Here is a 288358-nt window from a genome sequence, read left to right as displayed (position 1 = left end):
TGATAAATTACATATATACCCCAAATTACTAAAATATTGACATTCTAACATGAAAATGTAGAACATAAAACATAAATCGGTAGTATCGGAGTTTTCGTATTGATCTATATGTCACTAGGAGAAATACTCCGGCTGCTCCTAACTGGAGCAAGTGTTTCCATCTTCACCTCCCTGGGAGAATTTTAAAAACTCATATTTTTGCCTGATTTTCAACTGGTTGACATGTTTTTAGATGCGCTTTCTCTACCCGCTGATAGCAGTAGAATCACCTGTGTGTGCGTGCACGAGTCTGTGTGTGTGTGGCATCAGGGTGGATCTCTGCTGTGGACACAGAGAGCAGTGATGGCATGCCATCATCTGAATCAGATAAATATAAAAAAAAAAGTGTAACCCTGCTCAAGACGAATATGAGACATTAAATTACTTCTGATGTGACTTGGCGCTGTAATGTAAACAAGATCAAAATAAATTAACTTGACCCTGTTCTGGGGGCAGTGGGTCTCATTACAATGGTTGGGGAAACACTGCAGATTTCAGACTCTGTACATGCTTGGTGACATCACTTCTTGTCGTTTTCAAAACATTCTGTTTTGTTTGTTGAACATGGCATAGCCCACAGTCTTAGCATTAGCTAAATAGTTATTAGATGAATGTAATCAAATGATAAATTTAAAAAAAAAAAAGAGAGAAGCTGATTTTGGACAGAAGCACCCAGGAAATCTTTCCATTGTGTGTATATGCAAAGATCTCCTGGCACATTGTTAAGTCATGCAAGAGTAGGGTCACTGTTGTCACCAGAAAAAAAAAAAAAAAAGAACTCAATCTCCAAGTTTTATGAATTAATATTGGATTAATTAAATTGGAATAAATTGAAATCAATTAAGTCTTTCGTTTAACCCAACCCTAGAACCCTCTATGCAAGGTGAACAGCTTTGCTTTTAATGTCTGTAGTCTGAATCTCCTCGTTTGGCAAGCTTATTATTCCAGCAGGGTATCTGATCATTGCCAAGGCATAGCTGTTAATTCCCCAGATGTTGTTCTTGCCAATGAGCTGACTTCTCAGGACTTGTCTTACTCATTGAAGTTTTTGACTGTTGCTGCTTTCCTCGTGGCCTCTTCATGGTTGCCATTTGCCTGTGGTATTCCAAGGTACTCTCTGCCTACTATCCCATATCATGAGTGCTATCGAACAGAGAGACATACCAGCTCAGACGTCACATGGTCAAACGAGCTCTGCGTCAGGTGCGGAGGAACCAGGCCACTATGGCGAGAATGGGCTACTGGTACACAAAACAGGTGGCAATGGACACAGGATTTGAACAAGGTTACTACTCTAGTAACCCTAGCGAGTGGAGTGCCATAAAGAGTATTTGGGACATTTGGATGTTTTGATACCTATTTTCTACCCTAACACAAAAACAGTTAGGGTGTGTTCACATTGTTACTGTTTGGTTCAGTTTAAACGGAGCTTGTTTTGCTTCCACAGATATTACAATTCATTTGATGCAGTGTGAAAATCAATCGTATTCTTATGTGGACCAAAGAAGCGGATTTTGGATCCCTAGACAGTTGAGGTTCTTGATTCACTAGCAAACGAACCATCCAGTGGACCAAAAAGAACATGACATATGCTATTTGCGATAAAGCATCAAGAAGAAGAAGGAAGTGATGTATTGTTTGGATAGGTAGGAGAAAAAGCAAAGCCCACAGCAACACAGTAAATATAATTAAAAGTTTATCTCCCTGTAGTCGCTGGTGTTTTGCCACTCAGAGGCTCTATTCATTTGATTGGGAGATCACTGCATAAACAATAAATCATCCACCATCCCTGGTTTCAGCTGTGTTCTGTGTTTCTGAATCAAATCTCTAACTGGTTGCACTGGACACCGAGATGGGGAGAACATTTCTCGCAATACATACAAAGTTTGGAAATACCCATGCAAGGCTTCGGAGTAAAGGTGTCTAATAATAAAACACTTGTCATGTCCACAGAAATAACCCACCACTAAATAAATATCCACCTGTACCTGTGTAATTTTATCTATGTAATTTTTACCTGCAAAACAGCATTTCTGTAGGTTACCCATCGATACCAGACCAATTACAGAACTCTGCCCAAGACTGCGTTGTCTGGCTCCACTGTTAACTGTTTACTTGCAGTGAGGAGCCAGTGGAAGCAGAAAGAGTTCCTTTTTCAGTCCTGGCCAATCAAGGAACCCGGTTTTCTTTCTTGTTCATTATTTATCAGTGGTTGTTTAGGGGTGTGTCACCCTTGGCAAACAGTTGTTTTTACCATGTGATGTTGTCCAGGTGGTTTGGTCTGCTTCAGTTAAGTGCAGTTTAAAAGCAAACCAAAGAAAATTTTTTAGAAATCCCCATCCAATTGAGCTGAGTACCCCGGACTATCCTGTTGTGAATGCCCCCTCAGTAGCTCGGTGTTTCAACATACACAAACGGCAAATGCTATCACAGCTAGAGATCGAGGACGTGTGGCCTGTTAATGCTACAGCAGGGTCAAGCCAGGAAGACAGGTCAGAAGAATAGAGAATAGAGAAGGCCCTGGCCCAAAGCAGCAAAATTCATGGAACACGTTGAGGTCACCAACACGGTGGATAAGTCTGAAATCTAATTTAGATCTGAACTGAAGTCTGAGCATTTTTGCATATTTGTGCTCAGTCCAATCAACTCTATGCTTGGAATTCACCTGTATTCATGCTTACATTTGTTGATATAGTTTTTATGGTGAATGCATCAAAACAAGCAGGGATTATTTCATCAGCCCAGAAAGGCATTAAATAATTACTACTTACATTTAGAAAGATTTGTTTATTTACAAGATAAACTGTAATAGGTTTTAACTATGGAAATTAGAATTCATACCTTCTGTGGAAATTATCCATTTAATCTTTTTTCAGTATAATCTAATGAGATTAAGTGGATTATCTCAGTGGAGGGCATTTCTTACAGTACATGTACTGTAAATATTTTTTTTCTAAATTCTAGTTTTTTTGGAAACTCGACTTAGTTATTTGTGTGTATTAACATTAACTTTAAATTCAGTTAAAATATGTTGGTATCCCATTGGTTCAGTCAAGTCTTTCTCATCCAGAGGGTTTATTATCTCAGCATGTTGCTGACTAGTTGAAGCAGTAGTTGTTCCAGTGGTTTGCTAATGACAATGATCATCCAACACATGTTAACAACGGGCAGAGCATGTGGCAGACACAGTCTTTTTCATTTGTTATCACTGGCCCATTAGTTATCATTGCAAGTCCACCACTGGCAAGAGTGGTAGCTGGCTTTTACAAGGATATAGATATCCCTGGTATATCAGTTTTGCTTCCACAGACATGCATGTTCATATTTGAGTCAAATAAACTTTTTTTTTTAAAATGTTGTGAACATTGATGAACACATCAGTGGCAATCAGATTATTTTGCCAAAGGATCAAACATCCAACCTCTCAATTATTCTTCCTCCTGAACCATCCCTAAAAGTTTTTAGGAATCCCCCCTACTGCAGATTGTTATGTAAGAGTGTGTGAAACCCCTTCTGTTTAATTTAGTCTCAAGTTAATTTAAAAATTCACTTAAAAAAGATTTTATAGGGAATTTCAAAGAGACTACACTGTATTCCAGGAAGTTGGATAAACAAAGTCATTGTGTGTAATCCATAAAGACGGACAGGAGAACTACCACAATAAAGCTTTCTAATTACTACACTGAAATCGGAAAAGATATTTATTTATGCAAGTTGAACACTAGTGTGCAGAGTCTATTTATCAGATTTAAAAACTTTACATGGAAATGCCCCTTTAACTATGCCATATAGGCATATTAAGTAAAATGTCCTTTGGGTCACTACGGGTTTGTAAAGAACTCTAGTTCAGGGGTTCCAAACCTGGAGTCGAGAACCCCCCCAAGAAGGTCCCCCAAAGAGCACAGGGGGTCCCTAAAGCTTTGAACATTGGAGCCATTGTGATTAATGTCCACAAATTGTCACTATTTTAAAGAAAAAAATTAAGGCTTTATGTTGTTCATTTAACTTTGGCTTTATCAAAGGACAGGGCTCAACCAGAATACATTACGGTATATATGGCGAGAATCTCACCTTTGAAAGCCTAAAACCAGCATGGTTCCAGTACAGGGTGGAGCAGGGGGTCCATGGCATTTTAATATATGCAAGAAGGGGGTCCCCGAGAAAAAAAAGGTTGGGAACCACTGCTCTAGGAAACTAATCTCTAACAGTCAATTTTCACTGTCATGTACACGCCTGTTTTAGTAGCTTTTAGTGCCAATAGATTGAAGAACTGTTGGTTATTTCTAAATACAAACAAACGGACGTGCAGTCCATAAAGGTAACAATGCATCCCATGAAGCTGTCACTATGGGTTGATCGAATGCTGATTGATGGAAAGTTATCAAGAACTGAGAAGACTTTTTTAAAAGCACACATGACGCTGTCTTGCCGAATTTCATACTTTTAAAGACTTGATTTTAAAATGTGTACTTTCTCCACAAAACTAATGAACTCTTGCCTGTGTCAGAACAGAATCCAACAACTGAAATAACAAAACTGATAGGCTTTTTCAGTTCAACCTTTCAAAATTTTGAGCTAAATTGGGTTGTCAAGCATTTGTGGGAGGTACTGAGTAGACATGCACAAAGATTTGTTCCAGCTCTAATCAGACTGAGCCATTGCTTACCACAAGATTCAATTGTATAAAAAAAACACTTGGGATAAAAAAAGTAGTTGCTTAACATTTGGAAATTGTCCATTTTGTTCGGCTATGTCTGTTTATAACCCTTAACGTTCACTTTTATAAGTTTGTGCATATCAAATGAAAGAAAAGCGTCAAGTAAGCATTTTAAAACATGAAAGAATTTTTCAATGGAAAAATTCTAAATACAACATTTTTTTTACAGACTTAAATCATGCCAGGAAAAGAATCCCTATTCAAGTTGCTGTTAGTTGACTTCTGAGTTTGTCACACTAATGGCACAAAAACCATCTTCACTTTCCAACTAGAACATTTGGTGACTGTTTAGATAAACAGAGCCTGCTGTCTTCTCATTTCAAAAACAAGAGTCTAGATAATCTCTTTGTGTTTTCATGGTTCAAATAGACAGTTGGAAAGAATACATTTTCTGGTAAATTTTCATACTAAAATAATGTCTAAGAAATATTTTTTTCTACATTAAAAGTGCACTCAACAAATACAAAGAATTCCAATGAAATGAAAGCAATAAGCACATTTCGATTCATACAGGCAAGCCTTGTACAAACACTTGGTGTGGACAGAAAATTGGATCATTAGATCACTGCCTCTGAATCATTTCACAGTCAGCCAAAGCAAAGCAGGTGTTGAATAACAGTCCTTTGTATAAACTTTATTAATAACAGAGCCCAAAGGTACATGCTATAAAATTGATTTAAGTAGGCAACAAGATCAAAAGATAGTTTAGAAGCAGTTCTTGATACTACTATTCTACTTTAAGCACTGTCACTTAAAGACATGTTATATGCTGTTTACCGACACACAGGGAAGATTTAAGACTGGTTACATTTTTTGTTGAATTGATATGTCGTAATTTGCAGCAAGAAAATGTATAAACGAGGCCCAAGGACCTCACTGAAACTGTAAGACTAGAACATTATTTAGGGATTAAAATAGTATAGTTCACTTGTGAGTTTGTGGTTCAGACAACATTTTGACAACGTGTAAGATCACAGCACTACAATTACTTGTTGCTAAAAAAACACTTTCCCCTTCTAGCACCATGGAATATCTGCTGCTTTATCACTGGGAACCCACATGGTGGTAATCACTAATGCTCACAATGGAGATTTTAGACAGGAATACGCACTCTCTTTATGTTTCTCCATGTTTTCCCACTGTTGTTGAATGTTTGAAAATATGGCTATCCTGGTGCTGAGGCCCACAGATAATCTCTGTCTTTCATCCAATGATACACTGAGCCATATTCTACAGAATGTGTGGCATATAATGACAGCTTCATTTAACAGCAACTATCACCCATAAATGGACAAATGGAGATTCGCAGCATTTTGATAACTGTGGCAGAACTAGCGCATCGTTCACATCAAGTGCTATAATTTCCCCACCGGTATTCTCCCTGTCATTATAGAGCCCCACTCGACTGTCGTGATGTATTTCTGCAGTGAGAGTCAGTTCCTCTGTGAGCTCAGATCTGTATTTCTAACAGGTCTTTTCACTTTAATATTCACCAAACATTTTGAATATACCATGAGACTTGTGCTGCAGCTTGACTGCTCTAATTGCAGAGATATAATGTTCCTCATAAGATTTATGAGCTATTAATCTGTTCATGCGGAATGATTCATGAGTCTCAGAGTTGGGAGACATATGATTAAAGTTAATCATTTGTCATGGCTGCCGGAGACATAGGGCTTTAAGCTACAGATATTTTATCCCGACTGCACCGATGGTGGATCCCATCCTCAACATTTTCCTTCTTTTTTACTTCTTAGCATGGCAAGTCAAGACAACCTGACATTATGTAAAATATGTCTCAGTCACTGTTTAATACATGCTATGTTGCGCTTATAATAATAATATATATAAGAATAAAAAACCTTTAGTAGTCCCTCAGTGGGGAAATTGCTTTGTTGCAACAGTACAGGTGCAGTAAGCAGAACACGCAGGTCATGTAGAAGAGAACACACACACAAACAAAAGGTAATACTATGTACAGTATATGGTCTGACAGGATAAGTATGTACAGTATTTAAATATGTATAAACATGTATAAAAAGACAGTTTGCATGTGTTTATCGTAAAGTCTGACAGCAGCAGGGAGGAAAGACCTGCAGTATCTCTCCTTCGTACAGCGAGGATGGATCAGTCTGTCACTGATGCTACTCTCCAGGGCAGACAGGGCATCCCGCAGGGGGTGTGACTCATGGTCCAGCATGGATGTCAGTTTTTGCCAGGACCCTTTTGTCACCTACCTCCTGCACTTATTACATGTAATGAAGCTCTTATAGTTTTTTCCAAATAGGGGAAATTAGGACACTTAATACTCTCACACATAACCACTGCAATTATATTTAATTATACACTGGTGAATGGCAGGAAATTTCAGGGAGTGTATAAAGGAATATATGCAAGTTACCTCAGGTAAGCTCATGAAAAAGAAGTGAAGCTTGTGAGGTAGTTTAGACATGTAACTTGGGTCGAGTCACATGATTAGGCACAGCTATTCAACTGCTCAATAAAGCTAAATGTGTTATACACAAAGTCAAACTTTCCAAGACAAGCATCAGAATGTAGAAGCCAAGATGATTTTATTTTATTTATTTATTTTTATTTTGCCAATCTCCCTAACAAACTGCTGATCTCATATTATTTTTACTCAGTCATCTCTGGGGTCTACATGGTTCGAAAACAAAATGTTCTATTAGCAGCCATTCCCTGTAGATGGAAGAGTCAGAGAGAAATAAAAGTAATTACTGATGATTATACAACACATAGGAAAGCTTCTTTAGATGATGAAGAAGAAGAAGAAGGAAGTGCAAAATTTCTGTCCTTTCAAATCAAGATGTAGCCTGCAGACTCATTCATGCCAGCACTGGATGATGGAATATTAGAAAATGAATGGATTTGACAGCTTCAGCTGCTTTCAGATGTTCATATCAGAATCTGGTAAAAATGAATGGAAGCACAGATCAATTCTGCCAAAAATAAACTATTCAGACCACTAACAGTTTAAAGGTATGCAGGTATTTTCTTGGCTAAATACTTTTACAAGCCACTGTAAATGCTAAACCTGTGCATTGATGTTCATAATATGCAGGATTACACAACATGTCACAAAGCTCATCATTTCAGACTGGTTTTCTCAAACATGACAGTGAGACCTTTGAGTATCACTGCACTCAATAGTCACTAGCTCTTAATCCAACAGAGCGCCTTTGGGATGTGATGCAACTTAAGAGTTGAATCTAAAGGTGCAGCCCATAAATCTGTGGCAACTGCATGATCCTTTGATGTCAATGTAGAGCAAAAGCTCTGAGGAATGTTTCCACCTTGTTCTATCTATGCCACCAAGATCAAGGCAGCTTTGAAAGCAAAGGTGAGCCCAACTCCAAGCTAGCAGGTAGCAACTTATACATCAGAATCACTTTCTTGTCATTGTACAAGTACAACTACATTGTGGCCAAGAGCATTAATGCATCCTTCACACTTACCATATTCTGCTCATTTTATTTACTTGAATTAACAAACAAAATTCAGATTTTGCTTTTGCTTGACAGAACAACACGAGTAATAAATTTCTGATCTACTATTAATCACTTCTAAAATGGTTGTGTGTCATAGTTGAGAAAACAAAACCAGCATTGAAAAACAAACTATATTGTTGATGTTTGAGGAAACTTGTTAAAAGGAAATAATTAGTGGCAGGTTGTTATTGTAGCCATGGTGAAAAATAAAAAAGAAAAAGAGAAACAGAACTAGGAAAAGGAACCTCAAATGGTTTTGTTTGTTTGTTTGTTTGTTTCCGACATTTTGTTTGTCCACTTCTTCCCTTAAATAACTGTGTGGTTCTGTATCAACACCACACATCCTCCCTGGCTCCCACTGGGCAAATGTCATAATTCCTACTGCCTAGGCTGGAGGAATTTGTCACTGGAAGTTATGCATATGGAGAATGTTTGCTAAAAGAAAGAAAAAAAGAAAAAAAAGCTGGACGATGCTGTTTATCTTGGGATGACAGGCTCCTTTTGCAAAAGGCCTGCTGCTACACCACTTACTATGCTGTCACATTCTCTTGGTGTTGGTTCATATTGCATTTTAAAAATCCACCACAGCATCCATCTTTAAACTGATTCTTTGCAAGATAGAGAAAGTTTGCAGCTGATCCCCACTCTCTTCTACAAACCCCATTTAGCGTTAATGTTTAGGGGATATGTTTTACAGTCAAATAATCTAACCTTAACAATATACTTAACTAATTTCGATTATGTATTTCACCTGACAATGATTGTCCACTTCTGCTGTAATGCTGACATTCATTGACACAATGAATGCTGGCCTGTATACACTTTCATTAATCCCCACTGAGACCACATAGACCACCTGCAGGTTACCTGTAGACCCTGGTTTCCTGGGGCACTTTAATTATCCTCACTCACCATTTTTGATGTTCCTTGCACAAAGTGACTTATTTATTTCCAACATAAACCCTAATGATTTCAAATTTGCAGGATCAGAAGACATGTCTTTCAGATTTACAAATGGGTTACCATCCCAATATTAATTTCAAATCTCTAATCTAAGAGAATCTAAGAAAAAACCAAAACCTGAAAACATTTAATGCACATGGTGTGTATTAATATTTTTGATTTACTCTATGTCTATTAAGTCTTTGGGGGACAGATAGAGAAAACTAAGACAAACATTTTAAAGGTAATAAGTCACATGACTGAGCAGGTCCATTCTGAGTGGATGAGAACAGTAACATGAAAAATAAAGTATACCCTTATTCACTTTTTAGGTTTTATATACTTAGACATATCTGAGTAATTGTCAGGTCTTAATTAGGTTAATTAAATTGTTAATTAAAGCCATAAATGAACAGTGCGTGACATACCAAATGATCATTTATGCAACAAAAACCAAACCAAAATCAAAAAGCAGTGTGTGAAACAATGGCAACACTGGCAGAATCACCTTTAGCTGCAATAACTTTGAAGTACTTCCTTTCTTTTAACAGTCTCTTACATCACTATGAAAGAAATTTGGCCAGTTTTAACAGCTTCTCTACTACGTTTTAAGGTTTGCAGACTCTCCTCTATGAACAGCAGCTCTTGTAAAGTCCCACCACACCATCACGATCATGTTGAAACCCAGACTTTGGCTGAAGCATTGTTTCATTGAAGTGATGTATTGCACACAAGCTTTAGCTTTTGGAGACATAGCCTTGGATTTTACTCTAGTATAATTTGATAGAGGAGTTTCTGTTTGAGTCAACGACTGCAAAGTCCCCAAGTCCTGAGTCAGCAAAACCAGCCCAAATTATCACTCCTCCATCACCGTGCTTGAAAGTTGACAGTTGGTAAACATTAACAGTGCTTAGATTTCTCCAGATATGGTGCTGTGCATTATATTTCCACTTTGTGTTAAAACACCTTAATGTTCCAGACAAGCAAACTAAGCATCTGCTCTTAAAGAGGTTCCCACTCTAGCTGATTATTCGATCAAGTGCATTTGATTTGCAGCATTTTGCTGCCACTTCATTGTAATGGTGTGAATATAAAGCAAACGTTTTGATTTTCTGTACACCCTGCATCAAACATGACAGGAGAAGAAGTAGGAAAGTACAGTGAGACTAGTCTCCGTCTCCGATTGTAAAAGGGATTTCAGTTTCACTGTTGCTTTAGTTTACAGTGAACAGTGTAGTTCTTCATATATCACCGTCTTACCAAATACATTATAGGAGCAAAGTGTCACTGGTATTATGTGGTGAAATGTGCAGTTTACATTCTACGTTCACTTCTTTGATATGATTAAGTCAAAGAACAAATGCTTTCATCATCATTAATCATCTTTTAGTTTAATAATTTAATATGGTCAAATTAGAATGTATGTATCGGCTGTGAATTAAACATGAGCTGTAATTTGAACAGGAAATGGAACCTGATTTGCCAAGGTATGTGGTGACATCCAAATGTACGACTAAATGACTCACCAAAGCAGGTTTGAGAAATAGCTGTAAAAACACATTAAATATGCATAGTCGAGGGGATATTATTAGATCGCAGATGTTCTATTCGGTCTACACAAAGGTAACCTGCTGTAACCACCAGAGAAGCAACACTCATACCAACCCTGCACAGTCACAGTTGGTTTGCAAACTGCCTGAAGAAAAGCTGTAGAAATATGTGCACTGATGGGATGCAAAGGTGTCTTTCTGAAAATTATTTATGGTTCCTTCAGCTTTAGTATGTTTGATCCAACAATTCCCTGATAGATTTATTCAGTTTTAGAGGCTCTTATGTGTGTGTGCTGGGGAGCGAAGACAGACTACTGAAAGTCTGTACCATTTCAGGACCGATGAGAGAAGCAAGCTTTAAAAAGAAGTTTTGAAACATGAGGCTACTTGTAACAAAATTACTAATGATAATAATTTAATCATGTTAGGGTTATATTATCCAAACTATAGACTGCAATAATCCTGACTGTATTAAAGGTGTGAATGCCTCTCCTTTCCTCACAGCAGATGTTGCACTTTCTTTTCATGCAATCTAAAACTGGATGGAACGGAGAGGTAAAAGAAATAAATCAAAAACTTGAGCATTACTCAGATTATGTGAAAAAAGCAGTTTATACTCAGCAAGTAGGATTAAGCTCTGGCATTGAAATTTATATCTCATTCCCTTCATTTTAAGAGCAGCAGAGATTAAAGGTTTGCAAGTAATTATCCTTCTTTATTTTTGCCCTCTAATGATTTCTGGCTTAGCAATACATATGAATGACATTTCAAATTTCAATGAAAAGGATCCACTCCAAATGTGTTATATTATGTGTGAATTAATTAGTAAATGGCTGGTAATACATAAAATAATAATAATTTAAAAAAAAGGCTAGTAATAATTATAATCAAATACAGTCTCTCAAAAGTTTATAAAAAATTATCTAATGAATCCGTAACTTGGGAAATGACTGTTTATGTGTAAGTGGACATGGAAATAGGGTCATATAGGAAAAACACTCATTGCGTTAGTGAAACTGTCAGAAGAGTTGTTATTATCAGTAAAACAGGCAAAATCATTGACATGCAAAGGCTGGAGGGATGTCATAGAGCAATACAGAAACATGAGTACTCTCAGATTAGTATTTGCCATGCTTGCTTCTTTTAAACATTACTTTTACTTTTGTTTTCACTGTCCCATTTTTTTTTTTTTTTTTTTTGCAGTTAAATGAAAGCACCTAAAGCACAAGGTCAGGTTTAGATACTAAACCTACTAGTTTAGGATAATGAGAAGTTTCATGGTTTACTATAAAACAAATCTTCTTAAAACAGTCTCCTCGTGATAAAAATCTTTTTTTTTTTTCTAGCTTAGGTAAGGTGCAAGAATGCCATCATTCTATATGTGGCAGGTGTTTCCATAAAACTCAAAATGGTCTTCTCTAAGCTCTACGTCTGTTGACATCCATGAGTACATTTAAAACTACACAACACCTTCAGAAAGAAGCTGGTTCACCCAAAAGACAAAAAACTCTTAACACACGGAGAGTGGCACCGTGGATGCAGTGCAGTATAGGAGTTATAGGAGAGATGATAAAATCACTTCATAAATGCATGGCACAATAGAGGTGATCCATCTGCATCTTAAAGAATTAAAACACTCTTTTAAAGACTATTTGCAGCCTTGACTCTCCTACCCAAGAGGTTTTACAACAACTCACATGCTGGACCAAAACGGTTTTGATCACGAGGGTAAACAATGCTCAGGTGGCAATGGCTTAAATGACCAACAGATCAGTGACACTATGTGACCCTGATGACTCTTGACATGTTAATATTCCTTTAATGCTTAAAAGCAAAAATTACCCACCAACTGGTTAGAACTGAGAAAGTCTTTCAGATAAGAGGTGAAAAGTCTTCAGCAACCAAGAAATAGAAGTCCAGTCGCCTTTACTCAAGATAATGTGTTTTTTTCTGTCTTAGAGGTGGTGAGTCTCCATATGCAAAAAAAAAAACAAAAAAAAAACAGATTTCATACAGGGACAAAAAAAGTCTCCAAATGAAACATATAACATTTACTGAGTATCATCGACAAAAGAACATGAAGCTAACTCAAAAAAAAAAAAAAAAAAAAAAAAAAACTATGATGGTGAAAAAGAGTATAAAGAATAGTCTGTGTGCGTTTTACCAGAGGATTATACTGTAATATAAAGGGGATAAGATGAGTTTGGCTAAATGGAGAGAACCTTGTGAGGGCTGACAGAGAAGGGAGAAAGAACAGCTTGTTTCAGCCTTATTCTGCTCAGGTAAAAGAAAATGAAGTTTCTTCATCTTATGTCACCCCTTGAAGAATATCTCAACTCAGCTAGAGGATCTGCTCTCTATTATGTAGGGGATTCAATGGAATGAGACTTCCTTCCTGAATTTATTTCATGGGATATGAAGGGCAGCAACACACAAGCCAGCAATTTTAGTCTAAAATATTCAACCTAATTTCCCTCTCAACTGAACACTGTCATCAGCCTGGTTTAAAGCAGCTTTTAAAAAGAACTTTCTATCCAATTAGAACAACCAACTTCAGTTATAAGTTATAATTTATTCCTACCAGTGACTCAGGTTGTTTTTTTGGGTTTTTTTTGCAATTAAAGAGCAGTGACAATCTTCTGCAATAAGATCACGCTGACAGCTTGCCACACAAGCATCTGATTATCAGCTACTGCGCAAACAAATAAGTTAGGCAACATCACTGCCTTCATAATCTCATAAATAGCTGTTAGAGAGCTAAACTTATGTTAGCCCAGTACTTCGCACCCAGATTCACAAGCATGACTAATGTGAATATTCTCAACCACAACGGGTCCACTGTTCAAACACACTGACCGCAGAAGTGTTAACCATCTACATCACAGCTGCTGAAGCCCTGATAAACCTATCAGATCAGGTAACTCTGCACCTGCAACAGAACCACGGCCTTAAAGCCTTAAATAAATACCTTTTTTATGTGTTGACCCTTCCCTTCAATGGAGGACAACAGAAAGGTGTTACAGATGTAGTTACAGGTGGTGACACAACTGTTGAATGTCAGTGGAGGTTGATCATATCATCAAGGAAGATCAGTAGTTCTTTTCAGCATATAGAACATTTGAAGCCCATGACACAGGCTGCACTGATGCCAAAAGCCATCATGAGTTAAACTGAAATGAAAAATAGGGGTTGTCTGATTAAATAAAGGTTTTGCCTCACAAGCAAGGGCAGAAACAAGCCAAATGGCTTGAGGTTGTTACCTTTGTTAACTGCGATGGCAGGTGGTTTGGGTCTCCTACTCCCTGACCAATGAGCCGGGCCAAGGAAAATGAAAAGCTAACAGCAGTGGAGGGGTGTTCATGAAAAAGAAATTGTTTCTCTTGATACATATTCCATCAATAGTGTTAGTTATTAGAGCCCCAATATAAAAAATGTCAGCCAGACTCCAGTCTCGCACTTTTGTCACTGACACCTAGGCCCACTCTTCATATCTGAGTCGCTGAACATGTGTAAGAACAGGCAACAGTTTCAATAAGACACTCTTCAGTTCAGCTCATTTTGAAAAGTTGAGAGGAATCACAGCTTTGGAGAAGAGTTTGAATGTTTTCAGTGGAGATGGAACCTCAAAGCAAAAGGAGTTCAGCAAGCTGTGCATTTCCAACACACTGCCCTTCAGAATTCAGCACGAAGATGTTCAAAGCATCACAGGAATTGACAACAGTGATAAGACCATTTGACATAAAAGGAGCACCCTTGGATACATTCTACACAGTGAAGTATGATGCATGGAAATAAAGTGAGAAGTACCTGCAAGAAGTAATTAAATGTAATTAAAGCAGTCACATGCTGACATACTTAAACACTGGCTGGCCTCAGCCAAAGAGTGCTTGATTATCTTTGCGTGTATTTGAGCATACAATACAAACACTCATGGCATGATCAGATGTTAGACATCATCAGTGTAATCAGAGGAATCATGCACAATAATGTATCTTGTTTAATGAGAATGGATTAAAGATGCAAGTACAAATTTAATCAAATTGGAAAAGCCTAATGTTGGAAAATGTGAACGTTTTTATCTCCAGATCAAGTTGATTGCATTGTAATTAACAGACTATGTTGGAAAGAGCATTTTATTGAACTATGTAGATGATGCTGGTTCAGTGAAGAATTATCCTTCTCTTTGTTATTCCTTGAAGGCACAGCATCTCCAAAGCTGCATTTCTTTAAAGTTTTGTGATGAACTCATTAGCATTCAGTGTTTACCTCCCACATTATTTCATCACTTATGGTGAAGCAATAAGGCTGCAGCTCCTGCGGTAGAAGCAGTAGTAGGTCATTATCCTACCCTTTGCTTGCTGAATGCTTTTTTTTATTTTTATTGACATGCATTTCTTTTTTTGTATTTGAACAGTCACTGATGTATTATTACATTCTGACTGCAATCCTCAGCTTTTATCTGTAAACAACAGTGGCTATGCTGTAGCACAGACACAAGCCATCTGTTATTCTGTTGCTAAATGGAAGTTAATGAACAGTTGCTGCAGACTGGAAGTGAGCCCATTCGTTAATGTGGGCTCATACAGTGAACATGTGGAAAGTCAGTGTAACATGTACTGCAGTAGATCTCTGCGTAATGGAGTCATGATCATTGCTATTCTTCTAATAAATCTTAATCAGGGGACTCAGACGCAATTATCCACTCCAACTAGTACAGTATGTATAAAGGTGCATGTATAATGGAATAATGATTCATGGAAAAGTGTTAATGGTAATGGGATGACAGTTGAGACAGTGATGATTATGACTATAGCACATGTTCAGCGTATGAATCAAACACTAGCAACTGAAGTAAGTTGTTACATATTTGCACTATGTTAAGTTTGACTTGTTTTTGAAAGAGAAATCAATCAGTAATGGTGACTGGGAAGACATTTTGATTTTCTTTTCCACTTAAGGTACATGTCTCATTACTCATCCCTGATGGTGGTGTTCTGCTTGCTGTTACTGAATATACAATCAGGACTGAGACTAAATAAAGACTAAATACACTGGTCCTTGTAATCTTGCTAGATTCTGCTTATATTCTATCCCTAGAGGTGGGAATAATAAGTTATTACTCTTTAAAATAAATATATCATATATTAGTATAGTTTGATACTTTTATTGACACAGAACAAAACAATACCCTCCATGCATTCACATCATCTCACTGCTGGAAGGTAGCTGTATAGAAGGTATCCAGTCCTAAACTGTCCCTGCTCATGTCTAAAGCCTGGTACACACATAACGATTTTCTGGGCTGTTTTTGTCCCGATTTTGCCTCTTCTCGACCTCAGATGGCAAACGGCTGATCATTGTGAGATTTCCCTGTCCAATTATCATTTGGTCTGTTGGGTGTTACAAGCCGATTTGTCCCGATAATCCGCTCCGAAACGGGTTGTAGCCGACAATCGGGAATATTGAACATGTTCAATATTTCAGAGCCGATTTCTGAGGAACGCTGACGACTTGTGCATTCTGACTGCGTGGATGGTGACATGGAACGGAATGTAGCCAATCAGAGAGCGAGCTGGCTGGGGAACAAAGAAGTAAAAGAAGTAAATAAAGTCTGTGTTCACGCTGTCTCCAGTCTGTTATCTTTTTCATTTCTGTATTTGTCTGTTAACAATAGTTCCAGGGTAACCATCATTCCCACGTTATATATATCACCTTCCATGCTGTCTGTTGTGTTTTCCGATTGTTACAGTGTTTCTTCTTCTTCTTCGTTTTTTGCCGGTTGTTGCTATGGTTCTTCTTCTACGTTTCGACATTTGTCCGGCTTGGAGGACTAGATTGTATATGAGTTGCGGGACAGCATCATTATGTGTGTGTTGTTCTGTAATTAGATTATCAGCACACACCAAACACATTATCATCAAAACTGTTTAATGCCTGATTTTTTATCTTCACGTGTGAGGTCTCGAACCGATAACAAACTGATAAAAAATCTCATAAGATTAAAAAAATGGTTATGTGTGTACCAGGCTTAAAGATGGCTAAAAGCAAAATCTCACATCATAGAAGTAACTGCTTCTTTGCGATCTGTGAGTGAACAGGAGAAGAACTAAATGACTGTTAAAATGTTGATTGTGTGCAGATAAAAAAGAGAAACCAAAGATCTTTGCTGTTCTTTGTTGAAGAAGCACCTGGAAGCTTAGCACAGCTCCACCACACTGGAGGAGGCAACTCACGCAGGTGCCAAAGCTCCCAAATCACATACCCTTAGTTTAGTTTAACCTCCAACTCTATCTGTACAGTTTGCCATCCTTGCAGCCTTCATCTGTTTCATCATTCAACGTGCAGCTGGGAAGCCTGTTAGACTTGTCTCCAGCTTTTCCCAACCATTATCTTTGGGAACTTTTAGAACTAGTTAAATTCTTATTTATGAACATCTGATCTGTTGTCATAAACTTAATATCAATGTGATATAAGTACAGGATAAGTTTCCCTGAACCTAATAAAAATCTGAATGGCAGACATATTATTTTGTTGTGGACTTTACATCCATGCACTGAGCACTTCCTTTACATCTCTCTGCTCCTCATCTTCCACAGATTGGCATCATTAACGTATTTCTCCTCTCTCAGCAGGTCTGGCTAAAAGTCGCAGTGTCTGTTGGTCTTTACTGTCCTCTCCACTGCAACCGGTGGCAGCAGAAGGCTGCCCTCCCTGAGTTGAGTTCTGCCAGAGGATTTTCTTTCTTTCTACTGTTTTTCCTTCCATGCTGAGGATGGGGGATTGGATTGAAGCCAAGATTCGATACAATCTCTTGGTTTTCCTTAACTGGGCTCTTATTTGTTATAAATTGGCTGGACTTGATCGCAGTCTGTAAGGTGTCCAGAGATGACATTGTTGTGAAGTGACGCTATACAAATAAAGCTGAATTGCATTGAGCTGAATCATGACAGAAACTGTTTTAGCACATCACAGTTTAAGCCTATAAAGTCAAATCCAAATAGATTGTATATTGTATAATAGCTCCAGATTTAAATCAGATGTTAAACTTGATATTTATTTCATCAGACTTGTCAAAAAACTAAAAACAACTCTTGATCAATAAAATAAAAAAAGAATCAGACACAGGAAACACTAAAATGTTTAGCGGTTGAAATACTAACTCACATTTGACAAAAATGCTTCAAAAATAATTTGATTTTGAAAGTGTACAGTTTCTAAGAACTTACAGTTTAGTGTGAAAGGAAGTCATGGTTCAAAACAGTGTTAAACATGCTCACAAATAATCAGAAATGTAACACTATTATTTAGGTTTATTTTATTATTATTTATTAAGTTAGTTTTGCTACAGATTTTTGTGTGTTGGAGTGGAATGAAGGGAAGCGATGAATGAGTGTTTTAGCAGAGGCAAGGTAAGATAAATGAAACAGTAAAAGAAAAGTTAGCCCCAAACCAAGTTCAATAACTCAGCTATGTTTGCTTCTCAGTTTGGATTTATGTTATGTGTGCAGACTGTCACCCAGCAGGCTTTGGAGAAAGACAATATTCTCACAAAACAAGCATCAAGTGAGACAAAAAAAATGAGTGGCCACAGGACACACATCTGGTTGATCCTTTAGGGCTGAGACTTCCATTTGAAGGTGCTTTACTGCAAAAATTGTGTTCCTACCACTATCTAAAATCTACACAATTAAACAAATTTTCACAAAAACAGATCTTTAAAAAAATTGTACATTATGATCATTTCATAAGAAATAGAAAATACAAAGCAAACACAGTGCAGGCAGTTTAAATGAAATAGACACAGAAAGGAAATTCAATTTCAAACCATCACCTCAGTCTTCTAAAAGATCTTTGTCAATAAAATAAACCATTTCAGCTCATCAGCTTTGATTATACTGACCCTTTTATCCCAACAAAAATGACTCTTAGTGCTGCTGACCCTCAAAGGCAAAGTGCCTCCTACAAGGTGAAAAACAGCTGGCCTCCCACATACATTTGAGCAAAAAAAAATTCCCAAATGTGTGTGGAAACAGTGATATGCAGCAGAACTGGCTCTGTTCTGTTGATTATGCTTGGTTGCTTAGTATTCATTAGTACTTCTCTACAATATTTTTGACCTGCTGTAACATCAGGGTTTGAGTGAACAAGCACGGCCTCTGAACTTTCAGGTACTTCACTGTAACTTCAATTTCAATTGCTATGCTGCTACTATGATATGCTGTACATGCTGAAGTTAGGACTCGGGGGATGTGAGTAGGCCACTGAAGTTATATAAATATCTTTACAAGGCACCCACTGTTTGTTTTTGTATGTATGAGAGAAAGACACAAATTTTAGACACAAATGTATTCTTTAGTACCCTCTCAGAACATTGTGCTTTATACTTATTGGTTCATTCCAGTATTACAAATTTGGCATATTTCCCATAAACATGGCTCCATTAGCCATGCTAACTAAGCACATCAATCACAGAGATTCAGGAAAATCTGAAAAACAATATAATAAATCACGGTAAGCAGCATGATTCTGCTAGACTCTCTATCCAACTAATGGATTTTTGGTGGATTATCCTTTTGTGCATTTAGCTTTTCAATTCTACAGAAACTCTTTCTATAAAAGCATAGGGAATTCCAGTGGTGCTGGCAGGTATGGATGTGCCTTTGTAATCTCCCCAGGGTGCACTGCAGCAACTTATGTGTTTCACACCCCACAAGCATAAAGTGATTTGCCTCATCTCATCATTCTGTCCTTGGCAGCAATAATAAGCTGGCTAAATTTTTTTCAGGAGACCATGGACAAGAGCTAGTTATTATTCCAGTGCTGTCGAGTGAAACAAAACCGTGCTCTTTACAATGGCTGTGTTTGCATGTACAGCACCATCTAGCTCATGCTTAAAAAGATCATATTCAGATTCTGGTTTTACATAAGTTGCATAAATAATATTCAATTCATTCAACCTGTTTCCATGTTCCAAGAGAAGTGAATCACGCCCATAATACCACCCTCCATGGCACTTCAACATTTGCACCCACTCAAAGCCTTTATTATATCAATAACCTTCAAAACACAGAGCACCATTCAGCTTTCTCCTTCATCCTAAAAGTGTCATCTTTTCAACCACAGTGATCCTGATCTTTACCTATTCTGCGGCTGGAGCTGGTGTAGCCTGATCTTATAACAGAAAGAAGCAATCTGATCTATGAAAAGGAGTCCAAAATAAGCAACTGGTTTCTCAAAGAAAAAGAATTGCCCAAAGTCGACTCAAACCAAACTATTTGGTTTACCTTGGGCATTAATACCAAAAGTGGTTGGGTTAGGCATTAAAATTCACTCGGTTCGGTATGTATGAAAAATATGGTTAAGGTTAGAAAACATCATTACTGTTTCAATTAAAACTGACCTTGTATGCTAAACACATAACACTTGATGTACACACACAAACCACATCTCCCATTCAAATCCATTATACCGAAAGTTGTGCTGAATGGCATGAAAATTTTATTGAAATAGACACAATTACATAGTTTTTCTTCTATGTGAGAATGTCATTATTTTCAGTGAGACCAAGCTGTTATTTCTCATCTCATTCATGGTCACATCATATAACAGACTTGTTAGTGGTTCCCAAACTTTTTGAGCCACAACCCCTCAAGATAACTTGCATTTCACAGATTATTCTCTTTGCATTATTGCATTAATTTTGACGATTCTAAAAAAAAAAAAAAAAAAAAAAAAATCCCAAATTTATTTGATAAATGAAGTCATTATTTTATTTATTTATTTATTTATTTATTTACAATGATTTGGCAGACCCCTGAAATAGTCTTGGGACTCCCGTGGGGTTTAGGACCACTTATTTTGCAAAAGGCTGTGCTAAAGCATGCGCCAATATGGCTTAGAATGGTAGGGATTTAATGTCCTTTAATGTTCTTATTTTGAACACTTGTATCATTTTTAGAATATCAAGCTTATTTCTCACCAGTGAGTTGTGATTGAATCTGCTCTCTAACACCATTCTCTTGTTCACTCACGACATGGCTTTCTTGTGATTACAAACTATTGCATTATTGAATGTCTTCCAGTTCTTTATCCCCTTATTTTCATCACTCGCTGTAATGCAGGCTTTTCATTCTGACAGCTGTGTACATGTTTGCCCCCCCCTGACGTGGTTGAACAACATCTCACATGAATTGGTTCTTTTCTGGCATAGTCAGGCCCGTAGGCTGAACTGAGTTTCATTCTTGTAAGACTTTTGTTTGCTCTTTCAGTGCCTTTCATTGCAGCTCTCTTCCTTCAAGGAGGAGGAAGGAAAAAAAAAAGAAAAACAATCATAGACCATTTTCTCCATGCTATTTTCCCATTCTCAGACCTCCTCCCCTCAGTCATTCTTTTTGGGTCAATTCTTTTCTCATGGTTGACAGTACTGGGCCACATGAGTGTTGTGAAACCTGAAACAGGCTGCATCATGACAGATAGGACTCCCACTTCCGTAATATCCAACCGCAGGCAACACCAGCTCTGTCTGTACTTAATGGAAAACCTGTGTTTTGTTGGAAAACTGACCATCATGGTCCGGAAAAAACAATGAATGCTCCTCACTACACTCTGCAATCACATGCGCATGACATGGTTTAGAAGCAGGCTGCCCTTTGGCAATGGGCACTGACTCACTGACTGACTCCTGATGTCTGCATCAAAGTAAAAGATATTAAACTTAAAACTGGTTGCTGTCTTTGGAATAGCAATTCCACACAAGCTGCAGTGCCTACAGTTAAAGTTGCACCACACACTGAATAAATTATGTACAACAGATTGTCCAATTTTCTAAGAATTGTCAGTCAGAGACTGTCTGACATGAAGAATTTTGGGATGCCCTGAAGACCTTATTGGTCTGTTAATACAAGGTAATTATTATAAGCTAATTTGATATGTGCTTAAGTTGCAGGATATTTACTTGATGACTCTTTTCATTCAGCTACATAATTGAAATGATCACATTTTTGTTTCAAGCGGGTCCCAATATAAGTGTTGCTCTCAAAGATTTTCATGAGGTGCATCCCAAGAGCATGACTCAAGAGCTCTCGATCAAAGCTGCACAGACCCACCCACACATTCACATTAGACTTTCAGAATTCCTTTTTTTAAACTGAAGAATCGTATAGAGCACACACCACACACAGACTACATTAGAGGGTCCTGCTAAGGAATAAAATATCCACTCTTCAAAAGGAATCAGGTATTATGATCCCTGCTGAACTACTCTGCAGTTGATACTTGTGTCTTGATTCGCACATGTGATTCTCAGCATAGATGATTATTCATTAATTATGATTTTCTGTAATAACGTTCTCTTAATTAAGACTATGAATTTATTTTGTTTGGCTTTTTTATGTTGTTTTCTTTTCTGGCTTCATTTCTCCTGAACTATTGGTAAAAACTTTGTCCATTGCGATCAGCTATGAAGATGAGCCTGTCATCTTTATGTTGCAGAAAATGATCTGTGTTTTCCAGCTGCAGACCACAGCTGAAAGTCTCAGAGGACCATCATCTATGCTTTAAACTGTGCATGCTGATTGGAGCTTTGGGGATTTCTAACTGAGGACTATTTTTAGTCCTTTCCTCCATATGCCACAGTCACAGGCGGATCTAGACTTTTATACATGGGGTTGCCAGAGGGTGGGCCACATCTGACCACAATGACTTGTGTGGCTAGCTCTATGTGGGAAGCTGTCTAGCGGTTGACACTGGGGCTGGGGTCTGTCATGGCCTGATCTGTGTCCATCTTTACAAACAAGTCAGAAATATCTCCCTTTCTCTTTATTTTTATATATTCCAATACAAAATAATACTGGTTGCAGGCTGTTTCTCCACATTTTCACGCAGAAGCTTCCTTTAAAATAAAGAAGCAGCTTTGCAGGCCTCTTTAAATTAAACTGGATCATGTAGCTCTAGCTTAGTCAGTGCTAACTAATTTGGATAATGAGGTACTCTGAGCATTCTTTAGCTAATTTTTAGCTCCGATGTGAAACTCTTGATTAATTGAGTTGATGTTTAGTCCTTTAATACATTCACTAAAAATTAAATATGACTTGGTTTCCTCATATTATCTTAAAACTAACCTAGTACTACCATAAAACCAAAGTAGCACTGCTACGTAGCTTCAGGCTAACATTAGATTAATAGCCTTACATAACATTAGTAGTTGTACTTGCACAGGGAAAATATCTCTTCTAGAAATGTGAAACCAAATGTCAATATTTTTAAAGGGTGAATAATTAGGAGACGCCTTTCAAATTTACTTCAAACTGGTGGAATGACCCTGGTGACCCTTTCCTCCTCCTCCAGAGACATGTCAATCACCTGATGTAGCACCTTGGGCGTCCAATCAGATTTCCTCTAGCTCTGCCCTTGGCCACCATAATGTGGCATTATAGAAGCAGACTTCTAATGTTAGTGTTGTTGATTTGTGGATGTTTCTAGAAACATGACCACAGTCAATGATGAACTATGTAAACAGTCTTGACTGGAATGGTACAGAGTGTGTGGAGTATGAATTTTTAACCTCCACATAGTGAGCAATACCCGAGTTAGTATAGTTTTAAAATCTGGTGCTGAATATTAAGGCAAAGTTCTGAACTTCATTTAATGGTTTAGTCATAAAACTGGCAGCACACCTATTAATAACATCCCCATCCTCTTACAGAGATCTGCTTCAACAATTCTTTTTATTACCAATAATGAAACTCGAGATTTCTAAAAAGAAAGAGCAATGTCAAAAGGCTTTGATCACAGCTAAGTTAATGTAAGACATTAAAAATAAGTTCATTGAATCAAATGTTTGAATATTTGTAATAATTGCTGCTGTTTCTGTGTCATCAACTCAAACTCAGCTTTGTATGTTTACGATCAACTTTAAGTGTTAGGGAGTTTTTAAAGGGGGTTAAAGTGTTCAAAATAACTTTGGTTTCAAGTCTGGTAACAGTGTTGAGTGATGAGTCACATGTTGTTACTATCTCTTTAGAAGCCTCATGCTCATCTATTACAGTGTTTATTTCTAAAATTTTAAAAGCTAGCTCATGATTAGGGAGTTTAAATGTCAGCTGTCTGACTGGCATAAATACATGAAGTCTTTTCTGAGAAATGTGTCTGATTTAATTTTCATCTGTTCCGCATTATAAGTGCAAATAATCAGTTTAGATTGAGACTGCCAAGGATAATCAACTCATGATGAATCAATGAAGGAAGTCACCCAATTTCCAACAGCTATTCATTGACAGAAGTATACATAAATTACTGTTAATGAGATATAATGTGACAAATCAACATGTTAGGAGATTAAATGGAAATATTCAAGAAGTCAGCTCTGTTTCAACAGCAGCTTTCAAATACAAAGTTGGATATTTTTTAACAGCAACTGGTTACTAAGCACATAACATTTTACCATTATAGCCTCCATCAATGTTAAAGCTGAGCTCAACTTCAAAGCTGTTTTGCTCTGGCTTGTCACTCTAATTGCCATTTTATCTAAATGGATCTCTTGACAGACTTGGAAAATGTCAGTTACCCCCCACAATTAATTAGTTTTAACAAGAATACTAAGGGGAATTTAGTTTAATTAACTTAGTCAATTTATTCAGCTGTTCAGTTAATTTATTTTTGACATATCTACATTATTTAGTTGATGTTGTTTGTTTACTATATGTTAACTCATTATTTGTTTATTGTTGTCAGTTTGAAGCTGACATTTGGTCTTTCTGCTTTAAATTCCTATGGATTATCCAATGATTATATGCAAAGACCACACACAACACCGTTAATGTATAATTACACAGTACAGTTATAATCATCAGCTTATTTGTGGAGTGCTTGAGTTTAGCAGATAAGTGACTGGCCATAATCCTGTTAAATCTGAGATGGTTTCTGAATATCTTGTCTAATATTATGCAGTAGAGTGGGGCTTTGCACTGAAATAAATTTTAGCCTTAAAACTTATCAACACCATGGAACTGTTTATCCCTGTTGTGTATGGTTTCATCCCTGTAATGTTTGGTTCCCTGTTCTTTGGGAAATAAACCCTCTACCCTGCACCAATTCTGCCTCCTGCCTGAACTATCTGGATTTGGGTCCTCACCTCCACCGATTATAATTATTATGATATCTTTACAAAACAGAATAGGGTGTGCTTGTTATATGTAAACACGTGTTTCATTCTTTGTATATGTCAGTTTAAATGTTAAAAAAATATATTCTAGTTAAAAAACAAAAATGAAGATTTTATATAGATTAGCTGTGTATGTTCCACATTGAATGCATGTGCATATAAATGCACATGTAACATGGCCCTAGGTGTTTGGTCTACAGAGGTGTCACTTTGATGAGTTTGCTCCAGATGTCCTTCTGTAGGCCATGATGTACTATGTGTGTGTTTGGTGTGTGTTCTCTCTTGAGGGTGTCACAGTGGGGACACTAGCAGGGCAGAGGTCCGTGGTGTGATGAGTATGACGTAAGCGCACCATGCTTTCAGACACCTAAAGCAATGCACTGTATTCTAAAAGGTCATATGTGTGCATGTGTGTGTGTGTGTGTGTTTCCTCAAAGGTCTTGCTTCCTTTTTGGAAATATTGACTTATTTACGGTCATAAGATGCATATTGTAAGTTGTAAAAACAATCAACAGAGACACATTACAGAGAGAGACATAATACACCCCTTGGCAATATTGTAATATATATAATTTTATATAATATTTACAGTTATGAAAGTACTATAGTACAAAATGCTTCAGTACTTGTATTACCAATAACACCATATTATGTAGTGCATTGAACTAAATATTGCTTTACTATTTTTAAGTTTTCTTTAACGTATACCATAACAGTACATGAAACAAATTTTTTAAACACACCTCAGATCCATTATTGTTTCTATCCATGTTCTTCACTGTTAACTTACATAATCATGGTACAGTATATTTATAATGTTTTTATGTTAACTACAATTGTATGCCTTCCACAGCCAATGTAACTTGGTGTCTCTGCCATCACATGACATGGCAGGACTCACTGCAGAGTTAAACAGACTCTTCCCCTCGTGATATCTGAGCTAAAATAAAAATAATAACTAAGAGAGCGACAGAGAGAGAGAGAGAGAAGTACATTTTCCTGAAGGAACTGATGATAAGTCTGTCAGATGAAAGCAGATGTTTTAGTCATGTCATGAATTACAGTTTAAAAACAGTTTGCAGTGCTTCTTTCAGCCTTACATTCCTTTACTTTATTCTGATGTAAAACACCATGTACATGTGAGCTCCCAGTTCATAGTTAGACACCAGCAGCACTCTCAGGGTGAGGCCATATACTTAGAAAAAAATGACATGCATATTTGCTATCAGACAAAAAGCTGATGTCAGGTGACATAACCCTTAAAGGCCTATCTTAACTTTAGAATTAGTTATTTTAACTGTGGATGTTGGCAGAGGCATTTGAGGATTAAAGTGCAATCCCATCACCAGGCACCACCAAACATCTATTGACTCCCATTCAAATTACATTCAATTCTGTCATGAAATACTGAGTCATTAAGTTTTCCACAAGTCATTATTCAATTCAATTCAAACTTTATTTGTATAGCCCTTTTCATACATTGTCATGCAATACAAAGTGCTTTACAGTGTAAAAACATATATTAAAAATCTAAGAGTAGAATAATGCAAATGCTATCTACTTTACATTTGAAATCACACACATTCACACACACACACACACACACACCCAAGCGCGCAACACACAGCACAAACAGATGATGCCACTCTTCTTTTCATAGAATTAAAAGTATTCCTTCTAGTTCCTGTCTCTTTAACTGAAACGGTTTAAGAACAAAGTTTGAGAGAGAGATCTAAAAGACAAGATAAAAGACGATTGGCTTGACACCACTGTGAGGAAGCAGTACCTTGGGGACCCATCCACACCATGAGCGCCCCGCCAGCAACCACAGAGGCCATCGCCACAGGAGCCACCAAGATCGGGTCAGGCGAGGGCCCCCACCACAGCCACAGGACTGCAATGCAGGGCCCGTCAGCCATCCCGTCCAGGTCGACCCCCGCAACGACAACCCTGCAGGCCGGAGAGACAGCCCACGATGTGGAGGATCCCCATGAGGGAACACCGGAGCTAGAGGATAAAAGATAAAAAAGATAAAAGCTGAAAATAAAACACAGTATAAGATACTTAAAAGAGCATAAATAAATCAACGTAATAAGAACAATAAAAGAAAATTAATATATATTAAAAAGTCAATTTAAGACCAAGATACAAATGAGTGATAAAAATAAACAAAATAGATAAATAAATTAATTAAAATAACTGAATAAATAAACTAATCATATTGTTAGTCAAATAACTAAATGATTAAGAAGTTCAATTAAAAGCTAAGCTAAAAAGATGTGTCTTGAGCCTCTTTTTAAAAGCATCTACAGTCTCTGCAGACCCGAGGCCCCCTGGCAGGCCGTTCTACAGGCGAGGGCCACAATATTGGAACGTGGCCTCGCCATGTGTTTTGGTCCTCGCCTTAGGAATGACCAAAAGGCCTGTACCAGAGGACCTCAGGGTCCGCGAGGGTTTGTAGTCTAAAAGCAGGTCAGATAAATAAGAAGGCCCAAGACCATTAAGACATTTATAAACAAGTAAAAGAACCTTAAAATCAATCCTGAAATGCACGGGGAGCCAATGCAGCGATTTTAAAACTGGTGTAATGTGTTCCCACATTATTAGCTAGATTAACTCCTCCTGATGAGAGTTCTGATGGTCCCCCTGGGATTTCACTTATCTGGTACATATTTGTCCTCAAAGATGAATAATTTTTGTGTAATCATATTTCAAGGAACCCTCTAAATTTGGTTACTTCTGTCTCCAATGACTCAAAGGAATTAAAATGGCAGTTCATAAGCCAATAGTTGACATTATTGTGTCTAATAATGTATTTAGAGTCTAATTTTAAACCTATTGGCATTTATAGTGTGCATCACACCTCCATATGTCTCCATACAACAGAAATTTCAAATTCTTTATGTTGCAAGACATCAAACATGATCCTTCTGATGCGTGTAGAACAGCATCAGCAAAACTGAAAGTTTTATGTAAGTAGAAAAACTGACACACACACACAAAATCATGATTCTAATTTTTTTTCTAAAAGTCTTCTTTGAGTTTTTATTAAGTTGCATCTTTTTGCACCAATACAGAGACTGAGATTTTGATGAGAAGTTTTTTTTTTCTTTTTAAAGTTGATAACAGCAATGGTTGTCACTGCCAGTGTGATAAAAGACCTGTATCACACCACCAGTTCAACAAGCAAGAAAACTAGTTTTAAAAAATCTATTTTTAATTAAGCCATGGCCAGTTGTTTTTTTTTTTTTTTTTTATTGCTTGATTTTTTTTTTTTTTTGTTTGTTTGTTTTGTTTGTTGTATTTTATTTATTTTTTTTATATATATATAAAATTGCAACTGTTTTGACTGGCAGATATGAATGGTCATGTATTATCAGCGGCACTTTGGTGTAACACCACAGTTCCAGTGTTGTGTGAAAGGCAACACAGCATGTCTATCTTGGATCTCTATCATTGTCAAGTGTAAGTCTGAATGATTAATGCAATGTGTGAATAAATGAACGCTGTCAGTTAGACAGACTGATAAAATCATTAATAATTTATATTAATTCCTATCACAGACATGAAAAGAGTTTTATTGTTTGTACCGGCACAGCTTTGAAAATGTAGCTAATGTTGCTAATGTCCAGCTCTATAAGCATTTTGAAAAATTTATGTGAAGTTTTCTTTTCTTTGCCTGTGTGAGACAATTGTATATTTATTTATTTATTTATTTATTTATTTATTTATTTATTTTTGTTATTGAAACCAGACCTTTCATTCAAGCTCATCTCCTGTGTGAGCTTCCTCTTTCATCTACTGTCACTCCTTATCATGTTACCGTGCCCTTGTGTGACTCGGGCATCTACGTGCTTTATACCATGACAATCCTCTCAGTCAGAGAGACGACAGGGCCAAACAATCTGGATAAGTTTCACCTGCGGAGGTGGGCAAGAGCAGAATTAGTTAAGTCCGGCCTTCAAACCCTGGTATGGAAATTAACAAATATATTTTAATTTTTACGTCTACACCAAATGAAATACTGTTCTAAACCTTAAATAAAATGAACTTCATTTAAATGGACAGACTTATGGGAAACATTGAACTTTTAGGCCCTTAATCTTTTCTAAATCCAGTTCATACAACAGTGTACACAGTTTGCTGTGCTTAACCTGTAATAATACAGGGCTTTGACTTTAAATGCCCTGTGATTAAAAAGCTGTGATTAGTTTACTCTACTTTGGACCTTCAGACAAAACTTTACTACAGTTAAAATTGTGACTAGGAGCTCCATCCTGCCAGGTAAGGCTCTTGGCCAGACAAGGATGATGCTGCTGTCTCAGGGGAGACCACAGACAATATGAGATCTCAGACAGTGAGCTGTATATAGCTGAAACCAAGAGGGGGGGGGGGGGACTATGGAAATGAGGAGATCTCCTGGGAAGAATGCAGTATCTAGATGATGAACCACTTTAGTCTATGGGCCACTAAAACTGACACCAAGGCATGAGGTGTGCTCAGGTGTCTCACATGTCTTTTCCACACATTTTATTTACAGCACACATGCACACATATTTTGACATTTATTTAAAGGAACCAGAGGGTAAATTACAGGAATTTTAAAGTGTCCAAGTTTGTTGACTAAAGGCTTCCTTTTATTTAAATGTAAGTAAATTTGCTGTATGGGTAAAATCAAGACTCAATGGAATTTGTGCTCTGTATAAGCCTTCATTTGTGGAGTTCTTGATAATCTATAAACAAACAAAGAAAGTAGGAGAGACCCCTGCTTACCGTTGTCTTTTATCAGCATTTCTTTAAATGTCTTTATTTGTAATAATTTAGGAATAGAAGATATTAATTTCTGCAGCAATAGGAGTGTGTCCACTGTTGTCCTGAACACTGTTTTCTGCTGCTGCAGTGTGTGGTTGCTACCATCTAGTTGTCCTCTTTTTCTTTCACCACCTGCCAACAGTAGCATGTAGACCAGGACCATAGGCAGGCAAGTTCACATGCCCTGTGAATCCATACTCTAAAACCTAGCCCAGAATAAGGTCTAGCAAATAACCCATTACCTGCTGGGAGGGATATTTCCTTAATGCATTCCTTTAAATACTGCCTAATGGTGCCTTCACCCATATGCAAGTCATCCACGCCATGGACTGATGCACCCCCAAAACCTCACAAAGATTAGCTATTTAGTACCCATCACCCTGGATCACCTTTCTTGTATTTGCATATATAAACCAGACTTACCTGCACATATTTCACCATAAATCACGTGTCCATTGTCTTTATAATATCTAAGATGAGGTCATGTGGTGTTTCTGTTTCATACAGTATCACATCCAACAGTTGTTTCTGGTCTTCACATCCTGAGATTTCCACATACTCCAACAAAATCTTTTCAGAAATCTTATGCTCTGTATAGTTTGTATTCTTTGACAGTATTGTGTAAGATAGTTCTTTAACACATATTATGTTGGTATAATTCCTGGCAGCAGCACCAATCTAAATCTTTGATATTTTCTTTATCAATGAGTGTTTACTTGATATGAACAGAACATTGCCATGGAACACCAAAGGAATTTCTGTGATATGCCATGAATATTTCATTTTGGTTAGCCATTTAGATTGAATATCTAATTAAATCTCTGTGTCATTGGGGAATATAAACAATGATTCTGCAATTAATTTGATACTTAAAGGCAATGAGATGATAAGCTAGAAGCAAACCCACAGAAACAGCTTGTGATCAACACTCACTTTTAATATTTACTTTGGGAGTCTAGAGAAGAGCGTATGTTTGAAAGATAAAAAGCACAGCCACAGTAGATGCCTTCATAAAACACTTATGAGACAGCAAACATGAATAAAACATGCAGGAATGATCCACGGGTCAAGCAACTAGTAAATGTGGGCGTAGCTGTGTGTCATAAGATGTAAATATTGTTAAGCCTGAGACGTTCTGCAGCTTCTTTCAGAGTGGTTGAGATACTTGAGCTGTTGGTAGAAAAATAAAATCTCCATGAGAGAAATACTGCACATTTATTCTCTGCATTATGCATCCTTTCAACTTTTACTATGGCAGGCCTTAAATGATTTGGTCTGCTTGTCATATAAAGAAGACATAGGGCAGGGGTGCCCAGACTCGGTCCTCGAGGGCCGCTGTCCTGCAGATTTTCCAATGTTTCCTGATTCAACACACCTGACTCAAATGAAATAGATCCAACAGCTTATTAAGTTTTGCACAATGACTCTTCAATTTGAGTCAGGTGGTTTTGGAGCAGGGACACATCAAAAACCTGCAGGATTGTGGCTCTTGAGGACTGGAGCTGGCCACCCCTGACATAGGGCCTTAAAGAGAGACAAAGATAGACACATAAGAAAACGAGGATGTCCCTAATTAATTTAATTGTGTAAAAACTTTTAGTGTGAAATAAGAGGGCAGGCCAAGCGCGACTTTCTTTAGCTTAGATATCTGCTCTTTTATGGAAATGAGCATCTTTCTCTTGGGATATAAATTTAAGTTTCCTTCAATTTGTTTTGAACATTTACATGAGGTCTTTATCGAAGAAATAAATAAAATGAATGTTTCATTGGTTTGTTTAAACTCCAAGGGCTATGTGTTTGACTATGTCCCAGCTAGTGTGGGTTTAGAAACACTGAGGATTTCACATGTTACAGTTAATCAACATAGGTGATAAGTCATGGGTGCATTTTTCTTTTGTAAAGATGTTTAGAAAAAGGCTGATCAGTTGACAAAACACATTCAAAATATATTCAAAGCAAAATTTTATCTCAGAATAGTTGGAGATGTTTGTTAAAGCAACAATACATAAGTCTCTGACCTTAAAACTGTGCTTCAGATGTATTTTGATGGCCCACTGGCATTCATTATACAAATTCCTGGAATTGTCATTGCCCTGTAGTTTTCTGAGGCAGAGAAACCCCAGTTCACAACTTTTTTCCCAGCCTGGGGCATCAGGTGACACCGTTGTTTTGCTTTACAGCAACGTGTGTCAAGCCAACAACTGTATATCAATGCTGGCTGACCATGGCTGACCATGGCTGACTCAGCAAAGAAACACAAGAGGACATTATTGAAAGCAAGGACAAGGAAGAGAGAAAGTAAAAGGGTAAAGCCTGGTACACACATAACGATTTTTTTAATCTTATGAGATTTTTTATTGGTTCGAGACCTCTCACGTGATGATAAAAATCAGGCATTAAACAGTTTTGATCACAATGTGTGTGGTGTGCGCTGATAATCTAATCACAGAACAACACACGCATAACGATGCTCTCCCGCAACTCTTCTACAATCTAGTCCTCCAAGCCAGCAAGTCGAAATGTAGAAGAAGAACCATAGCAACAACCGGCAAAAAACGAAGAAGAAACATAGTAACTATTGAAAAACACAACACACAGCATGGAAGAGGATATATAGCACGAGGGAATGATGGTGGTCTTGGGACTATTGTTAACAGAAAAAGCTAGAACTGAAAAAAATAACAGACTGGAAACGGCGTGAACACAGGCCATGTCCGAATGTCCACCCTACTCCCTAACCCCTCGTTCACTTCATAGGGCTGCACTACATAGCACACTACATAGTGCACTCATTCTCTTGGCGATTCGAACATGAAGCTGCCTATTTTTTCCTCGCCGCAAACCACGTGACTACCGCCATCACCAGGGCAACCACAACCCGCGTCAAGATGTCATTACAAATCCAATCCAAAGTTGTGTGTAAATATTTTTAGTTTTATTCCTTATGTTGTATTTTATTCTTTGTTTGTATGGTTATAGGTAATTTTGCGCAGCTCAATTTTTTTGCCTCCTTGTGCCATCTTGAGCACAAGTCTAGTGACCATTGATGCTCACTACTTTTCAAGATGCATTGTGGGAAATTTTGAGTGCCCTACTTTTTTCTCTCTGGACATTCGGACAGTCCAACAAAATGGCGTGACCCCTGCATAGGGCACAATGTAGGGAGTAGGGTGCACATTCGGACACAGCCACAGACATTATTTCCTTCTTTCTTCCCCATCCAGCTCGCTCTCTGATTGGCTACATTCTGTGCCGCATCACCATCCATGCAATCAGAATGCACGAGTTGTCAGCGTTCCTGAGAAATCGGCTCTGAGATATTGAACTTGTTCAATATCCCTGATTGTCGGCTACGGCCCGTTTCAGAGCAGATTATCAGGACAAATCAGCTCATAACTGTAACAGTAAAACACCACAGATCACATTATAATTGCACAGGGAAATCTCACAATGATCAGCTGTTTGCTGTCCAAGGTCGGGAAGAGGCAAAATCGGGAGAAAAAAATCATTATGTGTGTACCAGGCTTAAGAGTCAACATGGGAATGGTTTTTACTGACTGGAGAGCGCTCAGACAAAAGACATGATGCAAGACAGATGCCAAACTAGCCATTGTTAGGAGGAGTTGAAATGTGAAAATTGACCTAATTTTAGCTGTGCCTTTGAATGTTCATATTCATTTAACTCAGACTTGCACTGAGATAAAACATCATCTTCTGACCTTTTGAGCTAACCAATAAACTTTTACAGATGTATTTGCCACAGGTTTATATTTAAAGGGCAAATGGTAGACGCTACTGTAAGAGTAGTTGAGGCTTTAAGCTAAATGATTTGCTCATATTTGTTTCTGTATCCAGTTGTTGTTTTTTTTTCTACTTCTTCTTCTTTTTTTTTTTTTTACAATTTCCTTGATGGGCCAGTCTTGCAAGAAAATATATAATATTTATGTTTGCAAACATCAGAAAAACCAGTCTGTCTCAAGGTTGTTGAGTTCTGTGAGATGGTTTCCACATGAGATCATAGTAGCAGTGATCCATAAATAACAACAGGTGTAAGGCTTAACCATGGGCATATTTTAAAATTGGGCACAAAATGTGAAGAAGTGGTTCAGTCTGAAGTTTTCTAAGCTATAAAAACTATATAAAGTTAGTTTTATTCAGAACAGCAACTTAGTGCAGTCTCTCTGCTGGCCAGTGTGCTCCTGTAATAAGTATAGAACTACCTTTAGATGAGGGAGATGAAGATGGTACATTGGTATTGTTACCACTGCAAATGAGTCTCTAATTACCTCCAACAAGGAAGGGTTGTTTTCAGTGTCTGTCTCTTTAGAGCCACCAACATTCCCATACCCCCTAGAACCGGCATAGTGGGTCATTTTGACACCCTGCCAGCACAGTATTAAAAAAAAAGTAGCTTTTTAGGGCAATTTTTTTTACCTTACTGTTTTTTTTATCATTTAGAAGTAGACACAACTACAGTAAACAAATAATTGATTAGCATGTGGGATTACTTCAGGCTTGTATTTCAAAGAGAAAATGTCAAATACTACAACATTCAGAGATCAGCTAACACAACATAATTAAATAATTTTTTTTATCTTTTTATATTTTTAGCAATTATTTGAGGGGGTTAAAAAAAACATATCAAGCTAAAGTAATGACCCAGAAGGTTCAAAATATAAAGGGTACTGAGCCTTTTGGTTTTTCTCAGTAACCCTGTGGCTTGGCGGATGTCTGCTCTCTCTGAGTGCTTCTAGTTAGACACTCATTTCTAATGTCATTTACTATCTGAGCATTGGTTTTCTTCCTACTACCCTACTTTATACAGATCAATATCATCTTTCACCTTACAGTTAAAAAGTTCTTAATAAGTCTGAGGAAATTTCTAATGCACTGATTTTGTCTCCTGCTGGGATATACTGTGTGAGTTACATCCTTATCGTTGCCAATATCCTGCACCATTTATGAGCAGTATGTTAAGAATGGGAGGTGGAAATACGAAAAAAAAAAAAAAAAAAAAAAAAGAATAAATAAGATTTTCATCCTGGAAACCCTAAATTCAAATTTGTTGTAGCGAGAACACTGTTCTTTTAGGTCATAAGAGAGAAAATTACACTATGAACCAAAGAATCCACATTAATGAGGAACAATGTACAAGACTTGATCGGGGTGTCGATACAGCTGACTGTTATGCTTGCAGCTTGAACTTTGGCTCATTTATTTATTAGCTGGCAAGAGTGTTGCCACCTGACCACCACCTCTGTGTTCCAGGATCCCCGAAGCACTGACAGATATCAAAAACATCAATAAGAAAACTAGGCAGTACAATGTCATGTAGTCTTTATTCGTTCATCCAAAGGAGGCAAATGTAAAACATCACAGACAAAAAAAAACAAAAAACAAGAAAAATAAAACTTGATAAACCAAATACACCAAACGGCTATCATCAGAAGCAAAAGCTTACATAATTCTTATCCCTTTTAACAACAGAAGATGAACACTTAAAGCAAAATTTAATTTTGATAAATACTTTACAAGTAAAATAAGTAAACAACTGACCTCTCGAGGTGTCTCAAGTATCAGTGTGAAACAAAAATGTTGTTAGTATTATTAGGGCTGTCAAGTAACTAAAATTTTTTGTCAGATTAATCACAGCTTACAAAATAATTAATCATGATTAATCACCATTCGCAACTGCCTGAAAGCTGCTCGTTCTTAGTGTATTGTAGAAACAGAAATAGCAAACCAATGCTCACTTGTGTTTCTTCTCTTTTTTTACATTAGATGATCACTTTAGTTGTAATAATCAGCTCATTATTACATAAAATCAAGGCCTTAAAAATATGTCTCATTTGTGCCAACCTTTTCCTGGTCATTGCCCCTGTCTGGCCCCCATCTAAACTTTTCTAGACCCGCCCCTGCATATCTGAAGTATAAATCCTTTCTTCCACATGTCAACTACTTTATTAGAAAGGAGAGCTCCTCTGATTTATATTTCAGAACCTGTTAATAATTTCTCTCTTCTCATTAATGGCCCCTAAATGATCAGACCTGTCTCTCCAACATCTGCACAGCACCAATGGCTTAGTGAAGATATCTCCTTCTTTCTGTGACAGTGACATGGATCTGATTGTCATGAAACTGATGAATGTTGGTTACTTTAGCTGGCACATCCAATAGTAAATATGTGTTTTGGATAAATATGTGCAAGTGTAAATTGCGAACCACTAGTTTCCTCTTTCTCAGCTAAACAATAAACAAACGCAACAAGAGAGACGGTACTAATGACAGAAAAACCGATCAGCTGATTACCGACTGTCGTCATGATTCACAGAGAGCAGAGTGCAGATGATCAGAGCATTGATGTTTGTGCAAACTAAGTGAAAAGTAAATTTTTTTTAAATGCAGGTAAAGTGCAGGTGTTGAACCCTCTCACCAGTAGAGTGTGGCTGTTAGAGATTCCTTATCTAACACGGGTGCCCTCAAATTCATGCATAGAGCCAGCCAACTCACCATTTTCCATATTGCCTATATGCACCTCTGTCACTAATAATGGATGCTGCGCATGCATTAAATGCATTAGAAATTTTAAGGCAATATTCACATAAATTAGTTACCACTGCTCCACCCCTACCTTCACAGTCCCCCTCTCTAGAGATGTGACGTTCATGAACGAATCGATTCTTTTGAACGACTCTTTAAAATGAACGATTCACAGCTGTGAGCCGTTCATTTGTGAGCCATTCTTTTTATATACAAATTTCTGACACTGCCTTCATCAAATCAAATCAAATCAAACTTTATTTATAAAGTGCTTTTCATGCCATCAGCAACACAAAGGTCTTTACATGATTAAAAACATAAGAATAAAAACACTCAATGAAATCTTTCACACAGTCACACGCACACACGTATACACACACACGCCAAGCCCAACCCCCCCCCACCCCCCCACCCCTTCCAGCTAAAAATAACTGAATGAATAAATAAATGAATAAATAAGTAAATAAGAAGTAGCTTGAGTAAAATTAAAATAAAATAAATAATATTTGTGACATCATAGAAGTCTGATGCCCAACACGCTTCATGTGAAGCATCTATGGGCAGAGAGTATTGTTTGGAAACAAATACTGTGAGTTCTGTCCAAAACATTTACTAGGATTTGCACAGACTGCTCAGGTTTATCTTTTTTTTTATCTACATTTTTCCTATAATTATTTAATCTTGTATAGTAGATTTTATAAAGGTGCATATTTTGATTGTTTGTCATTCTTATATATTGTGAAATTTTGTAAGATATTGTGAGAACGAGCCAGTCTTTTGAATGGCTCTTTGAAAGGAACGGCTCCTCAAGATCTGGCTCCCTTCAAAGAGCCATAAATCCAATCTCTACCCCTCTCAGCTCGACCTCTTTGTCCATTTTTGGATGTTCCGAGACTAACGACACTTGTGACGCTACCAAGATGATGACAGTGGGAACGCCCAACAAGCTTCACTTTTGCTCTTCAAAAACCTACGGGTGACGTCATGGAGGATCCATACAGTCTATGGGTCTGAGGCTCTGTTGTCTTCAAGTTGGTACACACGTCATTAACCCCTTAAAAATCCACAAATATGAAATATTACCAAATTTTAATGTCACCATTCAACAAGCATGCCTTTATTGTACTTGGTTTTGTAACGTAAAAGTTTTTCTTTTTTAATCTTTTTATGACAATTCAAGTATTGTGGTTACAAGAAACATGTTGTGTCATTTTTTTAAACAATGTTTATTCATTTTTTATGGACTGTCCCTTGTAGGGGACATCGGGTCTTGCTTAATACACATTGTAATGGTGCAATTATAATAGTGAATTCATTTTTGTATGGATTTCTTTTTTAAAAATACTTTCATTTAATGACCATTTAACAAGATTAGGACAGTAAATGAAGAAATTACAATGAATTCTCTGGTTCAGGGTACCAGGGACATTTCTGTCTGAACTTTACAACTGTAATTTGGCAAACTCATATGTTTTTCTAACAATCATTTTAGTTTGACCTCTTCTTTGTTTTTGTGCCTTGGTGTCATCTGATATCGACTTGCACAGTGGAGGGATTTTATTCTTCATAACGGTCCCTGTTTCCATTTTTACACACTATAATACTAATGAACTTCCCAACCCTAGCTTACACATTGTTGCTGATCATAACATACAATTGTTATTATTCCCTTTATCATGGCTCAAAATCAGGTTAGGGGTCAGAGTCGTCCTTCGACTGTTGACCTTCCCCCTCTATCATCACTTCATCTAGCTTATCTTCAGCTCTAGGTCTGAATCTCCCTTCACAATTCTTTGTAAAATCCTCTCCACCTCACTTAGCCCTCTGCTCCCTGATGTAACAGAAATAGTTAGCAAGTCCTGATGTCCACCACAAAGAACATCACATAAAAGTTGTGTTTTTAAAGGATTAAAATTGCTGTGTCTTTTAAAAAATCTTAGTAATTTGAAGTAAAGATTTTCATACTAAATAAAAAAACTTGATTTTTATTAACAGAAAGAAGATATCTGTCAAAAATTGTTGACTTATCTCTCTGGTTGTTGTAAAACATGAAAATTGAAATTCCCTCCATTTTGAAAAGACAGTGCATGTGCTGTGTTGGTCACACCCCCACAACAGGGGCATCAGAAGAGAGTTCAGGATGTCTTCTTAAAGGAAAAGTAGCAATCACATACATACTATAAATAATGCTTGACTTAGAGTTCTGAGACTCATGTCCTGCACAGAGGACAAAAATGGAGGGTATTTTGAGTGCTATCTTTGTATGGGTTTGTAGGGATCTGTGCAACTGTGAGTAACTAAGTTCAGAGACAGTCTGCTAGTGAATTCATGACACCACTGGAAAGGCTTTGTAAACGACCTACATGTGATTATAATACACTAAATCCAGAGAGAGCTGCATTAATTATGAAGCAGGTTGTGTGTAAAGTCAAACACTGATACATTAGCAAGAACTCTGTTGGCACATGGAGCAGACTTCTTTGTTATCTTTTACACATTTTCTTCTCTTGGTTGCAAGCTTTATATTACATTTATTGAACCACCTGGGAATAGGAGTAAATTGTCTCTGAAAGTGGCCACTTGCAAGATTTCCAATGAATTGTTCTATTTTCAGCAAAGACTAAATATAAAAGACACACACCCCCCAGGTTAGAAGAGTAAATCCAAAGTGGAAGTGTCTTAAATTTGCAATCTTTGCAGCAGACAGCAGAAAGTGATTCTTTTGTGTGGAAAACAATACAGCACCTTGTTAGTTTAGTAAAATATTTTACCGTCATGAGTAAATGTGAATACATGGATAAGTTTTGGTATGGAATGAAACAACAAACCAGTAGGGGATATTGCAGTGGCTATATCCATACTTTACATATAAAGATTTTCAGCTGAACCACTGACATCCACCCCCCACTCTGCTGGGATTATTCCCTGCTCCTGCACTGAAAGTGCTGAATGTTTACTAAGATCATTGTGTAATTTGCCCGTGAATAGTGCTGGAAAGAAAGGCTGCATTTGTGACAGGAGCAGACAGGGTAATGATGGTTCAGCTTTCTCCAATGTACAAAAAATAAGAAAAACTGCAACACAGCTGATGATTGCTTCATAGTTCCTAACAATCCCTCAGCTAGAGAAGGATTTTCACAACTTAAAAGTCGACACATAAATATAAAATTCAAAACAGACTATAAGTGTATGTGGATTTTGCTTCTGCAACTGTAAAGCATCCTAATGTCTTTATGTCTGTGCATAAAGACATTAGGATGCCTTCTCTCCTCATGGTTGCATTGTGAGAGCACTCAGTAAAAGATAGATGAATCACAAATGAGACATTCATTAGAAATTTCCCTTTACGACAACAGTCCATCATGAAGATAGGAGGGAATATATCACTAATTTATAATAAGCACTGTTGGGAATATAAATATATGGGGATAAATTTATTGAAAATAGCTCACTAATGGAGTGAGGTCCTGTGGAGCAGGAAGGGTAAAAGTGATAAGCTGCTTTGAGAAGGAAGAATTTGAGGAAAAATTGCAGCAAATAAAAAAAAATTAAGTTGTTAACTTTGAAAACAGGGAGTCATGAGAGTGTTGGGTCTTCAGAATTACAGGAACTGGTATGACTAGTGTCAATGCAGCCCATGAATAAGAAATTAGGCCCAAACATCCAGTGGGTAGCTGACTGCTACCCCACAGAGCAGCCCAGGTCTGAGCCCAAGGGAAGGTTGTCTCATTCATCATTAACTGCAGCTTAAGGTGAATGAAGACACAGACACGAGAGAGATGAAGGGATGGGAAGACGATGTGGGACGGGAAAGGTGACAGATGAAAGCAGCACTGGAGGAAGATTACTGAGGGGTTTTGAAAGAAGATCAAGCTGAGAGAACATGATGATGAGAAGGATAAAGAAAAAAATCAGGGCGTGTGAGAAAGCCTAAAAGGAAATCATGAATTAAACCAGGAAAAAAAATGGGAAGGTGGTGGGTGATGGAGAGAATATCAAACATATTCATGCACACACAATTGCATATACAGTAACGTAATATTAGATTTTGAAAATGATAAGGATGATGATGATATGTTTTGCTCTACTGATTGCAAGTTCTGTGTGATTAAAAATTTAAACCCCTTCATGAATAGGTCAGTGTTAATAGTAGTAATAATAATTCCATATCAGCAGGAGCAGCAAAGAGGTCACATTTATTAGCTGATGAAACACTTGTGGTAAAGCAGTAAAACCTCATTAGGCCATTTTTAGTCTAGCAAAACAATATTTCAATGTTACATAAAGCACAATGCTGTTATTTAAACCAAAAATGGGCCATCAGGACACCTACAGATCTTTAGTATTTGTACTGTAATGAAGGAGTTGCAGAGGCAAATGCTAATGTACCTGATAATGTGGATCTTTGCACTTCTCTGTAACGTTAATATGTATTATTCAACAAGCAGCGAAAGTCAAAGTTTGGTTAAAAAATTAATAGTTTGTGTTTCACAGCTCGTGTAAATTTGGCATTTTACATTTAATTTAAACAAAGACATGTTTTACCTTAATGTTTGTTCATTTTCATATTAATGACTGAGAGGTTATTAACCTCTAGTATGTTTATTCTGCACTGATTGCGCAGATTAATTGACATAATTAGATAAGTGCATGATGTAAACATGCCAGATTTTAACAAGAATGCTCATTTCCATCTGTAGTCCAAGGCAGATAAAAATAAATTTACAAAAAGTCATAAGACTTTATAAGGACTAAAAACAAACAATGGCTTAAACACAAACATGCAACAGTATACACACAGAGAAACAAAACAATTAAGAAAAAAAATTAAAAGTGATCACAGAGCGGATGTTCCTTCAACCATTTCTCACACTTATCTTCTTTGTTTCTCAGCTAAATGCTCCAGTGGCATCAAACACGACCAACTTTCTTTTCTCTTCTTGTTTCCTTCTGTTTACTAACACAGCTTCAGGCAAGAAAACTGGTTAGTTTAAAGCCCCCAAGCCTCTTGGTTATATGTAGGAATGTAGGATGTGTATGATTATACCAAATATATTTTTTTAATTTAGAAAACTGCCAATATTACTCCCAGTGAGCTGTCAGCAGTCACCAGCTGTGGACTAACATATTTTGTCAGTCGGGGTTCAGCTGTAATTTGTGTTGCTCGTGGACTTCCTTTTCATCTTGTTATGTCTCTTTCCACGTCTTTCTCTCATTCCTTCTCTGTCTCCCTCTCTGTTATAATGCATAAGCTGACTAAATCGACAATCTGCGGCAGCTGCAGTGAAATAAGCCTCAGAGTAAATGGTGTATTCTGTTTAAATGGGCTGCCTGTTATTGATTTCCACTGAAATGTGAATTCAAAGCATATACTGTATAAACCGTATGCTTTTAGAGAGCCTAATTAATTCCCCTTTCCCCTGATCCCATTTTGATAAGTGTCCCATAATGCAGTGCTGTTTTGGCACATAACTTCTGGCACTCTCTCTGTAGGTTTCCATGTGTATCTGCAGGAGCTGTACTAATGCCAAATGCAAAGATGCAAAATGGCTTGTGAAAAATGTCAATTATGTACAACAGTTATGTCAGATAATGTGCTACGAGATAGCCACACACGTCTTTATGCAAGTTTACAAACTATCTATTAACTTCTATTTATTATCTATTTTTAAAAAACCTGCCCCTCTGTGTGTTTGTGCCTGAGCAAAAGAACTCTAATACTTTTTAAGGGTGTCTTGTCTTTGTTGTTAAAGAGGTGGCGATTGCATGCACCCGGGTTGAAAACAAATCAACTGATTATTAATCAGTGTAGAATGCTTTAATGATTTAGACAGAGATGTTAATCACTAATCATGTACTCCTCTCTAACTTTGATTTTTCCTTCTTTTTCTTTTCTTTTTTTACTACATTGGGAGCACTGTGAAAAGCAGCCGGGTTAAAGAGAAACAGATGAACACTAGATCAAATATTTATCTCTCTCCTAGACCTGTCTAGACTTGTGAAGGGAGAGGTTTATTTTTTTTCTTCTTCTTCTTCTTTCTTTTTTTGCTTGTTTTTGTTTTTTTTTTTTTCTTAGATATTAAAGTGGATCAGGTGCATTTTGTAATTATTGTGTGACAGGGCGATAATACATGAACAAACTCATACAGACACATGCAAAAAAAGATACAGGCATCAAACAGACACAAGGACCATCATGTACACACACACACACACACACACACACACACACACACACACACACACACACACACACACAATTTAGCAGGTCAAGACACAGCTGTTTTATGGTGTGTAGCCAATTTTAGTTTTTAAAATACTTATACTACAAATAGATCAGTATTCAGTGTCAGAGGTTCTGAAGATTTCTGAATAAAATGCTCTAACTTTCAAAGAAAGAGCCCAAAACTCATCACAATTCAGAGTGCATGTCATAGACGTCATCAGCTTCCCTCCCAGTAACGAGCATCGAAGGCGATCTGACACATCTTAATCATTGGCATAATGAATAGAGGATAGGATCAGCCTTGGTATGACAGTGGTGATCAAAAACTAAATATTGCACCTTCTCATTAGGCTCTGCCTGGTTTGCTGAAGAGAAGACATCTTTCTGTAGTGTTTGATGAAGACTGACCATCATTCACATTTTCTTCCCATAAACAACTTCCATAAAGAACGGTTTTATCTGACTTTTGTGGAGAAACAAAAAAGAGAAACACAACAATAAATGTGGATGTTAACTGAGAAAAATCTTTTAAAAACAAACATCTTTTATCATTTCAAACTGAGCAATGTTTTTGCTGATATGTCAGGAGTTTGGACGTGTAAGACCAAGTAAATAAAGATTTGAGGGTTATTTTTTTTTCCTGCAACATATGAGCACTGCTGCTGTATTTTTAAAGCAAAGTTTCCCCTGGTAGAAGACTTCTAGTTGAGAGTATCTATAGTCTCTAGTGGAGTCTTTTGTGTCCCTCCATCACAAAGTTAATGTAGGAAAGAACTGAATCAGCAAACAGTATAAATTCAAGGATGCTTGGTTGCAATGTTGTATAGTTTTTGAGGCCTGTCTGATTTATGGTAATGAGGCTTCAGAAGAGCCTCCTCAGAGCAACACTTCTCTCTCTTTTCAGGTTTTGGACAAGAAATGCATTTTCAGCAAAAAACAATGACAGCCCGGCAAACCAAACCATATGCCACAAAGTAAATGAGATTACATCTCAGTATAAATGGATTCATCTGCTTTGAATACAATCCAACTCCCCTCACCCTGGGACTTTCAATTACCAAATTACTGGGGAGGCAGTGCCATTGAAGTGAAGCTCTTTAAAAACTCTGACTCGCATGTTGCCTTTTCATGTTCTATATCGGTTCTCTTTTTAGCAGACGTGGTGCTTAAAATAAAGAAATAGATCAGCTGGCTACAAGCTGAATGTCTTTATGATAAAGACTAGTTATGTTTCCATTCATGAAGGACCACAGCTTTAATAATAATTACACTGTTTAAATTGAATCTTAATAACTAGATATAAAGTTTTGAAATAAGCAATAGATCTAATCAGTTGTAGAACAGATGTTAGTTGAGACTTCCACTCAATCAGAAATATAATAAAACTACTGAATTACTGCTGACTGCTCACATGCTTGTAAATAATAAAAATGGTTGTTTTGCGTGTCTAAATTAACAGTTACCTCAGATATCGTTAATGTCATGTGAAATTATGAAAGCTTTTACTTTTTCAATATATAAAAACGGTTATGCTGTGCCTATTTCCCGCCTGTCAGCTCAATTGTATTTTTACAAACATTTTGGCTTTGATCCACTTTATTGGTCTGACTCAAATTGATGGGCATCTTAAGGTAAAATTTTTCCTTAGTGTTTGACTGTGAGCAAGTCCTTGAGAGAGCTGAAGCTGGAGTCAAGCTGCATAAAGAAAACAAAGATAAGGGGAAAAGATTGCTGGGTCAATGAATGGAAAAATGGCACATTAAAATGGTTTCAGGATAACAATAAGAAAAGAGAAAAAAAAGCCAGTGAAGAGGAGGATGAGAAGCAGAAGAAGGCAAATAAATGTGAAAAGAGGAAAAGAAAAGTTAAAGGATACTTACTTTTTTTTTTAAGAGAGCTGTTAAACCCTGCCCATGAATATAGCTTTTTAATGTGACTCAGAATGGACTGCAAATTTACTTTATTTTGGCAAAGGTTAAAAAAAATAATACAAAATATCAACATTGTGATTTGTATCAATCACATTTGTTCTTCATTATCAACAACAACGTCTTATTTTTACATCACGAATCATGTTTATGTTCTTTGTTCCTGGAGTTAAATTCGACATATCAGGCTGCCTTTCTGTCTATTGATTGGCAATCACCTATAACAGAGATTTATTTATTCGTTCACATGGTGCAGCTTTATTGCATATAATGAAAATAAGCCCAATGAGAGTAGGAAGTTTGAGCTCTTTTACCAGCAGGGCCAGAGGTAGTTTACTCTGTTCTCTTAATTAGACACTTCCAAATCCCCAACTCTCCTGTCGGCTAAGCTTGACACAGCATCCTATGATTGCTAACATGCACAGATGTGATAAAGTATATTTGCTGTAGGATAAGGGGATTAGGATGCACTCCATGCACACATCCAAACCTGAGGGATGTACAGTGGTAAGGGCAGGAAATATTTATGTGCATGAGGACCGAAGATAAGGAGTTGAACATAGAACGTTAAGTAATTCAGCATCAATAGGATATTGAACCAGATGTCTCTAATGAGATTGGGGAAACACTCCTATCGCTTTGGACACAGACTATTAGCAGAAACTAATTTAAAACAGATAGTTGACATTCTCGAATGTCCTTCACGCCCTTGAATGATGGCTTTAATCTCTGATTAATCACAGTTTAAATTCTGACAGTTTAAAATAGTTAAACCCTGTAATTTATGGTCACTGTAACTTCCTGCAAGTGGAGCAATGTATGCCTTTTCAAAAAGCTAGTCCATATTTCAGCAGAAAGAAACGTCATATTAAAACCAAGTCAGTATTCCTTTTCCCTCAGGTTTGAGAGACAGCTACAAATAGACCCAATCCCCACTGAACCACAGTGACCTAGACACACCTGAGACAGCCCTCAACCAATCAGCGGGCAGAATACATGTCACACATGGCTGTAGATGGCAAGACAAGGAAAAAATAGGTCACACTCTATCTGTATATCTATCTATCTATCTATCTATCTATCTATCTATCTATCTATCTATCTATCTATCTATAGGAGCAATGTTTACAGAGATACAGAGGGTATGCTAGAATTTTACTGATGGATTTCGACATTGACAGTGTCCTCTCCATTTTACTCAAAAGCCTAATACTGAAATAGAAAATTTCTCTCCAGCCAGTATTCCCACTTGAATCCCCCATATTGACTATAATGTATTCATTAGTCCACAGATCATTCGTGGCAGGTTTATGTTCCGCCATATTAACTATGTAAAGAAAATAATAAGCAATGCATATGCAGAGAGAGAGAAGCAATCCCAATGTGTTGCAAATCAAATAAAACAATTCTGCAAATAAAAACTTGCATACTTCATTTATGTACACTGTATGCACATATTCACATATATATGCATGTATAGAAGCCTAACACATGTAAACGCAATTTATTTATGTCCACATCACATATAATAATCCTATGTTTCACACATAGTAAACAGATGTCTGTTTTTTTTCTTTTTGGCATGTGTTGCCTTGGTTACTCTATAAGCACTGGCCTATTCCCCATTTCCTGGCCCTAAAAGTGACAGTGTGAACAGTGCCAAGCTTCTCACCAGTCATCACCTCAGACCATTACTCTGTCTGCTACCCGTAACAGCCCTTAGTATGTCTCCTCTACTACAAAAGGACAGCCAGCTCTCCCTGAGTTACAGCGGATTTTGTCAAAGTCACTCCCTGCATTACCAAGCCTGGTGAGTAGCTATAACCTCAGTGACAGGTAACTGTCTCACATCAGAGGGACTTTCTTTTTTTAATCTTTTTGTGTGTGTGTGTGTGTGTGTGTGTGTGTGTGAGTGTGTGTGTGTGTGTGGGTAGGTGGGTGTGGATGTGTGTATGTGTGTGTGTGAGAGAGAGAGAGAGAGAGAGAGAGAGAGGCAAGGGATGACTGTGTCTGTTTTTATTCCAATGGACCATCTTTAAAGTGTGACTGAGGTTGTGTCGACAGCACTATTTTTGTCGCTTTCTTTTCTTGTTGCATCTTACAGGCCCTTTTGCTCCGTGCCTAGAGGACTGCAGATTGAAGTGAAGACGTCTATAAATAACATAGATGAAAAGTGGGAGGAAGAGGCATGATAACATCTGTTGACCCTCAGATCTTAGCAGTGGCATGAAATGTACAATAAAAGTGAAGCACTAACAATGAAAATATGTAGAAATACAAGTAAACTTCCCTTGTGTTGATTTGAAGCTATAGGACACTGGTTGCTCAGACTGTAACTTATCAGCTACAATACTGAGCTTTAGGCTTATAAAACACTGATGTTAGTGATTAGATAAATAATCAGCCTAAAGATTCATTTAAACTTTAGCACTATATACCTGTATAACCTGCCACCTGCCCTGGAGAAACAGGATACCTGTTACAAACCTTACTGGTGAGCAGCAAGAAAACCAAAACCAGTGGCTAAAAAAAGAACCACCTTTCATATCAGAACGGAGAGACATAGTTACGGCAATCTACATAATGGAAAAATGACCTTCTCTTTAAAATGTGCTTACCAGAAGAGTGAAAAATTATTATTGTTGTTATTTTCCCTGTTTTCCCCATTTCCGCTTTTGTATATGTAACCCACCTGAGAAATGGGTTAAATAAGGGATTATATAAATGTCTGTGTATTTCTTTTTGTTTTATGACTATATGTATTGTGGTTTTATTTTTAAAAACCGGAACTTTATTTGTGTCAAACCGGAAGTAGTGCACTAAAATAACTTCATTAGCTTAACCTCAGAAAGATACGAGCTAAAAAAAAAAAAGAAAAAAAAGATTTAAGTTAAGTGAGATGTGTAAAAGCAGTACAGCGGCTATTTATTTTACTTTGTTAATTGAAACTCTGTTTTATTGTCCATTTAAGTTTAAAATCCTATGTTAAAAGGGGTTTAAAACAAAAGAGAATACTACACATGGAAGGTACCAATTACCTTAAAAGGTAATTTGTTCTTATAAATAAGTGAATTCCTTGGTAAAATATAATTTCATTTTACTGAAGTTACAATTGGTTAAAATGGTATATTTTGACACCAGGAGGTTTTGTTGTGAAGATAACTATGGTCAGGGTGCGAACCACAGGGGAGCTGGGGAAGCTATAGCTCCCCTTAATGAAACATGAGCTCCCCTAGAAACAGGATTTATGAAATGTTGGGGGAGCTATATAATACTGACAATAAAATGTATGCTGATTGCTCACAAATTCACTGTAGCCTAAAGTATGACTATGGATGCTATAATTATTGTGACCACTGAAGCGTGGCGGCGCTCCAAGTTAAACTTCCTGTAGATCTACGTTAAATACAAAATAAAAGAAGTAAATGCGTAAAAGGTAAGGTAAGACCTGCTTTAACTATTTACAATATGGGAAACTATCATTGCTCATTATATTGTGTATGGCAAGCATCTCTGTGTACGTGTGTGATATGTGGGGAATATTAACTATGTAAGTTGATCTTCTCAAAAAGAGTGTTAAAAATTTTTTTGCAAGGGACATTTGCACCTGTTATTTATTATTGTTGCATAAGAGTTGTTAACCATTATGTATTGGTACCCTTATGTTCTGTGGGGCAAGCTGTAATATCAGCTGGCATCATGTTCTTACTTGCCGAAAAAAGATAGGAAATGCACAAAAGCGGCTCCCCCTAAGCCCACGGTATGGTTCGCACTCTGACTATGGTGGCCTATCTGTAAACAATAGTATGTTATTTTCCATACTGAAAGAATAGATTTAATGTTGTACAACACTTTGGATTAATCTAATTAGATAATTTTGCATTGGAACCTGGATCATGAACCTGTTTTGTAAATGCAGGTCGGGTCTTCTTCATTTGCCTACTTGTTCGTATGGACTTTGCATTCAATGAGCTTGACCGGAAATCCAATTGATGGCGAGCCTCTCAGTTGAACTTTGAGTTCCATCACACCATCCAGCCAACCTGAATGGTAGGATTTTATCAGTCACACTGATCGACACCGAGATCCAACATCAGGTATTTTCCCTGACTTGACTATTCCCTGACTATTGACTTGAACTTTGATTGGATCCACATTGAACGCTCTTTGGATTGAACATCCTGGAAGGACAATTTTTTTCTTTCTTTATTTTAAATTAAGGGGCCCATATGTAAATTATTGCGCACTGTTTGGAATAATTTGTCAAAACTAAAAAGTTACAACTGTTAATTATACCTGTCTGTACTGGTTATTGCTTCACCTCTTTGCTCCTACGAACCTAGGTAGCGACGTGTACATAACCAGAAATTGGTTACATATATCTTAAAATGGATTGAGTAAATCAGAAACAATAGAAACAAAATTAACAAGCCCTGGTCTGAAAAATCTGTACGATGAAGGATCTCAATGATGGCTGATGAACACTGGCACAGTCATGAAGGACTCAAAGACATGGATATGGCCACTATTTATGTAACCTATGATGGATTTGATTTTATTTTGCTACAGAGCACTATATGTGGAATCTGAATGTTAAGCTTCTTACCTGACCAACAATGACTCTGTTATCTTGTCTTATTATGTTTTTTCTGTGATGTTGATTTACAAAAAATAATAAAAAAAAGAAACAGGTATGATATGATATGACACAATTTCATTTTAATAAAAAATATGTACCTATGAGTTAAAATACAAAAAAAAACCAATCACAGCTATAGTTTTTCTTAAATTATTAGTATCCTCCCTCATAAGTTTCTGTTTTGCATTTTGCCAGTAGAATGTGAGTTTTATTCTCCTTTGGTTGATGACTTTGTATAAAAGGCTAGGAGGCAACAACTGTCCTGATTAGTGCTGTGCACCCTTATTAACCTTCAGTGATTACTTCTCATCATCACCATTATACCGTGAAGTTCCAAGGACTTAAGTAATCATCCAAGAAGATTCCCAACTCCTAATACAATAGAACAATAAGACCCTTAAGAGGTGATTGGTTTAACTTCACAAAGAAGTGAGCTGCTATTTCTTGATGCACAAGATTTAATATCTGAACTAGCAAAAGACAATCAAAAGCTTGTGTCTTGCTTTACTTTCCCTGTTTGAACGATTTATTTAGTTGAATATCTGCACTGTGAGTTATGTGATGCTTAACTGTGTGTCTTACATAAATATAAGCAATTTTACTGGAATGCCAACTGAGGACTCCTAATTAATCTCACTTAGAAGCTTTAGAGATGAGTCACAAAGACTGAGGAAGGAGACAAACGGAGAAAAATAAATCTGTTTTCACTATCATCCCACTTGAGATTTGTGCCACAGAAAGAAATTCTGTGTTTTTGCATGCCTGAATGCATGTGTGGAAGTTGTTATTGTCAATCAAAGTTGATAATAAATATAGTTTAGAAGGAAGGGTGATATTAAACATTATAAGAACAAAAACATTTATTTAGACCATATCTTTTATATATACCAACTATTGTCGACGCTTTGCTTGGTGAAAAATACTGAATAAATCTAAATTGACAAATCTGTACAGCACACTGTTTGAGGGCCTGTGATATCAAATGTTAGCTAAAGATTAGCTAGTATCATTTTAGTTGAGGTTACAAAGATCTCTTCTTTTTAGAGGTACATAATAATGAACTTTTGCGCTAGAGAAACGTTAGGTTTTTTTGTGATATTTATCATTTAGTGTCACCTCAAAGTTTTTTTTAAATACAGACAATAATTCAAACTACTGGGCCAATATGGCCATCTGTTGAAGCCATTGGTGACATGGCAGAGGTAGTCGGCATTTCATTAGCTTACTTGTTGCTACATTTCAGTTTATTGACATGGGAAGTGAGTTAAAGATCCCAATATAATGTAAAAATCTGCTGAGAAACAGTGGGTTATGGTATTCAGTCACAGATACCATGCATATAGACTGATGCCAGAAAAATCCTCCTTTGTATTTCATTTCTGACCTTGTCATGAAACCTGCCATGTGGATGTGTATGTTTTTATGTTGCAGTGAAAACTACTTTAACTGCATGCCCCCTATGGCTCCTTCTGACTGTGACTTATTAACAGAAAACTGAGCCTGTTTAATGAGCAGGAAAAGTGGTGCTGGGTTACAGCATCCAGTCAGTGCTCAGAGTGTGATTCTTTCTGGAAGTTGTGATCCTGAACAAAACCAGCTCTCATAATACAGACAACATTCACTTCTTGAAACACAGAGGAGACGTGCATCCTCACTGAGTTCCTGCAGTGGAACAAATATGTCACTCCTTTACATTTTGATTGAACATTATCTCTTGTTATGTTGCACAGATTTTGTTTGTCATTTTGTTATTAAAGCTTTTAAAACATATGACAGACTTTTAGATAAGAGCCTTGTGCATCCTCTTGGACTTAAAAAGATCTTGTTCAGCAAGTATGTGACATGCACTCTAGAAGTGTGCAGGTAAGTTTAAAGCAGCATCAATGAGAACAGGCTTTACTTCAAGGGAATGCAAATGCAGGTTGTTCCATCTATTTACAGTGTTTCTCAATTGTTTACACATGTTTTCTGAAAACATGCATATTACTCATATTCTTAAAACTCTGCACACAAATCAAAGAACACACACACAATGGACATAAACGGTATTTTGTTTTCAAATGACACACAAATCTCCATATAAAAAGACCAGTTAAACACTGATGGAAAACACTATGATGAATGGAAAACACTTCTTCTCCATTCATCATAATGACTTAGGCCTTTTTTTTCTTCAGTGTTACAGACAGTACATACATAAGTGTATTATTTTAGATATACTTATATATATTTTAGAATACTATGTTTATACTCCGTACACATAAGTACAAGGTAACAAATATATTTTATTTTTTACCACAAATCTACCTACACAGTGTGCATCCCAACCAACACAAAGGTGCACATTTACTGTATACAGTTACAGGAAAACAAAAAAAAAACATGCTCTCGTCGCTTTTGTTTCGTTCTCGCCACAGCAGCTCATCCATATAACAAGCACTGTTTTCCCTGGCCAAGCAATGGGGGAAATATTGCCTAGCATGCAAAATCCAGCCATGAAAAGCATCACCTGCTATATCTTCACATGCGTCTTCCACAGCTTGGAGAAAGGGTATATGCATTTGTGGATTTGGTCATACAATTTCAATCTCCTGGCAGAAAAAAATCCTGAAGGAAGATAACTGACTTAAAAACAACTGAGAAACATGGGCAGTGAAGGGAATATCAGGAACATGAGAAATTGAAGAAATATCAAGGACTCAAGGAAGAAATAGAGAAAGCTTGGAAGGTGAAGGCAACAGTATAACCAGTGGTCATTGGCCACAGCTAAGATACTGCGTAGGACCCTCAAGCTCCCAGGACTCTGGGAGAGGACCCAAGCTTGAGATGAACAGCCACCCAGACCCAGCCTACCTAGGGAAGATGGAGGTTGGGTGAGGGAAGAGTTTTATATGTATATATGTGTGTGTGTGTGTGTGTGTGTGTGTGTGTGTGTGTGTGTGTGTGTGTGTGTGTGTGTGTGTGTGTGTGTGTGCCTATGAACATAGGATTGTACTGGATCAGTGTGTGCAGGTTATACTTACCTGTACATACTATGTCAGATCTTTGACTCTTGCAGAGTTGCACTCAAAAACTTGTTTCGTGCTCAGTCTGTTGTGTTGGAGGACATCATTACTAGTTGAAGAGACACTATTAGCATTGACACCGTCTTCAATTTCTCTCAGCTGGATTTCATAGAGTTATTTGGCATCATTTTGAACAACCATTTCAACATTGAGTGGTTTATGTTGGGAGAAAAGCACAGTCCTTCACCTTACAGAGTAATTGGACAAACAGCGTTGCAATGATTATTACAGTTCTTATAATATGTACTCTCCGAATGTCCTCATGATGCTGGCCACAAAGAATCTGTTCAGACTGATTGGATATTGGACTCTCTGTCCTGCTTCCCTAATTCCATCTGAATTTCATCAGTCAGTATTGTTCTAGGTCTTTCTCTTCCTCTGCCTCTTCCTTGTCCTCTTCCTGCTGGTCCACTACCTTTCACACAAATGCTCCCTTCTTTATCTTTCTATATGTTTCTGTAGATTGTAGATGATGAACAGTCATTCTGATCACATATTCAGAAACGTCTGTGTTCAGTTTTGAGTTGTTGTGTTTAGAAGATGACAGCTGGGTTGGAGTTGTGTTCACATTTTGCTACCAGTGTTTACAGTTTTGCAACACAAGTGCATCACGGTGGGAAAAGTGTTTACTGACTCACAATGTGTTTATGGTTTTGCAAAAAAGAGCTGATGAGTTTTGCAAATTGTGTCAAAGTGCCTGAACAGTGTTTAAGGTTTGGCCAGAAGAAGAGGGTTTGATTCGAAAACTGCATTAAGGCCAGTTTGAGAAATTGTTTTTTAGAGAATGGGGTTTAGTCTTTTAGCAAATGAAAAAACTGTAATAATGAGTTGAAAAGTTCTTAACCCAGTTTTAGTAGTTTCTGCAATCTCCTTAGAAGTTTTCTCTGCTTGATGCATGCCAATGATTTGACCCAGCTTAAACAAACTAACATCTTTTCTACAGTGGCAGGATGTGACTTGCCACATGGTTGTTTAAGAAATAAAAATAGCATAAGCTGGGGTTAAATAACTTGCCAGCTGAAAGATAATCACCCATGTAATTATACAATTGGTAGCTCATACCTATTTGCTAAATCGGGTGGTGACCTCATCAAATTATCATTGCATTGCATGTAATACTCTGTGTAAAACTATAAAGTGAGTAATAGATGCTGTATCATCTATGGCCTATGAATTTAAAGGCAAATAATTATCATTAAATAGTACTATCATTTTTGGCACAAATAAAATGTTTGAATATAATGTTGATAAGTTTATTCATTACTTTAGATTCTTGAATAGAGATTATTCTTATTTTTACTATAAGTTATGATATATATATCTATATATATATAGATATATATATATAGATATAGATATACACACATATATACACATTAAAAAGCTTCGTTTTTTTCATTAAAATGAATTTTGATTCATTTGAGAAACTGAATTAATTTATGTGAAATTACCTGTACAGCTGTGTCAATCAAATCCACAGCTGTCATCATTTTCTTTCTGGAACCAGATTAGTCATTTCAAATTTAAAAGCATGATACATATATATATATATATATATATATATATATATATATATATATATATACATATATATATATATATATATATATATATATATATATATATATATATATATATATATATATATATATCTACAGGGCTCTTAAAGTTATTTATTTCTCTAAAAATAATATAAAAAAAACTGGAAACTACATGTAAGGCATAGCTGAAGTTCTTCAGATACTATATACAGACATGGACAAAATTGTTGGTACCGTTCGGTTAATGGAAGAAAAACTCACAATGGTCCCAGAAATAACTTGAATCTGACAAAAGTAATAATAAATAAAAAATTCTATGTAATTTAACCAGTGAAAGTCAGACATTGCTTTTCAGCTATGCTTCAACAGAATTATTTAAAAAAATAAACTCATGAAACAGGCCTGGACAAAAATGATGGTACCCTTAACTTAATATTTTGTTGCACAACCTTTTGAGGCAATCACTGCAATCAAACGATTCCTGTAACTGTCAATGAGACTTCTGCATCTCTCAGCAGGTATTTTGGCCGACTCCTCATAAGCAAACTGCTCCAGTTGTCTCGGGCTTAAAGGGTGCCTTTTCCAGAAGGCATGTTCAGCTCCTTCCATAAAATGCCCAATATGATTTAGGTCAGGGCTCATAGAAGGTCACTTTAGAATAGTCCAGTGTTTTCCACTGTGCCCTTCTTGGGTGTTTTTAGCTGTGTTTTGGGTCATTGTCCTGCTGCAAGACCCATGACCTGCGACTTAGACCAAGCTTTCTGACACTGGCCAGCACATTTCTCTCTAGAATCCTTTGATAGTCTTGAGATTTAATTGTACCATGCACAGATTCAAGACACCCTGTGCCAGATGCAGCAAAGCAGCTCCAGAACATAACAGAGCCTCCTCTGTGTTTCACAGTAGGGACAGTGTTCTTTTCTTGATATGTTTAATTTTTCCATCTGTAAACATAGAGCTGATGTGCCTCAACAAAAAGTTCCATTTTTGTCTCATCTGTCCATAGGTCATTCTCCCAGAAGCTTTGTGGCTTGTTAACATGTAATTTAGCTTTTTTATGATTGTTTTCAATTGTGTCCTCCTTGGTCGTCTCCCATTAAATCCACTTTGGCTCAAACAACGGCAGATGGTGCGATCTGACACTGATGTTCCTTGAGCTTGAAGTTCACCTTTAATCTCTTTAGAAGTTTTTCCGGGCTCTTTTGTTACCATTCATATTATCCGTCTCTTTGATTTGTCATCGATTTTCCTCCTGCGGCCATGTCCAGGGAGGTTGGCTACAGTCCCGTGGATCTTACATTTCTAAAAAATATGTGCAACTGTAGTCACAGGAACATCAAGCTGCTTGGAGATGATCTTATAGCCTTTACCTTTGAGATGCTTGTCTATAATTTTCTTTCTAATCTCCTGAGACAACTCTTTCCTTTGCTTCCTCTGGTCCATGTTGAGTGTGGTACACACCATGTCACCAAACAGCACAGTGACTACCTGTAGCCCTATATATAGACCCACTGACTGATTACAAGATTGTAGACACCTGTGATGCTAATTAGTGGACACACCTTTGGTCACATTATTTTCAGTCTTTTCTAGGGGTACCGTAATTTTTGTCGAGGCCTGTTTCATGAGTTTATTTTTTTAAATAATTCTGTTGAAGCATGGTTGAAAAGCAATGTCTGACTTTCACTGGTTAAATTTCATAACATTTTTATTTATCATTACTTTTGTCAGATCCAAGTTATTTCTGTGACCATTGTGAGTTATTCTTCCATTAACCGAAGGGAACCAACAATTTTGTCCAGATCTGTATAAAAAGGTAAAGGTTTGCTGTGAATATATAGCTGTCTGTGATGAAAAAACACAAATGACCTCACCCTTTCAAAATATTACATAAAAAAAACATTACTCTGAGTCATACACATGGTATAGTAGGTGTGTGTTGCTGGTACATTCTCTCTGAAAGCAAATATTTAGGACAGCAACAACCTCTTCACACGTCTGATTCCTCAGCCCTGAGGAACAAAGTGATGGAAGTGAAAATTGGGAGTAGAGCCATGGGTGTATTTCAGGGCTTTCCTCCAAGCATGCACTACGAAGACTGAAAATGATCCTCAAGCCTATTTGCTCAATACACACGGTTCTTATATAATGCACATTTGAGCCAAGTGAAATTAACTCACTACTGTAGCATTCTGTAGAGACAATTTGTTTTCACTCAAGCTCCTTCTCGTCTCCAACTTAGAGTCACCTTGACTGAACCTCCACTTTTTTACCACTTTACTGCTACTTTTCTGTATTAACCATGGTGATATCGAGTCAAATTAAAGCTGGTTGAGGTAAGGAGCCTGTTTAGGGAACAATGTTCTCCCTGTCTCAGTTCAAGCATCAAAAGTGTGACATTTATAGGGTTAGAATGGGTGCAGAATCTGCTGTCGTAGTGTCTGAAAAGGAGCCAAGAGCACATCTATAACCTCCCCTGTTACCCCCATCTGCCTTACCAAACAGTAGAGAGCGGGCCTGACAAGTCAGTGTTTGACACATCAAAGATAAACTCCCCCACACTCAGTGAATACATACCCTAAGGAAGATTTCAGTTACCTAATGGGGATTAGGCAAACTAAGAGGGCAGGTTGTAGAGAATTTATGAATAATTGAACTCAAGGAAGACAGCAAACAAACAAATGCTCAACAAGGGAAATGTCAAAACAAAAACCTCTGAGTTACTCATGAAGAAAATGCATACTTGGAAAATAGGAGTTATGCATATAAATACACAGTTTGTTTTACTGAATACTCTCTGAATGTGCTTGACAGTGAGTGTGTGCGCATATGGCTGCCTTGAGATGGCCATCAGCATTTAAGAGTCAGTAAAGGTATAAAGGTAACATGAGTGAACGCCATAGGGGAGGGAGATTAACTGTCACCTTTACCTCAGCTTCTAGCAGTAAACTCGCTCATTAGATTCAGAACTGTTTACTCTTTGAGGTTAACGTACTGATCCACACAAACAGTATAAGTATGAGAAAAGTATTATCTGCTTTGCTGTCTGCTACATTCCAAAACAGTCTAACTGCGGTTCATGAAACTGTCATTTTTAATACATGTAATTTGTTTTAACTTTCTGCATTTTTTTTTTCATCATGAGGACACATAAAAGACTCTTATTGGTATACAGTCTCACAGTATTAGCTTAAGCCAGTGTTCCTTAATCCAGGGCCTCAGGACTCACTGCCCTGCATGTTTTAGATGTGTTTACTCCAATACACCTGTGGGCGCCGTATTTGCAAGCCAAATCTAGCAGCAAGTGTTAACACAAGACTATGTTAACACTGCAGGTTACATTCATGATTCATCCAATTAATGTAGGTAATAGGTTAAAAAGGAAAAGGCATAAACTGTCTGTAGTTATATGTAGTAACCGTCTTAACAACGCAAGATATATTTTACTGTTATTGTTAGAAGCTCAGTTGCAATGCAGCTTCCTACCCATTTGTGGCGGCAGTGGGTCAATTAGTTGTTTAACAAACTCCAATAAGTAGAAGAAGACTTAGCTAGACTTAGCTATATATATATATATATATATATATATATACACAGGTGAAACAAAAAAAATGAATATTGCACAAGACTTAATTTATTTCAGCAATTCAGCTTAAAAGGGGAAACTAATATATTAAATAGACTCATTATATGCAAAGTGAGATATTTCATTTTGATGATTGTGGCTTACAGCTTATGAAAACCCAAACATCACAATCTCAGAAATTTGGAATATCACATGAAATCAACAATAAAAGGGTTTTGAATACATATATGTATATATATCAAATTATCTTATACAACTTGTTAGAAACCTTCCTTGTCTTGCTTATCTTAATAAATAAATTTGTAATTCATGGATTTGGGTTTACGGTCCCAAATGACATCAGACCCCAGTAGAAGTGATATCTGGAGAGATTGAAGGCCCTATTTAAGACCACTGTGATAGTGCTAGTAATTATGCTATCATTCAGTTATTACAGTGGGGACAACCAGAATCTTATTCATTCATTTTACTCCATTTATTCAAATAGTCATAATTGTCTTCCAATGTATGCACTTGTCTATAAAGCAAATATGACAATTTACGAGACATGGGTCACGTGTTGACATGAGGACATGTGACATGCAGTTTAGTTTGCTTGCATAGAGTGCAACGTTTGACCAACTCTAAGTGGACCAAATGTAGTCAAACATGGGCCTTGGTTTAGACATTGGTGCAGACTTTCAGCTGTTAATCCCCTGATAATGTGATGTCTCTCCCTGTAATAATTTTCTTTTGTTGTAATCAGCTGCCAACTTTACAAAACTGTTACACAAACATGATTCTCAACATTGTGCTGTTCAAACAAATAGCTTGTTTGTTTCTTTTGGCTCCAAATGACAGCAAGGATTTTGAATTTAATGTCACAATATCTACAGACAATTACTGAGAGCAGCTGACCATGAAATACAACCCACCTTGTTATTCAGTGACATTTAAGTTATTGGAATCTCTTAAAGACTCGTGGTTTGAGAAAGGCCAGTCACTGTGTGTTATTTGTGTGGACATATTTTTCACAAGGTGAGGCCATTTTGGCCATTTTGTATTTTACCAAGGGGCCAGTTTACGGTCAGGGACTTGATTGAGTCAAAAGGAAGAAAAAAAAAAAGATGCCTCTAAGGATAGCTATACAAGGGCAAAGAAGCATAAACAAGTGTGTCAGAGTTTGTGTGGGTGAATGAATGTGTGTAGCTGTACGTCTAAATAATAATGACTTGCAATATGTCATTTTCAAACAAGGGTCTATAAAACCTCACAGGGTGACTTTATGGTGGGTAATATAGCTTGTGTAGAAGTATTAATTTTTCACACTGTGTATGTATTTCCATGACTAAAATGAGATAACTGGATGTGTTGAAGTCTGCCTCTGAGCTGCGACCCTATTGATATTCCACTGGATTATGTATCAGAGGGATAGGATCCCTGTTGACTCAATTAGGACTGCATATTGCTCTGCAAAGCATTGACTAATGCGGGGACACAGACATTTACTCTGTCTGGGTTTGAATATAAATTAGCATATACGCATATAAATTATTCTCCATCCATTTACTGCATGAGTTTTAGCACTAAAGGCTATGCTACAAACTTCAGTGATTAACACACTGCAGTAAATGACTGAAAAAGTTTAAGTAGATCAGCTTCCATACATTACACAGAGTAATGATAACCGTAGCTTAAAAAAGTTTTTGTGTATCACTTAGTGGAATTATATAGACTGTGCATGAAGCTACAGTGTTTTTAGGAGTAAAGGGTTAAGGTAAAGTATAGGGTGGCAAAGCAGAAGCTTTTTCAGCCTCTCCTCATCACAGCTCATAAAGTTTCGGCACCTAATCGTTTGCATGGCAGAGAAATGATTTCTCTGAGAGCTTTTCAGCTGTAGCTCCTCTTTTTGTTTTTACTTTCATGAGTAAAGTTACATGTAGAGATGACTACCAGATTCTGTAGACACACAGGCCCTCTGAAAAGAATTCCTACAGAAACTCTAAAGTGCTGAAATACACTGCAGTTCAACAGGCTGATGAAATACAGCTTAACAGTAAAATGGCATAAAAATTCCAGCTTTTGTAGCTTTCTTAATGGTTGCATAAATACTGTCACTTTATTTATATGTCAGCGCTGTACAGTGCAGTAGTTCTATAAAACATGAAATATTACAGTAAATGTCTGTAGTCCAGTGGGTCTCTATGGTAGAAATTGAATCTGGGAAATCACAGCCAAATATCCTCAGTGTAATCAAGTTAGAAATGAAGGTACCATAACTTTCTAAACATCACTTTTAAACATATAATAACCACAAGAGCAAACAATGAAACCAATTCATGTGAAAGACTTTACATGATGCACCCATAACTTAGCTTCACATATATTAAGTTCTTAAAAAAGTATTAGTTTAATGTTCAGTTGCAAAAACTGGAGGACATTTAAAGGCATGTCCTTCAGATTGTTGAGATGGACAGCAGAATATGAAGAGGAAAGCAAGGAGACAAACATGCAATAAATGGCTATGGGTCAGAGTCAAACCTTGGACAGCTGCAGTAAAAACACATGAGCTTAGGAACTTCCCCATCTGTCCTCATTTGGTTAGATGAGTTTGGGTAGGTTTGTATATATCTGTAATTAATAAGGGCAAACAACCACAAACCCCAGGCTGACCTGTAATGCCTGCTTGGGAACTTTACAGAGTAACCCTGTTTTGGTCAACCTATATGCTCAGGTTGCATGGACAGATGAATGACAAAGTAGTGAGAAAATACTGAGTAATTTCATAATCCAAACTATTGTATTGATTTTCTAGTTATAGCATCAACATGAGTGTGTTAATTCTAATAGCTTGTACTCCTGGACACACTATTTAATCTAATGCTTAGATATCAATGATCACAATTTTACTTACCTAAACTCTGGAATAATAATTTTATAGAGGAAAAATATCAGATTAATAACCTCAACCTTTATTTAGACCTCATCCTCTGGTACAAACTAGTTTCAAGTCTGAAAACTACAGTTGCTTATTGGGAAGATTTAACAATAATATAGAAAAACAAACAAATTAATGATATGGGAATGGAGATGTAAACAATTTGTATCGACATGTGCACTGTTTGAATTCCCTTTTCATCTGCTCTGTCAAAGGATGCAGCAGGGGGGTTCATTAAGATAGCTTTTTACACTAATATCACAATTTCCATGCAAAATTGAAGCACATGAAAGCATACTGACAGAATCATTGTATTATTATCAGAGGATGAGTTTGCTCACTTCCACATTAAGAGCAGAGGAAATCAGCACAGATCTGCACAAGGGGGTGCATATAAGATAAGCAGCTATAGGCAGCCAGATGACATATAACATCGTGACAACATGTCTAATTAGATGAGAGTAGTATAACTTGACTATAGTTGATAACATCTGTAAAATAAGACAAAAACTTTCATGGGCATCTCAGTGGCTAAGATAACGTTTATGTAATTCTATTTGGCCAATTAGAAATATGAACTATATTCCAAAGTAAATGCATTGCTCTTTGATTGCCATGTTTATTGACCCTGATTTCATTAAAACTTTTATTAACTATTTCTGTAATTGTTTTGCAATTTAAACCCTTTAGAACGGTCTTAAATTCTACGTGACATAGACTGAACTAGATGTTGAAAACATTAGGTTACTATTGTGAATGGTCACACCAGAGGGCACTTCCCATAGTAAGAAACTGAGCAAAATTTGACAAAGAGCATTAGATTGTGGTCCATAATGGCATCACATAGTTGCTGCAGACTGTCAGCTGCACATCCATGATGTGAATCTTCCTTTCCACCACACTTCAAAAATGCTCTATTGGTTTGAGATCAAGTGAATGTGAAGGCCATTAGAGTACAGAGAACTCCATGTCATGTTCAAGAAACCAGTTTGAGATGATTTGAGTTTCATTGCATGCAGGGTGCATTATCCTGCTAGTTGTAGCCATCAGAGGATGGGTTCACTGTGGTCATACAGGATAGACATGATCAGCAGCAACACTCAGCTAGGCTGTTTGGTACTAAGGAGCCCAAATGCCTACATGCATTAAATTGCTGTCATGTGATTAACTGATTAGCTATTTGTGTTAACAAACAAGCTAAAAAAAACAATTGCACATGTGTAGGCTACTTAACAAAGTGACCAGTGAGTGTAATATTTTTCTTTCTCTGTAATATTTAAAGTAATTTGATTACTAGATAATTTTTCATTTTAACTTAGCAACTATTTTTGTGGAGAAATATCAAATAAATTTACAGTCATCCATATCTGCTGCTGACTAGATCCACACCAGTTACCAGTAGTTAATCTTATCATAATGTTATTATTATTTATATATTTTCGATGCGTTTTCGTTGCCCCCAAGTGGACAAAATCCGTTACATTTACTAGAATCTTAAAAAGACAAAGGTTCCCATGCTATTTTGTTTCCTCCCATTTTGATTTTCGGGGGCCCGTGAATTCTTAGTTGTGTCCCTGTTGCAGAGGATTATGTGAATAACTCGAATGACCGTGTTTGATTTTGACATGATAAATAATTTAAGCATGTCGTGCAGTTGAACAGCTTGTTGGTGAAAAGGAACAAAAGCCGATTGCTTTACTCCGTTTTTCTGCGCATTACTCTAAGTCTTTATCCAGGTTCCTATAACTGCAGTTTGGTTAACAATCCACCCTCACGCAGAGAGAGAGGAAGAGAGAGAGGGAGGAAGAGAGGAAGAGAGAGAGCGCTCCTCCTCCTCCTCCGTCTCTTCTCACCACTCATCCCGAAAAGCGAAGGTAAAACGGTCCTCACAGCGGAGTCCTCTCGTCATTTCTCCCTTCATATAATGGAAACTGAATTTAAACAGCTGTGGTGTGTCGGTCACCGGTACTTTTCCTCTTTCCCCTCAGCTTTGTTTAATGTCTTTCTTTCCTTTGCTAAATAACTACTTTCCTGGTATTTCTTTCCTTAGACAGTTTTTTTTTTTTTAGAAATAAAAACCAAACCGTCGACTTGAAACTAAACTGCGCTGGAAGACGGTCGTGTCTCTTTGGATGGAGAATTTTGGATCGGTGAGTTCAAATCTTATTGACTGATTTGCTTAATTAAAAGCTCCAAACAGAAGCTGCTCTTAACGTGCATCGTGTCGGTTTAGCTTATTGCGCGTACAGGTTTAGCAGCCAGTTCATCAGAATATTTTACTTGATCTAAGTCTCAGGGTCATATAGTTTCATCCAGTTGTGTATTTATTGCTAGTATGTATTAGCTATTTCCTTCAAGATTCAGCACAGATGCACTTGTTTCTGTTTTTTATTTATTTATTTATTTATTTTTGTCTAGACTGGAACTCAACAGGTTTAATCTCTTGTAGCTATACCTCTGTAGAAGAACCCCCCCAAGGAAGGCAAAGTTTTAAAGCAAGATAAAACAAATAATATAAGCTGTTTGTCCTTCTTTTAGTTCAGTTTTTAATCTGTAAGATGCAGTGAACTGTGCTGGCTGTTTCTTTACTGGAACTCCATGAGAACTGAAGTGAGGACTTTAACCTTGAAGCTATTTTAAGGGAGACTATGCTATGATGCTTACTTTATTTTTTATACAGATGTGTTTTTCTTTCTTTCTTTTTTTCCCCCCTAAAATAGATTGCCCTTTTTTAGAATGAGTTTTAAGGTTAATTTTGTCATTGTTGCATTTGTTCCCCCATCCCACTCCCTCACTTTTAGTAAGCTTATGTATTTAATTCTTGTCATTAACACTGTCTTTTTGTTCTGCCTTTTCATCAACAGATCTCCCCCTCCTCCCCTGTTATAAGTGAAACACCATCTCCCTTCTTCCTGTCCTTGCAAACTCCCTCCCTCTCTTCCCTTCAGATGGTGAATGAGCTAAAGTCAAGCTGGTTGTGAAGGTGCTGGACTTATTCTCCCCAACGCCCCAAGCCGGACACAGCATGGCGGCGGGAGTAGCAGCATGGCTTCCCTTTGCCAGGGCAGCGGCCATCGGCTGGATGCCTGTGGCCAATTTGCCAATGCCAGTAGCACCCACTGAAAAAAACAAGAGACAGGATGAGCTCATTATTCTTAATGTCAGTGGACGGCGCTTCCAGACCTGGCGGAACACACTAGATCGCTATCCAGACACGCTGCTCGGTAGCTCGGAAAAGGAGTTCTTCTACAATGAGGAGACCAAAGAGTACTTCTTTGACCGGGATCCTGATGTGTTCCGTAGTGTCCTCAACTTCTACCGCACAGGCAAGCTCCACTATCCACGCTATGAGTGCATCTCCTCTTATGACGAGGAGCTGTCTTTTTTTGGCATTGTTCCAGAAATCATTGGAGACTGCTGCTATGAAGAGTACAAGGACCGGAAGAGGGAGAATGCAGAGCGTCTGATGGATGACCAGGAGGACAACAAAGATGCTAAGCTGCCCAATATGACTTTCAGGGAGACAATGTGGCGGGCTTTTGAAAACCCTCACACTTCCACCATGGCCCTGGTCTTCTACTATGTCACTGGCTTCTTCATTGCTGTCTCTGTCATCACCAATGTGGTAGAGACGGTTCCCTGCGGCTCAGCGCCCAACCAGAAGGAAGTGCCATGTGGTGAACGCTACACTGTGGCCTTTTTCTGCATGGACACAGCCTGCGTTATGATCTTCACCGTGGAGTACCTGATGCGCTTGTTTGCCGCACCGAACCGCTATCGCTTCATGAGATCTGTCATGAGCATCATCGATGTAGTTGCCATCTTACCCTACTACATTGGACTGGTGATGACTGACAACGAGGATGTGAGCGGCGCGTTTGTGACACTCCGTGTTTTCCGGGTGTTCCGTATCTTTAAGTTCTCCCGTCACTCGCAGGGCCTGCGCATCCTGGGCTACACCCTGAAGAGCTGTGCCTCGGAACTGGGCTTCCTGCTCTTCTCCCTCACAATGGCCATAATTATCTTTGCTACCGTCATGTTCTACGCAGAGAAGGGTTCAAGCTCCAGCAAATTCACCAGCATCCCAGCCTCCTTCTGGTACACCATCGTTACTATGACAACGCTCGGGTAAGAGCAGAGCAGACACATCTTTTATCTGGTTGTGACTTGCTCTGCGTGAGTGTGTGAGTGAGTGTGTGTGTGTGTGTGTTTATAGAAATGCAGGCCTGTGTACGAGTGTATGATTCTGGGAATGTGTGCTTATTTATTGTATGAGGAAATGTTTGATTATAATTTAAATTCAAAAGTGTGACTTTGTGAGTGAAAACGTTGCAGCAGCCTCTGAACTCAGGTCCAACTTCTTCTAAATATCCTTTACAAACTTTACACTTCATAAGTAACTACATAGAAAGAGCACCTTTAAGCTCTCTGTGCTTACTGTGTTTTTTCTGCCTGCATTCCTTTGGGAAGAGCAGCCATTAAGATGCTCTTTCAGTAATGACTCTGCCACTGCTCACCCATCATGTATCACTGATAAGAGGTACACCGAGAAATGTAGAGAAAAATGGAAAGTTGAAGGCATCTTAGTGAAGCAAAACATTAGAGGAGAAATAGAGAAACAGATCATAGCATTGCATCCCTCTTCAACTTGCCCTGTGGTTAGCAGCAACTTTCAGAATGAACTGAAACAGTATTCTGCATGCAGAGAGCACTGCTCCTACTCAACTCACTCACAAAGGGTGAGTTAAGTGGAGTTTTGCAGCCCTTGAAGTACGTTGAGGTACAAAGGCTGTGATGATCATTAAAATGATGCCCATTTTTATAGGCAAATAACTGATTCAATTATTTGCATTTTAGATCAAAGAGAGAGATGATTATTGTTATTAATATGCAATTTTTAAAAGTAAACATATTTCCATGACTCACTCAAATGGCTAATTAACCTGTAGCCCTGGGCTGTTTTTATTGTATCCTGTTTCAAATTGAATTGGCTTTGATTGGATTTTACAAGGTGAACATTTGGAGCATTTTGAGGCATTAATTTGTTTTGTCTGCCACCCTATCTTTCTTCATTTTTATGTCATTGTGTGTTTTTATGATAGCGAGGGGAGACCACACATGCTACATTAATTTTAGCATACACACACGCACTCACAAACACAGTTATATGTTGTGGCACTATTAGGGCTAGTGGTAATATGTTTTGTGACTGTCCTCTGTTGTGTGTTTGTGTGAGTCAGACTGGGAAGCTGATGAATTGCAGCATCCTGCTAAATGTCAGAGTCATTGAGGCCATAAACGGCTCTGAGCTCATTGCAGTGACACACTTGGCACTCTGTCATCCTGCCCTGCCATTCACAACCTGCCCAGAAGATCTGGTATTGTGTAGATATTTCACTGGATCAGCTGTGTAGTATATGGAGATACAAGTAGCCACTCAACTGTGGACTTTTCTCCTCTGTTGGTTGTTTATTCGATGGGCCTGCAGCATTTATTTGTCTTCACATTCCTCGCCCATAGTCTGACATAGAACCTGTCTCATCCCACTTGCAATGCTAAAACTGTGTCCTGTTGCTTATAGAGAAAGATCAGAATTTGTGTGTGTATGTGTGTGTGTTAAGAAAAGGGTAGTTGTTGAGCTTGGCCTCATCAATAAAGCAGAGGCCAGAAGAGGGTGTCAGAGTGACTAATGATGTGGCCCACTGTATCTGCTGACTAATGTAAACCTTCCTGACATTCTGGTCTCCGCTCACAGTTTGTGTCATAAACAGACATATAGAAACATACACATACATTTCTCTTCATGCATTCAAACATGTATAAACCCACAAAGACAAATATCAGTGTACATTTTCTCAGCATGCGTGTCTTGTGACACTGTTGCCAGTTTTACCTGCATATCGAGTGTGATTTCATATTCGGAAATATTGTCTTTGTGTAAAGTTTTGCCATTCTCCTCCTGATTCTGAAATGTGTGAAAAAGCATCTCAACTGTCTTCTGTGTAGCAATTTATACTCATCTAACTAAATAAGATGAAAGCCAGTTCCCAGTGACAATGTTTTCCTTGAGTTTCTCCTGTCTAGATGCCTCAGAGCTTATATTTGTGCTGCTGCGTGTCTTCGCCTTTGTTCTTTTCATGGAGACATTCATATCGTCGACACTCCCACATTTAAATTACTGCTAACTTCTGAGTTTTAGCATTCATATTTGTGCTACACTCTAAAAAATGGCTTTGTTGGTGTTTTAGTTGTATTGTGCTTACATTAGTGCAATCACACACACCACTCTGCGCACCACCGCAGTCTTGCCTGCTTTGACTTTGTGAGTGTTTTGTTTATCTAAAAGTAATCTACCCTCAGTCATGCAGGATCCATAATCCCACTTGCACAACGAGCAATGAAGGTGAATAGCATTTTGAAGTGCAGGGCTTCTTTCTTTTCCTGGAAATGGAAGCTTCTTTAATGACAACTGTGTGTCAGAAGAGAAAGAAATTGAGTATGACAAAATCAGGAAAGGGGTAAAGAAGTAAAAATTGAGTCATTTTTATCCAAACCCGTCTTCAGCCAGACAGGTTACAGGAAATACAGTTTGATTGGAATCAGCCAACTGAATAAAAAGGAAGCAAGTCTTGGGTTTTTAAAACCAGAAACTGAAAGGCTTTCCTATTCATCATGACCATTGGACAAAAAGGATGTTTAACTACCCAAGTGAGTTAGTAAACCACCAAATACCATCTACAGAGCACTCATTTGATAGCAAGGCTAAAAATCTTTGGTTAAATCCTGCAAATATGGCTGGAAAGCACACAGGGCAAGGTTTTAGATAAATCAGAGACAATTAAACAACAGGACCTGTGAGGGATTTTCTTCTCTAGGTTGTTGAACAAATTAATCCTGACCTTGATGAGTGATATCTTTTAGCAATTTCAGTACTTAGTTGAACTGTCTTTGGAAACTGAAGGAGGGATAAAGAATTTTTAAGTGAGTTATTCAAGAGAAATGGAGCAACTGATCAACCTCATCCATTTTATCTTCAAGATTCACATATATTTATAATATGTACAAAGTAAAGAACAAAGCTAATTATTGTGTATAATAGGACAAATATATTTTATAAATTATGTAATGATGTAACAATCTGTCTTTGTGCTTTAGTGAAACTCGTCGTTAAAATGTCAATAAAGTGGTCATTAAATGCAATATGTTGATTTACTAATGAAGAACAAATAAAGAAATACATTTTTTCTAAGAATATTCAGTGGTAATATACTATGGTTACTGTAGATAATATTTTTTTCCAGTCTTTCAGGGAATTACAGTTATTTGAATTCACTGTATATGGAATTACCTATTGTGTTTTTTTCCCCCAAAGTTACATCATACTCATTAAAATGCTAATTCAGTACATGAGACTGAAATACTCTCCCAGTACCCATATCTTATCTAACTTTTTCTCTGGCTGCACCACTTGTGAAACTAATTTTCTCCCCATAGAAAATAGAACGTGCATTATCTGTTTAATAGACGGAAACTCACTGCTGTCTCTCTTAGTCTCTTAAACTGTGCTCACTTCATAAAAATTTTCACTCCTTTTGAATTAGCATTTCATGCAATTAAGGAGGACATTCAAAAATCCTCCGTAAAGATGCCCACTGGTGTTTTGAATCTCTGGATCTCTTCTGGAGCCTCCCACCCACCAATCTCTGCAGTTTTGGACCATTATTAGCTAAACAAGTGGAAATGTTTGAGTTTTACATTGTTAATTTACTCTAATGTTCATTTCAGTCAGGTTCTGTGCTTTTCTTATAGTCAAGGAATCAAAAAAGAAAAAAAACTGTTTCCTGGATGCCACATGTTGTGTAATCTTGTCAAAGGAGCATTAGATTACATTATTGACAAGGATCCTTTAATGTTTACTGTTTTCTTGCTGGGGGAGACTTGTTGGGACTGCTCCATCATGTTTTCCTAATGTAAGGATGAACTCTGCTGGCTTAAGAAATTTCTGAAATTTCCCAGTGAATAGAACAAACTTTGCTACTTAGAAGTGGTATACAGAAGAAGTACCGTATTTTCCGGACTACAAGTCACTCTGGAGTGTAAGTCACATCAGTTATAAAATGCATCATGAAGAGGAAAAAAAAACCAACAACAAAACATATATGAGTCGTACTGCACTGTAAGTTGCATTTATTTAAAAATTTATTTCACAAAAAAAAAAAAAAAAAAAAAGAAATTCATTTCACAAAATACATCAAAATACCAAAAAGAAGTTTAATCTGGAAAGGCAAGTTATTCAACTACACAATAGCGCACGGAACAACAGGCTGAATGTGTGTCCAGTATGCTAACGTAACAGCAGGGTTTCATCCAGGTCTTTTTTTTTTTAACTGTGAGGGAGAACTAGTGTCCTTATTACATTTAATAAACAGCTGATTGAGGTGCTGAGAAAATACGGAAATGTATACATCATGAAATAATCGGGTCAATTGTTTACTGCACATAAAGACAGAGACACGTTTTAGGCTGCATATTTTATTAGCTGCAGTTTGTAATCTGCAGAACAGGATTTTTTTCAAGTTGTCTTGAAGTTAATGTTTTAGTTTTGTTTGTTTTTCAGTGGTACAGTACAATTTTCAGTTATATCATATATATATATATATATATATATATATATATATATATATATACATATCATGCTTTTAAATTTGAGATGACTAATCTGGTTCCAGAAAGAAAATGATGACAGCTGTGGATATGATTGACACAGCTGTACAGGTAATTCCACATAAATTAATTCAGTTTCTCAAATGAATCAAAATTCATTTTAATGAAAAAACGAAGCTTTTTTAATGTGTCCTCGGCATAACTAATGATGTGTGTTTGACTGAATGAATGTCATCGCTACATTGTCATTTTTATGCTAGGGAGCTCTGCTCTGCTTTTATTCCAAAAGTTGTAATACTGGGTATCTCCATATTGGTGGGCAGTTAATTTGACCATGAACGTTTGACAGCTGACTTGATGAAAGTCTGTTCACTATAAGAAGCAGAGAGGACCAAAGTGTGACACAGGCATTAGAAGAGAGAATGAAGATAAGTGATGTATTCTGTATTTTACCTATTAAGGGTACATTGGTTATACTATATGTAAATTATTCCAATATGATGTTCTTTTTGTCCTTGTGCTGCAGAAGAATTGTGCCCTGACTGAATGTGCATTTAAAAGGTTTTTGTTCGGTTAAATGTAGAAAAAAAGCCTAAGCATTTGTGTAATTTGCAGTTTTCGACGCCAAGCTAGTTTGTATTTTTGAGAACATTATTTACATGTAAATGTTACAGAAGTTCTAATATGTGTTTGCTTTCTAGTAATTACAGCAACAGCTTGATAAAGTGAACAGTCTGTAAATTTTTGTGGAAAAAAGAAACGCTGCACTTGCTGTTGTGTTCTTTCTTATAGCAAAACGTGTCACCTGTTTTCTGTGTGGTCTTTGTGGACTCATTAGGCTGTGCTAATTGATGAACTCTAGATAAGAGCTGGAGTCTTTGGTTATGTTGCAGTCATTAGCATAGCTGTGCCTGAGTGTGATTTAATACGCTTATCAGAAACCTTTTTGATCACTGTGCCTTGAGGATCAATGCTCTGCTGTCTGTCTCCATGACAACCACACACCTCTCTCAAACACATTATTGTTGGCCATGGTGCAAAGGTTCAATGTGCAGTGTATGTGTGCCTGCTTTTGTGCCAGTGAATATAGGTGTGTATCCTTGTTTGCTTGTTTAAACCATATATACTTATTTCTCAAGTCTTTGCTTCAGAATGTATTGAGCATTTATTTTAGTGCCAACAGCTTATGCAAAACAATGATCAATGCAAACAAGTGAGTATTGATCTGGGCAGCAGAGACGAATGTGACAGCCGTTGTAAGAGCTACTAATTAGGATGTCTGTTGAGATTATGACTGAATGTGATGTCACTGACCTGTTATCTTAGATTTCAGAAGGCAGTTATCTCTTCACAACCTTTTCTTTTTAAGGTCAAGAATAGTGGTGAGTTGATCTACCCTCAAAGACTTATTTGGAGATCATTAGTACAAAGCATGCATACACCAGGGCTCGAAATGTGAATGATTTATGCCTCTATGTCCTTGCTTCTTCCAAAAAATATGTAAAATAAGCAAGATGTGAGCATTCAGCTTTTTTGTTTTCTACATTCTACATACAGAAATATAGTTGAAAGCAAAAGCAGTCCTCTTTATATGTTTTGCTAAAGCACTGCAGTTTATACGCTGATCCTAATCAACCCCACCCCCTTAATATGTTTAATTCCTTCATTTTGAGACTAATTTAAGAATAATACTGTATAATAATTCATTAAAAAGGAAAGAGTGATCATCATGGGTTTTCAAGTGATTTATTCATGAAAATTATGTTTGGAGATATTCCAAGCAGCATTTGCATTTATAGTGTTTGACAGACATCTTACAGGCATCGGTTTTAGTTTTAATAGTTTGTTTAACACTGATTTAGATTTCAATGCAGCCAGCATCATTTCAGCAGCAAAAACAAACGTTTGCATAATTAGTAAAACTGAATAATAACAAGGTCATTTCTATTAGAAAACAATTTATACCAGGGATTAATGTGCAGCCACTGAAATTGTAGATCATGTGAATAAAAAAAAATAAAAAAAAAAGTGAGCATAACACCACCTGTTGTTGCTCAGTTTCTTCAGCCAGCAACCAAAATATGTTTTTTATAACAGTACGACACATTATTGATTAGCTGATGTATATTATTTATTCTTTAAATAAATATAATAGTTAAATAATTTTCTTTTTGGCATGGTCCATAGGTTTTGCAATGCTTTTTTTCGTCCCCCTAAAGCAAGCAGTTTCTGCCCTTATGGTAGAATAAGCATTAGGCAGTAAAACCAGCCCGGTTGGTAAACTTTAGATAATGGAAAGGCTTTATAGCTTAATTTGATACATCAGGTCTTGAATTACAGTTCAATTACTTCTCTTCACCTATACTATTAAAAGTAGATGGAACCCTATGTTGCAACACAACATGAATACATTTTCATAATAACTGTGGGCCTAAAATTTCCATGTTTTTCCTTATTTCTAAAGGGGAGGGGGGGGCATTTGTACTTTATCTTGGGCCACCCTAGTTGACTTTAAAGTGAACACTGTCAGTGCATTAAAAAGCTCTAGTTGTATATACACTTATCTCTGGCCTGAAGATGGTTTCTATGGCAACAATGACCACCGTTTGATCTCGCTCATATTGCAATAAATCCTTATCTGGGAGATGCACATGCACTTATACTCACACACATACGTGTACAACATGTATCAGAAAAATTTATATCAACTTGGACTCCTCCAGCTGTTATTCTCCCTCAGTTTGCCTATTTTCAGCTCTTCTTTTGTTGTGCTACTCAACATAAGAAGACATACAGTATGCTTCATGTTACACCTTCTAATTCAGTCTTCTTACACCTTTTCCACTAAAATATGATTTAATTTTTACCTCAAGGCAATAACACATTTGAAGTGCACGACAATCCAAGGTGCTTTACATAAAACATTAAAAGCATTACAGCGGGGTGCAGAAAGCATTAAACAGTACATTAAAAACCAACTTTAAACAGAAATAAAAGGAATTAAAAAAGTAAAAATAGATAAAATGCAAGAAATAAAGGTTCCAGTCTGAGGGATTAACAGTTGTTCTGATAAAAGGTGTCAAATAGAAGTTTTTAACCCTGATTTAAAACTGCTACAAGTTTCAACAGACCTGCAGTTTTCTGGGAGTTTGTTCCATATGTGAGGAGCATAAAAGCTGAACGCTGCCTCCCCAAGTTTAGTTCTGACACTAGGAACAGAAAGTAGACCTGACCCTGATGACCTGAGGGATCTGGTTGGTTCATAACGAACCAGAAGATTCTGAATGTATTTTTGCCCTAAACCATTCAGTGTAAACTAAACTAAACCTCACTCACCTTAAGTCTTCCTATTTATTCTCATGGCCTTCCTCCTCCTTTTTATTTTTCTTCAAACAGATGTGTATCCTGAGGCTATATGCACGTGATTATGCATACTCCTGTAATGTCATAATGTTTGCAAAGACATATGTTTGGTATATTCTATTTTGCAAGTCAGTGCATTTAACTACAATATTTGATTCCTCCCATATTTAGTTTTATACCCATTGCTGCTGAGTAGTGACAATATTGGGCTTATTATGAGGCCAAGGGAAAAAAAAATCAAAAGTAATTTTCCAGGTCTATGGTTTCTAAGCACACAGCATTAACTCAGTATTTTCATGTTTCTGCTCATGCAAGTGAAAAAAAAAATATCTGAGTGCTGTAATTACTAAAAGGGATGCTGGGTCTACTGTGATGCACCAGTGCATATGGGGGGGATATTGTATATCTTAATTGTGTGTGGGGTCTTTTCAAGCTCTCTATAAAGTCCAATGACATTGGTGCAGTGAATATGTGGTGAAAAGAAATGTCAGTTGCTTGCATGTAACCTACAAACAGCAGTAAGAACAGGAATAAATGGACCCTGCTAAGTTAAATGTAGCATTCATATCTCAAAAATAACTGATAAGACAGTGTGAATGGATAGCATTTATGGGTTATTTTCCACTGGGTGCTCAAGAAAGCAAGTTCCTTCAGTGTGACAGAACAACATTTAACAACAGTTTAAAATGGCTTAAATGAGTAAAATACAGATGGAAACCACACATTTTATCAGTTTCTTTTTATTATTAAATTGGTATATAATAAAAATCCTATGGCAAATGGCCTGTCAATGACCGTCCTTTATCAAGTGTCATCAACCACTAAATATTACAACTCACCCATTTACACTTTATTCTATACATACAGTGTTTTTTCTGTCACACATTCTATAGACTGAAGGAGCAGATCCAGAAACCTTTGAGTCAGTGGAAGGTCCATCCCACCTCAGGATGCCCAAGCTGCTCAGATTTTTTAATTATTAAGGGTTTTAATATTCCCAGGAATGCCCATGATATAGCCTCCTCTGATACCAGCTATAGTAAAATTTAAAACTGGTTGTTTTGGCATACTGTATGACAACTGATAACATAATAGAAATCCTACAGAGCACTTTTAAATTTGGCATCTTGGGGAGTGTCCTCTTGTCTTACCAAAGTTTAGGGTTAGGTACCAAGACTCAGTGCTTACTTAGCACAAGTTTCTAAACAATATGTCTAAACCAGATTGATTGGAAACACATATTTCAGTGCCACCTTAGTGAGGCGTTCATTTTAAGTTTTACCTTCTGGTGCCCCAAATGGGATGTTACAGAAAAAAGAAGTTTCTCAGTATTTTTCTCTACTTTTAAACACCACAGTTGCATCAACAACCTGCAGGCAAGTAGTCCTTAACTGCTAGCTATCTAAATCACAGTTAAATGCCATTCTCTTAAAGGCGTGCCTGCATTTATCGAGAATAGATTTTGATATCTTAATATGGTCTCTAACAGCTGTTTGAATGTGGAAACTGATTAAGATGGCAGCCTTTTCTCAGATTAGTAATGTAGCATTGATTGCAAACCATAATTTCTGCACTTTCATCCCTCATTTATATCATCTGAGAAGGTCATCTTTTTTGCAGAACATGCAGTTTGTCACAGATATGGCAAAGGTGCCATATTTTGCCTGGAAAAAGAAACAAGCAATATTTCTTCCAAAAAAAATGCTTAAGATATGCATGAAGCGGAAGGGAATATTAAATTTGCTGATGTCTTGTCATGGAAGAAAAATATATTAAAAAATGACAGATTACCTGGCACAAGATCACAGTATGTAGATTATTATTTTCATTTATCTGTAGACCACAAAGGTGCCAAATGTCTGACTGTCATGTCAAACCTATTGTCATTGCCAAGGCTGGCCATATATGGCTGCATACTGTGTATGGTAAAAACATGACTGCTTTTGAGTTTCAGCAGCTTACAGAGATGCTGTGCTCGCAGGATTCTTTGCCTTATACATGATTACACCAGTAATAAAAACCTGGTCCATTGTGTTACAGTAGTTGAAAACTGATTTAAAAACCACAATGATAAGTCAGTAGATAGTAAAACTCTATGTGAATAAATTAGAATTGAGTCAACATGTCAAAAAAAGCAATGTAGCAGTTTGTTTGATATCTCTGCATATTCGTGTTAAAGATCACATAAGCCAATACCCTAACCAAGAGTACATTCAAATAAATGAAATTATTACTTTTAGCTCTGCTAGATCCTCGTTCCGTCGTTGGCTTATATTTCACCCTCTTCCCATGCAGAGATCTGGATGGTTGCCCACTTTTTGAAAAGCAACATTGAGTGCCAAGCCTTTCAAGCTTTTGAGAAATGCATTTACCTGGCCACCTGTCAACCAAGCACGGAGGGATTGTTGGAGGACTTGGGCCAATGTGACTGTGAAGGGTAATTCATTGGGATGGTCTTTCAGTGAGGTTGTTTAAACATGTCCATTGTTTTCCACACCTTATCATCACCGACGTGCCTGGGATGCAAATGCTGCCCTGTCACGGGACATTGTGTCCCAGCTAACTTAATCTTGACTAACTGGACAAAAGTGATTGGAGTGGTCCTCAAGGTGTGGAAGCAAGAAGACTGAACGTGAGACATGAACATTTCATTATAGAAACTGTCTCCTTCCCACCCTGTCTCTCTTTTACCGTCTGTCACAGCTGATTGCCTCCAGCCATGGTCCTTCCAAGCCTACCACACTTGTGCAGCAGTCCAATTCAATTACCAGCAGGATCTCAGTAAGGGGCCTCAAAATGAGTTGGTGATTATCAGTTTCCAGGGTGTGTAGCAGTATCCTGAACAGCTGATGGCTGCTGCCCACACAAGCTCTGAAAAGGCTTCTAATCTTTTCCTGCAAAATTCAGACCGCTGTTTGTGATGAAGATGGGCTTAATGTCACTTTTTAAGTAAACTGGTGATATGATGGTCAGGGCTTTTGTTCAGACCTAAATAACTCCTGGATGGATTAAAATTAATTGTATGTGGTCCTGAGAAGATAAATTGCAATCACTTTCATTTTGATTTGATGATGGACATGATGAACATTTGATATTTGGTTTATGAATAAGGTGCGATTATAAATACAAATAAATTTACACTTGTTATGCTTAGTTTGTATTTTTATTTTTCAGTTGATAATAGAAAATAATGGGTCTTAAAGTGCATGAACCTGCTAAATGGATTAAGATGTCAAACTTCAACTCATGCCTTAATGAAGGCTGATCTAAAAGAACAGTAACCCCGTCTCTCTATCAATCGTTGTTGTCATTTAATTGGAGTAGCCCTTGATTTAGCTGGCAGTGAGCAAACACCCAAATGTAAACAATTTTGGATTAGACAGTATTGTGTCTACTGGGCAGACATGCTCATTACTGTCTGGATAATGGGGGCTGAAGGGAATGTGAGGGATATTTCTCCAAATATGTTGGCCAAGTTTTAGAAATAAATGTTATCTAATTTCCCTGCAGAGAATGTGAGAGTCTCAGTCATTTTCCTAGATTTACAGCCAGTCTTTTAAACAGGTAGACATCATCGTCCCATTTTTATGTGCTTTTAGTCTCTCTTGTGCTGACTTACACACATTTGTTCTCACTCACGCGTCCTCTGTCTTGCTGTGTTTGTGTCTTTCTGAGCATAGCGTAATTCATAAACTACTTTGTGCCGATTATCCAGGGTGACAAAAAGCAATTGTTCTGCTACACTAAATCTGTGGGGATTAATGCTTGTCTCTGGAGCTCTTCCCTCTGCTTTAGCATTTATGTGGCTATGTGTGCGAGGGCTGTCCTCTCCACCCAGTCAGACTTCACAGAGGATGATCCTGTTGGATTTAATGTCATGACATTTGATTTGAGGCAGTTTATAAAAATGAGGAAATAAATAAGCAAACGCCTCAGTTAATGTTTGAAAATAGTGTTTGACCCCTCTAGTCTGTGCTGTCATTCTTATGTCAGTGTATAAAAACAAGATATGTCCTTCAAAAACTAGTTTCTTGTTTTTTATCCAGATGTCTGTGGGGTATTACCCATGCTGAGGGATTAATCCAGCTATGTGCCGTCTGACAGCACCAAGCATTGGGAAGAGTACAAAAGTCAAGTCATGGACTAAAACCATTAATAGATTTCAGTAAGCCTTTTCCCTTGAAAGGTTGACTGGTGGTTATATTAATTCAATTTCTAAACCCTTCTTCTGAGTAACCCATCATTTACCTCTATTCTCACTGAAGAGGCCATGGTCCACTGCTGTTCAGTAAGTAACTATCCGCAAAGGCTTCATTTCACACGAGGCAATCTGTATTGTGCTTCAGTCTTGTTAGCAATGACTTAACACTGCATTAATAACCTGTTTAAACCTGAGAGCTAGAAGGTCCATCCAGTTTTCAGCTGATTTGATAAACAGTTTCAGAAAAGAATCCCAAGTTTACTTTGAGCAACATATTCTGCTGAATACACAATACTGAAACAACTTAAACTCTTAAGGAAAGATGGCCTGTAACTTTACTATTGAATTCAAAAATAATACATTTTAAACATCTCCACAAGGGAGAATTGGACATGAGCAGAATGAACCAATCGATTTTTCCCTGCAGTGGCTTGGTTGATAGGACATAATTTCAACATCCAGTGACAGTGTGCAATAGACTAGGTTGACTCTAGAAATAGGATATTGTTATAAGCCCATGTGATTGTAAGCAAAGGGATCACAACTTTCAGAATCCGCTCCAGAGTACTTTGAAGGATACATATTTGTTAATGGCTACATGATGTAATGGCATGAACTAAATCTACTTGTCTCATTGATAATCTAATCTGCAATCTGCAAAAGTGTCTCAAACTCGAAGCCTCTCCAGAATTTCTTTTCTTTTCAATTCCTGGTGGCTTTTTAAAAGCAAAGTTTTTGTTCATATTTACAAAGGACAAGAAATCAGATTTTATTGCAAGCTCCATTTAAGTTTATCTTGTTTTTCCCATTCAGCTCTTACACATTTTTCTTTTATAGAAATTTTTCTCTCACCCCACTGCTCTCTCTCTTCCTCAGTCTTTCATATTTCATTTTCCCTCCACCAACAAAGTAATGTAGAAGTTATGAAAACAAATGTGAAAAAGTCTTAAGACTTCAGCTTGTTATTGTGCAATGCAGTGCCCTACAGTCTATGAAAAGCTTTCATATACTCTGCTCTCATATTTTTTTTCTCCCTCCCCCTCTTTTCAACTCCTGCACAGTGACTTTGAACCTGCTTTGCTGCAGTGCCCAGGCATCTACTCATACCAGTCTATATTACAATTAATTTATAGGTGTTAGGGCTCTATGCTTAGTCGCCTCGGGCATGTGCAGGCACACAGTGGGGGAATCTCATCTCCCCAGCATGTTAGTGAGGTGAGACAAAATTATCTGCTGTTCATTATTAATATTACAAAAGCAAAGAAGGCAGTGGAGAGGGATGGAATAGAAGGATAAATAAAACCTAATGGTCGGATCTGTGCCTCAATAAAAAGATACCTAACACAGAAATACCGAGAAACAACCTAATCTTATTTCTCAGAGGGTTGTCACTTAATAAAAAGTACTCTTTGTAATGAGTGAAAAACCCAGTAATGCAGCCTTATTTTAGTAAGGCTAATATAGAAATTTCCCTCTTAGATTAAGAGAATTACTGCTAATTATATAGTGAGGAAAGGAGATAGCCATGTATCATTAACACTGCCACAACAGATTTATCATTCTGTGGGTCACAGCAGGACAGATTTCATATATAATACTGTGTAGTTTGTCAAGAAAACTGTATTCAATGTCTGAGGGTTTAACTGTTGTTACTGCTGCTACTAAATGTTAATATACAGCAGACCCAAATAATGTGTGAATGAAAGGCAGGTTAACGTATCACCCTGAGTTTTAAGTGATTCTTTGACCTGAAAAGACTTACTAGGCTTTGTAATCCAGAGCTCCCTTATGCTGAGGTAAACAACAATTTTTTTCTTACTAAAAACTTTAACTAATAGGCAAACTGTCATTGTTAGCTAATTATTCACTCATGAACTCTGACATGAGCACGCTCTCAGTCATTAACCGATAAAAAAAAAAAAAGTTGACTTTATACATTTTTTCCCAATGTGCTAAATTTTGTAGCCAAGAAAGTTTCACTTTAAACACTTCAAATGTAAACAGACATGTGCCAACAGGGCTGCATAAACGTTGATCTCCCAGTTTCATTATTTTGCTTGTTTATTTTTCTAATTTAAATCTTGTCTTTATTCTGGCATTTAAACAACAGGGATTTGAAACATTGAAGCTGCTGAAAGAATTATTGCCTTTGACTTTTACTGTTTGGTGCGTTTGAGGTAATAAATGGCTGGTGTAAGTATAATATCATTGGACTGATTTTACTATTCGTTTGTTCGTTCGTGGGACCACCCTGAGTTATTAAGAGATTCTTTTTTACATGCTTAATAAATTGGTGTGAATGTCAAGCCAGAAGAATTGTTGTAGAGGTTAGGCTTTACATTCTCTTTGACGCTTTCATTTGACTTATCGATAATTACTCAGGCTGCTCCCCGGCTTGAGTAATTAACTGACCCCCTCCCCCCCCTCCATCTCATTTGTACGATGTCCTAAAGAAAGCAGCTCATGCTAACCAGGGGCATTATTCTTAATAGTTCAGTTATGACATAATAACATAATAAACCAGTTTTACATCAGGAAAAGATAATGCTGTATAGATCAAGCCAAAAAGAGGACTTTCCCCTTGATACAAAAGAGAATATGACATTTATAAAAAATAACTCCCATTGGATTAATATTAGAAAATAGAAAATAAAATTAGGTGTTCATATTTGCTGATATTTTTTACACACTGATACAGTAACTTCATGAAGACAATTTCATCAGAGTAGCCAGGCAGGGTAACATATGTACATATATATATATATATATATATATATATATAGAGAGAGAGAGAGAGAGAGAGAGAGATAGGATTCTGAGTCTTTATTTTGTGATTTGGTGTGTAAACTTAACAGTGCAAGATGTACACAGAAAGAGTAAAATACATTTTACTTTCCAGTATCTGCATGAAAAAAAGGAAAAAAAATACACACCTGTGTCCATTTGCTGCATGACGTAAAACAATATTTCATATTTCATTGCCCCTTTATTTACAGTTTACCCACACTTTGTCAAGTGAGTTGTTTACACAACTAAAACACTACAGCTGTCATGGGGGATTTATCTGTACAATACAGAGAGTACCTTATCAGTGTTGCATTGTGGTGATAGCCAGCCTAATGAGCGAATATAGATCGGGCTTGGATGATGGATGTCTTGGTCAGGTGCTATGGAGTGTAATGAATGATTCTGGAACAGGTGGGCCAGGTTGGTAGCAGGTGGCTGGAAGAGAAGCAACATCTTTTTAATGGTTCCCCATAACTATTCACACTGTGACCAGACAGCTCTGGACACACTCCCCACAGAGTTTCCATGAGCTCCACTCATGAGCTCCACTAGATTCATGCAAACTATGATGAATATCATATTATCACTAAACCAAACACTCAAACTTTCCAGGCTAAAGAACAACCTGGGGTTTAAATAACAGACAGAAAAGAGACACTGCTGGAGTATTATGGTTGGACTTTGAATCACAACTGTCATGCCTCAACTGTTTTGACTTTCACAGCTTTTACTGTTTTACATGATTTGTAATCAGTAGCGGACTTATTAGTAGTATAATTACCTTTTTTTAAAAATTGTTTAAGAACATTTTGCTCCCCAGATAAGGTTAGAGAGGTTAGTTATTTGACTTTTGGATCAAGAGAAAGAGGGTTGTTCTAAGCAAACAGACAAAAGATGGTCTGCAAGTACACTGAAGTTTTAAGGAGGAAAGTGCAGCGATAGAACGGTATATCTCTGTGTGCTTTTCCTTTCCCCGTAGAGCGACTGTTAGTCGTAAACCTGGCCTATGATCCTGTCTCCAGCAGTGAGGTCACTGATGTGTGTTCTTTACAGAAGGCAAACTGGGAAATGGTAACAGATTTGAGCCAAACCCCATGGACAAGAAAAATGATGCCAAAAAACCTGGCCAAATATTTTTTAGAAAATCACAGATGGCTGATATTGAGTGTTCACTGTTCCAAGTATGTGTACTGCATGTGTGTTTTTTTTGTGTGTGTATATGTGTCTTTGTCTGTGTTTGCCTGTACTCTATAAGGAGATTGACGTGTGTACATATGAATGCAAAAAAGTGAGAAAAAGCAGATTCAGAGTGGCTAAACCTCTTCTGTAGACCTTTAAAAAGTGCATGTTTTTTCACTGTGGTAGGAAACACAAATTTTATCAGCTCCAGACAGTGTGCTGTCTGACCAACTAATTAAGCTGTTTGTATATAATCACAGGCTGTGTCATAGTTTGTGTTTGTCCTAACAGGTAACTATCTTGTGTTACAAAAGAGCTTCTTTTTATGTAGCCATAGCCGGCATCGTGTACAGCAACATCTGTGCAGCATATGAACTGGAGAAACACCTCCTAAGGTGGTGGAGAATGAGAGGGCTAAGATCCTGTGGGATTTCCAGATGCAGACCGATAAAAATGGTGGAGGCCAACCAACCAAACATTGCGATCATGAATAAGTAGCAAGGAAAAGCCGCTAATGACAATATCAGGAAAAAGGAACACGAGAAACTGGAGATATACCAAGAACTCAAGAAAGAGCTGGAGTAAGTCTGGAAAGTGAAGGCAACAGTAGTACCTGTGGTCATTGGAGAACTGGGGGCCGTGTCCCCCATGCTGGAGAAGTACAGACACCTGGAGAAATATCAGACATCTCCATCCAGAATAGCGCAGTCCTAGGAACAGCTACGATACTGTGCAGGACCCTCGAGCTTCCTTATATATATATTAGTAGCTGTTTTTACCCTCTTAATCTTGATGGTCTTGTTAGGGTGTTAAAAATTAAAAGATAAAAAGAAAAGATTAAGAAAATAACAGAACCTCAATAAATGATACTGAACTTTGTAAGTCTACCAAACCCCAACAAGACCTAAAAGTGAGGATGTAGTCAAAAGAGATCGAGGTCAATATGCAAATTAAGACCACAATGTTTAACCACAGCGTTGCTATGGCAACATTTCTCTGCTTGTCAGAAAATGTAGCCATTAGAGCCAACATAAGGTCAAGATTCCACTACTCTGGTTCATGACCAGAAACTCCACATGTAAAGCTAATGACATCCACAGCAGCTCCAGGGAAAATATTCATGTTTACTAATCTGGTGCATAAAGCAGAGCATGTGGTATGCCTGCTAATAATGAGCAGGCTAGCATTGTTAGTGTCTGAGTGTTAGCATTTCAGTCAGACTGCAGCCGTGTCTTGAGGATAATCTGACAGAGCTGTTAGCTCGGCTGTCGACTGTTGATGATGCGTTGAACGTTATGGTTGCAATACTACAATAGCTGCAATACAGACTGACATAACACTCTTCTGTGAATAATTCAATCCCCCACCAGTCCTGTTTTTCCATGACCCCTATCAGAGGGTGATTCAGAAAGACAAAGACATTAGCAGACAAGAACTGGTCTCCACTGGAGACAGATGCAATTACAATGAGACCAAAGTTTGAGAACGTTGCAATTCATCAGGCCATTTATGAAGGATCATCAGATAAATGCTTTAGTGAGTGGAGGCCAGTCACAGCACTGGGTGACTGATATGATAGCCATATAATTCAATAAGTGGCTTTGGCCCCTGCACTACAGCCTTACAAACAAAGATGTATCAAAGAGCAGAAAGCCACTGAATTGTAAATGGTCTATAGTAGAGCTGACTTTCTTTGCACCATCACCCATATTAGAGTCCCGCCTGTACATTTATTTAATATGTTTAGTAATGTAATTGGGAAATTATCAGGATTTATTACTGTTTGTGTATGTTCTGGATGTTTTGATATTGGTCAACAATTCAGATTTTTTGATTGATGTCACCTAATCTATCTGCGGTTAGTGTGTATGTGGGTGTGTGTGTGTGTGTGTGTGTGTGTGTGTGTGTGTGTGTGTGTGTGTGTGTGTGTGTGTGTGTGTGTGTGCTTTTGTGTCTTTTCTTCCAAAGCCCAATCATTTTGGGATTAACAAGTGAGTCAATTGCTGTATGGATATAATCCTGATTTGATTTCATCATGATATGTTTTTTTCCCTTTCTATCTGCACTCAATTCCATTTCAGTACATTCAATTTACTTGGATTTCTGGAAGCTTTGAGCACCTTTGCCTCCTGGCAAGGAGAGAAAAATTGGGGGCAACGGTTATCACTCATCTGAAAAATGTGCTAGATGTGTTATATTAGTTATGGTGGTTTTATCTACACAGAAAGGCAATTTAATGATACCACGCTAAGTTAGAATTTCATGGTTTAAGTTCAAAAGGGAAAGTATACAAAATCTGTGTGTCATAGTCTGCCAAAGTCACTGTTATTCACTGGTTTGAACACCTATTGGCATATATCACACATGCAGGCTAAAAATAGAAACAATCCACACTCCCATCATCAACTCTTCTTTCTCCTCTACCTCCCCTCCCTTCTTTTATCTTCTCAACACGTCCCTCTCCGTCTGTCCCCTGCTCACACCCTTTACATTCATGCAGCTCACACACCACAGCGAAAAATATATACTCGATGTATATGCTAATGCATACAGTTTCCCGTAGTTGAAAAACACAAATTTGAAGCGTGAGTACTTATTTTAGGGGTCATATTTTTAAACATGTCATCTGTTGCTCTGCTGTTTGTTTCCATGGTAACCATGCGCTGTAAATGAAAATAGTGTGTTGAGCACATAATTGCAATACATGCACATGTACAGAGATGCAGCAAGAGATTCCCACTAAGAGGATCAGTGATGGTGTAAGATCACTGTCCTCCATTTTCATAGTATCCTAATTTCAAATTTGCTTCATAAGTGTCTCCATCTGTTTCCTCATCACAGTCTTTCGCTCTTCGCTCATTCTCTCTGTAATCACAGCTGCATGTGTTGAACTACAAAGGTGACCGCATACGAAAGTGTTTTAAGTGTATATCCATGTCTTTATTCCCCTCTTTCTTTTCACTGCAGGAGCAATGAGAAGTCAATCAAACTATTTCTCATTCTGTACAGCACATGTGGTTAATCCACAGTGACTCACTCTGTGTGCGCCTGTTTCCATCAGACACCTGTTGTGATTCTAATTGTATGGTGTGACTGTTTATTACAATCAGATTGTCATCTACATGGCTGAAACACAGGCAGGGACCAGCTGTTATCCTGAATAACTCTTGGTCATGTCTGTCTGCCAGCTTAGGGTTTGTGTATGTGTGCAACAAATTTGACATTTGCTCCTCAGCCCATTAGGTCTGGGCCTTCGATTCGGTTTCTTAATATCTTTCTCCTGCACCTCCTCCTGTCTCTTTCTTTATAAAGGAAAATATCTGCATGCTTATGTGTGTGATTGTCTCCCTGCTGACCATTTCCCTCTAAGGGTCTCCTTGGATGAAACATTCACACATCCGTTATCAGCTTCCTATTTCTACAAAAATCAATAATCCCTCCTATGCAGTTTTCAAGGAAAGGAAAGAAAAGAAGCTAAGAGAAGAAGAAAACAGTGGCCTTAGAGATTTTCTAAATTATTATTTAATTGGTAACGGTAAAGCTGAAACTAGTAAAGTCAACGTAGAGCAAGGTAAAAAAACCAACGTTTACCAGGCAGCTGGGCTGCCAGTCACAGTAACTACAAGTCACATGATACTAATGATAAATGTTAAAATGTAGCAGAACAGTCACAAGTAGGGAAGAGCCTCAAAGTTCGCTAACAGACTTAACTGTGGCAGCCATTGACAAATTCTATCTAAAGTTTTACTTTAGCCACTGTGAACTACTTCAGATTCAGATTCAGAACACTTTATTTATCCCCAGGGGCCCATTCAATTTGCAGACTTGAGTCGCACCAAAGGACAGGACATTACCCACACATTCCACGTTACACACAGATCAGTCAGTGTTCAGGATAGAACATCAACAACTAAAGATCCAGCCATAAAGTACAGCAGTTTCACCATCAGTTATAAAGTGCAACAGTAGAAATAAATAGATAAAATAGATTAAAAAATCTAAATACGACAACTGTAACACCTCACGTCAAGTACTGTCACTAGCATTTAAAAGCCTAATGGCAAGAGGAATAAAAGAATTGCCGTATCTATTTGTTTTACTTCTGGTAGCAAGATAGCGCCTCCCAGAGGGCATCAAGGCAGCTTCTTTTTTTAAGGACGTGATCTGAGTGACCAGTAATGTGCTTTGCTTTTTGGAGCACCTGCATGCTATACAGAGAGTACTAAACATAAAACCCTCCTTATTTGCGTAGCTGTAAAAAGCATGCACAGGAAATATGCACAGGATGTTGACAGAAGCAGTAAAAAGCATGGAGATCAAAATTCACAAAGAGCTAATGACAGCATAACACACACTTATCTATCACTGCACGTCTCTGATTCTGACTGTACCGGAACCATCTGTTATTCATTAGCTCAAGGAACAGAGAAAAGCACATGATGAGTGCACTGTTGGTGAGAAAAGGGAAAAGGGTTTGGGGTGGCAGCTGGTGTAGCGACGGTCAGTCGTTGACGAACCATGGTCGATCATTGACGAACAGCGGCTGATCGTTGATGGTGGCAGTCGATCATTGACGGCCAATTCAGATGTCTGCCATCTAGTGGTGGTTTAAACTCTCCTCCTGGACACATGGCCTGGTGCTTGTTGCAATTTTGCAACTTAAGGGTTATTAAAGGGTTATCAGTTACACTAACATGATTATAAACATGAAGTGAATCGAGACTTTTTATCCTAATTTTAGCTGACACTGTCTTTAAAGCGGCCAGTGTGGCATCCGTCTTGCTTCGCATGTCTTCTCTGAACTCTCACCAGCCAGTAAAAGCCAGTCTGATATTGGCTCTTGTCACATCTCTTGCCCTGTCCTTTTCTCTTTTTCTTTTCCATGCTTCCTCCAATAATGTCTCATTTATTGTAGCGCGTCCAAAATGTCCAGTGTGGGACACTGTACAACAGAGGCCACTAATAAGCAGACTGGATCTGGACCCAGAACCTGTCCTACATGGACATAAAATCTGACGGGTGCTTTAATTTTAACTGGTGCAACTTTTGTAGTCTTCATAGTAGTGGTCAGGAAACATGCAGACCAATTGCATGTGAGTGAAGCCATTCCACATGACACATTCAGCCAATGAAGTCTGTGAGGCTCCTGGCAGTAAACTTTGCAGCATTACAGACCAGCGTATAAGAGGTAGGTAACAATACGATAGAAGGAGAAAGACTAGCGCCTACCTCGCCTAGTTCCGTGTATTTCAAAAGTAGCCTAATCATGAAGAGGTCATGGCGAAGAGTGGCGTGGGACCACTTTGATTTTTTTTTAAAAATTACTCAGTTCACAGCCAACACTGCAAAACTGTTTATAAGTACAACTCGTCCACAATGACAGTGATGTACCACTTGAACAGCGCACATCCAAACCCTGTTAGCGGTGGCACATCCTGCTCTCGGGCTCAACCTAGCATCAACTCCTGTTGATGGTACCTGTGTATCACGGCGACATCAATCCTATCAGAGTGGGTGTTTTTGCCTCCTGGACAAACCGAGAGCATGTTAACATGCTCATCTTTCGCAACAAAAATCAGCGGACTAGTGCTGTAGTTGCATGTACGTTACATAATTTTTTAAATGAAACTTTGTTAATGAGCCTAATCATTAGGTATGCTGATCTCTCGCTCACTGTCTTTCTCAACTCTGTGCTTTTTTTTATACAGTTCTGTGTTACATTTGGCAAAACCTGTCAGACCTAACTATTATATTTTTGGTTAAGTTATTGTTTAGCATGATCGTTTTTTATATTATTATTATTATTATTATTATTATGGAGAAAAAAAGAGGGTCACTTGTGTTCATGAGCACCGGCTGCTAGCTTTCAGCTCTACTGTTTAATAGTGCATATTTTCAAGTATAACCATTGAATGAATCCCATTTAACTGCCATAAGGGTTGCCCATCCCTACAGCAAACATCAGGTAAATAAAATACAGCTTGGGTTGTATACTGCAAAGAAGTTTTAAAAACAGACACACTGACAAAGGGAGTTTTCTTCTCAAGCCCTTAAAATCAACTTAAACTCCCCCAGAGAGATCAGTTTTGTCCTTTTCAAATCAGTTTGTAAGTTATTCCAAGTGGAAGGAGCAGCATATTTAAAAGCTTTTTTATCCATGTTCTGCTCTCACTCTAGGGACCACCATCTGTAGAACAGAATGAGAGCAAAGGCCATATTGAGTCTGGTTTCTAGACATGTAGGTAGAGAGAGATAAATTAACTAGGCCAAGAATAGTTTTATATGTAAAAATCAGCCAATGTGAAAGCCTGTGTACGTAGAAGGACGGCCATTTAGCAGTAGCATATAAAGAGCAGTGATATGTGTGATGTGTATAATGTACAGTACTCAATGTGCCATCAAAACAAGTCAGAAGCAGGATCGTATGTAACATTGCTTTAAACAACTACTAAAATTACAAATCATGACTGTTTTACGGTTTTATCAGTACTGATTGTACTTATTACCAAGACTTATTAAATAATAATTTGCTCTGTAACTAAAAACATAATATAAACTATGTAAAAAGAAAAAAGCAGTTTTGAAATATTATAAGACTGAAGGGCCTTTTTTCTGATTTTTTTTTTTTTTTTATTATTGTTAGATTAAGAAAAAGAATAGTAGCCTACATATATAGTATATAAACAGTACTATATACAATCCTGTTTATGTACTTAAAGGTCCCATATTATGCAAAATTCACTTTTTAATGGTTTTGGAACAGTCATACTGGTCCCCCCGCATGTGTAGGAGACCCGTAAGTGTGAAACTCTTTCAGGCGCTCTCTCTCCCCCCTGCTCCACCTCTAGGGAAGTAAGCGCTGAAATGAGCTTGTTTGAAAGCGTGTACGTTATGACGTCATAAGGGACAATAACCACTCCCCACAGAGCGATGGACCCGTCTACCGGCTCTCAAAGCCCGCCCTCTAAAAATCACCTAGCGCCCAGTGTTTTTCCCTCTTCGGCAACCCTCGTTAGCGGACATGGCTAAGCGACAGAAGCACTGTTCTGTTTGTGGCTGCATAAATGAACACGAAAACGTTTTTTTACTTCCACCCACTGAACCCACGAGGACTGAGTGGATTAATTTTATTTTTGGAGGAAATGTACCCGGAAAACTTCCAAAGGTTTTGCATGTCTGTGGCCAGCATTTCAAAGAGGACTGTTTCCACAACATGGGGGCATGGAAAGCAGGCTTCGCCAACCGTTTGAAGCTGAAGCCAGGTTCAATACCAACTGTCCGTGACACAGCTGGAGAGGTAAGAGCTGGCAGTTATTTTATCGTTTCGGCCTTATTAGTCTGATAGCTTGAAAATATATTAACCTGTCAATCACCTCATGACGGGCGATGCGATGGGCGGAGCCAACAGCTGAGCTGCTCCACCAGGGTTCCGCCCACCATAAACGGCACATTTCTGAAGCTGCTAAAAAGAGGGAGGTGAAGAGAAGCCGCTGCACTCAAACTGAGGGTCGATTTGTCCATACCATGGCGGAAATATTTCATTTAGATATTAATGAATGGTCTCAGATTGGGAATAAAGTGTATAATATGGGACCTTTAAAGATTAATTTGTATAACTTCAGACATTCTGCTGGTGTTAACTGAAAGTTAAACTGTTCTCAGTCTTTTCTTCACTGACTGCGTTGACTGTGTTGCTCACTGTACTTTGATCTTCACCTGTTCATATACAGAGACACCACCATTTGAGCTGCCACTACTAGTTAAAAGCTGTGCTTGTCATCTCCTGCTGTAGCTTCTGGCAGTATTGTGGAAGAATACATATGTGCAGGGTGTAGCTGTGGTGTAATTGCAAGGCCAATCAGAACAAGGATTAGTGTAAAGTGCAACAATGCATGACATTATTTATGGTCGCTTTATTGGCATTTATTAGTAGCTGGCTACAGCTCTGCAAGATGGAAGGGCTAAAAATCGCTCTGAGTAAAGTCTGTGGCAGCTCTGTGACATTTTGTTGTTTATCTGTTTTGACAGTGAATAATGATTTGGTCCTCAGTGGTGGAATTCTGATATCTGCTGTTAAAGCTGTAGCAGGTAATGGCCTTTCACCGCCTGAAGGATTAAGGTACTTACTAATCTGGAACCAGTACTAGTTTATCACTGGTTTCTAATACCTATCTCTTGACTGTCTTAACTCTTCACTGGTAAGAAAGTTGTATTTTTCATTGACACATTTAGTGAGAATGTTTATCAAGACATGGTAATGTCAAGGTAAATGTATTGTTTAACTTCTCTATTGATCCTCCATACCTTTGAGTTGTCATTAATTTCTATCATGTTTAGTATCTCCTGTATCGGCCTAGAGATAAACAAATTAGTCAACATGTTTCCTTTTTTAGTGGCTATTATATTAAACCCTGCTTGAAAGATGAAAACAGTACAGCTATCAATATTTATGTTTAGATTTAGCGTAAATATTGTCCAGTAAATATAAATCTGATTCATTGAGTGAAACCAGCCTTTTTTATTGCTTTCCATTAAAAAAAAAACAGTTTTATGTTTTTGTGTGCATTATTGTCTGTGTGGGTGCAATGCACACTGGTTTTGTTTCTATTAAAACAACTCCCTAACATAACAGGACTAATGTATTTCACAACAACAATATTGAGGAAGACAGGGTGCCAAAGACGAGTGGAATATACAGTGTGAACATTAACTTCTCAATGTGTAAGCTAAGACTGATTACTACTAATATTTATAAATTGTTCAGTGGATTTTGTAAGTTAAAGCAACACTGATACCCTGCGTAAAGTAATTTACCTTAAATTTTGATGGAGAGAAAAGTCATTTAAAATTAAAAGAATACTTTTCTATGTGTGTTTTGTGTGTTGCTCCACGGTCAGGGATGACAATTTTGACATGAAATTGCTAATACAAAAAAAATGAGGATTTTTTTTTTTTTTTTTTTTTTTTTTTTTTTTTTTTTTATTAAAAAAAATGAGGATTAATGAAAAGTCCATCATGAATAATGCCTGCCCAGTTCTGCTACCAGCTCTGATGTGACCACATTGCATGCGTTGTGAAGGATGCATTAGTGTATAGGGCCTTCGTCCCTATCTCTTCCTTTATTTTCATTTTACTCTTACATCTTCTCCTCAGTAACCCGTGCTCTTTCAATCCTTTTCTGCTGGTTCATTCATGCTGGTTTCACAACACATTGAGACCAGTTCAACCTATGCTCCTCCTCTCCTTTTTATGCTCCCCCCACATGCACACACACACACACACACACCTCATTTTTCTCCCATACTGCCATCACTCCTCTTTTTCAAAGGGCACCTGTGTTATTTACCAAAATGAGATGGGGTTGAAGGCCTCTTTGTCTGGAAAACGGTGTAAGAATCGGCAAGGAGGAGAAAGATGAAGGGTCAGACAGGATTAGACAAGGCTGTATAATGACCTAGAGACAGACTGTGTAATCTGTCTGTCTGTCTCTTACCTCTACTGGTCCTCCTGGTACCTGGGTCACATGAACAGCGCTTGATTGGTGCAAGGTTGTCAAGGCACAGTCATTTTGGAGGACCGGCATTGGCAGAGTGGTGGCTGAAAGCATCCTGCTGACAGAACCTACCAGATTGATGAGCGCTGACTTTCACCTTGTTGACTCCTTTCTATGAGCCCTTGTCCTGATGAAGCAATGGGAGGTGGAAGCAGCTATTTTTAGTATACAGTGTTGAAAATATACAGTAAAAGAGTAAAGACTGCAGAATGGAAAAGATAAAAGATAAAAAAAACAACACTCCAGTCCACTGAAATATTTTTAGATTCACTGTATTATAAATTATACTTGCCTACATACATTAAAGAAACCAAAATTTTTGTTGCTGCTAAACAAACTGTGTTAGAGGTCCAGAACAAGCATGTGCTTTTGACTCATAAGTTGGATTACTCATAAGCTCCAGTGCTACTTGTTACTCATAAGTAGCAGACTGCTATATATATATTTAATTTTAGAGTATTGTAGCTTTGTATCACTCTTTTTCCTCTCTTGACTTCATGATTCTTGGACAAAAAAGATGCCGAGTATCGTAGGTGGGAGAATTGTGTAAGTGAGGAGGCGCAGAGAGAGATGATAGGTCAAGTAGCCCTGATTATGTAAAAAGAGTCAGAGAGGGTTGGAAGCACATGCTTCTGTATCTCCTCTAAGTATTCAAAGGCATATTTTCTTTTCAAATATCCTCAAACTCTACACATGACTATACATGCGTTTTTTGTGCCTGTACATGTTGCATCATTTAGTTTCTTTTTTTAGATGAGTTCATGTGAATAAGATGAGCTGTCTAAGCCCTGAGGTGGAAGCAATGCTGAACATCAGCCCTGACAGCAGTTCACCCCCCAGGGACCATAAGTTGGACATACACAGAAGATGTCAGACACATACGGACATTTTTTTCTTTTCCTTTTTTCTTTTTTACATCTGTCATTGAGATTTTTAGCTTAAGTTCACACGTTTCTCATTTATTTCCAACAGTTTTTAATAGCCTGCAAAGTAGGACTTATTTAATTTCAGGGCTTTGGTACACACACACACACACACACACAAACTATATTCTACACTATATACTGTCTACATATCATTAATATTTTAATATAGCATTTTAAATCAGCAGTCTCAGGCCATGTAACTGACTGTATCTATAAAAATCACCACTACCAAGGCTTGTACTTTTATTTCAGGAAGACCTAGTCTTTGTTCTCATAATACTATTTTGCTTTTGTTGGTTTTGTTTTTTTTCTTTGTCTTCATATAATGTTTCTATATCTAAGTTGTGAAGTCGGCAGTTTGTTTATAACTCCATGATGAGAATGAAGCAGCGCAGGGAAGATATACTGTGTAAGTCAACTCAGACTACAGTGAATACTGTGAGTATGTTGTTGTATATCGTACTTGTTATTTCGTACAAAAGAAAAATCTGCCAAAACTTTCATTAAACTTCATTACTAACCCTAAATCATGTTTTGTTGGCCTAAATACAGTTAATAGTTATATAGTATTTAATAAAAAGATGTTGATTAGAGAAAATAACTTGAAATCATTCAAACTAAAACATTCTTTTCCATATGCGTTTGTCTTACAATCTCAACATTTTTAAATTTGGGGGTTGTCGTGTAAGTATGCAAGTAAAGATAAGTACATATGTAACTGCCATTTCTCTTAACTGTTTCCACATCTGTGTAATCATCATTCCCCTGTGGCGTTGTTCCCTGCTGAGAGCACAGATAAGGAATGTGAAGGAAATTAAAATTACCCTCTATAAAATCTGCTGTTTTATTTTCCTCCTACATTAGTGAACACAAGACCTCTAGTCTGAGAGAAGATGTAGCCCAAATGGCCAAAGCTGAATTCATATTCACCATATGGTTTCTTTTATATGAATTTCTGTTGCATATTTACAAAATCTTTTCTCTTGCTTTTTTTTTTTTTTTTTTTTTTTTGTTTTACATTGCTTGCGCATATGTGGGTGTGAGTCTTAGTCAGACCATCGCTGGGAAGTCGGTGGTGTTTTTATGTGTATCTTATGAAAGGGGGGGGTATGGAAGAGTAGATGCTGCCTGTTTACATTCCTGCTTCATCGCCTTTTTCTTGATTTTGGTCCTGTGCTTAAAAGAGTGCTCCAGCAGAGCAAACTGGAGGAATAAGTCCATTTGATTTTTTAAAGAAAACCAATGGAGAAGCACCAAAAAACAAAAGATGAAGTAGCATGGGGAGAAAACAAGGATACGTTCACTTGATTGATCGACCAGTGAAGAGGAATGTTGATGGATAACTATTTGATCGATGTGTGAGTTGTCCAGTCTGCTTCAAAATGATAAGTCAAATGGACAAATAGAGGACGACAGTTAAAGGTGCAGGAATGCCATGAAAGAAGGGATGAACTATGATTTCCCCTGAGGAAGGAGCTGGATGGGTGAAGAAGAGATTATGGATGAAGCAGACAGTAAAGGGAAAATGAAAAGATTTAATTAAATGTTTTGTGGTTGAAAATGTTTTAGATGGTTACCCAAGGGGTATAGTGTGTTGCTTTGAGTATTCAGTGGCAGTTTTTTAACAAGGTATTCACCCTCACTGTCAAATCCTCACCTTGACAATCATTTTTTCAATCTTCAAAGTGTCATTGGATGCTGAAAAATAGACAGCAGCATTTGTCAGAGCCCAAACTTACGGTGCGGCCTCGTTCCACCACTGCAGGCCTCGATTGTGGAACAGCCTGCCAGAGAACCTCAGGGCTGCAGAGACTGTTGCTGTTTTTTAAAAACAGGCTCAAAACTTTCTTTTTAGTTTAGCTTGTAGCTGAATTTTATTTGATTTGGTTTAGCTTGTTACTTATTTAATCATATATTTTTCTATATTTTTTAAATACCACCTATTTATGTGGCTCTCCATTTTATTGGTTTGTTTTACTCAAGTACAGTTTTTATTAACGCCTTTGTTTTATTTTATTTTGACTTCATTTTATCATTTTCCTGAAGTCCTGTATTTGTATTTTTTGTTTATTTTTGTCGCTCTTATAAGTTCTTATTGTTCATAAGTTTAATTAATCTTGTCTTTCCTTTTTAACTCCAGTGTTTTCCTCCTGGGCATCCTCCACACCGGTAGCTCTGCCTGCACTGTCTGCGGGGTTGTTGCCATGGTGACTGCCCTTGTCTGGGTGGTTGGGGGTCCTTTACTGCAGCCCTGTGGCTGTGGTGTAGACCCGGTCTGCCCTGACCTGGGTGGTTCCTGTGGTGGCACTCTTTGTGTTCATGGGTGGGCTGGCTTCCGGTGTGAATGGATCCCTAAGATATTGTTTCTTCACAGCAGCATCAAGCCAGATGTTTTCATTTTATTGATATTTTTATACTTACATTCAATTAAGAGACAGAAACTAGGGATGAGAGTTCGTGTTTGTACAGAATGGGCTTTGGGCGGGTGGGGGGAGTGTACATGTGCTTTGTTTGTATGTGTGAGTGCCCGATTGTGTGTGAAAGAGACTACTATGAGGTGTGTTTTAACTTTCTGGTATATACTCTGGTGTGTGAAGATTTAAAATTTTGTTTTTAATGTGCATAATTTGTTTTTATTATGTAAAGACACTTGGTGTTTCTTTGTGCATGAAAAGCGCTCCATAAATAACATTTAATTTGATTCTTAAATTTAGCAATTGGAGAAATGCACCAGTTTGGTTTTCTAGCTGGTCAGCAGCACTGAGATATGTAGGCAGTTACAGCCAGGAGACAGGTAGCTTAGCATATTGCAAAGTTTGTTAATTCACTATTTTATATTCTGTCTTAATTGAAAGCCAAACATTGTGACTTCCAGGCTGCCTGGCCATCTTTATGCCATCCTGGGATAACCATCTTCTGCCCAAACTTCATATTTCTTTTAGAAGGAAAATAAAAATTGAACTAATAGTCTGTTCTCAGCAGTAAAAAAAACAAAAAGCTTATATAACTGTTTATATATATTGATCTCCTTGGCAGCAGCTGGAAAAGTCTCTGGCCCTGCATTGGACTGTGTCTAGCCAATGGATAGATGAATGCACCTCCATAGTGCTTTAACATTCACTCTTCATCTGTTTGTCTCTTAACTCACCATATTACAGACTGATAAATGACATGCCTCAATTTGAGAATATAGCAGCAGGGGAATGTAATGATTGACCTAAGTTAGCCCGGGAGCACACGTTAGGGGTCTGAGCAATGTTCTAGCAACAGTGTAATGGCTTTATTCATCTGCTAGCACCCATTAGCGAACCACAAATTTCTTTGAATTATCCACTGCAAGTCACCTGATCAGCCTTCCATCAACGAGTCTCATAACAGATTTTTTTAAGAAACCATGTAAGCTATATTTATAATTTATAATTCTTAGATTTGTATGAAGGTTGGCACATTTACAGCTCTGTATTTCTTGCAGGAAGCATCATAAAAATGACTCAGTTTATTTTATTAACTAGTGACATGGTTATGATTTTATTTTATTGAAGCTCCTAATTGTTTATTCCCGTAAAATTTTATATAGTGGTTTAGTCCAACTTAAGCTAAATATAGAGTAACAAACTAGATAGAATTGGTTACTGAAAGTTCAGGAAAGAAAGCAGGTGTAGACTTTGAGAGAGAAGTGTAAGAAGGGAGGGAGGAACAAGTGTTTTTGATAGGTTTTGAGTCAAGCTTTCCATTGTCTTCCCTGTGGAAAACAGTGAGGAGGTGTCCAAGGCTGCTTGATCTTAGATTAGATGCCTGCGCTCTCACACTGGGTATCCTGGCATAGCACAGCACTCCACACATGCTTACAAACCACACATACATTTTGTTCACGCACACTGCTTCTTTTCACGAAAACATGCCTGAAATATGAACATGCTGTTGCTAAAGAAAAATCTTTAATCATCTATTGGCACATTTTTTTCAGTTCTTTGGAACAATTACAGTGTGGAGGGGTTTAAAAGTTTCATTACTTCAGAAGCTTTTTTAATTGTCTGCATTGTAAGAATCTTTCCACAAGCTTGGTTTTAATTCCAACTGTAAATGTGTACAGCAAAGTTTTTTTTTTCCATGCGTGTTATGCTTAATTTTTTATTTACTTGTTGGCATATTAAAGTTGTTTAGCAGGTTCAGTGACATTTTCAGTATTAACTGTCTATTCAGTTATCGGTATGGTTCTGGCAAGCATTGCAGAGGCAGATGGATAGCAGACCTGATATTGTCCTGGGAGGCCTGAACCACTGACTTTTAGCAGTGGGGTTCATGAGAGGGGAGGATTGGATCACCCCGGGAGAGAGTCAGAGAAAAACAGGAAAGACTAGCGTCATGCTAAGACAAATAATGAACCACATCGTGGTGCCTGTCTTTGAGGTCATAGGGTGCAAGTGTAGTAAAAAACGATGAGGAGTTGGGAGAATACAGAGAAGACTCAAATAGGAGGTTAGACAGGAGTGATGAAAAATAAATGAAAGATGGTTTTCGGCATTTGTTATCAATATGGTTGACAGGGTGAAAAAGAGTGGCCTCCATAGTGTTCATATGCACAAATACCTGCCACAATTCTAGTTTATCCAGCTTGACATGCTATGATGTTATTTATAATCTATATGTTTGTGTCACTTTGTGGGTGTGTCCGTTTGTTTTTAAGCTTTGACGTTGGTGCAAACAACCCAAATCAGCTTAAAAATCTATTTTGCAACCGTTTTGCATCACCAGCCCCAGTTTTATTTGGCTAATCTAAGAGTGTATTCTGTACAATATAACAGTTTCCAATAAATAAATCTTTCTTGGATACTATTGTGAGAAACTTGCGGAGTCTGAATGAGCAAAATGAATATGCAAAGAACAAGGGAAAAACAGAGATTTTGGTTTGATCATTTAAATATACAACACAAAGCTCTGCATGATTGTAAAGTGGTATTAATGCCATCCCAAGGAAAAAACACTATAATGGTATATTAGACTATTGAATTAAGACAGGATTGACACAAGGATGTATGAGAGTCATAATGAGTTGCCTCTTCTCAGAAGAGTGGTTGTACCACTTCTGAGTTTATATTAAAAATTTCAGCGCAAAGAATCATTTTCTGTTTTGTTTTTTTTTGTTTTCAGCTGCTCTCAGCTGTGGAAGAACCCATTTTGATTAAACTTTCCCAAATATATCAATTTAGGTACTTTTTTGTTGTTTAAGTGTTCTTTCAGACACAACATGTTGCAGGAAAAGAAATATCATACTGTTATTGCACCCATTAGCATGTGAGCCTAGTGTAGTCTGGCTGTCTGTCTGCTTGTGAGAAAAATATCGGAAACAAAGACTTTGACTCACCAATGTTTAGAGATCTCACTCTTCAGGATGCTTCAACACCATTCTTCCTTACATTTCAAAAGGCTTTGTATAAAAGTTATCTTGACATCAGGTTGGTTACCTGCTGTCTCCTGTTTACTTATTTACAGCCTAAGTCAGAGATGAAAGCTTAGGTGTGGTAATACCTTTTATTTAAATCACAATGCTTTTTAAAGTTCATGTTCACTTATATTTCTGTTAAGTGAACCTGATCTCTGTCTAATGGAAATATGAAACTTCCCAAGACAGCCACAAAAGATGAAAAGGGAGAGAGAAGGGAAGAGCATGAGGAAGGGAGGGAGAGGGGAGTCACAGACTAATGTTGGGCCCAGTGATGTGGGGTAATCTGTCAATGCTAACAGATTGTGTGATAGGGTAAATAGGGCTTGTTGTGGTGGCTGGCTGGTTGTCTGCATCGTTCTTTTCCTCTTTGCTCTCTTTATTCATGACCTGTAGAATAATGAATATGATGAATTATCCAGAATCTGTTGCCCATGGTTGTGGTTTGCAGCGGAGCAGCTGGACACGGTCATCTTTATCACTAGCTTTCTCTTGCACGCGCCAAAATGCTCACACACACCCACACACATAAACCTGACAAATTAACCCCGTAGCCAGAGGGCTCTCAGAGAATACTTCTGACACATTTGGGATTTTTCTCTTTTTCATTTGTCCTGTTGGTATTCAGGGCTTTTGGGTATGCATGTTTGTGTGTGTCTGTGCCTGTTTATATGTCTGCACATGGACCATTTTTACTCCTTTAATGGCCTTCTACTTTTTAAATTCAGACCAGAAAACCCTCTACCTCCTCTCTGTTTCATCAGTTTGATAGGTTGTGTTTAAAGTGGAACATGAATTAATTTTAAGCTTGTTTATATGGGTACAGGGTAATAAGGGAGTGTTTCATTTTGAACAGAATACTTTCCATTTGAAACAGGATGTCATATTTAGGGTTCCAAGCTCTTTTGTATTGCAGTCATTTGTTTCTGGGCATTGTGTCACCAAGAATGTCTCATCCTTTCTTTCATTATGTTATTCACAAAGTGTTTCACTCCTGTAGACAGAAATCATTTTTTTTCTCTAAGAGACAGAAACACTGGTATGCGGGGGAAAGCACTTTGGTTGCATATCCAGTGATAATGCTTGAATTAGTTTTTTTATAACTCAAAGTTTGGTGAATGAGACACATTAAGTGTCCTTGAAATGCGTGTTTTCATAGACTCATATTTTAAAATGCAGTAGGTGTTTTGTGGAAATAAATTCCTTACATTTTGTCTGTCAATGTCAATAACTTTTGTGCATTAAAAATTTCAAAAGATAATTTTCTAGCATTCAATGCTTTACACATGCTTCCTCTAACTTTTTCATAAGTCATTGTTTGGATTAAAGTAGAAGCATCCAGGGAGACTTTAGCAGATGGATGATTTCCCCAAGTTGGAATTTTTGCTGAGGGGCTCACAAAGCAACCAGGGGACCACATAAGACAAGGCATTATAGGATGTCTAATTTTAGTTTTGACTTGATATTTAGCAGCACACCTCAGCAACCCTCTTCCTCTGCATCTAGAGGTGTCAATACATGATATGATAGAAAAACCTAAATTAAAAACAAAGTTGTAACATCTTTTTTTTTAATTGATTGATTGATTGATGTGCTTTATTTTGAGCAGACAAAATGTCTACTATTAGAATAGATGCATATATTTTTAGAAAAAAAAGAAGAAAATTAAATAAATAATACACATCCAAATATATCAAAGAAATTAAATTTAAGAAAATTTGTTTTTACAGATTTCAACGTTGAAAAGGAGCAGGATGAAGTAACCACTTATATATTCCTGCCACCCTTACTAATCACAGTATACTCTATTTAGACACTGTGTCAAATCACATTAGTCTTCAAGAAATCAAAATAAGTACCAGAAAAGTCCTTCCACAGAGAGACATTGCACACTCTTTTGCACATCTACCACCCTACCTATACCTGTACATACTAACATTACCTCCTACTCCTTTATACTATATATTCTACATATATACACCCACATATACATATCTGTACACAGACATACGTATACACACAGGCATAGCCATATACACATATATACGTATACATACATACTGAATTTTATATTTTATATATAGCTGAATTTTCATATGTTCACTTTCTTCATACTTTTTAAAAACCATTTCGTTAAATTTTTTCCTAAAATGTAAGATGTTTAAAGATTGCTTGAGTTTTTCCTGATGTTTATTCCACAATATTACACACAAGCTTTTCATAGTTGTTCTCACTTATAAAATCCTCAAATTCAAATTTCGCCCCAAATTATATCCTCCATCTCAATTAAAAACATCTTTTGTACGTGGTCTGTTAGTAACTTGTGAATTACTTATTAACTCTGTTACTATTTGTAACTCCACCTAATCATAGAACTCAAGATTTCTTAATTTCAAGAAAAGTATGTTCTCAATATCCGATCTTACCAACAATTCTTATTGCTTATTTTTAATTGTATCAAAGACATTTTGTAAGTCTTTCCCCATATTTCCACACAATAATTCAGATATGGAAAGATCAATGAACAGTAAAGAAGATTAAGGGATTTTTCATTTTTATTCCAAAACATGCTTTGATTTGCCCACTACACTTTACACGTGTCACATGAAGATGTCTTAGCAAAAGATACTTATGAACTCAGTTTCTCCTGAGCAAAATAAATCCATCCCATTCCATTAAAAAAATAATCAGTGATTTGAAAGAGTCTATATTACGCAAAGCCACAATCTTGTCCTAATCCTAAACAAGTAGTTTTTCCTAAACATAACTAAATTGGTTTGATGTCTAAACCAACTACTTTTGTTGCCTACACCTTACCAAAAGGTGAATAGAAAAAAATGTTAAAGGACAAAATGGTAAAGTACGTCATCACACAATCCAGCTGAAAACATAATTAATTTGGACAAAATTTAGTCAATTCATATTGTAACAAAGTGGCTGTTTGCTGTTAGATAAGCTTGCTATTTGCTACTATAAGCAGACACAAACCCTCGTAGATGATCACCTCCCCCATAACACCTTTTTAAAAATTATTTTGCTAAACATATTTGTTGTTTTTCATTTCATGTATCTCATTAAGCTTTTTTTCTGTTATAATTCTGCAGTCTAAATTAAATGATTCACTTTTTAGAAATGACTTTCAGGTCAAACTACAAAATCATAATTGTAAATAATAAAAGCGTCTCCTGTTTAGTTTGGTTTTAATACACATGCATGGACGTTGATAAATGACTCTGGGGGAGTATCAGTTTGTTGAAGTATTTTTGTTGAATGCATTTATTTTCCGTCTCTGAGCAGATTGCCTTTTTAATTGTGATTCAGCTGAAATCACGATTCAGCACTTTCAACCAGGGAACAACCAGCCGCTGTGGAAGTGTGTCATGCGGGGAGAGTGTTGCGAGAATCAGGAATAGGCATCTCCCGTCATCCCGGGGCAATTTATCACTCTGTCTCCTCGTCTAATGTGAACATAGTTAAACAGGAGGACTAGATGGTGGCTGCATTTTTAATATCTGAGTCGATCAATAAAAAAGGCTGCTTCACTTAATAGCTTTGGCCCAGGGGGCTGTTTGGCCCTGTTTAGGTTACTTTCCGCTTTCTTGTGTAAACATAAATTAGCTGTAATTGAACAAACAATCGCATTTGCACGGCTGAACGCGTGCCGCCAAGTACTGTACACCAGCCAGCCCTGACTTAGAGATCAACACACTTTTTTTTGTCTTGTTACTACCAATCTCACTGTCACTTTCTGTCTCGCTGTCATCATTTCAAACCTCTGCCATACTTTTCTGCATCTCTCTTTCATTAGAATTAATTAGGTATTCTAGTTAATTACCTGCTTGCTTTAGCATAATGGCTTTACCCACATACAGTTGTTTAATAGAAACAGAGACAGTCATTAACCTCCAGTGTCTTCATTTCATTCACTCCATCTCTCTAACTAATTCTCGATGTTACATGTACCCACCTTTACTATTTTGTTTCTGTGTACTCCTGTGTCAGCTTTTTTATTTATTTTTTAAGCATTTTATATTTGCTTTGCTTTGATATTTACATTTTTAGTCATTTTAACCAAATTCTGCAGCCTTGATTGATTAAATTGACTGAATCCCTCCGTGCTCCAATCAAACCATCGGGCCAAGTTTAATTGTCATTGTCTTAGAATTAATCATTGTCCTCCTGCTGTGTGTTGATGACTCCTAGTTATCGTGCGTGTCGGTTCTTGTCTGCCTGCATCTCACTGTATTTGTCTCTCTTAAGTGCCCACTGTTGTCAGTATAACGCAGGGTCGGCAGTACCCAGGTGTGTATGTGTAATTATCAGTGCAGAGAGCTTGTCTCCATTCATTTTTAATGAGCAATGAGGCTGTGTTGCCTCCATTAATAGAGAATTAGACCGTCCATCAGCCACCACGGTACATAAAAGACCTGCTCTCTGCATTTGGAGTGTAGACCGTGCTTCGAGAGGTGGTTAATGATGTGGCATGGCTCCTTTTTTGTGCTGACAGTTACTCAGAGAGCTGGAGATGAACAGAAAGAAGTAAGAAAGGAAGAGGGGAAGGACTTGAAAGATGGGTGGGAGGGACAGCACAAGGGAGCCCTTCAGCACTCACAACACTGTCAGTGTGAGGCAATGAGGCTTAACTACAAGTGCTGTGGTTTCAGTGGGATGCATTAGCATGAGACTGCAGCGTAGAACTTGATAGTGTCACAGTAATACATCTGTGGATGCATCTGTGTGTATGTGTACTAAAGAAAAATATTGGATATCATTATAATTGATTAGGCTATTTTTCATTTCATTGAGATATATTTTTTTGTGTTTTTTCTGATCAACTTCATTTTATTTGATGATAAACATGTATTTTAGTATGTCAGGCCTCAAACACATTGCTAAAGAGGTTGGGAGAGTGAAACTTGCCTTCACACACCATTTGTGCGTGATACCAAGCAATGAAGCATTTCATGTTTTATTTTGGCCCTTTTATCCTGCAAACAAGCCTTAATGTGTGCAACAACATTAGATTTTCATTTGAACTTTTTTCCATTTCAAAATTTTCCAACAGTCCCCTCTTAGAGACAGTCCTGGTTAGTATCTCTGCCTTCTTCATCCAAGTCTACAAGTCTGTGTAATGTGTGCAAAATCTGGTTTTGCACAGCCTTGCTAAAAAATGCATGAGCATTCCTGGAAAAGATGTTGTCTTGAAGGCAGCATATGTTGCTCTAAAATCTCAATGAACTTTTACCCATTAATGCTGCCATCAAAAAAGAATAAAGGAGGTTTGCTAGAGGCACTTATACAATCCTAAACCATAATCGAGCCTGACTTCTGGATAACTTAACAGTCTAAATGGTCCTTTTCATCTTTGTTATGGAGAACACGGTGTCCATTTCTCCCCAAAAATTGAGCTAGAATGCTGATTCTTTTGGCTATAATACATGTTTCTACTGTGTGATAGCCCAATTCAGAATCGTTTCAGCCAAGAGAACACTACCTCTAAACAAATTCAACACATGACACTATTCCTTTCACAGTAAAGTTCTAAGAGGTTTTTGTAAACATAACTTTGTATTGCAGTGTTTCACAAATTTCTCATAGGAAATTCTTGTCCACGTGGCTTTACCAGCTATTGATGACTAACAGTTTTAATGCAAGGCCACTGCCACAATCTCCTCTCCTCCTTCCTCTCTTTTTTTTCCCTGAAACCTGACATGAATGTCGGTGATCAGCTGATCAGCTTTTCTGCCCCAGCATTGTCTCTCTTCTCTCCCCTAAACCCTTGGAATGTGGTGAAGAGAAATTATGAACAGGATCTGAAATACAAGTCAGAGCAGGACCCTCCTCTAACCAGGTGGTTGACAGGTAATAGAAAGGATTTGCATGCAGGGGCGGGTCTAGAAAGTTTTGATGAGGGTGTCCGGCAGGGGCACTGACCAGGGAAAGGGGGGTACAAATAAGAACCAAATAAAACCAACTATTCTTATTGCATCTTTTTATTTTTAAAATAAAAAAATGCTGATTATTACAACTTAAGGGGTCATCAGATGTTGAATTTGTAAAAACAAACAGCTGATGATATTTTTCTGTGTTGCTGTAGAACAACATGCAGCTGTGCCTTCCAGGCTTCATTCATCTGAAGTTTACCTAAAGTGACAGTTCGTTTAAACGTAACAATTGTAAGCAAAGGTTAGGCCTTTTCGTTTGAAATGATCAGAACTGAGATAATGCCAAATTCTGATTTGTAAATGGCATGAGTATTAACTTTGTCGTTTGTGTTAATGTGTTAAAAAAAAAATTCAATGTGTTAATTCTACAGATTAATCTCTTTGTATTAACACATTGTTTTTGACAACCCTAGTATTTTTACATATTAGTATTTGGTTCTGTAGTATTGAAACACTTTCATCAATACCAGATATGAGTAGACGCACATAGCATCCAACCGATGCCCAGTACTGGTATCGGTGCGTCCCTATTTGTTAAAAACCTGAAAAATTAGGGCTGTCAAAATTAACATGTTAATACAAAAAGATTTATTTGTGGAATCAGCATTTTTTTTTTCTGTTTGATGCAACAGAAACAACAAAATTATTACTCATACCTTATCAAGAATCCAAATTTAGCATTATCTCCACAAAATAAGTGGATTTTACCGGAAACTGCTTTTTTTTTTTCTTCTTTCTTTTTCTGATCAACATTTCCTTCAGATATCAGCAAGACCAGGGAAGACCTGCCAGTACAGCCAAAGTGTGGTTTAGAAGTTCACAACTGACTTAAATACTAACAATAACTGGCCTGCATATGAATAAGCAGACATTTTAGCCCTCCTAAAACAAAAGACACGGATGATGCACTATTTGGACACAGGAACTGGAAGAAGGTTACTTCTAGTTTTTCCATCCGTGCCATATCCAGAGGCACAAACATGCCATGACTGCATGTAGAGATCCATCAAAGAGTTGTAGCTAGTAATGCAACATTGTTTATATTGTTTTTGTTTAAAAAAATGTGTTTAGTTGTCTTATCATTTATCTGAAGTTGAGGCAAGATTCAGAGACAAACAGACTCATATTGTTACTGGGATGGATAAGTGAGAGATTCTAATATTTTTTGTCAAATAGTTGTATTTTGAAAATATTACTGTAATTCAATTACAATCATACAGTGCATTTTGACATACTTGAAGGCTGTTTTGTTGTGTTATTTGGCCTCTACAACAAAGCAGCTGGTGAAATATATATATTAAATGAAAAGACATAATGCCTAGAATTATCAGTGACCATATTGATATTTGGCTGCAGTCCTAAACATCACTACAACAAAAATTTATATCAGTGAAGAGATAAATGCCCATTGCTCATCTACAATGCTCATTTCTGTGGTGTGTGCTGGCCAGCAAACTGTACCTTGTCTGATCTTCTCCCGTATCTGAGAATTTTCAGCAAGGAAGCAATTTATCACTGTGATATTGAATTGTGTCCCTTCTTTGGGTCAGTAATGAAATGAAAAATGAATAGTTTATCTGCTAAGCTCCTGCAAGAGACAGTGTTAATGCAACTTGTAAACCACTGCACACATGCATTCACATATGTGTATACACACAGCTTGTTTCCTCATAGATTGAAACAACCCCTGCGGTGTGAACATCATGCATTTATAAGAAAATGGGAAACTAAAGCAACCACAATTAGGGAGTCTTCTGTCTTTGTGACAATTCAACCTGTATTAACCCAACCACTGGGAGTTGTCCATCATCAGTAATGTCAATAAGATGAGGCTGAGACCAGATCTTCAACAGGTTTTGATCCCTATGTTGCTACAGTTTGTGATGGGTAGTGAGAACACGGTGAACCCTCACCTCAATTTCCAGGGAAATGACAATGACGAAGATTGTATACACTAGCAGGGTGGACAAAACCCGTGTAACACTTTGGTAATCGAATTTAGTCACCACAACAGCAGGTGGTGTACAGGCTGCCCCTGTTGCTGGTTATGTGATGTATTGTACATCGCTCTTCCTGTCACAGAAAGAATCAGGATTTATAACGAGTCTGTTGCAAGGCACTGACTTGTACATGGAATGCATTGACCATGTTGTCTATGAAAAAGCAAAGACAGATGTGGCTATTTGTCCACCTGTGCTTTTTGACCTAAGTTGTTGTTGGGTGCCCCATCATCTCTTAGCTCGTGTCTGGTGTGCTTCATCCAGATTTTCACCTGTGTCACTGCATTTCCCATAGCCTTCAAAGAGAGCCTTGTGTGCTGCATTGACCTCTATAATGTATGTTGATGTGCAGGCAGGGAAGATTTTATTCTACCAAAAATCACCCGGTATGTCATTGTATTATATTATATTAAATATCACTGGTTTGGTTTGATTTATGAGATAAACTGGTCTCTTGAAAATATATTTATGTTAACAATCTGTGGTTATAAAGTGTGAGATGGCCATGCATTCCTAGCCTGTTGTTTTGTTTATGGTAGCATCCACATGGCTTGATGGGAACTGCAACCTATGAATAGTTAAATATGATGCCCATGACCATCTATATTCCTTTTAAGGCCAATCAGGTAGTTTGTAACATCTGAAGCTGAGCAAGAATATTGATTCTAACTCTAACCATGTATATTTAACTCATTATAATTCCCCAGTATGTGAACCTGCAGATCAATGTCTTTGTCCCCCTCCTTTTTCCTAACAAGCATTGTTGGCCATACCAGCAATGTTGAATATGTAACATGTCACATCAAGAGGCATCATATGTTGGCATTGTGCCTTTATGAAGTAAGATGTAGCATGTCGAATGTCTCTTCATGTAGCAAAAAGTCTGTTTGTATGAAAATGTGTATGAAAAATGTAGTCATTGTACAATTTTTGAAACTTTGCTATAAAACTACAATATTTTGTGCTGTGGACTAAGGCATCGGGTTGAATTGCTTGAGTGCAAGTTCCCTCAAGAACATTTTAGTAGTGCAGCAGCTGTTGTCTGTCTTGCACTTTTGGCCTTGTAGGCCGAACATACAGTGGTGCAATCTTTTATCAAACTTGTTGAAATTGAGTTTAAAGTGTTTTTTTTTCCTTTTTTCCTTCTACTGTATGAAAACACTCCAGCCCTTGATTTCATACCACACTGTGATTTTTATGTGCTGCTACACCTGCTCATATGAAAGTCTAGAATGTGTCTGTGTATTTTTGTTTGTGTGGGAATTCAGAAATCCTTTGTGCCACTCCAACACTGCCGCATAAGTCTCTGTGGATTCACTATTCCTGCACTATTTGCGTACAGTCTAATCACAGGCAGCTGAGACCACTGAGAACAGCCACAACATGTTGACGCACTAAGATCAGATAATACAACCAAAGACCTACACTTACATAGACCTTACATAATACGTTGTCTTTTTATGGACTGTAAGAGATTTCTGCCTCACAATTGATTCAGTTGGGAGCAGAGAAGCTTATGTTTTAGGCCTCATTTCTAAAATTTAAACTGAATCTACTTTCTAAAAACAAGGTTAAGGAATTTAAGCTAGCACAGACTATTGTCCTGGTGTACGTTTTGCCTTCCCAGCTGCTTTTGAAAGAGGATTTGGAGCTTAAATAAACCCAAATAATCCCAAAATGTATTTTTAAGGCACATTTTTCTGTCAGTGAGGTCTTTTTACCCTGTTCATTGCATGGTATGTCATAAACGAGTGATGCACCCTTATATCTTTAGACTGTCACACAGACCTAGCACACTCTCTGAGGTGGCAGACAGACAGATCAATAACTGCTCTTAAAATAGTTATATACAGGAACAAATCATGAGCAGAAATGTCTCATAGCAGCTTCAGTGCAAACTGAATCTACACCATTCAACCTGAGTTCTAATGTGCATGACATTATGCTTCAGGGCATGAATACATTAATGCTTTGTGAAGCTGATGTGGGTTTTTAAACTCTGTGGGAGAATATCAGATCAGGACATTGTTGAATTTTTTAATGTATTTTAAATGTAGTAGCAAGAACTGTTTTTCCACATGTAACAGCTAGTGCTCTCATTTGCAGCTGTTTCACTGTCTTGGTAAATTTACTGCATTACGTTGCCCCTAGAAAGTCTCTTAACGTGTGTTTGTGTGTGACCTCCATGCTCCATTGACTCAGAGTCCAGTCTTTCTGAGTGCCTACATTAATGGGCACAGAGCACAATCAGGTCTGGCAAACAAGTGCCAGTAACTAAAGCACAACAGAATTGCTTCTTAGAGAGGGTTTGCTATATTGTGGTCTGTCTTGAATAAATTTAGATTTTGAAAGATTCAGAGAGAGAGGAAATGATTGTAAAAGCAGTTATGTATGGCTAACTGCATAAGGAATTTTAGTTATATAATCAGATGTACCAACAGGTATGTAAAACATTTGTTGTACTGTAGAATACACAAAATACTCTATTTAAGAAGATTGCATGATCAGCAAATTAACTGCTGAAAAGTGAGGGTATCAGGATTGGGTATAAAAGGAGCATCTGACAAAGGTTTAGGCTTCCTGAGCAATGATATGGAGTGGTTCACCACTTCAGTAGAGAATCATCAAACAATTTAGACAAATATTTCACAATGCACAATATTTAATTATGTGCATAATGTAAAAGATTCAGGAACTCTGGGAATATCCCACAGTCTGCAATGGCTTTCAGAAATTTAACCTTAAACTGTATTACACAAGGAGGAAGTCAAACAAAGTATTAACTCTGCTCAGAAAAACAACAGAGTTCTGTGCATATCCCGTGGTCAGATGATTATTTTTCAGCTGCTTTAGGGGGGAAAAGTGGTGTCTGATTCTGTGTCAAAACATGAGAAAGATAATCACGGCTGTTGTGTGTAAAGGGTGAAATATTTGTGATGGAAAGGGTTTGCATCACATCTCATATTATTGATGACTTATGTGTGAAAGTACTAATGTATTCAGATCATGGTGACTTAACTGATGACTTAACGCCATGGTGACGACATAGCATTGACATAGCATTACTAATCGGAAGGGTGTGGTGTGGGGTGGAGGCCTGGAATGATTTTTATTCGTGGACATTAAGCCTTTGTTTGCTTAACTGCCTTTCCTGTAATTCAAGGCAAATTTATACTAGCGTGGCATCTGCGTGCAGTTGGTTACGGCGTAGCTGACGCTGGTGAATGTGCTCTCGCACTCGATCGTAGGGGTATGCGTCGTTTTGGTGTTGTGTTGCAGTTTCACCGCCTAATCTGAAGGTGGCAGCAGTGGTGGTATCGGCCGGTAAACTCACCAGGTTGGAGTTCTTTTGATGGTTCACTTCAGTTCTGGTATGTATTTTCTGTTTTAAAACAACAATGGCGTCCAGTATGGTTTAGTGTCTTCATTAGCTTGTGGAAGAAAACAAAGAAATAATTTGATCTGCCTCTCATCAACTTGATCCATTGATTATGGTTTTTAAAAATGGTGGTTACCACAAAAATTTAGCGAGAAGATCCAGATATCCGGCAACACGTGATCCCAAACTGACCAATCACAAGGGAGTACCTTTGCTTAACCGTCTGCATAGCAGGGATGCACGTCAAGTCTGGAAGAGGTGCACGTCGAGCCTCTGTGGACCTACACAGCACCTATGGCGGTGTGCAGGCAAGTATAAATCCACCTTCAGTATCCTCTTGAATATGTATGGTCCATCATGGAGAATCCAACAATCACACACTGTTGCCTCTTGCAGCGTCCAGCTTTTATGCTCCTCACATGTGGAACAAATTCCCAGAAAACTACAGGTCTGCTGGAACTTTGAGCAGTTTTAAATCAAGGTTAAAAAACTTTTGAATCAAACATCTGTTAATTCCTCACACTGGAACTTTAATTTTCTGCATTTTATCTATTTTATTTGAGCTTTTTCTGTTTTTATTTCATTCCTTTTATGTTTAAAGTTGGTTTAAAGTTAAAATACTTTTTAATGCTTCCTGCACCCCACTGTAATGCCTTTTTGTATTGTACATGAAATGTGCTATACAAATAAACTTGCCTTGCAATTTTTACAACAAAAATTTGGAAAGGCCTGTGAGCTTCTATCAAAGCCCATGTGAAAAAAGCATATCTGGTTAAGAGGTTTGTAGGTTACAGAAAGAATGAAAACAAAATTCTTTGCCAGCAAAAAATTAACTTACCTCTCTACTTACCTTAACTCACTATAATTATAGTTTAAAAATGCACTGATGTCAGACAGGAGTGCAGAACTTTGAACAATTGAATACAAAAAAGGGACATATACATGTACACTGGCTGAATTGTGGAAAAGTCAAGCAAATTTATTTACTTTAATCCATTTGATTAAAATGCACACATCGGGGATTTCACACTGACACACACTAGTAAATGTGAGCACAATAGGGCTTCTCGTAAGTCCGTAAGCAGTGGACGTGCATCTGCAAAAAACAAAGAAATTTTCCAGTCATTCAGTAAAGCTATTTTTATTTGTCCAATGTGATTACAAATCTTGTTTTTCAAATGGTCCAATAAGTGTGTATACACTTAAAACTGGCAAAATACGCACACTAACAAAGACATGCACAAATTCTCTCTTTCAGCTGAGCCCGTTCTGAAACCTGGACTAATATTTGTATGGATTATTGGCCTTGGTGCTTATCGGCTGCACCATATTGCCAGACTAAAACCTTATTACCAGCCTACTGAATAGGAAAAAAAGGTTTTCTTGAAGCACACATACTCACAGACTCACAAGACGGTTTTACTAAGACACACAAGCATTTGTTCAGTATATAACAAAGGACAAACATTTTTAAGCTAAAATGTGCCACAGCATGGTAGCTAAAAGCAGAGTCTTACAAAGCTCGCCAAAAGTTTGAAGGGGTTTGCATCATTTTCTCTGAGAGCTACTGTAATAATTAATTTTAATTATATTTTTTCCTTGTGGGGAAAATAAGTAAACCTGTGGAAAGTGTCCCTTATTATGGGTGGAGGTAATATTAATTCTTGTACAATTTGGATGTGTAAGAACATTTTGTGAAATATATTTAAAGCAGCCCCATAAAGACTCATTTTGGCTGAGAAGACTCCATCTTTGCTCCATCTTACTGTGATCTCATCTGGTCTCAGCTGCTCCTCCCCTATTGATCAACTGTCCTCTACTCTGTTGTATATCTGTTTGTGTGTCTAGGGCCAACTTCAGTCCTTGACCTCTGTGAGTTTTTGGCACTCTGTACACACATACAAGGTAAATGGTTGACTGTAAGTATAGGGAGAGGGTGGAGGGAGATGGTGTCTTGTTACCACTGGGCTTCAGTGAGTAATGACTGGCCTTATCCCTGGCAAATCTGGTAGGCTCTGCTGTGACAGAGATGAACAAGCTCTGTGTCCACTCTTTAACTTCAACACCATTCTCCTGTCTGTTCTTTCCCCACCCCTCCTCTTCCCTCCTCTTTGTTTTTGACACAGAAATTGAGAACACTTACTCCGCTCCCTTTATTGCTCTTCCTTCTTTAGAGGTGTGCTTCAAAGCTTTCCAGTTTAGATTTCTGCCCATCCCTTGTGTTGCAGCACTAAGCGTTCCCATAGCAACTTTCCCAGAGACAGAGGACAGCTTTTAAAGGAGAAAGACATGCAAAATTAGATATATATAAAAAAAAGAAAACAAAATTGTATCAATAAATGCTAAACATTGAAAACTTTGAATTATAAACATTTTTTTTTCTGCTTGCTCAAATGAACTCAAAATACTCAACTATAAAAATATGAAATAGACCTGTTGCCAAGTTTTTAACAGAATTTGTGTTTCAGAGATTGTTACCAGATGTCAAGTTGAGGTATAAGTGGGTGGGTATTGTTATACTGGGTGTAGGGCTGAACGATTAATCATTTTTAAATCAAAATTGCAGTTTAAGATGTTGCAATTAGAAAATCACAAAGAGCGTGATAAATTTGCATGTTACACAGCGCCTGATCCAGGTTCAAACCTGCAGCATCTACGGTTTTACAAATCCACTCACTTCAGACATATTTTCTTCATTCTTCTTGTATATAGTAGAGTCCTCTTTTTGAGAGTTAAAAAAGTGTGTCTGGCCGCTCTATCTGAGCCTCATACATGTTTACATCAGATTTGTGTTGCGTTTCATTCCCCACACTAGCATATTGTTATCCACTCTGTCACAGCCAATGAGAGGGAGAGGGAGAGGAGGCAGTCTCAGTGCAGACAGCACAGGACAGAGAAATTGTTTGTGCAAAACTGCGGAGAAAGTTCAAGTTACTTAACCCTTTTCCCCTTGACTCCGTAGGGGTCGTAACACTCCTCAGATTCTAGGGTGGCTTTGCACCCGTGGGGGATGCGGAGCCCCTCAAAGTTTTCCCGGTGAGTATTTTAACATGCATGTTTAAATTAAACATCATGTGACAGCTGCACCCAGCTGTGCAGTCCCATTTTTACACCTCATCAATAAATGTAATAAATGTCCTCATAAATAACTGAAACTACACAAAAAACACAGAGGACAGACAAACAATCCAACATCTGAAATCTCCTGATGAAGTGAGTAAAGACTGTTTACTGAGTGGAGTCGCTCCTGATATATTTTTTGAGTTCAAATCTCAGATGACGTGTTGACATTATTTAAACCTACAAAGAATATCTGATCCATTTCAAGCGGTAAAACAACTCAGAAATTACTACAATGACAGTAGATTCAGCTTTTTCAGCTGCTTCTCCGTGATTAACATGAAGTTCTCAGCATAACATGAGTGTTTCCATCTTCACCAGTCGGGGAAAGTTTAAAAAAACAGGATTCCTGTCTGAATTTCAGGTGGTTGAAAGCAAAAATGAGAAATGAGGCACTGCGGTGTAAATAAGATAAATAACATCAGACTGTTTAGTTTTCAGTACAAAGTATAAATCTGTTCTAGAGGAAATGTAACTTTCAGACTTCAGTGTTTGGCCACAGGTTGCATCTTGCTGTTGGTAAGTGAAGCTGTTCGTATCACAACTTTGCATCCTTGTTAGAATATAGAACAATTCATATTTTAAAGTCATGTAATAATCATCCATCTCATATAGAAAAGTATATTTCTGTATGAACACTGAACTGATGCATTTTAGAAGATTAAATCACAAACCAAATCACAATCACAATATTGGTCATTAACTTTTTTTCTGATATAGTTCATGCCTAGCTGGGTGCCAGGTCCACCACTGTGTTCATTCCTCTTCCTGGCAGCTAATGAAAAAGCTGTTTATGATATGTCACATTTGCTCTCTGTGACATACATAGCAGGGATTATATGGGGACATGACTGGCAAGCATGAGTATATGTGGGTTTGTGTGTCTGCATGTGTGGGACGGAGACAAGAGAATTGACAAGTGGGTAAGACTGAGAGGGTACACTCAACGCGTAAAATACAGAAACCAGGAGAAGAAGGACTAGGGCATAAAAATCTGTGGCATGTGTTCAAACATCAGGCACATCTAGCAGAAAACACAGAGAGACGTTCAGTGGGTCTTCGTGTTCAAATGTCAGGCCCCAGGTTATTTATAGCCTCTCTAATTAAACCATGCACTGTGCTTCTCTGGCTGTCTCTCTTTCTGTTTCTTTCTTCTTTTATTTTAATTTTCCCATGACCCCCTTTCTTACTCTTTGGTTGTCCCATTTCTTTCCATCTTTCTAAACTAATTTTCTCTCACTCTTCTTATTTCTTCATCTTGAGTTTCTATCACACTATCCTCCAAAGGCCAATCATTAGTGTGGAAATCCTATAAATCCTGTTTGATTGTGATCCTCCACTGTCTTTTTATGGGAGTCTCAGGATAAACATAGACACACTTAATCTGCTGAGATTAAACTCTGTCTCGCCCTGTCAGCCTGGTGATGGGAACACACACAAACACAAAGTAGCGCTCATATAGTTTTTTAAAGACTTGATTGTCAGCTGGCCTGCTCCTGGGAAACTGTTGCCTTGGTAACTCCAGATGTAGCATCGGAGGGTCTTGTTGCGTTGTGTTTTAAGCTCCACGCCTTCTTCACTTGTCAAACTCGACCTCCTCTATGAAATGAAGCACAGTCACACAAAAAGGCTTTAACCCACTTTATACATCAAGATCTAATTATGCATCCTTCTGACATCTTCACTTGAAGTGAGGACTTTATGAATGAATTTAGACTTTGCTCTTGTGTCTCACAGGGGCAGGGTCAGCTTGACACTGAATGAAAGGAGATTCAGTGGAGGCAAATATATCACCTACAAAAAAAGTCTTGTTTTGTGTTGTTGCATGCCATGTGCTCCATAACAAACATAGCGAACAAACGCATGTCCTTGCATCTTCAATGATATTCAACTGTACATTACGAATGGCAAAAGTTTTCTGGGATGCTTCTACAACTTCACTGGAATCAACAAATGGATGGAAAAGAAATTCACTGAACCTACATTGGGATAATTCTGAAACATGTGGGAAGCTGGAAAACTTGAATAGGTCTGAAACCTTCTTCCAACACAGACTATGTAGCACAAGAGCTCGACTGTGTAATGATGTAGTGATTGTAATTGATTTAATTACAGCCAGAGGGGTCAAAGACCTTCGACCAGACAAATTGTGGCCTTCCTGCTCTCTTATCTGAAAGCTGCACACCAAATAGACTTTGACTCAGAGGTCAACTACAGCACACAGCTATGGTATATTTGGGTTACCACAGTGTATGATTTTGTTTTGTTGCAGTATTTATTTCCGGCAACCAACAAACAATATAAAAATTATAATTATATGGATTCCTAAAACTCTCTCTTGTCCTTGTTTGCTTCTGTGAACCAATTTTGAACAATAATCACTGAAGATTTAAACCAGATTTGATAAAAAAAAATCTACAAGTTTATTGGTAGCAGCCTCAGTCCATTTTGTACTAAATGTCACACAGCTGCTAAACAACTTAATCCCTCCAAGCTCCAGCAATCTGATGACTGCAAGTCACGCAGCATTATATTGGCTTTTACTGTAAAATACTTGAAGCATTAGATGTTCTGACCAAAATCTGACTTGTTGTCTGTATGTTCTGTGTTCAGTTGCACCTCATACTACTACTGCAATTTTGAGCACATTAATTACTCATCACACATCAGCCACACCGTACACACTCTGTACTTTCTGATGCAGAAAATTGGCCTGTAAACTAGATAATATAGTTAAACCTACAGCTAATTAAAATTACTATGTCTTTGTCTCCCACAGATAAGTCAGTCACTGACTGACTTATAAAAAGCTTTGCCATGCTTTCCGTCTCATCAGTCATCAACAGACCATTTTTGCTATGTGCTATTTGTCATTTTACTCATGACAGCTAACATAGCATGCTTGTAGAAGGCTACAAGGAGTACTCCATTCAATTTACCATGTGTTTTTTGGAGGTGGGTGTCTTTATACATGAATGTCTATACGTACAGTCAACTATTGCTGTTTATCTTCTTTCATACCCACACATGGTTTATTCTGTTCACACAGATGAATGTGTAAAGCTGTTATGATGAACCAGGATGTAAAAATAGAACGGCACAGTGTAATGTCTCCTGCTGTTCAAACACAAGCATTTGTGTATTCTTGGGTTAGCAGTTGATTGCATGTGTGTGAGCCTTCATACCTCAGTCTGTGTATCTCTTGTGTCCAGCATGAGTCTTGTCTCCTCAGACAAATTTAAAACCTGTTGCAGTTACCCTTAGGTGTCTGGCATGGGAATTATATGCCAAATGTTCCCTGTGCCTTGTTTACACTGTAATCTGCAGTAGCTTTCTACTCATGCTTTCTTTGTGCTTTGCTACCACATTACAGTAACTTGTGCGGAAATAAAATGCTCTCTAATGGAACTGCTGACAAATACTGCAATTAGCCCAATCCAGAGGGAGTAGAAGCTCTCTATGCATCCCCAATAACATGCGAGTGGAGGCAGGAAATAGTTTGATTCCATTTCTGTTCTCATTTTGCTTTGCATACAAGGCACTCAGTTAATGCTCTCTACAATCCACTTCATGTCCAAAACTGGCATCTCGTCGCACCCAGTCTCATTACTGGATTTCATAGGCAGTTACAGTTGTACTCTGTCAAAGAGAAATGCATTTTATACCATCATAGTCATCAGCACCGCCATATAGTGTTTAGTTTACAGTTGCCTATGGCAGGATGCTGTTTAATATACTGAGTGAGAGTCAATCAATAAGCCTGTAGTGATAAATTATTCTGGATGTTTTCACATCTATAGGCAGACATGATGTATCACCAACATTAATAGACATTATTTGGCAATGCCGTGCTTTCTCAGCCTGTGCCAGCTATGGCTATTTAAAAAGGGATGAAAGAAAAATGAAAGATAAAAGTAAAAAGGTGACAAGATTTTTCTTTCTTTTATTTATTTTTAATTTTTTTTTCTAACTGGGAACATATTTTGAACTAATTCTAAATGGTCTTTTTTTGGAACGTGGGATTATGTTTATTCGCACATGGCCTCCTTTTTTAAAGCTCTGACTCACTGATGTAGCTGCCATAAAAATTTTGGTTAACATGCTAATATATATATAATATATATAAATATATATATATTTTTTTTACCCAAACAGTATTGCACATTTCCAGTGACATATTAGTGGATGTATGTTAAAACTCTGAAATTATTCATCAATGTAAGGCATTAAGAATATTTATTCTTTAACCTTCTTTGCTGTTTACTTTATGTTGTTGTTCTTTCTTCCTCTCTGAGCCTTAGAGCCCAGCATCATTATTTCCAACTCTGAAGTCACCACAGTAGCCTTTTATTGGCAATTCAGTCTCAGTTGAACAGTTTCTATGCACTTGTTAAAAAATAATGACTTATGACTCACTTACATCTGAATCCTCAGAGGACTCACAATGAAGACAAGGTAGAAAACTGATATAGTTTGTCTCAGTACTTGAGGTTATCAGCTAGCAGGAAGGTAGGCGGAGGAGAAAGGCCTCCAAAGGGACAAAATGAGACACTGTGAATGGGAATCAGACTGTCCTAAGAAAGACACTGAGATTCATGGAAATTGGACAACTCTAATAGGTTTTAGAATGGAAAAGGTTGCTAAAGGGGCTGGTAAGATGACTCATGTGAGACACTAATAACCTCTATGTGGATTTAAATACAGTCTGGTAAGACACCAAATGACACTTTAATGACAGTTAGATCTTCTTTACTGTGATGCACCAACACTGTACCTTTTTAAAGCCCAAAAGATGTGATCAAAGTTATTATGTAAAACAACTTTCTTGAAATGTCAAACATGGAATTTTGTGGGTATTAACCCAAATGAGTTCACCTGAAACATCTCTGTCTGGGGTTTTTATTTTCATCAGGATGTTCTGTTGATAATAACACCCCAACCTCTGTTCCTACTGGGCAGAAATTAGCTGTTTTTGCCACTATTCTGGAGAACAATGTAATCATTTATTGCCTGTGTGATGTATTTCCAAACTGTATATCACCATCCATCGTCTTGCCAACGGCCCGAGGCACTGGTCATAGATTTTTCACTGGTCCCTGACTGTGACATAGAAGCTGTTGGTTGACTTTTAGAAGTTAAAATAATTATGAGACAAAATCTATTCAAAACACACGAGTTCTATCTATACAGCATTATATGTATAATATCACAACTCTTGTTTCCTTCTTGTTATCATTGCGTTCACAGTTCATGTCTGTACCTTTAAGAATTGAAAGTATAATGTTATTATTTTCTTACTTTTGTGTGGCTGGCCTGAAACTAAATCACTAACCAGAAAATGAATTACTGTGATATCAATAACATCCTGAAGCCTTATTCTTTGAACAACTTATCCGGGATTTGTTTAAGAGATGTTTTACATTTTACCATCTTCCATTTTTGTCTTTCTGTCTTCGCCACAGCTATTACTGTGTCTCAACTCTGTATTGATTTATTGAACTAATTTCATATATAAAAACCTCTGGGAAATTTATTCTGGATTTGGTAACCTAAAATAGCTTTACCTCTGTTTTTTTTTTTTCTTCTACACAGTTTTTGTTTTTGCGCTTAGCTTCTGTGATTAAGTTTTGTTGTTACGTTCCTCTAATCCATCTGATCAGCTTTCACTGTGTTCCATTAAAAAAAACACTTGAAACAACATACCTGCGATAAACTGTTAGAACAGAATGAAAAAGAAAGAGAAAAGGGAGGTAAAAGAGAGAGAGCGAGGGGACAGAGAGAGGCATTCACATAATACTGTGTTATGTAATCTCTAGAGGAGTGGTTTTGTTTGTGTTAGTTTTGCATGCTTGCAGTGCCATGGATCAAACAGACGTGCAGAGCCTAATTGGGTTCGGAAAAGAATTTCATTTGTGTGAGTTTGTGCATGCCGATGCATGTGTGTACGTGTGGCATTTTGCACACCCCCATCCTACCTCTGTTTCATACTTTGTTCAACTGAAATAGCTTCATTGGCATTACTATTTTTCAGATTAAGTACTGCCACAGAATGAATGCAGACAATAATTTACTTTCACAGTCTTCATCTGTTGCATAATTCATGATGGTTCCTCTCACAATGCAAAACAAGGGCTGATTATTCCTGCTATTGCCGCATAGATCTTAAAAATGAAGCTTGTCCTAACAATATCTATTAAATTATTGTATACTGTTGAACATATTGAACTGATACATCTGCATTGTACTCATAAAAAAACTCTGATCTTAATCTAAACCACAATGATAAACAGGGGCAGGAAAAACTAATAACACAAACTGAAACACTTTTCATGCTGTTTCTTTGTTCATTACAAGTCAAAATATCTCTTATGGAGCAAGCTGGTAAAAGTACAGTAAATGTACAGCTGAATAAGTAAAGCATAGAAACTTTGGCAAGCTCATCCTTTTAACTCCCTGTGATCCATGCACAGTATTGAGTTGGGATATGTGACTACCCTTTTCTACAACTAATTATTTATTTACTCAATATTTTGGGGCAATATTTGGGTATATGTTGAATATCATTTGTCATTCCATGCTTTAACATTTCACTGTTTTAAAGGCAACACCTGACCAGACCATGATTGTTCAATTGTTTGATCTTGACGAACCAAAGCACCTTCAAACCATGATGCTCCCTCTGACATGCTTTAAAGTTATGAGGCTGTGAAACTTTGATGTTGATATGTACCAACACAAATTCTTATCCAGTGTTTTTTTTTTTTTTTTGTTGTTGTTGTTTGTTTGGTTGGTTTTTTGTTTTTGTTTTTGTTTAAGCAGACACATGAATAAACAAGTTATATAGATTTCAAAATGGCCAGACAGTAGCTGCACTTGTTATTGCCTCTAGCTTAGGGCTGTTGATGCAGTTGTTACCACAGAGGTGAACTTATTTTCCCAGCATGGATTGTTAATGATAACCCAGGGCATTAAAAAAAAGACACAAAAATTGAAACTTTCTAAAAGTCGTTGTTGGTTGACTAATTGTGATTTGGGGCAAGGTCAACTCACAAAGCAAGTAGTTGGTGAGCATAATGCTTTTTATTAACTGTAGTTTAAATAGCAAACTTAAAAACTTGGTTCAGTTTCATACTGTTAAAACAACAGATTCTGATCTTTCCTGAAAAATTATTAATATTATTTTACAGTACTGGCTTCTGGGCACAGTCAGATTAGTTATTATGTTTCCGCACACTTGAAGTTCCCTTTGTTTCGCCATCCATGGCAAACTTAGGGCCTTTAATTGGGTTGGTTGTTTTTTATTTTTTCTTCCTAAACAATTTGTGGCTAAATTAACTATTCATCTAATTAAGCACAGCAGTACACTGTTTGCAACACTATATCAGTCTGACACCAACAGGAAGAAACTTAGCCCCCACTAACAGAAAGTATCCAAGATCTTCTTTTCTTTTTGTTTTCTTTCATGTTTGTTTTTCAGATTTGCTGGCTGTGGAGCAGTTTGGTCAAATTAAACTGCCATTAAATGTTATATTATCATTCATGGCCTTGAAAGAGTAATTTGGTACTTTGGTTTGATAAAGTAGTGGTTCCAGTTTTGGATCCCATTTATATGCCAAAAAAATATAAATTTGAAAAAAAAAAATGTAGATCTACTGTCAATGTATTGTGTACATAAAGCATATCAAAATGTTTCAAGAAGCAAAATTTGTCATGCAAGATGTGTGGCTATACCACCTCTAAAAATGTCACAATTTCTTTGAAAAAGGGTGGAGAATTTTTTTGCAAAAACACATCATTAAGAAAGAGAGACATCTTTGGTGGGAAATAAAGACACTGACTTCAAGGTATGACAGTATATACGGATTCCCACAAGAAAACATGTCAGTTTCTCACACAATTGCAGTCCAAGCTCAACCTCCTACATACACACTTCACAGAAATCAAGGTCAAATTATTATGGTCTCTCTTCAGTTAATGCAGCTTGAGAACATACCAAAAAAAATGCTAAATGGGGAGAAAAAACTGACTGGCTCAGACACAGACAAAGGGCTGGACAGCAATGCGGGACACTGAGCAGATAGAGCAGTGTATGTCCGTAGGCCCTTGCCCTATTCTGAGCGGCATGAGTGGAGGATAAAGGCATGGTTGCAGTTGTCTCAGGAGGAGAGATGAATGCATTATTAAACATAACTTTGACAGCAGTATGGGCTCTGACTTAGAGTCTCTGACTAGAACATGACAAACAGCACAGCATCTCTCTTAATCAATAGATTTCACATATTTTATAAGCCCAGAAAAGACTTAATGCAACAGTACAGAGTGATACGGTGATTTAGACAGTTGTATACACACAGCTTTGTAACAGTTTCAGTAGCCTTTTCTGAATTTGGCCTATTTTATGGAACATAATGCAAGAAAAAAAAGATTTTTTTTAAGTTAATTCAGCTTGTTACTTCTAAATGTCTCTCTGCAGCACATATAACAGAGTAGGTGTCACATCTCAGCAGATGGCACAGCAAAGTCAAGCAGTATCTTCATGATGAGTCATTAGATTGTGCTTGTGCTATATAAAATATAAAATTGCAGTTACGTGAATTAAAAATTTTAACTGCCCATTAACCACTATGTGTGGCTAAATAGGAGCAAACAGTATAGCAGTTTACATGTTTGTAAGACTCAAATTGTACAAGCTTCGTCTCACTGTGTCCTTGTATGTGTAAAGAGCACACATTTTTATCATTCTTAAATTACCTCTCTTTGTTTTATGTCACTTTTTTTTTTATCTCTGCTCTTAAGTATTGTATTTACACTTACATATGATTGTCTATGCCACCTTTGATAATTGCTATTATGTTATCTCACTGGAGATGTCCCACCAGAGGCATATGCTTTGTAAGATGTAGGGGCACTGTGGGTTAGCTGTCTGAGGACTACAAGGCTAAATTTAGCTCACAGAGGTGCGACTCATTGGGCCTGAAAAGAGGTCAGTGTGTTTGCATTTCTTCTGGTGTGGGCATCATGTGTGTGCAAAACTGTGTTATGGCCTTTTCAGTGCACCTGTTTGTATTTCTGTGCGTGTTCAACATCCTTCCATCTGTTTTCAGGCTTCCTTCTGTGCAGTACAATTTGTAAAACAGGCAGCGTATTTGACCTTGCAGTCTACCTGAATCATTTCTCCTTCCCAGTCTTTTTTTATGAGAGTAACTCTCATTAAAGAAAGTCTAAGAGAAAGGACAAAGTAAAATAGCTATAGTTTAACCATTTTTAGCCCTTCATGTCCAGGGAAAAGAGCTATGAATCACTATCAGTGCATTTCACAGAAAAGGTAAGTTTAACGCCTGACCCTTTTAAGTCTTTTTTTGGCCCTTTAACAAGATGTGTAAAAACCAGCACAAATAATTTTTGTATATTTACCATTTATTACCGCGTGATATATTATTGGTAATGCAAAAAGTCAGAGTGTTAAAGTGTTAGACTGTGTACAACAGGTTTTTGAGCAAAGTTTTTACCATAAAATAATGCAATAGGTCTCAGAAATTATATGTACTAAATAAACATGAGGCTTTAAAAGGTTAAAAAATTATTGGGTGATTATAAGTCTTCTTTTTAGGTGTAGAAAAAAAGAAAGGGAGGCATTGGTAGTGAGATGCGCAGGAATTCTCTTTGTTCCCTACTTCAAAGGCCACTGTAGTCACCCAGAGCCTTTCAGTCATGGCTCATTTGAGATATGCTTGAACATAAAAGCATGACTTTGCTTTATGAATAAAGGTTCCAGTGAAGAAGTTAAGTTGTGACAGAGGATGTGAGGGGAAGTAACGCAGTTTTTCAGGTGATAATGAATTATAACGAAGTGAGAGCAAGAGATGTGAATGACAACAGTACAGCTGCAGTGTTGCACACGTCTCTTTTCTGAGCTGTCTGGAGAATGCCAGATGCAGAAACTGAGACTTTCTGTGTAAGCATGTGTGCACGTGTGTGTATGGCCACAGGTAGTTGTGAAACACAATGTTATTCCAAGGTGCAGATCTCACGGGAACAGAGCCATCTCCTTAGGGGTTTCAATGTTGCTATCTCCAACACAAGAAAAGATCGCTACAGGTGCAATCCCTGAGGTTCACCTGTTATCTCACTCTCTGCAGGACCCCAGAGCATTCTCTTGGTTTCTTATGGCATCATGAGTGTCATGGTTTTTTTCTCTGTAGTTTGTGAAAAATATGAAATTTGTATGATGGGTTCGTCTGTTGGATAACATATGGCCTTTTGGCTTTCACATATATGAAAAAGTCCAGCTCAACTTTATGAAGAAAGAATAAGAAAACAAGAGAAAGTAAATCTTGGGTATCAGACAGAGACTAACAGTCAACACATACATTTTATTTATGAGATAGGATTTTGGGCTGTCTTTGCTGTTTTGTTTTGGAATTGCTCTATTATACTTTGCTGTGTAAAAGCTTGTTTTATTTTATTCTGCGTAAATTGCTTTTATTATATAAAGCACTTTGTGTTGCTTTTCAGCATGAAAAGAGCTTTATAAATAAAATTAGATTTGATTTGATTTGCTGTCCCATGACTGGATCAGGCCAAAATTATTCGGCCAACAAAGCAGTATCAAGCCATTTTAACCCATGCATAGTTTGTTGCAGAAAATGTAAATTCATAATGATATTGCAAACATATTTTACATACTGTTTAAAATAAGAAATACTATAATGTGTATTTCTGTTAAAACAAACATATACACTGCTAGCAGGCCATTTATTGATGGCTACACCAGTCTGAATAAGACAGTCTGCTTGTAAAGCTGAAACATATTTTAAAACATAAAGGATTAGATTTCTTACTGTAATCGCATGTAGGATAAGGCCTCAAATATAATGCTGGGCATAAGTTCGGGGTACAGTTTAAGCCACATAAATCTTTGTGAGCCTCAACCTTAAGGAAGTCAGGGACATTGGTACAAGTTCACTCCTCTTTGAAGGTAAGGTTTTGGGTTTAGGTAAATCAGTGTAATTTCCTCTAAAGTTCTTTTTTTTTTATTATTTCTTTTTAATTCTGTCATGCTTTTTGGTATTTGTCCCACTTGCTTCTTCAGCAATTTAATCCCCCCCCCCTGTGATTTTTATCTCAACTTTACTCTATAGTTTGTACAGTATATGCATGTATGACATAATATGTAGGCAGCTGTGCAACAGTTGTGAAACACTTGTGTTTTATTCTGTTTGATTCACATTATAGTCACATTCTTCCATAATAGCCGTGAGGCAACACACATAACTTAGATATGGCAACATGATGCAAAGCAAAACCTCTCTCTCACTGGCAGGAAGAAAAGCTAAGATGAATTATTCATCGTATTGTATCTTTTCTGTGTCACATCAGGTGCTACAAATTGTGCTGTAAATGTTTAAGCCAAGCCAAGTGAATCATCAGACAAGCAGCATGAAGATGTTGCGAAGACAAATGAACGTATGAGGAGTATTAACAAGACCAGAAAAAAGTCCATCATTTATTTTATTTTTTCTAAATAAGATTTATAAAAAAAATATGTTTCCCATAGCCACACTTCTTCTTGGATTTTTTTTATTTTATTTTTTTTTTTATTTTGGTGCGTATATGTCATGATAACAGCAGGACAAGTTATTATTTTTAGTTTTCATGGCATTCTAGTATTTTTCCTCATCTTTGTCTGCACACAGCCTTTCAGTCTCATTCCGTTATATGGTCATTTTCAGCTTTTTTAGCTACAAATTAGGGACAATAGGTACGTCAGTCTAAAAGTAACTTGAAGAAAAAGATACCATTTTTCTAGCTACAAATGCATTTGTGAATCTGACAGTGAGTTTTCTTAAGAGACTTCAGAAAGAATTAAATTCATAAGGAGATATGGGTAAAAGAGGCCCAATGTGTTCACTCACACAGGCACAAAAAAAACAGCAGAGATGAGAGAAACTAATCTTATTAGATTTATCTTCTATAAAACTACAAAATAGAAACAATGGCTGGCTAGCCGTAGCATCGCCAGCTGATCTACCCAGGGCTTCAGCCCTGGATGTTTTGAGTCTAGCCCCGGGTAGCCAAACCAATTCTAAGCAATTCATAGCGATGCATTACCACTGCCACAACGGTGTCTGAAACTGATGTCGGCTCGCAGGAGTGAACTCTGAATTTAGCACTGCCCGCTAGTAGAGGAATTGACTTAACAACCATGGCAATGCAAAGCATGCATGGAAGTATGAGGCCGACGACACGACAGCGTTTGAAACGGACGGCACTATTTACCTACGTTAGGGAGCATAAATGGGCCTTTACACAATGTCCCTTTAATGTGGTAATTGCAGATGATGTTATCCTGATTGAGACATTGCCGTTGCTCTCCCACACACCACTCATACTGTAAAGAAAGAAAAAAGAGAGAAAAACAAGGAAATACATTCCCTCATATGGTAAAGACTTAGCTTGTCTATTTATGTTGACATGATTTATTTCAGACTTAAATATGACCTAAATAAAGTCTGTCATGCCTCTCACTAGTTATGGAGATGTCTCTTTGTAGCAGTATTCATACTGAAAACCAGCATTACCTAGATCATAATGTATGTTCAGTCTATTTTTCATTTTTCTGCTGCAGTTGAAACATCCTGCATCGCTGTCCTTTGATGTTATTGTGTTTCCCTCCTCCTTAATTTCCTGCTTTGTCTGTTTATGCTCTTTCTCTGCCGCAAGCCTACGTACACCCTACACACACCTCCCATCAGCTCCTTGAGCTCCACATGAAACACCACACTCCTGCTCTGCAGCCAGCTGGTGCCTGCTGCTTTGGACTCCAAGCAACAAGCTGACAGTCAGTAAAGCCTTACAAGGCTATTCTCAGCTGCTATAGTTGTTACTGCTGATGACCCACTAGACCTGTACTGTGGTATACTGATGTAGTTCGATATGCAGCGTGGGCCGTGTAGGCATCACAACACTTGTTTAAACAATCACTCTGCCTCACTGGAACTCACCCTACGTGCTGAATTTAGCTCGCTAGCTCTGTCTTTTACTTCCTTCACACTGCGTAACTACTTCGTCTTGCCATATTGTATATTTTTATTCTTTTTTTCTTTTTGCATTACTGCTTAGACATTACTTGTTCTGCACTCTCTTCTTTTAGCACTGCCAGTCTTCTCTTTTTTTTTCGTTTTGATTAGTAAATACCCTTTAATATCAGTGCAGGGGTAGGGCTCTAAACTTCTTGCTTTTAATTTAGTATGTAATTTTTTCACAAATCATATTTGTTTCTTGCACTCCTCTAAGCAAAAAGTGACAAAAAAGAATAAAAAATCCCTCCTTAAAAGCACCACGGGAGTAATGAATAATTATTTAGCTTGTGTCTTTTAATTCTAGGAAAGGTTTAGATGGGACTTAGATGAACATGACCATCACAGCATCAAGCTTGCTGCAGCCTAAAACTGCGCTGGAGGGGGATACAGCTTGAAGGCAGAACAGATTAAACGAGTCAGGAGTAACTGAAGCCCTGGAGGCACCACATTTTGCCCCAATTAATTGTGTTTGTTAGTGCATGAAAGTCCAAGGCCTGTGCTATGGCTGTAAGATGGGGACAGAATGATGTGGCTTACTACCGCCATCCCCTTCCAGTCATCCTTACTCCCTTACCTACACCTGGCCTAAAGAGTCAGGTAATCTGTGTTTAGTTCACTGTAGTTTAAGCTTGCACCACTTGTGGTAAATTTAAAACAAACTGTTCTCAGTAAGTTGATTACATTTAGGCACATTACGAGTGTTTTGGAACAAGGCTGTGTAATGGAACACAGCTTTTGGCTGTGAGGGACCAGAGGGTCTCTGGGTTATTGTGAATGTAATTGTGTGGAACTAAACAATGGAACATCATCCACACACACACAGCCTGTGGTCAGGCTTGTGCCGCCCTCAGATGTGTTTGTGAGTCTGTGTATTTCTTTGTATGTCTTTTTGGCAGGTTTTGCATGCATGTCTATGGAGCTGGCCTATGAGAAAATCATTCTCAAGCAGACATGGTGATAAGGTTTCAAGCAGGCAGACCAGGCAGCCTGTTGGCTCAGTCACAGAAGTACTGGCTGCGATGTTTTGGCTGATGTTAATGTTTTGAATTGAAGAGAGCAAGCTATATAATTTGGCTGATAGAAAGGTCAGTTCACATGGTTTGATTTCAGAGCATACCATCATTTTGGCCATAGTCATTTCAGCCCATGGAAAATGAGTTTAATATAACATGAAAAATCAGTTCTGACATTTGTAACACAAGTCTTCCTTCAGAGAGGAGATGTGAGTTAATGCATGTGTTCATCTTCCTGCGTTGTATCTAAGAATGCTAATTGCAGATCCAAAGCGACTCTCTGTCCCCCCAGCCATGTAGCAAAGACACTAACTTAGCCTGAGTATTTAGCCAAAGGCTGTTTCTGTGCTCCAGGCGTATACACAAACAGCTTTGCACATGTTCCAGCCTTGGATACGATGCACATACAAACACACACTCCTATAAACATTCTCTTAAGAAAATACACAAGGGAAGAATTCTGCTTCAATTGCATCGAATTATAAGAAATGCTAATATAGAAAAATTATATATAATAGTCATCCACCCTTACAAACTTGCATATTCTCTCCTGCAGGCTTGCAGTCTTTGAAATGGAAAAGCTTTCAGCTCAACTCAAATGTTTATAGAGAAGGAATGTCCCTCTGTCTTTTTTGTTTTGAAGCTGGTGAACAAATTAATGGGTTCCACTGAACATTATTACTATGTGTCACGTGTTGCAATACGTGACTGTTTCCTTCATGGAGCAAATAAAAGTAATGTCTTCATGTAAATGTTAAGCTAAAGCCTCTACATACAGAAGGATCTGCTTCATCTTCTGCTTTTCAAGCAAATCTTACATAAGCTATTTTCCTTGTGCTGGAGAGTCCACTTAAACAAGACTTTGAATGAATGTTTTCCTCCCTTTTGACTCCAATGAGTTAGCAGATCATCAAGAGTTGTTAAGTAAGAAATTATTTATTTTCTCAAGGTGGCTTATGTTAGCCAAAAATCTTAGGTGAACATCTCGATTAATGCTAACAAGGATAACTCAGAACAGTTACTTTAAGGTTTTTAAACAGTGGGCATATGTAAAACAAAATAAGAACATACAGCTAGTCCAAGGATCTCTACTACTCTTTTCAGCACAAGGATACCAACATACAGCAAAAGCAGATTTACTGCCTTTTCTCATCAAACAGACATTTTCCAAAAACACAGCACTGATATGTATCTGCATTTGGCTGGAAGTGTATTTCACATCTCTGTCTTTCTGTGTGTATATATATGTGCAATCGAGTCTTAGTATTGTATATTTCTTCCCCAGCATGTCTGAAATGTTTTGACAGAGCAATTGGACTCAACATACACAACTCAGTGGAAGGAATGACTGGATATGAAACTGCACTGTCTCCAGTGTGCTTCAATCTGCGATTATGTATAAGTTATGGCATCTGTGTGTCTATCCGTGTGGGTTTTGCTGTTTGTGCATCTTTCTTTGCCACCATGCATATGCTAACACAGGGGAACCAGGCCTGCTGTGAGCATTAGCAGTACTAAAAATAACATGCTGTTTCTCCTCTCTGCTCTCCATATTAGTGTTGATGAGGCTTTGGGGAAGGTTGAAAAAGTTTGTAAGAAGCACATCTGTATAGCAAGTAGAGGGCATGTTGTCAGAGCCATTACCAACGTAGAGCCAATATTTTGGAAATGTGTTTTTTTCTGTTGTTTTTGCTAAAAAGTTTGAGTATGAAAGTATGAAACTTCTTGCACTCTAAGAATGGATTGGTTAGAAAAAGAACCAATTTAGTTGGTTAAGCCAATATTGGTTAGATTAACCAATATATCGATCAGACACTGACCAACCCATTGGTTTTTGGGACAACCAATTTAACTGGTTAGCCAAACAACCGATGAAATTGGTAACCAACAGTACACTTCCCTAGCCTAATTGTTTGGCTGTAGTCAAGTCAAGTGTAGTCAAGTGTTTTGGTTCGCCCTTTCATCAATGTAGATTGGTTGAGACACACCACAATATTAGATTGTTTTAACCAAAAGATCGGTCGGACACATAACTACCAACCACATTGGTAAAATTCAATCAATTTTTTGGTTATATTGACCAATCTGTTTTTAGGGTGTGCCACATATGTTTGCATGCTCCATGAAAATGAATACATGGAGTGTATCTTTTTTAACTTCTTTTGCTAGATTTGAACAACCTGGATACTGGTATTTTTACATGCTCAAAATTACTCTGAAGGTTTGTTTTATTCCAAATTGACAACACTCTAATTATGATGTATTCATGATTGGGATGAAGGATATTTGACATTTTGCATTATGGGCTATATGTTACTGAGCATAGTCCAATCAAAAGCTCACACCCACATTACATCCCTCTATTCCATTTTGATTTTTGGAACCATCCAAAGTAATTTCATCCATATCCCTCAAAACACAGAATATTTCTCAAGATTTACTTCACACCCAGAGAGTGTTTTCCTTTTATTTGCAGCCTGTCTGTTCTGCACTGAATAATAATAAAGAATAACCAACATCAATGAGAAATGAATCACTGATTTTCCCATTTTTAAAATGTGCTTTAAGCAATTTGTGGTAGTAGGAAGTGTTTATAGTAGATCCTTAAAAATAATTTTTAAAAAAGGTTCCGGAACAAGTAAGTATAATTTATTCATGTTTGCAACCTTACTGAAGTAAAAGGAAGTCCACAAAGTAAAGAACTCTTTACTAGACTGGCTCTTTTAAGACTGCTTCGTTTAATCATTCATTATTAGAGATGGACTAGTACTCGTACTGTATTCATACAAATGTTCTGATACTACACAACCCGACACCGATGCAAAACACAAGGGCTGTCAAAATTAGCATGTTAATGCAAAGAGATGGTGCAATTGGGAAAATCCCAAATTTGGCATAATCTCGACAAGAGAAGCTGATTTGGAGCATATAGGTGCTTTGTTACAGCCGTAAGCATACTTTAATCCACCAAAAACCACTTTATTTTCCTTATCTATGAAGATGCAGGATGTCTCATTTATCAATCAATTAACCACTCAGTCTTCACATCTGATATTCTGGTCCACACATTCTTACTAGTTAACTGTAATTCAATTATTAGAGCTCATTTCGGTACTCGGTATTGGCAATACTCAAATGTAAGTACCCGTACTTCAAGTCGGTTTGAAAACATCTGGTATCAGTCCATCCCTATTAATTACCATTAATGATTCCATAATGTGTATTTACTTTAATGTTACAACTGGAGTCAGTTTTCTGTACATACACAATGAAAATATGATATACTGTTTGGTAGCTTGATTTATAAAAATAACCAGTAATAGTTTGTATGAAGCTCTTTGCTTTTGTGTAGTGCTTTTTGTTTGGATGTTTCATTTTGAGATTAAAAACAGGCTTGATAGAAAGAGCAGGGATTATAAGATTTTCCCTCGGCCTACCCTGCTACACTTGTCTGTCCCAAAGATCTTACTAACAATAGCAGATCTGCTTTAAAATGTTTATCAGTACTAAACCCCATAATTTGCATGTCATACTTGCTGGATCTGCAAATATCGCTCCTGCATATGGCCGAATCCATACTTTCAACCCACTCTCTGTCTCTGCCTGTTTATTCTGTATTTTATCCAAGTTTTGCTTTCTAAGTCCTCAGCTCAGTGAACAAAGTAGCTACAGAAACTTGATCAGTAATGCTGTCTTGATTTATGTGCCGCACTGAGATAGGAGAAGGGTGGAAGGAAAGGAGATGTCACAGATCCTGCGACAGGAGGAGAAACTATGCATTGTAATTTAAAAAAAATGTTTTAAGGAAGCCCAAATAAGCATCTACAAAAACATTTTTCTAACTTCCCAGGAGATCTTTCCTAAGACCAGAAAATATCGTGCATCCAGGTCATTGAGAAAGCAGACTGAAGCCTTAGGAGTCTCAAAGGAAACAAAGTCTTTGCTAGGACTGGATATTGTCACTAATTCCTGAATCGATTCCATTCAATTCACAACAGCCTATTTCGATTCGATTTCGATAAAATCTGATTAAATCCGATTCGATATCAATTAATTTACAGCTTACTATGTAACACCACCTGTATTTCTTGAATTTAGTCTGATCTGACACATCTACATTTATTTCTGAAGTACCATAACAATACATCGTTTTCCCAGATTCAGAGCCAGAAATGCTGTGATGGAAAAAAAAATTAAATAAATTAAAAAATAAAAAACCCACAGACAGAAAAAAGTGAAACTTTTTAAATGTCCTGATGAAGCTGTTTTATTCAGTTGAGTCGCTCTAAATATTCTTAAAGTTCAGATCTTGGATAATGTGTTGATGTTAATATAACCTTCAAAGAATACTGGATCCAGTTAAAACCATAATACGATTTATAAATTCCTTTAGTGACGGTAGATTCAGCATGATCGGCTGTGCGTGTCCACCTGCCTGACAGAATTTAGAAAACTCTCATATTTTTGTCTGATTTTCAGCTGGTTGACGTGTTTTCCGACGTGTGCACTCTGTCCTCTGACCGACACCTGTGTGTGCAGTCTTAGCGTTAGTTGCTAATGTGAGCAGTAATACGCTGCAAAAAAACTTTATACATGGATGTAATCCACACTGGTGAATGAAAACATCTGAACTTGACATCAACTCGGCAAGAGAAGCTAATTTTGGACAGAGGAAACACAGAGGAAACCAGTTGTGTGTATGCTAAGATCTCACAGAGCCTCAGTAAGTCACGCAAGAGTCGGGTCACGTTACCGGAAATGAAATTTTAAAAAATCTATCTCCAAGTTTTGTGAATTGATATTAGATTTATTTCATTTGAATCGATTAAAATTGATGAATCGATTTTTTCAACCCAGCCCTAGACTTTGTAGTGCTGACTTTGTGTCTCAACATCCAAAACTTTTATCCAACACCATAAGACTTTTCTTCTAAAACCACAAATAGTTAAACAAATATGTGCATCTAAGGATTTGTCTGATTTTTTTTTTGTGTGTGTGTGTGTGTGTGCGTGTGTTTAAAACCAACAATAAAGTTCTAAGTTGTGTGTATCAGACCATACAATTACTTAAAACATGACAGTTAGCTATGTATGGGGCAGGGGCTTGAAGTGATTATTTTGTCAGATTATACCGCTTATATCGACAACCTTGTCACAAACTGCTTGAACTTTTGCTATACTTTGTGTACTTACTGAATCAAATAACCTTAGAAATGGTAAAATCTCAACACTGTTCCTGGGAACAAATGGTTTGATATGTTTTTGTGGAGATGGTGTCATATCTGTTAAATGTTGTAAATGGTCTCCTTAAAGATTTAGAAAAGCAGAAATTCAACAAAAATTGAAAACAAAAGGAAATCATTCAGAAATATTGTCAGCCTGCATTTTTCAAAATCGTATTTTGTTCTCAGGATTATAAAATGCTGTCTTACTGTTGAGATGTTTCATTGTTGAATCACTAAGAATTTTCAATCAGTTTAGAAAGCTTACCGTGACCACACAACAGTTTTGCCTGCTGGATGCCATTTAACAAGGAAGATGAAATTAAAAGAGAAGAAACGCACCAGATGTAAAGTAAGGAAACATGTCCAGTCTTATCAAGGGGAGAATGGACTGGTAAGAGGCCAGGGATTGGCTGGCACACCAGCTGCTTGGGTTGCATATACTACAGTGATTGGAGCAAAAGGCTAGAACAGCCAGATGGAGAGGGCAGAGAACAGGGCAGAGTAAGCAGAAGAGGGGACCAGGTATGCCGGCTGCCATGCAATCTGCACAAGCCTGAAATGCAGGTGTGTTTAGAGATTTAAATACTTCTGGGAGGACCTACATGAGAGAATACAAGACAGTCAAGAATGAGGCAGTGAAACAAAGCTTGGTGTTTGTGCGAGTCATCTGTTTTTATCCACAAGTTTTATAGCACGTGTTTAAACTTCTGTAGTTACATTAATTCATTGTAGACACTTTCCTTGTCTTTAAAACTGTTCTTATAAAAAGTGCAAGATGGCAATGTACTTTCAAAATATAAATAAAAAAAGAAAAGTTTCACCTATCCACAGAAAAGTGTCAGAAAAAGTAAGGTGATATATTGGACAAGAACACGCTGGACTGTGTCTGGTTGTCTAAGCGTGTGTATGAATTTGAACAGAGGCCAAACAGGGATCCCAGCCAAAGAAGGAAGACTTTAATAGCAAACACATCCAAAAGGGGGGTGAGGGAGCAGCTCATCTGCCCACAGAGAGTGGAAGAGGTTAATGCAATCCCTTTAAGTGGACATAGAGTCTGTTAAGAGGCAATCAAGAGAGCAAGAGACTAAATAAGCCGTCTACTAAAGCCCACTGTGGGCTTAACCTTGTGTTCATTCCATCCTAAACTGACACATGCATGACATTTTCCTGAATTGGAGATCTCTTCCTTGATAGTTTAAGTCTTGCAATATTTATGAAAGTTTTTATGTTTGAGCATACACTTTGTGTCTACAGAGTTGCCCTTCCTCCTTTTCATCCTCACAAACAGAATTGCTATGCACATGCTGTCCTCTAACATCCATATCATTGCTAATGAGTCTACCCTGAAAGGCATCAGTGTTGTGCTGCTCACCAGTTTTTTTTCCAGGTGCAGCAAGGAATAAAGAAACCATAAAAAGGTTCACATCACTGCCTTGCTTTGAAGCGGTTTTATAAATGTACTGTATATTGTTCACATATGTGTGTAAACGAGGGAGTTTTCACAACCTGTTAGATTAGCCATTTACAGTTTTAGAGGTGGCTGTCAGACAGATTAGTATCAGCACCATTACTTCTGATGTGTGATGGAAGTGATTTATGATGCCGAGGTTACCTCATGTTCCATCCTCTTCAGGTCATCCCATTACAATACAAAGGATTTAAAAAACCCTCATGTCCTCTTGTGTGTGTTATACGTTTTTGCATGCGTGCTGCTTTATCCGTGTGACTAACTTATTTAAGCACTATACAAGTAGGTATAAAGCGCTTTGAACTCCAATGTGAAGCTGGTTTCTGTCACAGAAAACATGTTTCTTCGTTTTTTATTCATTGCCATGGCAACTAATTGGCTTAGGGTGCTTGTTAACAGCCATCCTTTTCATATTGGCCCTTGCTCACACTGTGGAATACATAGTTCTTTCTGTCCCGCGGGTTAATCCTCAGCAGTCCAACAGAGCTGTGCTCTTTTTCAGCCACACTTACTTTGAAGATTATTTTCACGTGTGACCTTGAGGAAAAACTGACCTTTCTGAGATTAAAATTTAATGGTCCCTGCATGTAGCCTGCCCTCTTTTTTGCTCTTCCAGCCACCCACTACTCACTCCCTCTAACACAAAATCGCAATCCGGGATCAGTCCAGACACAATCAGACAGAATCGATATGTGAAATGCAAGTTGTTCAGCTTCAACACCCGCTCCTTTCTGAGCCACAGTATATCAGAAGACCTCACCTGATGCACTGGTCACTATTTTGACAGGTGCTATATCATCAAAATTTAACTGTAATTATGTGATTTTCTCAAAACTAGCTTATAACAAGGGAATTTTTACAGTATGGAAAAGTCAGGTAAGATAAGTATGGAAAAAAATTTGGAATAATGCTCTGCCCTGACAGGTACTCTTTTGTTTTTTTTTTTGTTTTTTTTTTCAAAGTTATAAAAAAAAGATTAATTAAGCAAACAAGCAACAGCATTCTTCATGTTTGCCCATCAGAGCAGTGAAAATGTTTTCCACTCTGGGATAGCATGTGGGCTAGCGCAAGCATGATAATATTGAAAATGAGGCAAAAATTGTGGAATGTGACTGAACACACACTCCTACACAGAACTGCCTCTTTATCCTTTGTTTGTCACAGGCTGCTAAGCAGATTTGCCCCAGGTGCCTATATGTACTAAATCCAACAAGACTATAAAATTAAAAAGATTTTAAAATATAAATAAAACAAATGCAGGCATCCCCATACTTTGACCAAACCACAAAATAGGTCAGTAGCTTATGACTTTTAAAATGACATATTTGAGTTTTTGTAGGAGAAACCTGTCAGGGTTTTGCCACTTTGAAGCAATATAAAAAGGGTCAAAATGCTATTTAAAGCTATTTAAAGCACTTATGCAGTGAAAAGTCAGTTATGTTGGATGTACAGTGCTTCTGATGGTACTGAAACAAAGAGCAGTGTTTGTTGTTAGAGGGGGTAGCGCCTCTTTCTAAAATCCATGCAGAGATTTTTTTTCCACGCACCAGTCCACCAGATCTTCCACCCTCCAATTAGTAGTGGAGCTACTAACTATATTATTAACGTCTGAGTCCTCATGCTGCCAGTCTATTAGTTGAGACAGTTTTGCTCTTCACTTGAAACAGCCTGCATTCATGCTCTTTACTCAACCTCTACATTTTACCATAGTGGTTTATTAAAAATATCCCTACAGTTTAACTAATATTTAGCAAAGCACTGGCTTAAGTAAAAATGTCATGTTTGAATTAAGGATCAACCGATACATCGTCCGACCAATATATTGGGCCGATATTTGTGATTCATCAGCCGATACACAGGAGAAGAGAAGAGATGTGATCTGCTCTGGCTGTGACTTCTAAATAGTTGTTTTAGCCTCATAGTAAATATTGTAGATTTTTATGACAATATTTTTCTTGCATTCTTTCCACGTGGACGTGCTGCTTCACGTACGATGGCAGTGTGTATATGGTTGATGCAACGTCGATGCAGAGAGAAGGAAAGAATATTTCTGGTTCATAATCTCTGCTGGACGTTCCTCTGTCAGCTAACTGCAGAAACCTTTTAGAGGTTTTCAGTGCACTGCTTTATTATGTGGACATGTCTATGTTGGCTGGATAGCTCAGTTGCACAGCATCTGTCTCCCATGCGGGAGAGCAGAGTTCGAAACCCACAGGGGTTGAATATTTACACCTTCCAACTGGGTCCTTAGGCAAGACCCTTAGCGCTACTGTTTAACCACCTTCAGATGTAAGTTGCTTTTGGAGAAAAACATCTGCTAATATCTAATCTGCTAATCTGCTAATATCATCTACTGTAGAAGTAGAATAGACTTTATTCCTGTGTGGTTCAGTATGATGTCAAATCCAGCATCGATTCATCTCTGCATCCCACCTTTTACAGAATACTTCCACATGATCTGATCCAGAACGTTGGGAATCTAAAAATAGAACAGCGCAAAATCCCGTGCGATGGAAATAACCACCTATGGCCAGAATATGATTATATTTCTACTGTTCTTTACATACTAATTCAAATTTGTTTTAATAAAAATTCACAAAGTAAGAGGAAAAGTCGGGGACCAGCAAGGCGTTATGATTTTATTTGGCAGTTATTGAATATGCAAATTTTAAAACGGTCTTGGCCATTCTTTTGTTAAATTCATCTAATGTGTATGAACAAAGATTTAGCCAAGATATATTCATCATAACAAATTTAACCTGAAAGTAAAGTCAGCACTGACCATGTCTGTGAGGTGCAGATTAGAGAACAGCCACTGTTCCCTCATCAGTGGTTCTCAGTACGTTCAGACTGCAACGTTTTCAACTCATACATGGTTTTCTTGTTATTTAATAGGAATTCCTCGGTACATAGACCAATTTCTGAGGAGACTGATGAGGAGGGGGAGCAGTTCATGCAGCTGGATCATAACCTACGGGAGCCGGTACACACTGACGGGAGAAAATGCAGAACATCTCGGTTTCCTCCATTATAACCTGCAACATCTAAACTAGAGGATTAAGACATTTCAGAACTTTCATAATTAATTAATGCTTCTTTAAAAAAAAAATCAAACGTGTAAAGTTGCTATTATTGTCATTTGTATGATGTAAATTCACGGAAGAAAAGCAGTATCGGCTCCAAATATCGGCTCAAGAAAATCGAGAGCCCGTATTAGCCATCGACCAAGGCTGATGTGAAAACATCTCTAGACTGAATACATTTCTTAACTTCAAAAATGTTGTAACACATCAAGATTTTGTTGTTGTTCTCTTTTTTTTCTTCTTCTTTCTTTTTTTTTACTCCTTGATCTTATAGGTTTTTCTTTTTTCTTTTAAGGATTGTTATTCATTTGTATTTTAGAACCTCTGTTTGCCATAATTAATTACCTGCTGTCTGTGTGAAGGGAACACCTGCATTTCCTGCACCTACCTTAATGAAGAAAGGCTTGGGCCTAGCCTGTACAGGGCAAAACATCATCAAATGGGCTACAACCTCTTGCCCAAAAGGTTGATCATTCATTTTTTCTCCACATCTCTGGGAGCCATTCAGTCCATTCTGTGGGCCAGATTCAAGTCAGAACCTGCATATAAACTATTAACAGTATCCACAGTTGAAAGGGGTAAATGTAAATGGACTGTCTGTCAAATGTAAAACTTTATACTTTTGAGACTGTGTTTTGTTCTTTGTTTTGTTTGTTTTTCCTGTGTAACCCATGTAGGACATTTTCCACAGTCTTTTTTATAGTTAAAATATATACTTTCACAATGTTACCCACATGCCTTCTTTATCACATAAACTTCTTTATTTACATTTTTGATTTCCGCTTCACTATATAACTCCCAAATGCTCAAATAAACCCAACACTTTTTGTAGTTATAAAACTTTTTTTTAAAATATTAAAACATCTCATGCGTGTCACTAAGGCTATGTCACAATTTCATCACTGACATCTGGGCTCATAATCATGGTAACCCATAATATGCATGTCAAAGGGAAGAAATTGTCCGTTTATGTCTGAAATCATTGTGAATTCAGTGGGAAGTGAAAAAAAACATGGTTGCTGGTACTTCCAACTGTTTTCCTGTTCCACGTTTACTGAGGAGGCTTAAAAATGTCATTTCAGGCAACCCTAATATGACACTATTTGTGTGTAATAAGTTGAGGTAGCAAGGTTAGTTATATTTCTCATGGATACAATTTTTCTGCTCCAATTGTTTCTGAAGCATTACATCTTGAATCACATTCTGTATGATTGACTCCAGGTTTTGTATTACAGTATATGAGCTACAGTACTTGTCTATACAAAAAGTATCACTGGCATAATAAACATCTGTTTCTAATCTTGTGCCAAATATGGACTAAAGAGGAAGTCTGGAAATGTGAGCCTGGAAGAGTGGAATTTTGAAATGGAACATAAGTAGGAACCCTGTGTGTGTCATTTTCTGTCACGTTATTTTTATGTGTATTTATGTGAAATAAACTCATCAGATACTAATGGTAGCTCCAATTCTGACATAGTGTTAGTTAATGCTGCAGTGTGCTGTATCCACAGGTGCTGTAACACAAAACCAGACCTCATTACAGCTCAGGATAACATGACCAGCTAATTAACCCATCAAAACCTAACCTGGCAACCCAACACGACACGCACATCCACTTGACTATGTTCTGGCAATAGCCTGCATGGTTAAAGATCAAATAGCTGTGCACGATTCATGCATTAACCCTAATCTCTATTCTGATTTGACAACCAGGACCAGTCATTGGAGAGTAGCGTTGCAGTGTGGGATGAGCCCTGCCTGGATATAGGCTTACAGAACAAGCTAGGCTGTAACTTGGCCCAACACTAAAGGGCCAGTATTTCAGTTCAAATTTAGCAGACGGGAAATTCCAAGAATTAATTAGTGATGTGTTTGAAAGCACCAGACAAGTGGAAAATGTGGACTGGTAGCTCAGTAGTGCAACACAGTAAATATTAGGTTGGTGGATGTATGCATGGTTGGGTGTACAGCAGGTTGACTGTATAGTGCATCTTTTGGTAAACTGCACTGCAGATATATTTCCACTGATGGTCAACAGTTTTTTTGTTTTTTTTTTCACCCACACTGCCAAACAGAAACACCTACATACTCATTGTCTCCACCTGTCTGTGCTGCCTAGTTCGACTCAGTTATATGACCAGCTGGAGCATACGCACTTAGAGGCAAATGCACATACACACAAGTGACAAATTCCAATAAAGCTCAAAGCAGTTTTCCAGTGTGTGCACAGACAGTCTGACATTTGGTCTATGCCTTGGGGGTTTCTGCACATCCATTCCACCCCAGCAAAGACGCATGTCACTGGGCCTCTTTTCTCCCACAGGTAGCCTACCTGGAGCCTGCCTGTTATCTCTCTGCCTCCTGTGCCTGAAGCCTTCCCTTGACTGCCCAGGGTGCTCCCTCTGTTGAATCACACATGCACTCACATACACACAACATATACACAAGCACACATGCCAGTCTCGCCCAGCAGTGAAATAGGACAGGAGGCTGGGTTGGAGACACCTCTCCTGAGTCTCAGTGATGCCCTAGTTTCTCCTGCAACCTACTTTTCTCCACTCACACTGGCATCCAGACATCTACCTTCATCCACAAATACTGATCTATGCTGACAAGCTGACCATTGTTAACTACTGCCACTGTTGGTTTAGGCTCACTATTCTTCCTTGAGATGCACTGACTGATAGGCCGGTGACTGGAGTCTTTATACTTGATCAGCCATAAACAGTGACCAGCTTCTTTTTTCAGATATATCTAGTTATCTGCCAGTCAAATTTATGCCCAGCCACTGCCACTGGATGGTTCACGTCATGCGTATGCCTGCACAGCGATACAGACAGTAGCCATACACACTGTAACAAAGTATATCTGTCCACAGAACTCATGATTTTGTTAATTTCTGATACAGGATAAGTGTATCTGTCTCTATATAGAGAAGAATTATTTAGTAGCTTTTTTCCCAGAAGTAAATAGTACATGCACATGCTCCAACATACTGTATTTACAGATTTAAACTCTAATAAATTAACAGATATTACACCTCTGCTTCACTGTAGTAGAATTTTCAAAAGATGTCAGGTTGAGAAAGGCCATTACCACTCGTTTTCATTTAGGTTTTAATATTGAAACTTCAGTTTTAATAAGATATCTAAAGATAAGATCTAATTGGTTCTTGCGTTTAAATGTTCCTGTGTAGCAAATGTTTATTTTAACTATTCTTGATTTTCATGGGCCAACGTGACAAGTTGGGATTGCACGTTGTTATCTCAGCCCTTCTTACCGAATATTACATTGACCAGTCTAAAGTGGATTGAGAGGCACCAGGCACCTCCAGTTAGCTGCATTGACCACAGCTCTATCAGACTTGGTCATAGATCAGTTCAGTCAATGCTGCTGCTGTTGCGCCAGACACTGATGAGAGGAGCCATGTTGGCTATGTTCACAGTCAATAAGTCAGGCAGTGTAAAACAGTGTTTGATAAACTCGGCCTGTTGCCAGCCAATATTGTGGCCACAGATAAACAATCTGACAGAAAACTTTGATTCACAGAGAGATGAGTAGCAAATTGTGTGCATCACCTTCTGTATCCACTGTCAGTGACAGATGAAGATCGTCTTTTTTTTCATAGTCTTCTGTTCTATAAAATATCATTTTACTACATTTTTTTAACTCAGCAGATAGTTTTGAGGTTGAGAGCAGATGTGGTGGCTCTCAGAAACTCTTCATGTATGTATTACACTTACATCAAATGGGTTGATTGTTTACCCCTGATAAGTTGATGCTAAATGCTAATGGTACTGCCCCTGCTGCCACAAATGTGTTTTGCTACCACTAATGGGTAATGTAGCCCCACTCTAATGTAACCTGCTGCTGATGTTAATGTAACCCTTTTAACCACGATGACATGGTGCTCTGTATGCTGCTCAGCATTGCACCACTTGCAAGGTCCCCATGACAACAGGCAACATCAAAGAACTGAGAGTATGAGCTGCTCTTGGTGTTATGAGAGAAGGCAGATGAGAAAGTTTGTTTTCAGAGGGAGAACTCTCAAACTTATTGTGAAATACCTCAGTATATATCATAGAATATATTATTTTAACTTTGTTAAATCATCAAAGAACTACATATGGGCCATTTACTTCAGACAAATCTAGTACATTTCTTTCACTGTTTGGGTAAGCAACAGTTTATTCAGAAAAAGTTACTACATGTGTAGCATGAAGAATGGGTTCAACTGTCTCATGGGAGCAAACAGTTGACCAGAGCTTGATTATTTTCCAACACCTGTTTAGAAAAAGTTCAGTAGTTCAATACTTTAGTCAATTATTCTAGACCTGCAGCTCCACCAGGGCATCTTATATTGACTTCGTTGGCACATTTGGCTACCTATTGACATACTGATATTGAATTAGGTTGTAAAAATCTGCCAGTAGCTTTATGGTAGAAAGCTGAGGCAAGGAAAAAGAAAATAATTGTATCACCATCGAGTTTTATGTTATTGCATTGAAGTCACATGCAGTGCAAGAAATGAAAAATAGCAGCACCTATTGACAGTAAGTACTGGTTATGTGGGGGAGTGTAAATACACAAACGAATGAAAACAAAAGCGCATAGGCACTCAAAAATGTTTGCCCTCTATGTGCTTCACAAGCACACAAATGCACACACTCGGGCTCCACAACAGGAGGAAATGATCTTACCAAGTTAAACAAATGCAATCACTGTGACCTGAAAGGGAGGCAGAGCAGATCTGACATTGAAATATACTTTACAATATTCTGTCTTTCTATCAGGTTATCTCCATGCCCCTCCCCTCTTTTTCATTTAGTGATTGTCTCTGTGGGAGGTCATGCTCCAATCCCACTTTACTTCAGTTTTTCCCCTCACTGCAGACTCTTTTTATACATTTGCATTGCCCCTCTCTTCCCTTCCTTTAATGCATTTTTCACCCTCTCTTTCCGGCCCTTCTTCTCTTTGATCCCCTTATGTGAAATCTGCACTGGAACCAGTCAGTCAGTCACCTTCCTCTTATGACTGTGGGTTTCTTAGGAAGTAGAGATGACCCATGAACTCCTAGGTTCTGACCTTTCTCTTTTATTCCTCTTTGTTCCAGTGTTATGTCTGAGCACAGTTTTACTTCTTTTCATCTGTGAATATCAGCACCATCAGGGATAAAACACAAAAAAAAGTCATAGAAGAACTGCAGTGATCTGGGAACATGTTGAACTGAACAATTTAAAAGAGACAGATAGGACTGATTACATTTCTATTCTAGGCTGTGTTCTGGTAATGTGGACCTGAAAAATGCCTAAATTTTATTTTGTTGCTGTCTAGCATCTGTCTCACAAAGAAATCCATCTCTAAATTCAAACATTTCTCTTGAGATTCATGTGTCAGGCATGGGTGGTTAGTTCTTGTTTGAAGCTTAATTGAACCACATATCAAGGTAATTGTGCCTCAGCTCCTCAGCCTCCCTCCTCCTTACCTCCGCCGCACTGATACACTGTTCAGCATACCCAAGGGCACAGAGATAAAGGGGTTCCTCTTTCAATTATCAACAGACATTACTGGTTTTATCCATACAGGCACTTCTAACATCCCTCTGAGACTTTAAAGTATTTTTTAACTTGTCGTGATATGCCTATTATCAAAAATGTTTACATAACCACACACTGAAAATTACCATATCTCGTTAATATGCACGTGATACACAAATGTTTTAATGGCAGTGCTGTCGGCAGAATGCAGGCAGTCAGTAGAGCAAGCTTTGGGGACTGTTTCTATCTCTGATGTAATTCATATTTAAATGTTGTTATGCTCAACTCTTTTCATGATTGTTTCTGAACTTCCTGGTTTTTCTTGGAAGTGGATTCACTGAAGCGTTCTGTTGATAGCAGTCTGGTATACGCTTATTACAAAGACAGGCACATACACGTCTGTCACACAAATGAGCAAAACTTACAGGGCCCAGTTGTTTATCAACACCCTGACAAATAATTGGATTCACAAAATTTAATAGGAGTCTCCCAGCAAACAGCATTTTGAAAGATATCTAGAGACATGGGATTAACTGGCCACTTAAAAAAATCAGTGGGAAAAAAGTGAGCTATGTAGTGGTGCACAGATGCAGCTGCAGTGGAGAAAACATCAACAATCCCTTGCTTTTAATTACTATAACCTGTAATCAATGTGAATAATGTCACATCATATTTATCTTTAACCTTGGATTTTCACAAATGAAGAAACAGTTGCAAATATGACACGTGTATTGACGGATGTAGATTCTTTTACTCTTATACCTAATTTTTAATGCCAGTAAAGTAATAATATTGTCACAACTGGTTTATCTATAAGAATTATCAACCTGCCAGTTACAACTGGAAACTGTTTAGGTTGAATAAGTAGCACAGAATTTTAAAAGTGCCCATGACTTGTTTTCTATGTTTTCTAGCTTATCTGCTCCATTAAACTGATGTAGTACCCATCTAAATCGTCACTCTCACTCAAGGCTTTTTTTTTTTTAAGCTATTTGGCCACTATTAAATTTTGGTTCTCAGATTTCCTTATGTAATCAAATTACTCAAGAAGCGCTTGAACACTGAAATATGTCCCCACGAGAGCAGCATGCAAATGCAGAAACTTTCACTTCATGATCAGTTACTTCAGCTCTCCACCACTCTATTCATCTCCTTTGTTTTCTTTTTGTTTTGGAAAAATCGCCAAGAAAAATTGTTTTTGCTAGCAAAGATAAATTATTGAGTCGCAATCACCATTTTGCATACTTATCGAAACCCGTCCAGGATTTTGGCCAGTCATTCCTCATGTTTTTGGGAAGTTGATTTCCCCATAAGACAAATCCTTGTTCCAAAATAATTGCAAATTCTTTTGAGGTATGATATGTGCAGAACTAATCTGGAGGTACCCAAGGTTAAAAATTTAATTGGTGGAAATGATCGTTACAGATGCACTCTAATCATTTTCAGGATGTTTTCCTTGAAATACCTGCCTGCTATGACCAGTAAGGAGTCATTAAGAGCAATGAATAAGTCAAACATTCAAGCAGTAAAACTGAAATAAGCTGAAATAGTCAATAAAACTTAATAGAGTGCAGATGAACTGCCAAGTGAAGTTGGGATTCTCTGCGGGTTCAGCTCTCCATATTGCATTAGACAATAGAAGTTAATGTAATCTTATTTCCTCACACATGGTTCACAATTTGTTTCTGTTTGTTTGTTGTTTGTTATTCATAATGTGCATAATCTTGTTAGTGTAATTTATAACAAGACATAGAGGCTGAAAAACACCGTGATGCTGCCATGATTACAGCCACGTAGGTTTTCACCATAACCACATTTTGAAGTGACACACACAAGTAGAATCACAATGTCTTAACACTACCAGCTTTATCACTGGGTCTACTATTAAAATAAATCACAAAGCTATGAAAAGTCAACACCATGTCAAAGTAAGCCCATTCCAAGTCAGGTAGTAAACTACATATGTGTTAAAGAGAGATGGTGGCCATCCCTCAGTGAGATTCAGTGTAAGATTGGTTGTGAAGTGAGTGATGATAATGACCTTTCTTCTGCCTGCAGTGCAGAAGAGAGTAATTCCCTTTATTTTATCAATTTATCTGTGTGTTTCTTTCTCCCATTCCCATCCCATCCCTTGATAAATGTAAATGAGAAAATAGGCTATATGTCTTCCTCACAGAAAGCTCTGGGAAACATTGGATTTGCTTCCACTTCCAGTGTGTGTCTATTGTATGTGTGAAAGAGAAAAATAAAAGACTTACTTTTACAATGCGCATATGTGAAAAAACATTGCATTTAATTTATTCTTATAAACTCTAGCTGAATACCAGGTGATGGTTTTGTGTTTCTCTTGACATGAATAAAATATTACACTGTGTTGCTGTACATCTTTTCCTGTAAAGCACACATGCTTCAGCATTAAACACCCAAAGCATACAGTGACTTTTATAATCATTTTTAATGCAGCAAAAGCATTTCGGTGTCCACAAATAGCCATGCAGTCATTACATTAAGTTTGTTTTAAAATGTCCTATATTTAAGGTTGAATGTGAGCTGCTGTAGCTGAAATACTGTGACACAATGTCCGTATTACATATAATATACGCAGCTGTAAGTCCGTCAAATTATAGCAGTACAATGGTTCATTTGGGCCTTTGCAGTATCTTCCACTCCCTGATGACCCACTGAAAGTACAATGAACTCAGTGAATGACTGTAGCTTTTTCTTCCTGCAGGAAAAAAGCAGGTTTTAGAGAAGTGAAAGAAGTTATCAGAGTAGCCATAGGGACAGCTGCCAGCAACTGGTTCTTCTTACATTTTCACAGAGTAGGTTTTAGATTTAGGCTGTTGGCATTGTTCCCACATTTCACAATACCCACGTTTCTTTTGTGCAGTTTTATAGAACAAGGTCATGACTGCAGTTAACATGCCATTCAGAGAGCAGCTATTCACTGAAAGGCTGTTGCTTCCTATAAATTCAAGCCTTGTTTTGGTGATGTTGTTGTTTTTTTAAACATGGCAACTATCCAAAAACCTCCGTTTGTTTAATTTGAATTAGTCTGGTCCTTTTTGATAGCTACATTAATTAAAACACAAAAAGAAAAGTATATGTCTTTGATTCATCTAATATTTTGAACCTTCCTGTATTTTTATAAGAACATTTATTCAGCAAACATATTTTATAGTTAAGGCTTTATTGAGACTCACATATCAAGATCACCATCAGAGTTCATGTCGTAGATGAGTGCTGAAATCATTATTGCCGCACACTATCTGATAAAACACATAGTAATATTTCCCTATGGTTAAAAGCATTAACACAATCTAGTTGGATTTATTTCTGTCAACTTATTTCAGCATACACTCGCACTCTCTTCTTCTCTGTGTGTTTATCCATATATCCTGCTACCTGTTGTTCCTCCTCCTTATTTTCTGCTTTCCTACTGTGACATTTGTGGGGGTGATTATAGATGTTTGGCCCATCCATGAAGAACCATATGTCATCAGAGTTACTTCCATTTGACTGACAGGCCATGAAATGTCATACGGCAGTACAGATGGATGGATGGTAGAGGGTTAGTGGCCTGGAGAGACAAGCTTTCACTCTCTTGAACCTAAAAGAGCTAAGCTTCATTGTCCTGTGACAGATTTTCCTTAAAAAATAGAAATGAAGAAGTTTAATATCAATATGTTCTTAATCAACACATAGGCTGGAATATTTTAATGGCAGTACGAATGCAGTATGATGATGTATGATACACACAGTACCAATCCAGGTCCCCAGGACCCACTGTCCTGCATGTTTAGATGTTTTCCTACTCCAACACACCTGATTCAGAGTAATGAACTTCCTCGAAGACATGCAGGGCAGTGGGTCCTGAGGACCTGGACTGAGAAACACTGATCTAAACGGAGTTGTACGTCAAGATCCAGACAGGTGCCAGCTGTAGTAGCTGTCCATGGTGCTGAAACTTCCAAGTCTCCTCAACACAACCTTAACTAAACTTTTTAAGAGGGAAACATCTTTCCCCTCTCATTCAGTCATTTTTTTTCTTCATGAGATTATTAGTAAACTTTTAATTATTTATTTCTATCTCTCAAGTTACAGTATGCTAACAAGATGAAAATAACAGAAATATACAAGCAAAAGAAGACTATTTGGATAAAGTGATCATTCGTTAACAGTAGGAATGCTGCTTGTCTCCATCCACATGTGAAACTCCTGAAAATGAACAGAACCCAAATTCCTTGATGAGATTAGGTGCTGAGAGAAGTATGGTTGCCCGGAAGTTTCACAGAAGCCACAACAGAAAAGTTGCAACTTTTTTTCCTCGGAATTTACACCACACGAAGTCGGCAAGAGCAAAAGTTACACCACAGGAAGTGAGCAGAAGTCACAGGGTCCACTTCTTTATTGTCAGCCAGGTGATGACCTTGGGAGAGGTGGTGACATGAGGCGGAGGGGGATTTTGGCGTTTAAATGGATAGGAAAGTGTTTGCCAGCGAAAAGAGGCTTTACCAAAACAAAAGAGGTGTGGATTTTTCAGGGCGAAATTGATCATAAAAATAATAAAAAGTTCATAATAAAACCATAATTTTGCATGTATTTCTTTCAGGTTGTAGTCTGCAAAGTGTAACAGTGATCATTTTAACATATAAGGCCAATTAGTTGGACTGGAACATAACTTCACTGCCTAGACCAGCAGAAAAGAATCATAAAATCAGCAAACGTTGTTTGAGCCAACAAATCAGCACTATTTATCAGGTTGGGACGTTTTCTAAGTTTATTGGCAAACTGACTTTGATTTGTTTGTTCCACCCATGTGTTTAAAAGGGTGTTCTCCCCAAACAAGCTGTCGCATCTGAGTGTCATAAACTGTCATGTAATATCTTTTTACAAATTGTACAAGTACAGGAATATGTTCAGAAGGCGTTTAAACGTCACCCTTTCATTACCTTTTATTTTCTTAATGTTATGTTTTAGTTATGTTTATACAACAATTTTCCTAACTAATTTGACAATTACTCTCTTAATTGATAGTTTTGTCAAGAAAATGTCATGAAATAGTGAAAACATATATCTCATATTTTACATATCTCACATATTCTCAGAATGTTTACTTTTTACATACCAGGCATGGAAAACATTCTGTGTACAGTCATTTATGAGTCTTTTATCTTTGGAGCTTACCTTTGTCAGTTTCATGACTTGTTGCTTAACATTAGATCTAGCAGCAGATCAAATAACTCCACTGAGAAACGGTGCCAGAAGGTTACCCTTTAGGCCTTTAGTGGGTAGCTAAGCAATGGAGTTTTACACTGCAAATGAAAACGTTCCATCTTTAATGCATGTACATAAAAGCAGATTATGACCCACAAAGTGAAACAGCAGTTCCAGCATTTTTCAATATTTTTATAAGTTCAGATCAGTTATGCATTTACTAAATTTGTAGTGAAAATCACTGCACAGTCACTCCCTGTGTAAATAACCATGTTATTATTATTATTATTATTATTATTATTATTATTATTATTATTATTATTATTATTATTATTATTATTATTATTACTGCAGTCATATTTCTTCCATGTAGCTGAGTTTATCAGCTCATACATAGGGGGTGGGCTATGATTTCCTGACCTCCCATCATCACAGAGCTCCATGTCTGTTTCTGTTAAGACCATTCCTCATACATTACTTCACAAGAGCACTCTGTCCCACTCAGTAAACCCTCCTAGACTTTATTAATATAACCTGCAGAGACCTGGCAATCCGATGATGGGATGTGACAACTCTGACCAAGAACTGACCTGCCACCTGACATGACTGTGTGTAAGTGGGATTTGCACATCCACCCAGTAACAGTACATAAAAACCCATGCTTCTTTATGTTTTAACACATGTATGTTTGTAGTAGGGAAGCGCACAGGCAGATGGAGGAAAAATAAAACAAAAGAAGAAGCTCAGTCTGTACTTCATCTGCTGAGAAATTCCCTCTCCATCTAGCGTACTTCCTCTCATTGTTTATCCATCTTCTTACTCTGTGAGAGACATTTGCCTTCGCATCATCTTCCACAGTCAGGAGCTGCCCCGGCATTTAAAGGGGAAAATTTTCATCCAACCTCTCTTCTCACATGCAAACACACAAATAGGCATACCCTTATACTGCTTATTAAAGCTTTTTCTTTCTTTAATATGTGCAAGCTGAGCTTTATTTCTATGCCACTTATAATGACTCAGAGATGGTATCATCAGAGACAGGCCAGCTTGACTGAATATGAGTGGCAAATTGACTGTAGTATTAGCAGAGAAGGGGCCTGTATCAGACGCTGATAGGATCCCATTAAAGAAGGCTTGCAGATGAATATGATTAGCTCTTCATTCCTCCTAATGGAAACATCTTCTAAAGAAGGGAGGAGATGAAATGTTTTCTAGTGATAGAGCCTTTCTACCACTGATGGGATTGTTATTGCCTAATTTGGGTAGAAAGGCCATTAAAGTTCTTGGAAGGGACGATGAATGTTCTCTGTAAGTATGCTCTCATTTATGGCTGTGGACCAGTGAGTTTCTGTGTGTGGGCAGCGCTTCACTTTGTTGATGGGAACACCATCCTCCACTTGTGTGGCTTTATATTGGGCTTGCTTTTGCTGAAATCTGTGACTAATGAGCATGAGGTTTCATCTCCTGTTTCATCTCCTTCACCAAAATAAACTGAGTGTGTGTTTTTTGTTCATGTGTGCAAGTGTGTCACCATTCTGCATTTTTAACATCTTCAACAAACAGTGACAGGAGGGCTTCATTAGATTCTAAAACGACCATCATGAGCAAACTTCTTAAGCAGATTACTGTTCATTTTTGGAGTGCCTCCTTTTGTTGTTCACCAAGTCTTCAAATAACAAGCAGCACCATTGTGTGTGATTTGTCATAGTGGACCAATTTGATAAGTGCTGTCTGGCGACATGTTTTGGGATAATAGCACTGGAAGCGCTTTCAAAGTATTGGCACTGCTCTACTTGCTTTTTAATAGCATTTCTACACAAGGAAATCTCACCTTCATTTTGTTAAATGCTGCTGTCAAATATGCTGCATAAACAAGGCATTAAGTATTTCAGAAGTGGACGTTGTCAAGCTTTCTGTCAATCTTTCTAATTCCACCATTCATCATGACACAACTTATTTAAAGGCTTTCTTGAAGGATTTGTGATATGTGTGATTGAAGACGTGCAGCTCCTCAGGCACACACTGGTGTCTGTACACATGTTTTCAGGTTAAGCTGCAGTAACTAGCTGATTGATAAGATCTGGCCCCTGCCAACTCTATAGGGGAATATAATATACCAAATGCATCTGGGAACCATTGCCAAATACCATTCTATCCATGTCTTGTCAGTACCCTTGTAAATATATAAGCAAAAAATTATTATTGCTATGTTTTCCAGAAGATGAATCTACAATGCAAAAGTATTGACCCACCATTCATTACTTGGTATATTATCAGGAAAAGGGGAAATTGTGGCATCAATTTATTAAAACTGCAAAAGAAAATGGAATAACAGCACATAAGCCGAATGACCACCTTTACTCATCAATACAACCTGACCCTTCTTAGGCAAGTTTTCTTTTAATTTCTTTAAGTTGTCTCCAGGGATAGTTCTCCGGGGCTTTTTGAAGGACATTTCAAAGCTCTTCTTTGGATGTTGACTGCATTTTGCCCTTTTCTCTGTCAAAATGATCCCACACTGCTTAAGTTATTTTGGAGGTCCAAGCTCTGGGGAGGACTTATAAGACCTGTTTCCATTGATTTTCAGTCCAGTTCTCATGTAATTTGGCATGCCTCATCCTTTTCTCCTTGTTTCCCTTTCTTAAGAAAGGGCTTCTTGACAGTCATCCTTCCATGGAGACCTTTTCTGATGAGACTTCAGTGAACAGTAGACAGATCAACTGAAGGGTCAAATACATCTCTTAGTCCTATGTCACATCTTTACTAGATTTTTTTTTCTCATTTTTAAGGACATCCCTTTTACATACAGCTAATTTCCTGGATAACTTTTTTCTTTGGGCCCACAAATTCTTTTCTGTCCTCAATTTTTGCAGTACCCCCCTTATCCAAAAATGTAATTAAATAAATTGGGGGAAATTTAGTCTTTGCAACAGGCTGTTGCAAACAACAAAGCTGTTGTTATTATAATAACAAATTCTATTTATAACTGTTATTTGTTAAGTTGCCTGCTATGCGTGTTAAGGTGTTGTTAATCATCAAACAAAAAGCAGCAATTATCCGGGAAAAGAACTAGACTGATAATGACTGAACATTTTTATATCCAGGACCGTTGTTAGGGGTCTAGTTAAAAAAATAACTCTACCGCTGCCAAAAAAGTGGAATTGAAATATAAACATTTGCAAAATACTCTCATAGTTATCTCAGCAAGCGTCCTTTACTTTCTTTTACTTTATCCTCATAAGCAAAACTCAGTCCTTTCCGAAACAGACAGCATTTAAGCCTATTATACCAAATATGGGTGTGATTCCATTACTGAATGAGAGCAGCTTATTGTGACTTCTCTGTAATGTCACATATGTTTGATGTATTCATTCTACAGCTGTATGGAAGCAGCGTACCACTCAGTTTTCTCTGTTTCTGACACCTCACGTTCCTTTTTTTGCTGGGGCTAATGTGAAGAGACACAGAAGAGACAGATTCTCGTGCAACATTCCTTTGCTGTCTTTCTGGCTTTGCCTCTGTGACTTCGTATTTCAGTCTGTCAGTGAAACCAAAGTGCTTCCTTGAATCATTATCTCACTCATCCATGTGAAAAGCTGTAATATGAAGACATCAAAATATGCACCACATTTGCCACTGGCTACATCGAAGCCTTTTCATAATAAAAAATTATTGAAAGGATAAATTTAAAGGAAATGTCATTTGCAACTGCGAGGAGGCAGTTTTTTAACTGAATTATAGGTTCATACAGCATACTATAAAACCAGAGATTTGTCCTTTTGACAGTCAGACCTAATATCATTTTAGTATATGCAATATAATGTTCAAATTTGAAAGACTCATTGTTCCAGGTTTATTCGTAGGCTAACCTAAGTTAGGTCTAATAAATTCAGTTGGGTTTGTTGTTTAGGAGGAGAAACAAAAACAAATTACCTGCTCTTTCTTTCTCATGAATAAGAAATTAACACCATTAGAAATAAGGGTTGCTTTTCCAACTTAACTTGTACCCTTTTAGCTTTTTCATTTCTTTTCCCTGTGTCTCCTGTCTTTTTTTCTCTCTCTCCTGTTGGTACCTGCACCCTGGCTTCTTCCCTGGGATAAGAAAACAATGTAATGTAATTATTGTTATTGTGTTGTCTGTCTTGAGCTCAGGAAAAACGCTTTTGACTTGCAAATATTTCAAACATAATTGGGATAAATGACTTTTGGGAAATGTCCCTGGCATTCAGTATCATCCCCGTTCTCCTCTGTAAAGGTTAATAGTATCTGCTCTGAGTGACTGAGTCAGTGGACGTAACTGTGCCATTTGGTGACAGAGGAGCTTTGCTTGGAGTCTCCCCATTTTTCTATTCCGGTACAGGAAGAAGGCACAGTAGGTTAGATTTTATTCTACTGGGTATTGATATATGCTGCATAATAAGAGCCTAATGACGGAAATGAAAATGTGAATGTGCAACAAATTGAAATCAGTGGTCTGTAATCTGTAGGATGGAGCAAAACCTTTGCTAAATGTATTTTCTCTGTATCGTCTCTTACAGGTACGGAGACATGGTTCCTAAGACGATTGCAGGGAAGATCTTTGGCTCAATCTGCTCTCTGAGTGGTGTGCTGGTAATTGCCCTTCCTGTCCCTGTCATCGTGTCCAACTTTAGTCGTATCTATCACCAGAACCAGAGAGCAGACAAGCGACGGGCGCAGAAGGTACAGGTAAACACATCTTTATTTCCCTCAGACGGTTGGACCTACAGACTTCCAGTCCAGAGGGAAGCTCTGATGTCTCTCACTCAGAGAGGAGGGGACTCCACAGGTTTCAGGTCTTCCATGAGATTGTGTGTATAATGTGCAGCCTAATATTCATATTAACTAAAAGCCTTTTTCAGTTAGTATCACCACCTTTAATATGGTCTCTCTTGAGCTTTAAAGTAAGACCTTTTTAGACTTCTTTGTACTTTGTACTGAAACTGTTTCTGAGGTATGCTTACCTGCAAAGTATTTGTATATTTGTAATGAAGTTTCTCAGTGCAGTTTGACCTCTAGAGGGAATAACATAACTTACAGAGAGCAAACTGTGAAATTTGAATATTTTATGGAACATTTATTGAATGCTAAGATTTTAATGTGATGTCAGTGTCTGTCTTTTAGATTAGTTTCACAATAGTGTCAGAGGTGTTAAGTAGACTGACTTTCCACATGTGCTTCATCTTTGTGGTTTTATGTGGTGAAGTTTGACCCACACACATACTTTTCAGAAGGAAACTCGTGTTACATACTCTTTGTAAAACACCTGCTGGAATCTCACTTTTACACCCACCCACAGGACAGCTGCTACTCCACCTTATCATTATGGCCACTTGAAGCTGGTGCAGCTGAGGCAAGGGGATCACTTACACAGTCCCAGAGCTCCAAGTGTCTTTGTTCTGTTTAGAGAAATATGAGCTGAAGTGTTGGCTCTAAACACTGTGCTCAGAGGCTTTGACTTCTTTCTCTACATCCACAGACAGGTCGATCGTGAAGAAATCCATCAGCTGGGGGAAACGTGCCTGTTACTCTGTTCCTTTTATTTTCTTTTTTCTTTTTTTAGATAAATGCTGGTAGCCTGACTTTCAGGGTTGATCTAAAACTATCTTGGATAGTTGAATACGTCTGCCAGATGGGTTTATTTCAACAGCCTGAGAGGTCTCGCAGCATAGTTCGAACATCCTCTGCAAAACTTTCCCTCAGGACAGCCATTGTGCTTCAAAGTGAAGCAGTGCAAAGAAACGTGACTGTAATGTTCATGACTTTGCAGAATTTAATTTGTTAGAGTTTCTGGCTCTACATTTTTGAGTTGAAGTTCTGCTAGGTGCATTCCTCCCCCTCTGGATTTACTAACATGCTGTGTGTTGCATTGTGGGATGATGGTCTTGCTTGGCTAACCTCATGACTTGATGGCTGCCAAGTAAATACCACAAAAATCACACACAATGTGGTGTCCCTTGACTCTTCTCAATTAAGCCAGCCTTAGTAGTGACTGTGGATTTGTTTTTGTTTTTTATCATGAATGCCATTCCAGAAAGCTTTACTAAGCAAGTGGAATCTCTGTGTTATAGTTTTTTTGACCGGCTCAGAATTAGAGCATTAGTACCACAGTGATGTGCTTGTTTTTATTGCACTTTGTTTCTCAGGGATAGCACTTAGCCAGGTGTTATGCACATGCAGAAGCTGGATTAATTTAATATTCATCAATAAGCTTCTCCAGACATTGATGGTTGATCTACTTACATATTTTTTATGCACATAAAGACATTGCTACAACTTCAACCTATCAACAAAGAGAATAATAGATTATAAAACCTCAGATTATTTTGAACTTTCAGATTGTAAAAGAACAAAAATAAGAAAGGAAAAAAAACTTGCAGTGTTGTGTGTCGACCAGCTTCTCTAAGCATCCATTCTCTCCCCTGCAATGTTTTCCTGCTCCTCTCGGGGCTTTCTAAAGCATTCTCATTCTAGATAAAATAATCCCACCTGCAAGTTCTAAGTCTACTCCAGAGCCACCTCCCAACTGGGTCTCCTCAGAAAAGTTCCAAAGGAGGGTCCTTTGGGTGGCATCCAAATGAAATTCCCAAAACCACCTTAGCTGACTGTTTTCAAAGCAAAGGAATCACAGCTTTGCTTGCCACCTTATCTCAGGCTGAACCCAAATGCTGTGCAGGGAAAACTCATTTCAGCCTTTTGTGTCCATAGCACCATTCTTTCTGCTATTATACAGAACTAATGGCTATAAATCATAAGGCTGGAGCATAGATTGACTGGAAAATTAATAACTTTGTCTAAGACCACACCTTATGGCAAAACCTCTGGGTAAGGGTGAGCCTCCTAATTATTTATAGATGGATTACCTACTTTTATAATTCTATTATCATCGAATGGAGAGGATAAACATGAGCCAGAAGGATTTTCCAACACCTGCAACCTAAAACCCCTGCACTGGAAGGGATTTATTGACATTAATAAAGCAAGTAGATACACTTTAGGAAACCTTTACAAATAATCACACGCTCACTGGAGATTTAAACATTTGAGCAAAATCTGACAGTGAGTGGGTTGTGTGACTCCTTTCAATCAAATCTGATAAAACCAGACAGAAATGTATTTCTAGAGACAGATTTGCAGTTCTGTGAATTTGGGTTGTCAATTTTAATACTGCAGAGGGTTTAAAAAAAAGTAAGATTTGAAATCTTTCAGAAGATTTGAAGCTATAGTAATGAGCTTTTTTTCTGCCTGATAGACAATGATGAGATACACTTTACGAATTGTGCTTTCTGCTTAAGAAAAACTCTTATTATTGTGTGACATATCAGTTCACCTAAACCAAAGTACCTTTTTGAATGCACAAACTAAATGTTTTCATTACTCCACTCTTATCCAAAAAGCCTAAAACCTATAATAGCCTGTCAAAGAAGTAAATATCAGCAATTTCCTCACTTCGCATTGTTTCCTTGTTAATCTGTACGTGTGAGATTTTATCAGGTATAAAAATACAGGTGCACATTTTTAATGGGTCTGATTAAACTTTTGTTTAAACAGTGGGATGTTTGAAGTTCCCATCTTCCCTCAGGTAAATAGCCAAACCTTTGAACCTTTAAAAAAATCGTTTTGTACTGTGTCCATGAGCCAAACTGATAGCAGCATCAGCTGGCTCATATACAAAATTGGGCTGCTAATCATAGTTTGAGGGCAAGCCTGACCGTTTTTGTTCTCTTGAGATAGTGTTTGCTCGGAGCTAGTGGACATGCACACACTGACACATATTTTCAGAGTCCATTCCTCTCTCATCACTGTCATTCACACCTCTTCTACCAAGGCTTTTGTCACTCCCTCAGCTTATTTCTTACACCTCTTTCCTCATCTCTGCTGCTCTGCCTCCATCCATTACTACAACCCCCTCCCCATTCTGCTTTCTGTCTCACCCTCACTGTGATTAATGCCATCCATCTTGGAGCACGTTCTCTGGTTGCAGTTTAAATCTGTTTAAAGTCCTACAACTGTGGCCTGAATGCTGCCCAGTCTTAACTAACCGTAACCTTGTCTGCTGAGCAAGACTCTTTTGTAACACTGCCAACTGTTCCGGGAGGAGCTAAGACTAGTGGATCTGAAGGAGGGTTGGAAAGTTGGAAAAATTATCTTTATGAAAAACTAGTTAAAATCAGATGAGGGGTATAGATGGAAGTCAAAGAGAATAAAATAGTGGTGATGAGAAAGGCCAGGGGGAAAGGGAGGGCAGAGGAGGAAGGAGAGAGTGCTAAGAGAGGGGAAAGAGCTGGAGGCAAAGTGTGTCCTAATGCTGTGTTCTTTCCTTAAATAGCTATCACCCAGATGAGGTGTTGTTTGAAAGGAATGTGGATGTCTGTCTGCCTGTTGTGTGTGTTTGTACATCTGTTGAGTCAGAATCCCTGTTCGCATCTGTGCGTGTGTTTGCACCCACCATGCTTCCTGTCAGTTTAGTCTTGACCTTGAACTGTCTCACACTAGTGTGTCTTCTCTGAGATGCAGTGTGGTGCAGTGCCTCAAACACAGCTTCATACCACACCTTTACAAGTACCCACCAATGGATCAGTGTAGCATGACAGAGCTGTTCTCATTAACCTGCACTAAATGACTCTCCTCAAGCAGCTGAATGTCTCTTTGGCTCTCCTGAGGTGAGGTCAGTGATTGCCTGAAGCACCAGTATATCCAATGGATTGCTTTTCTGCCATTAGCAACAGCATGACTAAAACACCTTATCATTTCCTTCATGGTGATACTCCACCTAGATGCCTTGATCCTCAAGAGAGTTATTACGATGGCAAATCAAAGTGTAAGTGCCATGGATGATGATGCATTTGCAAATCTGATACTATAGGAGATGCAATCTGTGCCACCTTAAGCTTTAATTAGCCAGCAGAATTAAGTGTGGCTTAATATTTATGCCTGTGTTACTGAGACCAATGAAGTGTGTCCTGATTTTCATATTGTAACTGGGTGGAAGATGCAGCAGAAATGTTGTCATTTTACATCCATAACTATTTTTTATCTGCCTGATTGTAATATAAAACACAAATATAGTGTGCCATTGTTACAGTCAGTTAGTCTCTCTGTACAAAAATTTTATCAGCTGAACACAAATCAGTTTTGTCAAAAGTGTGATATTAGCACAATTTAGATATTTTTTAGATTGTTCCGACCTTTGTAAGGTGTTCTGCTCAGTACATGTTACATCACTTAATCGTGTAAGATTTCAGACTTTAGTCTGGCAGATAAGAAGTTAACCTCAGCGTATGATAGAGTCATTATCATTGCGTGGTCTGCTCTTTCACTGCTAATGACAGCTGTGATTTTTAATGGCGCTCTAGAACTATGAATTACTCAGGCATGCCATATTCTTCAACACCCCATTACTACCCTCTGCAGAACATGTAGTGTTCCTTAATGCTCAATAACCTAAATGACATATGACCTTGTCTGTCATTACACCCACCATTTGCAAGTGTCACTGGTCATTTACCTTAGCAAAACATCATTTGCTTAACATTTACTGCCAGCAGGTGGTTATGTTTCGCTGAGAATTCATTCTTCCTCAGGTCATTTCTTAGAATAAGACTATCTTTAACTGAAAGTAAAATAGGATAGCCATTTTAGATTTTGTTTCACAGTAGTGAAATGAGGAGAGGAGAGCAGATGGGGTGAAAGGGGGGAGGAATTATTGAGAAGAGAAAGCGCAGCATTAGTCCCCCAGCATTTTCCAGCCTCCTCCTCCTCCTTTTCATCCCCTTCTTTTTCCTCATCAAACACTTCTCTCTTCCTTCCCCACCCTCCATTCACATCCATCTTCATTCAAGTCTAATTGTTAGCTGTGTGCTGGGCTCCCATTACAATTAGCCATCCATCTGGGTGGTGGAGAGACAGCCCCTGATCTATCTCACATCACAAAGGAAAGATACATGAGGATGCCACCAGTTGCTGTGTGTGACAAGAGGAAAAACACAACAGACAGAGACACACATTCTCCCCTTTGCCTCTCTACATTGTGCTGTGACTGCTTTAGTTCTTTCAGAAACTGATCGATGACTTTTAGTCTGTCTCTGTTGCTGCTTGTAAAGTGATCTGTTCCACCGAGATTATTTGCATAAAGTTAATGAAATTCTGAGGCAGGACTGATATCTGAAAGAGGAAAACATTTAAATGGAGAACCACAAAGGGCAAATGATTATGGCTGATTAAAAAAGAGAGGAGCAAGAGTTAAACTTTAAAATTATGGTACTCACCTGGATCAGTGGCTCTGTGAATACTACTGTCATCAGGTACAAGGAATAATACAAAGCCATTAATACAGATACATACTGTTCAAGTACATACAAGGTGTTGCAGAGGGTTCTCATTACTAAAAGACAGCTTTAAATGTCTAGAAAGAGAAGCATCATGTAAGAACCAATCATATAAACTGACTGATTCTGGCATGAACAAGTTCAGTAAAATCAGTGTTATTCAAAACATTTTTGTTTCTAAAATCCTTTTTTTACATAGAAATTAAATCAAAATGTTTTAGACATGTCTTACAATGAAAACACAAATATTTTGACTTTTCCCGCTGGTCGAAAAACACCTGTTGGATATACAGTTGTAAAAACGGAAGTTCACCATCTTTCAATTGTAAAATTGAAATGCTGCTACTGGCTGTTCACGCCCTGGCTCACAGTACATTCGGATATTATTGTCTTTTAATGTAGACTAAAACATTTAAAAAGCTAATCTGTTTAAATGTTTTAATTGAATAATCTAGTTTTTAAAGAAGATAATCTTAGCTAGTTTGTTTTGTTCTATTGTTTACTTGATCTCATCTCAAGTATTGTAAAGGAAAGGACATTTGTGTAATTAAGTACTCTAACTCGTGGTTGATGTTTTTTTTTAGTCTGAGAATACTGTTTGAGACCCATGAAGACTGTATCTCTGCACAAATAGAGCTGTAAAAAATGCATTTATTTTACATTATTAATATCTTTTCTTATATTTATTAATGAATATTTATTAAATTGTTTGGATTGTGTTGTTAATTTTGTGGTGTTCTGACTTTGATTTATATATATATATATATATATATATATATATATATATATATATTTGTCCCCCTCTGTAGTATTTTAAAAAATATTATATAGCACCATCCTTAGTAACGGTTTTGAGTTAAAAAATTTTATTATTGCGACAACCATAATGCACTGAGCATTACTTTGGCTTGAAACTGACATAGCAGAAAAACCAAAACAAATCCTCTCTCCTGCGCCCTCACACTCACTATCCTGTAAAAGGTCTAACCATAGTTTTTTCCTACCTTCACCCCCCAACCCTCAGAGGGTGAAAGTCAAAAAGAGGAGATGACCTCTGGCTGCTAATGTTTAACTTTTCCAGACAATCAATAAAGTCGTCTGTGAATTCCAAGAACATAGACCAATAAGCAAAAGAGGGACCGAGGGATGTTGATGGGATACTTCACTGGGGGTGTGGTCAAGAGATACAACTTTTAAAAAAAAGAAAATCTCAGCATCACAGTAGCTAGCAGAGCTTTTATCTATAAAGAGCAGGTAATCCAGGCTTAGAGAAGGTAGTTTATCTCTTGAGTGGTGTTAGTAGGAGGTTAAGCTGTCTTTACTACAGATATCTGTCAGCCAGGGGTGTCAGAGGACTTGATTTCCACAGAATCAATTTTCCAATTGTCCAGAGTTCCCTGCCTTCCCCCCAGATGGATTTTCTAACAGTGCATTTTCCCAAGTTTCTCCTTCATTTTTCCTTTGGCTCTTATGTTTTTTGTCTCCCTTTTTTCCCCTCCAGCCTTGATGTGTGTGTTATCATACAGCAACACACCTTAAAGGAAGTATCTGACTTATTTCCTCGTGGCAGAACTGTCAGCCTGTATAAAAGCAACTCTTAAGATGAGTGGCAGCTGCCAAACAAAATAAGACTCATCCATGGTTATTTCTGTGTGGGTGTGGGGGGTGTGCTTCCTCATCAGATGGTCTCTTCTTTCACTTGTGTGCTTCCAAGGCAGGCCAGAGGCAGAACCTAATCTGGTCTCATAGCTTGATTGCTCCACTTTTCATTCAGCCAGATCCTATTTAGTGCTGTAATTCACAAGGTGCCATGAATATTTTAACTTTTACTTCAACTAAAACATGAACTTCTAACAAAACTTCCTGGCTGTGCTAGAGGAATATGGCATCAGAGTTAAATGAATATGTAGCCTTTTTTTTAATCATTTGAGGACATGCCAGGTTAGATCTCTCATCTGGCAGCAAATTCTATTAAAATGAAGTATTTTTGCTGGCTTGCATCCTGTAGCTATAAGCTTTAAAAGAGTGAATGATCCTAAATTGCAACTCTATGGCAAGAAAAGGGAAAACAAAAAATAAAAAATGTGTTTGGATCATTTGATAGTCCGCTGGGTGTATGGAAACATCTGGACTGTTTCAGTAAGTGATACTGAGCATCACTGTTGTGATTGGTTGGCAGTTGTTAAAATATTTTTAGTTAGCTGTTTATTTATTTAGCTGCTGCTTTTTTTCAAGGTTGATTGCTTTAGAATTAAACTATAATTAAACATCATTTTCATCTACTGCAGCACACGTATCATATAGCTTGTGTTACTGAGATGACTGTAGTTCCACTCCTTGGTTTTGTGATACACTGTTTGCAGAGATTAATAACTTTGAGTATACTTTTTGTATATCCTTAGCTGTCTTGCTAAGCCTAGCCTTGTTATTGACCAAGCAACCATTTCAAAGAGGAAAAACTGGCCGCTTGGTCAATATTCAGGCTAATTAGCTAGGCAACTGAACAGAAAACAGCATGTTAATATACCTGGGTTTGTTGTGAAGATGATGCTGTCCTTACTTTTAAGTACCACTTCTATCAAAACACCAACACACACTTTGTCCATCGCTTATAAACTGTAACACAAGGTTGTTTACTTGGTCCACAGCTGGTGCACGGTCCACCAGCTGATACCAATTAAACACAGACACTGACATGACCCTCCAGGCAAAAGGGAAGAAGAAAATGACATTTCTTAATCCCTTTTCCCAAAACATTCTGTCTTACAATAATTAATAAAAACAATATTAAGAATACACCTTCATCCGGAATTATTTTTGACTGCAAAAGGACTGCAAACATGATTGTCCAATCCAAGACCGCCCTGAAGCATTTTGAGCTACATCGACAAAGTTTCCATAAAAAGTTTTAAAGTTGTAATAATTTGCCAGCTGCCCAGTGCAGATTTATAAAGCAGCTTTAATGAATTTGTGATCTAAAATAACCTTTGTGTGAGGAAAAATTTGATTCAGTTCTTTCTGAAAATACAGTATATGTTTTCAAATTGACAATTTTTTTAATTCAGTGTTTCAAAACACTGCACAGCTCAGGGTGTCTGCAGTTCAGGAGGTAGAGTGGCTGTCTTTCATTTTAGATAATGGTTGGTTAGATTCCCAAACTTACTCAGTGTTGATGTGACGTTAAACAAGATACTGGACTCTACCCTACCCAAAGTGTTTCTCGCTTTGAGTAAAAGCATCAGCTAAATAAATGTAATGAATTGGACAATATTTAAGTCTACAGACTAAAGAATGTTATTAAACTGGTAAAGAGGAAAATTGAAGACAAATTTTGCAGTTTTAACTCAACAGTAATAATATATTGAGAGTGAGAACAAACCACACAAATTAAAGTATGAAGTTATGATTCATACCCATTATATGTAAGTAATGAGGCAAGTGAAGTTCTTTATGAGGGGCAACATGACACGAGCCAAGAGAGGAACCTACATTCTCTTCTCTCTTTCAGTGTCAGGTTTGTATAGATGCTATTTTTCCATTTGTGTAATAGACAGACAGCATTGCCTTGAGCTGATATGCAGAGCTAAGTGGAGCTCCTAAAATTTAGGTCAGTGGAAAAGAAGTTCTTTTTTTTGTTTTTGTTTTTTTATTTTATTTTTTGTTGTTGTTTTGTTTGTTTGTTTTGTTGTTGTTTTTTGCAGCTACATTTGCAAGATGCACAATGATCTGAGCATCAAATAAAACTTCAATCTGTCTCCAGTATGCCAAGTTCAATGCAATGGAGTAACGATGAAAATCAAATATTAATATAAAGATTTGCAAGAGATTATTTTTCCCTCCAGATCACAATTATCACATTCAGTTGCACAGGTGGCTTAAATAAATGCAATCTCCATTGAAGCAATAGGCATCTTTGGTCTGCAGGGTAGTGTGGAGTTTTTGTGACAATCTGTACATATGTAAGTTTTGATAAAAGCTCTTTGTGCTCTAGCTGACGCTCCAGCAACAATTCAGGCTCAATATGTCATGTTGCAGTTATGCCTCAACGCACACATGAGCCTCAGACACAAGTGTCCCAGTCCCAGACACCCTGGAAATCTATCAGAAAAATGCAAAAGAAAGATTTGGTCTACCAGGACATGTTCTCAGCATCCCCCCCATTACCTCCATGCTGTCTGGCAACCATTGCCACAGTCACATGATGTTTGCATGGTGACCCCAGGGTGAGAGTCCTATTAGTTAAGCATTAAGAAGGGCTATCCCAAAGGCGTGTTTGAATGCTGTGCCGGCACAAGTGTACATGAACTGTGGGGGCACAAAAAGAGTGAGAGAAACTTGTCAAGGAGAGCAGGAGGGGTGAGCTAAAGATACTAGAGAACAGGCAACTACAGTATGAAGCATTTCAAGGGAGCTGCTATAGATGCTAGTGTTTGCATATGCTCACTTGCACTCCTGTTTATCTGCCCTGCCTCACTTTAGATTACTAAATCACACCATGAGCTATCTGTGGGTCAGCACATATTACCAATGTTTTAAATGAAACTCAAGCGAGGGGGTATTGCTTGAATTACCATTAATTACCATACTCTTACTGAAGCAGGTATTCCTGCTTCCATTTTACAGTGTTTGGTTTGCATGTATATGTATGTAAATTTGCCTATGAAGACAAGGGTGGATGTATAAGCGCATGGAAATAAGCAAACATACTTCCACATCATCAATTAGCCCACAGTGGCGCAGCAGTCCCTTTGTAAACATACTGTCTCTTAGCTCATCTTTTACACAGCTTGCATTATCCCTCTACAGTTTCTCTTCAATGAATCAATGATTCTGTTTAAAATGCAAAAAATAAAGAAACAAAAACACACTGGGAAGCTGCATCAAGCTTAACACCTAACTCAACACTGACATGAAAATGGCTGGCTCTATACGTATTATACTATCCTATAAAAAGCAGCTACCCAAGTAAACTAAAAGGTTTATTGAGACCAGCTTTTTCACACAACCCTGTGTATTCCTGCAAACACGTATGGATATGATTTACGCAAGCCACCCATGCATAAAAAAATTCAGCCTAAGTTCCTTCTTGCATTTCTTCTCTTGTAGCTCATATCTGTTGCTGTGTGCCTCAAACAAGAACTTTAACAGCTTGTCAGAAGGAGAAAGTGCACTAGCCATGATATACCGGTCTGAAGACTAAATCTGCATTCAAGCTGACACTGTCACAGTGGAGTTAAGCAGTAGAGCACTGTGGCAATGAACACTTACACTTTTTTAAATGCTAACATGGCCCCAATAAATTAAATCCAGTGTTCATACAAGTTACAGAATGACACTTAGCTGCTTCACTCTAAGCTGCCACTCGAACTGATTTTCAACCCAAGGAATGTGTTATCGTGCAGGCTCCATAAATCATTCATAAGTATATCTGGAGATCAGAGTGAATTTATCACAGGAGATCAGAGTGAATGCTTTAGTAGCCATGTTTGCTATGATCCATAAGATCACAACCAAAATATCAAGAATGCTGGAGCTCAAATCAGTGCAATGCCAGGATGAGTCCCAGTTGTCCTGTTATAGGATGTGGTGTAAGCACTCACTAACAGATGATTTCTTTGCTTTCCTTCTTTTTGCAGAAAGCCCGCTTGGCCAGGATACGAATATCCAAAACTGGAAGCTCCAGTGCCTTCCTCCACAACAAGCGCAACGGCCTGTTCAATGAAGCTCTAGAACTCACAGTAAGCATTGCTTTATTATCCCACAGAATACCCAGGGCTTACTTACTTTTGTACATTTTCTTAACTAATGACACAAAAATCCTGACCTCTGATGTGACAGAGTCACTACATACAGGCCTCGCTTGTCCATCCATTAATTATCCCAGCATCCCATCAGAGCAGCTAACTGTGATCTCACTTGGTAAGCGGCACATTTAATGTGAGCATCTCTGAGCCCAGCTGAGGAAGAGGCTCGAGGCAAGGCAGCAGGAAATGTAAACACAACTCAAGGATGTTCGCTGCCTTACCAAGATGCTGTGGTTCACAAGCACCATAGTGGCCCAGGGGCTGACACAGCACAAAAACAAGTGCTTCCTCCACATTCTCACTCATTTTCTATGTGTCTCCATTGCTTTATCTCTCTTCAGCAGCAGACACATTCAGAATGGCAACAGTGAGACTCAAGCTATGACTGAATAATGCAGGGAATTTACAGTAATGCCTGAAGGGGAAAAAAAAAAACTTGGAGAAGTTGTATTGTAGTTATTTGTAGTTTCCGTATGTGTTTATAATTTTATTGATTATAAGCAATACTTCATGTTTATAGCACAGTGAATATTAATGGATAAAGCTGCTATGCTGAAGCTTTTGTAAGATTTAAGTTAATTCCATAACAGTGTTAAGAGCAGCAAAAGTTTTCTAAAGGTATCTATCAACAAGGATTTTCCTTTATTGACATTTTTTACACTCAGGAAATATATGCTGTATGGACTTATTGTTTATAGTAAGCCACTTAATTTTCTCACAGATGTGTTTTTAGTGAAGTTTGGATCCACTGTTACATAAATAATTTAGAGCGAGGAAGCATCACTTCTGGCTATGAGGATTGTACCACTTTTCTAACAAACTTTTTACTTAAACAAAAACAAGCAGAGTTGGAGTCCTGCAGCAACAGTCTTCTCATGCTAAGAGTCACCAGTTTATAAAATAAATTTAGATATATATACTCATCATCCCAGCTTGAAAACCGCTGACAAGCAAAGTGGATAGAATTGACACTACTGTTACATTTCAGTGCTGTGAAACCTTGACCTCTGATATCATATGGATGTTACTTTGACATACACTGCTAATCTAAATATTACTTCAGACCAGTCACATCCCATTAGTGGGTGCTTACAGCCACGATAATTAAACCCCTGAAGCAAGCCCTTCCCACAAAGGACCCACTCTTTAGCTCACTGAATTTAGATCAAATATCTCAATGGCAGAACCTCAAGAAGCCTCCAGAGGTCTTGATATGTGTTCATTTCGTTCACCAGTAAACCATATTAGTGAGATCAGTATGTACAATATTAACAAAATGTTAATTGCTGTCAAATGTGTAATTTTTACTAACAATATGACCAGCACCATGCAGAGCAACAGTGTGTTTTGTCACAAGGGAGATCAAGCTGTTTCCACTCTACAGTATGGTGGCCACCTGCGTGGTGAGCCATAGCCGCCTCCAGACAGATTGCTGATACAGGCTTGCAGTTGCATGTATAGAGACAGCCAGAAATAGCTCAGTCCTAAACACCTGTGTTCTTCTTCTGTTTTAGCTCCACATAAGCAGCTGAGTAGAGGAAAACTGAGTCATCAGCCCAGGAATGTACCCTCTCAGCAAAGAAGTCTCTGCTTACATCACCGCCACACACTTAACAAACAGAAAATTGCTGCTACAAATCTTCCAAACATGGCATTTTGCTTGCCTCTTGGCACTGCTGTGCAGCATGCAGGATGAGGGCAGTACTTTTGGCTTTGTGTATATTTCTATAAACAGCTCAACTATGGATTCTGTTGGGGAAGACTGATGTAACACATTGAAAGTCTAAAAGTGAAACACAGCTGTAATTCTGACAAGAACACTGATGACATTTTGCAAGAGACAAAAGAGGCAGCTTCTAGCTGACAATTTGTTTGCAGATTGTTTAGCAAATAATCATTTTTTTGTGCACTGTCTTCTCAATTTTAGGTACATTGAGATATATGACTTAAAAACAAATGTATTCCATGTGTTTTATTAGGTTGTGTATCTAAATATATGATTTTTTCCTCATCTTGACAAACAATGCTAAACTCTCCCTCAAGGTGTGAAGACAGAATCTGTCATTTTCCTGAACAAAATAAGCAAATGAACTGCTGTCATCCATCTATTCATCCATTTCCTAAACCCGCCTATTTAAATGTAGGGTCGCGGGGCTGACTTGCAACAGTTGAATGTTTTTGGGTTTTTGTTTTTCTACATTTTTACTGGTTTCTTTTACTTCTCCTCATCACCTTCTCTGAGTCACCTCCACTGCAGAGAAAATGGCTTTTGTCTCTAAACCACAGCAGAACAAGAAGCAGCACTAAAGGATACGGAATATGGAAAACAAGTCATTAGCGAGTTGCTTATAGCAAACCTTAGCAACAGCAAGCAAGGAGGCAAAATGTCACAATGGAAATTTTTAAATGAACTGTATACTGAATATCAGGTGTGAGCTGTACTAGAAGTCCCCCTCCCCTCACAGATCAGTGCACTGGCTCCACTGATGTTAGACGAAATGCCTCTAAGGTTTGGAATAGTAAATGTTCTCCGCTTCTGACTGGCACGGCTGCAGCCCTGACGGCTGTCTGTTCTCAGCTCTGAACTACGTACACGAATAAAACTCTACCTGTCTGGTCTTCTTTTGCCTCCTTCTTCAACTCAAGCAACTTCCATAAAAGACTAACATTTCAGATACTGACACAGCAGCTGGCAGCACACATCACATAAGCGTCTTTCTGAAAGAGAATGTAGTGTTACATTCATTTTACAGGTGTATATTTGTGTGTCTGTGTGTTTGCTTCAGAGTTCCACTGAGGATGAGCAACATTTAAACAAGTCTACCTCTCTTTTGGAGAGCCAGCACCACCACCTGCTGCACTGTCTGGAGAAAACTACTGTGAGTTTACACAAGCTTTTTATCTTTTGTAACCTTTGTTTTTTTTCACCAGAAACATACAAAAAGCCTAATGCCTGAGTTCTACAATGGTCATTTATTAGTAGTGTGAAAGTCCAAATTGTGCAGCCCTCCAGACTTTTCTCTGTAGTTGTAGCTCATTAGGTGAAAATAACTGACATCTTTCCACAATAGAATTCTTTTGCATCCATGTTCACTGTACTGTACACTGCAGCGTGATGTCCAATACACCACATTTCCCTTATGATACATGCATGCCTGCCTATATGTGATGCAGCATTGTTTCTCAACCAAACATAGTCTCCAGCATGTGTAGATGCTCAGGCACCCAAATTCTCATTATCTATGTTATAGATCTGTAAAAGCAGACAACACAGTGACCACTGTAAAGAATATTTAGGTTTGTACTGTGAGGTGAACTTTATCAAACAGTTTTCTACTAAAATGGATTTATGTTGGTATCCATTTAACATTGATTTAAGTCCAGTATTCACTCTACTTTTGCTTGATTTTGCTATCATCCAGCTCTGCTGTCTGGAACAGTTAAGAAGTAATTCTCTGCGGACTCGTCGCCATGAGCAACCGCTTTTCATGTACAAGTAGTTATGTGATTCATTGTTTTATGGAAAAGTGTTGACTCCAACTGCTTTAAGAAAGTCTTACACTGGGAAAATGTATCTGTTTCATGCTCCAACACATGAATAAATAGCTGAGAGTTTCCATTTAACCTAAATGAAGAATATTCAAAACATTCTTAGAGCAGTTGTTAACTGGAAATGAAGCAGAAAATCAACCCATTCCACATGGTCACAAATACAAACATTTAAATATAAGGTCTAATTTGTGATTCTGTCTTTGTTTTGAAGAACCATGAGTTCGTGGATGAGCAGTATTACCAGCAGAGCTACCTGGAGTCAGGGCTGCAGAATTATCCATCTCGAAGCCCCTCCCTCTCCAGCCAAGATGGCGTGACAGGCACATGCTGCACCCGCCGAAGCAAGAAGCACCACACACCTTTACCAAACGCCAGTGCCCCTGCACACATGCAGCCTTTGACACACACGCACACACACCAACAAGGCTTCCAGGAGCTCAGCACCATCCACATCCAACCCCTCAGCACCAGGTGAGGATTTCCAAATCAAGTTCCCTTTACTTTTTTTTCTCTTTCGTCCTTTTTTGCACAATCTGAGCTGGAAATGTTATGTTTTTATGTGTCAGTTCTATCCAGTTCTATGCGGGCTAAAGACTAATCTGAAACTCTATCATTTCATACCATTAACCTAATTACCCATCATATAATGACAACTGACAAGTGGCTGATTTACTATCAGATTGCCCTCATAATATTTAGTGATCAGAAATTATGATAAAAGTTATTTTGTCTCAAACAAGTTCTTGAATAAAAGTGTATATAAAACATTTACATTAAGTTTTCTCTGGTCTTAGCAAAAGAAAGACTTCATTAGCAGTAGAAAGCTGCAGAAAGGAAGTTTTCCTCAACTGCAGCTGGTCTGGAAAAAAATCCAGGCCCCTGAAGCTTCATTCCCCTTTTAGCAAAATATTTTTTTCTGGGATTATCTTAATCCATGATTGTCTTTAATTTTTCCTGCAGCCGCTCCAGTCTGAACATGCGCGTAGATGAGCCAGCACCTCTGAATTGCCAGAGCAGTCAGATCACCACAGCAATCATCAGCATCCCCACACCGCCGGTGACAACTCCAGAGGGCGACGCTCATCTGCCCGCCGGCCCCATTCATCAAAATGTTGTGAAGGTGTCCGCACTGTGAAGACTATAGTGCAGGCGCATGACATAGAAAGACAGATAAAGACTCTCTGAGAAAGACTGAGGGACGGAGGAGAACTCAGAATGATGGCGGAGAGGGCGTTAGAGTCCTTGGTGGAGCCTGCCCTCTGCTGGTCATGTCCTGCAACGGCATGGACTTTAAACTGATGGAAGATGGCTTTTAGACACACTATCTTAATGTTAGTGGTTGGCATACACATGTGTTTGTATGCAAGTGTGAATGAAAGAGTGGGCCAGATGAAAAGGGAGTTATTTAAGATTAGGAAGTGAGTAAGTGTGTGTCTCTAAGTGTTAGAAGTGGGTTCCCAGAGTAAGTCATGTGTCACTGTGCACAAAGCACCTTTTTCATGATTTATGCTTTAGTTTCACCATTATTTTTAAGCTGGAGTTAAAAGGGAAAACAAAGAAAACTCAAAGGGAATGAAAAAAACTCACAATCAGAACTTTTTCCTCCACTGATTCATTCTGCCTTTATATTTAGTTATTTTTGTCCACTTACCTGTTGATTGATAAACATCCCACCAGTCCTTTTCAGATCGAATACCATTCCACTTCCGTATAAATTCTCAAATATGAAAAGTCGTAGGTGTCTCTGTGATGGCGTTACAAATGAGTTTCGTATTTGTGAACGAGTGAATTTTTGCTAGATAGCAAAATTGTGAAGTTTCTGAAAGGAAGTGTGTGCACTTGCGTGTGGGGGTGTGTGTTTCTCTCAGTTGATTGAAAACTTGGGTTTCAATTCTTCTGAAAGTCTCTATGGTTCAGTATATGGTATATTTGACTAGCTGCCACTCTGAAAAGTTCATTGCACATATTTCTGTCTAAAATTCTCAGCTGCAAGGGTTTTATACTGTATGTGCCTGTTTTGCCAGAGTAAAAAGAGATGTATTTGTTTTTTTTTATAGTCTTCTGAATTTCTCCCTCCTCTATTCCCTTTTAAAGCCCAACTGACCTCAAATAACAGATTTCTTTAAGAAAGAAACTAGAAAAGTTTATTTTGAATCCAAACATCTATTATTCAAAAGCACAAGGTGTTTGCTGAGAATTTCTGACACAAATCTGCCCTGAGCTTGTGATCCTTGTGAATATTGTTAATAGAATATTTTGTAATATTTGACCATCGTTTGGCAGACCCAGTGAAGCCATCCTCTCATTTTCACTCTCCTCTCTACGTCCTTCTCTTTCTCGTTGTTGTCCTGTTGTAACCCCACCTTCTGTGTGAACAACAGTATGCTTTCAGTAGTCTTTATAGCTGTTTTTACTTCCCCAAACTCAGCAGGCATTTTTCAGAGTTGTTGAGTATGTGTACTCTGTGTGGTTAGGAAACTTGGTGTTTGTACTTTTTGTCCTCCTTGGTGTTTCAAAGGACTTTTTTCTTTTTCTTTTACTATCTTTTTTATTTTCAGCTTTATCTTCCAGAGACTATAAAGCAGGAAAGTCTGTTGTAAAGGTGACCACAGAGACACAGAGGACACTGTATGAACTATCCACAGTTCTCTGTTATTAAAAATGTGTTGTTCTGTATGTTCTCTCTCAATTCATACCTGAAGCATCACTTCCCATCAAAGTCAGCCTTTGTAACTATAGATGATGACATTTTAGCTCCAACCTGATGCTGCTCTTTTGGCCCCTGTATATTTTTTTTTTCTTTCAACCTTGAATGTCATTGTGAATTGAGTGGGCTAAGAGATAGTCAGGTCTGCCTTTAGGGTTGGTGAGACCACAACTAGATGTTCACTACAGCAGAAAGGAGCAGCTTCAGCTATAGCAGGCTAACCACCAACTTATGCTCTGTGTAGTGGAAACATATTGGTGATCAAGAGCACACAGACTGGGCAACAGATGCACCAGTGTCTGCCATTTCAAAAGCAATACTGGAATTAGTGTTACATTATGTCTGCTTACCTGTAGCTGATGTTACTTTGTTTTTTCATGCTGAAGTGGACTTTTTGAAACTGTTAAACTAGCAGCAAATGTATCATACTCTTATAGAAAAATATATGTGCTGAATTAGCTTAAAATTGAAATCTTGAAAGCTTAACCGGTATTTGTACTAAAAAACAAAAAGACATATCACATCAGCAAATGTTTGGAGGATATATATATATATATACATATATATATATATATATATATATATATATATATATATATATCAGAGCATCACTTAGTGAAATCCTACTTTCTTGCTGATAGTACCAACCCAGAGAAAACTAAAACCATTCTACCAAGTCAGAGCAGGATGTGTTTTACATCTGATTTTCCTAGTAGTGGTCTCGTGCTATGGTTGGAAACTTAGTACTGTACCAAGTGACAACAACTGCCTAGATCCAGTATTAGTGTTTAGTCAAATTGTGCGCAAAGTTACATGGATTAAAAAAAATAAGACAAGCACAGGCCAGTGAAGCTTTTTCGGTGTATTTTTAAAAGTGGTTAAACACATTTCATATTCACAGCATAAAGTCTGACATTTCAAATCTACAGAAATCCACAAGTTTGACATGGTTGGTGGTGGCAGAAGTGAGGCTCCCTGTATTTCGTTGCTAAGAAGGATGACGATTAAGTTCCTGCCTCCCTGTTTTACAACAGGTTGTTTTGTGTCAGCTACACTTTCAACTGACTCAACTGTCTGTGATTGTGTTTGTCTCTCTGTTATGTACTCTCTTTTGTCTTCTCTCTGGGCTCACTCAGTTTTCCTCTCACTCTTTGCTTTGCCCTCTTTGCCACCTGTCGTTAAGATTACTGCTGTGCGTATCTTGTCAGGTGTTGGATATTATTTATGACCTTGTCTTGTGTCCCAACTGTGAAACGCCTGATAAAACATCTATATCTGCCACAAATAGACAGTCTGTGGACTCATCTCTTTGCCTTGAAATGTCTCTTTGTGATCAGGTGTGTAAACACAAGGTAGCTTGTACAAATTTAGCTTCTGGGCTGTTTTCATTTCCAAAAGTGCAGTGTTTGTGGTGACCCAAATGTTCTTATTCAAGTGGTGAACCCTCAGGCTAATGGTTTTATGATGCATCCTGGGATTCAGGAGAGGGTCTTGCAGAGTTCATAGCAAAACGACCTGGTGACAATGAATATCTCCAGCTCCGTTAGCAGCTCCTGGAAAAACAGAGTTTAGTAAAGCTGTTTTAAATTTTTACAAAAACAAATTTGTGTAGAGCTTCAAATAAATGAGAAACCAAGCACACAATTTTATCTACACAATTGTGTTGCAGTTTTTTCCACATTTTAATATTGTGTGATAAAACTTAATTTTAACTCTCAACTCACGCTGACAGCATTAGTTGAAATACCACCATGGGAACCCTGAGAAGCATGAACACAGTGTTTATGTACCTAAACATCTGGTCCAGTTTTCTCTTCATGCGTTTCTTCACTGATACACTGCCTTAGTGGAGTTCAGGATTGCTTTACAACTTTAAATATCTACAAAATGAATGAAAGTTTCAGCCACAGTCCCTAATGTGAAGATGGTTGTACATAACAAAAAGCAAAACAAGGAAAAAATACTTTTTCTGAATGAATCAGAAAACATGCAAACATCATGGACTCACTACACTTTGAGGATGTGCAGTTAGTTTCAATAAATAAAACAGATATGACTCAAAACACATATATTTGCAGAATATTCTGGTTTTGTTAAAGAAAAGAAAAACATCTCAGAATGTTCTAATAAAATCATTGTATTTTTTTTCTTTTGTTTTCCAATCACATAAAATATATCTAAACAAATAATGGAATCACCTTTCAGTTTACACTTCTAAAACAAATTGTGAATATGTAAATAAGTCTGTAGTTAAAAGAGTGTGTGTGTGCAGAGCTTAATGAGCTGTTTCTTCTGCATGATTGGCAGGAAACGCAACCCCAACAAGAGAGCTGTCCGCAAGGAAAAAGGCTTAGAAAACTCCATGAAGAATCAATCATGAATAAAACTATGTTTCCTTATCTAAAGCACAGGTCCAATGAAACATATAAAGCTCAATGAGATGACTAGAAAACAATCTGGATCTCAATCCAGTTGGGAAGTTTTGGTGGAAACTGAGGAAAATAGTTCATAACAAGACTCCATCATGCAAAACTGATCTGTAAGCTAGCATTGGAAAATGGCTGGAATCTAACTGATGAGCAATATTGATTTCCATTAGAGAAGTTTATGCTTTAAACAATTAAATCTGTCACTAAAACCAGAGCAGGTGCAAAGTACTCTTTATTTTTCTCTACTTTATTTAAAATAATTGCAAAAAAAATTACAATTTTATCCATCATTTTTTTAATCCACTGTACAAAGCTATTTATGTTTCTATCAGTGTATATTTTTACAAGAAGTTGCAAATACATTTCCTCCAAATGTAGTAACTCCATAGTTTCTGCCAGGGGTTGTATCCAAAATTAGGCTGGACACCCAGAAATAATCTAGTGTCAAGCCCTTGTTTTTCCTCTGCAGTTTGAAAAAAAAAGAGGGCAATTGCTTAGAAACACTCCATGCTGATGCTCATCAGTGAGCATCTGCACAAAGCTACACAAGTGAAACAATACTGGTTTCCTCTTGTCATGCAGAAAAGACACATAGCACAGTTCGGTCATCTCTAGAAACTAAGCTGTCAAGAAAGGTGTTTGTAAGAATCTGGAAGCTACTTGTTTGGTTCAACTCACAAATTACTCAATAAGACTTCAAATGATTATGCTTCTGAAACTAAGAAACAAAACACCCATACAAGTTTTATTTGGATCCAGCTGTATGTTCTATAAATTGTAAACATCTATCCTCTCACCAGCCCTCTGTTAATTATTATACTGCTGAAAATGTTGCATCCTAACAATTGTCCACATGAGTGTTGTGCTGAGTACACAGAGCATTCACCTTTGCTTCATGATTTATATTGCTAATTTCTATGCTACACTTACCATTTGTCATGCCCATCACAAACAGGATGAATGGGTTGGTAGGGAGATTAGTCTGTAATCAGGAGCATGACCCACTGAACGTGCAGAATAGTTCCATCTTCATCTGTACACAAGTTTAGACTGATGACTGGGAGTCCTGTGTATAACCCCAGTGCAAAATGAACACTGACGAAGCAGAGCAATAAAACAAAATATTCCAGACAGCAAAACTTTAAACCATGTAAACCAAACTAAAAACATTACAAAAATGTTTGTTTTCTGAGAAGTTTTGTGAATTTTTGTCCTATTTTGCACCTCAAGGCCCCTGAACTTGTGTCAACAAAAGAATGCTTTACAGTCAACAGTATATGTGCAATCCAGGTATTTATTAGAAAAATAACAGACACCATACACTACATGGATTTGTTGAAAACAACTTACATATAAAGGTGTCGAACACTTCCTTGTCCTTTCATGCAGGTTACAATCGGACATGAACTCTGGCCAGCTGAACACATTTTCCCATATAAAAATAAATACAACTGGAAATACTGATCATTCCAGACAGATCAGTGTTTCATGAGCTCTTCCATGTAGACTGCATTCATGCGATAAGCTGCCATCCAGTTGTGAGCAACACTGTAGTAGCTTTGATACCCAGGCTCTTGAGAAATGGACAAAGACGTGTAATAATCACTCCAGGCTCTGTAATAGTTTCTCCAGTAGGTCTCTGTGCTCCAATCTTTCTCCATCTCCGTGCTATCTTCTTTATTCCCTTTCCTCTTTGGCTTTCCTTTTATCTCAGAGTGCTTTTTTCCCTCTTTTTTTAGCTTTCTGGATTCATCTCTCCAACTCCACGCTGGAGGTTCCCGGTGTGTTCCTCTGCTTCCTTCAGTGCTTGGTTCAGATTTGGTGCTCTTATGTTCAGACAAAGCCTTTCCACTTGTTGCACAGATTGTCTGGTCCTGTATTCTGGGTGCAGAGGGTTTGTGCACGGCCGGTCTTTCAGCCTGAGGCCTAGTGACTGCTCTGTATTCAGGTCCTGTAGTCTGATTCAATCCTCTGAGAGTCACATCATCCTCCATATCAGACTGGGAGCTACAAGAACCAGAAACTAATCTCTGAGATGAAAAGTCTGATGTTAACCTTCTGTTCCGAGTTATATTTTGAGCTCCGTCATCAACAAGCATAACAGACTCCCTATATCCACTCTGATCATTGGGGCCACCACCTTCTTTGCCTCCAAACAACCTGATGACCTCCACTGATCTCCCTAAACCAGTAGTGATGAAGGTTTCGAAGTCCTGCTCAGCCTCCTCAAAAGGAACAAATGTCGACCTGCAATTTTTGAAAGAGCTGAGGGGAGGGATCTTCGGCAGAGCGTCTTGCAGCTCTTTTAGAGTCTGACTTGCTTGAGAAGAACTCTGTGGTGGCACAGTATCCCTTTTTGGAGATGTCTGCCTTGTATTTTCCTCAGTATGTGGTCCTCTCCTCGGTGCTGGGTGAGTCTTATCTGACTTTCTTTGACTGCTGTGCTCTACAACCTGATCACGGATGGGATCAGACACAGGTACGCCAGTCTTTGTATGCCTCTTCTTTTCAGGTTTGGACATCAGCTGGGAAACTGGGCTTGGAACGGAGGCATCAGCACAGACATCCCAGTCACATGGCTCATCCATCAGCCCGGGCTCTAAGGTGGCTAAATGACAGCAGACATGAGACAGGGATTATTTTTCTTGATTAACATTAAATCAAAAGGCTTGACATACAAAGATAAATTTACACATGCTGATTGTCGGACTTACAAGGCAGTGCAGTCAAACTGAGGCCACACTTTTGGGCGATGGCCATCATCTTGTTCTCCTCCTCACCATGGCAACAGTAGGTCACAGCCAGTCCCTGAGTGCCTACAGAGAAATCTTAATTGTCATGTGGAACCATATAATGACCAGAAAAGAGGTAAAGGAGGATGTAAGAGTTGTGTAATGGGATGACAGGTGTACACACACACACACACATCCTCAATGATAGTGTATGCAAGATTTAATAACCTTCCCTTTACAATACAGCACACAAGTTAGCTCAGGATAATCACAATCTAATGCAGATGACTAACAACCTGTTGACCTTTCTCTGGGTTTCAGACACTTAAGAAACCAGAGCCAATCTTCAAAATAGTGTTAATGCAGTCAAGAAGAAGCTAATTAAATTTAGAGCAAAAACCTGCCTCAAAAAGAACTTTAAAAATGAATAAAATGGAACAAGAATAAGAAAAAGTGTCTCCTGGACTGCAAGTAAAAATAATCCTCCAGCTATTTTTGTCTCAGTCAAGGTAGTTGGAAAACATCTGCAGCAGAAAACATGTTGTTTTCCAAGAATGTGACTCAAAAAGAGGACGAACTCTGCAATAATGATGTAACTTCTCCACAAACAACCTCTCCTGCTGTAATGTCATCAGCCACCTAGAGTGCCTGGTGGAGTCATGTTTAAAACGATAAATAATCAAAAATAAGAAAACTTTCTGAGTGCCTCTGACTTCTTGAGACTTACCAAAACGCCCAGCCCGTCCAATCCTGTGCATGTAGGTTTCCCAATCCTGTGGCACGTCCAGGTTTATCACCAGGTTCACCTTCTCAGCATCGATGCCCCTGGAGGTCTGTTACAGAAGGAAGGAATGGAAAAAGATATTTATGTGCAAAAGGGAATCAGTGTTAGCTTGTGGAAAATAGATGAAAGGAAATAGAAAGCAATGCAATGAAAGATGAGTCTCACCAGGTCAGTAGAGATGAGCACTCTGCACTGGTACTGCTTCAGTTTTGACATTGCCTCCAGTCTCTGGTCCTGACTCAGACCACCTGTACAGATCACACATGGCCTCATTAAATGTGATCACATCTACTCTCCTGAGGCAGCCAACAATAATACAAAACCAGTCTGTTCTTATAAAAAAAGGCTTTTATAATAGATACCTTTATTATAATATACCTCTAAATTAGTAGATTACTATTGTTTCCTCATGCCTCTGTGTGTTTGTGCTAAGCTAACTGGTTGCTGATTTCTTTTAATTTATCTTATTACCAAGCATTGCACATTTTACAGTTTTAACATCACCTGATATGCAAACAGCAGGTAAGCCTTTGGAGGACAGGATGTCTGCCAGGTGCTGGGCCCTGTGGGAATAAAACACATTAATTTCCAAATCTAATTCGTTTCTTTTTGTTTGTTTGTTTTATTTGTTTTCCTGCTTAGTAATGAAGTTAATCACCAGCAGCTGTGAAGATGAGGGTAAACATTAAAGCTGTTGTTACCTTGTGTGCATGTTGGAAAACACCAAGGCCTGGTTGAACGGGATTTTACTGAACAGCTCGAGTAAGTGCTGCAACTTCTCCTCAAACACCTTGTGAGGTAGCGGATGAGACTGCACCAACTTGTAATACTGCTTCAGCCCTGGGGGGTTTGGAGGGGGGGCACAAAGGAAAACACGCAGTCATTCATTCAAAGAGACCAAACAATGGATAAAAAGCTGGATTTGTAAACTTCTGAGCCATTTTCTGGCTAAATGTGATCCTGTTGGGGGGGGTCAGAGTTATCTCATATGTGACAGTGCAGTTGCATCAAGTGAAGAGTTAAGAACTAGAATGGAAACTGATGTTAGAACCCATTAAAAGGGGTCTTACCTTTCAGGCCCATATCACTCGGATTGAGCCTGACAAAAGTGGGCTCATTCATGTAGCGGGTAAGGTACTGAGCAAGGGATTCTGGGTAGGTTGCAGAGAGTGCAAGCATCTGTTTGTTGACAGGCAGAGAGGAAAATATCCAGCTGAGGAAGAGCAAGGACATGGGTGAATGTGGTTTGTACAATTGCATAAATATGAGCTATTAGAGCTGATTTTTCTGAGGGAAACTGTGCCTCCTTTACTTTATCTGTTCCTGGAAGCTGCCCTCCTCCAGCAGCTTGTCTGCTTCATCCAGAACAAACAGTCTGATACTGGCAGTGGACAACATACCCAGCTCGATAAGCTGCTTGATACGACCTGCACAAGCAAGCAGGAACAATGTTGCCAAACCAAAACGGCAGCATAATTATCACATTTACAGGCTATGTTTGTCCATTCCCCCCTGGCCTCTTACCAGGTGAACCCACAGCTATGTGACACTTCTTCAGATGGGCTTTGTCTTGACTCACAGGCCTGCCCCCGATAAAAACGTGGCACTCCAGGCCCTCCATGGCGCAGCCGATGGCCATCACCACTGAATGGATCTGCACCGCTATCTCACGTGTAGGAGCCAAAACAAGAACCTGCAGGAAAAGAAAGAGGTTGTTTATGAGCAACATTTCATGTCAGCAACTTACTGGGAGAGGATTAAAGATGGGCAGGTGCTGGATTATTACCGATCAGTAAGACCTCACAACTATTAAGATTAAAGTGCATCATAAAAAGAGCAGGTGTACCTCTTCTTTATTGTAAATGCCTGTATTTCATCTATAGTTTTGACAGTAAGTAGCTTAAACTCATCAGATTACAACCACCAAAACCAAAGTGATTACTGTTGACCATCTGTTGGTGGCTAAATGAATGCAGTATTTAATTGTCACTGACAACTGAAGATGTCACTCTTCATCTAGAGCTTGTCTGATGTGGATCTGCTCACCTGAGTAGCCGGATTCTCTGGGACAAGAGAGTCAAGGGCAATGGTGCAGAACACGCACGTCTTTCCCGTGCCAGACTTGGCTTGTACAATCAAATCTGAAACAAAAGATGGACAATGAAGGCTGCACAGGAAGCCAGAACAAACACAATCATGGTTTTGTTGTCTAAAATTAAATACTCTTGATTGGGTGCAATCAATCAATGTTTACCTCAAGCATGCTTTGATTAAGCACTAATGGCTTCACTGCTGCAGACTAGAGCCTGCACTACACAGGATACAAACAAGTGGACGTAGCAAAAACCTTATCTTATGTGTACCCTTTGGATATTGTCAAACCACATTTTCTAAACGTGGTTTGAAAACTCGGGCCATGTCAAACATTTCCACATGAGAGGAGCAAATCAGCAGGAACTGAGTTTACACATTAGTGTCACTAACTGTGGAGCTGTGGGCAGATGGGTACTGCAACCCAGGTCCTGACAAGTACAGCTCAAACTCATTTTTTAATTCTCTTTCTAGATTTACACAGTTTTCAACAACATGAAGTCATACAAACAGAAAACTTTCATTTAGATTTGAAAGAAATAGTTTTCCTGGTGTATTCAGGTCCAGCAAAAACAGAAAAGCAAACACTTGTGTTTTTATCTGAGATCACTTCAGGTAAACAGAAACTGGTCCTTTGATCACTATCCCTTGTTTTGAAAGGCTTCCTTTGACTCCAGAGTTTAGATTAGTGCACCAGCTTGTAGTTATTTGATGTGGCATTTCATCTTTAGTTCATATGGTTGTGCAGCAATGCAAAATGACAATCACAAAGAGAATAAAAACTGTGCTAATGGTCCATTTTTAGACAGCCTCTCCAGTTTTATATTATTTTGTACACATTAAAAGCAACAAAATTTTATACTGAAATGGAAAATGAGCACTAACAATGTGTGATTAATTAATTAAAGAGTCCACTCGCCCTAAAGTGGATCTTTTAATGTCCTGGAGAACATGCGGTGAATACTCCATATCACAGACTGGAAAGACAACCCAATATACACAGGAGTCTATGGTTCAGTCACTTGTTTGTACTGTGAAGAGTAACTGGAAATTGTGTCCCAATATGTCCCTGAAGTCATCTCATATGATGCCCCAGATGATCTGCTTTGACAACAGAGGCTGCAAGAAACAGGAGCTAAAGTGACTTATTGTTCAGACACAGGATGAAAAAGGATTAGTATATTTTTTTTAATAAGGACTCCCCTAAATTCAATCACACAGTTACTTTAGTAGACTCCCAGCAAAAAGCTGGGAATTATCTTTATACGTGTATTAATTGTGGGAGCACCAGAATATACCATTTAACTACTGTTTCTCGCCCAGTCAGTAATCTGAAGATCAGTCAGGATAGATGTGGCTGGCTGTGCAGAGCTCCGGTGACTTACTGAAGGACATTTTAAGCTTTCAAAGGCAGGCGATAATAAATGTGCAGACTAACCTAGAAGACATGTCACCGCACAGTGCACTTCATCATATCAACATGAATCCCGAGGCCATCAAAGACTTCTTTCTTTTGACAAAAACCAGCGTTACCCTGTGACAACCGAGTACTGACGTGTGCTACCAGTAAGGTGAGGAGCAGATACATCAGCCGTCACCAACCCCGGTCCCTCAACATCTGCCATCCTCTGGTTCTACTGTTTCCCTGCTACAACACATCTGACTCAAATCAATGACTCGTCAACAGGCTGGTGAGGAAGATGACAAGTTGTTGGAGAACCTTCTCATTTGAATTTGGTGTGCTGTACCAGGAAAACACATTTGAGGACCGGAGTTGGAGACCACGGATATACTAATATATCTGTTTCTGCTGTTAGTGAGACAAAAATCGACTCTTTTTGACCAGCACACGTGTGAGTTGACCCACTCGGATGTAGAACCTACCGAGTCCGCAGCGGCCCAGCGGGATCGCTTTGAGTTGAATTGGAGACGGTTTCTGGAAGCCAGCGGCGGACAGTCCGTCCAACACGACCTGCGATAGCAGCAGCGAGCCGAAGTCGATCCCCTCCGACAGAAGCACATCGTCGGTCCGCTTGCGTGTTTCGATGTTGTGGGCTGCTTTCTTCATGGAGGCAGCCATGTTTGCAGGTATACTACTGGTATGAAACTACCGGAAACTTAAAATCTCCCAGAAGACTTCGTCTCTGGTGCCCCCTCGTGGCTTGGAGCGGAATTACTCAGTCTGTGCTGCACACCAGCAAATCACCTGAGGATTAAACAGTATGATGTAGCTACTTGAAATTAACAAGAACAGTTTAATAAATGACTATATATATATACATTTTAAACAATTTTGGAATATTTTATGTTTTTTCTGTGTTTGTTGACTTGAGAGGATTAGAACTATAATACACAAGTAACAAAAATTAAAAATAAAAAGTAAGTGACACAGTGCTGATTACGTGGAGGCACAAACAAGAGGGTTAATGAGGTGGTCTGCGCCTGAGGAGGTTACAGTGTCATGACACAAATGTTATTTATTGTGCAGCAAACATCAACACTGAAGATCAACTTAAAAAAGGACAATATGCAAAACTCTATTGATCGGATCCAGACTCTCCTCATGCATTTGTTGCCTTAATTCCTCTGATTTAAATAAAAAGATTTATTTTTTTAAAAGGCCTACAAAAGTAGAGATCAACATTCAGTAAAAATAAATAAAAAACATACTTTACAACTGGATAATAAAGACATTTATTATGCCACACAACACCACTTGATATGTCTGTTTAATTATGTATTATAGAGCATGGGGGCCATTTCTGTCACGTTTACTGCTGTATGACTCAATGTGATCTGGCCTACAATGGTCATGCTATGTGTCCACACATATTGCATGCAGGTGTGTCCTAGAAGATTCAAATTGACTTTTGCATAAATACTAGAGACAAAATATCAGTTTTATCCTCAACATTTCATTTAATTTGCATCGAGGTATATTGTGTTCTCAATTGATTGTATGGAGTTAGTCCAAATTTCTAGTTATTCTGCAGAGAATCTCTTTCTTTGCATACTTCATAAGTATATGATCAATATGTAATGCTCATTATCTGCTACAGAAAAGAATTTAGCTTAAGACTCTAAAAGTCATATCTTATTATTGATTTTTTGCCGAATGAGTCATAGTCAGCAGTAAACCCAGCAATCATGGAAAGTGCAGTGTAAGAGGATATATTTATTGTCCTCCCAATCCGGATCTATGGATTTGTTCTGCCTGAATTAAAAGTCTGCTTATTAAAGTGATCCGGTCTCTCTGTCTTCTCTCAAGTTGTTCCAGAGCATCCAACATGTAGCTCCAACAGAGCAGAAGGTTTTTAGTTATGATTCTTCTCATTCTTATTCTTTTAAATTAGGCACCAGCCTGTTGTCAATCTCTGCTACTGTATTAACCAGTGGACGTTTTGGGACCATTGATGGACTGCTAATACTTTTTTCTTTGTTTTTTAATTGTTTGTTTTGTTTTACCAGAGAGCAGTTTGTGGAATCATCAAACCTTCTGGCTTTTACACACTTCATTTGACCCCACTTAATCAACACACAGCAGAATGGAGTGTGTTAGACTTCATGGAAACTCCTCATCTAACAGCTCAGCCCATTCAGAGCTCCTTTCCCGGAGGGGTTACACAATACTGGCCATTATCATGGGTGTGTTTTCCATGGTGGGGATTATTCTCAATGTCCTGGTAATTGTGGTGACAGCCAGACACAGAAAACTAAGGCAGCCACTCAGCTACGCCCTGGTTAACCTTGCTGTATGTGATCTGGGCTGTGCTGTGTTTGGAGGCCTGCCCACCACACTGAACAGCACCATGGGATACTTCAGCCTAGGACGTTTTGGTTGTGTGTTAGGGGGCTTTGCTGTTGCCTTTTTTGGTAAGTCTATGTTTCGGGAGTTTTCATTTCAAAGTGTTTTTCCTTATAGCATTTCCTAAAAAATAAATGATCCATCTGTCATAACTGATCAACATTCAAGTAAATCACAGTAAAAAAAAAAAAAAAAAAAAAAAGATTTAGGAGGATTATGGCACACAAAGACGTTAATTCTTATTGCAGTTTGTATTTGACAGAAAACATAGCCAGAGGTGGAAAAACAAGAACAGATGACAATGACAAACTCTCAGAAACTGAGAAAAGGAAACTGAGAAGTTTAATTACTTATTGGGGTTATTAACTAATGAGACACAGGTATGGAGCAATTAAGCAACAAAGCATATGCAGGAGGTAAACTAACTGATGTACAGGAAGCACAGCCAACCAACACAACTAAACACGGGAGGCTTTACAAACACACTGAAGAAAAGATGAAAACCAACCTCTAAAAAAACACAGAAAATAATAGAACCCACAGACCATAGTATACACTGCACAGAAAACTAGAAATAATCATGGGGTTTTTGAAGTACCACCACATATCCTGCCTGATTTCATTATTTCATCTAATTTTTCTGTTTTCGCAACAAAATTTACTTTTATTACATTCATTGTAACTTGACACAATAGCAGTTACAAAAGTTCTTATACTGACATCATTGTTTCCTAGATTGTTTGAGCTAGTCAGAAACTTTGGCATTATTTGGAAATCAAGTTTTTAATTTTTTAAATAACATTACCAAGTCTCCGGAAGATTGTTTACCACGGACAGATATATCAGAATTAGAAGTTTTATATCTCAAACTAACTGAAATTTGCTCATGCATTCATCTCAGCCACACTGGATTCATGTACTATAAGTAGAATTATTAAATTAAGCCAGAATTAGTTGGTTTAAATAAAAAATGCATGACATGTTGGACCTTTAACAATACAGCTCATATTATTAATGTTAATGTTTAATGTAGCAGATTAATCTATAATGTGAAGTGTAACTGGAACAATATTTTCCCTGGAGGGAAATATAAGCACCTCATTTTTGGTTCCACCTATCAAGCCCTTTCTTCTTCATTCAGTTTAATTAATAAGTCTTAACGTTTTCTTTCTTTTCTTCCAGGTATAGCAGGTCTGTGCACAATAGCGATCATTTCTGTTGAACGCTACATCATAGTGTGTTATCCCATGGGCGCTGTCCTCTTCCAGACAAGGTATGATTTCATGAAAACAATTTTAAAAATGCCTTTTACAGCATGTCTGACACCATGTTTGTTGCTCTCAGGCATGCCGTTGCAGGAGTGGTTCTGTCCTGGGTCTGGTCATTTGTGTGGAACACCCCACCTCTGTTTGGATGGGGTAGTTTTGAGTTAGAGGGTGTTAAAATTTCCTGTGCTCCAGACTGGTACAGCCGTGACATTGGGAACATGTCCTACATCATCATTTACTTCTCCCTGTGCTTTGCTGTGCCCTTCTTCACCATCATGGTGTCTTACTCACGACTTTTATGGACTCTCCGCCAGGTGAGCAAAGCAGACACTAAACATTCCCTTTTGCTGATTACTTTGATGTTATAATAAAATCTTCTAGCTGGTGTCTTAGGTCACTAAGCTGCAGGTATCTGAAGACAGAAGCACTTATCGTGTAGAGATGCAGGTTGCACGCATGGTGGTGGTGATGGTATTGGCCTTCTTGGTTACCTGGTTGCCTTATGCTGCAATGGCCCTTGCTGTCATCATGGACTCCAGCCTTTATGTGGACCCTGTTATTGCTACCATACCTGTTTATTTTGCTAAAAGCAGCACCGTCTACAACCCCATTATATATATTTTCATGAATAGACAGGTAATTTTTCAACAAGCACATTTATGTTCACACACACAAAAAGAGAAAGGAAAAAATGTAACAGAGGAACTAACCTTATTCATGTCTATGTGTTTCCAGTTTCGAAGCTATGCTGTTTCTACTCTTCTGTGTGGATGGAAACAATGGCCCTCAGAACCACAAATATCTGAGGGGGACAACACCGGCATTTCACTTAACAAGAGCAAAAAAGTCTCAGTGAAAGAAGCTTTAAAAGAATGAATGTGAATACAAATATTCATGTCTCATTTGTGAGGCAGCTCAAGCTTGTCTGATCTACTTTAAAACATCAGCCAACCTCTGCAAAAGACTGCAAGGGCAAAAGACTTTCACAAATCCAAACAAAAATTTTCATCCCGATTTAGATGCCAGAAATGAAGAAATGCTTGGTGACAGCCTTTTAAAAAAACTACATGTGGATTTATGTGGATTGCAGGTTGCAGGTTTTTCTCAGTAGAAAATTTTACTGTAACTTCAGCAGGTTACTTATTTTACATGCATCTACATATCCTGTCTTTTAAACTGTGAGCATATAACATGCTGAATAGTCCCTCTCCTTTTTAGCCTGGAGCCAGATGGCATTTTACTTCTTTTGATTAGTCAAACCCCAGGACAACATTTAGGAAAAACAGGGCTGACACTTCAGTCCAGCTCATTTTCAAGGTGTTTAGGTGTCAGTGTTTGTTGGTCTTAGTAATGTGGTTGTTCTTGTTTTCTTTTTATAGTAATGCTCTTTTGTAAATGTTGTGGTCACTACCAACTACTGTTGTTGTGGTTCCTGTGGTTTTGAAGTTTGCCCTGATTCCACCACGCAATCCTGTCCCTGTTTAAAATGTGATAAGGGACCAAACAGTGCAACCTGTTTTAAAACTTTTAAGAATGTTATTTGGCATTCCTAAAACGGCCTATTTTTATTTTTACCATGTACAGCAAAGGGGGACAAACAGGAAAAGCATTTTTATTTTGTCTGCATTATCTGTTAAAAAACTGTATTGAAGTTGAATTAGTAAACAAAAACATGCAATTTATTTAAAACTGATCAGACAAAATGGTTTATTAGTATTAAACTGTCAATAAAAAAAAAAAAAAAAAATTTGTGGTATTGTTCTTGTGGCAACATGATTTTTTTTTTCTTTGCTGTCATATGTCGTTATCCCAACCCGCCTTCAAATACACATAAGCAGGTTTGATTTTTTTTTCTTTTTGTTTTATTACCATGGATGATGTGTTTTTTTTCTTATTGTGTACTTCTAGAAATATCTGAAAATGAAGCACAGTGTTTTCAATATTACTAATGATTCTCTTTTTTGTTTGTTTGTTTTCCAGTGCAACTGATCAGGGACTACATGTGAAAAAAGCCACATAGAAACTTATTTTTATTTTTATTCGAACAATAGAATACAATGAAATGATCAAACGTCTACAAATCATTTACAATTTTTCACCAAAAGTTACGTCTGCTTCCAAATAAACTAATAATTTGCTTTAAAAGGGGTTTTACCTTTTTTTTTTTAATTATTTAAATAATTTTGATGGTATCCAACTTCTGTTTAATATTCATGTTGTCTTTGTACTGTTTTCAATCAAATCAAGGTTTTAAATGGCTGAAAAATTATTTATTTACGTGCTTACTACTTATATATCTAACTTACAATAATATAGCATCTCAACTGCCCTGACACATGCAGGCTAAGAGGGTTAGATCAGATTTTATGTGTACTTTATATAGTTGCACTCCATTTATTGATTAGATATTGTCCGAAGCTAAATAAATTTAAAAAAATTAAATACTACTCTGTTTTGATAAACAGTGCAGTTCATCATAGTAATAACCCTTCTAGATTTTATACCAAGCAAAAAATACTGGGTGTTTCTAATGTCCTGTCCTCCAACATGGTAAACACCCTTCACACACCAGTAGATGTTGTCACATTTAAACTAATGCTATGGCTCTTCACATAAGGAGAGTCTTATATTAGTTTGCAACATAAAGTCACTCTGTTTTTTAAGTCTCACATTTTGATGTTTCCATTACTTCTCAAATAAACACAAAGGCAATAATCCTATTTCCATGGCTTTTTATTGATTACAGAAATATTGCTATGACTTTCAGTAAAGAAAAAAAAAAAGCCAGAATGTGAATAGCTGTATCAAACCTGTACACATTTATTATATACAGAGTGAGGGATCTTCTATGTGCATGCTACATACCGTCACACTCTGGGAAAATAAGTAGTCCTTCTGACAGGCACAGACACAGGATCAATTCACTCTCTCTGAATCCTTAAGGATTTTAAAGATGCAGAAATGATCCGATGTCATTCCGTGCCTGAAGTTCAGGAAACTCAATCTACACTCACAGGCCGTCTCACAGATACAGTACATGTTGACTTGTCAGCTGATTGGTGTGTGAAACAGTTGTGTGCTTGAACCCCTGGTGCTTGGAGGACTCACTTTGGCCCTCATGTTTCTGGCAGCCTGTAATAACAACAGCATGAAGGAACAGTATGTCTGTGTGTTTAAATACTCTGAGACGTTAAAGCCCAGTTAAGACAGACCACACACCACAACCTCTGGGTTTCTGCTGAAAGTGAGTCAGATTAACCTATATGGTCCCTGTCAGCACATCACACTGTTATCAACAGTGTATTTTCATTGTCTTTGTGTTATTTTTGGTACCGTCTCCACGTGTTAATGTGGTGTATAAATCGTGTGATAAGGTCAAGTCCCATGCAAAAAATTAAAGGAGGTATTCCTTTTCTCGCAGCAGCTATTTCACATACCAATTTAAAAATGTGTGTTAATACAGAAACATGCTTGAAGACATGACATGAAAGGACACGGTAAGGTAGTCCTCCGAACAGCAACATTATGGTCAAATAAACAAGAATGGAATGACAGGTTGATGATGAGATATTCCTCTTCTTTACATACAATTTAAAGGCAGATTTTGCAAAGGTTTTCATACAATTTGCTCTACTGGGGACACACGAGCATCCATCTGCACTTCAAAGAATCCACAAAACGATACACAGCATTTAGTCCTGAGCTCAAGGAATGTGCAACACGTCCCCAGCCACGCCACCCACTGTTAAGACTGAGAACAGCATCCTGGATTTATCATTGCTTCTCACAAAGTAAACTTATGATCATATATACAGATTATTTTTTTAAAAAGAAGAGTAAAAAAAAAATGCACAGTTGACAGAAAATTGTATTTAAAATGAACTACTTGTGTTAAAGAGGTAAAGTCAGGTATGCAAAGAGAAAAGTTCAACATCAACACCTGTAAGTCAGACATAAAAAAAAATAAATCAAGACAACTTTTCAGTCAAGGCAAAAGAGGAGGGAGGTGTCTAAGAATAAGCAGGTGAGGATTTGTACACATCCTTTACCTCTCCATCCTTCAGTGTTCTCCTTCTCGTGGCAGCATCTCACGGTGTAGTCTTCTTTACAGCATAATGAAACAGTAACTAGTCTTTTTATTGTCTGTTACTGGTATGAGGATTGCAGAGTTTGCTTTATTTTAATTGCTAAGTAGTGAAGTAGTGCAACATGGTTAGAAAGGATTTATTTACTTTTGGTTTGTCAATTTGATGCTTCATCATCAGTTTACTTTACATCCTACTCTGCTGGAGTGACTGATGAGGTAATGACAGCCACCCTGACCTCTGTTGGGCAATAAGGTGCAAAAGTTTATCTCTGTAAACTCCAATGTTAAACACTCACTATTTTCAAGTGACCCTATTAGCATGAATGAGTGTGTGTGTGTGTTTAAAGAAGGATAGAGAATGAGAGAAAAAGCTAGAGGGAAAGATAATGTAATAAAGGGTCAAGAAGTTAGGCAAAAGTTTAGGATTGAGGTGCGGTGCTTAGTTTGGATTCAGGCTGAGGTGTGTTATGAAAAGCAGAGTTCTACAGCTCAGGTTATGTATGTACAATAGTCTGAAACAGAAAAACACAAAATGGAAGCAACAATGGGTACCTCTTTCTCTCACTGCCTTTGATTTGTGTTCACTTTGACTCCTTCCATACGGCTCACTGATACAGCAAGTTCTGCTTAAAAACCGAGTCGGCTCACATCCTAATGCTGCCCTCAACTGGGCAACAGCGGTAGTAGCAGCAAGGAGAATTATAGATTCTCCCACTTTTCTTCCAGCATCACACACTTTTTTTGTCATTTTCATCTTTAGAGTTAAGCTGAGTCTTTATTTTAAAGTTGGAAATCTTCAGCCTTGGTTTTGTGTGGTTTTGTTAGTTTTCCTGTTATGAGTGAGTGAATGTGTGTCTTTTATTTTTAATCAGCACTATGAGTGTGTCTTTATGTGGCAGGGTGTGCGTCACTCCTTCAGTCTTTTTTGTGTGGCAGGGTCAGTGAATGTATGTCTGACAAGACAGTTCCACGTCTCGCTTTCGTCCTCATGTTGTCGCCCCCGCCAGCACTAAAACAACACACTCTGCCTCCTGCTCTTCCCCTGGGCTGAGACACACACACATACACAGACAGACAAGGGAGAGAAAGGAGCATGTAAAAGAGTGTTTTTTTTTTTTCTTCTTCTTCTTTTGACAAACAGACCTCAACACATACCTGCAAATTTCACTCCATGCCAGCAATACAAACTATGCACTATAGGGCCAAAAATACGACAAACACAAGACTGCAAAAACTCTCAATTCAATGCACTGATTAATTAAAGAGCTGCTAAATAAATGATTTATCTAATTATTCTACGAATATCACAAATCAGGTGGAAAATCCCTTTTACAATATTTTGAGCCCGTCAAAGGGACTTGTTTGTTTTGATGCCGCAGTTCAAAATTCTCAAATGATTTATTAGTGTATTGTTAGAAAATTATATCCACTTTTTATAACCTGGCATTTGCTTATTTTATTTTCCTGAATAATAAATGCAACATTACAATCACATTCTACTAATGTATAATCAATTAAACAAACAACACAAAGTGGTGCAGCTTAAAAAAACTTAAATTAACTTAATGGTATTATTATGATTGAATAATTAGCAATCATGGATGCACAACATATTTGCAAAAATTTAAGTGTATAAAAACAAGTAAAAACTGCAAAGTTAAAATCTGGTGCAGGATGTTTGTATTTTGATTTGTTTTCCTAAAAAAATTAAAATAAAATAAAAAAATAAAACAAAACAAAACTAGATAAAGGGAGTACATTATTATTGAAAATTCTCAAACCAAAACCGTTTGCACCAGTGCTCTTCTATTCTCTTTAAAAGCCTCTCCACAACAAAATGGAACCTGGCTCGAGGTATTTGCTTCCATCCAGCCCATCATGAGGTGAATAGTGATGGTAAGTGAAAAGGCCTTGATCAGATTAAGCTTAATAAACTGATTTGATTTTGTTCACAATGTAGCTTTTATTCAGGACACCGAGTCCATGAGTGTGTATGAGCCTCAGAGAGAAAAGAAGTGTGTGTAGATGGATACTTTTGGCCATATAGTGCATTTGCACCATTGTCACAGCAAAGAAAACACTTGTCAAATATAGTCATCTGTGTACTGTAATCAGCTGTACCATGAACTTCACAGAAGAGTAACACACTTGTGTCCATGCTAATAACACAAAAGAAAGCAAGCCCACTCTATGCAAAACCCTCACTTACAGACTCTTGAAAAGGTTACATCTCTCGCTGAAGAAATCGAAACAGGACTGCAAATGAAAACAGTCAAATGACCTCCCGCCCTCTGATCACACTCTTTGCTTTTATGATTATGGTGTTGCCCCACTGAAACCCTGAGCTGAACTCTGGGAGTGGCTCACTCAGAGAATAACAGGATTAGATAACTGAAAGCTTAGATGATGCTTGTGGGCACAGGGCTTGAATTCCAGCACAAAAAGGACAGTTTTACATCAAATATGGCAAAAAGATGAAACTTGAACAGGTACTAAACAATATGTAGTCTTAGTTCAGGGAACACAAAGAGAAATGTGATGGCATTTAATGAACTCTGACCATACGTAGTGTTGCAACAAGGTGCTGACAAAGAAGAAGGAAGGCCAAACAGTAAGAACAGAAAGAAAGGTTGAACAAAGGACTTGACCGAGTGAAAGAGACAGTATTTACCAGAATGGTAGAGGCCACTCAGCCAGTGGAAGTAGAGGAGAGATTTTGACTCTGAGCCCTGGGACTGGCTGCTTCTCTCTGGAAGTACTGCGAGGGTGCGGAGCCTAGCCTATGTGCCATCGCTTTTTAGGGTACGGGAAAAGGAAAGGTTGGGAATATTGAGGTGGTTACGGGGGAATTGGAGGCAGGTACACAAGGGAGATTAAATCAAAGGATTAAGGAGAAGATGAACAGAGCAGAAGAAGAGAGCATGGGTACCAAAGAGAAGGGACAGTTATCAGAGCATGATAAAGGGGGGGGAAACAGGCAGGAAAACAAAGACGTATACACAGACTCGGACTATAATACAAAACAGATATGCTGAAGTAAATCAAGCCAATGTTGAGGCACAACAGGTATGCAGAGTCAATGTATGTACAGGCAGACACAGATAAAACTCCCCAACTATATTCAAGTAACATATTGATGAGTCTTCAGTCTTTTACTGGCTAAATTTTAAAACTTCAGAAGTTAAATAATTCCCTGTTACTTTTAAATGTTATTTTTATGCAGAAACTTAATATAATTCATTAACTTTCTGTATTTTGGGAACATGCATCACAAAAGAAGATGTGGTTTTCTGGGTTTCTGTGAACAGGTGAACTTGTGATTTACAGTTACTATGTCATGCATTGTAAAGAATTGTTTAAAGAACAGCTTAATGAAAGAATACTTCATATCTGTAGTTTTAGAGATATATTAGCTGGTGCTAAAGCCATTGTCGGGTAAAACAAGTAGATGGTGAAAGTTGGACTAAATTAATGGTTTAAATTAGTATCAAAGTGTGTGACAGTATGCTTTGTTAATGTCAAGACTTGCTGTTTTGTGTATGTGGAAGAAGCATGATCCTACAGTTAAGGTTGGAAACAGTGTGTGACATGGGTACACAGTGTTACGAGAAACAACAATTAAAGCCATACAGAAAAAAGAGTGAAGAGAGAAAGACAGGGAACATGTCCTATCCTATGTTCTATTTGTGTCAATGATTCCTCACTTTCTCTGTGTTCTCCTTTCTCTTTTTTTATTTGTTTTAACTCAACCTAGAGGACTTACTTGACTCTGGATGAACTGATGATCTCTTCCCTGGATCTTTCTGGAGTTGAATGCCTTTTACAGAGAAAATGGATGCAGCTGGAAAACAGCATTAAATAAAAGGCCTGGTGAGGCAGAGTTTGTGCATTAAACATGAATATTGAATTCATGATATATGTACTCACTGTCAGCCAACGTTTGAACCTGCTCCCCTAGACTCCTGAAATATGAGTGTCTGAGAGCATCCTCAGCCGAAACACGTTTCTTTGCTTCAAACTGGAGATGGACAGAGACAGGACTGTTCATTTTTCATCAACGCATTAGGCGTGCTTGTCTTAAACGGTCTCAAAATTATGAATAAACATTAATGTATTTTACCTGTAAGAGCACTGAGAGCAAGTCATGACCATCATTGTCTATTCTGTAACAGAAAGCAACACAAAACAGTCAAGAGTGAGTAAGAAAAGTGCCAGTGAGGTCAAATGCTGATCTAAGCTTTATAGAACAGCAAAGTGTTTTTGCTGTTTCAAGAGGCTAAAATACTTGACTGCAGTCCCTCCAGAAAATCGATCTTGCACCTTATCTTATTACATCGAACATATCAGTCAGTACACGCTGGCATTACTGTGTGAACACACCAAACTCTGAATACCTTGGTGCGTGATTGACAAGAGGCTCTGCGTGGTAGTGGGGGAAATTATAAGTCTTAAACTCTTCACTTGTGGTGATACCAGGCCAAGTCTCTTCTGTAGGAGTACCTGTTGAAGACATAGGGGATCAGTTAACATACGCAGGGTATGAAGAGGGAAACACGTAAAGCAACCGCTCATCTGCTGGTGTCCCACCGAGGATTCGGAATATGAGGTGAAGCTCGTCCTCCACAGTCGACCCAGGGAAGAGAGGTCTGCCTGTGATCATTTCATAAAAGATACAGCCCACACCCCTGGACAAAAGACAGAAACAATGGAGGCACATATTAGTGCAGATAAACAGGTTGACACTAACAAAATGGTACTCATGAGACAACACAACATCATTAGGTAAACTAAAACTGCTCAATCATGACGCATCATGGATTAAAATCTTGTAAATTAATGACATAGAAATCCAGTATTAGAATTTTACTGTGTGCAGTGATTCTCTGTCTTAACAATTAAATGTGGTCCAGGGATAAAGAGCTACCCAAAATATTAATTTTGTCTATCTTTGCATCTCAGTGAGGAACAGCTAAGTTGCATAATGATCTACTGAAGTGGTGGGATCTAGAGGGAAGTTTGGGCTACTGAAAAGAAAGTGCAGTGGTAGTGTTTATGAGTTCCTCTGTATTTGTTTTGCATTTGTGCTTGCTCACCACATGTCGATGGGTGTGGAGTACTCAGTGGAGCCCAGCAGCACATCTGGAGGTCGATACCATAATGTCACAACTTCGTTTGAGTAGGTCTTCGTAGGGACAGACTTGGCACGAGCTAAGCCTGAAAAAGGAATTTAAAAAAAATGCTAAAATATTGCTTAAAAAATGTTTACCAGAAGAGGGCAGTATTGGGTGGTTAGTTACTTTAAACTACACTAGGACTGCCTTTAGGCCTTTTAGGCTGTCCTAGTGTTGCTTTCAAACTTTTCCATTTTACAATACATCTGTAATTTTTAAGAAATTACTTTTACCAGCTTATTACATCAACTAAGGCAGTGGTTCTCAAATGTTTTCTATCGTGTCCCCCTTTGGAGGAACAAACATCCCAGGCCCCCCCACCCGCCCTCATATACACAGAGTGAGAGGACCAGCTGTGTGTGTGTGTGTGTGTGTGTGTGTGTATATATATATATATATATATATATATATATATATATACACCGTTCAAAAGTTTGGGGTCACTTCCCAATTGAATCCCATGGCAAAGTGACCCCAAACTTTTGAACGGTAGTATATATTTATATATATATATATTTAAATAACTTACTATAAAACTATGTAACTTACTATACTCAACATCACAGACGTGGGGAAGATGTTGTATGAAACACATTTACTGTTAAACCAAGAGCAAGATATCTGCAAAGATATCAAGATATCTTTCATTCCCGTTACCTGTTTCTCCATATCTCTCCTTTTCTTCTCTCCCTTTGATGCATTCAGCAAACCCTGATCTCTGTGCTGCACTACTACTACTACTACTACTACTACTACTACTACTACAGCTTCTTCTTCATCTTGTTCTTCTTTATCTTCTATTTTTTTGGAAGTTGGCAAAAACAAATTGGTGCACTGCTGCCACCAAGTGGTTTGGAGTGTGGACCAGAACGTTTCAAAAAGCCCAAGTTGTCAAACATTAGCTTGTCTGCGACATTTTCCCAAGCCCATACATCGCCCCCTGTCATGTTGCCGTGCCCTGCCCCCCCCCCCCCCCCCCCCCCCCCCCCAGTTTGATAACCACTGCACTAAGATGTAAAACCAAAAAGATTTTGTCACCACATCTATAACTGAAATACAAAGGAAAATGGTTATGCCATCAGAGTAAATGACCTTTCTTAAACAAGTACTAATATGCATGAGAAAGGCAATCGTTTTTTAATGTTTTAACATAAGAAATTAAACATTTGTTGTCCGTTTAGTTAGTTAAATTGTGATTTACCAAAGTCAGCTAGTTTGAGCTCTCCTTTGTCATTGATGAGCAAGTTCTGGGGCTTAAGGTCTCTATGGAGGACCTTCCTTCTGTGGCAGTATGCCAGACCTCTTAAGAGCTGGAATAAGAAAATCTGAAAAGACGAGAAAACAATTATGGGGAAAAAAAAACAAAAAAAAAATCGCAACACAATAAGAAGCATTCATGCATCTAAAATTTTCATTGGCATTACCTTGACATTGTGAACACTCATAATGCTCCCACAGTCATCCATGTACTGTTTGAGGTCTTTTTCCTGATAAGGAAAAAGGAAAATACAGTATGGATATGCAAATTACAGCATAACACACACTTTATTCACAGTATAAACATTTAAGTGACACTTACCAGGTACTCAAACACAAGAGTCAGGCACTTATCAGTGTGGATGATGTCATGGAGTGTGACAATATTGGCGTGTTTCAAGTCTTTTAGGAGAGACACTAGACAAGGAGACATATCAAACCTAATCAATCACACGAATATACTTCAAGTCTTATGACCTAAAACCTGCGGACAGCCGCTTAATACCTTCTCGGATGGCTGTGCAGGGCGCACCCTCCTCGTGCTCCAGGCGGATCTCTTTCAAAGCTACTAAATTATCCGTTAACTTGCTTCGGCCTTTAAACACCGTAGCATAGGTGCCCTGCAGAGATGGAGAACAGGCAAATGCATATTTAAAAAAACTAAGCAAACTGAATAATGGCTTCTTTCTTGGCTGTTACTGATCTCACCTCGCCAAGTTTGTCCAGTTTGATGTACGTCTCAAGTTTCCCAAAGCCAATCTCAGACTACATTTTAGAGAAAAAACAAAAAACAAAGACAGCAAGACATTAGCAGTGACATCAGTGATTATCGTTACTGAGGCAGTTTTTTCAGCGCAGCCTGTTTGTAGACAAGGCTGGAACGTCCCATCAAATTTAAGCTAATGATCTCTTGAATCAAATCCTCCAGGCCAGGGTGGTTCAAAAATAAGAAGAACTGCATTTGACATGTGGCCTACAACTGCATGAGTATGAGTCACTAAGGCTTATATTATCCTATGTGTGTGTGTGTGTGTGTGTGTGTGTGTGTGTGTGTGTGTGTGTGTGTGTGTGTGTGTGTGTGTGTGTGTGTGTGTGTGTGTGTGTGTGTGTGTTTGTTAGTGCTTAAATATTTGCTTGGCCTTTCCAATGTCTAGCATCTGCAGTATTTTACACCTCATTTCCTTAAACACATTGACTTCAGGTTACTGTAATGATATATTTTTTCATTCCACTTTTTAAGGGTTTCATGATTTTTAAGATGTCTTGTTTGTCTAAGAAACTACACAAATGAAGGTGTATTACAATTTTAATATGAATGCACTGCACCTTATTTCTACATAAGGTTAAGACGTGTTGCCTCTGTCAGATGTCACAGGAAGTAAATGTAACAACAACTCAATAAAACAATATGGGCTTTACATATTTATCTCTAAATATTTCTAAAGATATCCACATGGTAGGTTTTACATGTTTGTGAGCAGGTTAAAGTCTGAATTAATCCTAATTTCAGTTAATACAAAGCAGATATAGCTTTATAATATATGTGGCTCTTGGGTTTAGAGGTCATGAATTATAAATGGATGTAGCTATGTCAAGCTGTGATGCCTACAGGCCTGTTAGGGTGTATCCCTCAGTATGTCATTTGTCCTCCTCTGTGTTTCTCCATCTATGTCAACATTGTTATAAGCATGTTTTAAACTGCATTCATCCTTCTGCACCCACCCATCTTTCTCTATCTTGAGCACTGACACTCATACACGAGAGCCAAGCCAGTGCATGCATGTGTGCCTATGAGAGGGATATGAGGGGGAGGGTATCCAGTGACCAAGTTAGCTGATGAAGCATGTGATCTCTTTAAAGGCATGCCTAAAAACCAACATCAGTGCAAGCTCAGTCCCTAGATGACACAGTAACACACTAAAACAAGTTAGCGTTTGTACAGCTACGCAAACATTTCAAACAAATTATTATTAATAAAAAATAAAAGTATTCATGCATTGCAATCATTGAATATTGTGTCTGGTATTTGATGGTGTTTTGATGATAATATTCAAAATCAGCCAGAAAAGCAAAGATGTGTTTGAGCATTTGCAGAGTGTGTGTGCACATGCATGTAATGTAAAATGTATGGAGCTATCTATAGATTATTTAAAGCACAACAAACACCTTTGTTTTTCTATATTTGTGAAGGTGCCACTGACTTATATCTGCCCTGTATACGAGTGAGATGCAATGATTGGAAGTGGTTGTAAACCTGGAATGGAAAAAGTATAACTGCCCCCGCAAATTTGCAGACGCCACAAATATCAGCAAACAAGTGAACACACACTAGCAAATATGCTGTCAAGCGGCTGTCGAGAGGTAAAGCTGAGCTGTGCCTCTCTATTGGAGTTGGTCTCATGAGCAAAACTCACCCAAGCAAACATAAAAAAAGCATTTACAGTATTATCACCACCTCCCCTCACATGAATCTCTTTCTATAAAATAAATCTAAAGCCTCTTGCTTTCTTGAAACATCTTTAAAACAGAGAACAGCTAAGCTTTTTGCATCCAAACCACTTTCTGCTAATAGTGTACAATGGCACTCTCTAGCTACCTTATGGTCCTTTTTGTATGTGCATTTGTGAGTGTATTCATGCACTTGCGTATGCTTTTAATGGCAATGGCTTTATTTCATTCCCAACACTCCAGTGAGCTTACTCAGCAGAACTAGGTCAGACTGAGTTTTAGAGATGAAAATTAAAGCAACATGAAACCAAACAATAAGAGTGTGTGTTTTTCTCCAAGTTTGTGCAGGGATGGAAGAGTCATGTAGATAAGACAACAAACATCTGCACTGATTTTAGAAAATGTGAAGTGCAAGTTCATTACTTTGACGTCATTTCATTTGCAGTTATGGTTTCTTCATGTGCTACCTGAAAGAAAGCTTGACAAAGAAAGAGAGAGGGAGGATGGTGGAGAGTATTGAGTGGGAGAGAGAAAATGAAAACCATCTGCAGAGAGAAGTGGCTGCAAGCAATAAGAGGTGGGAGGAAAGAAAAGCCCTTCATTAACACAATGTTGCCTGTCCACAGAGCTGAAATAAACATCTTGCACTGTCACCTTTTTCATGTAAATCCTTTTTTTCCTTTTACTTTATCAATAAAAATAATCTCAGAGACTACTTTGAAAGACTGTACCCTCACAGTTTCTCTTCATACTGTTCACATCACACTTCCGAAACAACTCATCAACAAAAATACTCAGAACCCACAGTTGTGGGGTGTATCAGTGATGGACAAGGTGCAGAAACAATCACCTCAGCTTGAACATGGACAAACAAAAAAGATGACTGTGGATTTTAAGAAAAAGGAAACCACTATTTCCAGAGGTGGAAGATTACAACTACCTTGAAGTTCAGCAGGACAACAGACTAGACTGGAAGTGCAACACTGAGGCCATCTGCAAGAAGGGACAGACTCTCTGCTTTTGAAGAAGCAGAGATCCTTCAATGTCTGGACCAAGATGTTGCATAGTTTCAATATGTCTGTTGCAGAAAGTACAATCTGCTTTGCAGTGATCTGTTAAGGCATCTGGAATCAGAGCTAGAGACTTGAAGAAACTGAAAAACTAAAGGAGAAAGCTGGTTCTGTGCTGTGCATAACTCTGGGGTCACTGGAGCTGATTCTCCAGAGGAGAATGCTGCACAAATTGATGAAGATAATTTCTTTACACTTTCTACACAGCCAAGTGAGGAAACAACATATTTTGTTTAGTGAGAGACGTCTCCTGGTCCACTGTAAGAAAGCAAAGCAAAGGAGGTCATTCCTGCAAGAAGCCATCACACCTCTGGAACATGAACCTAATTACTCATTTGTTGCATGACAATGCACTGATAAAAACCAAAACAGCATTATAATTTCCTTCTGGGGGTTAATAATTTATTTTTAATTTTATTTAATCATTACCTGCAATTAGTAAGACAACTGAATTTAAAAAAATGAAAAAAATATGATGAAATCAAGGCTTTGACATTTGACAGTCCTGCAGATTCCTACTGAAGCTAGCATGCTATGCATATGTCCCCAACCCCAGATATCCCAGTGCTATGATGTCATCTCAACTGACCAATAGCATCGTGTGAGACAGGGACAAGAGGCATAGCTCTTGTGAAAAGGTGAGGTTAAAAAAACAACACCAACAGTGGAAGTGTGATGTTGAAAAACCTATTCTTTTAATCCATACTAAGACTCAAATATTTTTATATCATGATTAAAGTGGCTTTAGTATCCCAGACGGTTATTTAATCAAAACTGCTTCCGCAATCTGATTCCCTACACACTGACGTTGACTAGATCAGGAAAAAAGTGAGCGTTGCGTAACACAATCAAGTGTTTCACTTTGAGATAAAATGACGTCTCATCCCTTGGCACCATGGAACACTGAAACTCATTGAACTGCAGTAAATAATTGATTATCAATGGGCTACAGCCATGACAGAAAACTGATACCAACCAGCTTCACTTGTATTACACAGGAGATAACTCTGCGATCAAAATAATTGGTTTCAAATGCAAGCATCTGCTACAGGACACCAAACACATGTTACAGTAACAACTGACTAGGACACCGATAGCCCAAAGACCTTTACATCATTGTGCTCAGGAACATTTTAAAGCTTGAATCATTTCAAATTTCTTCAGATCCAGATGAAGGAGCTAAAACAGACCTATAGGATGAATGCACATGATATTGCAGAAAAATCTATTCAAAGAAAAAAGCTTGGAGCAGGTTAAAAGTAAGCCTGGAAGAAAATATGTGTGCAGAAAGTGTAACGCACAGCCACTTTTAGTCGCCATGCCATTTATTTTGATTACATTTGTTTTGCTTTTTTTCCAATTAGTTTAGCACTTTTTATCATCAGGTTATTTAAGCCCTGAACATTCCCTTCTGTGTCTTTTTCCCTTCTCTCATCTTTGCTCTCCAGCTCACTTCAAGGTGTCCTGGGGTATAATCTTAGTCAGAGGAGTTGCGGCAGCTGAGTCTGACACTGCTGCTGAATTATTGATAGATCTATTACATCACATGCATACAACAACCCCAAAGATACAGACAGGTACTCAAGAAAATGTCAGCTCTGCTCCCATTTAGCCGGCAAACAACTCCAGTGATAATAATCTTCCTTAACTCCAGCTTTTCATCTTCTATACCATTTTTTCTGCTTTCTGCAAAACTCTCCTCAAAGGTTCTTTCCTTTCATGTGTGTGAGACTCCTGCAGAAAAGCTGCGTCATTAAAATGCTTCAAGCAGAGAGCTCAAGGCAGGGAATTGGCACTGTTCGATAATTACAGCAAATGTGGTAGGTGGAGGGCAAATCTTTTAGGTTTTCCAAGGGAATATTGAAGCTTTCACTGGTTTGAAACAATGCAAACATGAGGCTAAGAGAATGGGGGAAATAAGGAACAGTGCACTCTAGCTTTATTCAGTCAGGGATGAGGCATACTTCAAAATCAGAGGGATGTCAGAAACAAAATGTAAACTTGAATAACATGTGACTAAACTGACAATCAGCTAAAAGATCAGGAGTGCAGCAAAGATGCAAACAGAAAAGGGATATCTTGCATATTCATGAACATTCGTCTATTTTTCCCAGCACACCCCTCTTTATCCATCCAGCAGGGAGCCCCCCTCTTCAACACCCCTCCCTACTTACCCATAATGCTCTTGTCCTGGATACATAATACAGAATTTATCATTCATCCCCCTGCTGAGCCATTGTATGTTCTATAGCTTTACTCAGTGTGTGTTTTATCCAGGACTACATCTCTGTGCCTGCTCTGTATGTTTGTGTCAGATGATATAATAGCCTTAGTCAACCATTTTAGCAGTATACAATGCCCCTGATGGTTTATCTTACTTTTGTTTCCAAACAAAGCAGCATCAAATAGAACAACCAATTTAACTGACAATAAAGTACACATACAGATGGTATGCATGGACCAAAGCTCCTAGTTTTAAATTACTTGCTCATACTCTATATACACAGATGGAAATATACACATACACACAAACTGAGTACTGACCAGAGATGCGCGTCGTAGCCTGCGGCTCATGGGTTTGTCAAAGGGTGGGCTGTTCATAGCAAACTTCTCCAAGTAGCCCTCCGGGAGCCTGATATCAGCTGGCAGAGACAGACGCTTGTTTATGTCCTGTGAAGGAAACATACAGAGGGAGACAGAAAGAGATTTATGAGTTAAAGAGACTTAAAATGTAACTGCAACCCTGTAATGGAGGGACAGGCTTCCATACATATCCAATGCAACAGTCAATGTACATACATTAAAACCATGAAGGCTAACATTCAAAAAGGTTAACCCTTTGGAATAACCAGGATCTCTGAATTAATCTCTCATAAAATGTGGAGTTATTGTGTTGTACTCTTAGTCACAGTTACACTCATGTTTTTATTGAACAGAGAAATCCACAAATTCACCTACAACACAATTTCATAAACTATAGTTTTATTGGATATGAATGAATGAATGAAATGAATGAAAAATACTTTATTAATCCCAACGGGAAATTCAATTCAATATGCTTGACATTATTGTCTTCTTCTTTTTGAAAATTGTGCAACTCTTGTTTCCATAAAAGCTGGAACACAATTTATTGCAAATTATTATAAACTACTTTTAAAAAGCACAAAGAAAGAAAAACTTAAATGAACACTGAAAAGTTAGATCTTCAAAAAATGGTCATTTTCAATCTGATTGGAAATTGGGGAAAAAGGAAAAAGAAAAGCTTAAACAAAATACTTGGTTAAACTTAACAAGTCGTGTAAGATTAAATCTTAGCATCACTTATATGGTTTTAATTTTAAAAAGATCATTTCAAAGTGTCATCTTTCAGAAGTACAGTCTGGATTGGGTTCACCACTCGGGGAAAGACTAGTTTTATTATCTTAATGTAAGTTGAACAGTTTGAGTTAATAAGCTACAGTCCAGCTTATCACTAAAACATTGAGAGTATCTAGTATAATATCTGAACACAGGTGAGCGATCCTTAAATCCAACACTGAATGGCTTTTGTCTTTGGGCCCTCAGACAGCACTGCCTTAAAAAGAGACACAGTTCTCTAGTAGAAACCATTGCATGAACACTTCTAAAAGTCATTACCAGCCAACACAGTTCAAACACTCGAGTGAAGAATATTTACAAATCACTAAATCTTATACATATATCACTATAAATTCTAAATTTGACATCTCTGCTTAGTTCCCTTCTATCCTTGAAAACATGTTTGATCAATATGATATAGGAGAATTGAGTTAATTTCTGCCTGGGGTCTACAGGTGGATGCAATGGTGGTGGGGGGGCTGAAAAGGCAGGCAGCAGGCAGTGTAGAGCAGGCAGCTACAGCTGCAGCATCAGCGTGGATGTGGTAGAAAGCTAGGTAAGAATTTTGCAGCTTAAATAAATCACCCATGATTGAAAGGGCATGTTTGATAGAAGGTGTAAATGAGGAAGACTATGTGTGAAGCATAACAAAACTAAGTTAATGTTCTACTAAAAGAAAGGAAAAAAAAACAACATATATATTGGCAAGAATTAGAAAAGCTTATGCTTTTCTAGGTTTGATCTCATTTAAGATGGTCTGAAGAAGGGACTCAGAGCAGGGCTGCTGCTCCTCCGCATCAAGAGGAAGCGGAGGAGGTGGCTCAGACATCTGGTTTGGATGTTTCCTAGATGCCTGCCTGGTGAGGAGTTCTGGACAAGTCCATCCAGAAGGAGACCCTGAGGAAGACCCAGGACACACTGGAGGGACTACATCTCTTGGCTGGCCTGGCAACACCGCAGGATCCCCCTGGATGAGCTGGAAATTGTGGCCGGGGAGAGGGGAGTGTGAGCTTCCCTGCTTAGGCAGCTGCCACCACAACTCAACTCCAGATAAGCAGCAAGAAAATGGATGGATGGATGGATGGATGGATGGATGGATGGATGGATGGATGGATGGATGGATGGATGGATGAGGGATGGATTAAATTATCCCAGTTTTAATATATTAACTTTGCAATCAATAACTATAATTATTAAAAATAACTATTAATTTTATTTACACTTTACAGTGTCTCTTTAAGATCTCTTATGACACCCTTCATGTGACCTTTGTTGAGCCATTTTTATATAAGTAACCATCACTGGGGTGTTCTTTATATTGACCGTTTCTATCATGTAACTCACTCCCCAACAACTGATTTTAATATGCGTTGCTATCATACATTAACTGTGTAGAACATGCATACTGGCAAGGTGCCAATCACACGTCGTTACCATGGCAGCTGAGGCTGACTGGCCTAGTCCCAACAGCTCCACAGTGCGAGTTCATGATGCATGTGTGTAAATTGAAATGTATGTTCACAGGTGAATGTTAGTAGGAGGGTTGAATAGTGTTTGTGTGCCTAGAGATGAAAGGTAGAGGGATTTTACGCCTGTTAGGATTTTATCTGAGCCGTTTGGCTAACAGAGCAACATGCAGCATTACATATAACTATAACCTTTAGTGCAGCTACTTACTAGACATTAATAAAACACTAACATATGGTGAATATGTAAGGCAATAATCTGCACAATGCATAGGCCTGTGTTAAAAATTAAGAGCCACAAACAGTTGACCTACCACATAAAATATTTGTAAGACCCATCAAGTATTTGCATCATTAGAGCATAAAATACATTGCATTGTGCTATAAGATAGAAACAACACACTACAGCGTGACTCTTGACTACCCAAACAAAAGACCTTGTGCAAGCGTACTGTCTATGCTTTGTTCCAATAGGGTAACAATGGTCACAAGTTCACAAAGATACTGACACTCAGGTCCTCTCATTCACTAGTGGAGATTAAATAAAGACCCAAAGACAAATACACACATATGTCCCAATACTTACAATGCAAAACAGCTCTAGTAGCTCCCTCATTGTCCTCCTTAAACGTGTTTTTCTATGCCCTCACACACACATGTGCTTTCAATGATGCATCTCTCTGACCTGATACATGACTGCGTACACATGCGCTGATGGAGAGATAAAGAGAGAGAGAGAGGGCTGGCACTGTGGTAGAGTGCCATCCACATGCTCAAAAAGAGGAGGAGAAAAGCCGAAGAGGAGGAGTGGGGGGGAAGCTGGAGCAGAGGAGAGAGGAATGGACAGATTCCTGAGGGGAAAACAGCAGATGGGGGGAAGGGGTGAACTGAGGGGGGCAGATGAAAGAAAACATTGCTTTTATCTTCATTCCTACCATCATTTTGTTCTTCACCCCCTTCCCTAGCACCTCCAGAGCTTTTTACTGCTGGAAACCCCTTGTTTTTGTCAAACCAAATCATATTCCTACATCCATAATTACTCTGTCACCCCAGCATGTTCCTCTTCTACACTGCCCCTCTATTCCCTTCCTTTTCTCCCTCTGTGGTAAATATACTCTAAATTAGTCTCTTCCACTGCTCACAGTAGTCAGAGGCTGTGTATCCAGAGGCATTTCCAGTAATACTGCTGTGCTCATCACTCTGCAAAAAAGACACACGCAGTCTGGCTGAGACATGAGCACATGCTCAGGGATGATTTACACCAAAACAAAGCATTACACTGCAATATGCCAAAGCTGTCCACTTATACCAAACAGGTAAGAATGTTAAACAAGCTACACAAATCTGCCTCCGTAATGGCTCTTATCAAGAAAACTTTTTTCTCCATTTTTACCAATTTTCAAATTTTCTCATAATCCGATAATATTGGTGATCTTTTAAATCGGTGAGTGAATACTACAAATATTCAACCAATATAAAGTCTCAAGAATTTGTGACTAAATCTCAAACAAAACTATTTAGTCTTCAAAGTGTTTGTTAACCACATATCTCCATCCTGTCTGCATCTTGAATGGTAAACAATGACTTCATCAGTGTCGACAACTAATCTTCCAGTTGCTTTATCAATACTGGTGTTTTTCCATTTCCCTTACAAGTAATGGTTCCAGACATCTGAAATTTGTACCTGCTTGTGATGTCCCAATCAGTACAATGATGTTTTGTACTAATCTAGAAGCCCAAATACAGTTTGCTTGTTTGATTTTTCCACATTAGATCTACAGAGCCATGTGGCTTAGCTTTGCTACATCCTGATGTGAAGAGCGTCGCTAAAGACTGCACCAACAAAGTCTACAACTGTAGCTGATCAGCATTGTAATCTGAGGGACGCATATTTTGTTGCTCAAAGACAATGTTCATGTGAACGAAAATGTGAGGATATTGCTAAATTAAGTGGTATCCTACCCATGTAGACAAGGAAATGTTCTCATCTTCAGAGCAAATTCATGTTTTAGACTCAGCAGGATGGTCCAGTACCATCCCTCTTTTTTTTGTCTTACTGTAAATTGTTGTCAATATTTGAGCTTCCTATTTCTTCATAGCACAAATGGTACAATAAGTAACTTCTGTTTTCAGCTGCCATCACATGAGAAAACTGTAACAAAGAACCTCATCTGCCAAGTGGCAGCCTGATAAAGACACACCTCCACCGAAGAATAAATACTCACAACACTGTAAGTCACTTGGAAACGACAAACGTAGGCTCTGCGCCGTTAAACAAGGTTTGACCAGGACTAACCCATTAAAGCCAGCAGACTGTCAGCTCTCTAATATGCAGACCAAAATGTATTTAAAGCTGTTTGTTCTTACATGATAAACCAATGATGTGATATTCTGTTTCAGAACGAGGATGGTATTCATTCAACCAAAGCCACCTAAAATGTTAAAGGGTGAAGCTAATCTTTAGGCTTTGCTAAATGAAGACTTACCACTGCTTCAAGTCATGAATTAATATGTTGACCATTTCTAAAAACCAGAAATAAAAAGAACTGAAGAAGACCCCTAATCTTTTTTCTCATTCTAATTATGAAGCTACATAAAGATTTGGACATTTTACAGATGATTTAGTGTGAATAAAGTGTTGTTTCTACTTTGCCCTGGCTCTAATTTGAATTTTCTTTTCTGAACTTTCTTGTGATTTCTCAGCCAGCTTAAATAGACACCGATACCACAGTGTGTTCTCATTCCAGTGAGTCAAATACTAGCATGTTTGTGTTTGTGACACGTCTCAGCTTCCAGTACCTCATTAGAGATGCGCCGATGGTGATTGTTCCTCATACGGACTCTCACTGGACTCTGGACCTCATCAGAAGATGTCCCAGAAGCTTGATCACTTTCCCCATCTGAACCCATCTTCACATTTTCATGAACAATGCCTGTAACACACAAAACACACATGAATTACACCCTGTAACATGGTGGTGGTGAGAAACTGAGATTTCTTGAATTTTTCTGTTTCATGAGATGTTCACCTTCTCTGTTATTCTTTCTGAGGGGATCAGATGACACAATAGTTTGTCATCTTTAGATTTTATTGACTCTTCTACGAAAGCCAAAGTGGAGTCTCAATCCCCAAATGATGGATTGTGCCACCAGCCATGTTAGGAAAGTCAACCAAGTGTGTATAAAATGCCACTGGTAAGATAAGGAGGTTAGAAATCAATATAACCGAGTGCAATGAGAGCTTTCCCATCTCTGCCCGCCAACACCACCCCACACACCTTCATCCGGCCCAGAATCCATCTGATTAATGAGTCACGGTGTAGCTGACAGGGCTGCTTCCTTCAGTACTGTGTGTGTTTGTGTGTGTGTGAGTTAATCAGGGGGAAGGGTGGGATGGTCTCTGGCTTTCAGCTGTTGAGTCTAGGTTATGTTGAGCAGAGTACAATATTTGTGTATAGGTTTATATCAGCCTTGTGCTTGATCACAAAACTTTTTATTTTATTTTGGTAAAATGGACAGAAGTTGAAGCTAAATATACCACCATCAACTGTAGCATTTACATTTTCAACAGCCAACATGTAGAGGACAAGAATCAGATAGAGGGAAGATTGGGAGGTTGGGGAGTGGATGGATTTGGTAGGTAGAGGTAATTAAGCAGAAAGAAAAGTAACTCCCCCGAGTGACTGTGACACCTCAGTAGTGATGGGAGAAAGACTTTGTTTTATAATACGGAAATAAAGATACAGTTAACAAGCTTTTGACACAGGCTTTTTAAATTATTATTATTATTTCCAGTTTTTTTAGTATATTGACAATGAAAGATAAAACTCACTGATGAAATGCTTCTATAAAAGAGGTGTTTATTCAATCTCTGTAAGAAACAAAACAGACTTTAAGCTTTATTTATGTTGTTCCAGTGTTATCAAACAGAAATTATTCAGAAATAAATCCTCGAAAGATTAATCTGTAAAAGACATATGTATATATATAATGAAATTAACTAAGTCCTTGAACCATTTTATAAAAAATTCAGCTTTAAAACATTTTTTAACTTAGTCAGTAATCTCTCCACTACTGTGAGGCCAAGCTGAACAACCTCCTGGTAATAAGTCTCCTTGTCTTTATTACAGGACAACATGATATTTATTTAAAAAAAAAAAAAAAAAAATTAATCTGACCTTTTCTTTTGAGCCAAGTTAACATAGTTAATAATGTTGTCTTGAAGCAACAAGGGTGCTGAATTAGTTCCTTTACAAGCCTAAGTTCTACACTATATCTAAGTCTGAAGTTAACCCTGTGGAATAAAACATAAGACACAAGGATACGGGTAATGAAAGTGACTTGGTAAGAAAATTGAGAAGTCTGTTGTCATATACCAGGAATCATCCCTCACGACCCAGATGGTGAAACTTTAAACTGTTGGTAACTGAGACCTGAGTCAATGGAAACTGATCCTGGATATCTACACACTGACAGAGGCACATACAAGTCCATACGGTTGTTACAGATGAGTATCCCGTACTACTATCACATCGCAAGTCCTGATCTTGTTTATGTAAACAGTCAAATTGATGTGGGTATGTGGATAAGACAGGACGCCCCTTACCAGGGAGGAATCTTCCATCACCTGGGACCCAAAAACAGGTTTCTTTAAGCAGATTTGTCAAACACAGACACACCCACTAATACAAACCATTTAGGTCCTTCCCTCCAGCTAATAGTGTGTAATAGTGTGTTTAGCCTCAACTTACTGAGGGCTACAACAAACACTGAACTGGTGTAACTACTACTACCTCCCAGGGCACAAGTTTGCAAACTACACTGTGAGGGCAGGGCAGGGCACATTTAGGCTGTTAGGCTAGTTTGCTGTTTTTAAACAGACAATGGGCATTAGCCCCACACAGCCGGGCTGAAGCTGTCATAAAAAAGGGTAAAACTTATTTTGTTTATCCACAAAGTGTTACAGTGACTTATAGAGCCTCCATGTAAAATTTTAGGGTTGTTAAATGTGTAGTCTTGCGGAGAAAGTGAGCTGCGCCCTCTCTTGCTGCCTAAAGTGCAGCATTCTCAGTGTTCTCATCAATATTAAGCAGAGCTAGAGTCAATAAAAACTCACGACAACATCAGACTCGTTTGACATGGGACTGAATACCATTGCTTCTCTATGCAACAACTTTTCAGAACACTTTTATTTCACTCAAACACACCTTCTAATAATACAAAACAGGAGTTCTTAGTGTCCTGCAGATTTCATCTGTTCCATTTCAATGGACGACAAAGAGCATACAGTAAATGTCACGAGCTCCTGCTGCTTCCCTGTATGGAGCCAGGCTGGCCTAGTTAGGGTTGCTGACTCCCTGCTATCAGAGTGGCTTACTTTTAAGACTATCCTTACATCGCCAAGCTCTGTGTGTACTCCATTTACCTGGAAAATAATCTCCAGTACGATTAAGTGGCTTAAAAAATAATGAACAAGTTATCAAAGACAATGTTAAAAGAAGGAAATAAGTCTAAGATTTGCTTTACATGGCGGAAGAAATATTAGGATTTCTTTACATAAGCCCATAAGCCTTCACTCTGCAAGGTCGAACAGTAAAACTCTGCTGGCTGCTCAAGGTTGCATTAGAAATTTTACCAAGCACAGTCCACACCTGGATTACCCAGTGTCGTTACCCCAGGCTTAGGTTTGAACTAAATCTTCTAACTTATCCGGCCTGTTTTTGCTCTTGTAGAACACAAGTTCACAAACTTTTTGAGCACAAGACAACATAATATCAAAATTTGACCTGTGTAGCATGAACAGACAGCGCATATCAATAAAACTGGTTAAAAAAAATCCAAAGAGAAACATTACTTCTCTAAAGATTTCATGGGATTCCTGCGGATATCCACAGAACCTGCTCTGGACCAGCACACTGCATCCATCACCTTTACATTAACCCCATTAAGGAAATCTCATTTTAATTCATTATATACAGGAATAGGCATTTATAGAAAAAAAAGCTACTTGTATGGACTTATTAATTTGCATGAAACAAAACCTTACCTAATTCTAAATAAGGTTATTTAATTAACCTAAATTATCTTAATTTTATGTGTGGCAGGAAGAAATCAGCGCAACATATTGCACATGTTGATGCAATCAGAGTACAGCTATGGCTTTAAGCAGGACAAAGATGCAATTACTCACAATCATCTATCAAACAATGTTTTACCTAAATCTGAACAACATATACATTATCTGCACAGTCTTGGATGAAGAAACTGAATATCAGAATAAGACAGTAAGACAGTAACAGTAAGACTCACCAATCCTGTTTCCCGGAGGACGGCATGAGTCCAGCATTCGAAGCATACGAAAAGGTGACAGCCTGAGCGGGGTGTCTCTGTCCCCCATTCTCATCCCCTCACCCATTCTAGCCTCCCCCACCTTTGGGTCTCCCACTCTGGGAGCACGAGCAGAGCAGCCTTGAGGGTTGTCTGACATATCCATTGATGTAGAGGGTTGGAAGCACTAATGTTTAAAAGTCTGAGAAAAGAAAAATAGAATACTAAAAAACATTCCTGGCCTTTTTAAAAGGCTGAGGTCATTTCAGTTCAGTTTTCAGTCAACTGGTCTGGGTACCACCCAGATGTTAGAAACTGTAGATAATTATAGATCCAAGCTTTCTGTGTGAGAAAAATCCAGTCCGCTGTAGCACCAGAGGAGCCCCGGGCAGAGGAGAGCAGGTCTTACATTGCGAGGACAGTGCAGACTGCATAAGCACACTAATCACAAAGCAACAACTCCCTTGGCTGCTACTCCACTTTAATGCTATCTCTCTTTCTGTGTGTTTTTCTGGAGATGCTTCCTCCCTCCACCTCTTCTTTCTCGCTCTTTTTCTCTCTGCAGTCACTCTGCTTGCTGACTAAGGAAGGTCAAACACGGTGTTAGGTAGGCAAAATGCTGCAGAGACAGACAAATGCACGCAAACTTAAAGCTCTCAGAATAACAGGTGTCCTGTCTTCATCGGCGTCTTCAGGTACAAGCACGCAAACATGCGCAAAGACTCACAATGCACTTAACTTACAGCTCTCAGCAGGAAAAGCACTTTTATCTGTCAGGTGCTCAACCTTCTGACCTCACTGACTCCAAGATAGTCTCTTCACCTCTGTCCTTTTTTGCTTTTCTGTCTATTTGCTTTCCAGTTTCCTGTTTTTCCTGATGTTTTCCTCCTTCTCTGTCAGATGTCTTCCCTTGCCCTCCTTGTTGTTCCACTCTTTTCAAGGCACCACTCTATTCAGGCTGTTGTGCTGCTTTCTTCCTTCCACTCCCCGCTTTTTACTGCCTCCTTGCCTGTGGCGCCCCTATCAGCGCATTCAGTGTCGTTAGTCCTCCTGCTCCCTCCCTTCACCTTGCCATTACTCTCCTCCCCTTCTCATGTGATAGCAGTCTTTCTCTCTCCTCCCCCCTGTTTTCATCTCTCTCTCCCTTGTTCTGGGTCCAGAGATGGTATTGAATATCAGCGCAGGCTTTCTAGTCATGAGTCGATGACAACATTTTCTGCATGATCAGCCTCTTTCTCACACTCCGTCTCTATTCGCCTTTTGTCTCTGTTCACTTGCTAGTCTCCACCCTCCGCATCCTTGCTCTTATCACTAAGGCAGAAAATGAAACCCTGAAGCTTCTGATAGATGCCTCTGGCATCCCAGCTCCTCTCTCTTCTTCCTCTCTCTCTGTCCTTCCTCATGGGCATGACACAGGCCATTATTCATGCTCAGCTCAAGCACACCAAACACACACACTCTCCTCTCACATGTGTCACAGCACATTCAAAAACTGTGCATCCTTACAAAGATGGCTTATATAGATAGCTCTGTCTGGCACATCTATAGGGCTTGTGGACTTTATATTTCTTATGCAAATATCAGACAAACAGGGTGTATAAGTATGAGTACTTAACGACTGTGGTATTACTATTTTAGGGTTAAACAGCTGTTTTGTGATGTCCTCACAAGTTGGACAGCTGTTATATCTATAATATGTCTTACAATACAGTTACCCATGTACTGCAGGTAATAAAGCAAAATAATTTTGCTAGTTTGTTTACAGCACATCAAGAATAGCAGACAAGGCTACCAACTTATTTGTGTTTGTAATTATCACCATTTTCTCATTTTTAAATAATGATACAGCATAAATAAAATGTATCTGCAGTTTAAATTATTATACTGGAAGGCAATGTACAAGCCTTCATTAAAGACATATGAAGCAAGCATCATCATCAGCATGGATACTTGCAGGCGATAAATCTCACTTACTATTACCTATTTACACATCAGCTTATTCTGCTATTTATTTTAGACTTTGTGAGTTTTCCTTATTAGTGTCTTACAGTCACACAAAGACCCATCCATCTGATGCAAACATCTAGTTTCAAGTGTAATGATGCAGCACATGTGTGACAGTGGCTAAAGAAACAAAATATACTGCGATGACACCATTTTATGGATTAAATGACTAAATAGTATGTGAGGGTGTTAAATTTAGCTCTGCCTCGGCTACTACTGCTACTACTTCTACATAAGGCAGGACTTTGTGCAAAAAGACCACTTTTGTTTTTAGTTGATCAATGATTACTTCTATTTTTTTAAGTCTATATTGTCTATAGTTTTTATCTTTATTCCATCCAAATACAGGTACAATATGTAGTCCAACAATACAGAATAAAGCAGTATTCCAAATGAGGCAGACTTGTTACAATGCACCAAATAAATATGACCACTACTGAGCTCACACCATTTCCTCATCCATTCATTCAAACGGCAGTGAGTCAGTACGTGCATCTTTCAAACACAGCAACACACCCACCACCCAGATGCTGATCCTGCGCATCACCTGTGCCACTTAATGACCAGCAAACATGCCAGTGTGACTCCTACAGGGACTGCTGTAAAGGTCACTGTGAGGAGTTGCCAGCATTAACACATTTTTTTCTGTTTGAGGAGAGATGTCAACAAGACAGCATCGCGCCTCGTAAAGTGTGATACTTTAGATACGAATGAGTACTCATTGGTCAGGGTGTCAACATGCTCTTTAGCATCATGGCTGTTCTGATTATATTGCAAAATGGTTTCTGGTATTTCTAAAGCTGAAAATAGCTGTGTGTTTTTGGGGAAATGTGCTGCCACTACAAGGCTGTTGACTCTTTCCTCTTCTTTTCCACATCATCATGGACATTTCCTTGAAGGTTTTATGGAACAGTGGTCCTAACTACTACAGAAACTAATATCAAGACTTTAATTTATGGAAATGTAGAGAACATGGATGTTTCAAAAGCCATTGCATCCAAAATGTCAACAAGATAAAGTCATAACTGGCAGTCCTCTTCACATAATAATGACATGGATTAACACTTCAAAGAGTTGATCCACAAATAGGAGATAAATTCAACATCCTTCATTATGTCAAATAGCAGCTTGTCTTGTGAACATTAACTAACAAAATACACTCATGCAGAGAGGCTCACGCACCCTACTTGTCAATGATGATGAACTTAACTTTAAGGACACCATTGATAAAAACATCAATCTATCCATAATCTCCATTTACTAAAACTTTGTAAATATGAGGGCTTTGTGGAATATTGTGTGTTTAATACATCATGAGAGCATCTTTAATGCAGCTGCATGTGAAAAATATACTAAAAGAAACGTGACAAGACAATAGCTTGTACTTCACTTTAATTAAAAACCTACATGATATAGATTTAGGATGATTGTTTTTTTGTTATTCCAAACCCACCACTTCTACTTTCCCTTATATCAAAGTGCTGGTCATTTACGTTGTGCTGCTAAACACAGGATAATATCAAAAGACGAATCCTTGAGCCTCAAACTAGTAAAACATCAAGGACAAAAGCTCACCACTCAGCCCTTCACTCATGACTCTCTCCCTGTCGCTTTATATTCAGAGGCGCAACTCTATACATCAAAGAATTCCCTCTTGCTTCACAACCATTCCACACAGCTTTTAGCTCGCCTCAAGGTCTCATTCACTGTCACTTTTCATCGCCATCTTTTGCTTAAACATCTTCATCCTCAGATCTGTTTGGCTGAATTTAAGTTTCCATTTTAAAACACTGTCTTCTCATATTAAGAAAAAGAAAAGATGCCACAGTCTGACTCTATATTAATGACACAAGAACAATCAAAGAGCATTTACCATCCCTGAGGAAACACATGCAAAAAGAAACACACTCACATGGCTGAGGGGTGGGAGGGGATGTAGACTGCAGTAATTACCTCAAAACCTTTTTATCTGCATCTGAGGAATCTTATTATTTAATTACTGGGACCAGAATGCCTACTGTCTCTGTTTCTGCCAATCCTCAACATCCCCGCAACACCACCCTTAACCAAGACTTCTGAAAATTACCAGCATTTGTTAGCAGCATCTCGCTTAAGCCTCAAGCACAAGCTTGTGAAACAGCACGCCACCCTGACATAGAAGCTTACAGGACTAACCACATAAAATGAGTCCACTCCCTTGTTCTTATTAAATCTGATCCATGAGCAAGCAAATGGCAGAGTGGATAGGGGGTGAGGGAGCGGGCTACAGCTATTAATGCAATGTTAATGCATTGCATTAAATCTCTGGCACAGACAAGGTCTCTCTTGGTGTGCAGTATAGAAGGAGAAAAGAGCTTACCATCTTTTATCTTTGCCCCATTCTGGTTTTATCTGGGGGTTAAATTTAGTACTTTGATGTATGTAGAGTAAAAGAGATGAGACAGAAGAGAGAAAAAACTAGAGGAGACATCTGTGACAGTAACAAAAATAGCAGCTTATAAGGGGTTTTGAGAAGAGACAGCAGATTTTTAGCTGGTTTTTTTTTTCACCTAATTCTATACAGTGTAACTACAGATAAAGGTACACACAAACAGAGGGAGAGGTGAGGCTGTGGTGTAAAGCAAAAAATAAAAGTGAAGTGCTCATATCTGTAAGTACAGTGTGGTAGATGTGGGTGTTGGCCCGGTTAGCAACAGATAAAACATGACCCCCCTCTAACGCATATTACCAAGAGCTCCAGCCTATTAACAGATTCAAAGTGTTTTAAAGTGAGCACTCAAATATGGATAAACAGAGCAAGGTAGGAAAACACAGAGGGAGGAAGTGAGAGGCAGAGAAAGGGTGGGTAATCTCCTTAGGGCAGCAGGAAAGAGAGATTGCATCATGTCGCTCTATTAAAGGGTGCAACGTGCTCTGACTGCCGAGCGGCACACAGTGAGTCAGCGAGACCAACCAGTAGGAAACACACACGCGCACACACGCAGCATACCTCTTAACATTTCAAACTGCAGCTCATCTAGAATTTTAATAATAGAGTAGCATCTATTCTAGGTTGTTCTGAGGCAAGTTATGGTCCTTTTCGGGCTTTTCTGAACTCAGAGGCTGCTGGATTTCCAAGACACTACTGGACAGACCATGTGTTTGCATGAGATTAATATATTCACCTATGTTTAACTTAAATTTGTATGTCTTCATGACCATTAGACTAGCCAGTAGTTAGGTTACATTTACAATCTTTTCTTAACTCAAATATCAGTACTAATAAGCACCAAATGTTTATTGTTTTGGGGGATCAAAACTCAAGAATCATATCAGCACTCAAATTGACAGTGTACACACAATACTGCATTTTTCCACAAGGATCACTCAAGTTTTATCCAAACATACTACATAATATTCCTGTTTACAGGGATGCAGTGGGTGCTGCTAAGCTGCTAAGCTAATAGTGTATCTTCATTCCTCTCAAGGATCCATAAAACGTCAATGTGACTGTGGAATACTCTCCTAGAGAGTCCATACTTTTCATTTCTTCCTCTCTTTCATCCAACCCACACAAATCAATCTCTTGCCATTTTATAAGCTCTATTTCATCCTAAACCCATCTCCAGCACCATCATCTTCAGTTCCCCTCATTCCATGTATCCTCGACTTTCCTTTCCCCAGCGCATCCTGCCCTACTGCTCCTGATATAAACCATCCTGCAACACTGGGAAATGAGATTATTGGGATCTATGTAGCCACAGACAACATTACATAATGCAGACAGAAGGAAAAAGTGATTGTGTGAGCATGTGAGTGGTGGGAGCATGTGCCTGTATGTGTGTTTGTGTGTGTTGGATTAAGGTCATCAGAGTTTTATCCTTCCACATTTGTAGCAAATGTTGGCTGGGTAGTTAAGTTGTGTCCATAAATACGGTTTTAGACTCAATGAAAAACCTCTTAGATGCACAAACACAAAAACCCTTCCTTCTGGTAAGAAAAAGGAATGACAGTGTAAATGTGCCACCCAAAGGTGGCAGTACTGAGCAATAAATGAAAGCATAGTAAATTACATTTTTATCATACTAGAGACAAACGGAAGCTGTGAAAATGGTTACGACTCTGACACTGATGACATCTCTGATTTATTTTTTTATTTTTTATTTTTTTTCAGAAACAAGGATCCATAAGTAAGTTTAAGATGGGAAATGCTGAGCAACAAGATATGCAGGATGTTTCTTTTAAATTAGAAAAAACTGGTACCCTTACTTTATCCCACTATACCATATATGAATATTATCATATTTGTAAAAGTGGTTTATTTAGAGCCATTCAAGCCAGAGAGAACCATGCTGCTTTGCCAATGTAGAATGCTTTCTAGAACATTGTATGACATTGGTTCAAGACATTTTTTTATTCAAATATCATTATAGGTCAAGTAAAAAACTCCATTCTAAATATTTTTCAACAGCAGTGGTTTATTATTAAACACATTATTCCAGGAACCATTAGGTTATACCTCTTTTGCTTAGACAGCAGCTACTGTATTAATCCTCAACAAGACTTTGTTTCGATCAACAGTATATATTTTTTTTAAATATCATTTTAGAGGAGTGTGGCAGACAAATAAGCATGTTGAGTTCACACCTATGAGAAAGTCAATGCAGTAACAATAACTTTTACATGGCTGCCAATAAAAATTACATTTGATTACTAGCATGATGGCTAAAAAGAATATAAGCTGCTCTACATCTAAACTGATAACAAAAAGAATATATCAAGTAAACCCCAAATATATAAATTTTGTGCATCATTTTACAATTTTCACAAGTTTGTATATTTTCTGCTCCTTTCCAAGTAATGCAGCGACAAGAGAAAGAAACTGGATTGAATTGGTCTGTACTTTGCATCAAACGTTGGCTGATTGGCTAACAAATATAACTAAAAAGCAAGTTAGTGTTCAGGTACGTAGATGGAATTTTTATCATTTTTGTCATTTCTAGATTAAAAGTAAAATCAGCTGCTATAGAAAATGGATGCTGTATGTGAATAAATCAGTTTTGACTAATTGTCAGACAGAATCCTTTTAATTCCAAAGTGAGGTTATGTGATTGTTCACGGACCAGATTTACATGAAAGGGTTTAAGCCGTCCCAGTTTTCACTCACTGAGTGAGATGACATTGTGCTTTGCTGAACTGTGCCTGTTGCTTCGCCTTCCAAGTATCCTTGAAGTGGAAAGTTGTGAAAAATTCAAGCTCTCAAGTGGCAGAACAGGCGCCTGCTACTGAAATACATGACTGACCACATGACTGATTGTCACTAAGATTCTAAGTGCATTATGCATCTGGATCATTTAATCTTTAACAATACTCAACAATAATACAAAGTCAACTGGGCCTGTCAAGATACACAGAATAATATGAAAATAAATATTTAGTTTCTTGATGTGTCTCTGTGTGCTAATGTGTATACCAATGAGTGTGTTTGCTTGTATGCGTGTGTGTGTGGGTGTGGGTGTTTATATACCCAGAGATCCAGTCCTGTGCAGATTCAAGAAGGCTCTGTCTCTTTCAAGCCCCCCACCTGGCTCTCTGCGCAGGGCAGTGCGGCCAAGATGACCAGCATATTGACGCAGGAAGGAGGGAGCACTATGGGAGGCAGGAGGGTGTGCAGAGCACACCACCATGGGCACTAAGAGACGTGATGTACACAGATAGGCAGGGAAAGGGAGAAAAAGAAAACAGTGCCCAAGAAGGCAAAAATAGAACAACTCAAACGAACAGGAAGAAAAAGAGGAAAGGACCGTAACAAGAAAAAAAAAGGATGGGTAACAAGGACAAGGGAAGTAAAAAGAGGGTTAAAGCATTAAGAAGGAGCAGAGGATGAGAAACAGGGGTAAAAATGACAAGAGGAGAAAAAGAGAAAGAGAAAAAAGATGACACAAAGTCACACAAAGACCAGACGCAGAAAGGTAGCAGAACACATACGAACAATCCAATTAGTAATATTAATATAAGGCCGGGATGCATAGTTGTTGCATTGATGTTAGTAGAAGAAACAGCTGTGCCATGGCGATGAAAATTGAAATGGAAAGAGTAAGAGGTATGAGCCAGGCACAGTGAAGAATATGTTGAGTCACAAGTAAGAATGTTTACAAAGACCATAAAGTAAGAAAGACGGGCATGCACACAGAAAAACTCCCACACTGAAGAAAACAGGCAACATGGACTGATCAGCAGCAAATGATGAGTGTCATAGATACTCTAATCACCCACTTTTATAAATGAGGATCCCACAACCAAAGCCCTCACGAACGTGTGGAAATGTCAGCACTGTATGCATGCATGCATCATCACCTATATTTCACCTGTTTATTTTCACCTAACACTAATTAATCTGTTTTTGTAGAATGTGAAAGCTCACAAGACCACACTCCTATCTTTCAAATAATCCCCTTATTTACTTTAAATAGGGGATTGCACTTTAAAATCCACTGTGATCATGAAGGATTAGGGTTTAGTGTTCCCATAAATTCCTCACATGATTCCCTTCCAGTCTCACATTCAGCTAAACCAGTTTAAGTCCTCCATTAATTTATTGGAAGAACAGAGCAAAATTCAGACATAACTTTTCATTAACATTGAAAAATTATAGATTTTTTTTTTTTCTGTGATCTTTCTGGAAAGTCGGACTAAATTATACATATATGCGTGTGTGTAAGCAGGTGACACAGCAAAGCAATAGGGCAAAAGAAGATGATGATGTAGAGCCTTTGTTAAAGTTTAATGTCCCTCTCCTTATCCTCTACATCACTTCCTCCACCCCACTTCCTCTTTCACTCGCTGCCTGTACTCTCTGGAAATGACACAGCTCGAGCTATTAAAGACCAAAGAGAGGGATGTAAAAATAGAAGGAACTGGAAAGTGAGTAACATTAATCAGGCAGTGGAATAGATGCTGGAATAGCAACACGGAGCAAATATCATCACTCCTCTTATCCAAAACAAAATGGTGCAACCCAACAATGTTTTCTTTTTTTGTTTTTCCTGAGACAAATAATGAGTATGAGGCAAGTTTAGCCACCATGACTTCTGATTTGATTCCTGCTTAGTGCCAGAAAAAAGATGAAAACACATAAAAATAATTGTATTTGTCATGTTATGAGGTTTCAGATTTCTCCAAGGTTGCACCTGTAATCTAGGAAGATGCCCAGTAGATGTCACTCAGTGCCTCTGCTTTCCAAACTTTGCTCTATAAACAGCAACTACAGTCTTTTCATAAGCTGTTGCCCTTCACCTTGTTGGAAAAAGTCATGATATTCAGGAATGACTTATTTAAACCAACCACACTGAAACTAAGCTGTGATGTGAATCTGCAGTAGTGAAACTACAGATGTTCAAAAAACATTTCACACAAAGCCTTTTAAGTAATTTGGCTAATCTAGTCCCATCACATTGTTTCACCGATGCTACAGCATCTCTTATTAGAAAGATAAGATATAGTCTAAATATTACTACATCATCAGGATAGGTTATTTATAAGAGTAAAGATGGCTATACCTGCTCACTTTCCTGTCCCAATTTTTATATGGAAAGAGTTGCATTGAATGTTGCAGCTGCTTGGGATCATGGGATAGAGTGATCTCCTTTTCTTTAGTAAAGGATGTTCCAGTGGTTCCTATGCTGAAGGAGTTGCCAAAAGAAGCATTAAACATCTCCTTAGCATGTAGCAAAGTTGGTCGGCTCTTATCATGGCTGCTACTTAAATATGTCTGGGTCATTTCACCCACTTAGCAGCCTTCCTGAGCAAAAAAGTGTACAGAATATACTATTAGGAATTCATACACATCACCAGCTTATTCTGCTTTTCAGTGTTGGGGATCAGTTAGAGAAACAAGGTAAACAGTGATGTTAATTGTGATGAAACTGATGATGAAGTCAACACGGTGACAGATAGGATGTTTCCAGTGGATTCAAAAGGTCAGGTGAAATTTTATATATATCAGTTGTGTTCTTGCATATCTGTATGCCTCATGTAATAAAATCTGACAAGCACATTATTTTAAAAGACAGATAAAAAGGATAACATTTAGGTGGTACTTGCATTGATTATTATATTATCTCTGTAAATATATTAATACAAAAAAAGAAGAAACCAAAGTAAGGAAGTAGAACACAAATCTGCTGCCATTATTTTGTACATGTTTCCTACATTTTAAAGCAAAATGCAGCTCTAGCTAATCACTGAGTCCCAAGACACTTATGGAGGTGACATAATTACATTTTATTCTAAGGGCATCACATGCAGTTTTATTTTAAGCTTCTTCTCTTACTCTCATATATCATTAAATGCAGCAAACTGTGGTATTCAATTGCCTCAACACCCCTTGTCAAAATCTTAGTGGGCAGAAAATTCAAGACAAAACATTAACTAAATATTTCATTTTTTTAGTTTCCCAGCTTTCCCACCAAAACATAAAAACAAAAATGAACTGGGCATTTGTGTTTGGTCAGTACTGCCTTTTGTGTCTAGCTAAGAATCTTTTTTAAGGGATTTGAACCCAGTTTTCCTCCAGAAAGCTTCTAGATTCTTGGTCTGTCGTGCTCTTTTAAGATCTAATTCCATAATTATTGGGGTTGTTTTATAATTACTTAGGTTTACTCTTCTTATAGCAGTCCATTGTGGATTTGTAGGTGATTTAGGTGAAATTATCCTGTTGCAGAGATCATCCTCTTTTCGTCTTCAGTTTGTTTCTTTAACAGAGAGAACTTTGCTTATAGAGACAGTTGATAGCTAATTGAATTCACTCTTCCCTCTGTCAACGAAATGACTCCTGTAACACTTACCACAACAAAAGCCAATTAAGTTGGAGATTTGCTCTTTTCATTAAATTCTGCAGTCCTATTCTCCTCTGTTGTGCCAGTCATTGCTGTCAAGAAGACCTATTTTACTTTCACTTTTTCAGAGAACCTGACTTCGAAACAAATGAGGCATGGTATGTTTTTTTTTTTTTTAATTTGCAAACTTCTTGTGCTGAATTTTGAGGTGAGAGTGGAGGAAAGTTTTCATGTGATGACTCTTACAGGAAGATAAATGTGTGTCAGAAAAACAGAATAGAACACCAAAACTTTTGGAGGCTGGTGAAGTATTTCACCAGATGTTTTTTGTACACATAAAGGGCTTCACAGTTGCTTTTTGAGGGGTTCTGCAAGCTGTTGTCTTCATTTGTAGCTTTAAAATTTGCACAATCTGGCCCTACTTATTAATTACAGTCTAATATGTTGATAACTGTTGGTTGACAGCTAAAATCCTTACACGTATCAAAACTTGTGTGCAATAAACATCTTATAAAACAATATTTTGAGAATTTTGGATTAAATATTGTCATCTTTTACGTCACACCTTTCAGTCAGTTCACATCAGCTCATCAATAAGTCTAATTTAATTTTGTCTGCTAAAACTCTAGCATGCTGGTGCATAGTTATAATGCATATGAAGTAATATCATTGTGTTACATCATATTCACTTATTCATATACATGCATTCATTTATTTGCATTTTTATGCATGTACAATAAATTAAGTTGCTTCATGAGAAGTAAAATAGGTGCCTTCACATATACTGTATGCCTGATGATGCTATGTGCGATGGTGCTTTGTATGTGTGTGAGTGCACGTCTCACCGTTGTCTCTGGCTGTGGATGGCTCATCCAAAGCCATCTGTTCTGCTAGTTCGGACAGAGAGTCATCGACGGGCCGAGCGCTGCGTAGAGACATGGACAGCCTCCGTTTGATGATCTTCATCCTGTCCATTTTCTCAACTGCACCACCGGGGCCCACAGGCCTAAGTAGGGGGGGACACCAACAACATTATCATTATCATTTAAAGCCCCAAGAACATCTCATACATCAAAATCACAGCCATTTTTTTTTTATTTTAAGCATCAACAGCCAGATTCACACCACCTTGTTAGTGTTTATTGTACAGTGAAACTACTGCAGTGCAGCCCCTGCGCATTTTCTAAAGTTCTTTGGGTTTGTGATGATTGTGTTTGCTCATGCAGCGTGTATTCTCATTGTTATGTATCCCAAGTGCAAACACTGCAGAATAAAAAGACAAAGAATGTGAGACAGACAAACCCACAGAGGCAGAGAGAACGAGAGGGAATGAGAACAAACAAAAAATGTTCAGAAAAAAAACAACATGTAAATGGCTGACTGTGCAGCTCCTCAGCGATTTTAGACAAGAGCAGCTTTCCTGGATGATTTGTGATTGACACACAGAGACACTGGTTGTTCCATCAACTATCATCCATACTGAGTCTGTCTGATACAAACCACAGTCGGAAGTAATTCTAAGCAAAATATTATATAAATCAAACACTTCATTTAGTGTTGGTTCTTTAACAGGCCATTCAAAACTCAAGCTCATGTGGCAATAAGAAATCTATGATGGAAAGTTAGTTTCCAACGCTTTATGGTATACCATACATGTAGCTGCAAGATATCAAAGCATCCCATCCTTAAAATAAACAGAGCAAGTGTTCTATGTGTTCAGTGGTGTCCTGACTATGTGATATGCGCTTGTACTTTAAAAGTTGTGCCCCTCAGCAGTCATTTAATATCTGCTTTTTAAGGATTTGTACAGTCTGTGTCTTTGTATGAGTGTATTTTCATGTGCGGAAGCCACTTTGTCGTATTCCATTACACTCCACTTTAAGGCCTGAAGGAAGATGCAGCTATGGTATGAGTATTTCTGTCTTGCTTCCACTCCCTGCTCCTTCTATCTAACCCATAAGGGGTTAGATAGCTAACATGCACAAGCATACACACCAAAATATGCACAAATCTACTTTGCACTGGGTGCCTTTCTCTTTGTTCCTATCCTTGGAGGCTTCAACAAAAGCCATTCATCCTTTCAGGCTCTCAGTCTTTCAGGTCTATTAGAGACAACCAGTGCTACGAAGAAATTCAAACACGCTCACTCGGGACAACCGGCTTTTCTCCACCAGGGGATGTAAGTATCTATTGCTCACAACATTGCCCTTGCCAGCTTATACGTGTGTTTTCAGATGTGTTTGTCTTAGACAAGATTAAGTTTAGGAAGAAAACAAATGAGCAATAGGAGAGCAACGTTCCTTTTATTTCACATCATCCCTTGTGTGCATTATCATGAAACAAACCTTCCTTCCCCCCTCCATTTGCATATTTTCCCCAGAGTTCATTAGGGAAGATTTCTAGAGACTGGGTTTTCCTCATGCAAACTGGCGGCTATCATCCACAAATTTCAGGAATAAATTAGTCACATTATGTAAAATAGCTAGTATATGATTTTCTGCTTATTATCCAGTTCATTCATAGCAGCGTTATCATCAACACACACTTGAGTTCATATCCAGGCATGTACACACACACACATGGCCACACAGTAATCACTAATTTCACAGTTTTCATCTTATCTGAAATAAACTAGCACCAGTAATGGGAATTTTATCTCCATATATATATCTATATATATATATATATACAGTATCTCACAGAAGTGAGTACACCCCTAACATTTTTGCAAATATTTTAGAATATCTTTTCATGGGACAACACTCTAAAAATTAAACTTTGACATACAGAATATCAAACTATAGAAACTAAACTTTTATATTCTGTACGACAATAGTTGATTTCTATAGTGTTGTCCCGTGAAAAGATATACTAAAATATTTGCAAAAATGTGAAAAATATTGTGTGTGTGTATATATATATATTTATGCTAGAAACAAATGTTATCAGTCATAATTGCTAAGCTACAATATTACCTCTAAGGGTTAAACTAAGACTAATGTGATACTTTCACACCTTTTAATCATTACAGAGGCTATGAGTGCATCTATGTTGGGTGATTTAAAAAGTTCCAGGGAGAACGAAGCATAATGAATGTGCACCAGATATTGAGTCTTGTCTGGTGCGGATGGATGTTGGGAGTGTGAAGAACTTGGCAGAGGCGCAGCAGTGAGTGGGATAAGACATGTGGCTACAGACTGCAACATGTGCAAGCCACACTCACCAGACACCAGGCAAACCACAGATGACTATAATACATAGCTCCCACTAAATAGAAGAGAACACAACAGATGACAGAGGCTGCTTGACCGAGACGTTCAAATGCGCTACTTAAACTGCAGTTGAAAGCAATTCAGCCCGCTGATTCACAGGCGTTATGATATGAATATGTGATATAAAACAAACATGAGAGCAAAAGTCAATAGGTTAAGCAGCACAAAGGAGTAAAGGAATAAAACATCTTCTGTATTTGGACCAAATCATTCATCTGTGTCTGCTAACATCCTGCGTACATCTGTTATCACAAGCATGTTTGGGGTGGCTACATGGATTGGTGGCTTGGAGGTGAGGATAACAGACACACCTCTGAGAAGGGCAAAGAAGGAGCACAGTCTGATTTATTCAAGACACACACCATTTAGGTTGCTAGGTTACAGGCCCGGGCTGAAACCACAGATTCAGCCTCTGAGATAAGGAGAAGGAAAAAAAGTGACTGACAGAGCTGAGAATTCCCATTTCACATTTCTCAAAACTTGCCCCTCATGCAGACACAATCTCAAAAATGATTGTGTCAGCTTTCGAAGCTCCCATCCTTCCAAATTCTGAGGCCCCCTCAGAGCACTACATCATACTTTCCTTGCCAGGCAGCCTCGGGAATGCGTCTGCCAATTAAACCTCTTTAGGAAGCAAACAAATCAATGAACCTAAGGTATGTGTGTGTGCCGTACACACTAGCTCTAAAAGGATACAGTCACATTGCAGACATACTCATAAATTTCAATAGATTGTGAGTCCAAAGTTGTATTTTGTTTCAGCCATATTGTCTTACAATTTTCACCGCTCTTTCTTTCCTTTTCATTACAAAACAAGAATTATTCTGCAATTCACTGACACATGAATCATATGCATGCTTGCACACATATGCAATGTGGCAGAGTGGAACGGGCACTCAGTGGCACTCCACTGCTTTTGCACAGCGGCCTGAGGATGCATGAGTAATGCACAAATCTGCCCAACTACAGAATCCCACACACAAATGTGCACATAACTACATAATCCAAACAATGGCCCATTCTTCTTATAAACCTGATGCCTTCTTCTTGGCATCTCTTCCATCACTTAACCTACATCTTCAGAGTTAGAATAAGTTAGTAAGTAGAGTACAGTACTCCAAACAAATGACATACAGGAAAAGAATAAGCAAACAATCAAAATGCCAGTTTCTGCCACATGAAGGGAAAAGACCCTTTACTCTAAGATAATGGTTGTATCTGACTCAGATGGATTATAGAAAATGCAGATTCATATTCATTTTGGCAGTACTGTGGCTAAAATCTGTACCACCGTATTATTATGAATAGTTAACCATAGCTTTTATGGAAGATGTAAGTAATACTTCCAAAACAACTCTGACTACTGCGTTCAGTGAAATAACCCATGTTCCACTTACTTCATCCACTTGCACTGAAAGCTCTGTCTTGTTGGTTTGGCAACAATAATGTGATTCTGAGTAGAAATATAGCTTCATACACTTCAGAGTTCGTTGTCACATCATCAATAAAATCAGTAACCCAGTTCCATTTGTAACTGTACATTTCCATGTCCCACCGTGTTTAACAGGTAACGTGCTACACTTTGGATCACAAGTCTCTCCTTTCCTTTTTTTTTTCTCCTCCCATAATTTTTATTTTACCTATGCAGTGTTGATGTTTTTTTAAAGTTACGTTCATATAGCAAAGTCAGTTGAATACTTCTCCTTAAGAATGTATCAGAAATAGTTGACTTTGCTACTCTTAAGAGTCTCTACAAATAAAAACTTTAACATGTACAATCAATTCCAGACCTTATCTAAGGTCTAAACTGCAAATCAGATTGCTGCTGCAATGGATTGAATGAAATAGAAAAATATATATAATTTTTTTTTTTAAACTATTATTTTATTATCAATGGTGAAGATATGAAAGTAAGAATTTTAAATTGCTGTGATGACCATTTGTGGATAAAAATGTCCCATTTCAAGTTGCATTCAAAAGTGCAAAGGTCATGAAATCTTGTCTGATTTAAAGAACTAGGGGGAAAATGACTGTCAAGACAATTACACCACATCGTATACACAGGGAAGGGACTGCGGTAAAGTTGGTTGGTTCTTCGATATTGGCTTGACATTCGTATTTATTTGTGCTTCTAATCACAGACCACGGCGGTGCCAACTTGGTCAAAGACTGTAGCTTATAGATACATTATCATACTTTAATATACTACAAGATTTATGTAAACTGTCCTTGCGATTTGAAAATTTTACCAGAAAATAGCGACTTCGCATTGTAAACCGACCATCACTCGCCGTAGTCGACTAAGGGACCGTGTGTAAATTACACGTTTCAGCATAAATGAAGTCATGAAAATTGGTAACCAAAAATGATAAAAATGATCTTTCACTATTCTTTTTGCTGTAGTACATCATGTTTATCATGTCCTATCTACTACAGGTGAGATTATTCTGATAAAGTACTTTATATGCCCATAGTATGCATTTATGACCTGAAAATATTCACTAAAAATCAATTAATTGACTTTTTATCATTCTTTTTGCTGTAGTACATCATGTTTATCATGTCCTATCTACTACAAGTGAGATTATTCTGATAAAGTACTTTATATGCCCACAGTATGCATTTATGACCTGAAAATATTCACTAAAAATCAATTAATTGACTTTTTATCATTCTTTTTGCTGTAGTACATCATGTTTATCATGTCCTATCTACTACAGGTCCGTTTATCTTGATATGGTATTTTATATGCCCATAGTATGCATTTATGACCTGAAAATATTCACTAAAAATCAATTAATTGACTTTTTAACATTCTTTTTGCTGTAGTACATCATGTTTATCATGTCCTATCTACTACAGGTCCGTTTATCTTGATATGGTATTTTATATGCCCATAGTATGCATTTATGACCTGAAAATATTCACTAAAAATCAATTAATTGACTTTTTAACATTCTTTTTGCTGTAGTACATCATGTTTATCATGTCCTATCTACTACAGGTGAGATTATTCTGATAAAGTACTTTATATGCCCACAGTATGCATTTATGACCTGAAAATATTCACTAAAAATCAATTAATTGACTTTTTAACATTCTTTTTGCTGTAGTACATCATGTTTATCATGTCCTATCTACTACAGGTGAGATTATTCTGATAAAGTACTTTATATGCCCACAGTATGCATTTATGACCTGAAAATATTCACTAAAAATCAATTAATTGACTTTTTATCATTCTTTTTGCTGTAGTACATCATGTTTATCATGTCCTATCTACTACAGGTGAGATTATTCTGATAAAGTACTTTATATGCCCACAGTATGCATTTATGACCTGAAAATATTCACTAAAAATCAATTAATTGACGTTTTAACATTCTTTTTGCTGTAGTACATCATGTTTATCATGTCCTATCTACTACAGGTGAGATTATTCTGATAAAGTACTTTATATGCCCACAGTATGCATTTATGACATGAAAATATTCACTAAAAATCAATTAATTGACGTTTTAACATTCTTTTTGCTGTAGTACATCATGTTTATCATGTCCTATCTACTACAGGTGAGATTATTCTGATAAAGTACTTTATATGCCCACAGTATGCATTTATGACCTGAAAATATTCACTAAAAATCAATTAATTGACTTTTTAACATTTTTTTTGCTGTAGTACATCATGTTTATCATGTCCTATCTACTACAGGTGAGATTATTCTGATAAAGTACTTTATATGCCCACAGTATGCATTTATGACCTGAAAATATTCACTAAAAATCAATTAATTGACTTTTTATCATTCTTTTTGCTGTAGTACATCATGTTTATCATGTCCTATCTACTACAGGTGAGATTATTCTGATAAAGTACTTTATATGCCCACAGTATGCATTTATGACCTGAAAATATTCACTAAAAATCAATTAATTGACGTTTTAACATTCTTTTTGCTGTAGTACATCATGTTTATCATGTCCTATCTACTACAGGTGAGATTATTCTGATAAAGTACTTTATATGCCCACAGTATGCATTTATGACATGAAAATATTCACTAAAAATCAATTAATTGACCCTTTAGGCCCCCAAACGCGAAGGCCTCCAAATTTGTAATCAATATGTTATGAGAAAAAGGGAACAAAACAACGGTTTCAATAAACACATCGATTTAAATAGGCCTTTGGACCGCCTTCGATGCTCTGGCCTAAATATTGTCTATGACTCCAGAAAATATTACAGAAGCTGGAACAAAAAAGAATAGAAACCCAACTCGTAACATCTCATTGTAATTGGTTATTTATTTCCAGAGAAAATGTTATAACTTCAAAATCCCATTCTTCCATAAAATTAATTTATACTCCACCCACTTGCTCTTGAGTTTTGAGGCAAAACAGCAGCTTGTGAGGAAGGTAAGGAAGCATGTTTTTTTTACTAAAGTTTACTAAAAGCTACTAAGTTGTTTTTTGGAAAACATGAGCTATATTTTTCATGATACTGAATTTTATTAAGAAGTTAAGAAATCTCAGCTTGTACAGAGTTAAAAATGTAAAATAAGCTGTGGAATTTGACACACTTAGAAATAAGGTCCAATCAGCAAAGGCAGTGCAAAGGCCTTTTGTAATTGTAATGTTTTTTTCTTTTTTTTTCTTCATTTCATTATTGTTTTTCAATCATATCCCATTGTGTGGCCGTGAATGTGCTCCAAATCTCAAAATTCAGACTCAAAAAGGCATAGGCTATATGATAGACAGATAGATATACAGCATATACGTACACATATAAGCCTACAGTGTTTCCTTTACATAGGCCTAGCCGTGGACAGCGCCACAGCAAGAAAATGTCATTAATAAAACATTTTCACGGGTTTCTGTGAATTTTAATTGGACTTGCCCTGCTGCCGAAGCCTGAGTAAGCAGCGTACGTATATGCTGTATATCTATCTGTCTATCATATAGCCTATGCCTTTTTGAGTCTGAATTTTGAGATTTGGAGCGCATTCACGGCCACACAATGGGATATGATTGAAAAACAATAATGAAATGAAGAAAAAAAAAGAAAAAAACATTACAATTACAAAAGGCCTTTGCACTGCCTTTGCTGATTGGACCTTATTTCTAAGTGTGTCAAATTCCACAGCTTATTTTACATTTTTAACTCTGTACAAGCTGAGATTTCTTAACTTCTTAATAAAATTCAGTATCATGAAAAATATAGCTCATGTTTTCCAAAAAACAACTTAGTAGCTTTTAGTAAACTTTAGTAAAAAAAACATGCTTCCTTACCTTCCTCACAAGCTGCTGTTTTGCCTCAAAACTCAAGAGCAAGTGGGTGGAGTATAAATTAATTTTATGGAAGAATGGGATTTTGAAGTTATAACATTTTCTCTGGAAATAAATAACCAATTACAATGAGATGTTACGAGTTGGGTTTCTATTCTTTTTTGTTCCAGCTTCTGTAATATTTTTTGGAGTCATAGACAATATTTAGGCCAGAGCATCGAAGGCGGTCCAAAGGCCTATTTAAATCGATGTGTTTATTGAAACCGTTGTTTTGTTCCCTTTTTCTCATAACATATTGATTACAAATTTGGAGGCCTTCGCGTTTGGGGGCCTAAAGGGTCAATTAATTGATTTTTAGTGAATATTTTCATGTCATAAATGCATACTGTGGGCATATAAAGTACTTTATCAGAATAATCTCACCTGTAGTAGATAGGACATGATAAACATGATGTACTACAGCAAAAAGAATGTTAAAACGTCAATTAATTGATTTTTAGTGAATATTTTCAGGTCATAAATGCATACTATGGGCATATAAAGTACTTTATCAGAATAATCTCACCTGTAGTAGATAGGACATGCTAAAAATGATGTACTACAGCAAAAAGAATGATAAAAAGTCAATTAATTGATTTTTAGTGAACATTTTTCAGGTGATTGGCAGACGATCCCTGCCGAATGTCAAGCCAATATCCAACAACAAACCAACTTTACCGCGGTAGGGAACTGTTGTTACGGTTTTTTCTTGTTTTTGGACATTGCAATCGTGGTGCATCACAAGGACGAATGAACTGATGCGCATGGCATTCAATCTGGGCACCCCACAGTAAGACTGGTATAAATAATTTAGAGTTAAATGATACTCCCAATACGCAGCAATGAAATTAAATGCTCTGAGACATGTCAGTTGCATAAATGTACCCCCTACACCTTTTTATATGGACTGTGCACGAGGTCATCGGCAGCACTGCAGCCCCGCAGCACTGGACTGCCTGACACATTTTGCTTGCGGGTGTGAGCGCAAATCCTAACGACATCCATGTAGTCCGAACCGGCGCGAAAAGAAAGTACAAGAGCAGCCGGACGATGAATCCCCACGGGACATTAAACCAAACACGCGGCGCCGCACGCACGTCAGGCCTGGTTGAGACAGATTCCTCTACCTTCAAGGCCTTTTGCGTTTTCGGTCAGTTCCTCTCTCCCCGTATTTTCCTGACGCAAGTATCCGGGAAGAAGACAATCAGGAAGAGGGGGAGGAAAAAAGTTGCACAGCCGCCCGACCAGCTGAAAGACTCCGTGGTAATAGGTGTGGGGGTAATCTCCCGACGCATGAATGTACATTTACATGCGCTGGGACGCGAACGTCAATGTGAAATTACAAGCGGCATTGCTGTGGGAACTTCGATTCTAATCGCCATTTCTCGACTCAATCTAACCCTTGTGTGACTTTAATGTTCTCATTACGACTCAGATTTCTACGATGAGTGACAAAGTATTCATATTAGTTCAGCGTAAACGCGATGTTGCCCGTAAAATACATTTTGTTTCTACGAGTCGAAAAAATAAGTACACCTGCAATGTCAAGTGGTAGGACAACCCTGGTTTCGGTGCTTGTGGTAACAAAACTGTAATTACAGGAAAGAAACGAAGAGTCAAAACAGGTCGATCATAAACAAAACATGCAGCTACCACCGACCTGCTGGTGTTCCTGCTGTTGGAGACTATTGTTCCACTTGTGTGTGGTAATCCGGCCAGCACGCTGGGATGAAGCCACTGCGACAAGTTCCTCCAACAACTTTGCCGTAAAATACACTAGAATTCCTATTACCTGTCGGATAATTATTAACCCAGTGTTGCACGACGTGTCGTAGTGTCCCGTCGCCTGACAAAGGGCATTGCTGACCTGTAATAAATCATTTTCTGTGCCAACTTTCGCGTATCACCAGCGCCGTCCCGTCCGGTGATGATCAGCCATATCGCTGCTGTTGTATGGATCCCAAGTGGAAGCAGTGGCGTGATCCCGGAAAACACCGCAAGGGGTGTGTGTGTGTGTGTGTGTGTATACGCGTTTATCAGACCCTTTAACATCCACCCCCACTTCAAACAGCCCCTCTCTGTATAAAAGTGAGGTCAGATAGAATAATTTGGGGGTGCACCATCGCCAGGGAAATTAGCCTTCATTAACCAAGCTGAATTCCTTTTAAATAAGCACCTCAGAGAAAATTCCTGTGAATAATGCATGGGAATTATGGAAATTAAACAGCATGATCAACCATGAAAAAAATAAAATAAAATGCTGTTAAGTTTCGGGGGAAGCCATTCTAAAGTCCAAAAGTCGTCTTCCTATTCTCATGAAGACGCTATATAACTTTGCTGGTCAACAAAAGTGTGTGTAAAACACTATGGAAACTATGGAAGAGTGTCCCTTTTTAAACTACTGGCTTGACTTTTTATATAAGCAACTTTATGGTTTTGATGATAAAAAAAATATGGTAAAAATAGAAAGCTTTTATAGGGATTACCTAAATACCTCAATTAATGGAAATCAGTGTTGACACTGCACATCTCTGACTGCTGATCTTCGCCACCCCGTGGTTGATATTGGAAGCAGAAGCATGATTTCACTCAAGCCAAATTCATCCAAGCAAACCCCAGAGAGACTGTTATAGCCATTTAGTTAAAATAAAAATAAAAAGAAAGCATATGGTTGCTGACATTGCACTAAAATGTTATCTTTGTTTATTAAAACTAAATGAGTTAATGTTTCAAAATCAAATTAGATGACAAACCCATTTTTGACAGTCAGCAGATGAATAGTACGAGCTTTAGAAGGAATACTAAACATGTATGCATAAATAATAATAAGGACACCAAATAAAAATCATCTGAGAAAACCACTGAATTCCAGCTACCCTGAGTTTTTATGGACACATTAAAGGAAGATAATAAATTTAATATATAATAAATTAAAGGGAGCATCCCAATTTTTATTTTTAGAAATGCAGAATATGTAAAATACAAATTATGATGCTAAGGAGCCATAATCAGGAAGTGATAGCAGCTTAAATATGAATGAAAAATACTTTATTAATCCCAAAGGGAAATTCAATAGAATATGAATATGAAATATAAGATCCGTAATGTATTATATGTGTAATATGTAGATGAAAAAACACATATATTATTGTAAACTTAAAATGGAGGGGATTTGATATAGGCCTGATCTGTTCAATAAAAAGAAATAAGAACTGGGAGAATGTGTTTATTATTATGATTCTGAGACTGCATGCATTTTATCAGTAATATACGCTACTCACAAAAAGTTTGAGATATTCAACTGGTGAGTGGAATTTAGAGAAAATGTTAAATGGCCATACTACATTGATATCATATCATGAATAAAAAAGTATAATCATGCAATGGTAATTCCTTTATCTCAAACAAGTTATTGAAACAAAAGCTAACAGCAGAGCTGATTATACCACAACATAAACATGTTAATGTCTCAGTAACTTGTCATGTGTTAGGTGTCGACTTGGTTTCATGATGTCAAAATGTAAACAGTATGTTTTTTTTTGTTTGTCAGTTTTTTTTTTTTTTTTTTTTTTGCAGTTAATCATCTGTCCATCACATGTTATGCTTAAATATTAAAATTTGTACATGTGCATTAAAAACTTAAAAGAAAGTCAAATTAAGTTCACCTGTAAAGGTTTTAGTGCATTTTAGATGCATTCTGACATCATACGAAAAAGCTGAATATCCCTAACTTTTTGTGAATAGCGTATGTCCTGTTAATGTTTTGCTTATTTAATATCACCCCATTTTAATCCGTGATTGGTGATTCTTCCTTTTTCACCATTAAATGGCCACAACGTACCTAAAAAAAACCATTTGTAAGCTACTCTGCTAGATTTCACACAAGCCATGTTGTATCAGGTACATTTGTTTGACATCCAATATTTTGTGTGAAAACTTTTCTGTTTTTGAAATAATAAAATGCTTAAAAAAGGGAGGGAGAGTGAACCATAGGTGTTTCCTTACATATAAAGTCACTAAGGAACGAAGGCCTTGTCAAGGTTCCAGCTATTTCAGTTGAAGCATCTATAATTTGATATTACACATCTCCCCTCTGAGCTATTTTTCATGTTATGTTGCACAAAACATGATAATTAAATTTATAAATTGTTCGGGTGTTGACCGCTAGAGGCCGCTAGCGGTTTACTGCAGCTCCTGAACAGCACAGCGGCCTATGTGTTCAAGAGTCGTTAGCTCGTCTGACTCGTTGTTGGGCAGGTTCAGTGCATCAAGCAGTTAGCTAACATGGGATTAAGGGACTTTAGGTAATGATGGTACATATATTCATCAAAGAAAGCCAATGTATGTGCATTAGCGCAATTGCACGAAGCTGGCTGCTTTTTTTCTTTGGTTAAAAGCTGCAGAGACGTCGGCTTCTATCAAAACAGCTCCAGGTTAGTTGCGGAGTTTGCTTCGTAGCTAGCTGGATAGCTAAGGTCTGCTAACGCCAAGCTGTCAACTATGAGACTGAATTAATCTGGTGGATTTTTGCACTTACTTTACTTTTTAACTTTCTGACTGATTTATAAGTGTGTGATGTAAATATGGAACACGCTCATGAAGATTTCTTAGAGGAGGAAGAATTCAACATCAGCGACAAACCATCTGCATCACCTTACAATTCCCCTTTTCGGTCTACTCGACTGCACATCCAGAGAAGCAATGTCTGCTCTCGGGCTTATTTTGTTGTGGTCATGGTGTTCTTCCATGTCTACATACTGAACGTTATCGCCTTGCTGCTTTACGTACACTACAACAACGGCCCTGGGGATTTAGTTGGAGACGGGGGCTCCTCTGCACCAGTTACCGACAGCGGAAACAGTTTACACCAACCTGCCCCATCGTCAAGAGATCTACATGTGGAGGACCAAATCCAAAGTTTCAGTCTACCTCGCATTGAGGGCATACGGGTAAGAGACGGGTGTGAAGTTAGCATGATTAAATGTAACTTAAGAGTGTAACCTAACTCCCAGATGAAAAGAGTCCTTAAATGCTGTCAGTGTTTGCATTACGTACATTGCTAACTGTTTAACTACACGTCTAAGAATTAAGTAGTCACAATCATAGAGAGGTTACTGGATGATGCTAGGTAGTCTAGTTTTATACCTGAAAAGTATGTCCAAGAAACAGAGACAAACAACAGCTTAAAATGACATGCCAAAAAAATTGAAAATAAAAATGTACACAATGACCACAGTGAAACAAAAAACCATTACAAAGTGTTGCAAAATGTGTCAGAGATGCAGAGTGACCAAAACTGCAAGCAAACAAGAACAAAGACTTGTACAGTTTAAGCAAACACTAAAAAAATCCCTTCCCTACACTTGCAGGTTGGACATGTCCAGCAGGTGTCCCTTGTACCAGATAAAACACATGAAATGAAGACACTCAGCCTAAAACCTCTGCTATTTGGTAAGTACATTACAATCTTTGTCTAGGAGCTAGTTAGTGGCATTTTGAAGGGATTTATGATGAGAGACGTTCCTCTTTGATCTCACATATTGGGTCAGATCAAGACATGTTTATAACTGATTAACAACGTCTAGCACAAAACTAAACTGGATCCCTTGTTTTTACTGCACATCCACTGATGCACATATATTGCAAGTGTTTGGATGCCTCTGAAAGGTCTACTGTGTAATATTATTTTCCTCTTTTCTTTCTTTTTTTTTTTTTTTTTTTTAGAAAACAAAAGCAGCTCAGTAGATATTCATAATTTCTGCAAAGTGAGTGTTTCATGATGCAGCTGTAAGGGAGCTGTTAGTATGATACAGTACCTAAAATAACCGACAATTGGGAATAAAGGGACGGTATTTTAGGCTGGTTTTGCTCGAAAACAATACGCACTGGAAGATACATTACGAAGAAGATGGATTGTAGATGGTGACCCTGTGTGCCTGCTTTTACCTTTTTTCATCAATTCATTGTGGAATTTTAAATGCTACCTACCTGTTATTTAAAATTACAACTACAATGACCCATAAAATTAAATTGATGAGCGCTATTTAGACAGATGTATTCTTTTAAAAACAGCAAAAGGAAACCAATACTGCCCTAACTGTAACTTTGACAAGAGCTGTGTAAAAATGTTAAGTTTTTTTACTTTATTTTGCAAGAACAAAACAGGACAAAAATATTTTAAGAATGAGCTTGTACACTATAATTTTTTGTTTTTTTTCTGTTTTGTATTTCTTAATTAGTTGTGGAGTTACTGGCATGTCAAGCAAATCAGCAAATTAATTTTACTAATTTGACCTTGTGTTCATAAAATACAAGCATCAGATAAAGGTTTGACCCATCAAAATTTGACTGGGACCCTATTTAAGACATAATTTTAATTCTACTCAAAGCCATGCAAATACAAACCAGCAATATTAAGTTAAAATTTACAAATACCGTATGTACATTTTCTATTTAACAGACTTTATTTCTTTTACCTCCACTTCCAAAATGCCACAGTTTGATTCTTGATGTGCTCCTTTGTGACCAGTTCACAGCATATTATTTCCTCCATAATAACTTGTTTGAAAATGATTAGGAAAGAAAATGGAACAAGCATTATTTACAGTTGGAGCTCCATGGTTAAACTCTAGATCCTATCCTCTAACCATAGTTTGTTGCACAATGCAGTTATTGAGAATGATCTAACTTGACACACATTAGCTCCTGCATCTGTGACGTTTCCACTTGCGGGCAGCTGCCATTAGATTCTTGTCCTGTCTTTGCCAGACGTAAGCCTTGTTGACCACCAGACGCTCCCCCTGCACCGTGCCGGTCACTACAAAGGTGCCACCTCGTGGATGTTGCCGTGTCATGTTCCTTACACAGGTGGCATCCCTCTCCAGCCACAGCTCAATGCGGGAACGAATCTGCCCACCTAATAGGGGCCCATGCTTCAGGACATCCAGTTTATCAGCCAGTGAGAACTGAGAGAGAGTTATTGGACTGTACTTGAGCCGTGTCAGGCGCAGTTTCACGACTGGGAAGACATTAAAGGAACAGAATGCCTGAATAGCATCTATTTATGGAGCAGTTGACTGTGGTTAAATAATAACAAACAAGCAAAGTTGCAAAGAGGGGTCATCAGTGAAATAATGCTGGTACTCACCAAAATCACTCCTACAAAAGGTATCCAGCGCATCTTTTGAAGAAGCAGCTTCCTCCAGTTCGCAATCTCGACAGCTTGCCTGAGGCACTGAAACAGTCAAACCACTAATTTAAAAACAAACTAATTTAACAAAATTGGCTCAAGCATGTGTGTCTGTTGTCTGTCACCTCTGCGCCCCCCAGTGTGAGCAGTGGTGTTGGTGATGGAAGATATGCACATGAGATGATCTGCAGGATACTGGTCACACCTCAGAATTTCAGGCCAGGGGTAGCCATAGCAACTCATGATTGGTGCACAGCGGTCTCGTACAGATTCACACAAACTTTTGCAGGGTGAAATAAACCTGATGAAGTAGTGGAGAAGGAGAATGAGCAGCAGTGATTAGATTAAATGATTTGACATGATTGCCGAGTGGTGAATAACATTTGGTTTTTGTTTTCCTTTTTCAAACTGAATGGTGTCAATGTGACAAAAGCCTTTCCATTGAGACCTGCATCAATTTGCATACCTTTAAAAAGGGTGTTATCCCTTCATAACCTCAGACCTTTGTAACATCATCATTAATCTGACTTTTTTTTGTTTTTTAGATTTGTGTGGATAAAACTGGCCCTTATCTGTCATTTTCTTTCCAGTGGGACCTCTTATATCTGCAACATTACTGCACTGCGAAGTGAATTTCTAAAATAACAATTTATAAAAATCCTATAAGAATTCAACCTACTTGAAAAGTATAAACTCTTTTTGTGTAAGCTTACCGGTCGAGGCAGATAGGAGCAAAGAGAGAGCAGAGGAAGATGCGGGCATCAGGGTGGCACTCTCTGGCAAGCAGCGGCAGCCAGCTGGCACTCTGTTGCACCGCTTCAGCTGGAGACTCATGGCCCAACAAGTTGGGCATCCTCATGGTGTCATAGCCGATGTTTTGGCACAAAGCCATGCCAGACGGGATAGGTACACAGCGAGAAGAGCTACGGGGCTCCCATAATCCATCATCACTGGTTGAAAGTGTGGACCTGAAGTTAGTTGTTGTACCAAACTCTCCCCACCCTTCACCACTTTCAGGTGCTGCAACTCCTGGTTTAGAAATGCGAGTATTTCCCAAACCCGTTTCACTGCTGCCGGCTGTACTTGTCCTGTCCCCAACCTTTTCCTTAAGTCCAGATCGAACCTTAACGTCCGTTCTAACATGTCCCTCCAACCCTGCCATTGCTCTACTGGGACTTGGCGCTGATGTGCTGCTAGGCCCGGCCAGCAGAAGGAGAAATAGCAAAGCAGCTGAGCGGGATGACATTCTGATTGTAAAATGAAGAAATGTTGTCATTTGAGACAGAAGGTGGAAAGTTGGAGAAATCCTGAAGTAATGATCTCAGTGTGACAGTGGAGGAGAGGATGGAAGATTAGGTGTATTTATAGTGGGCGGTCAACAGACTTGCATAGGAAGGGGAAAGGGGAGGTGTAGAGAGCAGAAGGGAGAAGGGGTGGGGTACAAATTGTAGTGTTAAGAAATGTGCATTTGCTTGCATTTTATTTGTAGAATTTGGGTTTTGACATGGCTAAAGATTTATTTTGTGGATGAATTGGTATTTTTAGGATTTTGGCTGTCTGCCATTTTTTTTTCTTTTTGTCCACAGCATGAATTGAAGACGATACAAGTCCTCATATAGTAAAACCACCCATCCACCCTTTCCATCCCACATTTTGCTCCAACCCACAGTTAACTGCAGTGTCCTGCCCTGAACTCCCTTTTTTTTTTTTTTTTTTTTTTTTTTTTTTTTGCTTTTAATTTTTTTTATCCGCCCCTGCTGTAAAATTTTCCATTTAGAATAATTTTTTTCTTTTTTTTTTATTTGAATGAACACTCAACTCATGCAGACACAATTATATTTGTGCACAGATTCACACAAATGTCATTATTGACTAGTAAACCCTCAAAAGACAATAATCAAAATGGCTCTTGAAATAGCAGAATGTGTATGATGCTTGTGGATAGTCTCTGCTTGGGCGTTTGTATGTGTGTGAACATGTGCAAAGGATACAAACAAAATTTGTGTTGTCGTGCTGTGTAGACATGGCCTGATTCCTGTTCTGACAAGCAGGTCACTTCCTTTCCGGGGGAGAAAGACAGACACTGGTGGGAGGGAGAAGAGGAAGGCTCAGTCCCTCTTCATTCATATTAGTTATCCAGATTAATGAGACTTGACTGGACAATGGGGATTAACTAAGGGTACAGTGTAAAAGACACGGGTGACAAACAAGGCTTCTACTGTACATTCAGCCAACCTGCTGGAGGCCTTTTATTAGAGGGGGGAAATGACTGAGAGACATGGATGGATCGCCATAGGAAAGTGGGGAAATCATGGAGCAGTGCTTTGTATTTTCACATTCAAATTTGAAAAAGTTGGGAGTAACCTACAGTGTGCAGGAAAGTGCAGATGAATGTTGTGGAGGAGATTTTGAGATGAGAAAGTAAAATAAAAGATGAAGAACATTACCAGTAGGCTTATTTATTTAATGGGAACACACATTACAAAGTTGATTGTAATGCTTAGCAGTTCTTGACTCCCTGAAGGCTTCACTGTCGCTCTTTTGGAAGAAGTCCAGTGGTGTCAGTCAATAAAACTGCCTGTGGGACAGACAGTACAGCAAGTGAGTCAATGAGAAGGGATGAGGGAAATGGCTTGTACTCGTTCGATAAACAGTATATACTTAAGCCTTTCTGTGCTTGAACACTAAAACAGGACTCAATCAGATATTAAAACATAACATCAGCAGTTATTGATTTTAGTTTCTTTTATTGAGAGTTAAGGGAATTATTACTTAAAGCCCTTGTTCTTTATTCCTGTTGTTTGCACAAGATGTAGAATATAAACAAGATGCATATTCCATTTTCACATCTTTTTTCTTACATTTGAAGTTATCAAAATAAATATTGTGGAAATTTTGCTGGTGTTTATTAGCATGCTTTGATGAGACTGTCCCAAAATTCCCAGTGAAAGGTTTTTTGTGACTATCTCTGTGACAATCTATATAAATCCATTAAACTGTCTGATAGATCAAGTCACTGCTGACAGAGATCAGTCTACGGTAATCCACTTAATGCCAATCAATCAATCAGTAATGCAGATGTGCAGGAAAGCTTGCATGTCTGCTGAAGTTGTATTACTTTTCAGACATATTTTTGTGGTGACTTTAATTGAGGATAAATATTTACTTCTATCAAACCAGCCTTTAAAATAATTTGCTTGTTTATTTGCTTTGCTTTGTTACCTAACAGTCATGTGTCATCTTAAGGTGTGAATGTGTGAGACATTAGGCACAGCAGTAACTCTGTAAACACTCAATCTCAAGCACACTTTACATGTTTTTGATCAGCCCTGCCATATCTCCAAACCAGCCTTTTTTTAATCTAAAAAATCTTTGATCCTTACTTTCATCTTGTGTTGACTACATTTGTGACTGAGGTGACTCATGAAGAAATAGTAAACTCCAATGACCAATGAAAAAAACTATAATTGTGCAGTGAACTTCATTTGCTGCACAAATAAGGTTGCGGATGAGCACATAAACTAAATGCTTCTGCTTGTTTGGACATTGGGTTGCCAACGTTGTAACACATCATGCTGTTGTTTCATGCTCTGGACAGAGATCCCTGGTTTCCTATCAGAAGAGGAATGCCGGGTGGTGGTGCAGCTGGCTCAGCTCAAGGGTTTGATGGATAGCCAGTCAACAACGTCTAGCCGAGGACAAGAGGAGTCAAACCAGCCGCTACTTTCTCTCAGCACAGAAGAGGTCTTCAGTCTATTGGATCTGAACCAAGATGGGCTGCTTCAGAAGGAAGAGGTGACAGCAAAGAAACAATGAGCATCCATATTTCATATAGCTGCAGGAGGAATGCATGTTTCCATAATGAACCTCATCGGTCGGAACATTATTTGCTTTTTGGTGAAATTGAAAAATATTGTTGTCTTTTCTTCAGCTTGTGAGTCATTCCCGCTCTCGAGATGGAACTTGGTTAAGTCCAGACAGCTTACGGCAGATACTTATGGGTCTTGAAGGCTCCCAAACAGGTCTGTGTTCCCGTTGTTCATTCATGTCTGCATTTTGGAATGCACTTATTCCATTCAGGAAAGATTATAATTTAAGTTATGAAACCAAAATGTAGACTGAAAACTTAATTTTCCTAAATTTGAATCGTTTATTCACAACCAGCAATACAGAAAAATTAAAACCTTTCAGTCTTAATGCATGATATAGTTGCAAGATTAATTATTAAGATAATTAAAATTTAGCCTTGTCTGATTTCTGTTCTTCAGTTCTGTTTTTAAGGAATAAAGCTACCACCCTAGCGTTCCTCTGGTGTGTGTGTGTGTGTGTGTTGTGGTTGTGGTTGTGGTTGTGTACTGCTAATACCACCATAAATTGCTGACTGGTGACTGTGGTTGCGTGCAAGTCTTTGTGAGTGGCAAGGCAGGAAGAGGGGTGACACCGTTTTGACCTGATGCCATTGTGCCAGGCGTTCTACACATCCCAATCCGGACGTGCCTTGTCCTATCTCATTAAAACCTGATTATTCTGTAACCCCTTTCCTTAATTTTCCCCCGGATACCCTGCATCCCACAACTCCCTCTTCCACTCTCTTTGGATAACCCACCCCCTCTCCAGCCACTTCGACTGTGGCACCCCAGAGCTATTGTTGCGGCTGGGGCGCGGTCTCCCAGGGGAACTGATGGGGGCGGGGGGGCAAGGCAATTTTAGCTCAGAGTAACAGCACATGACTGAACAAAGAGGGGAGTAATGGGGGGGGGGGGGGGTTAGAGAGAAGAAAGCAGCTGCTGTAGATTAATGTTCACAAAACAAGAATTTGAGATTACATTCAACCATATTGGGCTCAGTCTGCTTTAATTTTTTCTTTTCTTTTGTGTGCTTTTCAGGGATGCTGACATTGGGAGACTTTAGGCGTGCTTATGATGTGTCCCAACGTCCAGGGCAGCAGCAAAGCGGGAAGCTTCATAGTCATTTCAAACAGAGAAACAAGCATACATGGCTTCATCAAGGGCCAGGATCTCACCATGTGCTGCAAACACTCAAGAGCAGGTCACTAACTATTCGATTTTTGTCATTCTCTTAGATGCCTAGAAACTTGTATTAAACTGGACATACTATTTTTCTGTCTTGTGTCTTGAACTCAGGGTAATCAGTTTGACACGTCTGCCCTCTGCACTGGTTGAAGTGAGCGAACCACTGCAAGTAATTCGCTATGAGAACGGACACTTCAGCAATGCCCATTATGATAGCAGCCCTTCCCATTCAGAGACCACTTGTGCACATACACGGCTGGCAGGAAACACATCTGCTTTCACAGAGGTGTCTTGCAGGTATTCATGATGTATGGTGTCCTTTTCATGATCTAAAGTTTGGATACTTTTAAATGTGATTGTGTTACCAAGTAACTGAACATTACTCGGTACACCCTTTTGGCTTTTTGGATTTGGTGAAACATTTTTTTTTTATCTCCTGTTAATTTCCTGTTTTGTTTTATTTCAGGTATCTGACTGTCTCATTCTACCTCAACTCTGTAGAGGCTGGTGGTGAAACCACCTTCCCTGTGGCAGATAATCGGACCTATGAAGAGAAGGTGAGTTTACTTTCACAATCCATTATAAAAAAACTTCATGCCATTTTATGTGTTTATTTGTTTTTAATGCTGTAATATGCTAAATAAATCAACAAAATCCATGGGGTGCATAGAATCTGCGAATTGTTTTGTGTATTTTAGGCTCTGGTCCAGGATGGGGTTGATTTGACAGACACCCAGCAGACATGTGGCCGAGGGAATCTGAGAATCAAACCCACTGCTGGGACAGCCCTCCTCTGGTACAACCATCTCTCTGATGGAAGAGGTATGAATAGAAAGTGATAATTATATCATATGCACACATAAGCTGTACTGCATGATGGTCTGTCTTTACATTTATATATAAATATAAAGCAATGCAATCAGTCCCATGTTGCTAACATGTAGGTCCCAGTACAAGGACAGGTGTGTTTTTCTTATTTACCACTATCACTTATTTATCTATTTTTAAACATGCTGATATTTTCAATTTAGTGCCTGCAACATGTTGAAAAGATTTTAGTAGGGCATCAAAAGATGGACATAATTTCATAATGCGTATAAAAAAAAACACCTAGTGAAACTTCTTACAACTGACAAGGTCAATAATTGGATAAAATGTTTGGGTATAAAAACAACAATCCTGGAAAAGGTGAACCTTCAAAATATTAAGTAAGAATTAGAAAACACTTTGCTTTTATAACTATAAATACTGCTCCTCTTATTCCCAAAAACTTATTAGTGTTCAAAGAAGACATGATATAACACATTGATAAACACAGCCGTGTTTCCAGCACCATATTCAAAATATTTTTAAAGAAACAAGGAATCCGCTTCAACATTTAATATCTTGTCTTTGTGCAATTAAATATATAGTTTTAATTTCCCTACAGTCTGTTTTTCCTCTTGTTTTCACAGCATCTGAACTTCCTGTAAACTATTCTCTATAGCTCCAGAATATCCTACGTTATGAGAAAATGGTCTTTTGGGTCGTTCAGTTCTCACATTTTAATGCTGTTCTGCTCCGCTTTTCCATTTGTTGTTTCACCCTCATTTACAAGTTTTTCTGAGCTTAAAAAAATCCTGTAATTCTATTAAATTAGACTACCATAGCCTCTCACCGTAATAGTGGCTTTGACATGGCCATGAATAACTGTTTTAGCTATCGAAATGCCAAATTAAAGTACTTGATAAAGCAACAACATCAAGCCTGATTACAAGTATGGTAAAACTTTAATTGCTGGGATCTGCGGGCATATGATCATAGTCATTAGCAGTACAAACGCAGCCCTGTCAGCACTCTGATGCTCACCTTACTGTAGTGGCTACAGCATCACACTTATCCCTCAAGTTTAAATCCTTTTCTTCTTCCCTGCTTTCCACAGGTTGGATGGGTGAGTTAGATGAGTTTTCCCTGCATGGCGACTGCCCAGTTGGGCGAGGGGTGAAGTGGGTGGCCAACAGCTGGGTGAATGTGGACCCAAATCACCAGCAGCAGGCCCGCTATCAGAGACTAGTTGCTCAAAGGCAGCATGTTAAGCCTGGCATGGAGGACCATTACCAGTCTGTTTCACACAGTGACCTCCATCAGGATCTATAGCCAGGCCTTTTATTGGCACAACAAAGTAACCCTGCTTTTGCAAATGAGTTCTTCTCTCATTAGTGAATAAAGTGACATCTGGCTGACATTTCCACAATGTCAGATGTTCTAGTTAAAATGAAAATTGCACATAATATAACATATCACCTCCTTTTAACATGCATTTATTAGAGATTTTGATATAAACGTCAGGGGACAGAATCAGTTTCCAATTAAATAGACATAAATAACATATACACAGATTTTACAGAATGAATGTCATTCTTTTGAAACTGCACCTTTCAAAATAGACAATAGATACAGTTATGCTAAAAATGATCTATACCCTTGGCAAATTTAAACTTGGAAGTTATTTTTAAATAAACCAACACATTTCTTCTGACTGGAAAGGAGATAGGTGTGTGTAAAATGTGATGCTACTGTATGTTATAGACTTCAGTGAAATAAGAAACAATTATGCTTGACTTACATTTTATGAAAAATGGCATGTCCAGAATTATTCATAGCCATTGTAAGTTGTCAGTCTATGGGAAAATGGAAGGTTCTACCTTTCCAAATACTCTTTGCTGTTCTGAAGCATTTCCCTGATTAATTGGGAACTGCTTTTTCATCAACTAAGTAGGTGGGACCTGCACTGGCAGGGCTCGTAGTTCGAGAGGTGAAAAAGAATCCAAGGATAACAACCAAGGCCATCCTGAGGAGTCTGGGCCATGCTGCTGCCAACATCTCTAGGCAGACAGTCCAACAGACACTGCTTACTGCTGGATTGCACAGATGCAAACCAAGGAGAAAACCACTTCTCCAAATAAGGCACATAAAGGCCCTCCTGGCTTTTGCAAAATCTCATCTGGACAAAGAATTGGGTTCTTCTGGTCTTCTGTTTTGTGGTCACATGAAACATAAGATTATTTGGCCACAATGCTGTAGCCTTCATTTGGCATAAAAAAAGACCATTCCCACAGCCAAGCATGAATGTGGGAACATAATGCTTTGGGGCGTTTTTCAGCAAATGGGCCAAGCAACCTTATTAAAGTAAATAGTATAATGAAAAATAGTGTTTGATGCTGTTATAGCCAATAGAGGCTTTTCCACTGATTATCAAGAAGGGTATGATTAAATGTAGACATGCCATTTTTTGTACAAGTGTAAATAAAATCATAGAATTTTTTTCCCCACAAGTGATACCTTGTAGCTTTTGGGAGATATCTGTCATTTACAGTCAGAAAAAAAAAGTCATTGGTTGAATAAAAATAACTTGGACATCTAAATTTGCCAGGGATATGAATAATTTTGAGCCCAGCTAAGCGTTTTATGGTGGCTTGTTAAGGATGCAGTCATAGAGAAGAGCCTGATTACAAGCCTTCCATTTAGGTTTACCAGGTATCAGGTCCCTGTTGCAGGTCACTTTTTATTTATTAGTATGGAATTAAAGCCTTTTGTTAAAAGCCATCACAATGGTCATATGAATGTGTTTCTAAGAAGTTTTTGTGAGATTTTTCTTTCTTTGTCAGCTCTGTTCTTCAATATTGTTTCCAAAGTTAAGGAGCTTTTATTAGTGTTATTTAATAAGATATGTCTACTGCAAATGCAGTCCTTCAGGTGAAACTCATTTAGGTTTTAGTATATTTAAACGTGTGTTTCTCATCGTTACAACTCAGACGTATTTATTGTCAGACTATTTATTTATTGCCACCTGCCAATTATGTAATTTAAAGTAATGTGTATTTATAAAAGCTTGATGTTGCACTGAATCTGTTACTGTGTGTTATTGTACTTGCATGTTATGACATGCTTTGAAATATACTGTATAAAGCTCTTCATTATTGGTGTCATTCTTTGATGTGGTTAATGTATACAATGACCACTAGATGTCACCCAACACTAATTCCAGCACCACAATGCAGTTAGCTGGGACTTCAAATAAAACATTTGTTAATTAGAATTACATTTATTGCACAGGCAAACATGAAAAAACCTTTAACCCCAAAATTCATTATCTATGTAGAAGCCACTACCAAAACATTTTGAGTTCAGGTTTCCTGTCGTGCTAGCAGGTAAGTAAAGGCCATTAATGAACAAATGATTTATTAATTAAAAAAACAAAGTAGTTTGAAAGCATTTAATCCCATTATGTCCAGATATCACTTAAGGTTCCATTTCAGATGGTGCTGATAACATTTGTAGTTGCTGTAACATGTTTGATCTGTTTTCATTATATTAAATATTATGTGGTGGATTACAGATTGCATTAATAGAACTCATAGTTGGCCTGAAACAATGTGGGAGCTGCACACCTTGGCTCATTATGAGTACATTAACTCCCAGCTGCATTGCTGTGGGACAAGTGGGACAATAAATTGCAACAGTGAAAACGTTTCCATACCTCTGTAAGGGATGAATTCATACTCTTCTGGTTTGAAGGGTATTTTGTTGTCATCAGGGCTCCTCTCCACCTAAGCAGCTGGTGTACTGAAGTGTAATTTTTAGGTACTTTTAAGGGTTTTGTGAAACAAAACAATAAATATAACATTTCAAGGAGGAAAACTCCTTTTCAGCACCACCATATATTTGACTTTTGCCATTTGTTACTTTTTCAAATGAAATTTTGTACAAAGGTTCTTAAAATTAAACATGTTGAAAATTAAAACAATACTTGTTGACATTTTCAGCTTTTACAGTGACAAATAGATGACTTTATATGTCAGTTCAGTTATGGTAAAATTGATCCAACAGCTCATCAAGAATTGAAGGTAGAAGTTAAAAAAAAAAAAAACTTATTTAAAAAGCTAATTTATCTATATTTTTTCTTTACTGCATACAAAGCAGTCTAGGTCAAATAGCTCCACCTTCAGCAAACAAGCAGAAGATGTAAAATATTACACAATGCTTATTAGTTAATATGGTGATCTGCTGTGAAATTCCTCATAACCAGAATAATCAAAATAAGGAATCACGTCAACACTTACACTGTTTCTTTCAATCTTGCACGAGGGATTACAGTCAAGAGAGCGCACAGGCACTCTGTGAGGAGTGCCATGTCCTCAAGACACAGTCACAAATATACACATTTAATGAATCCAGATTACAACACTGTTACTATAATACAGTTCAGAAGGTCAAGGTGTGTTCAGCAAATGAGATACAGACAAGTTACACAGGCTAGATACTAGACAGGAAGCTTGTGGTTGGAACATTTTGCACACCTTTATTTGTACTACCTGCATTTTACATAAAATATTTTAAAGCGAGCATAACAAGATATAACCTTAAGATAATAAGAAATAACCTTTACAGTACACTTGTTTTTCTGCATGTACTCCTGAAACCAATGACTAATGTATTTTTAAAAGAACATTTCAAATGTAGAGGTAAGAAACAGACAAGCACATTCATGTGACCATTGTCTGAAAGTAAAATTACATTAATTTAAAAGTAAATAACTCAGTTGTAAGAGAATATGCTATTTCTGCAGGACTTTTTCTTATCATGGTATAATATTTACAGTTGCATTGGTGTTTAGCCTAGATGAAGAACAGCTTCTTCCACAGTTACCAGATGGATACTAATACTTCATTCAATGGCGCCTGGAGATTAAAAACAAATAAACAGAGCAAATCAGACGTCTCCAGACGCTGCTTTGGGCAACTATCTGCAATAATTTGAGTGATTACAGGTCAAGGGCATTCGCAGTGTAATAAACCCATACTTGTGACTTCTAATTCTGCCTGAGTGGTGCTGCTGATGCTGTGCACGCCGCACCGAGCTCGCGTCAGCCAATCACGTCAGCTGACGGCGGGAGGAGGCGGAGGGAGGCGGGGGGAGCGTCAGTCACAGTTAACGGGCGGTTGAGCAAAGCGGATCACATTCTTCGGTCGTCGAACCGCAGCATCTCGTAGTGGATCATGGATTTCTGACTAAGCTGTCGATTCAAACAAGCCAAAATTACTCTTTTTATCTAAGGCGTAGTATCATTTTCATTTAACGGTTATCCATGAGATTCTTCAGGCTTACCTTCAAGTGCTTCGTCGACTGCTTTTGAATCTGCCCTGTCTACGGCTGAACTGACCGCGGATCTTTGTGATATTTTCCATCTCTTGGCTGAGCTGAGGGGTTCCGACGTACAATTAAAAAAAAAAAAAAAAAAAAAAAAAAAAAATTGGAATGTTTTTTTTTCAATTGCCAAAATACCGATAAAAAATCCCCAAAACACCTGGAGCAGTTTTTTATTGTTGTTACATCTCTGTCTCTGAGCCCGCCGGGTGCCCTCTTCAGCCCGGCATTCTTCAAACTTCGGCTGCCCCTCACCCCCGACCAAACAAAAACAACCTGCTTCCTCGTTAATATCAACTATTTTTGTGACACTACCAAGCAATATGTCACCAGAGTTGGAGGAGAACAGCCAAGGTGAGTCTAACGTAGCACTATTCCACATAATTAAAATTAATATATATATAATTTATATATATATATATATATATATATATATATATATATATATATATATATATATATATATATATAGCCTATATAAAGGCACGCTGGTGACTGAAAGGTGACCTATTCACATTGGGATTAAAACAGTCCCACACCAGCTGAACTAAACCCACTTGGGCTTTATTGCTTATCACATCATGCTTTCACTGAGATACAGTACAGACACAAATGCCATTGATTTCTAAACACTTTGAATTATGCCTGTGTCTTCAGAGCATCTTTATTTAGCTTGGTAAGATTTATCCTTCTTGTATAATAAGATGACTTTAACAGCCTACTTTCAACGTGGATGTAAGATGAAATATAGGGATTCACCCCGTGTTTGTTCCAGAGCACTATGTGTCTCATTCATTCTTAACCTGTCTAATAAACTATTTTGATAATCAAAAAATAATCACATACAGTGTGCAGCTATTCCTTGAACATATTAAGTGAATCCCCAGATCCTCTGCTGAAGTTGCTCAATACATGCTTACATCCCTTCCTTGGTTTCTTCCTCTAGACTGCTCACACTCCCCCTCAAACTGCTCTGATCTGGATTCATCTGCCTCACTTTGAATTTATTAGAGTGGCAGGCACTGATATTATGGGATTCCTCTAATGAATTAACATGACGTTGCATTTAGAAATAATGTCTGCACAGATTCATTGAAAGGTGAAAGGAAAATAAAGGAAATTAAAGCTTTGTGAGTATGAAAGGGTCTCCATATACCTTGAGGCGGCTCTTTGCTGTGTTGTGCTGCAGCACACAAATCACTGTCTGTGAGACGGAGACAGAGAGAATGAAAATCGGGGGAGGGCTCAGTGATAATGGTATACTGCAACGCAATGTGAGTAGTTTTCATAGATATGAAAAAAGAAAATCTTCAGAATATTTACAGTAAGATGACTGTCTATCCTTCTACCATTTCCTGAGAATAGATGACACCTGAATATGATAGTACTATTTTTTTGCAGTGAATGTAAGGTGAATGAAAGCTCTTTGGTCTTGTGTTTCTGTCTTGGGTGTTGACGTATGATGTGTCATGATTTTGTCTGCTGTTTTTGTGATAGGAATGTAGAGATTTACTCTTGGCGCTCAGGCACATACTGTATGTTTTTTTTTTGTTTGTTTGTTTCTGTTTTTTGGATTGTTGTTTTTTTTTGTTTTTTCTCTGAACTTTCTTCTTCTTTCTCACTTCACCGATCTTTCCAGGTGATATCAGTATTTCCCAGTTGGAAGCAGGGACTCTGTCTGAGGAGGAGGGTGGGGGGTCAGCTCGTCCCCTAGTACCTGTGCCTGCTGCAGGTCTAGGGTGCGATGAGGGCGGAGGAGCTGGCCCACCGCAGACCCAGGACGGGGCTCCAATTGCAACTGGAAACGGGGCTGTTTCAGGGCCATTCGTTGAGAGACAAACCTGGACCAGACAGATGGACTTCATCATGTCCTGCGTGGGTTTTGCTGTTGGTCTGGGCAACGTGTGGCGGTTTCCTTACCTTTGCTACAAGAATGGAGGAGGTGAGCCTTACAGGCACCGTGTGCTTTTGTGTTTTATTTTCCAAAAAACTGACACAGTTGTCAAAAATTTGAGTTTCTATACCTTTGCCTTATTTTGGAAAAGTGTATTTGTTTTATATTCAAGACTGATTTTTAAAACTGTGAGTATAAAATGTTACAAGCAACCATGACAGCACACTTGACAGTTTTTAAGGGATACTGTAAATACCATACCAGCTTTATTTATTAGGCACTTTAAAACAACCACAGCTGAAACAAAGTGCTGCACACAAATAAAATCAATATAAATACAAATAAAAACATAAGACATAAGAACAACTAAACCTAAAACAATAAAAAAAAAAACAATTAAAACAAATAAATCAAATAAAAAACTAAGTCTTGCTAGGGTTGAACGCCAAAGAATAAAAATGGGACGAATTTTAAAAATGGACAGTGAAGGGGCCTCTCTGATGTGTAAAAGCAGATTATTCCACAATTGTGGAGCAGCATGAATAGGGGTGGAACTTTACCATGTTAATTACAATTACCTGCATTGCAAACAACGCAGAATGTTTGTCAGTGCACGACTTCCGACCGATTACACTGATGCACATGTGAGCTTGGCTAAAGCAGTGTGTTGCCAACATAGTGACTTTGACGCTATATTTAGCGAGTTTTCAGAGAAGAAAAAGACCAAGTTATATCTACAAATCTAGCGACTTTTTTCTGGTATTTTTGGTGACTTTTGAAGACTGATGTGGAAGCACATATCATATACGCTTCTCAGTGAGCAGCAGGAGCTGCGGTAGGCTCCTCCCCCCATCCACAAGTGCTCACAAGAGTCTTGTGCCTCACACAGCATCAGCTCCCAAAATGAAATGTGCAAAGTTGCCACTGGCTGATCCCACCCTGGCTTAGGGTCAGATATCGATGCCTATTAATAAAGAGTATTGATGAAAAGATTTAAAAAGTTAAAAGTACTGTAACATGTTGTATAGTCTTTATTAGAGAACAGCTGGAGCTGTTAAAGTAAAATGGCTCTTTATCTATAGGTCTGTTCAGTTTTGGCCAGGGATATTTTCTATTTCTATTTCTACTGTTTTTATTTGGCATTGAGTTTACAATTTTAATTTTTGTGTTTATTGTTTGATTTAGTCGTTCATTCTAATAAAATGGTGCATATAAACCTGTTTTAGTTTACCTAGATATAGGTCGACAGGAGCGGGCTGGTTGGGACAAATATTGCAGAAGTGGGCAGGGTGGGTAGTGGGTAGTAATGGTCAGAATTTTAGCGGGAGCGGGATTAAGAAAATAGTGCTGTGCAGGGCTCTATATTTTTTACTATAAGACACAAACCTCACAGGCATTTTCACTTAGATTATCATGCTTATAATGTTTTGAAATGATAACTAGTGATTGTGAAATACACAATTGCACAAATAGAACAATTAATTGGAATCCAGGGTTTATTTCACAAATTTTCCCACTGGACTTGTCTGCATGGGAAGCAAGCAGCTGGTGTTTATGTCAGCATTCTGCAAGGTTTTTTCCCCTATTTCATCACATCTTTCGTGGATTTTTCCTTTCATTAACAGTGGTGTCATGTGCAAACAGAATCCTTCAAGTACTTACATATTTGTAGATGCAGTGATGACTCTGCAGCCATTTGCCTTGTCTGGTTTGTTATCAGCCACTGTCACAACTTTGGGAGCTTGCAAATTTTATTATGTAGTTGACTTCTCTTTTTCACCTGCCAGTGTCTGTTGATGAGCAATCCCATTCAGCCCAGCCCTTAAAGACTTAACTTATCTACTAGATAAATGAATGCTGATTGTGTTAAAAGCTGACCTTAAATGAGTAAAACAATGTTAACCTTTGTAGCAATGCTAAATAATGATAAAATGTCAAAGATAAAAAGAGCTACTGCTACTTGGAGAATGTACTAATACACAATTTGTATTTTTAACAGAAGTTCGTCTAACTGGGGAATTGCTGACACTTTGTTTAAGTTAATAAATTACTTAGATGGTGAGTTGGGCAACAATTAAAGCAGCGTGATGAGGCATGATACTGTAAGGATGGTGTGTGTGGCTGTGAACACGTAGCCCAAAAGCTGTGCCTCCCCACGTGGTGCTTTTTCTTTATTATAGCCAACGGTTGCTTTATACACAGAGTGCAAGTTCCCCTGCAATGCTCTTTATTCTCCAACAGGTATAAGAGGTCATTTGAGCTGCATTACGACTCCTTTTAGCCTATGCATACTTGTTCTACAGTAACCTCACCTGACAGCAGCTTTTGGTTTAAACTTTTCTTACCGCTACCCTACCCACTTCAGATTTTTATAGTGTTCAGTTGAATTGAAACTGTGTTTGTGTATGTTTTAGTTCAGCCCTCCCTCTCCCTCATGTGTATGTGTCTTGTGACCAGCAGCTCTGATACCCACCTTCTGGTATCATATAACAATGGCCTGCCTCACACAGTCCACCCCCCTGTGCGCTTGCCAGCACTCATGAGGCAGAGGTGCTCTCTGCAACCCTCCTCCTGTCCTGATAAGGAGACATTTGGATATGTCACACAATAACCGTCCTGTGACTGCGCCTATCCCTTCCTGCCCTCAGCGTGAGCACAGTCTCATTCACTAAAGTAGTTACGTCCTTGACCAACCCTGGGTACACCTTGTAACAGCAAAGATATCAGATAAGAGCTGGGGCTTTTTAGTATCACCTGCTTAAAAGTGGAAGAAGTATGCTCTCCACTGGAAACGGTAATAGATAAACTTAAAATTGTGGACTCAATGCTCTGGAGAATTTCTGTTTTTCTACAACTCCATTGCTACCCCCATTATGTCGTGTCTACTTATGATTAAAGGGGATTTAGTAAAGCCTTTTAAGAACAATGTTCCTTAATAATTTGGCCAATATTTTAAAATATGTCAGCACAACATTTTTCTCTATTCTCTATCCCATTCTTTCTCTTTCTTCCCGTGTCTCTCCTGCTCTCCCACCCCGTTCTCCTTTAGACTCACGCTCACAAACGTTTCCTTATAAGGCTAGAGCCCTCTGCTCTCAGTGAACAACATACAGAATGATGATCAGAATGAGGCATACATTTTCAAGCGGGAGTGCTGTTGCACAGCCCACCAGGTTAACGCCCTGGTGTGTCATTTTTGTTATTTGTCTAAGCTCCTGTACCACAGTGTTGTCCCAGTTTTCTACCTGTCTCTCCTGCCATGTATCCATCTTTCCCTCCTTTCTTCTTGGCCTCTTTCTGCTCTGCGTCATAGCTTGTCATGTGATTTCCTTCTATCTGCGCACTGCAGTGGCATCACTCAGTTATATTATAAATTCCATTTAGTGAGCAAAATGCCTCAAATTTCTAGGCAATTTTCCACTGATCGCTGTGCACTTCTGCACAGTACGAGAATCAAAAGGGAGTTTATTTATAGACAACATGACATACAAACTGAGTATAAAACTATTAACATGAATTCAGATCAACAGTCTCTCTTTTTCTTCCTGAGTCCATTGTCTTCCCCTTGTCTGTCTTTTCAAGTTCAAGGCCTGTACCGCATTGCCAAATACAGTGTCTATGAAAATTATTCACTCCCTTTGATGTTTCACTCTTTTATTGCTTTTGTAAATAAGTCATGCTCAACATAATTTGGCTTTTGTGACCAAAAAAATGTAAAAAACAAATGGTCTTTAATGTCAAATTGAAAACTAATTTGTACAAAGTAATGACAAATAAAAATATCTAACATAAAATTGGTGATTACATAAATATTCACCCCCTTTAAAGTGACTGACCTAATTCAACAGACATTCACTTTGTGCTAGTACTCTCACAATTAGTAGAATTGAGATCACCTGAATGGAGTGACTTAGTCTCAAATGAGTGTAATATAATGACACCTCAGTATTCCTTGCTACGGATGAAACATGAAGACAAAAGAACACTCCAAACAAATCAGAGAAAAAGTTATTGAGAAGTATAAGACAAGGGGTGGATAAAAAACGAATTTCTAAGGCACTGAACATAAACTGGAGCTCAGTTAAATCCATCATCAAGTAATGGAAGGAATATAACACATGTAAATCTGCCAAGACCAGGCCGTCCTCACAAACTGAGAGCTTTCCATTTGTTTGTTGTAACAAGTGTTTGAGTATAAACAGCCATGGAGGTGTCTAAGTTGCTTGAGTCCATAAAAACTTTAAATCATCAGAATTATTGTCTGTTCAAGTATCACTCTTGTAACGCAGCTTCAGCAAACATGTAAAAAGCCTATCTGTGTCTCTGCTGTATTTTATATTATTCATAAAGGTTTGTAAAGAAACATAGACGTAGACAAATGAAGAATATAATAAAAGATGCATTAAAAATGAAAACTTTGTGTCTAAGGCATATCCAGAAACACTTTGAAATGTTGAGGAAAATCTGTTACTGCCATGTAGCATTTTTTCTCTGAGTTATTGAAACCATGTCAGTGCTTTTCTAAATGGGCATATTTCCCAGTGTGAAACTGTTTTTCTACCTGGCTGTGGCTTCAGATGTGGTGAATGCGTGTGTTGGGTGTTACAGGTGTTTTCCTGATTCCTTACTTGCTGATTGTGTTCATTGGGGGAATTCCAGTCTTCTTCCTGGAGATTGCACTGGGCCAGTTCATGAAGCAGGGAGGGGTCTCTGCCTGGAACATTGCGCCCCTCTTCAAAGGTATTCACTCCTCTTGTTGTGTAAAGAAAATGTTTAGGCTTGTTCCTCATTTCTAATTTGTGAATTCTTCCCATTCTTTGTAAGGTCTGGGCCTGGCCTCAATGGTGATAGTGTTCTTCTGCAACACCTACTACATCATGATCCTGGTGTGGGGCCTCTACTTTCTCTTCCATTCTTTTATTAACCCACTGCCCTGGGCCACCTGTGGACACCCCTGGAACACTCCCAATTGTACGCAGGACTTTCGACGCATCTGCCACAACCACAGTGCTGCCCAGCCTGGTTTGCCATCATCTGCTGCCATCCCCTCCAACCTCCTCACCACCATGTCCCCAATGAACCTGTCCTCATCCCAGCTCCTCCTCAATGGCAGCTGCATCGAGGCTGAGGGAATGCGCTCCCCAGTCATCGAGTTCTGGGAGTAAGTTTCCCCTTTATTTGACCAGGGTGTCTGCATTACTTAAAACACAGTTTATCACCTAAAAAATAAAAATGAAAAAAAACATATTGACTTATTTTTGTACTAAACAGAATGTCATTTTCCTGTGTAACTGCTGTGTGTCCAGGCTTTCTAATAACCACAAATCTCCCTTTGATTGTTTTCATGTTCCTTTGTACTTATTTTATGTTTAATTTCTTTTTCCTTTTTTTTTTTTTTTTTGCATTATCTTACATTTACAAGTCCTATAAAAACCTGATTTGCAGCCTGAAGTGCAGCCTTGTCAAAGCTATTAACTTATTTAATTTTTTTCATGAATAATGCCTATGGTGCATTTGGAAACATTCATGTTTTTAAATCTAATTGGTCCACCTTTCTATTTCTTCGTCTAGACGTAAAGTGCTTCGTCTGTCTGGAGGGCTGCACGAGCCTGGTGTCATAAGCTATGAGATGGTGCTTTGTCTTATAGCCACTTGGATCATTGTTTACTTCTGCATGTGGAAAGGAGTTAAATCTACTGGCAAGGTAAAGTATTTACTGGCAGCACAATTCATAACACATCATATCACATGCCAGTGTTTGGGTTTATGGAGTACAGATAAATATTTAGAACTTTACTTTTACACTGTGTCCTCGTGCAGTGTTGACTAACATTTACATAGCTTCATTCAGAGGTTGAAATAATTAAAGCATTCTGCCCTCTGACCCCAAATCAGCTTGAGTATAGTCAGGATCAATGTCTAGACTTTAGCTATATAAATCCAACATACAGTAAGCACAAGTGTTTTCCTAGAATGTCTGCTTATTGCTTTAGCTTTTTTCCCCCTTTTTTGTCTTTTTGTTATTTTGAGTAAGACCATAATCTTTTACTGATCCCTGATTCTTTGTTACGTAATATTTTAAATGAGAAAATTCTATGTAAAAATATCTACTTTTTTCTTCCTATTTTTCTATTTAGACCTGTTTGCTCTGATACATTGACATAATAAAGACATCCTCATTTTTTTAACACGTGGAAATGGCAGAGTTGCCAAAGCTCATAGAACAGAGGGAAAAAATAATAAAAGAAAATGAGCCAGCCATCCATAAGCCGATTACTAACTTTCCACCATGCAAATGCATGAAAGCTGGAAAGGAGTTTTTCTGCCCATGTTCACCTTAGATCAAGACAAATATGTGCTTTTTTCACTACTTTTCTCACACAGTATTAATGGCACTAGAACCTGATGCTTTTACTAGGTACAGTGGCAGGTGGGGGCTTTCTTAGCATAACCTGACAAAGACTATCTTCTGAAATGGTCTGCCATAAACCCCTGCTATTGCAGGAGGTTTACAAATTGTCTGGCTCTCCATTTGCAGGCTACCTTTTCTTCAAAGTAACATGACAGGCCCCATTACACATCTACAGGAAGGACCTAATGGGCTTCTACTTATGACTTGAATATTTGCAAAGCAGGTAATTGCTTAATCAAAGTGATAAGAACCATACTTAAAGACTTATAATTAGGTGCTGTATAAATTGATCATAGCCAATAATCACTAAACCTATCCAGCTAGCCTTTATTGTATAATCACATATCATGATTTACTTTCTTCATGTAATGTTAGGGGTTTACATGTTAACTGTTGAGTTTTCTTAGTTAATTAATAGAATTTAGCACGTTATTCAAATTTCATATTCCCACCAAAGTGTATCCTACAAATTGGTCCAATAGTATTTAGAATGGACTTTATAGCTCTCTTTTTTATCTCTTTGTAGGTTGTGTACTTCACTGCTCTGTTCCCCTACCTGGTCCTGGTTGTTCTCTTGGCTCATGGAGTCACTCTACCTGGAGCTTTGGATGGCATTGTTTACTATCTAAAACCAGACTGGTCCAAACTTGGAGAAGCGCAGGTTTGGCGTTTGCATAAGCTTGCCTCTGAGTGTTAAGATGTTTTTCTAAAGCGGCGTAGTAACAAGATGTTGTGACAAATTTTTTCTACAATCCCCAAGAAACATGGATCAAAAGTGTGTGAAACAGTACTCACACATTTCTTGTTATGATTAGGTGTGGATTGATGCCGGCACTCAGATTTTTTTCTCCTATGCCATCGGACTGGGTGCCCTTACTGCACTGGGCAGCTACAACCGCTTCAATAACAACTGTTACCAGTGAGTTTATATACACCGCATCAAATCAGACACCACAGTTGCTGGGAGGAGGCCAGCATCAGCACATCACATGTGAATATTGGTGCATGTGAAAATAAATTCAGCTTCCAGTCAAATAAACCATAAATACTGTCTAAATTTCCCAAGAAATTAGTTGTCTTTCATAACTCACACAAGGGAATAAGAAGCAGCATCCCAGTCTAGTGATCAAGTACATATATAGAAATTTTTGTTTCTTTCATTCTTAATAAAGAGTAAAAACTCATTTGGGTCTTACATGTCTTGTACCATGCTATAAATACCACATTAGACTTGGATGCATAGTACCGTTATGCACAGCAAATATGATCAAAGGCCCAAATGCTTCCTGGCACACTTCTCTCATTTAAAGTATTTTTCACTCCAGATCAACATCAAAGGCAACTGGTCTCCAGGAAGACCACCTTGATTTTTGTAGTTTAAGTTCTGAATCTGTAGCAGTTCTATTTTAGCTGCAATCAAATTTTACAGTATATTGTTTTTTAAAAGCTGTAGAAATTAAACGGTTGGGAAACTATCAATTCTGCCCCTATTGTCCATTAGAGTGATGATTAGAGTTGTCTGTAACTAGCTGGCCACAATATTGTTGTTTTTCTGCTTCATTTTTTAACTTACTTACCGAAACTGACACATGTGTGAACTGATCAGTACATGTATGAGGGAGTTACCTGACTTCATGGCAGAAGTAAGGACTTGCCTGCATATTTGGAATGCTCATAATATAGGGGGCCTCATAAATATCTTGCCATCAGGCATCTTCTCTCCCATGACCTAAATTGGAAGTTACATGATCAGTTCACATTCTGAGGTATGTCAACCCTGTTTCTCACACACACTCTGGAATAGGCCAGGACATAGATGGCAAAATCTTGATAGAAGCTCTTAGATTTCCATGAGTAGCAATTTAGGACTCAGTTTTGGGGTCAGATCAATTGTTTATAAACCACATGGCCTAATTTATCCATGTTGACTGTAGTTTCAGGGATCAAAATATCAGTCTGTTCATCTACTTTCATCTAGGGGAGAAAATCAGAAATTATAGGTTAAAAGTACCATGAAATGTTACCTGTTAGCGGTCTTCACATGACTACTGCTAACGTACTTACTAGTTTTAACCAAGTGTCCATTTTCTTCATAAAAAAGAAGCCAAATTAAATACTTTCTAATGCCTGCCCTTAAGCAGAGTCTATTATTTCTCTTTGGCTCTGTGGATCAACTGAGCTCAGATGTCTTTCTAGGATATTTGTGTCTTTCCTGTTTTGATGCAGAGACAAACTGAAATAAGGGCACACATTCTCAGACTGTACTTCCTCAAAGGCATTTATGGTGTTGGGCTCTTATTTGTATACAAAAAACTAGCTGAAATAAATGTGGAAATAATGAAAAAACTGCACTTAAGGAAATAAATTGAATTCCCTCATTTTTTTAAATTTCCATACACATGCTTGTCATTGAGTAGATTGGATGTACTCATTCCATTCAGTGTTCAGTGGGTATTAGAGGTTAGAGGTTACACCATTTATAGAACTGTACGTACTACAGAAAGTTTCTTTTTTTAGTATGTACAGAAAAGAAAGACTAAAACTATCTTGACTATTAGACATTAATATTTAGGCTTCTACCATCTATATAAAAGGAAGTTTTAGTCTTTTTTTCTGGTGTACAATAAACATTACAACTTCAAAGGGCAGCCAGAGTGAAAAAATAGATTATAGTGTCTACATTTATTCTTCATGGCAGACTCGAGTCTTGGCTGGTGTTGCCAGCTTGATGGATAACAGGGATGTTGCTGACTGCTTAGATGTTCAGCACTGCTGGGTTCAGCATACATAGGAAGCTTTAGTGTAACAGCATCTATATTTAAACCATAGTCTGCTGAAATCCGATTGTGTTTATACAAAAAGAAAAAAATAGACTCCCACACTGATAATTGCAGCGTAAGAACAGATAAGCATCACAGAGTGTAGTCTAATTGTTTTTATATATTCCTGTATGTTGACTCAAGATTCCATCCACAGGTTTCACAGTCTGTACGGGAAACATCTCCTACCTTAGACCTTAGACTCAGATCACAAACACCTCTGTTAGTAGAAAAGATACATGCTTAAAGCCTGCTTCTCTCTTCACCATCCAGCTAAAAACACAGCAGCAGCTTTTAGAGAAATTGCTATTGATCCTCAATTTACCATCCCAGTCCATCTTCTCCATGCCTGTGTTTGTCTTGAGTGTCATACAAAGCTCATGTTGCATTATATTATTATGCATCTTTTCCTTACAGTTCTCTTTTTTTTCATTTTATTTCTTTATTTATTTGTAGGGATGCATTTGTGCTGGCCCTTATTAACAGCGGAACCAGTTTTTTTGCTGGCTTCGTGGTGTTTTCTGTGCTGGGTTTCATGGCTGCAGAACAAGGAGTTGACATCAGTAAGGTCGCTGAGAGTGGTAAGATAAAGTCCCACTATTTTTTGGCCACCTGACACCTAAATGAAATTGGTTAAGTATTGAAGGTGAGACCCGTTTGCTCTTCATGTTTTCTTTCTTCATATGCAGGTCCAGGCTTGGCTTTTATAGCTTACCCCAAGGCTGTGACTCTGATGCCTCTAGCGCCGCTCTGGGCAGCGTTGTTCTTCTTTATGCTGCTCATACTGGGTCTGGACAGTCAGGTAATACTAAGATCCACTTTGAACATTGGAGTAAGACTTTAACCTAAAAGGCTTTTGGTGATTTGTACTAATACCACGTATTATTCATCTCTAAATAATGGTATCTTTTTTTTTATTCTAGATCATTTGTCAATTCTTGAATCCTTAGCTATTTTGCATTCCTTTCTATTTTTCCTGACTCACTTCCTTTCACACAAATGTGACACAAACAGCCTAAATACATCACACCTAGTTTTAGCATTGCATTTCTTAGCACCCTGTTTGTTGTGTGCCTGTTTGAACCAGAGCCTACATCCATTGTTTAACAGCCCAGGGATTTGTCAATGACCTTCTGTCTAATTCACACAGAGAGCGTCTGTCTACTCTCTAATCCATTCATTTACTCTACTTTCCATTCTCTGCCTCATTTCTTCCCCATATAGCTTTCACTTTCCTTTTCTTTCTTTTTTCCTGCCGATAGCCACGTTGCTTAACATTATGCTGGCATTTCAGTTAAATGATGTTAGCATAGCTGTGCAGCTGTTTTTCTCATAACTTACTCTGAAAGCCAAAATATTTTCCTGCAAAGATCAACTAAACATTCTTGCATAGGCAGAGTGAGTCTTTGGGTAGCCACCAAAATCTAAACTATGCGTCAGGCACTTTGCTGTTGAATGTATCTTATAGTGCACATGCTGATTATTTGAGAGGGAGGGTTATCGAGTAATCTCTGCATTGATTCAGCAGCCAGCCCTGCACTGAAACAAAGAACCCTGTGTATACTGTAACACTTGATAGCTTATATTAACTTTCTTTTTTTTTATTTCTGTGCTGTGTAAAACGCTTTTGGTTTTAAGTTAAACTATCTCCATCCACAATTTGTTAAGTAAGTAAATGAAAATGCACCTAAAAACATGCATTTTCATCCAGAATCAGATTTATGTGTGAGAGCTTAGTTCACTCTCCCACTTCTGTGTTTTCCTGTCTTTTGGGTTTGCATTTATTTTTTTGTCCTTTGTTCACTCTCTTGTTCAGTTCGTAGGTGTAGAGGGTTTAATAACAGGAATCATGGACATGTTACCTCCTAAGTCGGCCCTGGGCTCCTTGCGACGAGAGGTAGTTGCTGCAATCTGCTGCTTCATCTGCTTCCTGATTGACATGTCCATGGTCACTGAGGTAAAGTGACAGTTTAAGTCATTTGGTTTTATACTTCAAATTTTGGTGGGCAGCCGATATTTGTGGATCATAATACTGCAGCCTTCTAGGCTGACTACAGGTTGAAAGCATACATATTTTTCATTTAAATGTTTCTTTGCAGAAAATTGGATTTGTTTGGTAATGATGCTTATTTAAACTGTAAACCTGTGCTTGAAATGAACTGGGGTGGTAGCCTCAACAAAGTAGACCAGGCCGGAAGCAGGTCACACATTAACAGGATGGCGTTGAAGCTGATTGTTCTCACTGTTTCTGGCAGGGAGGGATGTATGTATTCCAGCTGTTTGACTACTACTCTGCCAGTGGCATTACTCTGTTGTGGCAGGCCTTCTGGGAGTGTGTTGTCATTGCATGGGTCTATGGTGAGTTAATGCCTCAAAATTATACTGTAGTCAATACAAATTATAGAACTTAGCTAATTATCACAGTATCCCCATTTCATACATTTCAGGTGCAGACCGTTTCATGGACGATGTGGCTCGTATGATTGGCTATCAGCCCCTACCCTACATGAAGTGGTGCTGGTCTTACATCACACCTTTTGTCTGTGTGGTATGTGTTGTTTTGTAAGCTTGTCAGTAAGCTTTGTCTGACGTGTAGAAAACTAATTTGATTTTTGTGTGATTTTAGGGAGTGTTCCTCTTCCACGTGGTGAATTACAAGCCCCTGACCTACAACACAGTGTACACATACCCCATATGGGGTGAAATACTCGGCTGGGCGCTGGCTCTGTCCTCTATGCTTTGTATTCCTGTCACTGTTCTCTACAAATTACTTTGTTGCAAAGGTTCTTTGCGGGAGGTCAGTTTTCAAGAAGTCATGCATGCTCATATGCGTTTTCTTGTGCAGAGTTCTGTTGGTAATTGTTGATGAATCAGAAGGAATGTGTCTCCTTGGATATTGCTCTATTATCTATTAATTGGTTTTCTGATTTCATCAGCATTGCTAATTATAAATGGCCTATTAGTGAAAACTGGAGCATTTGCAGATAAAATCTCATTATGATTTTGTTTTGTTTTGTTTTCCTTTGCAGAGGTGGCAGCACCTAACCACCCCAGTTTGGGGTAGACATCACCTGGAGTACCTTGCCCCAGAGAGCGAGGCCATTTTGCTGCCCCCTGCAGGAACCAAGAGCACGCTTCTCTTTGAGAGTGTCATCTGATGAGATGAACTTTGACATCAACACATGCTTACACAAAATCATGCACCCTACACCGGCATAGTAAGACTTATTAGTTACACACCCTAAAATTTGAAAGCTTTGAAAAAGCCCTGGACAAATGGACCAAAAATTACACTGGAGAAGAACTAAAACACACCTGCCCTCTTTCAGTCACACCCCCTGCTCCGTTTTCTCTACCTCGCTCCTTCTCTCCTTGCTTTCCATCCCCTGCTTTTGTGCTGTCTCGTCCCGTCTCGTCTAGTGAGTGTGATGCGTCCTGTGTAGCTACGATATCTTCCCTCTCCACACCTTTCCGTCAGTACTACAAAAGCCTCATCTGTCCCAAGCCATCTTGTTCAGAATTACCAGAAACCTAAAAGATTCTGGTTAAACTTATTCAAACAAAAGACCTCATATCTGCTGCTGATATTCCATTGTCTGGGTTGTGTATGTGTGTAGCTGCACGTATACCTGTGTGTGCCCGTATATCTGTAGGTGTGAATGGGGTTGTGCATGTGTTTTGTGATAAACGTGGGTTGGACTTTGGCAGTGTTATTTTGATTTACATGTGATGCTGCCTTTGGCTGGTGATTTCTGTCAACTGCTCTCTGAATTAAGAGTACAAAAGTAACTTCCATTTGTAAAAACAAAAAATGTTATCACAATGAGACAATGCATCACAACTTCCAGCTGTGTATTATAAACTAACTTAAGTATTCTGTGTATTGTAGGTCTGTGAATTAGAATTAATATTTGGAGTGGGTGCAGATAATTATTTCCATACCAGGAGATGGGGAGAAACATCCGACTGAACTGTGTAGCAAGCAGGAGACTGGGTTGTGGGGAGGGGATGGAGAGAAGCAATAAATGACCCGATGAAGATGGATTCAGTGTGTTTTTAAAAGTCTTCATGTACATGGTTTCATTGTTTCAAAAATAGAAAACACAATCATTGGATATGTATAGAAAAAGCTCGCTTCAATCACAATAGATATTTCAAATACTTGAATCATTTATCTTGATGGTTTACTCCTGTGGCAAGATGGCCTCGATGAGTCATCACATTTCTGCAGTCATGAAATCATTATAATGAGGACACTTTTTTTTACATGCTGTGATAAGACACATAAATGCACTTGTCAGGCTTAAAAAAAAACAAAACAAAACAGAAGCTATCATTTGTTAAGCTGGCATATCGAACACAGAAAACTTAGTGACTACTGAACACTGTTTACCTTCTGATAGCTAAAATAGTAGATGATGCCGAATCCCAAAAATAGAAGCACACTCATAAGTGAATGATGACTATAAATATACCAGCATTTTGTTGAAAGGTGCTGCTACAAATGCCGTTCAGATTATTCTCACAGGGCTTTAGAGCAAATGAGGGGCAATAAGAACCCTCCTGGAGTGACTGGCATGGCCTTATATATTTATAAATATTCATAAAGGTTAGAAATGTAATTTTATTGATTAACTCTGCCCTGTGATGGACTGGCAACCTGTCCAGCATGTACCCTGCCTCTCTGACAGCAGCTGGGCTAGGCTCCAGCCCCCTTGTGACCCTAAATTGGTTCAAGGGCATATATAAAATGAATAAATGACTGACTTGGGGAGTCATCTGTATTTTTTTCTCTTCAAGTGCAGACTGATAAAATGTACAGGTGCATGTTGGGCCTGACCAAAAAAAACAACCTCTCATATGAAATTCCTCTTGTACCCAGCCTTTTATTCACTCTCATACAGCTATAAATACAGACTCCTATTAGTCCAGTGTTACATTCTCCCACTCCCGCCCCTTCCCTGTCTCACACACACCACAAAGTGAGATAACTGCAATGACGTATTTCTGGCCATCTCATTAGACCATATCATAAAAAGCCTGTTGCCACAGCAACGGCTCCCTATTCCCATGGCAGCCAGCCGCCATGTTAAGGTGGTGCATTTTCCCCCACTGAAAGAGGAGGAGACATTGGTGACCAATAGTGTGCAATGGAACAGGCTGCTGCCTGAGAGGAGGAGGAGAGGGAAAATAGCTTGATTTGAAACAATGTGACCCCTGTTGGTCACATGTGGGTATCACAAGAAACAGCCTAGAGAGAAAAAAAAAAGATTCAGGCCTCAGTGTATGAAGATTTAAGAGTACATCACAGCAGTAATGAGGAAAATGTAGATTTGAAATATGAAGAATGTAAATAATGTCCACTTACGAGCTTGAAGTCTGTTAGCATGTGTTTTTTGAGAATATGAAGTACTGCATCATGAACTGAGACAAAGAGCTTGCTCTTCGGGATGGACTCTGAGAAGAAGTTTGCCCTTTCCAGCTGCTCCACCACACAGACTAAAACATGGCCGCATATACAGACAGATAAGTGTTTATGATTACAACAAGAAAGGCATTTTGTGATCATAGTTTATGATAATGTCAGTATGATTATAATATTATTTATGTTTGACTGGAAACAATGTGGCACCATTGAGGATGAAACCTTGAAGCACTGATTATCAAAAGCTGCAGTGCCTTCATTCTCTGTTTTGTCTGGTGTGTCCCTCACCTTGGCAACCAGATAGATGGATGTCCACATCAACCTCTCCAAAGTCCCTGAAAATCTGGAATAACAAAAGCAAACGTCATTGTTTGCTAGTTGCTCTTTCTTTAAAGAACCCTAGATCATTTAGATGTAAATGATATCTAAGAATTCAATTAATTATTTTAACTGACTCACATTTTTCAAGGTCTTCACAGCGACTGTGTCCACAAAGCTGGTTGTAGAAATGTCCAGGATGATGCTGTGCGTGTCTGATCTGCAGGTCATTCCTGCTTCTTCATCACCGTGATGTGAAGCTTTGGCCACACGGCCATAAACATGGTTGCCCGTATTTGATTGTGAGTCTGATTTGTTTGTTTCAATTTGGTAAGCCATGTTTACTTTGCCTGTTGTAGGGCTGTTTGTAGCTGATTCAGTCAAGTTTAAAGCTACGCCATTTTCAATGCTCATCTCCATTGTTGCTGCAGAAATGTTCCCTTCATTCAGGTCTAAATCCTTCAATGTGTTTGTGCCATTGGACGGGTGAATGGAGATTTTTTTCTGGGAAAAGAAAAACGGAACTATCAGAAATTTAACAGATTATTTTCATAACTAATCGTTATAATTTTAGAATTAGCAGAACTTTGTGTCTTTTTGGATATCATACTTGTTTCTTTGCCTCATGTTTGGCTTTCTTTTCCGCTTTTCGTTGTTTACGCTTCTGCTTTGCCTCCCGTTTCTTCTTTGCCATTTGCAGCTTCCCGAGATCAATCCCACTCTGCACAAAAAGGCCAAGCATCACAATTAAGATAGAGAGAAGATAGTGAGGCAAGTAATCGAGGAAACTGTAAACAACGGGCAGGATTACGTTGCACTTTTTCAAGGATACAAAAATACACACCTTTTCTTGAAGGACCTCCAAGTACATCTCAGCATTTGTGTAGTAGATGGTTTCTGATGAGCGGAAGATTTTAATTCCTGGAATCTCTTTAGCCTGAATAGAAAATATGCAAAGATATAGGATATTATCTCGTTTACCCTTAAAATCTAGTGATTGTAGCTTGCATCATTTGCCTACTTATATAAACTCCATTCCTAAAAAAGTGGGGATGTTGTGTATAATGATTTAATTTGATATTTGATTCACAATAGAACATAGTCAACATTGAATGTTGTAAATGTAACATTTTACTATTTTATGAAAGGCTATAGCTTGTTTTGAATACAATGGCAACAACATGTCTCAAAAAAGTTGCAACAGAAAGCACAAACAGTAATACTACATGAAACAGTTGGACTAACAGGTCAGTAACACGATTGTGGAAGGAAAACAGCACCTTCGGGTGGCAGAATCAGCAATCTGCAGGCTTTAGACTTTAATGTTCCTCAATAAAAAAAATGTAAACAAAGTAAAGATTTTGAATTTTTCTTCACCTACAGCCCGAATGTTCAGAGAATCTGGTGACATTTATGTGCACAAGGGAAACATGAAAATCAGTATTGGATTACTGTGATCTTTGGACCCTCAGGCAGCAGCGCATTAAAAACAGACATGAGTCTGTCATGGAAATCACTACATGTACTCAGGAACACTTCCAGAAGTCTGAGATTTTATCAACTACAAAGGAATAAATAGAATTTCAGTAGACTTGCATCTAAACATAAACATAGAAAATGAAACAGAGCAATGCATCTTGTGCTATCCAGCTGATGTGTTCTTCTATGAAGACCTTGATTATCCTGCATTTATGGAGAATGGTTTGTAGTGATAGGTACAGTGACCTGGTGGACATGCAGGCTTGTCCAGATCATTTTTAAAAAACATTTGGCACATCTTGAAATGCAAAGACCCTGAACTGGAGAACAGCTAAAATCCTGTATAAGACAAGAATGAGACAGTATTTCTCTCCCAAAGGATTTGGAGCTGGTCCCCTCAGTTCCCAGATATTTTTGGACTTGTTAAAAGAAAAAGGGATGCTACACAGTGATAAACAAGACCCTTCCATAACTTGTTTGGGTTTCTGTTGCCAACACTGTACACATGATGTGAATTTTCCATGTGGTATTCATAGAAATAAAGAAATCCCATATACACAGGACTGATGGAAAGATTCTGGGAAGCCAGACTATCAGCCTAGTTAAGCAGCTTATTTGGCTCATGGTTATCATTACATCAGTACATGGTTATCATCACTACAGTACCATGCAGCTGTTTTTATGCAAACATTCTGGTGTTTTACACCACATTGAATAAGTGTATTAGCATGCTAGTATTTGGTAAATATAGCCCAAAATAAGGCTGCATTAAGGTAGAGGACTGGCAAAAGCTAAACAGCAAGGATGGCTTTTGGAAAGCTACTCAGTGTTTTAATTCTCAGAAGCCAAATGATTAAATCTGAAGATAATTACGGGTCTAAATATCACATATGATAAATGTAAAAACTAGTTTTTACAATTTGTCAACTTAGGCTTTAACAGTTTGTGGATACATACGATTTTGAGCAATATTCTTACCTCTCTGTAGATGTCTACGTCCAGATACAGCTCAGTATCTGGTACATTGCCCAAGATAGAGTAGCGAGGTCTGAAAAGTATTGAAATGTTATAATTTCTGTAAGAACTGCCCTGCAGAGCTGTAAAAACCCAAGTGTTGCTCATTTTTCATCACTGATTAATAATAAAAGGTGTGTAGTTACAGTTGTGTTCTGAAGATGACAGTAAGTATAGAAAAGATAATGGAGACAGCCAGACCCAGGTCCAGGTTGAGCAGGACGGTGCTCATGAAGGTTACCAGCCACACAAGCTACAGGGAAATACAGGACTCTGACAGTCAGTGGACAAATACAGTGAAGTGTAAACTATATTCAGCTGAACAAGAAGACTGATAAAGCAGAATAAGTCTCACCAAGTCAACTTTGTTGGTTTTCCACAGTGAGGGCACATCTGTGAATTGCTTAAACATTCCTTTCAAATTCACAAACACTATTGTGGATAATACAGCCTGAGGATTTAAACATACAGTTGAACTCACATGTACCCATAATGCTATTGGTTATAAAATTGTCAGAGTTTATATTGATGAACGGTGAGAAATGGCTTGAAAATGCATTACCTTGGGAAGAGCCTCAAAGAGGGAACCTATTTTCAAAACTGTGATCAGGACAATAACAGAGGAGATCACACCTGCAATCTGACAAACCACATAAAAACAATGCAAAAGATGGTCTTAAAACAAACCCCAGTATCAGATCTAATCCATTACAATACTGCGAACATTTAAAAAAAAATGATGGCTTTAATTCTTATTGTGAGGGTGTGGCGTGACAGCCCCCTCACTAAGGCGAATGTGTTCCATATATTGTCACATTGTTTTTTGCTTAAGAGGTAGTTGTGATTTATTTTGGGAAAAGTCACTAACATCTCTCTCTCTCTGAGGTCTTGCTGGGCGTGACTTCATGGAGTGCACACATGAGGGCAGCCTAAGGACCCAAGCTGCTGGAAGTTGTCCAATAAGCACCTGATTGGGCTGAACCAAGGAGTCAGAGTAGAGAGGGATGGGAGTGAATGGGGGTTTTGATTAGTTTGTTTTCTGTGAATGTTACTTTTGCTTTTTGTTATGTATTAAGTTTAGCTAGGTACAATGTATGTAGTTTGTAAATAATTTCCAGGAAGTTATGTTGTAAATAGTAGTTTATTGGTATTTAGAAATGTGAGGGACACCATATTTTTGTAGGATGGTTTAACCAATAATTATTTAGGTGCTGCGTCTTCGTGGTGGTGGTGACAGAGATGTGATGCAGGTTGAAAGTATGCGACTGCTGAAGCTAACTGTGGTGATGCATGCTGTGAACCACCCTGCTATTGGTGTGCTGTTTGTCAACGTAAAGAAAATCTCTTATTTCTAAGTAAAAGAAAACTCCGAGCTCTAAGAACTGACTGCGGAGATTCTTTCCATGTATGTGAGATGCTTTACCCTTTGAGACTGCTGATTGTATTCCTGTTTTGAGGGTTCCATAACATCTACATCCCTACACTTATACTTCATGAAATAACGAAGCATGTGAACAGTACGTAAATCCTTAGCAGAACTGCATTTGTGCTGCTCACATCAGCATTTTTCCTTACTTGTGTCTTTCCCCCTGTGCTCTCCTGGACAAGACTCCGAGACAAAGATGAAGTCACTGAGTAACACTGGAAGATTCCACCAACAGAGTTACTTAGACCCAAAGCAACCAGCTCCTGGAGAAAAACAAATGTGAGACAAACACATTTACATGTAAAGATTAATTGTTACAGATCTCTGACAGTGAAAACATTTCCTGTCAATAACTTTAGGACATTGTTGATTATCATTATGACTATGTCAACACATTGAGTTACTGCCATACGGAGAACAGTTGCCAGCATGTTTAATACACTTGATTGCATAAAGCTTGTTGGGCATCAGTGATTTAGCAGGCCTGCTCTTAGAGTGCTACCAATCCATCTCTCTGTAGAAAAGGGTCCCAGTTACAAGACTCATGCACACTGAAGTGCTGATATATGTGCAAGAACAATGGTGAGATAAAAATTCTTATGGCTGAATGCATGTTTAAAAAAAGAGAGAAAACACAGGTCATTTTAGGTATTTTTGTATGTTTGTATAAATCTATTCATGATTATATAACTTAATTTACTAGGGAAAAGTAGATATTGCAGCTTAATCCTGGACTGTGACTTGGCATGAAAAATGTATAACCAGTAGTTGTAATGAATAAACAAGAAAACACAGACCACTTATCTGTGATCCTAGATTCTTGTTTTCTAGAATTCTTATTAATTTATCCTAACTTTTCTCATTAATTTTATTTGCTTTGTCTCACGTATAAAAAACTGCTCAAAAATCTGGTAGACAAAATGCAACATCTTTTGAATGATGGTGTTCCCCTGATTTAAATGGGTCCTTGAACTACTTTCTATGTAGTTTAGGTAATTCACTTTCACTCATGGATGTGTGTATATGATGCATGCATTTATAAAATCACTTATTAAGAACAACTGGGGCGGAGGTGGCTCAGGTGGTAGAGCAGGTCGTCCATTGACCGGAAGGTTGGCGGTTAGATTCCCACTCCCGCAGTCATCTGTCGTTAGGTCCTTGGGCAAGACACTTAACCCTCCTTGCTTCCAGTGTTGGCATCACTGGTGAATGAATGTGAATGTGGATGAATGTTCGGTGATGGTCGGAGAGGCCGTAGGCGAGGATTGGCAGCCACGTTTCCGTCAGTCTTGCCCCAGGGCAGCTGTGGCTACACGCGTACAGTAGCTTACCATCACCAGGTATGAGAGAGGAGTGGATGAATAATGGATACACAATGTAAAGCGCTTTGGGTGCCTTGAAAAAGCGCTATATAAATCTAATCCATTATTATCATTAATAAGATAATTCAATTTACTAAATCATACATGATCTGTATACATGAAAAAACATGGAAAGCCATTTCTCACATGGAAAATTGTAATTTACGAGTAAAAACCGCTCAAAAGACGTGCAAAACCTGCAGAGCAATAAGGAGTTTGCTCTATGTAGCTTTAGAAACAAGCAAACAGTTAAAAACCCTGTCAGTGAGTGCTGACATATTTCTAAAATGACTGTCCACCCATCTGTTGCTGAAATATGAGGACTGTTTGCTTTTGCTTTATTACACAATACTGTGAGACAGCTATGTCAAAGCAAAGTTATTTTTTGCACTATACATAAGAATATAAAAATGGCATGATCCATTTTATTAAAACGGAAGTCAGCACTAGAAATATAAATCGGCGCAGATATTTGTGTTTTCGCAGTCTAGGAGAGGCTTGATTAGGAACATCCGGAGTCATTTTTCCAGTAGAGTGATTGTCATCACCAGCTGGGAGGGATTAAAGTCTAATTATATCACCAGTTTTTGACTCATCCCTCCTAATGGTGATTTATTCAAGAAGAGTATCAACTATCTGAATCTACCACATGCATGAGTGTATGTGTGTTTTCTCACCTGGTTGCTATCCACCTTGTAGCCGTATTTGAGAGCCAAAGTTTTGCCCAGGGAAATGTTGATGGCATATCCCACGATGGCCAGAGCAAAGGCATCACCTATAAACTCTGAGAACAAAGTGACATCTGGGGCACGAGGGGCTTTGAGCCTGGGACAGGAAGAAAAAAAAAAAAAAAAAAGAATGACTTAGGTTTTATTACTGACACAATGAAACACCTGGAATCTTTGATTCTTGGTATTTATCGAATATCACTTTTTGTGTGTGTCTTTTTTTAGTGTATTACTATTTCTTATCTACAGCTCTATAGATAACATTCAAAGCCACAAAGATGAACTCACCCACTGGGAATCTCTCCAACCACATCAATGTCGTACATACTGCGGAGTTCACAGAAGTGACTGATAATTGTTGCTGCTATTATCTGTTTAGATAAAATCATTGTTAGTTTAGTATCACTACATGGAAAGAATCAGTACTTTCAACACATACCAAACCTCCCTTTTGTTTTTTGTTTTTTTTTGTTTTTTAAGTTTTAATAATCCCTCAATTAAGTTTTATAAGTGTGGTCATTGTGCCCCCTGTGGGTTTGTCCAATCACTGCACCTTGTGTTTGAATGAAAAAGTAAGAACTGGGGGAAAAGCAAAGGACTTACAACTATAAGCTCTATGGGGATCGGCATCAGCAGCTTCTTTTTGTAGCATTCATTGACTTCTTTGACCACAATGAGAACAGCAAGTGCCACCAGACTGACCACCAGCTCTGGCACCTTAGTCTGAGGCAGCAGTTTGCAGATATCCACCAGAGTCTGTGAGGAAGGCAATGAAGGAAAAAAGACATCATCACTAGAAGAAACCCTGGAAAACAAATTAAGGATGCAGAGTTACTGTGCTGATGCCTCGCCTTTGCAGTACAGGTGTACTTTAATTTTTGTTCCTTTATCTCTTTAGATTTGTTCACTTTTCTTCTTCCCACCAAGGTAATGCAACTTTATATATTTTGCTAGTATTTAATTATCTGCACATTGATTGGTTACTATTGAAGCTATTTAACGAAAAAAAATCATCAGTGTTCACTGGCAAATACAAACTGATTCAGCCGGTATAGCAGGCCTTACTTCTCATAGATGGGCCATGCAGCACCCTGATTAGCTAACTGTCTGTGAGGTGCAGCTCTTCAGACAAGAGATAAATAAATGCAGTCCATTTAAAAATGAGTCACAGTCTACTGCTAATTGTTGCATCTTAAGTAATATGAATAACTCTTGTAGCTTCTAGCTGCAGTGTAAGAAGAGAAAATTTCAATTAACCGCAGATTTCAAAACCCACATAATGCAGTCAGTGGTGACAATTAAAATGAGTCTTGCAAACAACATTTGATTGCATAGCGCTGTGCAAACTGTAGGTGTAATTACTTCTATTCTCGGAAATGATTTTCTTTTAAACTAGGTGAGCATGTACAGTTGCCCTCATTAGAACAGGTGAAAATACACCTTTGTCATAAATTATTAAGAAGCCGCCAGTTATCAGTAATGTTCAGCAACACTTGACTCCGAGCAGATAACCCAATGAATACACGTCTATAGGTGTGTAGGACCTTTGAGTATAAAATATTGCACTGCCTGCACAGTTCTTGGAACTAATGTTGTTGAACACGAGCCAGTCGAAAATGCAACTGAACTAAAATCTGACTGTTCAAGTATGCATCACTGAAGAACTAAATGGAGATATTTAACTATACTCAACTGTTTATTCACTTTTATCACAAAGATGTGATAAAAATTACAATTAAATACAATTTATTATTTATTATTTATTTATTATTTATTCAATAAGTGATCAAAATACTTATTTCTCATTTTAATAACAAGTATCAATATTTCATGAATTAAATTTGTTAGTTTCTTGATCAACTTTTACTCAAGCAGCAACCAAAGAGTCCCAAATCTTGTTCAAAGAACATCTTTTTTTTTTTTAAGAACATCAGGTTCTTAATCTCTTCAGCCTGTGCTGATTAGATGAGCAGAGGAGTACATGTTGATAAGAAAATATGCTAAATAAAGGTCATGGCCCTCTTTAATAATAGAGATATCGTCATTGCAGCTTACACTTGCGAAATATGGTGCAGATCACAGGAATGATTTCAATGCATCTTTAATGATAGCAGCAAACAGAACAACGCCAGCTCGGCCTGAATCCAGTGATCCAGCTTCCATCTGCTGCATGAAAAGTCCCTCATTTAAATTGCCCATCAAAACTTTGAAAATCTGTCTAGAAGTACTTCTTGGCTAAATTTTGACATCGCAACTTGTGAATTGGATATTAGGAATTCATATTTCAGCTCATTTTGTCTTGTTAGTGTATTTTGAACCACTGACACCTTGTACTTCTAGATACTCCAAACTGGCTAAAGATGGCTATAGATAATTATTCTATGAATATTTATTCCTATTTAGTCTGTTTAATGCACTTTTGCAGCACTGTAGCACTTTCCAATTGTGTTTCTATGTTTTTTAAAATAATTTTATTATTTTATGCATTGTTTTTATGTACTTTTTATGACTCTGTTGTGAAGCACTTTGAGTACTTTTTCATTATTGTAAAGGGTTATGCTAATAAAATTTTATTGATTGACTGATAAAGTTTTAGTCTCAATTGGCCACACCCTTCAACATAACATGTAATGATTAGTTCCAAAATCATTCAGTATAAGTAGCTCAAGACCGAGTTTAAATGTGAGATGAGGCATGACAAACTCACATAAATGAGAGCGAGAGGACCAGTGAAGCGACCTGGTGTGACTCCAAACAGGTACTTTAGCTGAGAGACACACACGTGACATGCTGATCCTGTCATGTAGCCTCGAACAAGTGGCTCAGAGAGGTAGGTAACCACAAAACCAAACTTCACGATGCCCAACAAGATCTACAGATAGAAAATTACAGAGAGAGTTATTTAAAAGTGGAAAAAGGTGACCTTAAAGAGAAAAATTCACTGAAAATTCAATGTTTTTGCAGAACAGAAACACAGGGAAACACACCTGAAAGATTCCTGCCAACACTGTAAGGGAGCAAGCTATCTGTACTCTGTATTCATCTCTTTTGTCAATGTCTATACTTCCTGTCCCGTTAGTCACATTTCCTTGAAAGTCACTGTCTGGCGCCAGTCTTTCTGTCACACTCCCAACCATGATGCTGACCACAGCAAATGTTCCTGGACACACGGGGCGTAGGCTTATGTAGACACATTTTCAGGCACAAAGACAAAAAGATGAATCAGTTAATACTGCTCTGCTCAGTCTCATGTTCCCACTCACCTATAGAAATGTGCCTGGAAGTACCAAAGATGGTGTAGACTAGCACTGGGTAGAGGGAGGTGTAAAGGCCAAACACTGGACGTAAGGAAGCCAGAAGAGCATATGCCATACCTGATGAAACAAAATGAGTAAGACAGCCTGTCTTTTAACAAATATGCTAAACATTCTTCTTTTTAATGACGATGAGATTAAATGATTGATGTCACTGACATCTGACAATGATGCTGCAAGGTTTAAATAATGCCACTATTTGTTTTTCTTTAATTTATTATTCAGTCTGCCTCAACGCTGAGCTGTACCTTAAAAATGAAACCTCTGCAAAGTTTTCATGGTGTGTGGAAAAACTCCTTCAGTGCATATATCCATAGATACAAACCCTGTGGCAGATGCATGATGCCCACACTGCAGCCAGATATCAGGTCACCTAAGGCATTTTCTCTGAAAGAGTAGCGAGGCAACCATCCGAGAATGGGAATCCACCTCAAAAGTATTAGCTTCAGCCTGGGTACCGAACACCTGCAGTGGCAGTCACAGAAATATAAAAACAATCAGACTGCAGGGTGTCACCATTACGCTCTTTAGTTTGGCTCAAATAACAGAATACAGAATGAGCATTCTCATTATTCACCAAGTAATATAGCATGCTTTTTAATACATTTTATGTGAAAGGAGACAAATGAGAACTGTGAACTATACCATCTGCAACGGGTTTTATCAGCTTGCCTTGTAAAGCTGCAACACTTATGATAATACCAGAATATTAATACACTACTGTTCACTTTTAATACTTGTCACAAAGAACAAATAGTTTGAGGAGTTTTCCCACAAAGGGTTAAAAGCAAATTTGTACAGCACTAGTTAAAAGTTTGGACACGCATTTCCCATTATATCTAATGGGAAAGTGTGTCCAAACTTTTGACTGGTAGTGTATATGAATACATCTGTCTTAAAATCCTCTTCAAAATAACTGGAAGTCTTTTTCAATCTTTTTACAAGTGTTTTTGTTTTTTTCAGTCTTCTTTTATTTATCAGTAATTCTGATAAAACTCATAATGTAAGCTCTGATAAATCATTTACTGATGGGTCATTTTAACAGGTTGAGTGAAAAGTTAAACAACTAAAGCCACACATACAGTCTCTGAAATACTATATTCTAAAGTACTGACATCTCAAAATCAGCTTCTCTGTCAGTGTTTTCTCATTTGCCTCCATCCACTGCATCCTCTCATCTCTGCTTTTACCTCAGCGAGTCTTTCACCCGTTCAGTCAGAGTTGGTTTGGTGGACCACTTCCCTTTTTGCGCCACTTCATCCAGACGTAACTCATCAAGAGCCTCCCTCTGCTCAACATACTCTCCAGATGACAAGTCTGTCTCCTTCATGTCCTTGTTAATTTGAACAAATTCAGTAGATGTCTGGACAGCTGCTGTCTGTTTAAGCTCCTGCTGTCCGCTCGAGGTCCTAGTGTGTAGGAGAGAGAGTTAAAGGGTGACACCACAGCATAGTTCTGTTCTGACTGCCTGTCTTGTTTCTTGTTGAAGTGTGGGAGTGACTGTTCCTTTCCTGTCCTCATAAGAGACAGCAGCACTCCACACGTCCCTGATCTACATGCACACACCTAAGGTAACATGTTTGTGTGTGCATGCAAGTGTGTTGGATTATATGATTAACCCTCTAAGGGCCAAAGTTGCAAAATAGCGAGAAGCCCCAGCCCACATGTCCAGAAAGAGAGCTTAAACCTTTTACCACTTTTCACCGCTAGATGGCAGACATGTAAATTTTCAGTGTAACACAATTGGTATGCGAGGGGAGGGTGTGGGGTCTATTTAAAGTTTGTGAGGAAAAACGCATTTCAAAAACACCCTACAGCCGATGAGGAAGTGCTCACAGTTGGTATTGCATAAGTGGATTACAGAGAACGCAGCAAATATCAAAAACTTTCTCAGGCATCTCTGATCCAGCGACAGTGAAAGTGATGCTTCTGTAAATCCATAACAATAACGTACCTGAAGCAAAATGTGGGAGATGACAACTCTGAGGCTTTACTGAGGTCGGGGAGGCAGAATTCCAATATTACGGCAAGTTTTTGGACGTGGTGGAAGCAGCCAGGGTGGACAACGTTGTGGGAGCAGCATGAGTTCAAATAGCGCTATAAATATCGATGATGATGATGGCTGGGTGTATTTTGAAAAATGACGGAGTGCATTAAGGTGGATCAGACAGTTTGATGAGACAACTGGGTAGTTAAAAACACAAAAGAATCTATGGCAACTAATGTTTACAGGCCAAACAAGCAAATCTGATGTAAAAGAGACACACTGCATCACTGCAGGTTGAACAGCAATACTTTTCAAATTCTGATATCTGTTGCTCATTTTTATTGTCCTTGTATACTGTTTCTATGTCTTTACCAACTTAATAATAATAATAATAATTATTATTATTATTATTATTATTATTATTTAGTCTATGTATTTTTATACTGTCCCATTTGTAGTGTTCCTGGTTGTTAACACTGTATTGTCTTAAAAAAAACAAACATCATGACTTTCTTCTGCTGCCTATTGTAATATTTTTTTTTAGAAAGTTCAACCACTGTGAGGTATTTATTCATTCAGCTTTGGCAGACTGAAGAATAATATCTTCGTAGCTTCGTAACATCCCTTCTAAGGATAAAGCAATAACATTTCTGTTCTCTACAAGAAAGCTGAGGCCTGATTTGCTACTGGGAAAATCCAGTTAAATTTTGTAACCTCTATCTTGGACTAAATGTTGTAAATTTGCATATACGTTTTCTCTTCCTGTAACTGTGAGCAGTGTATGGCTGTTGAAAAAATAAATGAAATAAACCTAAGCTCAAGTCTCAGTACAACAAAAAGCTCAGGCAAGTTTCAAAGCCTCTAAATACTCCTTAAAAACCAGCTATGAGCATTTCTGTTCTTTGTTGGTGTGTTTTGCTTAATTACTTCTACAAAAGCTTTAAATAATCCACTGATTTCTGATGATGATCAGCTCAGGACACAGTTAAGAAGACCATGGAAATCACTTTGCCTCCTGTAATCACTTCCAGTAGTGTATTGTTTTTTTTTTTTTTAAAGACGTGATGTTTGCTTTTTTCATTTACTCATAAACTAATTAAATCCATCTTCCTTTTACCATTTAAATACAACATGATCAATTTGATCTTCATAATTTATCTTGAATTCTATCTCTGAGAGTATTCTTCTGCTTTGTGGACATCAGCTATTTGAATTTATTTTATTTCAGAATAGTAATCACTTGTACTTGTAGAACAAAACTTATGATTTCTGACTGTTGGGTCCAAGCAGTCAGAAATTTTTGCTTTCACCTTTTTAAAATGGTAAAGTAAAAACTTAGAAACTTATTTTACTTGTAAAAGGAATTTTAATTTTAAGCCTTTTGGAGATAATTTATTATGAGAAATTAGCCCAACTGTTTTCATGCTGCTGTAATGAAAAATCAGAAACAAGACAAGAGGTGAAATGAGCTAATTAAAACACAGTCACTTGCAGAACAAACTCAGACCTTACATATTTTTGTTGGTTCTTAAAGAAGAGACACAAATCTCTTCTTTATGTCTTTGATACTAAAATGGGTCCATAGTATAACTAGCAACAGAACTTAGTATGTAAAAGGTAATTTACCTTTGGACCAGGTGAGCATAAAACACAAATTCATTAGTCACACTGCTCAGACAACTTCTTAATAATCTATGTGAAGTTCTTGTTACGCTAGTTAATGTTAAATAGGGTCTTTGTTAAAACAGCTTTCCCTATTGATTGAGGCTAAGTACACCATAAAATTCAAGACAAACAGATTTTTTAGATTGCAAAAATCTATCAAAATGATAAGATAAAAAAATTTATATACAATACTAAAATTGTTCACAAAAAGCAGCCAAATAATGGAAAATATAAAGTTTTCTAAAATATATAGTTTTCTTAAAAAAAAAACAAAAACAAAAACAAAAAAAAAAAAAAAGGAGAAATTCCTGTTGGAAACAAATAAGAAAAAAAAAGCAAAAATTCAATTCAGTTAAATTAAATTCAACTCAATTAAAATCAGCTTGGAAAACAATTAATCCCAGAATTCAAATGAACCCTTTTGGCCTGAATTATATAAAAACAAAATTAATGCAGAAAAAAATAAGGAAAAAGACAGGATCAAAATAAAGTACAAATATATTGTATAATAAATGTATAATAAATAAATAATATACAAACAAATACATAAATGAAAGTAAAAGCAAATAAATAAGTACTATAATGGATACATTATGGATACATAGAATTAAATTACAATAAGGCCAGAAGTGGTTTGTTGCATGTTTGTGACAACAGACATCAAGAGATTAAAATATTAAACAATTAAATCAACCATTTATAAATGTATTCATTAAAAATTTCTCTCCAGTTTTCATTCTTTCCTAACAGCATAAATTTTTCTTCCAATGCAGCACACCATATCAGTAACATGTTCTTGATATGCTACAAAATAGAGTTTCTTTATGGTTTTATAATGTCATGATCGGTCATGTTGCCCGTAAAGGTTTGATAAGATTTTCATTGACAAGGAGTGTTGGAGGAAGTAGGCAAGATGCCCATATCAGTTGAATCTAAAATTGTACAGCCTGGTAATATTTTACAGTGTTTTATTTAATCTTACTTAATAAATACAGATTTTTTATGACATATTTCATTTGAACACTAATTTCATGCTTTAGTACCGCAGCACCACCAATAATAGAGCTATATGTTGCACTTGAGACCCCTTTGAAACTACATCGAACTTTTATGTTGTCATGTTTTCACCAAGTTCTGAGTTTGTGGAAACAAACTGTGGCAAAGTTTGAATGTGGAGTTAAAAGAATGTATAACCTTGAAAGAGTTTAAAGTGAAACATGAAGAAATGGTTTATCAAAAGCATGTAAGTACAGAATGTGTTTAAAGTTCACAAGCTGTCTTCTGAGCACTTTCCCATTAGATCTGATGGGATTGTGTATCCAGGCTTTGGTGTATGTTTGTATATGTATGCCTAAGTATACTAATTATAGTAGTGGTATGGTAATGATATTATATTTATACATGTAATTATTTTTACACTTTGGGTTTTGAGTAGAGAGCTGACTGACTGGGCTTGTTGGCAAGTTAACTGCGTCGATGTATAAAGAGGGTCTAAATAATAAGTTCAGACTTCTTCCCATTCCTTTTTGAACATGACATGTTCAAGAATCTTCAAGAATTCTTGATTGCTTGTGTTTGCATGTGGTGGACTGTTCACCTGCTTGTTTCCTTTCTTTTTCTTTTTTGTTTAAAGGGACAGTGCATATTAATATACATATATAATGTAACTATGCAGGATTATAATTGTTAGTTTACATCCTTAATCCCTTGGCAGGCAAACACAATAAAAATAATGGAAGGAAATTAAGGTACTGAATAATAAGAATAAGAATAAAAGAAAGAGATAAGAAAAAAAATAAGAATATTATTGATTTGAGACTAGAGTGAGTACCCTATCAATTAGGATCTAGGTTACTATGTCTAAGTGCTGTGCTAAATTACATCACATAATGCTGCATCACATAATGTTAAAGTGCTAAGTACAAGGTGATATGTATTACATGATAAAGTGCATGAGTGACAATGTCCAGATATGGCACATTTCCTGTACTGATCCTTCAGGTCACACAAGGTCTCAAATCTGATCTGTTTTCAACAAATTAAAAATACACATAACACTACAAATAAAACAAAAGATAAAGAAACAATAGGAAAAGTGGGACGCAGTGATGTTAGTTGTGAGACAGCAATTTTGATTTTCCAACAACCATAATTTTAAATGTTTAGTAAACAGTCCAAGGGTGGGAATCGTGTGTATAGCAAGATTGTGTTCCAAGTTTGTGAGACATGACATGAAAACACAGTTTGTCCAAAGGTACCTCTAAACAGCATGAGACAAACACCTCTAAAACCTGCCCAGGGCAGACCTGTTTGAATTTTCTAATTTCTTTATAAAGTCTTGTAGTGGAGCAGGGGGCAGACTATGAAGGATTTTAAACACCAGAATAGAGTTTATATATATAATCAAATTTTACCAGTTCATCAAATTGTGTTTTTTAAGATCCTGCAGTGATGGTAAATTGTTTTTTTGTTTGAATGCTGTTTCAATTGGTGTTAGAGCCGTCTTGCATGTCATGGCCTAGCTTGTTGTACAAGATATATAATACAATATAGTATGTACATTACTGAATAAAAAATAACAGACGATTCAAAAATTAAAGGGGCAATAAGCAGAAATTAATTATTTCTAGATTGAAGGAATTAGAAGTGTGAAGAACAAGAGGTGTAATTTCATCTGGAGTATAGCATGACTATAGCATCTCCAGTCGTGTGTTTACCAGCCGGTCTGGCCGTGTGTTCGTGTACATTCATGTGAATCACCACCACTTTCCTCCGCTCGTGCCCTCGGCCGTTCCTCCCAATAAAAGGCTATAGCACCAAGAAATGGCAGTATGTATTTTCAAAGTTTTTCAAAATTTTTAGAGACACTGCTTCTAAAAATGACGGTTGTTGGCGAAGTAGTTCTTGAATAAAGAAAGGGACATAAACATTGTCCTTTCAGTCCCAAATAAGAGAGAACTGCAAGAGCTAAAGAGGCTACAATTAGACTCAGAGCTAGCTCTTCTTCTCCTGGACAGTAAGTAACAACATAAATGTTATAAGTTACTTCGACATGTTCCATAAAATGGTGATTTTTCACATTCATTTGCAGATGAGGCGAGGGGGGGGGGGGTGGCTCATGACACACTTTGTTTTTATCTACAGGCAGCGCACAACAGCAAACCTTGCGGTAAAATAAATTTAGCTTGTTGCCCCTTTAAAGTTATCTCTAATTTACCTAAAGTTTGACATATTGCATTTAATTTTCATCTCAGTTTTCTTAACTTGCTGTTTAAAGCAGAATCTTATGTCAATTTTAACACCCAAGTATATAAATACTTAAACCACTCCAACTTTCTTTTGTTCCTTTTATCATCACAGCAGGATTTTCATTGTAAGTATTTGAGATTTTGGGAAGATAAACGCAAACATTTTTTGTCACATTCAAAAGTAATTGAAATTTTTTCAGCCAGTCAGATATATCACTCATTGTGGATGACAGTTTCTGAGCAGATTGAAATGATTTTTTTGCATGTACACAACAGCATCATCAGCATACATCTGGCATTGTACATTGGGTGGACAGCTACTTGGGAGGTCATATATATATATATATATATATATATATATATATATATATGTGTGTGTGTGTGTGTGTGTATATATATGTGTGTGTGTGTATATATATATATGATTTTCACATGATGCAGATGTTAAATGTTGTATACATTGTTTTCTTTGTTCCAGATATGATTCCATCTATTGCAAAGTATGTAGAGACAAATTAAATTATGAATATTTATTCTTTAAATCTGGTGACTGCCAGTGTCAAAAGTTTCTATTCTATTCTATTCAACAGTCATTTAGCAGATGTTTTATCCAAAGCGACTTCTAAGAAATAACATATTGCTGTTTCAGTTGAATGATGTTTTCTAAATCTAATCTGTATTGAGTGAAGATTAAATGGACTGTTATTCATACATTTAATCAACTGTTCAGCTATGCATTTTTTTGTTATCTTGGACAGTATTGGGAGGATGTTATTGGTTCATAATTACTCATTTTTGAAGGGTCTCCAGATTTAAAAATGGGCATGATTACTGAAAATTTCCATTGATTTAGGAAGATACTTTCAGTTAAAGATTGATTTATGAAATTATTAAGAAGGGGAATAAATGATTGTGTTTCTTAAGAAAAATTGTATATATACAGAAAGCATCTTTGGTTTTAGAATTCTTTAAACCAGAGATTATCCTATTCATCTCCTGCTGGGATATGGTACACAGGTAAAAAAAACAAAAAAAACAAGACATCATTATTTATTGATACTATGTGTGCAGGTTGTTAAGTGTGTTAAGTTCTTAACAGAATCTAAAAAATAGGTAATGAGGACCGATGCAATCTTATTTGGGTCATGAACGCCTCCTCTTCTAATTGAATTTCTCTGATGCTCCCATTCATTGCACAATTTCCAGTTAGTTTCCTGATGTTTTTCCAGATTTCTTTGGCATTACTCTTTGCATTACTTGTTATATTAATGAAGAAATTGGCTTTTGCATTCCTGATTTGATGAGTAATCTTTGTTTGCTTGTTGATGTTTTGTTTTTATTTGTGTTTTGTGTTTTGTTTTTATGTCACGTTTTTCTGACATGTTCAAAATGAGCTATACTACAAAAGAAAAAAAACGTGCTGTGTGCTGCACTGGCAAACAAATCTCTGCCTCAGCCCCATACACGTACTCACTCACAGAAGAACAACTCACTTTGTGACAAAAATAACTAACGGTAATGGATGAACGTTGGAGGAAACATTCTTCCACATATTAACCTTGGCTCCTGCTACACACATGTTAAGTGCTGTTTAAAATTGGAACATTGACCAGTGATAACCAAACACAGCTGAAAGGATAACATGTATTAACTGTGAGGATCCCAACATGTTTGCTGCAAGGCTTGATGTTAATCTTAGATCGCGTTTAAAGGTTTTGTGCTTGTGCGTCCTGTTTTAGGGAAATTTCCACTATGAGAATGTGTTGCGTTCAGAAACTGCAGGAAGAATGCTTCATATCATATTTTGTTTGAGCTCATGACGTAATTCTAGTAAGTTGTGTTAACAGCAAATACAGTGTTTGTTTCTTCATTATCACATTTTTGTTGATGTGTGTCATTAAGAAGATCTGTTTGAACTTTTACTCAACTCTGTATGTTCATTTTGCATAGAATAACACCCAGAATAATCAAGATGAGAAAGCACAAACAATCTTAAACTAAACTCTCTGTTATCCTATGTGGGATAAACTCTGAGTGTGGGATGCTGCCACACACATCAGTGCTTTCATTAGCTCTTATCACAGAACAAAGAGTGAGATAAGCTGGAATGAAGAGGTGAGTTGTCATTTATGGTTTTGTGTTAATTAATAACTTTTTTGGAGGCATTGCTATTTTTAGAGGTGGTTGGAGAGGTGAGGAGGTTGTTATTTTTTTCTGACCTTGTCGCAACAAAAAAATGTCATCTTTAGATATGAATGGAAATTAGGTTTAATACAGTTTGATATTATGTTGACAAAGCAAAAAACAAGATAATGATTAACAAACACACACACCTACATCTAAAGCATTCAGTCTCCACAAAAGAATGGATTTAAAAGGAGAAGGTAAGAGATACAGGGGACAAGGAAGATCACACAGCAGCCTCCATCATTATCAAACAGATGAAGTCTGAAACCACCATTAGACTTCCTATCTGCCTAAAAGGTCTGAGAAATCAGGGACAAAGCATCTTAATTAATTTTTATGAATGAGAGCCAAAGTTTCTTTATTAAGGCTGGAACAACCTTACAGCAAAGCAAGCCCTTTACCAATCAGGGTTTTAATGGTAGAGAAAGCAGGCGGTCATTCAGCAGAGAAGTCATTCTTTACTAAAAGGCAGATGGTGTCCTGCTGGTAATTTTCTAAGAACCATGACTCTCAAACCATAATGTGCAAAACCCATACATCCATACAGTAAAACATGATGACAGATTTAGATTAGATTAGTTTTTACTGCCCCAGTGCAGAAGACTCATATGGACTGAGGGAAAGATGGATGTAGAAAAATATGAGTGAAATCTTTTCAGGCTGTGGCAAAAGTTTACATGTGAACAGGCAACAGTTCACATTAAATAAAATGCAAGAGAGACTCAAAGGGGCAAAAAGCTAAATTGTTTCACCACAAGGTTTGCTGTTGTGCGCTGCCTGTAGATGAAAACAAAGTGTGTCATAAGCCACACCTTCCTCTACCTCTTTCTCCCACCCCCACTCACTTCATCTGCAAACAAATGTGCAAAGTGCAAGCACACTAAGCAAAGCAATATCATCGTTTTGTGGAACCTGTCAAAGTCACTTAAGTTTATGTCGTTACTTACCTGTCCAGGAGAAGAGTTAGCTCTGAGTCAGATTGTAGCCTCTTTAGCTCGCTTATCTTATGATACGCAAGGCCAATGTTAATACTTTCTTTTTCTTTATCCGACAAAGACCATTGTTTTTTTAAAGGTAATGTCGGATCCTGGTCGTCTTCAGGTGAAATTTTTGTTCCACTCTCTGCCATTTTGCTTTCAAAATACATGCTGCCAGTGCTTCTTGCTGTAGCCTTTTATAGGGAGGGAGAGCCGAGGGTTCTGAGAAGAGAGAGTAGGCGGTGATTCGTATGAATGTACATGAACGTGCTGCCGGACCGGCTTGTAAACACACACCTGGAGATCAATACAAAGAGACGATGTGTGACAGCATGTTATATTCCAGATGAAATTACACTTCTAGTTCTTCACATAGCCATTTTTTAATTCCTTCAATCTAGAAATGATTCATTTCTGCTTATTGCTGCTTTAAGGAAAACTAAAACAAAAAAATAATTAATTCCCAGGTGGTGCTGTCTGTAGCTGGGTATAATCCAGGAACATCTCTAGGTCTGAGACTGTCTAAGAACGGATGCTTCACATCCAACCAAATTGAATGTGAGCATATGTGTCAAGAAGAATGGGAGAAACCTGCAATGGACAGCTGTGTCATGCTTGTATGAGTCATTTGCAAGTAGATTAGAGACAGTCAAAGTTGCCAAAAGGAGCTTCAACCATGTAGTAAGAGATTGTGTGTCATCTGAAATACATCTGACTTTTGGCCGGGCACTGTCTGTACACATTTATGCACTGCGGTAAACACTAGGCCAAAGGTCCTGATGGAGAGGAGGACTCAGAGTTGGCAAGTTAACAGCAGTTTCTACTGATACAAGTGAGTACATTTCAGCTGTGGAGACCAGTTCATGTACATGCATATTAAACACTGATTAATCCGCACTACCAATAAACTGCCAATAAACTGCCTATAAACTTTCCTGCATGATAAGACTATGATGAATATCTTATTTACCAAAGATACTGTAGATTAACGTTCTTGGATATCTTAAAAAATATTCAAATAAAATCTAACATGACAGTTGTTGTGGAAGACATCAGGTTGGTTGTGTTTGCCAGCTGACATTTAAACTTCAATCAGATGCCAGTGATACAAGTATAGCTCTGCTGCTAATAACATGAGCAAATACCCCACTGGCCTTCTTCTGATTGGACACATTTAACCCTTTGTCCATGGCAAAACACACTTTGTTATATTGAAATAATAACATAAGTTGGCTCTTTTCAGCTTCCATACCAAATTACAAACAGGAAATTTTACAGAAAAAAAGGAGACCACTGCCATTTATTCTTAAATCAGTATCTCTGAGTATTACGTATTTGACTACCAAAAATTTAATTCCTACACAAGCACATCTCATTCTGCTTTACCAGGACAACAAAACTACAGTCTGGCAGAAAGCAAAAACAACTCTGAGATGAAAGGAATGACTGCAAACTTGTCACTCAAGAACCATAGACTGACATAAGTGACCAGTTAACACAGTGGCAAACCGAGACTGGGGTGAAGTGCACAACAAGAACAGATGGAATCAGGTCCCTACAGGCAGGACTGGAGTCATGCAAAACTCACCTTAATCAATGAGAAGCAAAGACCTCAGGCTGAGGTTTGAAAATGATCTCAGCCTGAGGTCTTACTTCAGTCATGAACTGGACAACAGAAGACTGGAGTAAGGTCATCTTCTCTAACTCCAATTTTCAGCTTTGCCCAACAGCTAGTCATTTGGTTAGATAGAGATCTGGAGAGACCTACAAGCTACAGTGTCTTGTACTGAATGTTAAATATAGATGATGATAGAATAGTTTATAATCAAATAATTCCACACCTAAATGAGCACAATGTTCTTGAGATTTTTCAATCCAGTTTGAAAGCAGTACACAGTACTGAATCATCATTTTTAAGAGTTTTTAAAAATATTCTTCTATCATGTGATTCTGGTGACTGTGTGGTTCTTATTCTACTGGATTTAAGTGCTGTGTTTGACACTGTTGACCATGATATTTTAATCTTTTTTTCAATTTTATTCCTTTGGAACATTATGTTGGCATAAAAGGTGTGGCTCCGGAATAATTCAGGTCCTCCTTAAAAGACCGAACCTTCTCAGTTCGTGAAGGGGATTGCAAGCTTTCCTGTGTTTCACTATCATATGGAGTCCCACAAGGATCCATTTCGGCCCAATTCTTTTTTCCTTGTATTTGCTCCCCCTTGGATCAATTCTCATGAGACATGCCATCACTTTTCATTGTTATGCAGATAAAAGCCAGATATATCTTCCACTTTAAAACAAAGATGGGTATTTTGTGAACTCTCTGCAAACATGTTTGAAGGACATTAAATCTTTGATGGCACTGAATTTTCTTTATATTAATGATTCTAAAACTGAGGTGATGGGCTTTGGACTAAGTTCTTCTTGTTTTCCTCCTGTTGATCTGGATAATTTGAAATCATTTTGCAAGCTAGAGACTATATTTTGTAAACCTGGGTTTTAAAATGAAAACCCAGGTTTACAAAATAGAGTGATACATGGTTGAATAAAAGGACTGATGGCACATTCCCCTCCAGAAACCTGAACAGACCAACAGCTCTGCTGGAACGTGCTGGTCTATTTTAAACTTATTTACTCGTGACCATGCAATAACCCCCTGGACGAATAGGACGGATCTGCCAGCACATAAAAATAAACCACCCTCCATGTGGCTTAAAATATTAAAACTAAAGTAATCTCAGCTAAGAAACTTCTAGATCTTGGCCTGGGATAATTTTTGGACACCACTGGTATAGTAACTGCTTTGCTTCATGTGCTTTGCTGAAGTCATGCTAACATGCTATTACTGACACGGAATTGTCTGTGCATGCCTCTGAGGTGACTTGTGTATGTTTAGCTCATGAAGTGACAGTGTCATTTTCAACTTCACCTCCTCAGGGGGGGAATCAGTACACGTGCACAACATGTAAAGAACAGACCACTTGGTATCCTACTAACATACAGTTTGAAGGGCTTCTTTTTGATTGTTGCTAAACATGCATGTTATGTTATGTTATGTTATGTTATGTTATGTTATGTTATGTTATGTTATGTTATGCTATGTTATGTTATGTTATGTTATGTTATGTTATGTTATGTTATGTTATGTTATGTTATGCTATGTTATGTTATGTTATGTTATGTTATGTTGTGTTGTGTTGTGTTGTGTTATGTTATGAAGGGAAACAGAAAACTATAAAAAGCATCATATAATGCTAAAGCAATGAAACTAAACTTTTGATATCAGCTGATATTGATTTCTTTATCGCACGTCAACAGCTCAATAATGAACGCATGCCAGGTCATTCTGGCACTGATGCAGGTCCCATAGAAGATCCTTGCATTCAGTGTAGGGATGTAATGTTATTAAACATTATAAAACATTATTAAACACCACAACAGGCCGTTTTCTAGATGCTGATACAGATGAATACTGCCTCAGCATTTTGTCAAGGATGTCTGCTTCTAACTTTGTCCTGTTGTTGTAAGAAGAGCTGATCATTTCTCCCCCATCTGAGTTTTCCTCTGTCTGTGTGTCTGTTAGTAACACAACCCCAAAGGTTATGGACTGACTTTGATTACATTTTCAGGAAACATCAGAAATAGCATAAAGGACAAATGATTACATTTTGAGGGTGATCCGGACCACTCTCTGGTTCCAGGATGTTTTTTTTAAAGGATTCTTAACTGTTACTGGATAATTTTGTCATTACATTTCTAACCCATCAGATAATATCGAGAATCATTGGCAAAAAAAAAAAAAGACAAGATGACATCATGATAGATGTTATAATCTGACATTGCTTTGTGCTGGAAAAATCTTCGTGGGGAGAATCAAAAATGATGCCGAGTCAAACTGTCTTTCACAAGTTTATTACAGCAAAGAGAAATAATAAAAAACATGCAGTCGAGCGAGAGAGATATCTCTCTGATCAAACAAGGAAGTGTCACAAAGTTATATAGATCTCTGATCACGCCCTTTCCAACAATCATCATCATCTTGCATGACTCGATGGGGATATCTATTAATGACGGTTGCTAGGGGCAACTTTGAGAGAGTTCTTTGTAAAACGGAACTAGACTCATCTTGAGACAGCAGATGATCTCTGCCCCTGCTAGTAGACAGAAAAAGGGGAAGCTACAAATAGAGCTGGCCAGCATTTGTAAGTTTTGTTTTTAGTGTGAAAAGGCCACATGATAATTTGTAAGTGTAACAGTAATGCTTCATCTTATGACAGCTTTAATAAAGTTTTAGGCCAAGCTCACACAATAATTTCTATCACAGCTTGACCCGGATCATGTTGATATTCTGGATCTAGTCATCCAGAAGGTTCAAAATATAGGGGGTACTGGATGGGCTGTTGGGCCGTATGGGGTTTTTCTCACCCAATGGTTTGGTGGAGATCTGTGCTCTCTGAGTGCCTTTATCTATTTTTTTCTCTGCTTTTTTTGGCATCACCATGCAGTGTTTCTCTCTGAGCTGACAGAAGTGCTGCAGACGTCCAGAACGACAGTCCATGGAGGCTGAGGTTGAGCTCTCTGCTCAGGGAGACCATGGCTCACTTCTGCTAAGGCAGCTGGAGAGGATGAGAGCAGCCATGGAGCTCACTGATGTGGTTCTGCTGGCAGAAGGGATTTCCTTCCCTTGCCACAAGGTGGTGCTGTCTGCATTCAGCCCTTACTTCCAGGTAAAGTGGTCATGCAGGGTCATCCAAAGCCATGGTTTGCAAAAGTGTTAGAAACAAACATGTTTATGATGTTCTGAAAAACGCTATTCTGATAAGTCCTGGTGTGCAGGCAATGTTTACATGTGGTCTAAGGGAGACCCGAGGTGGAGAGGTGGCCCTCAGAGACACTCCTGCTCAGAGCCTGGAATTGCTCCTGAACTACATGTACCGTGCTGAACTCCCCCTTTCCAACACCAACATCCAGGGAGTGACTGCTGCTGCCTTCCTGCTCCATGTAGATGGAGCCTTTAGGTGTGAAAGTTATTTTTCCAACAGCCAGTAAATATATTGAGGCATATTTAAGAAATACTAACTTTTATTCCATCTTGTTGATGATTTAAGATTGTGCCAGAACCACATGGAGTCTTGCATGGATCCATCAAACTGTGTCGGTCTTTACCACTGGGCCAGAGACCTTGGGGCTACTGATCTCGCTGACTGTGCTTTGAGATACCTCTGTCAACACTTTGGACAGGTGGGATATCCAGGGTCAAATATACTGTAATTTCCTTTCAGCTGGAGCCATTAAAAATCATTACCCAGTATTATAAATAAAAACACCTGAAAAGACAGAGAAAAACTTTTGCACCCTTGATAATTTCCCCAGCTCAGTGTTTTACATCTTTTTACTTGATCATTCATCCATCCTGTCTTAATTCTCCCTATTTTTCCCCTTTTTATTGCCTGTTGTTTTATTGCAGCCTTTTTGTATCTTTTAAGGTTTGTGCCGAAGAAGAAGTGCTTGAGTTGGATGCCCAAAGCCTTGGGGATCTGCTGGGTTCAGATGATCTCAACATATCACAAGAGGAGGTTGTGCTGGAGCTGGTGTTGCGCTGGGTAGAGAAGCACAGGGGTGACTCTCAGAGTGAATCCCAGGCTGTGGAGCTACTCAGACGTGTAAGGCTAGAGCTCGTGGACCCTGGATTTCTCCGGAAAGCAAGAAGGAGGAACCCGGTGAGAAGTGATTGGAGTGATGAAAATCAAGACTCCTTATCTATGTTTTTTTAAAAGCTGAGTAGACAGACATTTTTGCTTATGGATGAACCTTTAGGTGCTGCTACGGGATGCTGAGTGCTTTGGGATGATTGATGCTGCTCTCCAGATCTCAGGTCTCTGTGAGACATCAGCACCGCCTCGCCCACCTCTTCGATATGGCATGGAGACTACCGACTTGCTGCTGTGTTTGGGTGGAGTGAATTTGGAGGGTGTGCCTTCTCGACGTGGGGGACTTGCTGACCTCAGTTTTTGCTATGCACCCCGTGGTAGAAAGATTTACTACATTCCCTCTCCACTGAGTGGATGTGGAGGTACGGGGCAGATCACAGCAGGAGCAGTGACCCGCGACAACAACCTAGTGGTGGCTGTAGAGGCAGAGGATCGACATAGGATAAAGAGGGTAGATTTCTATAGGTGTGTATAGATTAGACAAAAATAAATAAATAAACACCTATTTCCAAATGGCCCTGCTCTAACTCTGTGCTGCCTTTTATGTTCCAGGTACAGTAACTCAGAGGAAAATAGCTGGGCAGAGTTGTGCTCAGCACCCTACAGGGACATGTATGCATTTGGGCTTTTAGGGGATGCCCTTTACTTGATAGGTGGTCAAATGAAGTTGCGAAATCACTATGTGATCACTAACAGCGTGGAGAGATGGTCACTGAAGAGAGGAGGCAGCTGGCTCAGCTTTGCCCCTTTACCACTTCCTTTAGCCTGCCACTGTGCTGTGAGCCTGAAGGAGTTCCTCTATGTTCTGGGGGGCTGGACCCCACAGGTACAAAATTAAGTTTTCCAGTTTCTTTCTTTCTTTCTTTCTTTTTTTTTAGTTTTTTTTTTTTTTTTTTTTTTTTTTGGTAAAAGTGCTGCAGAACCAAGACTATCTGGGTTCATTATTTAAATTAACTGTATTTAATCCCTGCTGGTGGGCAGGTTCAGGCCAACCTAAAGCAGATAAATGCTTCTGTTTCTCTGTGGTTTAGCCAGCTGTAATATTTTGTAGACATGTTAAATTGATTTTATTTGTGGCTCTTAAGAGCCCTGAGAAATAAGCATTCCCTAACATATAAAAACAGCAGTGGTGAAAATGTAAACAATCAATAACAATAAGAGTGGTCCAAAAATACAATCCCTTGAAAGGGATATAAATATGTGTAAGGTTTCGAGAGACAAGACTTTGGCACCATCTACTGACAGAATTAAATCAGATTGAATAAATCGCATATATTTGTTGAAACATATGAATAAATACCACACAAATACACAAATAAGTGTTTTTCTATTTCTTAATTATCTTTACATTTTCACATCTTTTTCTTCCCACCTATGCCTAAATCTCTTCCCCCGTTTGTCAGGATCAGCCAGATGATGAGCCTGACAAGCTGAGTAACCGAGTGTTTCAGTTTGATCCTGGCAAAGACAGGTGGACAGAACGTGCCAGGATGAAGTACTCAAGATACCGCTGTGGTACAGCTATCCTCGATGGAGAAATCTACATACTAGGTCAGTTTACCAAACCATGTTACTGTATACATTACTGTATAGATAGTTATTCTGCATGTGATCATACAGAACCTGTGTGTATTTTCAGGTGGTATAGGATGTGACGGAGAGGACCGTGGACAATCACGCCGCTGTCTGAGCTCTGTTGAGATCTACAATCCAGATACAGACACCTGGAGGACAGGACCAACGCTCCCCACAGCTCTACTCTCTCTTCGAACTAACGCCTCCAACGCAGGAGTGGTAGAAGGAAAGCTTTACCTCTGTGGATACTACAAGGGGGCCGGTCAGTGTCAGTTTTATTCAACTGCTTTTATGCATCAATAAATATATTTCCACCACGTAGGCTTGGAGATGATGTGTGCAGGCTTAAATTCTCTCTGTTGAACATGCATAAGACATACTTTGATTGCCATAGAGTTGGGGAAATTAAGCTCACTGATAACATAGTGTTTTGGGGAAATTAGATATTGGTCAGCAATCAGTGAACCACTATCTTTGCAGGCCGTCATGAGATCATCACCAAAGAGATTTTGGAATTGGACCCTGTAGACAAAGTGTGGACAGTTGTGGAAAGACGGGCAGCCATGCACGATGGCTATGATGTCTGTCTGGTTGCTAACCTCAACCCTCGAGACCTTTCCGCGCCCTAATGGACCTCCTCATTACTTTGAATGGCAGTTCTTGGACTTGATTTGTGTAAGAAGTGAAATGAACTCTTTAAATATAACAAAACTTTATCTAAACTTTATCACCTCACTGCTGGATGCCAGCTGTCTCAGAAACAAGGTCACAGGAGTGAAATCTGTTTTGGTGCAGTTTATAGTTTTACACAGAAAACAGTTTTACACCAAAGTAAACTAACTAAACTAAATTATCATTTCTTGCCAAAATGACAGTTTCTACAAAAACTGACCTCTAAATTTGATCATTACATAAGTATTTCGCCTGTGTAT

General features: G+C 38.0%; 9 protein-coding genes across 14 annotated transcripts in view; 5 read left to right on the top strand and 4 right to left on the bottom strand.

Moving 5' to 3' along the window:
• Positions 1 to 62040: 62040 nt before the first annotated feature.
• kcnd3 (potassium voltage-gated channel, Shal-related subfamily, member 3) lies at positions 62041 to 166563 on the top strand. The gene is made up of 7 exons (XM_042004950.1): positions 62041 to 62322; positions 63037 to 64300; positions 149895 to 150063; positions 161339 to 161440; positions 164293 to 164385; positions 165270 to 165529; positions 166019 to 166563. The coding sequence occupies exons 2-7, from the start codon at positions 63198 to 63200 to the stop codon at positions 166191 to 166193; spliced, it is 1902 nt and encodes a 633-aa protein (XP_041860884.1). The 5' UTR covers positions 62041 to 62322; positions 63037 to 63197; the 3' UTR covers positions 166194 to 166563.
• Positions 166564 to 171470: 4907 nt separating this feature from the next.
• On the bottom strand, positions 171471 to 177917 carry ddx20 (DEAD (Asp-Glu-Ala-Asp) box polypeptide 20). The gene is made up of 11 exons (XM_042004786.1): positions 177686 to 177917; positions 175757 to 175851; positions 175235 to 175403; positions 175023 to 175137; positions 174781 to 174923; positions 174412 to 174550; positions 174215 to 174273; positions 173876 to 173958; positions 173654 to 173759; positions 172909 to 173010; positions 171471 to 172802 (listed from the first exon to the last, which is right to left on the bottom strand). Exons 1-11 carry the CDS (start codon positions 177879 to 177881, stop codon positions 171673 to 171675), a joined length of 2337 nt encoding a protein of 778 aa, XP_041860720.1. The 5' UTR covers positions 177882 to 177917; the 3' UTR covers positions 171471 to 171672.
• A 1116-nt stretch (positions 177918 to 179033) lies between these two features.
• On the top strand, positions 179034 to 182130 carry parapinopsina (parapinopsin a). The gene is made up of 5 exons (XM_042005136.1): positions 179034 to 179674; positions 180789 to 180879; positions 180951 to 181188; positions 181268 to 181510; positions 181610 to 182130. Exons 1-5 carry the CDS (start codon positions 179347 to 179349, stop codon positions 181748 to 181750), a joined length of 1041 nt encoding a protein of 346 aa, XP_041861070.1. The 5' UTR covers positions 179034 to 179346; the 3' UTR covers positions 181751 to 182130.
• Positions 182131 to 185705: 3575 nt separating this feature from the next.
• LOC121652368 (cyclin-dependent kinase 17-like) lies at positions 185706 to 227436 on the bottom strand. 5 transcript variants are annotated; one of them, XM_042005130.1, is made up of 18 exons: positions 227137 to 227436; positions 217723 to 217883; positions 213568 to 213732; positions 202530 to 202663; positions 197452 to 197577; positions 192098 to 192154; positions 191895 to 192009; positions 191712 to 191806; positions 191557 to 191619; positions 191334 to 191457; positions 190055 to 190175; positions 189549 to 189646; positions 189356 to 189461; positions 189082 to 189124; positions 188889 to 188979; positions 188725 to 188802; positions 187633 to 187754; positions 185706 to 186008 (listed from the first exon to the last, which is right to left on the bottom strand). In XM_042005130.1, the coding sequence occupies exons 2-17, from the start codon at positions 217850 to 217852 to the stop codon at positions 187651 to 187653; spliced, it is 1650 nt and encodes a 549-aa protein (XP_041861064.1). In that variant the 5' UTR covers positions 217853 to 217883; positions 227137 to 227436; the 3' UTR covers positions 185706 to 186008; positions 187633 to 187650. The 5 variants fall into 5 exon arrangements, with proteins under 5 accessions (XP_041861064.1, XP_041861065.1, XP_041861067.1 ...); XM_042005131.1 differs by lacking the exon at positions 187633 to 187754 and having other exon boundaries at positions 227137 to 227435; XM_042005133.1 differs by lacking the exon at positions 213568 to 213732 and having other exon boundaries at positions 227137 to 227434.
• A 2267-nt stretch (positions 227437 to 229703) lies between these two features.
• Positions 229704 to 241654, top strand: LOC121652370 (transmembrane prolyl 4-hydroxylase-like). Its single transcript, XM_042005135.1, has 9 exons — positions 229704 to 230425; positions 230846 to 230927; positions 236264 to 236460; positions 236597 to 236687; positions 237552 to 237714; positions 237810 to 237995; positions 238165 to 238255; positions 238397 to 238520; positions 239620 to 241654. The coding sequence occupies exons 1-9, from the start codon at positions 230060 to 230062 to the stop codon at positions 239832 to 239834; spliced, it is 1515 nt and encodes a 504-aa protein (XP_041861069.1). The 5' UTR covers positions 229704 to 230059; the 3' UTR covers positions 239835 to 241654.
• Positions 232409 to 234010, bottom strand: LOC121652372 (secreted frizzled-related protein 5). Its single transcript, XM_042005137.1, has 3 exons — positions 233379 to 234010; positions 232791 to 232966; positions 232409 to 232710 (listed from the first exon to the last, which is right to left on the bottom strand). The coding sequence occupies exons 1-3, from the start codon at positions 233939 to 233941 to the stop codon at positions 232559 to 232561; spliced, it is 891 nt and encodes a 296-aa protein (XP_041861071.1). The 5' UTR covers positions 233942 to 234010; the 3' UTR covers positions 232409 to 232558.
• A 1937-nt stretch (positions 241655 to 243591) lies between the features above and the next one.
• Positions 243592 to 259047, top strand: si:ch211-117c9.5 (sodium- and chloride-dependent creatine transporter 1). Its single transcript, XM_042003583.1, has 14 exons — positions 243592 to 244238; positions 245524 to 245826; positions 250387 to 250518; positions 250603 to 250939; positions 251350 to 251482; positions 252717 to 252851; positions 253006 to 253109; positions 255466 to 255590; positions 255699 to 255811; positions 256826 to 256966; positions 257265 to 257367; positions 257457 to 257557; positions 257636 to 257806; positions 258039 to 259047. The coding sequence occupies exons 1-14, from the start codon at positions 244208 to 244210 to the stop codon at positions 258165 to 258167; spliced, it is 2058 nt and encodes a 685-aa protein (XP_041859517.1). The 5' UTR covers positions 243592 to 244207; the 3' UTR covers positions 258168 to 259047.
• A 755-nt stretch (positions 259048 to 259802) lies between these two features.
• si:ch211-117c9.2 (solute carrier family 26 member 6) lies at positions 259803 to 271607 on the bottom strand. Of its 2 annotated transcripts, XM_042003581.1 has the most exons (19): positions 271265 to 271604; positions 270400 to 270539; positions 270024 to 270134; positions 269748 to 269920; positions 269468 to 269632; positions 267364 to 267516; positions 267049 to 267131; positions 266710 to 266857; positions 264821 to 264934; positions 263808 to 263885; positions 263601 to 263696; positions 263392 to 263498; positions 263210 to 263279; positions 261597 to 261689; positions 261363 to 261473; positions 260894 to 261256; positions 260723 to 260777; positions 260378 to 260508; positions 259803 to 260260 (listed from the first exon to the last, which is right to left on the bottom strand). In XM_042003581.1, the coding sequence occupies exons 1-19, from the start codon at positions 271402 to 271404 to the stop codon at positions 260234 to 260236; spliced, it is 2358 nt and encodes a 785-aa protein (XP_041859515.1). In that variant the 5' UTR covers positions 271405 to 271604; the 3' UTR covers positions 259803 to 260233. The 2 variants fall into 2 exon arrangements, with proteins under 2 accessions (XP_041859515.1, XP_041859514.1); XM_042003580.1 differs by lacking the exon at positions 259803 to 260260 and having other exon boundaries at positions 260276 to 260508; positions 271265 to 271607.
• Positions 271608 to 282805: 11198 nt separating this feature from the next.
• LOC121651769 (kelch repeat and BTB domain-containing protein 12-like) overlaps positions 282806 to 288358 on the top strand; it is a 5964-nt gene continuing 411 nt past the window's right edge. Inside the window, exons 1-10 of the mRNA XM_042004182.1 lie at positions 282806 to 282929; positions 284646 to 284867; positions 284977 to 285158; positions 285249 to 285381; positions 285627 to 285860; positions 285958 to 286316; positions 286404 to 286677; positions 287255 to 287402; positions 287491 to 287688; positions 287907 to 288358. The exon at positions 287907 to 288358 is cut by the window's right edge and continues 411 nt beyond it. Of these exons, the coding sequence (XP_041860116.1) occupies positions 284697 to 284867; positions 284977 to 285158; positions 285249 to 285381; positions 285627 to 285860; positions 285958 to 286316; positions 286404 to 286677; positions 287255 to 287402; positions 287491 to 287688; positions 287907 to 288055 (1848 nt within the window). The 5' untranslated portion in view covers positions 282806 to 282929; positions 284646 to 284696 and the 3' untranslated portion in view covers positions 288056 to 288358. The remainder of the gene's footprint in view (positions 282930 to 284645; positions 284868 to 284976; positions 285159 to 285248; positions 285382 to 285626; positions 285861 to 285957; positions 286317 to 286403; positions 286678 to 287254; positions 287403 to 287490; positions 287689 to 287906) is intronic.

This window comes from Melanotaenia boesemani, chromosome 13 (assembly GCF_017639745.1).
Source record: "Melanotaenia boesemani isolate fMelBoe1 chromosome 13, fMelBoe1.pri, whole genome shotgun sequence".
NCBI lineage: Eukaryota > Metazoa > Chordata > Actinopteri > Atheriniformes > Melanotaeniidae > Melanotaenia > Melanotaenia boesemani.
The sequence above is the reverse complement of the archived record's forward strand: the minus strand, read 5'-3'. Positions and strand labels throughout refer to the sequence as shown.

Bases quoted from the DNA above. Each gene is read 5' to 3' on its own strand.
- LOC121652370 (XM_042005135.1), top strand. From the start codon at position 230,060: ATGGAACACGCTCATGAAGATTTCTTAGAGGAGGAAGAATTCAACATC. The intron at 230,426-230,845 runs GTAAGAGACGGG...CTACACTTGCAG, and splicing joins CTCGCATTGAGGGCATACGG to GTTGGACATGTCCAGCAGGT. The intron at 237,996-238,164 runs GTATTCATGATG...GTTTTATTTCAG, and splicing joins TTCACAGAGGTGTCTTGCAG to GTATCTGACTGTCTCATTCT.
- ddx20 (XM_042004786.1), bottom strand. From the start codon at position 177,881: ATGGCTGCCTCCATGAAGAAAGCAGCCCACAACATCGAAACACGCAAG. The intron at 175,852-177,685 runs GTAGGTTCTACA...CTTTTGTTTCAG, and splicing joins GCTGGGCCGCTGCGGACTCG to ATTTGATTGTACAAGCCAAG. The intron at 174,274-174,411 runs GTAACAACAGCT...TTATTCCCACAG, and splicing joins TTTTCCAACATGCACACAAG to GGCCCAGCACCTGGCAGACA.
- kcnd3 (XM_042004950.1), top strand. From the start codon at position 63,198: ATGGCGGCGGGAGTAGCAGCATGGCTTCCCTTTGCCAGGGCAGCGGCC. The intron at 64,301-149,894 runs GTAAGAGCAGAG...CGTCTCTTACAG, and splicing joins GTTACTATGACAACGCTCGG to GTACGGAGACATGGTTCCTA. The intron at 150,064-161,338 runs GTAAACACATCT...TTCTTTTTGCAG, and splicing joins GACGGGCGCAGAAGGTACAG to AAAGCCCGCTTGGCCAGGAT.
- LOC121652372 (XM_042005137.1), bottom strand. From the start codon at position 233,941: ATGACAACATTTCTTCATTTTACAATCAGAATGTCATCCCGCTCAGCT. The intron at 232,967-233,378 runs GTAAGCTTACAC...CTACTTCATCAG, and splicing joins GCTCCTATCTGCCTCGACCG to GTTTATTTCACCCTGCAAAA. The intron at 232,711-232,790 runs GTGACAGACAAC...TGACTGTTTCAG, and splicing joins TCACACTGGGGGGCGCAGAG to TGCCTCAGGCAAGCTGTCGA.
- parapinopsina (XM_042005136.1), top strand. From the start codon at position 179,347: ATGGAGTGTGTTAGACTTCATGGAAACTCCTCATCTAACAGCTCAGCC. The intron at 180,880-180,950 runs GTATGATTTCAT...TGTTGCTCTCAG, and splicing joins GCTGTCCTCTTCCAGACAAG to GCATGCCGTTGCAGGAGTGG. The intron at 181,189-181,267 runs GTGAGCAAAGCA...CTGGTGTCTTAG, and splicing joins TTTTATGGACTCTCCGCCAG to GTCACTAAGCTGCAGGTATC.
- si:ch211-117c9.2 (XM_042003580.1), bottom strand. From the start codon at position 271,404: ATGAAGGAGACAGACTTGTCATCTGGAGAGTATGTTGAGCAGAGGGAG. The intron at 263,499-263,600 runs GTGAGACTTATT...ATTTCCCTGTAG, and splicing joins AAACCAACAAAGTTGACTTG to CTTGTGTGGCTGGTAACCTT. The intron at 260,778-260,893 runs GTGAGTCAGTTA...TTGTTATTCCAG, and splicing joins CTGTGAAGACCTTGAAAAAT to ATTTTCAGGGACTTTGGAGA.
- si:ch211-117c9.5 (XM_042003583.1), top strand. From the start codon at position 244,208: ATGTCACCAGAGTTGGAGGAGAACAGCCAAG. The intron at 251,483-252,716 runs GTAAAGTATTTA...ATCTCTTTGTAG, and splicing joins GAGTTAAATCTACTGGCAAG to GTTGTGTACTTCACTGCTCT. The intron at 255,591-255,698 runs GTAAGATAAAGT...CTTCATATGCAG, and splicing joins CAGTAAGGTCGCTGAGAGTG to GTCCAGGCTTGGCTTTTATA.
- LOC121652368 (XM_042005130.1), bottom strand. From the start codon at position 217,852: ATGGACAGGATGAAGATCATCAAACGGAGGCTGTCCATGTCTCTACGC. The intron at 189,462-189,548 runs GTGGGACACCAG...TGTCTTCAACAG, and splicing joins CCTCATATTCCGAATCCTCG to GTACTCCTACAGAAGAGACT. The intron at 189,125-189,355 runs GTATTCAGAGTT...TTTCTGTTACAG, and splicing joins CTTGTCAATCACGCACCAAG to AATAGACAATGATGGTCATG.